The sequence below is a fragment of the Haliotis rufescens genome, unplaced genomic scaffold (genome assembly GCF_023055435.1).
Source record: "Haliotis rufescens isolate VD_foot unplaced genomic scaffold, xgHalRufe1.0.p SCAF_8, whole genome shotgun sequence".
Taxonomy (NCBI): Eukaryota; Metazoa; Mollusca; class Gastropoda; order Lepetellida; family Haliotidae; genus Haliotis; species Haliotis rufescens.
In genome coordinates, this window is record NW_025964372.1 from 6,362,930 (window position 1) to 6,631,139 (window position 268,210).

Here is a 268,210-nt window from a genome sequence, read left to right on the forward strand (position 1 = left end):
GCTATGACGGCGGTCTGTAAATAATCGAGTCTGGACCAGACAATCATATGATTGATATCATGAGCATCTACCTACGCAATTGGGATGTGATGACATGCATCAACCAAGTCAGCGAGCCTGACCAACCGATCCCGTTAGTCGCCTCTTACGACAAGCATAGTCGCCATTCTACGGCAAGCATGGGTTGCTGAAGACCTCTTCCAACTCGGATCTTCACAGATCACCAACATGTCGGTTCGAATTATAAAATACATGACATATACATGATCTAGTCCGTGCCTATAGCTATAAAACTACATAAAAGTACCCAGACTGTGTCAGGATGAATGTTCAGGATGCGAACGTTACATTCCTCCACATGGTACAATGGCCACGTGTCAACTCAACGTACAAGCATATTTCTGTATGACCAAGGTGCAGTAGCGACCACAAAATATAGATATGTTAGACTAAGAATGCAATAATGCTTCCTTCAAGGGATGTTCCGAGCAGAAATAGAGAATATCACCCGTGTGTCTTTTGATGCCATGTATATCTACACGAGTTCATAATAAAGTTGAATACTTTGAGGCCTGGAAAGTCAAATCTCGGTGTAATCGCAATTGTGAATACCCAATTGGTCATGGGAAAAAACGTTCAGTAAGGTCGTGAATTCTTCGCTCTCAGGTTATTTGTCTGTCTTTCGAAAAAAAATATCTCGACAGTCAACAGCCTAGACAGTGTCAAACCAACTGCCATCAACTCGTTCAGTTATTGTTTTGTTAAATATCTCGGAATACATACATTACAGAAAGGCAATACATTGATACAAATCCTAAAATAGCCCAATAAAGCTACAACTGACACAAAAGTACGCTGGTTTGAAGATTGTGTCGTTTTAACGCTGAAAAGCACCATGTTTTCGACTTGTCCCTGTCGCTCCAGATGAAACAAGTGAACAATTTTGAACTTAATATTGAGTGTCGTATAGAACTACAATAACGATTGTGGTCTGGAATCTGGTGCGTGATTTAAGTTAGATTTAGTTCAAATCATTAAGTAAAAGGGCTAAAAACTTGACTAAATCATGCTCCATGTGCTCAGTGAAACAATAGTTTTTTACTGTCCAGCGAGAAAATGGTTGTTGCTGCCAACCAACACCCGGTTTGGCATGGTCAGCACTTAACCACTGTGGTTTATACCCTAAAATGAAAATAAGTTTCAAATGGCAATAGTTATTCTTTCGTGGCTGTGGGTATTGCAACACACAACCTTCGATTGTGGATGTTATTCAGCCGGTTTTGAGGGGTATATTCTCAAAATTTAGGTTGCATTGCAAAACAGAAGAACAAACGTCAAAGGATACTACTCAAATTATCTTTCCGGTCAGACACACCTCTTTGAACGTTACAATTGACTATTCATTCAAGTATTTCTCTCGTGATTCTATGTATTATAGAGGGCACGGGTGGCCATGTCGTCTAAGGCGCCGCGATTCACTGTGCAGAGTTGCTTCCCTTGGGTACGCCAAAAACCTATGATTGTGGGTTCGAATCCCGGTTCGCCCCGATTATGTTTCTAGGTTTGTCAGCACCATACCCGTGCTCGTGGGTTTCACCGAAGTGGTAAACGTCTGAGATCTGAACCCAACTCACTCACTCACTCACTTACTATATATTATAATATATTTTGTGTGTTTTACATCTTTCGGGGTCAGGAAGTGTGATACCATATACATGGCATTATTGTTATTATTATTTACGGATTAATATGTTTTTAAATGCAGTAAAGAGGGTTTTGGTGATCCTGGCACAGTCTGGCTAGGCTCATAATCAGCTCAGGGCCCTTGCCCCCTCTACACGCAGCCAAGACAGCGAATGGGACTTCTCCCAGGAAGCTCTGCCTAGTCAAACCTACCCAGAACAATAGGGAGAATGTGAAGACTCCCCAACACTGCAGCTTTCTGCATTAGCCAGATTGTCAGAAGGGCTGTATTCCTGGTACCAAACCCGGGTACTTTCCCAATGTCAGTCAACAGATTGGGAGATACCAAACCTAAGGCACCGAGAACAATGGGGAGTCGACCAACTTGGTACTTGGGATGCAAGCGTGACATTTCGAAAGCGGGGTCCGCATATTTGCCATGATTTTCCTCAATCTTGTCAATAACATTGGTGTCAAAAGGGACAAAAACTTCAATAATATTGTCATAGCGACTGATTTATGACTACCATTGTCTGCAGTACATTTGACTCCAAGGGCAAATTACCCTGTCTCCATAACTTAATTGTCATTACGTTTTGGGCGCTAATCCCCGTTGTTAATCCTCACCAACATTTCATTGTATAGTGACTGACAGCCAACCTTGGCTGCTATATCACTTCCCGTTCATTACTGTTATTTATAATATGACATTTATTGCCTTAATTGTTCATCCCCTAAGCTGTGTCACACCCAGAAGTCCCATGTCCAGAGCAATATCATTGTCTTTGTTGTTCATTACTATATATGGGCTACCATTACACTGTAACTTGGGTGTTAGTCAGGCTTGGTATTCCGAGTGCTGGCATAGGGACGACCTCGAGCAGGATGTGCCGCTCGTAGGAAACGCCCTGAGGTGAGCTGGAGCTCCGCTCACCTCTTGTACGCCTGAGCTGGAAGGTCCGCTCATTCTGCAATTATTGTTTATTGTTTACATGTTGTGCAAAAAGCGTTCCGGGACAGTGATGGCGATTTTGTCCTTCTTTCCCCCAAGAGCTAATTCCCCGTCAACACATGCGCGTTGACAATATAAATGATTTCATTGGATTTATCAAAAAGGATCAGGTTTGTTGGACTGGATACGTCCGAGGCTGTATACGGGCCTATTCCAAAGAATTTTGAATTTATGATTTTCCATGACGCCCTCTTCATATTCCGGGTCGTACCTTGGATGGACCTCTGTGTCAAAACCACAAGCATGGCGAAGACGGTAATAAAATGATCGAGCTACACCATCATGTCGTTTAAGATACTGTGTTTGTGCCAAAGCTTGGCATCCACTGACAATGTGTTGGACAGTCTCATTAAATTCATTACATAATCTACATTTCATATTTACATTTTGATGCAAAATCACACATTGACGGTTTCGAGTGGGAAGTGACTGCTCCTGAGCAGCAAACAGAAAGCCTTCTGTTTCACTTTTCAGGCCAGCCGACCTCATCCAAGCGAAGGACTCTGTAGGGTTGCTGATCTTCTCAACACACTGCACAGAAATTCGATGCAGTGGTCGTTCAGATAGCCTCTCCTTGAAAAACTGAGTCGATTTGATATGGCACTTCACCTGGTTGACACTCATTTCTGTACCGTCCAGCAGTACAGAACCATCAAAAACATCAATACTGACATTGAGATTATGTCCCACAGCCTTGGCTCGTTTAAGAAAATTGTGGAATGCCTTTATTTTATCATGAGTTTTGAAATGCTTCACAAGAGGATCATCAGACAAATTTATGTGTGCAAAAGTGCACAAAACCAATTCTATCATGACGAGCCCCAACGTTAATCAAACCACGTCCTTCCTTAATGATTGGTAAATAGAAGCGATTGAGGGAAGAGCGAGGGTGGTGGGATCTATTGTCTGACATGATTCTTCGTGTGAGGGTGTCAATACCCTGAATTTCTTGTTTCGTCCAATCAACAAAACCAAAAGAATTTGAAAGGACGGGTACAGCATATATTTGTGACTTTAACTTCATTGCGAGCGTTCAGCTCTGAACTCCAGACTTTCTTAAGCCTACCTTTGTACTCTGCCTCAAGTTTTTCCTTGATATGGGCATTCTGGAGTTTGTCCCTAATCTGCATCTCTAAGTACGTGACCTTCCTAATAATGCGATCCATTTAGTGGCCCAGTGCGAAATCATACGTTGATGAGCTGATACTGTAACGATGAATGCACATGGGGATACCATGCTGTCTGTAAATACTGTTAACAAAACATCACATTAACCGACCCAATTGATCAAACATCCTGGGATGATTTATTGGTTAAATAAATCATAGGCTGACCAAAGCATACATCTGAAGGACGTAACGTGGTGATCGAACATTTCAAATCCCTTATAGTGGCCTTTGCACATCACGAAATCAGACCCATAAAACCAGAAATTGAAGATGTGTTCTCTCTACATCAGTAGGCACGACAATGTACCAGGCAGGATCCTTGTTTGTTTGTTTGTTTGTTTGTTTGTGCGGGTAAACTACGACGATCGGTAAATAATCGAGTATTGTCCAGACAAATCAACGGTTGATATCATGAGCACACAATCCACAGGCATAGGTTTCCGGCGGTCTATTCTAACCCCGCATCTCAAATCGAAGGGGCATTGTTATGCATGTGAATTTGATGCTTACATTAAAGGTCATGTAACAAAATACTTTTAGATATGCAAGGACTGGGGGCGAGTGGGTGAGTTTGGAATAGTGAGGCGCCGCTTTGAACAGAATTGCAGTTAGTTCAGAGTGAATCAAGAATCCGAACCTATGATCGTAGGTTTCAGCGAATTCTGTCACCCTCGGACGATAGTACTGTAAGGCTGATGGTCAGAATTATTTATTATATACTGCAGTGTGAAAGACTGAGTTTTCTGAAGTTGAGGAAAGTGATATTTTCATTGCAGTGTCATACTAGAGCCGTTTCGCAAAGCGCCATTTTTGTTACTTGATCAGCGTGTGCTCTTTCTCTTCCAACAGCGGTCTCGTAGTTTTCAAGAATATTTTTATTTATATATAATCATATGTAAACTTCGTGACCCTAAATATTTTTGGATACTTTTGTTGATATTTTGTAAGATATTGCAAACACGGAACCACTTTTTAAAGTCGCAAATCGTGACACGGGTGGTGAACCGTCCCTGCGTGTTAGGTTGGGAGAATCTACGTTTCAAGGGTTTCATATTTTTGTAATGAAATAATTAAACTTTCCGGTAGCCAACTCCACAAAAAGTACATAAATAATAGGATATTCCATGAGTCGAGTCAAATATCATATATTTCTATCATCTCGTGACTGGGGAAAAGGAGATATTAATGATATTTGGTAACTTTACAGGTTGGCCCGGCGACCAGTGTGACAGTTGCTGTTGATGAGTTGGTTCGAATTTGATGTGTTTGTTTCTTGCATTAGTTTTTGAGGATATCTTGGTTTGATCACAATAATATCGTCGGAATCCTACATTGGAGTCCGCTTAAAGTAGATTTCTTGATATTATGCAAATGATTTTGTCGCGTTATGGTGAGTGAGTATGGTTTTACGCCTATTAGCCATATTCCAGCAATATCACGGCGGGGGACACCAAAAATGGGCTTCACACATTGTAGCCATGTCGGGAATTGAACCCGGGTCTTCGGCGTGACGAGCGAACGTTTTAACCACTCGCCTACCCGACCGCCCCGATTAGCGTTATAAGTGAAAGCAAAAATACAACAAATATGCTTACATTATAAATGTCCCTAGATAGCGCCCGAAACGAAAAGTTGACTATTACGCGCATGCTTGTCGACAATAGAGCTGGAATGGGACTGATGAAGCGTTAAGCAATACTCTCTCTCTCTCTCTCTCTCTCTCTCTCTCTCTCTCTCTCTCTCTCTCTCTCTCTCTGAGGTGGTATGTAGGTAGCGGAATCAGCCGAGTTGTCCCGAATGGAAGTGCAAGTTCTCTCTCTGAGGTGGTATGTACGTAGCGGAATCAGCCGAGTTGTCCCGAATGGAAGTGCAAGTTCTCTCTCTGAGGTGGTATGTACGTAGCGGAATCAGCCGATTTGTCCGGAATGGAAGTGCAAGTGTTCGGTTGCTGATTACGTCAGACGTGCACACCCCACGTGTGGCATGGTAACCGACGTCTCTGCACCTGGTACTCCGGTCATGACAATCCCTGTCAGCACATTCTTTTTATGATGTCATACTCATGTCACGTGCACCTTCTATCTATATAGCACCTGCAAAGTTACCAGTTCTTCCCAGTCTGACATCGACACTCCTAGGTAAGCCAACGCTTCACAGACGTGCATATACCGACACATGTATAGGGCATACCAACCAGAGACTATGTACAGATACTGCACCGTTAGAAAACGCCACTAGTCCCGTAGTCCTTGCCAAACTGGACAATAGTTAAGGTGAGTATGGTTTTTTACGCCGCTTTTAGCAATATTCCAGCAATATCACGTCGGGGGACACCAGAAATGGGCTTCACACATTGTACCCATGTCGGGAATCGAACCCGGGTCTTCGGCGTGACGACCGCCCCCCCAATAGTTAAGGTATAAGAACTAGTAAAAAGAACTAGTAAAATTATTAAAGTTGTTACTGTATGTTATCGTTACAAGGACTAGAAGGCTTAACATGTTAGTTTCCGCCGCAACATTGTATACATGCAGTTATGTATATTGTCTCTGCTTCGGGGGGCGGTCGGGTAGCCTAGTGGTTAAAGCGTTCGCTCGTCACGCCGAAGACCCGGGTTCGATTCCCGACATGGGTACAATGTGTAAAGCTCATTTCTGGTGTCCCCCGCCGTGATATTGCTGGAATATGGCTAAAAGCGGCTTAAAACCATACTCACTCACTCACTCTGCTTCGGATTAAATGTAAAGGCTTATCCGTTCTTATGTTGAGCTACGTTGAGTGTCGTTAAAGAACACTTCTATTAATTGTAGACAACTAAACCGTCGGACAAAAAAAGCTATACACCCTTGAAGGTGGCTGAAATCGAAACAAAGAAAATGGTTATTCGACGGTGATGTATTTGACACAGGTATCACAGTCGATTTAAAATGCATCATATCGATGGTTGTCTCACAGCAGGTCAGCATAGTAACGTTTTAAAACGTTGTTAATGTTTTGGTCAAATCCAATTTTCAAATGTATACTTTCTTTTGCCCTGCAGTTTACTATGATGCGGGCTATTCCTAATAATCAGTTAACTGTGTGAGTGAGTGCTTGGAGTTTTAAGTCTTTTAAATGGAGAGTTATGCGCCTCGATCTGGTGCCAAATTAAAGATAACATACACACATTGCAATTATTGCCATAAAACTGATGTGTTGTCTCTATGGGTTTATAATTAATTGATGGATTGATCCCTTCCCTAGGCAAGGGAGTTAACTGACTATACAAGTCCACTTTCAACCCTTGCCGAACTAGGCAGAAATTTTTTGCTGGACTAACGAGTCTATGAATAGTCCAATCAAATACGCCTAACGAAACAAACTATCAACGTGCAGATTTCCGCCAACTGGGCGTCGACAGATACTTTCCAAATTTGTTCATGTTTTTAATCGAGTTGCTCATGTAATTTGATGCACTTCGCGAGGTAAGACCCGTTTTGTTACAATTTTTATCTTGATTATCGTTCAAATCATCTTGACTTGGCGCCGCCATTTTGTTTGAAGCAATGCAAGTGATATGAGAGTCGGAAACTGATTGGTCAAGGAGTGAGTGAGTGAGTGAGTATGGTTTTACGCCACTTTTAGCAATATTCCAGCAATATCACGGCGGGGGGGACACCAGAAATGGGCTTCACACATTGAACCCATGTCGGGATTCGAACCCGGGTATTCGGCGTGACGAGCGAACGCTTTAACCACTAGGCTACCCGACCGCCCCGATGGGTCAATGAGAGACATAGAAGGGACATAACTCGTTATAACCACTGGTGGCGCTACAATGGATGGATTGGTGAGGGAATAGGATGTGGTTTTCGGCGTTTTGTACAGTGTTTCAGTTATGTGGTGCAGTGATGTAGAATTGGTGGTTTACAGTGGGTGACAAGTACATTTATCTCCCCTTACATTAAAATACTAGCTTCTGATTGGTTATGGAGCGGGCAATTATTTTCCATGTAGCCCGCTCATGTACTCCACTGTGACATCAATCGGAACACATCTTAGGTAACTTGCTTATCTCGCATAAGTATTGTTGAACCGAAATTAACCGATGTTTATCCGAATGCATTGGATAAAGGGAAGTAACTCGGTTCGCATGCGTTTGCCAGCGTCCAAAATGGTTGAATCAAAGCGTTTTACAAATATTCCAGGTCTGTATGGATGAATGTCTGTGAGATAAATTCGTTGTCAACCGATACCCTGTGTGTGAGCCTATGCATCCCTCCCCTGGCGCCTCGGGGTACATAGGCTCATACCCAGTGTACATCACATCATACACCCCTCGAGATACGTATAATGTAGAACTGATGACAGACCAAAGATCATTGATACGGCTAACATAGGATTTCTCGCATCTAGGCACGTAACCTTAACATAATAGGCCTCCGTGCCTCACATGCAGCTTGGGTTATATACTCCCCAGGGAACTGAGTGTAAAAATCGAGTGAGTGAGTGAGTGAGTGAGTGAGTTTGAGTGAGCTTTTAACAGTATTATAGTTATATCGTGGCATGTCAGCTTAATATGGGAGGAAAGCCCGAAGTGATGCAGGTCTCTGACGTTTACCACTTCGGTGAAACCCACGAGCACGGGTTTGGTGCTGACAAACCTAGAAACATAATCAGGGCGAGTATGAAAATCGAGTGTACACTGATCCACACTGGGGTAATAAATTGTAGCACCATGAGCATTTACCTGATGAATGCAAATTGGCGCAATACTAATTATAACAATGGAACTACCCTGAAAAACGACAAATATGCTCAAGTCTTTGAGAGGCATTTAGAAGTTGGAAGAACATGAAGACCTGGTGACCAACTTCTGTATTGTTTGTAACGACGTTTCGGGGTAACTGCTTGCCCATTCATCAGGGGAATCATAAATTATGCTCTTCTATTTAATATTGGTTGGGGGCACGGGTGGCCCAGTTGTCTTAGGCGCCGCGATTCGCTGTGCAGAGTTACGTCCCTTCGGCACGCCAGAAACCAATGATTGTGGGTTCGAATCACGGTTCGCCCCGATTATGTTTCTAGGTTTGTCAGCACCATACCTGTGCTCGTGGGTTTCACCGAAGTGGTAACCGTATGAGACCTGCATCACTTCGGGTTTTACTCCTACATTAAACTGTCACGCCGTGATGTAACTGGAAAACCGTTTAAAGCGGAGTTAAACCCAACTCACTCACTCACCACCACCTGGATCAGAAAACCCATTTTTTCTTCATTTCGCAGAATTTCCGTTCGCATGAGTTTGTGTTAAACGTCTAAATGGCTTATATAATATATTCACTTATGTCAAATAATATGTAAGTCCTCGTAGTTTATTCTCTGAGACGTCACCCACAATATGCGCGTTAAATAATGATACTGTTGCACTACATTGATTTTATCATTTTCCAGGTTCATCATGAAAGTACTTATTGTCCTGGCTGCCTTTGTTGCCGCTGCTTTTGCAGCTAGGTGAGTGTCGACAGTTTGAGCTAGTTCCAACCATGCCGTCATAACTAACTATTTCAGGCTCAAGGTTAGATAACAATCCCAGTTCTGTTTGATATAAAATGTATGTCCCCTCTGAGTGAGAATATATCAGCTGCAATAAATTAGAGGTCATAACATGGTCATGTACAAAAACAGATTTATTTATTGAGGATGTGGCTACATATAAATTACCTATATGGGTAGACTGATCGTGAGTTATAACCTTACGATATTTGCATAAATGCATGTTAGCGATTCTTAATGATGATTGGTCAACCATATGACGTCACGGTGCTTCAATGTTGAAAAAAATAGAATACAACACGACTTCCTGGCGGTTATGTGGCTTTCTTTGTGTACACGGGATTCGGGGGTCTATTTAGAGGGTATTCGGGACTCGGCAGTGCGGTACGCGGGAAACAAAATCGTACTTGGTACGCAGATTCAACGATCAAAAGATTAATGCTGTACGTAAATCTTTCATTTGTAATATTTTATTTTTTCACTAATTTCACTTCAAATCGCCCATTTTCTCACTGGAATGGCCACCAGTGATTGAGAAAGTTATGCGTCATGCGCAATGCACACAGCAGTTTTCTTACCTGCGCCACCAGTCCCGTGCTTGCCGTAAGAGGCGAGTAACGGGATCGGGTGATCAGGCTCCTGACTTGGTTGATGCATGACATCATATTCCATTTGTGTAAATCGATGTGCATGATGTCAATCACTGGATTGTCGATTATTTGAAGACCGCTCTATATAGCTGGAATTTTGCTGAGTGTGGCGTTAAACAACAAGCAGACAAACAAACCTGCGCCACCACTTCGTTGACTGACATGGCACAATTTCATCACGACCAATGAGACGCCCTTTCTTTACACTACAATACTCATTCAGACAATCGTTCGGTTTTTATTCTTCCGATAACGTTGATTTGAACTGGTTACTTTATGCAGTGGCTCAGCGCTATTCCTAATATTGAATGTAGGTCCGGGGGTACCGTATTTCTGCGTTCGTCTCAACTCGCCCCTTTCCGTAAAGATGACCATACGTCACCACTCGACCCTTCCCGAAACCTGCAAGAAGACTTGTCCCTCTCTTCGGCTTGTTCCGGAATATCACGAGTTGGTCACGAATGGCAAGATTACATGAGTTGGTCCATTCGTCACCACTCGCCCCTTTCCGTAACCTGCAAGACGGCTTGTCCCGGATTAACACGAGTTGGTCACAATGATATTCAAGCTGATATTGCAGTATAATTCTTACGTATTTAACAGTCTGACAAGTCGTCGTTGAGGTTTTCCCGCTGTTTTACCTATTTCGATCGCGAAACATTATGTTGACATGTGATAGTCAAGATGACTTTGATGACAAATATGACTTATAACGAGTCAAAGTATGGCATTTTTGAATTGCGGTTATCTATCGTGTTTGGTGTAAATAACGTTGAGTTTGGGCAATCTCTCACAGAACCATGTAACTAATATTCTAAAGCTTTGAGATCGCCACTCTGGTCTAGTGGTAGAGCGTCTCCTCGGAGCGGAAGGTCCGGTGTTCGATTCCCGGCCGCGTCATGCCAAATGACGTTACAAGATGGTATTTGTTGTTACACTGCCTGGCGCTCGGCATTAAGGGTCTTAAATAAGGTCTGTTTCCTCTATGCAGTAAATCATTAATTCAAACTCTACACGGTCGAACATGATATTTATTGTCTATAGCGTTTAAGAGCATCTCATATTTTTTTCATTTCTTGGGGAGCATGCCCCCAAATCCATATAGGCGCCCCCGTAAATTTAGTTTTGCTTACAGTTAAAATTAGTCAAGTTGACCCCCGGATAGAGCGTCTGCCAGAAGAGCGGAAGGTCGGTATTCGATACCCTGGGCGCTTCATACTAAAAGACGTTCAAAGATAGTATATATATTTTAAACTATATATAAATATATTTAACCTATGAGCCTGGATATTTTTTCTAGAAACACACCTTGCAACATTGTAGTTTAATTCTTGTTTTCAACACTCTGAAGCATAATTATCTTTTTCAAGAATTTTCTGGGACAATTAATTTTTTTCGATAAAATCCCAGCCCCTGAAATGGTCGGCCCCAAAGTACAGCTAGAATTTGTAATCAAACGCAGACAATGCAAACCACATCTACTTACGTGTGAAGAAGAGTCTGTTGACAGAGCCGACGGAAATGGCTTTCAGGTGTGGACGTGGCCGACTGTGTTGTCACAACCCGACGACGCGGATCAATCACTATATCATGTAATACAATTTCCTTGTCGATAAACCGTGCGGCGATACACCTGGCGGCGGCGTGTAACAACATTCAACCACTCTCATGTTAACAATGTCAGACATCATTACGTTGTTTTCACCAGCGCCACCACTCCCAGCACTCACGCAGCCCTTGCCACGTTCAAGGCCACCGTCAAAGCTCAAGTTGAAAAACTTTTCAAAACTGCTGACTCTAATGGGGACGGATCTTTCGACAAGGCCGACATGACGCCGATCTTCGCCGAATACGATGCCAACAGTAAGCCTACAGCTGTTGACCTTCACCCTCTATATCTCCAGGTCTCACATTTCGGTAAACCCCTGGATCAAGGGCGGGTACTTTGAGATCGCGGGAACCACGGTGATGGGCCCAGGGGTTTGTGTAGGTTTGCTGAAATGCAAGCTCTGGAGATAAACAGGATGGTTGACCTCATCAACCTTCAAAACGTGACCTCTACACAAAGCAAGGCATAATAACTTTGCATTGGTTTAGGGCATCTACACAGACATATTGAACAACGTACGCGGTCGACCCGGTATCGGGGGTGAAGGTCACGGTGCCGCAGTCGCCTAATCCGCCGCGCAGAGCTGCTTGCCTCAGGCCTGCCTGAAACATATGATTGACTTTAGGTTTGTCGGGGCGGTCGGGTAGCCTTGTGGTTAAAGCGTTCGCTCGTCACGCCGAAGACCCGGGTTCAAATCCCGACATGGCTACAATGTGTGAAGTCCATTTCTGGTGTCCCACGCCGTGATATTGCTGGAAATTTGCTAAAAGCGGCGTAAAACCATACTCACTCACTCACTTTAGGTTTGTCAGCACCATACCCGTGCTCATGCGTTTCATCACAGTAATAAACCACTACGCCCTTTCCTTCCACACGCCGTGATATAACTGAAATACTCTGGGTGATAAAAGTCCTCACAAGGTTTCCTAAAATGGTTTAAACGCCTAGGCTGTTAAATATGTTTCAATCTACCTTGTTGACTGTTAAGTATTTGACTACAATGTAAGTGATAATATCTGTTGTGATGTCAATCACTAGATTGTCAGGTCCAGACTCGAATTTTTCCAAACCGCTGTCATATAGCTGGAATATTGTTGAGTGGGGCGTTAAACAACCAGCGTACGAACGAACAAAACGTCGTTGTCCCAGTCAAAATATGATAAAGAGTTTATTTTGTCTTTAACGAAAGATAATTATCCTTACAGACGACACGACAGTAACTCAGAAAGAGTTCGTGGATAAATTCACCGGAAACCAGGCCAACCTGGCCATAATCGCCAAGGGACTCTTCTTGGAACTTGACATGGACCGAAACGGAGGAATAACTGACTCTGACCTTGACCTTTACTTCAGGAAGATTGACCAAAATGGTACGTAAAACTCGTATTGCTCGATCAGAATGTGTTCTGATTGGAAACTTAAATCTTTGAAGGGACAGAGATGGAATGTTTTGGGAAGGGGCCGCAATTTGGTATGCAGAGTTGCGTCCCTTAGTTGTGCCACAATCCCCGATTTGCCTCTATAATGATTGATTGTTTAAAGTTTTCACCAAAGTGGTAGGCATCTACGACCTGCCTCGTGGGTACCCACGTGAAAATAGGTACACAGCACTCTAGTGCAGCGTAACTGGATCGGCGGACAGGTTCGATGATTTGGTTGTTGTGTGTCATCGTACCCTCACGGCGTTGGATGTTGCTCATGGTATCGACTAGACTAGTGGTGTGTCTGATCCAGACACGACTATTTACAAGCCGCTGTGATTTAGCTGGAATAATCCAGATTGGGGTAACACAAAACAAATGAGCACTCATTTCAAAATGTGTTCTGACAGGTTTGGCGCTCCCTGTAAGCAGGTTTTGAATGTGATAGGTAAATTTGGCGGATATGTTCTGAAAGACCCAGAGTAGAATAGGTCTTCAGCAACCATTGCTTGCCGTAAAAGGCGACTATGCTTGTCGTAAGAGGCGACTGTCGGGATCGGGTGGTCAGGCTCGCTGTCTTGGTTGATCGTATCACAATTGCGTGGATCGATGCTCTTGATATCAATCACTGGATTATCTGGTCCAGACTCGATAATTACAGACCGACGTCATCTAGCTGGAATATTGCTGAGTGCGGCGTTAAACAACAAACAAACAAAACGAAAAATGGGTAGGTGTTTTATGTATCCAATCTGAAACCAACTGAATCTTTTTCAGATGATGGCACGGTGGAGAAGACCGAATTCGAAAAATATTTCACTGAGGTGAGTGTGTCTTGTTGTTTCTAAATATCAACATCTTCTCTCAGTCAAAGTTACTGCCAACAACATACCACGGTTGGCTTTCAGGGGGTTGGAGGGGAAGGGGAGATGTTACCACCCCCGGTAACCATGACACTCACACGTTACCACCCCGTGTAACCATGATGCTCACATGTTACCACCCCAGGTAATGACACTCACGTGCTACCACCCAAGGTAACCACAACACTCACATGTTACCACCCCCGGTAACCACAACACTCACATGTTACCACCCCAGGTAACCATGACACTCACATGTTACCACCCCAGGTAACCACAACACTCACATGATACCAACCCAGGTAACCACAACACTCACGTGCTACCACCCCAGATAACCACAACACTCACATGTTACCACCCCCGGTAACCACAACACTCACATTTTACCACCCCAGGTAACCATGACTCACATGCTACCATTCCAGATAACCATGACACTCACATGTTACCACCCAAGGTAATCATGATACTCACATGTTACCACTCCAGGTAACCACAACACTCACATGTTACCACCCCAGGTAACAACGACACACGTTTCCACCCCAGGTAACCATGACACTCACATGCTACCACCCCAGATAACCACAACACTCACATGTTACCACCCCCGGTAACCACAACACTCACATTTTACCATCCCAGGTAACCCTGACTTACATGTTACCACCCCAGGTAAAGACACACGTTACCACCCCTGTTAACCACAACACTCACATGTTACCACCCCAGATAACCACAACACTCACATGTTACCACCCCCGGTAACCACAACACTCACATTTTACCATCCCAGGTAACCCTGACTTACATGTTACCACCCCAGGTAAAGACACACATGTTACCACCCCTGGTAACCACAACACTCACATATTACCACCCCAGGTAACCCCAACACTCACATGTTACCACCCCAGGTAACAATGACACTCACATGTTACCACCCCAGGTAACCATGACACTCACATGTTACCACCCCTGGTAACCATGACACTCATGTTTCCATCCCAGGTAACCATGACACTCACATGTTACCACCCCCAGGTAACCACAACACTCACATGTTACCACCCCAGGTAACCACAACACTCACATGTTATCACCCCAGGTAACCATGACACTCACATGTTACCACCCCAGGTAACCATGACACTCACAAGTTTCCACCCCAGGTAACCATGACACTCACATTTTACCACCCCAGGTAACCACAACACTCACATGTTTCCACCCCAGGTAACCATGACACTCACATGTTACCACCCCAGGTAACCATGACACTCACATGTTACCACCCCAAGTAACCATGACACTCATGTTTCCACCCCAGGTAACCATGACACTCACATGTTACCACCCCCAGGTAACCACAACACTCACATGTTACCACCCCAGGTAACCACAACACTCACATGTTACCACCCAAGGTCACCATGACACTCACATGTTACCACCCCAGGTAACCATGACACTCACAAGTTTCCACCCTAGGTAACCATGACACTCACATTTTACCACCCCAGGTTACCACAACACTCACATGTTTCCACCCCAGGTAACCATGACACTCACATGTTACCACCCCAGGTAACCATGACACTCACATGTTACCACCCCAGATATCCATGACACTCATATGTTACCACCCCAGGTAACCATGATACGCACATGTTACCACTCCAGGTAACCACAACTCTCACATGTTACCACCCCAGGTAACCAAAACACTCACATGTTACCACCCCAGGTAACAACGACACACATGCTACCACCCCAGGTAACCACAACACTCACATGTTACCAACCCAGGTAACCATGATACACACATGTTACCACTCCAGGTAACCACAACTCTCACATGTTACCACCCCAGGTAACAACGACACACATGTTGCCACCCCCGGTTACCACAACACTCACATTTTACCACCCCAGGTAACCATGACTCACATGCTACCATTCCAGATAACCATGACACTCACATGTTACCACCCCAGGTAATCATGATACTCACATGTTACCACCCCAGGTAACCACAACACTCACATGTTACCACCCCAGGTACCCATGACACTCACATGCTACCACCCCAGGTAACCACAACTCTCACATGTTACCACCCCAGGTAACCACAACACTCACATGTTACCACCCCAGGTAACCATGACACTCACATGTTACCACTCCAGGTAACCACAACTCTCACATGTTACCACCCCAGGTAACCACAACACTCACATGTTACCACCCCAGGTAACCATGACACTCACATGATACCACCCCAGGTAACAATGACACTCACATGTTTCCACCCCAGGTAACCATGACACTCACATGTTTCCACCCCAGGTAACCATGACACTCACATGTTTCCACCCCAGGTAACCATGACACTCACATGTTTCCACCCCAGGTAACCATGACACTCACATGTTACCACCCCAGGTAACCATGACACTCACATGTTTCCACCCCAGGTAACCATGACACTCACATGTTACCACCAAAGGTAACCACAACACACTTACATGTTACCACCCCAGGTAACCACAACACTCACATGTTACCACCCCAGATAACCACAACACTCACATGTTACCACCCCAGGTAACAACGACACTCACATGTTACCACCCCAGGTAACCATGACTCATATGTTACCACCCCAGGTAACAATGACACTCACGTGCTACCACCCCAGATAACCACAACACTCACATGTTACCACCCCCGGTAACCACAACACTCACATGTTACCACCCGAGGTAACCATGACTCACATGTTACCACCCCAGGTAACGACACACATGTTACCACCCAGGTAACCACAACACTCAAATGTTACCACCCCCGGTAACAACGACACTCACAAGCTACCACCCCAGATAACCACAACACTCACATGTTACCACCCCCGGTAACCACAACACTCACATTTTACCAGCCCAGGTAACCATGACTCACATGCTACCACTCCAGATAACCATGACACTCACATGTTACCACCCCAGGTAACCATGACACACACAAGTTTCCACCCCAGGTAACCATGACACTCACAAGTTTCCACCCCAGGTAACCACAACACTCACATGTTTCCACCCCAGGTAACCATGACACTCACATGTTACCACCCCAGGTAACCATGACACTCACGTGTTACTACCCCAGGTAACAATGATACTCACATGTTACCACCTCAGGTACTGACACTCACATGTTACCACCCCAGGTAACCACAACATTCACATGTTACCACCACAGGTAACCACAACACTCACATTTTACCACCCCAGGTAACCATGACTCACATGCTACCACTCCAGATAACCATGACACTCACATGTTACCACCCCAGGTAACCACAACACTCACATTTTACCAGCCCAGGTAACCATGACTCACATGCTACCACTCCAGATAACCATGACACTCACATGTTACCACCCCAGGTAACCATGACACTCACAAGTTTCCACCCCAGGTAACCATGACAGTCACATGTTACCACCCCAGGTAACCATGACACTCACAAGTTTCCACCCCAGATATCCATGACACTCATATGTTACCACCCCAGGTAACAATGATACTCACATGTTACCACCCCAGGTACTGACACTCACATGTTACCACCCCAGGTAACCACAACACTCACATGTTACCACCCCCAGTAACCACAACATTCACATGTTACCACCCCCAGTAACCAAAACACTCACATGTTACCACCACAGGTAACCACAACACTCACATTTTACCACCCCAGGTAACCAGGATACTCACATGTTACCACTCCAGATAACCATGACACTCACATGTTACCACCACAGGTAACCACAACACTCACATTTTACCAGCCCAGGTAACCAGGATACTCACATGTTACCACCACAGGTAACCACAACACTCACATTTTACCACCCCAGGTAACCAGGATACTCACGTGTTACCACCCGAGGTAACGACACTCACATGTTACCACCCCAGATAACCTTGACACTCACATGTTACCACCCCTGTTTCAGCTCTTCACTATCCTGTACATCCTCCAAGCGAGACAAGACCAAGCTGCTACAGCAGCATCAGGTTAAGGAGTGTGACTTTGTATCTGTACTATTCAGGGAGAACTAATATAGTTTCTGTTATTTCTTGTTGGATGTTTTCCTGTTCAGGCACCAGTATCATCAACATAAGGATATTTGTATATTGAAGCTACTAATATGGAGACCGCCTCCGTGGTCTAGCGGTAGAGCGTCCGCCCGGAGAGCGGATGGTCCGGGGTTCGATCGCCAGCCGCGTCATACCAAAGACATTAAAAGATGGTACTTGTTGTTACCCTGTCTGGCCTCGACATTCAGGGGCTAAAACAAAGACTGGTCGGCTCGGAGTCAGTATAGTGGGGTATTCCTGTTAAACTGCAGCAGGGTATCTCAGTGGGCTAGCACTATAAATCGGTATCAGTCCGGACTAGTACAAGCCCCCCCCCACACACACGCACGTGCATGCACATCGCTATATAAGTGCAATAGTCTTGGACGCGACATTAAACCCAATTTCACCTCACCTACTAATATGTAGAGAAATAGTTTAATGTGCAGGCCAGGTTGTGGGGCTTCACTAACATTAACAGCCCGTGAAGAATCTGGTTTAGAATAAGTCTTCAGCAACCCATACTTGTCATAGTTGATGCATGTCATCATATGCCATATGCGGAGATTGATGCTCATGTCAGTCACTGTATTGTCTGGTCCAGACTCGATTATTTACAAACAGCTATCATATAGCATATAGTGCCACGTTAAACAACAACAAACAACAAACTTTCATTTACCCAACAAGTTGAATTTAGTGCCAATCAGGATGTGATTTTGCTTCTTGAGCTGTTGGTACCCCAGTCTCTTACGTCATTTGTTACAAGCCACAAAACCCCCTTAGTGGCTGTTAGTGTGTGGTGTCGTGTGTCTGGTGTGGAGCACTGGGTGTGTGGACTAATGATGCTATAGCCCACTGAAATACATCTTCCCAAGGCAAGGGAGTTAACTGACTATAAAAGTCCACTTTCCACTCTTGCCGAACGAGGCTGGTGTTATGGAGTTACAGTTTAGCTGGACTAACGAGTCTATGCATAGTCCAATCATAATTGTGCAACGAAATCGAAATCTGGTTCGTAAACTGTCGTGCAGATTTCGGTAGATTGCAAGATTTGCAATGCATGTGCAACTCGCCAACAGATTTTCAAAATCTATTCATGTTTTTAACCAAGGTGCTTTGATGCACTTCGGGATGTAAGACCCGTTTTATCACAATATAGATGTTGATTATTGATCAGATCGCCGCCATTTTGTTTGAAACAAATGTAAGTGATACGAGAGGTGGAATCTGATTGGCCCATAGGAGAGGCTTCGAAGGGACATAACTCGTAATAACCACTAGTGGCACTACGATTGAGCCCAAGAATTCCAGTCTAGTTCGGCAAGGGTGGAAACTGGACTTTAAAGTCAGTTAACTCTCTTGCCTGGGGAAGATGACTGAAATACCATCCGTAGTTTCACATGAATACCCCACTCAGACACAGCACATGACTCCGAGCTGACCAGTCCTTGTTCTAGCCCCTAATGCCGAGCGCCAGGCAGGGCAATGACATGTACCATTTAACATCTTTTGGTTTGATGCTGCCAGAGAATCCAACCACAGACCTGCTCTCCAGGCAGGCACTATCCACTTTTGGGTAACCTGGTCACAAGATCCTGCCATACGTAAGGGACGCAACTCTACAAAATTGAATTGCCTTAAATGACTGGGCTAATTGTGCCTCCAAAAGGTATCCATGAAAACACCACATACAACATACAGTTGATTCCAGCTTTCTCTTTATTTTGGAACAAATAAATTACACCACATGGGATGATAAATGAATGGCAGATATTTCACGATAACTGTCAACAAAATAAGATCATTGGTTGCTAGTGACGCTCTAGATCAAGCTCCATTGCAGCTTGTGCTGCATCTCTAACTTTGCTCTCAGTCAAAATGCCCTGTTAGGAGTTTGATATTGCATAAGATCTCCCCAAGTCTAGCCTAACCTTGCTACACACCAGCAAATATTTGAATTATATTTGTATATTAATCTATCTTTTCAAATACTGTACTCTTCCAAGAAGACTAGACTTGTTCTGTGAAAAAAAATGGATATACCCTATTCACCATAATAAGCCAGTGTTATGTCCATGGTATTGTGTTCATTTGGGGGGAAAAACTCAATGTCTGCAAGCAGAATATACAACCCCTCCTGTACATGTACAGTTGTATTTTCTGACTTACTAATCAGCCCTAGTACAAGGCGCTCATAAAGATTACAGTACTTGCAGACTGGTGTATAAGTTGGTTATTGGAGTAGGGCACTTAATACGGTGACTATGGGACATTAAATCTTCCTTAGCTTGAACTTTGGAATATTTATTGACTATTTGACCATAGCACTAATTAAGATTTTTGCAAGACTAAAACGTCACATCTTATGATATTATTTGAGTTCATGGATTATTAGGTACATGGATTTCACTTAATGATGTCAATCAAACTAAATTCATGCAATATGGGACATTTAATTAAATATTTTATGATGTGAGGCACCAGAAGCCGTTGTTTCATCATCATCATCATCATCATCATCATCATCATCATGAGAGAGCGAGGAACAGCCACATAACTGCATGGAGCTCAATACTAGGCTTGTTGTGGATTTCTTTTATACAAAACACAGACTACAGAAAATTGAAGATCTCTTCAAAATAAAACAACCTTTTCACTATGAAACTAGCATAAAAAGGGAGATGTGTCATGGCATGTATTTTATATCACAAGGTCGTGTCTGTCGTCAAATGTGTTCATGGACGTGCATGTTAAACTAACACATCATCTTAATACAGGCATCACCACTGAAGATGGTCCTTGAGCACTGCATGAAAGGGTCCTATGTATGAAATTTGGTATGAAAGTATTTTCATGAAAAACTACCAGGCAAGAAAGCTTAATTATATTTTACAAAACAGCTACAAAATACTTCATATGTACAAAGTGCTTTAATATGTTCAAAGTAACACTATCCAAAACTTTTGAATATCTTACACGAAGTATGAATAAATCCTGTTATCGTATTTAATAAGTTCGGGTGTTAGTATCAATCGGTCGGCCACGAAAACACAAAAATAAATCAGTTTGAATTAAATTACAGCCATTAATAGTCTGCACATGTTTATTTTCACATGAATGAGCCAGTACTGAAATGGATTGGTACCGGTATCTATATTACGCAAAAAGCATTTCTCACAGACCCATTACTCTTGGTTCTAACAAAACAGGACTTGGATTAAAAAGACAGGTTAACTTTCTTGACAAAGACATCATTTAAGGTTGAAGGCTTCATCCCAGCCATACAGTACTTCAAAAATACCTTCTACAAATGACATTTCACAGTGGAAAAATACATTGGCAAGATGAGAGGGAAGGGACTGTTTTGTGACACACATATCAGCATGCATGACATCATTCTGACCTTTTCATTGAAACCATATGCTTTGTAAAGATTTGCACAAGATTCTATTTGGTAGATGAGCTTCTTATATCTGTAAATGACAGCCACAGTGAACACAGGCTTACAAATGATCTTTCCTATCAAGTGAGAACACCAAGACATTGACTAAACTGTACCTGAATTGGACATATTTGTTCCTAACAATTTCAAATGGAGCAAACAAGATCAAAACTCATCACCTTTGATACTGCAATAATTTTTAATATTTATTTAAAGATTTTTTAAAGATATGTGAAATCACAAATCATACAATTCTGCAATCATGAGGTTAACTTAAGACATTCATGAGATTATCATGATTATAAGAATTAATATGTACATAACATAAGATTTTAATTATCACATGAAAACTTTCAATCAGAATTTGACGTAGAAAGAAAGTCTTTTTTTAATTTATTAAAGAAGTCATCTCAGCAGCAGCGTAGTCTCTACATGATGCAGTCATCACTGGCCATCCGCTGTCTCCCTGATAAGGCTGCATCCTTATTCAGACCATCTTCCCGAGGCAAGAGAGTCAACTGACTTTAAAAGTCCAGTTTCCAGCCTTGCCGAACTAGGCTGGAATTCCTGGGCACGATCGTAGCGCCACCAGTAGTTATTATGGCCATAGCCCTTTTGAGCCTCTCCTATGGACCAATCCGATTCCATCACTTGCACTTGTTTCAAACAAAATGGCGGCGCCCAGTCAAAACGATCTGATCGTTAATCAAGATATATATTGTGATAAAATGGGTCTTACATTGAGAAGTGCATCAAATCACGCGAGCACCTTGATTAAAAACATGAAAAGGTTTGGAAAATATCTGTTGACAACAAGTTGGCGGTGCATATGCTTTACAAATCCTGCAATTGACCGTAACCTGCACGACAGTTTATGAAACGGATTTCGATTTCATTGCGAGATTTCGATTGGACTATGCATATACTCGTTAGTCCAGCCAAAATGTAACTCCCTAATACCAGCCTAGTTCGTCAAGGGTGGATACTGGACTTTTATAGTCAGTTAAACTCGCTTGCCTCGAGAAGATGTATTCAGATAGAACATCCAATCATTTCCCAAGAAGTTCATAAGGTACAAAAGTAACTTTGACACAAAAAAAGTCTCCTTAAAAGTATTAGCGACAAAGTAATTGGACAATTCCTTAACAATTCAAAACAAGTTGTAACTTGGATGATGTGAACCTCATGACTTTTAAAAATTGGTCAGCCAAACCACTGTACCCAATACAAACGCCTGCTCCAACCAACGTGGACAGAGAGCCCTTATGTGCAGTCATTTTATGTGTACTTGGTTCAAACAGAAAATAACATCTTAGAATCTCTTCCTCATCAACTGAGAATTTTTAAAAACACATATTTTTTATTATTATGTGTGTACAAAACATGTGGTGGGCAATGTTTGTTTTTTAAGAAAAATTAAATCTGAATTTCTAAAAATATGAAATTGTTATAAATCATGAGGCCAACCTTCATTCCACCATAACACCAGTACAGTTGAAATCTTTAAGGAAAATGTGAAAGCCTTGATTCTTTACCTTCAATAAAATCACAATATCATCAATTAATTACAAATCCAGGAAATAGTAACTTGTCTCAAAATAAACTTAGAAATATTCTTGTTCAGTGATGAGTTTATCTCCAGTACCAATACTGACAAATGTGAGAAAACATATTTTCAAAATCATATATACTCTCTTTCACACTTGAAATATGTTAACTATCTCAAAGACATACTTGTAATCAAAATCCAGGTCAAAGGGTCAAATTTGGTAGGACCTTGTGGAGTGGACTAGCAACACACCTGCATGTTGATAAATATATATTCATAGTGAAAATAAATAATAAATACTGTAAAAACTACTCCAAAATCAACACAAATGTATAATGGACAACTATTAACATGACTACAGTAGGCATGAACACTGGCATAACACTGATGAAACAAGACAACAAGTCAAGGTAGAATAAGGGCTTTAATATAGCCCACAGATATTTGCATAATTTAAGAAATAAGAAAAAATTGCTTAAAAGCTTACATGCATTCATATGAAGAACTGACTCTTTTCCATTTCAATATATGCATGTTCTGCACTTAACAACCAAATATTGTGAATGTTTAAAATATATGAATTTAAGAGGTTTCAGGAAGTATTTTTACATCTTTTATCCAAGCTGAAGTTCTAGGGAAATCTAGATAAAATCAGCAAAAGTATTGCAAAAATATAATTTTGGGAAATAAACTGTTTCGTTTTCCTCTCAAAGTACAAATAATAACCCTTTTTTCTCTCATTTTACCCATATTTATGTTTTTATTAAAGTGAGAAGTTCAAAACTCAAAGAAAAGGTGCTTGTAGTCATTCATAGGAACATGTCTGATATTTTTTATATTTCATAAGTTTCCATAACTTAAGCTTTACATTTCTAATGAGCCTTATCATATTTCTTCTTTTCAAGACAATTTGGAATGTATCAGTCTTTGAAACATGACAACATGTGACTTATGCAATATGGTTTTTTTGTGAAATGTCATGTTTCGTCATTGACAAGCTAACCTTTGGGATTATGCAAAGACAACTAAATATCAGCCCTTACGTTAGATACACATTCAACATCCTAAACCTCATGAAAGTCGAGTCTCATGTAAGTGTTATGTCCAATGTTCAAAGCCTATGTTTTGATAAAGAAATAACTAGAAAACAACATATGTTAGTAACAAGCTGCCAATACTGACAGATAAATCGTAACTGCTGTGTTAGGAATGTGAGTAGAGGTGAATACACTGTCAATAACATGTCTATTTCAGTACCAGTGAAATAGAACACACTCTTATCAAGCTGCAGCAGGCAATCTAGCCAGCAGCAAACAGTAAGACCTTATATTTCAAGGTACGCCTTCCGCAGTGATCTTTGCATCAGGATTTTACTACAATGACATTTCATGCATAGACAAGACCAGTTACTTCTTCAGAGCCTCCTTTAAAGAATATTTACTGATGTGTTGATTGAAAACTTTAAAACACTTCTTTTTTTGTTGTTGAATTTTTTGTTCACAACGAAGCTAAAATTATCCTTGACAAAATAACCAGTTGTGCCTCTTGGCATTTTGACAAAGAAATTCTTTTAAAATAATAGGAAATTAGTAGATGTGGCCTTAGTACTAAACAGATCTTTAAAAATTAATATTAAAAAAAACCACTATTGTTTAGTTTAACAATCGAAGGTAGATGCTTAATGTCATATCTAAATCTGTACACACAGCAGATTCAAGATCTGTCTAGCTATTGCTACTGATCACAAAGATCAATAAACTGGCAAGGTTCTTCCCCTGAAATAGACACGTTACTGACATTTGCTAATTACATATCATGCTTCATAGTCAGGGACATCACATCAATAGATACAAACTATAGTCACTGTAGGTGAACTACATCTCTAAATATACAAATCAGGCAGTTTAAATGCATACTCAGTTTCTTAACAAACTCCATGCATTAATGATTTGAATCATGTATGCAAATGAAATGCAAATTATGGTTATACAAATTATGAATTTATAAAAATATGGATGGTATTGATGCAATATGGACTGACTATTAACCTTATTTGAATAACATATATACTTTTGAAATTTGCTGTGAAATTTCAAGTCATGAAAATTAATAGAGTTTCACTTTTGAAACATAATCACACAAATGCATTTTACACTCGGATGACTTCTCATGACCTTAAACTCTGATTGAAGCATGTAACAGCTGTTTTAAATACCAGTAATAAATTAGATTTATCAACAAAGCTGCTAATAATGTACAGGAAAGGAGGGTCACCATCTCGCCTCATGTGTCATCATCATCATCATCATCATCATCATGGGCAAGCGGCTAGCATGATGATGACAACACTAGGAGGACAAATGCTGGAATGACATTGATTGAAGGATCTTTGGATTCCCACTGTATACGATCAAAATTAACTGGACAGGAATCTCAATATTTGCAAACCCTACAATCTTATTAAAATCTGATCTTAGTTCTCGCTGCCACTAAACAAAGATCTGAGGACATCTCATTATGGGTCAGGTCAGACCGACCTTTCGCAAACTCTGACTGACCAATGGAATTAGTCGACATTAGCCAATCAGAAGGCAGCTTTCTCGTGCTTTACAGCACTAATTTCAAATTGGCAACTACGCTTCGAAACATATTTTGACAAATTCTCGCTTAAAAATTTGAAACCTGAACAAAAGAACATTCTCAAATGGCTAATATATGGTCTAGATTGTATAGATTCAGTCTTTAAGCCCCTTACTATCGTTCGGAATACCCCGTGTTAACGTTTTTGAGGTTGCATTATTAGAAAACTCATTCCGACTGTCACTTTCATGATCTGGTAAGCAACGCTTTGATTTGTCGGATGAAAGGTCATTCTGACGTGACCCCTAATGGGATGTCCTCAGATCTTTGTTTAGCGGTAGCGAGAACTAAAATCTGATTTTAATGAGATTGGCAAACCCTATGAAATGACCTAACACTGGAATATATCAACTTCAAGGGCATGAACAATAAACAATATGTAAAAAGTATTATCTATCGGAGGGTTTTACATAAAATATGAATTTCAATGATCTCTTTAATCTGTACTACCAATATGGCTTGGATCATAACAACTGCCACCAAGGCCGGATAACTCCTGTTTCTTCTCAAACACAATATCTTTCATCAACATGTCATTAATGAGTGCTCTCCCCTTATTTCAATCTATTTGGAAAAATCATATACCATAATCAACGACAAGAAAAAATTAAGTTTCCGTTCATCCTGTATTTTCATGTGATCTTCGCAGTATTAGTCTGAACAAACACAGTGTCAAAAAGGCAGATAAAAAAAATGAAAATAAGAACTTGGTTTCTTAATTACTTACAAATTTAATCTGTTCAATTTATGTTAGCCTAAACAAAATGACAAACAAAAATTCAAGTAAGTGTTATAAGTTCAAAACCAGATCTGTCCATACATGGTGATGGCCCATATTCCAGTCTATAAATAGTAACACTCAAGCAGCTTATAGCTGCTCTTCAACCTTGTTGCATAGCAACAAAAGTTTGATGAACATTTGGAGTTAATAAGCTCTTAGGAAATAGCAATTTACACACCAAAATAAATAATTTAAAGAAAACATTTACCAATGTGGAGACATTTTAGACCAGACATACACTTTATTGCAATGATAAATAGTTTTAACATAAATAATCTAGATAATTTAATACATAATTAGCACTCAATACTTGAAAAGTAACAAAACATGTTGGTTGTTATAAATTAGGAAATATTCTTTGGTGATAATCTGTGAAATTCTACACACACCATGCCATGGAGATTCATAAATATGCATCAGGCCACAACAAGTTCATTGGACATTTAAGTCAGAGCTTTCTGTTGTGTTGTTTATAAAATGACATAAACAATTGCATAAAAAATAAATATCGAAGTCAACAGTACTTTAAGATGATGGAAGTATGTCCCAACTGCTTCAAAGTGCATTTGCCAAACACAGAAATTAAGTGTTCGAAGAATTTGCTTATATTACTCCCTTGGCAGGCATTCTTTTTGACACAGAGTCTTATATACTGATAGAAATAAAAAAGGGAACACTCAGCTTTAGACACAGTAAAATGATCTGCTATCTGTGGTTCCCAGCCTGGTCAACCAAATACGCATTGGAAACAATGCCCACAAACACATCTCAACATTTGATGCTGACCTGTGATGAATTTGTGTATGCACTACTGTATTTTCTTGAGTACAGTGTGGACATTTTTCCCCAAAACACAGCTGTGTAGAAGGAGATGTGTATTATACATGCCATAATGAGTTTTGATGTTTTTTCCCCCAACCGAAAGACATTACTGTGCAGACTATACACGCCATAATGAGTTTTGATGTTTTTCCCCAAACCAAAAGACATTACTGTGCGCATTATACATGCCATAATGAGTTTTGATGTTATTTCCCCCCAACCGAAAGACATTACCGTGCGCATTATACACGCCATAATGAGTTTTGATGTTTTTCCCCAAACCAAAAGACATTACTGTGCGCATTATACATGCCATAATGAGTTTTGATGTTATTTCCCCCCAACCGAAAGACATTACCGTGCGCATTATACACGCCATAATGAGTTTTGATGTTTTTCCCCAAACCAAAAGACATTACTGTGCGCATTATACATGCCATAATGAGTTTTGATGTTATTTCCCCCCAACCGAAAGACATTACCGTGCGCATTATACACGCCATAATGAGTTTTGATGTTTTTCCCCAAACCAAAAGACATTACTGTGCGCATTATACATGCCATAATGAGTTTTGATGTTATTTCCCCCCAACCGAAAGACATTACCGTGCGCATTATACACGCCATAATGAGTTTTGATGTTTTTTTCCCCCAACTGAAAGACATTACCGTGCGCATTATACACGCCATAATGAGTTTTGATGTTTTTTTCCCCCAACCGAAAGACATTACCGTGCGCATTATACACGCCATAATGAGTTTTGATGTTTTTTTCCCCCAACTGAAAGACATTACCGTGCGCATTATACACGCCATAATGAGTTTTGATGTTTTTTTCCCCCAACTGAAAGACATTACCGTGCGCATTATACACGCCATAATGAGTTTTGATGTTTTTTTCCCCCAACTGAAAGACATTACCGTGCGCATTATACACGCCATAATGAGTTTTGATGTTTTTTTCCCCCAACCGAAAGACATTACTGTGCGCATTATACACGCCATAATGAGTTTTGATGTTTTTTCCCCCAACCGAAAGACATTACCGTGCGCATTATACACGCCATAATGAGTTTTGATGTTTTTCCCCAAACCGAAAGACATTACCGTGCGCATTATACACGCCATAATGAGTTTTGATGTTTTTTCCCCCAACCGAAAGACATTACTGTGCGCATTATACTCAAGAAAATACGGTGTTTCAAATGTACCGACAGTGAAGCCTACTTCCCTACATTTTTCATTGTTCCCTTACTTGGTTAAATCAGTACATTAATAGCTAAATATGATGCATGGGATGTATCATAAACTCAGAGGCAACTTCATTTTGATACGATTCTGACAAAGAAAATAATCAACTAGTGATGGCCTGTTACTTTTCATAATCTACAGGTGACTGTCATTCTCTTGTCCACACTTATCTCCGATTTACATGTGAAAATTAAATCTCCTTGTTCAACTTCCTAATTATAATGTCTTATAACCTCCCTCCTCAAATATATATACCATATCCAACTATCTGATATTTGAAGTTCAGACATTAAATCTTGTTTTGTGTTTATCTAAAACCATCAAAAGGTTAAATATTTAAAACAAATACTAGAAGATGGTGAGATCTTGTTGATTCTTGGTGTGACAGATACTGAGACTAGGCAACACTCAAAACAACTCAAAGCAAAGGCCTTCAACCCTTCATAACAAAATGGTATCATCCATCCTCTGAAGCAGAACATCCCATTTCATGAAATGGGGTAAACAATGATCAGATGTGGACACAAAGACTAGATTGAAGTGATTATTTTCACAACTATGCGAGTTCTATGGCATCAAGCAATATATTGCACAATCAAATGTATTTTCAATGGAACAAAGGGACATAACTCTTGTTACAAGGGACATAACTCTTGACAAAAGAGACAATGGTACTGCTGACTTGGTTGTGAAAGAATTTGAACAAAGACATAAAATTGGGGGGGTGTCTCAAGTCAGTTTTTCCCATTGTTCCAAGAAAAATTTAATACATGATGAATACATATTTATGTTTTACTCGGACTGTTCAGTGTATAAGCAACTGACAGGTCAAGATTAATTGTTATGCACACTTAAGCCTTGAGAGTTATCCCCCTTCAAACATTTTGCACATCTTCATAAACACATCTTTGGTTATGTTATAAGGAATGTCATGGGTGCAATACCAGCAAATAAGCCTAAAATATGGACTCTTTTTCATCAAATACACACGCAAAAAACTACTCAAGTGGGAATTAAACTTAACCAACAACCACTTCGATTTCTGTTCATTTTCATGCATAACAAATATAGGCTGAAGAAAAGAAAAAATAATGCTGTGATTCTTATATCAAGGATTTGGGTGGGATTTTGTAACATGTATTCTTTAAACAAAACCCAGGCAAAGGTCAGAATTATGGTACTATTTAGTAGTATATGTGATGTAAAAAATGTCAATGAGATTCATAAACAAAGGCTCTATCTGAACCACAGCATTTCTTTCTTAAGAATTCTAGCATTCACAGCAAAGTGAAAACTATAACAAAGACACTGCAGTCATTACAACTCAGCTTGGAATGTGGAGTGCTAAAAATCTTTCAAGTGATAGAGTGATGTGATCGATATTATGCGCCTCTTCATGCAACAATCAAAACAAATATTCCCATAAACTTAAACACTCAGGTCAGCTCTCAGATTGACAAAACATGTCCATCATTTAATAACCCTCAGGGTTACTAAAAAAATTTAAACACCATCCTAAAAGTTCACAACAACACCACACAGTATCTTTGAGTATGTTGTAAGTGACGACCGGCAAAGTTAAGGGGAGATAACTCTTACAGCTTTGTAAAAATTTCTTTCTCTCAAATCACTATCACTCTCCTACATAATAAGAACACCTAAAATGGTGTGTTGTTGTCTATGTACAATGGGACTGAGAAACACAATGGCAATGGAATATAGCGAAGATGATGGAATTGTGATATGAGGGGTAAAGCTATCGATCTGGAGGTCGCTCCGATATGAATAAATGTCGTCGTTCTCGACAGTATCGTTTATGAACTGGCCAGTCCCTCTGCTGGCAGTATGTTCCACAATACCTGTAAGGCAAAGACAGAAAATGTTAAAATATTAGAAAAATCATTTTGGATAACATACTCTTTTAAATACATAAATAAGTAAAATCAGCATTCATTTTATATTTCTACAGTTTGAAATTCGAACATGCCTCTCCGAAAACAAGGTCAAAGCCAAAGTAGTTAAGAGTGTATCAACCCTATGCAGTTACCATATTCGACATAAGAAGTGCCCAGGGTGCTCTCAAAATTAGAAATAGGGGCTCTTAAATTTCATGGGGCACGCTAAACCCTGAAATGTTTATATACGACAGATATATTTTTCCAGAATTCAATTGCCCATAATTAAGCGTGCATATAACACACAAGTGAGTATTATTTATGAATAAATAAGTCTTGTGTACATTGATCAATTGGAAGGGGTGCTAAGTGGGATTGTTCACTAGCCAACATATTATCAAATATTGCTGTGGGCGCTTATTAGAGCGGGGCGCTTATTACGTCCAATACGGTATAAATGATCTCTTGCAAAAAAAAGTGAGCATGAAAACAATGGCATGTGTCTTCAAAATATTTATTTAAATGTAATGACTGTCGAAATACTTAATACTGAAGTTATTGGAAATACAAGAATAGTATTCAAAGAACTGTATGGTGCAAAGATACATTTCCTGGCATCAATCCTCCTTTGATTACAACATATAAAACAGTTTTCTTCAAAGTAATTAAGTCTGTTAAGACAAACTGGTGGTTGATCAATCTCATTAAAATCAAATCTTAGTTCTCGCTTCCGCTAAACAAAAATCTGAGGACGATCATTAGGGATCACGTCAGAACGACCTGTCATCCAACCAATCAGAGCCTTCATTATCATGAAATTGACAGTTGGAAAGTGATTTCTAATCATGCAACATCGAAAACTTTAACACGGGGTATTCTGAACGATACCGGAACGAACGGTAGTTATGGGCTTAACAACTAAATCCATAAAATGTAGACCATCTATTAGCCATTCCAGAATGTTCTTTTGTTCAGGTTTCAAATTTTTAATTGAGAATTTGTCAAAAAATGTTTCAAAGCGTAGTCGCCAATTTGAAATTAGTGCCATAAAGAACGAAAAAGCTGCCTTCTGATTGGCTAATGTCGACTTCTTGTCAGTCAATCCATTGGTAGGTCAAAGTTTGCACAAGGTTGGTCTGACATGACCCGTAATGTGGTGTTCTCAAATCTTTGTTTAACGGTAGCGAGAACTAAGATCAGATTTTAATGAGATTAGTGATCAATAGCATGAGCAACGGTGATGACCATCTGGGTACAATGACACAGAGTCTGCCTGGTCACAAGTAGATGTGTAGAGATGGTCACGCACTCCCTGCAGGGGAAGAAGGGAGGCACAGTTATTTGGTCAATACGGAGGAGGACGAGAGTTACCTGACTTCCTGGCATCTGCCACATATACTGAATTCCCTGATTTCCTTCTCCATGTTGGTGCAGGGCAGGTAGTGGCACTCGTAGTAGACGCAGCTGTCTTCTGGAACATACACAGAAGAGTTACAGTTGGACAGTCGGTAGTGGCACGCGTTGTACACGCAGCTGACTTCTGGAACATACACAGAAGGATTACAGTCAGACAGTCTGTAGTGGCACGCGTTGTTCATGCAGCTGTCTTCTGGAACATACACAGAAGGGTTACTGTCAGACAGTCGGTAGTGGCACGCGTTGTACACGCAGCTGACTTCTGGAACATACACAGAAGGGTTACAGTCAGACAGTCGGTAGTGGCACGCGTTGTACACGCAGCTGTCTTCTGGAACATACACAGAAGGGTTACAGTCAGACAGTCGGTAGTGGCACGCGGTGTACATGCAGCTGTCTTCTGGAACATACACAGAAGGGTTACAGTCAGACAGTCGGTAGTGGCACGCGGTGTACACGCAGCTGACTTCTTGAACATACACAGAAGGGTTACAGTCAGACAGTCGGTAGTGGCACGCGGTGTACATGCAGCTGACTTCTGGAACATACACAGAAGGGTTACAGTCAGACAGTCGGTAGTGGCACGCGTTGTACACGCAGCTGTCTTCTGGAACATACACAGAAGGGTTACAGTCAGACAGTCGGTAGTGGCACGCGGTGTACACGCAGCTGACTTCTGGAACATACACAGAAGTTACAGTCAGACAGTCGGTAGTGGCACGCGTTGTACAAGCAGCTGACTTCTGGAACATACACAGAAGGGTTACAGTCAGACAGTCGGTAGTGGCACGCGTTGTACACGCAGCTGTCTTCTGGAACATACACAGAAGGGTTACAGTCAGACAGTCGGTAGTGGCACGCGGTGTACACGCAGCTGACTTCTGGAACATACATAGAAGGGTTACAGTCAGACAGTCGGTAGTGGCACGCGGTGTACACGCAGCTGACTTCTGGAACATACACAGAAGGGTTACAGTCAGACAGTCGGTAGTGGCACGAGGTGTACACGCAGCTGACTTCTGGAACATACACAGAAGGGTTACAGTCAGACAGTCGGTAGTGGCACGCGGTGTACATGCAGCTGTCTTCTGGAACATACACAGAAGGGTTACAGTCAGACAGTCGGTAGTGGCACGCGTTGTACACGCAGCTTTCTTCTGGAACATACACAGAAGGGTTACAGTCAGACAGTCGGTAGTGGCACGCGGTGTACACGCAGCTGACTTCTGGAACATACACTGAAGGGTTACAGTCAGACAGTCAGTAGTGGCACGCGTTGTACAGCGAGTTAATATCGTTTTATGCTTTTTAGCATTATTCCAGCGACACCAGAAATCGGCTTTAAACATTGTACCCATGTTGGGAATCAAACCGGGGTCTTTGACATGACAAGTGAACGCTTTAACCTCTACGCTACCTACCGCCCCCATCAAGAACAGAATGGAGTCACTACAACCCCCATGACAAGGTCAGTCAAGTATAGAACGAACAAGAAGAACCAACATACTGTTGGTTGTCACAGTTAATGACCGTCCATACCTTCACTTTCTACAATTTCTCCATTGGAGTTGTAATATCTGTTGTATACTGGCTCTGGAAAGTGCTGAAACAAAACCATCACACAAGTCAGTATTTTTAGACAAACAAACAAACAAACAAACAGCTAAAGGAAAAGAACTGCCAGTTCACAAACCGTTTGCGCATGATGACACACTATTCTGCCAGTTTACAGTTTAAGCGCTCAAACATGAATTTTCAAAATGCAAAAATTTAAGAAAAGCCTATTTTGACATAAATGAAACGTAAGCCAAATTTATGCCCTTTCAAACAAGATACTACACATATTGTAAATTATGGTAACAAATGTTTGGTTAAATGTTTCCATCATGTTATCCTCACTTCTAAGGGGTCCCCCTGCAGTTGTTGTACTGCTATCCAGTACAAGCTCTGCTCTCGGTTCTTGTTGGAAGGTTCCTCTAAGTAAGGGGTTGAGCATTTGGAGGATACAAGAATGAGGTTTTCCATGCGATTGTCGACAGTCACGCCATTTTTATGTACAACTTTGTAGCCGTGTGCTACACCTCCTCTGTGACGTTCCCTGGAACAACAAAAGTGAGTGAAGCAATCTGATTGTGTGATAAATCGACAATATTTATATTTTAGATTTACACATGTTTTGACTATGACAAAAATCAGCTGCTGTGAAATTATAAATGACTATATACAAAAAAGTATAAAAAAAATATTTTAAATTTTTTTTTTTAAATAAAAAGGAAGATAAATAGGAAACAAAAGAAACTTCTAATAAAAAGAATAAAATATGACATGAAATTCCTCATATTAAAGCCAGTACACTAATTTTAAGCAATTTTCAAATAAACTTCAATGGCAACAATATTTGAGTTCAAATACCCACTGGCTAAGTTTGATAACAAAACTAAATAAGAAAAGACACTGATATGTTTTGTTTTTTCACAAATGACAAAAATTCTGTAAAGATTGTGAACCTAAAAAATTTAAATTTGTGGCCTTATATACTAAAAGCAACATCAATGCATTGTACATCAGCTAATTGGTAAGGGACACCAAGCAGAGATTCACATGTACCTAGACGGAAAATCAATCAAAGGTCCCTGAAGTTTTGACAAGCAAAATTTTAAAAGGCATTTGGTTAAATCAAATACCATATTCGCCATAAAAAGCACCTTGGTCACTCAGAAAATTCACAATGGGGGGGGGGTGGGTTAAAACCATGCTTATACTAAATTTGTTTTCAGAGATTTAGCAGTAGAGGAGACATAGTTCAAACATCCATGAAACAAAAACCTTTTCACTAATAGTTACAAGGTCCTGACGTACCCTTTCTACACTACTGTGATTACTCTAAAACGATCGGTAACATGAACAAGAAAATATGGATTGTCATTTACATTATCAGGCTTAGTAGATGCTTATAAAGATTACTTACAGAATGGTCTCAAAGATGGTCGGGGCTTAATAGAGAATGCGGTAATTCATTTTAATCCATCTCCCATTATCTTGTAGCTATAGGAATCCTGGTAATATTCCAAGACAAAACTTGCCCACTTACCATAATAATTCATGCAGATACTGCCCTGAACTTCGACCCTTAACAATATCGTAAGCATATGCGTAGATCTTAGCTCCATTTCCATCTCGATCCACTTCCACTCTGGCCTAGAAATAGAGAAAGTTTATTTATATACTCTGGGATAAAAGTTTCTGTCAGTTCGTTATCATGAAAAGCATGTTAGTTCCGACAAAGAAAACAATTTTCAAGATGGCGACTGCTTCCAGCTTGAAGACATGAGAGCAAAGAGGTCTTTGTCACAAGCTTAAACACTTTGTCTCAGGGGTGTGTTACACGCAAACGAGAGAAAGATTGCTATATGTTTATTTTAATTGGCTAATATTTCAACTACAATGAATTCAAACATCCATTGTGTTAAAGAACAAAATTCATTTTTAAAAATTACACTGAAACAAATTTTCACCACCAAACATATTCATTTTAACACACAAATACAACATTCAAGCCATTGCCGAACCCTCAAAGTGGTATTTTTTGCTGAACCAAAAATATATACCCTTGGTATATGTTAATAGAGGAATCCCTACGATAGCAACCCCATCTCAAGACAACTATGGCATAAATGGTCCAAGATGCAAGAGTTTGGTTTTTTTCTGAAAGAGACGTGATATATACATGAAAATATACAGTCCTTTCTATGCAAACATAAACGTACATTCTGTGATCAACAAGAAAAGCGTGTTGGGGTATCTTATTCCACTTGTTATCAGTCAGTCTACATTGAAACAGCGATATCTCCCAGGTGAGGTCACTTACACGCACCGGTTAGCTCAGTGCAACCCACCACACCCTCAATGTGCCACACGTGGGACCCACAAGGCTGGCCCTACCACCGAGCACCTGTAGCTATGGCAGCAAGGTGTTTCCAATACTGAATATTTTCAATATCATGACTCATCAGAGCAAAATTACCATGAAATCTTTGTGATATGAGAAATATTGGAATAATAATTTCAATTAGAACAAGCTGTTCAAAATGATATTTGTCAATGCTATTTTTATGCGATTACCTGTCACTTTGAGCTGAGAAATTATGGACACGGTGTTCAATGTTTACTCACTCACTCAATCTCATAACCACATATTCCACCTGTTTATTCATGCCAGGCAAAATAACATATCTAAGGAAGAGAATTTATGGATCCTATTTGTGCTTGAATTTCTTTAACCTACAGGGCATTTTGCTTTTGACATTATCACCTGTAGCCATACTAGTCAACAAGAAAACAATTTGGAAAGTGAAATAAATTATTTGTTACCTACCCTATGAACTAACATATGGTGTACATGTTATCTATGACATTGTGTTTAAGGCGCTCATTAATCATGCTAATTAAACACTGTATGAGGTGAGGTGAAATGGAGTTTCACATCACGACACATTTAAGATTATTTCACTTACAAAGCGACGACATTCAAGCACATGTGTGTCGCTGTACTAGTCCGGACTAATGACAGTTTCATAGTGCTGGCCATGCCGCCATTTAACATGAATACCCCACTCAGACACAGGATACTGACTCCAAGCTGACCAGTCTTTGTTTTAGCCCATCAGTGTCGAGCACCAGGCAGGTTAACAACAAGTACGCTATTTTAGCATCTTTCGGTATGCGGCCGGGGATTGAACCCACGACCTTCGCTCTCCGGGCAGACGATCTACCAGGGTTGGTAACTGCATACTTTAAAACAGGTGTCCATCATCATCATAAACAAGACAATTATCATGATCATATGACAAATTAGAAAATATCTGTAGTTTTATGAACTGGTATGTATGTTTCTGAATGGTGTGTTTTCAAAAAATCCATCCAGAAACATTGAAAATAACAGTTTCAAATGAATCCTTCCCTGTACAAGAGACGGGATACACATCCTGAATCAATATTGCCTGAGTTGCATGTCATTAATCTCTGAGCTCAAGCATTCTGCCATACAACATCATACACACGTAATCTGATACAGCTACCAGAGAAAATATTGATATTTCTTTGCGACGCTACAACAAAAATATTGAGTTGATGGGGACAGGTACAACTGTGTTTGGATATTTACTTTTCTTTAAACAGGGCAACAAAACAAAAGCACATACTTGCAAAATGTATGTTCATATAAAAAGAATAATCTAAAAATTTTCATCTATATGTAAAACAAATATTTAAAAAACAAAAGTCTGTATGTCTTTATCAACAGATTTTGTTTAAAAAAATAGATTAAAAACTGTGCTGAAAAAACACTCATAGAAAAACCACCCATTTTAATATATGATATGATATGATATGATATGATATGATATGATATGATATGATATGATATGATATGATATGATACGATATGATACGATATGATTTTAATATTATATTTGAATTCATTTTCTCAATCTATAAATATCACCTTTATTGAAATCAGAATCATAAATCCAGTCAGTCCATAACTGGTCAAAATGTTACACACGACTTACATGGACATTTTATGGACAACAGTTCAACCATCCTCCAAAATAATGTTAATTGGACTGCAGTTTTGTATTCAGATCTGTTTGTTTGCTTGTTTTGTTTGTTCGCACTCAGCAATATTCCAGCTATATGACGGTGTTCTGTAAATAATCAAGTCTGAACCAGACAATCCAGTGATTGACATCATGCGCATCAATCCACGCAGTTGGGATACAATAACATGCATCAACAAAGTCACCGAGCCTGACCACCCGATCCCGTAAGTCGCCTCTTACGACAAGCGTAGTCGCATTTTACTGAAGGCATGGGCTGCTTTTACGTGTAAGGCGTATGCTTGAAGTATCTCCTCAAAACTCCTTGCACTAAAAGCCTTGATCAATCACCAAATTTGTATTCCGTTTGGATGCCAGTCTTCTCACAGTCCATATTAAGCAGCCCAATATTTTAACCCCTTTGTTGGGTACTACATCCAGTCTATCCGCTACCACCTCGGAAACCTGACCAGCACAATTTCTGGCGCACGTTTCCCTTCACGCAAGCTCCATCAAATTACCCCATGATGAAATGTCGCCCAGTCCACATCAGGCCAGAATCCCTGGTGAAACAAACCAGTTGCCTGATTTCGTTAATCAATCTAAACCACATCCCTTGTGCACTGGTTCAACTGTAGCAATGCCATGCCTCACCTCCATTAAAGGCACCCTGTCAGCAGTTAATGGGTGAGTGAGTGAGTAGGGTTTAATGCCCCATGGAAATGGATTTCCATATATCAGTAGGTAGATTGTCGTAGTTTTGTTCCATGGTGAAACCCATGAGTACAGTCTTGTTTTGTCACAAGGATCACAAATTTGGATAATGTGGGGGTCAAATATGGGTCAGGGTACAACTAAGGGAGACAACTCTATGGGAGAAGAGTGACACCTTCATTAAGTCAAGACCATTTTACCTTTCATTTCAGGTGCCATTCTGATCAACAGATCCATCTTATTTATAAGGGATTCTGGAGACCTACCCTGTCTCAGACTTCCATATGGGATGAAGTTTTAATCGTCTGTGACAGAATTGTGTTACAGAATCATCTGTCACAGAATCTTATCCAAATGAACCACAGTTCCCTATCAAATCTGCTTGTGGTTGGAATCAAAACCGTCAGCAAACTTAGAACTTGTGCAAGCAAACAAATGATAATCAATGCAAATACAATTTTTAATGAATGCAACACTCAGCATTATTCCAGCTATATGATGGGGGTCTGATAATAATCGAGTCTGGACCAGACAATCCAGTGATTGACATCATGAGCATCGATCCAAGCAATAGGGATACGATGCCATGAATCAAGCAAGTCAGTGAGCCTGACCACCCGATCCCGTTAGTCGCCTCTTACGACAACCATGGGTTGCTGAAGACCTATTCTAACCTGGATCTTCACGGATCTAAAAAATGCTGTGGTGACATATATGCTATCACCCTAACACAAGATTATATTTGGAAATGTTTGTAAACTAATGTACATCAAGTAGACATACCTTTTAACGAGTCACAGTATGGCATTTTTGATATATGTATCCATTCTCTGTCAACTAAAGTTCGTTTCAAGGTGTCAATAGTGGTAATCTGACCGTGGTTGCTGTTAATAACGGTGAGTTGTGCAATCTTCCGATCGCTTCACACACGATTTCGCCGAAATTAATTAAAACAATATTAAAAGGAATTTTGAATAAAATTAATAAAATAAGTTACAAACATAAGTCCAGATATACAAAGAACCCTTTTTATAGACAGACAGTGTAATTACATGACTAATTTGTGTACTTCAGTGTGGATTTGTTGACATTGTATTTCCGGTGTTACATGCTCACTGTAATGTCTTTCCATGGGGGAAAAAACATCAAAACTCATTAATTTCGTGTATAATACCCACCCCCTTCTGCACAGCTGTGCATGTTTTTTGGAAAAAAAGCGCGCACTATACTCAAGAAAATACGGTAGTCAGCACTAAAAGCTACAACCCTGGCCAGGTTTCTAAAATCATAAACATGCAACATGAGATTGAGAAACTGTCATAGCTGCTAAAAAACAATCTTTTTTCTTAAGATATTCCCCACAACCCTTTCATGACATGCGACACTTTTAATCAAATCGTAACAAAAATAATCCACATCTAAACAAGCGCCAATACAGTATTGCTTTAATGGAATTTTATCAGTTTTCAACTTTTGCACAAATCAAAAATCTTCTACAAGTGATTTAATTCCAGACTCTGCCGATCTAATTTTACATGATTCAAACGAAGCGCCATCAGTCCCCTTATTCCCACCTTCCCAAATAGGTCTGACTGTGCACGTTCCATCTATGTCCAATCCAATTGGTATCAGAGCTGCTGAGAAAATTAGTGGTGAGTTTGCGATTTGAATTTCCAATCTTGGTTGGGTTTACAACCAAGATGCTAAAACATTGCAATATTTATGACATAATTGCTCCACTGAAACTCTTGTCCAAACACCCTGGATAATATCTTTACTTCATCTTATGAAAACCCTACACAACCGGTATTCCTGGGCTGGTCAAACTGTATCATGTATGTAAATGGCGAACCCGGCAACACCTCATAACCTTGTCTTTCAGGCCAATTATAGCTCTTTACAGCCAAACCAAATTAACATGGCTGATGGAATAATTAAATAGGCAGTGATGTATATCCTTAGAGTGAAGGTGGACTTGGCTGTTGTCTGGTAAATAGCATCTTCTGTTTCTGAATAATGTTTATATGAATATTTATGCATCTCAAACACAAATTTGGTCAACCCTACATAAACAGTACCACCAGCGTTGGCTTCCAAACATGGACTGCATATATTGGATTTACTGTGTCTGTAAACATTCATTTGTATGTTTGGCTAAATGGACACATGGCATTTTTTGCGAACCACAAACTGACAGAAAAAGGATTCTACAATAAATATCAAGAATACATTGTTAACTGTCAATTGCATCATTCAGATATAAAAAAACACAGTGAAAATGTCAAATCTTGAAAAAATTACTCCAAGCCTGGCCAATTTCATTACTTGTTAATGAAAATACCTAATGGCAGAAAGGAAAAAATATAAACCACTTATATATCATAGACAAATTCTTTACTGTAAAGTGACTTTTACTGTTTTTTCATGAGTATATTACACACCTACCTTTTAGGGTTCATTAACTAGGGAGAAAAATGCTGAGAGAGAACAAACTCAGTCAAAATGTCAAACTAACTTTGAAACAAAAGTTTACAGGTCAAAATAATTTTTCATAACAGATTCTTAGTTTTTTCTTTTTTTTTATGATAGCTAAAATTTCAAAGGCAGGCCTGTAAGACAAGTAACTAAAGAGGTCTGGCCTCATCTGAATTGACCATCTCGTAAAAAAATAATTTTCACTCAGGAAAGTTAAAAAGATTAGTAACTAAAGCATTATCTTAAAATTTCAACATAAAAGTATATCTTATTTGTAAACTTGATGAGCAAAATTCCTCCAAAGAGAAATTATAAATACAACTGATTTCATAGCCAGTGTGTCTCCGGAACCTACCACCAAGCTGTCAGTGGCTGTTTACTAAACAGTCCGATCACAATCTGACTAATGTGCGGAAAGAATGCCACGCCACCTGGCCAAACTTTCTGTTTCCTGGAACTACAGGTGAACCAAAGTAGGCAATCCCCGACTTCTCACACACAGCGCCTTTCAATCGCCAAGGGAACGCTGCCCTACATGAGCTTTCAATGCGAGTCAATTCTAAAGGTGAGCTTGTAGATAAATATCAGGCTGGGTGCCTCTTACTTGGCAGTTGTGACTATGTTTCTTAGATAACGGGTGAATGTTGTTTCCTTGATGGCTTTTTAACGGTTCATCTTCAGCATCCTCTGGGACCATCTGATCCCCCTTTTAACTGGGGTCATAATCCAGACAGCACTTTCGGTACAACTTATTCCAGCAAACATTTGAGTAACTATTTGAAAACATAGGCTTGATAACACTACATTATGGAATCATGAAGCCATATTGATTTTTTTTGTTTAAAAAAAACAACAAATGAGAAAACCCTGAATTTAGATGGGGGGTGGATGGGGGTTGGGGTGGAATTCACTGAAACAACGTTAGGCAGGTCGACATTTACAATTAGTCGTCAACCCAATATCATGTAATGATATAACATATGATTGTTTGGACAAAACTACTACTGTTTACAAACTGATGGCTCTGGAAGCTAATTTAGAGCCTGCAATGAAGCCCCGATCAACATCGCAGATGCATGCTTGTGAATGTTTATAAATACAGTGATGATGGAATCTGCTGAACCTATTGTCCAACAATAAACTACCACCCGGAACTCAATGAAATAAATAAATATAATCTGTTTTTTCTCATAAACTGTAAGATAATTTTCAACAATATTTTTTTTCAAAAAACATTTTCAACCACCTACACTAAATTAAGACAAAACATTTTGCAAATAAACTTACAAAATATATACGGCCTAGGACTCCAAACATAACAAATGTGGAAGATCAAACTTCAGCGTTCTGCTTGGGGACCCCTATACATACTGCAGGCCCAAACTCCCCTGTACCTTATGGTTATGGAGTGAGTGAGTGAGTGAGTAGGGTTTTACGCCACTTTTAGCAATATTCCAGCAATATCACGGCGGGGGACACCCGAAATGGGCTTCACACACTGTGCCCATGTCGGGAATCGAACCCGGGTCTTCGGCGTGACGAGCGAACGCTTTAACCAGAATCGATGACCTACAGGCTACCATGAAGTAGCTGGATCGTTGCAGACTTCATACCAAGCTCTGAATACATTTGTGCAAACGATCTAGATGCATCACTGTGCAGCATATCTTAATACACTGGTCTCATACAAGTGTGTTTAATTTGCAAGTGATCAATCATGTCTTCAATTGACATCTGCAGAATCTCATCAAGTGTTGGATGCTACATCATGGTGGATGTAGCTTCCCTACAAGCATCTCCCAAGCATCCCCTGTTCATTGCCGATCTTACTCAACTCCTACAAAGCACATATTTAGACCTGTTATAAAAAATGAGTGGGTTAATATTTTCTAATTTCAAGCAGTTTGTGTTCAAGTTGAAGGAATAGACTTTTATTTCCTTATAAGTTCTGTCAATGTGCATCAGATTTGTAGGTAATATAGTTCCAATGTTCCACATGCCTTGAAATTAGCCATTGATTAGATTACATGTAAGTGTAAAACTGTCATATGCAATAAAATGAGTGAGTGGGTTGGGCTTAACAGTATTCTAGTTATATTACATGTGATATTTTATGTGTGAAGAAGAAATCCCGAAAGTGACGCAGGTCTCAGACGTTTACCACATTGGTGAAGCCCATGAGCACGGGTATGGTGCTGACAAACCTAGAAACATTATCTGGGTAAACCCAGGATTCGAACCCACACAATCATGTCGAAGGGAGGCAACTCTGCACAACCAATTGCAACTGGGGCACCTGTGCCCCCGCAATAAAGACATTAATAGAAGGGAATGATGTGATTGTTTGTTTGTTTGTTTGTTTGTTGTTTTACACCACACTAAGCAATATTCCAGCTATATGACGGCGGTCTGTAAATAATTGGGTCTGGACCAGATAATCCAGTGACTGACATCATGAGCATCAATGATACGATGACATGCATCAACCAAGTCAGTGATCCTGACCACTCGCTTCTGTAAGTAGCCTCTTACGACAACCATAGTCGTCTTTCCACAAGCATGGGTTGCTGAAGACCTATTCTTACCCCAATACAGCCATTGTGACCATGCAATCCTCATATGAGTGAGTGAGTGAGTGAGTGAGTGAGTGACCAACCCAAGTCTTCAGCATGATGAGTGAACACATTAACCACTGGACTACCCAACCTCCCCAAGCAAGGTCTTATGATCATAATGACCTTGGAACCTTTTCTGTCCCCAATTCTAAAGTTATGTTTGGTGCTTCACGAAATTGAACTTGTACCTAGTTCAAGGGACTGAGACAGGAACCTGATTAAAAGTCTGATGAAGAAATGAAGCAGACAAGGTCAAACTAAGTTTACAGCCAACTGTTTTCTAGCTTCTTGTTTTAATGCCTCAAACACTTAGCAGAAGAAAAGCTTTCTCAGAAGCAAGTTAACTAATGGGACATCCCCTGGTTACTTCCATCACAGAAAATCTGATATTCCTTGAGACCAAGAACTCGGATGAAAGAAGTCCCCACACAAGGGTTTCAAACTTCTTAAACCATGAATTATGTCTTGAAGGATGAGATTCTTCTAACAAAAGTGAAAAGCAAAAAAAGACAGTCTGCACAATCTCACAGATCCCCCGTAGAGAACCTAATCCAATCTCAAGACACACTAATTTCAAACCCCTCAATTTTTTTCCCAACAAGCACAACCATTTTTTTTTTAATCAAATAATTCCTTATGAACTGTTCTTTTTGCCAAAAAGCCAATGCTTCCAATTTATCAGGCAAAATGTTAGTACAAGCATTTCAACATCCACCAATATGTATTTCTGATGATATTGATAATCAGTACCATCAAAATCAGATACAGCTCAACCAACACTCAACAAGCAAACTCCTTCATCAATATCCAGCCTCTCTAATTCAGACCGACTCTACAGATATACCGATTGCTTAGTCTACATCCGATCAACTTAAGATACAGTCCAACCAGCCCAGGAAGTCACCAATGTAACCTTCATCCTATTCCACCCAAGTTGATCCTACAGCAGGATAATGATCAAACTGTCTGGAACGGGTTGAGTCGGAGGTATCTACAGGGAAACCAAAAGACCATTCTACCTTCAACACATCAGACGATCCATCATGTTGCCTCACGATTGTATGACAGCACCACACGTCAAAGGGTGGAGGCAAGTATACTGAATGAAGTCTCTCTCACAAGAAAGCTCACATTCACTTAAACCAGAGTCATATGGGCGTAGCTTCCGTACCAATTGTGTGCCAGGAGAAGGCTAAATACCACCTATGTCGACCCCAAGGCAAAACTCAGGCGGTCGACATCCAGGGGCGTCACATTTATCCTCGGAGTATGTTGCTGATCTAGTGGGCGAAGAATGCACAAATGATGCTCAGAATTGATACATTCTTCAGTTGTATTTCCTTTCAAGATTTTGTGCTGAAATACGTCAAATATGTCTCCATACCTCTTTTCAATTACTCAAGAAAGAGTCATTCTTTGTTTACAAAAATATCATTGAAACTGGTATTAAAACTTTTAGGCAATGTTATATTTTTCAAGAAGTAATGTAAGAAAAGACAATTCACAAAAACATTTAGATTTAGGATCTGACTGAGAAATTATTGATTTCTTTATGCTACACGGGTGTAAAACAATCACTATTTCTGCGGAAGTTTTTTAGCACATACTTCAATCAAGAGACAAAATGAAAAAATAGTTACCTTTCATAATGTAAATATAGGTTTTCTGTGGGTTCTTTTGTGCAAATCAATATCTTAATGGCATTCATAGATGGCCAAGATTAGGTCAACATTCGGAACACCCAAGAGCAGTTCACATTAACTCTGGGGTTATATTCAATCAGCCATTTTCAGGTTTGAGCCTAAACCTTACATGATATTTAATTTTGAAATCTTAATGACTTTTTATGTCTACAGACATTTATCAGAACTGTTATTAATAGAACAATGTTTTGAATACAATCAAAAGGCTAATTTTAGGTGCCGAGTCACCAAGTGAAACGATGAATCATCAAGATCTATAATTGTTCTCATTATGATGTGGTGAGGTGAAAAAAGGGCTTATGTCGCGTTCAAGATTATTGCACTTATATAGCGACGTGCAAGTGTTTTAGCCCCTTAATGCCTAGCGCCAGGCAGGCTAACAATAAATACCATCTTTTAACGTCTTTAGGTATGACATGACTCAGGATCGAACCTCTGACCTTCCTCTCTCAAGGCGGACACTCTATGACTCGACGACAGAGGTGTCCTTCAATAAGAACAGTGAACACTGGAGTTCTATTGACACACTTCTCATGATACTATACTGTCTCAATGGTGAAGTAGCGATACAATATACAATTCTACCCATAAAAACTTGACACCTGTCATGTTAAGAATGAGTGAGTGAGTGAGTGAGTGAGTGAGTGAGTGAGTGAGTGAGTATGGTTTTTACACCGCTTTTAGCAATATTCCAGCAACATCATGGCAGGGGATGTCAGAAAGAAGTTTCACACATTGTGCCCATGTTGATCACGTAATGGTGTGCATTGCAATATATAACCATTAACACACTGCTGTATACTCTTCCCCTTCAAACTGCACGTCATTTCTTAAGACCAAAATACCGTCATACGTCATCTTTACCTTTTTGGGGAATGACCTCACAGTCAAGTGGTTTGGTCACCATTTGCAACCACAGTAACAATCAATCAAGGGAGGTAACACAGTGACAACTAGCAGCGCATACCAGAAATATTATACCTCTGAGATTAGTAGTACCAAGAACATTTCAATTTATTTGATTATTGATAAAATCGAAAGAAATACACTTATTTTCATAGTTTCTACCCTTTCTCAAAATACTGACCCACTGAGATCAGATCGCGATCCATCTTGTTGAACGTCTGTGTCACGTTTCACCGGTCCATCAGTAATACTGTACATTGTTATTCATTACATTGACTTATTGCTGACAATGAACATATGCATGAAAAACGTACCTCAAATACAAACTGCTCAACCAAGGATATGTCTCGCTCATCAAGAAGGGCATACTTTGTCTGAAACAAAAAAAACATCCACATAAAAAACATGCAAAACCACACACTTTTCATCATCATCATCATCATCATCATCATCATCAGTAGCAGCAGCTCATACCGCTACAGAAACTGATGCAGTACAATTCATACAGACTGTAGTATTTCAGGAACAGATAGTTCCACGGTGTAGAGGGCCAAAACTTGTAACATCCCTGACCCAATGATTTGAGTCTGGTTGCAGGGATTTAAAGCACAAGTTTGTTATCGGAACGGAGAGATCTTGAGGGTGTATATTTCTCCTAGAGTTCTGAGAAATACACAGGTGTTGTATCCTTTTAGCACTTGTACGTGAGAGAGAGAAAATTGTACTCTATTCCCACCTAATGTTATCATCACCACAGCATTGGTACTTTGAGAGAGTTGTAGTTCTATTCTGGCACATCAAGTTTTGTTGAAACAACACTCAGTGACACAGGTTCATCACTCTGAGCTTGGTGCTGACAAACCAAAGTTACTAATAAGTGTCCTTCATGGATCTGAACCCAACCCATAAAAGTCCACTTTCCACCCTTGCCAAAATAGGATAGAATTTCTGGGCTCGATCGTAGCACCACCTGTTGCTATTCCGAGTTATGGCCCTTCTGAGTCCCTCCTATTGACCAATCAGATTCCACCTCTCATATCACTTGTATTTGCTTCAAACGAAATAGCAGGGCCCTGTCAGGACAAACTGTCTGATAACCAATATCTATATTGTGATAAAACATGTCCTACTTTGCTAAGTGCATCAAATAACTTGAACACCTTGATCAAAAACATGAACAGATTTGAAAACTATCTGATGACGCTAAGTTGACGGTACACATGTTTTGCAAATCCTGCATTGGAGTTTACCAACACATATGGACTATGGACTATGGACTATGTATAGACTGGTTAGTCCAGCCAAAATATAACTCCATAATACCAGCGTAGTTTGGCAATGGTGGAAACTGGACTTCTATAGTCAGTTAACTCCCTTGCCTTGGGAAGATGGTCCTTGTCAGAACGGTTCCACTTATCATGCTTATACATATAAATACACTATAGAAGTATTCCAGTGCCCAGACCAGTGTTTCAGCATCACTTATCAATCAAGCTACAGACTTGCTTTTATTTTCTTGATTCCCAGCAAAGTTAATCAGTGTTGTCTAATTCTAGGCAGTGCATCGATTCCTAAGGTCTTTTCAAGTCTGTGTGAATGTTGGTACTTTTACCTAAACAAGATGCAGAATTCTTGGCATCCTATGTCAATACAAAAAGAGAGTTACAGGTGGCAGCTGTGGGTTATGTTTGATATGAAGTTATAGGTTTGTTTTTTCAAAGTGCAATGTTCTTACCATCTTCCCAAGGCAGGGGAGTTAACTGACTTTATAGCTAAAACGGATAGAATTATCATTAAAACGCCCGCATGTTATCAGAAATGAGCGGGCCCCTGTAACTTGATAATGCCCTCATATTACTTGACGACGGGCCATTATCACGCCCGTTGTTAGGTGATGTCATAGGATAGGGATAGGTGTCGTCACGTTCAATAGTGACGTCATCTGGTTTGTTCTATGTAGTTTCCATATTTGTAAAAGTGGGTCAGTGACATTCGTGTTGATTGCAGTAAATGTTTCAAAACCGATATTGTTGTTTCTTTTTATTTGATAACAAATTCCATCCCTTTTAGCTATAATAACGGTAACGCTATTTTTCAGGGCATTATCATTTGCAATAGCCCTCGGTCTTAATGGAAGACCTCGGGCTTCTGCAAATGATAATGCCCTGAAAAATAGCGTTACCCTTATAGTAAAATTCCGGTTTCCACTCTTGACGAACTTGGCTGGAATTCCTGAGTTATATTTTGGCTGGTCAGTAAGTGAGTGAGTGAGTTGGGTTTATCGCCGCTTTTAACAGTATTCCAGTTATATCACGGCATGTCAGCTTAATGTGGGAGGAAATTCCGAAGTGATGCAGGTCTCAGACGTTTACCACTTCGGTGAAACCCATGAGCACGGGTATGGTGCTGACTAACCTAGAAACATAATCGGTGTGAACTGGACTTCTATTGCCAGTTAACTCCCTTGCCTCGGGAAGATGATTGCTTACAGGTACCAGATGTGTTGATTATGGTTCAACATATTTTTATTTCAAAAGAAATCTGGATCAGTGAACCAGCCTTTGTTGATTATTACTTAATTACTAATCAGACCTTGCATCTATGTACGTGTATATAGTGAAGTATCAATTATTGAAATCATTCTTTATTGCAAGGTCAGGGACTTTTATACATTTTACACTAAAAAACATTAAATTAATTTAATAGAATATGATCAATAGGAGCACCTAGACTTGCATGGGCTGTATTGGATATATTTGTTCCTGGGACTGCATAACAGACTAGATCAATGGTTACACCACTAATAATTAAACAAAAACTGAATACAACATTTTGTTTGTTTATCAAGGTTTGTCAAGTCTAACAAAGTAAACGCCAGGTAAAAAAAAACTATTTTCCCAACTGAAACAATATTATTCAAGATAGAAAAACATGACAAAAAACACTTAAAGCAAATCCCCGACTTTCAAGTTAAATTAAATTGGAGCCAAGCATATCAATCGACCAACAACCATTCACCATTGACCAGTCAGCGTGACTGGAGAATTGAACTGTCCCAGTGGCTGATCATAGGAAGTGAGATATTTATATTTATGAGAGAAAACCAAGTCAATCCTACCAAAACATTCCAAATGAATTTCCTGAAGCAGGACTGAAGCCGTACAGCGTAATCGATCACGCTTTACTTCTTGGCGTCACATCTCTCAGTGACGGAGTCCTGATGGAGTTTTATATCAGATTTTATTACAATATAAGCATTCTCGACATGGCTATCAACCTAAGGCATAATTCGTGGTCAACTGCCCACCAGTGTGTCAATTCCGACCTCGCATGATGAATCACTCTCGTTTACGGCAGAACGCAAGGCTAATTGCGTTCATTGTTCTTGACAAGCGGTAATTACAATTTCACTCGCTGTATGCCAAAGAGGACGGTTCAAGACAGACAGGTTTCCTGTGTGTGGCCAAATTACTGCTGTTAGCGATGATGTACAAAATCAAACTTGGCACAAAGTGGTAGAAAATCCCAACAGTTTATGGTCAATTTTCAAAGTTACCTTAGAGCAGCTTAATGATAAAAAGAGATAAATCAATCAACATTTACAAACATAGACTGATTTCATTCATGAGTTGAACTTTTTCAAATTTACACATTACTGACGACTGTTTACATTATCAGATGTACCCTTAATGTTGTCATAGCCATCTTTCCCTCGACCCCATCTTTACCGGCTCTCATGGACATCCTCCCCACATCACATCTCCTCCAACATCACTTCACACCCTTGTCTTACCCTTCATCCCCCATTCGCATCCCCCCTCCCCCTCCCCCTCTACACCTTCCCCCATCAGCCCAGTCCTCCCCTTGTCTCACCAGTCACCCCTCATCCCCATGTTTCCTCCTCCCCATCCTCCCACCACCCAACATCAACATCCCCCTCCCCCTCTTCCTACCCTTTCATCACCTATCTTCACAGTGTGACTCCATCTCCTCCTCCCCTCCCCCCCCTCCGTCTCACCACCTACCCATCATCCTCCCTGTAACCCTCCTCCCCATCTTGCCCCCACACCCTTCCTACCCTTTCATCACCCTTCATCCCCCATCTTCAGTCTCTCATCCACATCCTCCATCTCCGGCCACACACACCCCTTGTTTCCCCTCCCCCTCCCCATCAGCCCACACCCCCTTGTCTCACCTCCCCCTCTACACCTCCCCCCTCATCAGCCCACTCCCCCTTGTCTCACCTCCCCCTCTACACCTCCCCCCTCATCAGCCCACTCCCCCTTGTCTCACCTCCCCCTCTACACCTCCCCCCTCATCAGCCCACTCCCCCTTGTCTCACCTCCCCCCCATCAGCCCACTCCCCCTTGTCTCACCTCCCCCTCTACACACACACACACACACACACACACCCATCAGCCCACTCCCCCTTGTCTCACCACCTACCCCTCATTCTCGATGTATCCCTCATCTCCATCCTCCCCGCCCCCACACCTACCCCCCTAAATCCATAGTTGCCCCTTTTATTCTGCCTATTCAGGCCTGATATAGATGAAGATATATAAATATTCTTTCTAAGATCAACTTCACTGTTTCTGTCTGCCATAAAATCCAACAGTTAGGATTCTTGTCTCTCTAAATTGACAGCCTACTTTTGTAACCTATATGATAAACTAAAATTAGAAAGTAATTAACTTTATTTGACCCCACAAAGGTCATTCTTGTGATAATAACCACCCTGGACCTTTCAGGAGGCATATATTTGGGGGCCTGGTATTTGAAACATCTCTCCATGGCTGACTCCAGCTGAATTTGTGGCAGAAATATATTGATCCTGTTGCACTGCATGCTGGGAAGTTACAAATGTTATCAGTGCGTGTTCACAATGTGCCTCAAGATGTGACTACAGAATCATCATTTTTTCCACCACACAGAAATAATGCATTCAAAAACTATACCTCAATATATCACACTTAAGCGATGGAATTATCTTATCAGAAAATATATCACCTCCGAGTTTCCTCTGACGCAAATATTAAAGACAATTTTAAAGAGCCAGTACGTCAAGGGTTCTGTGTGTTTTTAAATTATGCATGAAATAATTTCTGAAGGTGAGGTCACACCTTTAGTTCATGCACGTTTCAATTCTTAAATCAAAATGTTAGAGCTCCACACAGCAAAGCCGACAACCCTAGAACTGTGCAGAGCTCACAAGTTTCACCTGCAGATGAGGTACAAAAAAACTAATTGCCAGCTTGATTGGACTAGAAGCAAGTGTTTATCAAAGTCTCGCTTACAAAATAAATTCTTTGGTCGAATCACGGTGCGGAACACTCTCATTCCCAGAGTTCATTGCTGCCCGTATAGTACATCTGCCACATCATCACATCTTAACATGGTCCATTCAAGATATTGTATATGTTTTTCATCTGTTTTTGACGAGTTCATACATTTCGATAAACATATGTCATGAAATGTTAAACTTTCATTGAGAAAACATCCTGCGGTCACTGAAGCCCTACAGAGAGCTAGCGTCAAGGTCACTTTGATGTGCAAAACTGTGTTGTCATGCACCTCACTATCGCAGTTGTAGTAGCCTATCTAGATTATTATGCAAAACAATATGTTAAGTGCACCGTAAGGCTTTGGGCCCATCTGTTTATATTTCATAATAGGTTTGTTTGGTTACAAACAAGAGAAAAGTCTGATCATGTGATGATGATGATGATGACGATGACGATGGCGACAATGACGATGTTGATGATGACGATGACGATGTTGCTGACGATGATGATGGTGATATAAATAACAGAAAAACTTCCTTAATCAGTTAGAGTAGATCTACACCATGTCCTTGAAATATTAATTCGCAAAACAGATACATGAGCACACATGACTCTGAAATGAAGGAAATCTGTTGTCTTTTGAAGTTCATACAATAGATGTCGCTGTTTTTTAATTGAAATGTGTACTTGTCGCAATGCAAACATATTAAGGATGAGATGATATTAATTTATTTGTTCAAAATAGGTTTCTGTATTAGGTAAAACACAAATATTTAAGTGTAGCCACAGAGAAACATCATACAGTGTGTGAATCATAATGATTCATAATTGTGGTCATCTGGAGTAGATCGTTTTCACAACACTGAACATATTAATAAACAACAACAACAAAAACTAACAAAAAAATAATAAAAATAATAATAAAAACTATTTGATCTTGTTGATGTTTTTATCCATATGGTGTATTCTCTTCTCTTTCCGTTCTCAATAATCTGCCCTAAACAATTGATTGAAATATTTCAGATTTCCTAAGAAGTTAACACCAGCTTCACTCCAAAGTCAAATAGCACTATCAACACCAACAGTCATTGTCCTCAAACAAAGCTCAAAAAGTTATTAATCTCCCCAAACAAGTGATAATGTTAAGTCCATTGCCATCACACCCATCAGACTTAATCCCCTTTGCAGCGGCTACTGGACAATGGTCAGTGCAGTTGACCCTTGACCTCACCATCTGCTGACCGATAGGATCTTTTGTCAGGGGTTGGTAACACCTGTCCGTTTTTTGCGTACCTGAGATAACGAGTTGCGATAAGTGGCCAGGTACGTACCACCTGTCTGCCTTATACAATGTTGATAGTGGCCATCTGGATTATATCACTTTATTCATTGTAAATACCTTCGACAAATGTTGAATAACATACAATGCAGAACACTGGTGCCAGACACTTCCATAAAATGGCATGGAAAACATCAGACCATGCTTGCTTTGTTTCAAGCGGAAGACACAAATAATATAGACTGTATGTTGAATGACGCAAAGTCACAAAAGAGGGGGACCTTTTGTCCGCAACATTTTGCCAAGGACTCGGAAGAAATGGTTGGCCTATATCAGAGATATGTTTGGATGTGCATAACGAGCAGCCAAACCCGAGTTTGGGAAACCCAGAAGAATGGAACCGGGAACCTTCAAACAAGAAATACCCTTTAGATTCTAACAAGGATGCCATTGCTTACATAATGCACCTGAAGAATGAGGTCCCCTGTTTACAATGTACCGTAAATCCTTGAATAAACACCCAGGTATATTTATGTTGGAAGGCCCTTTTGACAGTTGATATACTGATGCCTACATATAACGCAGGCGTTTATTATAAGGTGGAGGGGCCTTGGACCTGGCGTTTATTCCAGATTTACAGAAGGTACTCAGTATCCCACGTTTGGGGTAAAAGGGGAATAATAAATTCTGTATTTGATTTTCAGCCCTGCCCACCTTACTACCAAACACAGCTGTCAAACTTCACACTAGGCCAAAGGGGTGAAACGATACAACGGGTAATGTATCATTGTGAGTTTCATGCAACGACACATACATGATACGTTGTTTTCTGCAACGATACAAAACGATGGCATTGTAAAAATAAATTACTTATTACTCGTTTAATGACCCCACTGTTATTTTGTTAGTCAAATGTTGTAAAATGTGTCAGAATATTGCTGGAATCTTGCTGACTGTGGCTGACATGTTCCGATGATCAACTGATGAAGCACAAGCACCAACAAGTGATGACCACATGCAAAATGTATATTTCGGAGAAAAATGTATCGGTACCATATGTGATGCAAGGCCCATAATGGCTGACATTCACATTGCATCAAATATCCAGAATTCTTGTTCCATGAAAGCCCTGTCTGTGACTGCTCTTGTGTGTTTGTTTGTTTGTTGTTTAACGCCATCATGAGCATCGATCCACACAAATGGGACACAATGACCAGGGACTTATAGATCTAGACTCGCTCAGATGCTGATAATTGGCCCCAAGTCTGCAGCAAATGTCAGTAAAAATTCCCATATTGAAATACAAAAATTCCCAATTACTGTTAATATTCAACTAATAACTAATTTTTGGGCCAGTGTTTCGTTGATAGCAGGAACAATAAATTGTGAGATGTTTTAATGCTTCTATACATTATTGCATTGAATACAATCTCCAAATACATTATTAAAATATATCTCTCAATTTAAGAGAAGTAAGAACTTAAAATTCCCAATTTTAAACAAAATATCTATTTTTTCCCAATTTGATGGGGGGGCACTTAGTTTAAAATCCTGGATAAATCCATTGATGTCTTGCAATTAACCAAGTCACGAAGCCTGACCACCCGATCCATTTAGCCGAAACTTTAACAAGCACAGATTGCTGGGGCTTTCTATTCTGGCCCAGAACCCCCACGGCTCCTGTCCAGGTCAGAGTGAGTTTGGCTTCACACTGCTTTCCTTATTTCCATAATATCACACAACATGTTATGTTATGGCTCTGAAAAGGTCTAGAAGTTTAATCCAGTACCAGCGTATCCTAGCAACAAAGGGGTGCAACTCCGCACAGGAAATTGTGACCATTTCCCTCCACCTCTCATGTCCCAAATAATATTTGTATACATTAATCCTTCTTGTTTTTTAAAACAAATAATCACAGACTTTAAAATATTAGAAGGCAACAAACACTGAGCTTAAAATATTAATTGTACATGAAAAGTGATATCTTTGTGTACAACTACCCAAGGTTTATACCATCACGACATATAAGTATTCTTTTGAATATTAACTAATGATAAAAATAAAAAAACAGGTTGTTTAGACATTTTAAAGCTGTGCATAAACAAGATGCCTTGGCAGAAGTAAATTCAATCTGTTACACTTGAAATCATGAGTGTACTGCCAAGCAAAAGACACTTCAAAGACAAAAACCTATATAGTGTAATTGCTCCTAAGAACGAATATAAACATTTCCTTGATAAATTCATTCTGATAAAAGCACATCCATATGTAAACAGTAAGAAGCTTAAACTGGAAAGTATTTTCATGGGGAAAATATTTTCTTAAAAGATATATACTGCTCATACTTTGATAGGAATCATCAGATGCTTCATGGAAAGATCCCTATCAGACGTGGAGCAGTATATGTTTAATTCTGTTCACCATGGTAAAAAAACTAACTATATGAGACATGTTATCAGAGAAATTAGAGGCCAAAATAGCTCTAATCACAAACCAATTACACCTTAAATTGACAATTACCACTTATCACAAGTTCTCCTTATAAACTCAGGCCAAACAACATACCTTTGCTACAGTAGGGAGCTTAAACACATTGACATTTCTACACGTTTCATTCTCAATCATTTCATCGTGCAACTTATCAAGTAAACAAATTTTGATAAATTTAATAATTAAACAGCCATACTTTTTTGCATTCCACAGCAGTCGCGAAGAAAATTATTTGTGTACATTCTCAATTTGTAATGCAAACAGATGTAATATCTTGGTTTCTGTATTTCACAAAATATATAAAAATAACTGCGCTCAGATATCTGACCACTGGATTTTCCACCAGCCATATCAGTTTCACATTAACACAAGACACATTTTCTGTTTGTCATCACAAAAGAATCTAATGCTGTTGTGACCTCTCAGAAAGACATTATCAAATACCAAACAGAGGTGTGAAGGCAACAGCTTGGCAAAGTACAGCCACATTTACAAACACAGCTCTCGCAAACCACCATTAGGCCATTCAGACATTAATCTACATCATGCTTCCTTAACCTTTGAAACCAGTGTACAATACTTTAACACTGAAACTGGCCTCTATCATCATGACCACTGTTACAAGCTTGAATATTATCTAGGATATTAAACACAGATCTTTTGAGCCAAAATTCAAGCAGTTTTACATATCTAAAAGGAGAGTTCAGTTCTAGCAAAATGGCACTCCCAGCAAGATTGATTCAACCTGTTCAAAACACTATTTTGGCCGCTAAAAATTCTTGCTTTAGGTGGCATGTGGTTCTGAGTACAAATTAGGTGAAGTTAAGCAACATTGGTGACGGAGTAGATGGTAGAGCACGTTCAGCAGCTTGGCTCCTGAGAGCTTCTAGAGCTTCGGTCCTGCACCACACTGAAGCACATGTAGCACATGTGGTGTCTCCCTAGGCAAGTGACTATTGTTCCAAGTAGGACTCTGTTCATCCAGCAATGAATGGTGCCCAGTAGGCTGAGATGCAAATGTGTCTATTAACCTTCTGGCGCCTGACAGGCAGTTTTGGTTGTATACTCCCCAGGGAGCTGAGAATGAGAATGCACACTCATCCAATGACTTGGGTGATAATAATGCAGCACTTTAGCACACATTGCATATGGAGTTACAATCGGGCCATCATCATCATCATCATCATCATCATTCATCTAACAGTTGTTATTATTATTATTATTATTATTATTATAATTATTTGTCTCAATATGCTAATTACAATGACAAAACTTTCACTGAAATGGTCAACCTGTTTACAGCACAAACTTAGAAGTATTACCACTTAAAACAGACAAATTATTCCAGAGACTAGCTCATATAGAATATAGAATATTTCATAAACACACAATTAGTAGGTAGGGATTTGTCTGACAGCATCTGCTCAAAAAAGCTCAATCAGTAAATTGTAACATCAGAAAAAAATGACCCTAGATAAATCAATCTATTGAATTTCTTATATCTGTAAATTCTTTATCAGTTCGAATTCTGACATCGTGATTAGTGTCGCTGCAACAACACTCCATCCTATTGTCTCCTCCTTACCTCTGTGGGTAGAGAACAAACACATAAACAGGGTTTTGTATAATATTTGTTTCAAACAGCAACCTCATGTTAGTCGTATCTTATTATGTCTAAAATGTATTGTGCAAATGAACACAATCAGAACTTGGTTTTATCTATGCAGGTATTAGTGGAACAAAGGCAGGTCACATGACCTGCTCAGACTGGCGCTTGCAGCTGGTGCACTGGGTGGTAATAGACCTTGTTATCACACTCGACAGCTGGTCCCCGTTCAGGATGACATATGTCCATTTCACTTGTTAATAGCAGATGGAATGTATACAATGTATCATCTTTAATACAATAATGCTAAAACCCTAAAAATATTTTTTTAAATAAATAAATAAATAAAATGAAAAAAAAATTAAATAAATTAAAATAATAATCCAAAATAACACACAACCACACAAACTCCCTTACTTCCACACAAACTCCCTTAGTTCCCGACCCGTGAAGATCCAGGGTAGAATAGGTCTTCAGCAATCAATGCTTGCCGTAAAAGTCGACTAACGGGATTGGGTTATCAGGCTCACTGACTTGGTTGATGCATGCCATGGATCCCAACTGCGTGGATCGATGCTCATGATATCAATCACTTGATTGTCTGGTCAAGACTCGATTATTTACAGACCGCTGTCATATAGCTGGAATATTGCTGATTGCGGCTTTAAACAACAAACCAACCAACCAACCCTTAGTTCCCCCACCTTTTGCACAGCATTCTTCAAACTTCCTAATTTCCCCAAAATTAAATAAGCAGCCCTAAAGTCACCCAGGTTGCCCTTCCTTTTCGGACATATCCTCCTCGGCAAAGCCACTAATTGGCCTGGCGGGCCCGTGTGCGAAATACGCATGAAGTCGAAAAGCGCACGTAAAAACACCAACTGTCTCTCTCCATACAATAATGTCCTGTCTGTAAAAGTTGTCTTAAGTAGAAAATATCTCAAAAGGTTTATATTTGTTACTTTTTCATAAAAATTCACATTGAGCATTGCTTATCAATACTCAGAACATATTATCACAAACATTTATTTCAAATATTCCTTCATAAAATCGTGATAAATGCGTCTGAGATGAAAGACAGTTAAAGTAGCTTAACAAGGTAAAGAAATCTTACATATTTCCTTTAAAACTGTCAGACCTATCGAAGATTTTTCTCAACCTCTAGTTACATCCATGAGGTGTAGTTTTTTAAACGAGTATTTGTCAGTACTTTTACAGTCTCATGAAAATTCTCTTTACAGCCATGAAGCATACAATAGCAGATTTGTACATTGACAGTGTGTTTATTTGCAATTGACATGCAATATACGAGTTACCGTCAGTCTGGTCACATAGTTCCTATGCTAAGGGCCTGCAACTGATTAGATAGACACAGCAACCAATAGCACTTTTATCACTGACAGACTGTACAGGCCTGACCAATGTCACCACATGACCAGATATACAGGGTAGGGTGGTTGTACGAGATGTTTAAATAATGCATTCATGTTTACCACTCTAGGATATTTATCAAACCATTTACTCTTGTTTGTTATAGCCATCGGCTGATACTAAAACTAATATTAAAATTTCTCAAAGCTGAGATTTATTTAAATGGTGTGGTCTGTTTGAACAGACTTGAAATGTTGTTCATAAATACCAGAGCCTAATATTTATATACAGCTTCGTAATATTGCTATTTAATATTCAGTCTGGTTCAATTCATATTTACTTTTTTCAACAAACACTCAATAAATTTTTTAAGTGGAGGAATACACCTTTTCAGTTCATTGTTGAAATGGAATTTCAAAACTAAAAAAATGTTTTCATGCCATGAGAATAACAGTGAACTGTAACCAGGTTTTGAACACCCAAACAGCAAAGAAAGTAATTAATTTAAGTCACTTGTCCATGCACTGATGGATAGGCCTAATGATAAGGCCAAATAAAAACATTTTTGTTTCTCATAGTCATAATTTTAAGATCAAATTTTATTTTAATCAAACTCATCCAACCTCCACTCAACATACCAAAATGCTCTCTAAGGCTTCAAAACTTTGCAGTTTCGTTTGCAAATTCAATTGCATTCGACCAGATGGTTGCCATGAAGGGTTATATTAAAAAGTGCAACTTAAGAATGGAAAAAATATCTAAAAAGTGGAACCAGAACTAAAATTAGCATGCACAAATTTGTTTTTTAAAATTTAGAGTTTGTTGATGATGAGAAGAAGATATGTTTTTTATATATGAGAACAAAAGCTTTGCAAAATTGCAATTTTGACTATATATGTGTTGACTGTAAACATTTTGTGCCATTCCAAGGTTTTGATTGGTCTTTGATGAAGAATAGACCTACCCCAGCAAAAGCATTTCATGTTGTTCCGGTCAAACGTCAGTACTGTGTTAGGTAGGCACTGACTGCCTCTATACAATGTTTCAAGGCAGTGCATAGAGTACACAAATTGCCCCTCTTTAGGTCACAAAACAGAAAATATGACAATTGTTGAGTACATGATTTGAAATTTCCTACGCCCAGACCTTATACTGTTTGAATGTTTTGTTTGAAAATTTGCAAGGAGAGATTGAGTATTCACATGACCGACAGAAATCTTAAAATGCACCATTTCAAAAATTAAAATGAGAATGGCTGCTTGGTACTATATGCTTGTCCAACGTTTGTGGTGGTTCTTAGACTTTCACTCGCATCACTAATAACGCAGGTACATGAATATCAGTCATGCTCAGCGTACAGCAAAACCCAGTTTACTACATCACATGGGTTTCCGATAAACAACGAAATAAAAACAAAACAACAGAATTTGGTATTACATGATGCCTTAACAGACTTAATGATTTGTAGCAATAAATATGTATTGACTAGAATTTTCAACTAGCCACCTTCATGGAAATGTTACTAGCCCAATTTAAAAGTCACTTGCATTTGGCTAGCAGGCAGGCAGCTATTTCGAACACTGCTCGTCATCACCACCAGATCAACCATGCGTGCAAGTCAACATGCAAATTATGCACATATTAGCGGCTAAAATCAATAGGACCGACCTTCCTAATTATGGACTTGACATGTCACCACTACCAACAGGCAGAGACACCTCGAACTGCAGCTCGCAGACTGAAACATTTCACTGGTGTAACGTTCAACAATACGATGCATATTGGCTTATTGATACATAAAATTTCATAGTGTTTTTCACATCTGCATATATGATCTACAAACAAATATTGATCGGCATTTTGTGTTTATTGATTAAGTCCAAAATTCAATCAAGTATAAGATGCTGTTTGGAAACATATAACCTTAAAAAGAAAATACTGTATTCGCCATTTCAAGCACCCCTTCATCAACTCTATGCCATATGTGTATATTACAGAATTTTTACAGAAGTGTAGAAGGTGAATATAATTGCTTAGATATATTATCAAAATAATTTAGTGCCATGGATGTTGAAATAAGTCTGTTCTCTCGTGCTTGAAACTGAACATCAAATTTCACTTCTGATTTTGATATGCCCCTTTGACAGTTTTTTAGCCACAGTGCACTTATTACAGTAAATAGGGCATAAAAAAATCAGCTCTTTTTTCGCTTGGTTGAAATTGTAGCAAGATATTATATATGTAGTGATTTAATTTTTTTCTGAAATAATGCATGTGGAGGTAAACTGTATCATTAAATTACTGTGATGTGAATCGTAGCATGACACGACATATTGATTGAAACTGTCGTGTCTCTTGAAGCCATTGCAGCAAACCAGTGTTATCTTCATGTTGCTGGGACACAATGGTATATACAGGCCCTGTCACATGTTTATCAATGTTTATAGCTACATGAGATAAGGTTACTTTCAGATAAGCCATTGCTTTGAAACTGAATGTACTGTGGCATAGATATACAAAGTGTTAATTTATTTTATTGAACTGAACAATTTTACCCCTTACCTCAAACAAAATGCGTTACAAAACACTTACTGCTGAACATGAAACAAAACAGAATACATATTATCAAGGATTGAAACACAAATCAATGAATTCGAATGATTATTCAGAAATGACAAAGCCATCTTGAGGTTTGCTTGAATCGGATATTGTATTTGATATAAGAAAACAAATTGTAAAATATGTCATTCATTACCCTGCCCTGTGGAGATATATCAGGCAACAAAAAAGGGAAATCCAAACATTATAACGGTGACACATAGCAAACACAGCCAAGAACCAGTCTAGTGAAGTAGGTGTTAAATTGGATAGCTTTGTAAAGACAAACAAAACTGTGAAAGCTCAATGCACACATAAAACACATGCATAGAGAATATGCAAAGAAACGTAGGTGATGGGCAAAAAACAAACCTGATCTTAATAGCATCAAGTTGGTCAAGCAGACTACGCAGACTAATGCCAATTTTATAGTGCTAGCCCACTGAGATACATGTCACAGTTTAACATGAATACCCCACTCAGACACAGTATGCGGAGTCCGAGCTGACCAGTCCTTGTTTTAGCCCCTTAATGCCAAGTGACAGACAGGGCAACAACAAGTACCATATCTAAACATCTATTGGTATGATGCGGCTGGGGATCAAACTCCAGACCTTCCGCTCTCCAGGCAGATGCTCTACCACAAGGACGGATCCAGTATACATTTTTTAAAAGGAAGGCGTCCAAAATACTAAAATCCTCTTTCAGATAAGTATCATGAGTATACTGCATACAACATACTACATTTGGTGTTCAAAAGGTGGGGGCTGGACCCCCTCCATCCCCTCTGGATCCCCCCATGTACCACTAGACTACGGAGGCGGTCAGATAAATTTTAAATGCAACAAGAACTGAAAACGTTAGTGAGCAGATATACAGAAGTTATAAGCAGCTTTGAAGCCATGTTACAAGGAATGGCTAAACAATTTCCACAAACTTAAGCCTTTTGCAAAGTACGCAACTCCCTCATCTATTTTGCTCTAAAAAAAACAACATTTTGCATATATATGTAAATAAACCCAAGAAGCTGTAATTCAAGGGGGAGGGGTTACACCAGTGGAAATTGACTAGATACATCGCAGCCCTTTGTGGAATTGTATCCAGATCTTTGACTGCTATTACTACTAGGCTTCCCCACTACCCTTCAAGTTTTGTGGGGACACAGGTGGCCATGTCGTTTAAGGCAATGCACTTTGCTGTGCAGAGTTGTGTCCCTTGGGACCTTGGGAACCTATGACTGTCGGTATGAATCCCGGTCCGCCTAGATTATGTTTCTAGGTTTGTCAGCACCATCACCCATGCTCATGAGTTTCACCGAAGTGGTAAACATCTAACACCTGCATCACTTCGGGCTTTCCTCACAAACTGAGCTGATATATCTGGAATAATGCAGCATTGAACATGTTTAACCTAACTTGATCACTCCAAGCTTTGTGAATAATTGAATACACAAAATGATTTTGGAAGGGAAACCCAGAATGGACAAATTATGGTGAGTGAGTATGGTTTTACGCCGCTTTTAGCAATATTCCAGCAATATCACGACAGGGGACACCAGAAATGGGCTTCACACAATGTATCCATGTCGGGAATCGAACCGGGGTCTTCAGCTTGACGAGCAAATGGTTTAACCACTAGGCTACCCGACCGACCCCGGACAAATTATATCAAATCATCAAAGTATGTCAACATTTTACACATCTTAAATCATGAGTATGATCATAATAATGCTACCTCCTTTCCAATCAACATTCGACAAAATAACATTTTCTATCGATAGTCAAACTAAAATATTTAGTTGCCATGGCAACAATTATTTTGAGCATAAAGTATATTAATCAAAAGGTATTCGGAAAAAACAACCTTCTCATCTTCGAGCTGGAAGGAAAACTCAAACAAATGTCAACATATCCAAACACATCACCGGTACTTAATCAGCTTGGTTATCCCTTGAGTAATAAGCTGCTATTTAATTTTCAACCTACATGTTACATTTCAAAAGACAGAAGGTTAATTATCCAAATGCCCTCTCTGCTACGATCAATTTGCAAACTTTCAATTTCCAATTCCACTACTGCTACATCTACAGAACTCAAAATTTAATTAAAAACCCAAAAGGTTTTCTTGCCTGTCGACTGTGACATGCACGACTGTAAGCGGATCCCTACAGAAATCACTTACAAGCCAACTTGAATCAGTGCCAGGGCATTTATTTTGTTAAGTAAGGTAATGAAACGGCATCCAATTGATGGCTACATGGTACGGACTGCAGATGTTCCGTGATATATAACCCATATCAACCTCTCCAGAGAAATAAGCAAAACTCTACAAATAGCAAACTTCGGCAAATGTTTAAAGGAGCACTCTTTGCGTGGTAAACTCATTCTAAGATAGCGCAGCCAAACACTGCCCACCTGTCGTTCAATGTACCTGTCGGAGTTGTTACTAAGAGATGGAAAGTGGAAAAGATCATATCACTCTGATTTGGGCATTGATAACTTGCCGAACACGCCTAGTCGTGTCTGTTCATGAGTGTGGTTGCCGAAAGTCTTCGAATAATTTGATCCGCGTCTGTTTTATGTGTCTCTCTGTGTGGAATAGTGTCTTTGAACCGGCGTGTCTGTTTGTCAACCTGCATGTCTGTTTGGTGGAATCTGTTGGTGAATCTGTGACCCGTGTGTCTGTTTTGTAGGGCCTGTTGGTGAATCTGTAATCTGTGTGTCTGTTTGGTGGAATCTGTTGGTGAATCTGTGACCCGTGTGTCTGTTTTGTAGGGCCTGTTGGTGAATCTGTAATCTGTGTGTCTGTTTGGTGGAATCTGTTGGTGAATCTGTGACCCATATGTCTGTTTTGTAGGGCCTGTTGGTGAATCTGTGATTTGTGTGTCTCTTTGGTGGAATATGTTGGTGAATCTGTGATCTGTGTGTCTCTTTGGTGGAATCTGTTGGTGAATCTGTGACCCGTGTGTCTGTTTTGTAGGGTCTGTTGGTGAATCTGATGTGTGTGTCTGTTTGGTAGGGTCTGTAAGCATGGTAAGTGCACCTATGATCTGGGTGTCTGTTTGGTAGGGTCTGTAGGTTAATCTGTCTGTCTGTTTCAGTGTTTGAAGCATGTGAGTCAAGGGGCTCTACATTGCCATAAACTCATGTCAAGATCTAGAGTATCTCAATTCAAAACCCACAGGAAAAGACCCCGCTTAATTCTTAACACTGATAATTTCATGAATCTGCAAATATGTCTGTCTGTAAATCTGCAAATATGTCTGTCTGTGAATCTGCAAGTATACCTGTCTGTGAGTGTGAATCTGCAAATATGTCTGTCTGTGAATCTGGAAATATACCTTTCTGTGAGTGTGAATCGGCAATTATGTCTGTCTGTGAATCTGATTACATAGCAAATATGTCACTCTGTGAATCTGCAAATATATCTGTGAATCTGCAAATATGTCTGTGAATCTGCAAATATGTCTGTATATCTGAAAATAGGTTGGTGTGTAAATCTTCAAATATGTCTGTCTGTGAATCTGCACATGCAGCAGGGACACTGATGCACATCTGTCCACAAATATACATCTCTATATATAAACCAGCAAGACTATAAAGCCTGGAGTTATTTGAAGTCAGTGTCTTAGGAGAGTGTGTTTGCATCAATCAATTAACCCATCAAATATGGCTACAATATTCTTCCTTCACAATAACAATATCTAAACTCAATACTCTTATTCTTTCATCCACCTTTAACCAACAAAAACACCACATTCATCTCTAAGGGTACCGTCAACCTCTGACACCTCTCTCTTGTACAGCAAAGGTCATCTTACCTGGCATAGCTATTGCTCAATGAGCAACAATAACAGCTGCCTCAGGTTAAGGTAGAGGCTCATGTTATCTCCCTATATTTATGGCTAAACTGCAGCTGCCACACCCAAAATGGTTGAGGCAGCACAGAAAACCTACCTTAACATACAATCTTCAAGGTAGCACTACAGAATCAAATCACTATACAGTAATAAACTGAACGATTCAACGATGTCACTGTGAGCTACTTCAGCTCTACAGGATGGCAACATGTGGCCTACTTGACTTCCATTAATCTTAATGACTTTACATCATTACAATGAAGCCCTGGCTTGAACCACTGAGTGCAGAAAATCAGAAATGGAGTGTCTGAAATTTGATTGTATTTCTATCAGGAAATAAATAAAATATCATTTTTAATTGCAACCTAAAATTTAATTAGATTTAATGACATATATACGGCATACTTTTTTGCTTCCTAAAGCATTTGCATCCACAATTATTTTTAAGCATTCTTTAGGACAATATTTTGCAGCTATTGTACTTTAGTGTACAAATTTTATATAAAAAAACTCCATCATTTATTCTGGTCTTTGGATGAAAAAAGTAGTTTTAGAATAATTCTTTGAACCATATTTCAGTCAACTGACTGGTTTTCTTGTGTAAGAAAGACCAAGGTGACACAGCTATATACCAGCACACGATGCTGATGAAGACCTATGCTCCAGAACCAGTTTGCACAAAGCGATCTTAGTGCTAAGATGATCATAACTCCCATACTTTAACATAGGCTTACAATAGTTGTAGTGCTGAGATCACTTTGTGCAATCAGAGTTGACGTTGGACTTGAACCCAGAATGAATTGATTAGGGCACGTAAAATACAATAAAGTTCACTTGTAAAGAAAATAAAATAAAGTGAAGAGCACTTGCAATAAAACAAAATATCATAAAGTGCACTTGTAAATAATATATGGCTGTTCAAATCAATACCCAAACTTAAAAAATAACCCTTCACAGGGTTTTTTCAACTCCTGGTAAATCAACAATGCAAGAAGCGCTCCCATCAGCTCACCGGTTTCACTGGGCCAAAGCCTGAGGCCAGAACCTGATACCTGAAGTTGACTCGCTTCCACACCACCAACATAGAACAAACACACAGTACAGCTTCAATATCTACTAGCCCTGCAGAAACCTTTAACATTAGACTAGATAACGAGGTAAGCTGGCTAGTCTCAAATGGGATATCTGTCAGAATGCACCTGTTCTAAAATGAAACCTCTTGTAACTGAAAAGAATTTCTTTTTTATTGTGTACTGACCCTAGACTGTCTTACAGTCCCTGAACCATATTATTTTCCTTCAGCCCAGCCCTGTGATGCTGTAGCCCTGAATGAAGCAAGTCAAGATTGTCCTCCCATCTCACTGGCTCCTTTTCAATATATAAAGTGAGTTTTTTATTTCTGTCAAAATTAAAAACAAATTCAGAGACTCAGCATTAGTCTATACTAACTCTTACAATCTTATTGACTTTTGGACCACATAAATGATAACCGTTACTTTAACCATTTAGAATTGACTATAAAATGTACTATTAATATTTGCTTGTCTACTAAACTAATTAATAACATAAGCAATTTGATCATAACATTTGGGGTATAAGGGTTTATTATATGGTTTAATGATGGGATTTGGTGATATGGATTTTTGCTAACCAATTAGCTGGGTCAGTCAAAATAAAAATAAAATTTTGTTGGTCAAACTTTTTGTACTTTACTTGGCATAAAGTTGCTTGTCAGTCTGGTAGTGGAAAAAATAGATGCTAATCATGTCTAAACTACAGGAGGCTGATTATTTCCTAAAATAGCATGTATGTGTATTAACTTCTGAAGAGGATTTGTTCAATTGTTTTTAGAAGTTGTCTTCAGACACAGGCTACAAACTCCTCAAAAGAAGTTAAAGAACACCAAATTCTTTCACATTAATATCATCAATCTGCCATAACACGACACATTAGCTATACTAACATGAAAGAATCCGTGTTCTTTAACTTCTTAGAGGAGTATATTTGATCAATCATAATTCAAAATGTCAATTGTTATTCTAATTTAATACGATAATTGTAGTTGTATGTAAATTTTCTGATTCATCAAGGTTGGACCTTTCAAGCAAAATTAAATGTATTCAACTCATATTTATTTCATGACCAGGCTTTTGTCTCTGGTTTGTCAAACATAAAACAGACAATAGAAAAAAGGGTCGTCCCAACTATTCTAGCAGTGTTAGCAAAACAGCTGTTTCTTGACATTGAAACAGATGTCAAAGGGTCACACGAGTTTGACAATAGCTGTAACAATTTGACCAACCTCGGTCAACAATGACCAGTGCTGTAAAAACACTGCTGTATTGCCAGCACAAAGAGACACTGCAGCCACATGTGGCCAGCTCAGATGCAGCCCTTGCCAAAGGATCTACATCAAACTGACCCCCTATTTTCAAAATCCTTCAAATGTCTTCGAGTGGCCTTGTTTGTTCTAAGTCACATTTAAAGTGAAGATCTTGCAATATTTTGAACTCCTTAACATTCTATCAATGACGTGGTAAATGAAAAGTATGTCAAATGTCAAATTGAAATTTAGACTTTGATTAAGACGACTAACATACATTCATGATTTAAATTCTGGTGATGAATGATTGTGATTTTTTTAAAACAACTCAACATGGAGTTAATTATAGAAACATAAATTTAAAAAAGTAGCCACTTTAAAAACTTAATGATAAGTGTAAGTCCACATTCAATATTGCTAACCAATAGAAACAGATTTATCAAATTTGAAAGAAATACAAACACTACATTCTTCTTTATAAATACTTTAATGCATGTAACTGGAGTGAGTGAGTGGGTGGATGGGTTGGGTTCTACAGACTCTCTATAATATTCCACTTATATAACAGTGTGTCAGCTTGATGTGGGAGGAAAGCCCCAAGTGATGCAGGTCTCAGACGTTTACTATTTTGGTGAAACCCACGAGCACGGGTATGGTGCTGACAAACCTAGAAACACACGGGATTCAAACACACAATTTAAAGGTTTCTAGCACACCGAAGGAACACAAGCCTTCACAGCAAATTGCACCATCCTAGACAAAGGGGCCATGCCCCAGTTTCCAACTGTAGGAATGAAAAACTATTGATCTTATATGTCATCCCCTAAAACATCTGTAAAATGGAGAGGACATAGATTTATCTAAGCATCATAGAACAACCACATATTCATCAAAATATTGTGTCTACTGTATCGAAAAACAACCAAGGTTTCCTGGACTAAAATCTTTTTGCTTGCTAAGCATGAGAATGGACACAAATATTACCAACTGCAAGATGCACTGGGTGCAAATGAGAACGGATGTTGGAATGAATGAAAATAAATAAATTGAAGCATGATGTACGTAAGATTAATCTGATATTTCTGTTCTGATATGAAATACAATTAACATTTGGACAGTATGTTAGATTTCAATTCAATCAAGTTTTGTTTGTTTGTTTGTTGTTTAACACAGTACTCTTATATTCCAAATATATGATGGTTGCTGTAAATAATCAAGTCTGGGCCAGACAATTTAGCGATTGATATCATGAGCATCAATCCATGCATTTGGGATACGATGACATGCATCAACCAAGTCAGTGAGTCTGACCACCCGATCCCGTTAGTCGCCTCTTACGACAAACATAGTCAGTCGCATGGGTTGTTGAAGACCTATTCTAGCCTGGATCTTCACAGGTCAAATTCGAACAAGGAAATCTCATTCTTTAAAAGGATGAGGAATGACATTAACACTTAGTCCCAGAAATAAAGTTACCTTATCTAATAACAGATATCTACAAAAGAAACAGTGTAATCAACAGGGAGCTCAGAACAATGCTTATTTTCAGAGCTGAGGCAATCTAGACTTGCCAAATCATTCTCGGCTTGAGTTGGATTCATTTCATAATTTGTCTCCAGGGTCTTGGAGGCAGACTAGCATCATATATACTTTGTATTTTATTTGATGTTGGGACACCTTGGGTACCGCATTTGAAATCCTGGGACCTCCTAAAATATATTACCAAGACTCCCCAGAACACACTGATATACAGACATAGGTAAATTCCCCAATAAACACTCCCCAGGCAGTCAGACTACTGCTTTCTGTCCGCTAATCAACAGTTAGTGCAGAAGATGCATATTTTATGTCACACTGCCAAAAGGGATGTAACGTCTATCAATTTTTTATCCACATTATTCTCACGAAGACAACAAACAGAGTAAAATCCAACAACATGAAGCCATGTTTGAGTGTTCCTACAAATGGTCGAACTCGAGCTGTTGAGGGCCGGAATATATTTATAGCAAACTGATAGAATCGAACTGTATATTGTGACATTTGTCAAGGTTACTATATGAACACTGTAGAAAATAATATGTTGTCAACCATGAAAATCAATTTCCTTTCCTCAATATTAAAACTAATCAAACACACACAGCCAATCTCATAGTGAAATATTTATATTAAAAAATCATGTGATTGAAATTTAGGTTTATTTAAATTTTTACAGTACCACATTCATCAACAAATATCAATTGTCCTAGTGGTAATATTGTGAAACTGTATTGATGATAATCAATGATTGATTGTTACACCAAACTAATGATCAATATGTTCAAATTTCCTTGTCAAGAAAAACATTTCATCCATTAACTTCAATACCTCATTAAATTGATACAAAGTTTCAATTAAATAACCCTGTCAGTTACATGATTTCAGTAACTGATAACATTCAAAATCAACAAATTTCAGATACTTTTGTTGTGTTGAAATTTTATAATTTGTGACCAACTGACTCAAACCATAGATCTGTTATGAATATGAAACCTGCGTCTCCTCCTAAGTTATCATAACAAATTAAAAAATATATAAAACAGTTTAAATTAAAATCTGATGTCCTGTTTCTGAAACCAACACAAATATATCAGTATGCAGGAAAGGGTTTCGTCTTCGATGACAATGAATAACAGCTGATCATAGCTTGACAAGGAAACAAAAGTAAGTAGGTCAGTCAGCTACCTCACACACCTGGACAGCTCATATGAGGAAAAACTTCACAAATATGTATTCAATTTCAAACTTTCTCTGGTTCTTAACTTCCTCACTGAAGGAATATTAAACTAAATTGTGTCTATTTCATGTCAATTTCATGGCTTTGATTGACAGGATGTTGATGTTCTGGCAATCAGACCAATTCATTCTCTATTGTAATATACTAGTAATTAATCAGAATTGTGTTTTTCCTGTCAATCATAATCACCTGGCCGAGGTATTGTTGATTAGCTTCTGTGTAAATCATCATTAAGCAAGGTGTGGAGCTCGAAACAATAAGAATGTACAACTACACCTACTAATTAATTAATTACTAGCTGGCTGAGTGTTGATTGGTGTCATCCTAAGCTAAGCACTGCTCAAGACCTGTCCTGAATTACTGTATTTAACAGGAAGATTATTTCGGGAAACCATTTTTGTTGAAACATTGCTGTATGTGACATGAACAAAATGTCACAATGTCAGGGTGACCTAATATTCTAAATGACATACTTGAAAAACATAGTTGTAGCTGCATTTCCAGCCTCTGTTTACTAAACAGTCCGTAAAGTAAATACTCTATCTTAAGCATCATTTTGAAGCAAAGTTTGAATGAAACGTAAAATGTGGTCAACCTGACATCAACTTAATTAAACAAAATATTATAACAATACTGGATACGTAATATATGATTTAAACAGAATAATAATTCAGAGAATAGAATTTAGGATGGCCTTGTGGTACTGAAATATATAGGGCGAAATTTGAACCAATGGATGAAATATCGAAAATAGCATTAATCAATAATTATCTGTGCGAAACCAGGATGGTACGAGCAGTCAAAATAGGATTCCTTGAAAATAAGGATTGTTGGAATATAAATGAAAGGACTGGTGAGGAAATATGCGATAAAGTCGACTGATTCGGTCGATAGCGTGTATAGCTAACTGATTTTACTTTGTCCTCACTGCCGATTGTCGCTGTAGCAAGCTTTTGTTTACAGTGTCGTTCATGCTATGTTCCACAGCCTACAGTATCAACATCGCTAACAAATGACATATTTCGTGCTCCTGGATCCGCTGGTAGAATGTCAAATATTCAGAGGATATACTTGCGGTGTAAATTGAGAATGAACACGGGATACATACTAATAGGAAGAGTATGGGGGAAATTTTATAATAAATTGAATATCGGCTGCAGTATCTCTTTAGACAGCCAGAATTCAACGAACTGGGTCAGGAACGACGGCTACACCGACTCGCTTATTTCTAGCGGGATGAGAAATCGTGAAAAATGTCGGTTTGGCCTTTATAACATGTAACGGGGAAATATTTGTAGCTATGTGTAGCTACGTTTCGCCGTCCATCTGTCAGTCTTTGTTTGCCTATCCATCCTTCTATTCCGACTTTCGTTCAATCAATGGCTATTTGCTCGCTCGTACGAAATCAATACATTGAAGCACTGTGTTCTGCAATATTCTGACAAATAGGAGGTCATTCTTACCTTCCCTGCCGCTCTGCCGAGGCGCACTATTCCCAGTTTAAATCCAGACATGGGATTTCGTCCTCTGCCCAATTTGTGTTTGACTATTTTCCGTGACTGTCTTAGAAACGCCGGTGTTCTATATGCGCTTTGTTATCTCCGACCGAGAACACACGTGGGAATGAGGCGGAATAGGAGCCAATCAAAATACGGGATACACCCATTTCCGCAAAAGGTCAAAGGTTATATTTACGTTAATGCAACGTGACACCGAGGCTTGGTGTTTATGATGCGAGTTGACCTAATCAACACTTGCAACTGACACGATGAGAGTTGTGATCTACCAACACAACATCACTGATGGTAAATGAATGTGAGCTAATTAGCAAGTGTCGGACAAGTAGGTTTTCTCGCACCTTCAGATGTTCGCGTGCGCTGTCCGATCAAACCCAGATGTAGATTTGACACGGTAGCGACTCACATCGGCAGGTGATCAACCACACTCGCCCATGCCTATATCGCTTCTTTGAAGTTATCATATACACAGTCAGGGCCTGAATGAAAATATGTTTTAAGTTAAAATCATTTGAGACAAAAAATGCTTTGTATAATCGGCACAGAATGTGAATGCAGTATGTTATGATGATATTTTATTTTTTATTATTATTTATATGTATACATGCCATATGTTATGATAATTAACATTAAAAATTCCTTGTTCATATTCCTCTGTTACGTCGACAAAGGAATTTGCATTTTGTATCATTTCATGGAAAATATATTAAACAATGTTACGTTTAATAAAAACAATTTAGCAATCGTCACAGGCATCAACATCCGTGTAGGTAATATTCCATGTTATTCCCCCTTTAGTAGATACCTATATATATAGGCCATAACTGAATAACGGACATGTAGTAGTAACATATAGTTACGTGACGTCATAACATTTAGGAAACTATGACGTCACAATACCAAGGTGACAATGGACAAATAACTTACGCCTTTACATTTAACTTAGGCGCGTATTTATGAATGAAATGTTGCTCTTTTTGAAACAATGTAGGTTCATGATCAAAATTTAGCTTATATAGCGGGAAAACTAAAAAGTTGCCGTTTCCACATGCTTCTAAATGTTCACTGAGTGGAATCGTGCGGTTGTGTGGCTGCTTTATTTGTGAACGGTGAAGATTCATTCTTCTTTTTAATTTAAGTTCTGTCTTTCCGATATACTTTTCATTGCATCCACTGCAAACAATCAAGTAAAAAACATTTCTAGTATCACAAGTCATAGACGGACAGACTGACAGAGAGACACACATCAATATTATAAACAAGTTAAATGAATAACTTATGTACACAAGCCATACTTGCAGGGTTATGAGAGACGATAGTATATACAGTATGATCAATACCTTTCTTCTCATAAAAGTAAAAATATGATATGTTTGAAATGTAATAACCGTGAAGTTCCACCATGATCCGATCCGATCTTCAGGAACCCATGGATATCGCAAGAGGTGATTACCGGGATCGGTTGGCCAGGCTCGCTGACTTGGATGATGTATGTTATTGTATCCCATTGCGTAGATCGATGCTCATGATATCAATCACTAGATTGTCTGGTCCATATTCGATTATTTACAGACCGCCTTCATAGAGATGGAATATTGCTGAGTGCGGCGTTAAACAACAAACAAACTAAGATGTAATAAATATAACATATCTATGTGCCTTCTGACGTCCGTGAGTGCATTGTATGCAACAAAAAATATATATCAACTCAGCCTCGGTGACAACTTCTTCATCACCAAGGAAACCAACTTGCAAAAGTAGATTGCTGCCAACAAAAAATCATATGCTGTCAGCACTTTTTTAAATAACTGTCCAAATTATGCTTATTTTATATTTGGCGTCTGTCAAACTGTCAAGTGTTTTTTGTGACCCAGTTTTCTTTTAGTTTCTTTTTTTTATGTCTCTGTTCGTTTGTTGTGCGCCGCACCGCAATATTCCACCTATATGACGACGGCCTGTAAATGTTGGAGTCTCGACCAGACAATCCAGTGATTAATATTGTGAGCATCGATGCTCGCTGTCGGGGTACGATGAGACGAATTCAAGCCTGTCGCTAAGCCAATAAGTGGCCCCATATGCGATCAGCATAGGTTGCTGGGGATCAATTCTTCGGGATACCCATATACTATATAGAGTGTATTTAAAAATTCGCAGACTTCAGTTGGTTGTTGGTTCAGAAGTCAGGAATTGGTTAATTGCACGGGATATAATTTTCAGTTGCTAGGGGCAACAGCTTGTCGAATCCGATCGATATCAAAATAAATAATTGTTCCGTTTCACCGAAACGCTCTGTACATTTATACATAAAATTACCATATTATGATAGAGATTAGACGGTTTAACAGGCGTAAATTAAGCAAGCTTGACATGGGTGAAATTCCACAAGCATCATTAAACCCGTTATTCAGATAGGCTGCTGACTTTCAGCTATCATTTTCATTGTCTAGTACGTCCATTATCGTCTACGGTATCTTAGGCGTGCCTGAAACAACTGATCGTTGGTTCGAATTCCGATTCGCCTTGACTACGCACCATACCCATCCCGTGGGTCTCTCTCTCTCTCTCTCTCTCTCTCTCTCTCTCTCTCTCTGGGTGAGAAGACGGAGGGAGTCAAGTGACGTAGCCACCATTTCTGGCACCCTGGGTTGTCCAAATGGACCTCAGATCAATCCTCAATATTAGTGCCAGAGCAGAGGCAATCTAGACTTGAGTTGGACTCCTTTTTTAATATATTATCTTGGGTCTGGGCGACAGAGTAAGCTTCAACCAGTGTTGATCAAGAATAACAGAGGGCAATATACGAAAGAAGACGCATAAAATGAAAAATAAGTTATACTACAAAATGGCTGCCAGAACGATAAACACAGCAGCCAAGCGTATTGCTATAACACACCGCTATGTGGATTAACAAGTGTATATTGCTTAACGTACACCAGAAGACATATATTAAATTAAATTATGTTGACCAATTACCTGCTATGTGTAAGAACTGTGGTTCTTGTGATGTGTATTTGTACTGGGTTTTCACAGTTACGATTAAAATATTGGCCCCATCTTCTACAGAGACAATTATCAATGTACTAAATTTGAAGAATGTTTACCAATATCCACTCTATGACATGTTTTTCTTTCATACAAAACCTAGTTTAAATATTTCTTGCAACTTTTTTCACGTGACAATTTATTCTGTCACTGCAATTGTACTGCAGGCCATTAGGCCTTTCGAGTGACGTGGGTAAAGGAGACATTTTTGTGTAAATATCTCCTTTTCCTCCGTCACGAGATGAGAGAAACCTGATATTTCACGAGACACATGGAATTTCCTATTTTTTATATTCTTTGTGTGTAGTTGTCTACCGGAAAAAAACCTTGAAAAGTATATTCTCCCAACCTAAAACACAGTGACGGTTCACCCACCCACATCCCTCCCCACACCCTACACCCTTGTATTTGCGTAAAAAAGGAGTTTCGTGTTTGCAAATTCTTAAAAAATACAACCAAAAGTATAAAAAACATAAATGGCCATCTGTCATTAATTTGCCTTGTCAATGTGGACCTAACGTAAAAAGGACGCCAGCAGTTTCTTTACGGGCTACATACCTACGATAAAGGGAGACAATAGTTCCGTCAAAGTGTTATGGTTACTGCAGTGAAATATCAAGTGTTATAGAAAATATCACTTTTCTCAACTTCAGTCTTTCACACTGAAGTATATAATAAAATGTCTGTCAGAAGACAAAATACTATCAACACCTAGTTAATTTATTTTAATTAAAATGTTTTTAATGATTAAATCGATAATTAAACTAATTAGCTTTAACAATGGCGTCACCTTAAGGTTGTTGACCAGAGTTCCCCTACCCAGGGTTTCAGTAGAATTGGGAAACTAAGGTCAGCAGAAGTATGACGTCAATGAGTTGACATCTGCCAACACTGGTCAGACAAGGTTACCTTGGGTTATACATTGGTCAATGCGAATCACCATGCATGCAGTGTCGTCGAGGTTTTAAAATCGAACGTGAGAGCTACCATTTGTGCCTGTGGAATTAGAGAGTAGTTCGGCGGTAACTTTCTCCATGACGGACCCGGGTTCGATTCCTGAATTGGATACAGTGTGTGTTTTTGTTTGTTTGTTTGTTTGTTGTTTCTTGCCGCGCTCAGCTTTATGAAGGCGTGTGATCGTGTTACATTTACGTAGATCGATCTAACTCACTGCCCCTCAAATCAACGACCCTTAGGTTACGCACACCAATGTATTGGTCGGCGATGCGCAGGAGGTTCACAGCATCGACTCTCAGCTAGCTGAATTGTGTGGCCGCTTACTATCAACCACTTGTCCATTCGATCGCATACCGAGGGTGTGGTTCAATGTCATTAAAATCAGATCTTAGTTCTCGCTACCGCTAAACAAAGACCTGAGGAAATGACATTACTGGTCACGTCAGAACGACCTTTAATCCGATTAATGAGCGCGTCGCTTACCAGATCAGGAATGGGACAGTCCGAATGTCTTTTACTAATCATGCAATCTCGAAAAGTTAACACGAGGTATTCCGAACGACAGTTGGGCTCTACGACCGAATCCGTCAAAATCATCGGCTATCTGTTGCTTCAATGGGATAAACTTTTGAACGGAAGATACCAAGTCCGTTTGTACTGTCATACAATCTAGGCCATCTATTAGCCATTCCAGAACGTCTTTTGTTAAGTTTTCACAATTTTAATTGAGAATTTGTCAAAATATGTTTCGAAGCGTAGTTGCCAGTTTAAAAGCTGCCCTCTGATTGGCTTATGCAGACTTATCGTCAGTCATTCCATTGGTCGGTCAAAGTTCGCGAAAAGTCGGCCTGACGTGACATGGAATGGGATGTCCTCAGATCTTTGTTTAGCGTTTGTTTGTTTGTTGTTTAACGCCGCACTCAGCAATATTGCAGGTACATGACGGCGATCTGTAAACATCGAGTCTGGACCAGACAATCCAGTTATTGATAGCATGAGCATCGATCCCGGTTGGGATACAATGACATGCATCAAGTCAGCGAGCCTGACCACTCGGTAGCGGGAACTAAGATCTGATTTTAATGAGATTGGGGTGTGGATCTGTGCTAACACCGTCAACTACTGGACCATTCGATCGAATCCCGGGGGTGTGGATCTGTGCTCTAATCATCATCCAATATTAACAGTCAACTCGTATATAAACCGAGGCCTGGGTCAATTCTCTTCCCATCAACCCCATCTGACCTGTCGAATACCGAGGCGTGGGTCGATGCACACACCACCAATAACTGCATGCTACTCTGTCCGTTGTTGGAATTATGTTATAATATTGCTGCATACGGCGTGAAATGCATTCCCCAACCCAACCCAGTTTCAGTTTAAACCCCCACCCCGACCCAAGACTTTATCTTAACAAAATAAGACAAGCATACAAACACGAAGCTCGACAGCGAAGAAGCCACGTTGGTGGCACACTGGGAATTCTTTCATTTAAAACATTTAAAGGCTTAAGCAATTAATCAAACCGGCAAAAGCGTGACTTGCCTGCACGCCCGTTCAAACGGATTAATCATTCAGTACTGCTAATCTTTTGCAGCTATGTATAGAAACTATATCGTATTTAATCTGAATATTAATGGTTACGCTATATCTTTCAATGAGCGAGTCATTTTTATAAGATTGTTTTCATCTCAAGAAACACGCGACAATGACATGACATCTTCATACGATGCTAAAAGTACAAGTTTTCCAAGAAGCAACAAGTGCATGGATAATAGGTGGACGTTCAGCAGTTGAATTTCACATTTTATTCGGAAGCAGCATGTATGATCAATGCTATGTTTTTAAATTTTGTATGTTATCAAATCCTATCTTTACAAGTCCTGATTTAAACCTATATTTATTTTAAAGTCAGAAAATGTATAAGTTCTATTAGCAAGCACACTTTATGAAATGTATAAACAAAATTATGTTTGTTTGTGTGTTGTTTACGCCGCACTCAGCAATATTGCAGCTATATGACGGCGGTTTGTAAATAATCTAGTCTGGAACAGACAATCAAAGGATTGACATCATGAGCATTGATCCACGCACTTGGGATCGATGCCATGCATCAACCAAGACAGCGAGCCTGACAACCCAATTCCGTTAGTCGCCTATTACGACAAGCATAGTCGCCTTTTACGGCAAGCATGGGTTGCTGAAGACCTATTCTACCCTATATCTTAACGGGTCACAAAATTATGTAATTCATGAACGTTATATTAACTAATATGTATATTGCCATGTATAACACTGTCTTGTACAGGATAAGAACACTATCCTTCTTATGCTTTAGGTATATATGCTTACTGCCCTGTTGTAGTTCATAAGCCTTATGGCGTTACTTATTAAGTACGTTTCCCTTCTTTCATTTTTTTATATACACAGCTTATGTAACGCGTGACACATGAATAAACTATTTCTCATTATTTCTCTGTTTGACAGCGGAGGCCAAATCCACAAATTGGTATAGCGTTACTATAAGGAGTCGTAAATTGGTTATACTATGCACACAGAAGAAAGTCAAGCCTTGCCTACTGCATACATTTCCATATAAACAGTTTTTTAAACATGGTGTCCCTAGTAGAGACCCGTGAAGATTCCGGGGTAGAATATGTCTTCAGCAACCCATTCTTGCCGTGAAAGGTGACTATGCTTGTCGTAAAAGGCGACTAACGGGATCGGGTGGTCAGGCTCGCTGACTTGGTTGATGCATGTCATTGATCCCAAATTGCGTGGATCGATGCTCATATTAATCACTGGATTGTCTGGTCCAGACTCGATTATTTACAGACCGCCGTCATATAGCTGGAATATTGCTGAGTGCGGCGTTAAACAACAAACCAACCACGAAGATTTTATGACAACACGCTTTCTTTTACGTTTACAAAGTGACACAAACAGAGCTTGATAACTGTTATGACAAAACGCTTTTATTTTTGTTTACAAAGTTACATACATAGAGATTATTGCACCGGCATTTCAACTCATGGAAGAATTCATGTTTTACCCTCGCTCTCGCTCGGAAAATACAACAATTCTACCATTCGTTTGGTGAAATCAGTTTGACACACATGCGAGTGTAATAAATTCTTAAGACCACCGTCTTACTAAACCACAATTATCAAATCTTCAGCTGAGACGTCGATTCTAGTGTGCCGTCATTCCGATCTTACTCCACAATAAGATTTGGATGACGTCAAACAAAACACTGGTGCTCGTAAAGTGATATTTGCAATAGGGCATATACGATGTTTATGAACTCCTTGTTGCTAACCCTGTAGGTAAAAATACCTATAGTGAAGTACGGAAACCGAAGTCTGTTGACATGTTTTGTTACCTCTCCACGACGATATCTATTTGACTTTCCTTTCAATTACCTCCACTGCATCTTTGGAACGTGATCATCTGGATGACATATACAGTGTTCATGTACCATATAGAGGAACATATAGTGTTCTTGTACCATCTAGAGGAACATGTACGGTGTTATTGTACCATCTAGAGGAACATGTACGGTGTTCTTGTACCATCTAGAGGAACATATACAGTGTTCTTGTACCATCTAGAGGGTTACAAACCTTTTCTTGTACCATCTAGAGGAACATATAGTGTTCTTGTACCACATAGAGGAACATATACAGTGTTCTTCTACCATCTAGAGGAACATATACAGTGTTCTTGTACCATCTGGATGATCACAAACCTTTTCTTGTACCATCTAGAGGAACATATAGTGTTCTTGTACCACATAGAGGAACATATACAGTGTTCTTCTACCATCTAGAGGAACATGTACGGTGTTCTTGTACCATATAGAGGAACATATACAGTGTTGTTGTACCACATAGAGGAACATATACAGTGTTCTTGTACCAACTAGAAGAACATGTACGGTGTTCTTGTACCATCTAGAGGAACATATACAGTGTTCTTGTACCATCTAGAGGAACATATAATGTTCTTGTACCACATAGAGGAACATATACAGTGTTCTTGTACCATCTAGAGGAACATATACAGTGTTCTTGTACCATCTAGAGGGTCACAAACCTTTTCTTGTACCATCTAGAGGAACATATAGTGTTGTTGTACCACATAGAGGAACATATACAGTGTTCTTCTACCATCTAGAGGAACATGTACGGTGTTCTTGTACCATATAGAGGAACATATACAGTGTTCTTCTACCATCTAGAGGGTCACAAACCTTTTCTTGTACCATCTAGAGGAACATATAGTGTTCTTGTACCACATAGAGGAACATATAGTGTTCTTGTACCATCTAGAGGAACATGTACGTGTTCTTGTACCATCTAGAGGAACATATACAGTGTTCTTGTACCATCTAGAGGGTCACAAACCTTTTCTTGTACCATCTAGAGGAACATATAGTGTTGTTGTACCACACAGAGGAATATATACAGTGTTCATGTACCATCTAGAGGAACATATAGTGTTCTTGTACCAGTGAGTGAGTATGGTTTTACGCCGCTTTTAGCAATATTCCAGCAATATCACGGCGGGGGACACCAGAAATGGGCTTCAAACATTGTACCCATGTCGGGAATCGAACCCGGGTCTTCGGCGTGACGAGCTAACGCTTTAACCACTAGGCTACCAAACCGCCCCTGTTCTTGTACCACATAGAGGAACATATACAGTGTTCTTGTACCATCTGGATGATCACAAACCTTTTCTTGTACCATCTTGAGGATCATATAGTGTTCTTGTACCACATAGAGGAACATATACAGTGTTCTTGTACCATCTAGAAGAACATGTACGGTGTTCTTGTACCATATAGAGGAACATATACAGTGTTCTTGTACCATCTAGAGGAACATATAGTGTTGTTGTACCACATAGAGGAACATATACAGTGTTCTTGTACCATCTAGAAGAACATGTACGGTGTTCTTGTCCCATATAGAGGAACATATACAGTGTTTATGTACCATCTAGAGGAACATATAATGTTCTTGTACCACATAGAGGAACATATACAGTGTTCTTGTACCATCTAGAAGAACATGTACGGTGTTCTTGTATCATCTGGAGGAACACACAGAGTGTTTTTTTGTATTCCTGTAATTCTGAAAGAACATTAACACTGTTCTTGTACCGACTGTCCAAAAGTACCTTGGACATTTGTCAAAATGACATCAATGACATATTTCCAAAGACACGGGAAAGTTCGGCATAAGTAAACTACGGTTATAACGAACACGTTTATAACGAACTGACGGACATAACGAACTTACTTTTTTTGTCCCGACTATTTGCTGTAGTTATGCTGTATATTTGCTTATAACGAACTACGGTTATAACGAACTAAAATTAGCAGTCCCTTTAAGTTCGTGATAACCGTAGTTTACTGTATATGAAAATACAGAAGGTTTCTAGGTGCATATGTAGATGATTGGATTTTGTATTGAGATTAGATATATTTTCAACTACAGCTACAAAACCAGATATTTTTGTGGGCCTGACGTCCGATCCTCAGTCGGATTGTAACCACTTGATCAAAACTTAATGATGATGTTTATCGCTAAGAATATGGACATTTCTTGAAAAGCACACTTTGCTATCTTTGCCATTACTGTAAGTAATATTCCTTATCTGCGGAACGGCTTGTTTTCACTTTATAAGTATTGACACACATGCAGCTGTCGTCGTTGATTAATCATCGCGATATTTCGTGATTCTATCTCAAATGGCTAGGACTATAGTGATTGCTCTTGCTTGTCACGAACATGTTTGTTTGTTTGTTTAACGCCGCATTCAGCAATGTTCCAGCTATATGACGGCGATCTGCCTATAATCGAGTCTGGACTACTAATTAAAGTGACTGACATCATGAGCATCGATATACGCAGTTGGGATACAAATGACATGCATCAACCAAGTCAGCGAGCTTGACCTCCTGATCCCGTTAGTCGCCTCTTACGACAAACATAGTCACCTTCTACGACAAGCATGGGTTGCTGAAGACCAATTCTAACCCGGATCTTCACGGGTACCGAACATGTAAATTCAACTGAATAGTTTCCATGAACAGAATACAATGGGTATTGTGGCTAAGTATCCACGCCAGACGGGAATATTCCTTAAAGCGGCGCAAAACAATACTCAGTTGAACCACTCGCATATCTATAGCTGAACTGCTTATAATTATTTCATGACTGGGCTAGAACGTGACGATTTAATACACAAGATGAACATAGTAGGCTACAGTTCGAGTGATCTGCAGTTTTTCGACGGGTCAATAAATATCAATAATCACGCGAGCCTATAAACAACGCCATGCTGTAATAAACTATCTGGCTTTTTAAAATATTTTGGGAATGTTTTCGTGGATTTTAACGCTCAGATTCTTAAAAGTGAACTTTAGAATTTTTTTTGTATCTGGTCTTTAAACTTAACATTTTCATGGATGCGTGAACAAATTTCAACGTGACCTTTTTACAAGGTTAGATACATACAGCTTTTGAAAGTAGTCGATACTTATGTGTATGAAGGAATTTGAAACGTAAAAAGGATTGAGGCCCGTCTAATGATAATAATTACTAAAAAGGACAAACATCTTTCTCGTGATAGGACGTGTAGATTGCGCGCCAGGTGTTGAGAAACAAACTGCATGACACATAGTCAAAATATCGTCGAGCCATGTGGAATGTTGTGTCTAACTTGACACCTTGCATTCATGGGAGCGTTCGGCTCATTCCGACACTAATCGGGAAGATCCGACATGGCTCATAAACCTTGGCAGTTTCAACAATTTCCCCCACACACTAACACACTATATCTTCTTTCTCGATATAATCTGGAATAAAATTCTAACTTGCTTTCGTGGGAGCGTTCGGCTCAGTCCGCCACCAATCGAGAATATCCGACATAGCTCATAAATCATGGCAGTTTCACCGCGATTTCTTCTTGTCTTTTTAATACAGTATATCTTCTGTCTCGATACTATCTGGAAAGAGTATTTCGACATAAATGTTTTCTTGCCATCTCGTCTCCATGATGCGTAAATTCGTCCAAAAATCTTTGAAATATTTCTGAGGTTTTTTTCATGAGAGTAAGTATATGTTGGCTATTGTAATTTTCAATTTTCAAAAAGGCCGTTGTTATAATAATAATCTTTCTTTGATAAATGACTGTTTAAAATGCGTGAAGATGCCTTAAAGGATTTGAGAAAGGATTTGTTTCTGAAAAGATGAAGAACAATTATTTTACGAGCGCTTCTGTTACTAAATTCTGCTTGCAGTTGCATTTTACAGAGCAAGATATATCTGAGACAATTATTTCTGTGCTGTGGTATTGTACGGCTATATTACAGAAGAAAATTATTATTATGTCACGTAAACATTTAAACAGCTTGCTTATGAACATTATTATCAGTCCCAGACGAATTCTGCGATTTCGCGATCGCGGAAAGATTTGCAGAAAATGTAACTTAAAGCAGAATTGCAGAAAAATGGCGGAATTTGCCATTTTTGATCAATCAATCAATATTCCAATTTTCATTATTTTGAAGCTTTTCCTTTGAAGTTTGCCCTCGAATGATACCCAAACATGCGATTCAAACAAAAAATATCTGAATCCTAAAACAAGACGAACTTTTTAAATGAGACCTAGTAATTTTCCTTTTCTTGTGGCATTATGACTACAGAATCTATGTTTATATCAAGCCATTGAAAGAGCTTAAAAGTTTTAGAGTAAAATGAGATTATATTTAGTTTTGAGGGGAAATGATTATGTTTTACAGCAGAATTTAGTAATTTTAAACGCAGATTTTTTTAATAATTTTACCGCAGAATTCGGTTTGGACTGTATAACAAACTTCATGCAAAATAACCCTGTACGTTCTTCAATATGTCTATAGCTATGTTTGTTTAACACCACCCTCGTGTACCGTCCTTCCACAGTCAGGTCACACAGGTATGACATTTCGTCTTACCCTGGGGACAAGTTGGTAGGCACCTGGACAGGGGAGGCAGACATGAGCTACCACGTCGCTGTGTCCATCACGGATGTTGCCTATAAGGTTTTGTATCAAAGGGGAGTGAGTGAATGCAGTATTCACTAATGCTGTACTTACATATATCCCTCGTTCCCGGAGATCCCGGTAAGAATAGGTCTTCAGCAATCCATGCCTGCCTTAAAAGGCGACTATGCTTGTCGTAAGAGGCGACTAACAGGATCGGGTGGTAAGGCTCGCTGACTTTGTTGATGCAGGTCATCGTATCCCAACTGCGTAGATTGATGCTCATGATGTCAATCACTGGATTGTCTGGTCCAGTCCGAGACCGCCTTCGTATAGCTGGAATATTGCTGAGGGCGGCGTTAAACAACAAACAAACATATTCTTGGATATGAACTGTGGTCATTTTAGACAATACATTGACTGAGGTCAATTCAACTTCCCATTGTTTGTCGTGGAGGACAATTTACAAGTGGCTATCTGTTGTCATTAATATTCAGTCGTGTTAGACCGGAACTATATTTTGTCGTTGGACAATTTCCTTGTCTGTATAGTGAGTTGCGTTTAACGACGCTTTTAAGAGTATTCCAGATATATCACGGTTTGTCAGCTTAATGTGGGAGGAAAGCCCGAAGTGATGCAGGTCTCAGACGTTTACCACTTCGGTGAAACCATGGTGCTGACAAACCTAGAAACATAATCGGGGCGAACCGGGATTCGAACTCATAGGTTTCTGGCGTGTCCAAGGGACGCAACTCTGCACAGCCAATCGCGGCTCCTCAGACGACTTGGCCACCCACGCCCCCTTGTCTGTATGGACATTTAAAAGTGTATTAAAGTGATGTAAAAAAACGTGATACGTGATAGTAGTATAAGAGTATAGCTTGGTGTGTAGTTTAGTGTATAATCTAAATAGATAGTATACTACACAAAGTTTGCTAAGGATCAAGTTTTGATTATATGAAAAAATTCCCAACAAATAAAGACTGAAATATCCCGGTACACGAATGAGTAACCCATATGAGAAGCCAGATTCACGATGAACGGACAGAGTCATGGAGTCATTGGCACGAGGTGCTTAAGGTGCTTGAAAACTTGTGTTCGGATGTATCGTGACAGAGTCGTTGCAAATCATTATCAGATAGCACAACATTTGCTACTGAGGGTTGCAACACCTGAATGCACTTATATCGCTTCGGCGTCAAAGATGTCATTTGACGACAGAATAATTAGGCAGATGCATAGGAATGCTTGAAACTGGGTCAACACAACGTCACGTTGCAAACGTCTTTGGTGTCAGCCAAAGTGTGATCAGTAGGGCATGGAATCGATACCAGACATTTGGATAGGCTACCCAGCAACATGCAGATGGTCGAAAGCGTTACATCACACAGCGGGAAGACAGGCTTTTCCTGATTGCAGCAAGACGTCATCATTTCGTGACTGCCACCACAACCAGAAATGACCTGCGGAACGCCAGCGGCTTAAACGTTTTTACTCACAGTGCATACATTTAAATTCCACTGAACCAATATCACAGTCAGGCACGTTTTGATTGGGCTGAAGAGCACGTCAGTTGGTCAGAATTTGGCCCAAGTTCTTGTTACTGATGAACCGAGATACTGTCTGGACTCTGGAAGATTTCAGGACTCCAACGCAGCCGAAAATGACCGCTATGGAAGGCGTTCATTCATGATTTGGGGTGCGATAAGGAGAGCTGGCAGAACCGATCTCCATGTACTACAGTGAAGCACGATGACAGGTGTGCACTACGGGAAAGACGTGAGACCATATGCTGGCGTAATCGGGCCGGACTTCATCCTCATGGACGATAACACACCTCAGCCCGCCAGGGTCATTGATGCCTACTTGGAGCAGGAGACCACTGTCCGCATGGAGTGCCCATTCCGACCACCAGACCTCAACCCTATCGAACATATGCGGAACGAGCAGTAGATCGCCCTCACGACGCCATGTCCTTCCGGGAACTCTACAAGACACTTAAGACACTTAATGGGAGCATCAGACTACGGTTCCAGTCTGTGATTGCATCACGTGGATCACATAAGCGCTATTGCGGGTTGCCTTTTGATTTTTGACGTTTTTGTTTTGGTCATATACTCTCATTTTGTCGGGTGACCGGGCACATTATTGGTTACATGTTTGTTGTCATTGTTTGGCACATGACAACGGACTTTTGTTTTTAACATGTCTTAACGCAATATTGTCTTTGGCTATTTCAACAGATGCACACAATTTGACGTATTTCCCGAGTGGTGATCCTCAGCAAAATTTGGAGTAGCAGTATTATTGTTAGTGTATTTTCTTAGTATTAATATTAGTAGTAGTCTAAGTAGTAGTTTAATAGTATTAGTATGGTTGTGTAGCAGTACTGATAATAAACTCACGGCCAAAGAAACTTTATCACTTTGAAAATGAAATTGCAAAAACTTAAAAACGCAATTCCAAACTAAATCAATACGAAACACATCGCCCAAACACAACAATACTCTATGTGGAAAGTGATACACGTCCAAGACGTAAGGGTAGTAATTAAGAATTGACCTTCACTTTGTGTGAGTTCATTGGAGTATGAACCTGCATAGAGTGGGGGCCAAACTGTATGAACGTCGGAGCTTTCGACAACGGTCATACAATGTTTGGCCCTCACTCTATGCAGGTTCATACTCCAATGAACTCACACAAAGTGAAAGTCAATTCTTATAATTTTTTATCACAATTTCTTTCCTCAAAGGACGTAGGCCAAGATCTAAACACAATTTTATTTAGTACGTGTGACTTCATGTTTACACTGACAGCCAAACAACAACCAGCTATATCGCGGAATAAAATAGTTCCCCAAAAAGAGAGGTGGCCTGAGCGTATGGATGCAGAACTTGCTCTTCAGAAACATCTTACGCAACACATGTGTTCATATAATATCCCAATTAGATGGGAAAGGTCTGTAATGAACTACCTCAGTAAGTCAGTCACCTTTACATCAAGTACAAGACGTCAAAATGGCCGACACGATAAACGTGACGGGAGGATTTCCGAAGTTGTTAATGAACCTGTGGCGGTTACATGTGTAAGTCATAATTGATCAACTGACCGATTATTGAAAGGTGATTATAGATGCGTCAAACAGACATTAAGGTAAATTTGTAGATTGCTGGAGACGGTCACTGTCAGCCTAGACACAGATCGAGTCGATACTGACGATAGTTTGGATGTGAATTTTTCGTTTGTTCATTAGGATGGGCCGTAGCGAGGAATTCTTGAACAATCATACAGTTAAGCTCTCTTACGTTTCTCAATGTATAATTAAATGCTGAGACCAAGATTAAAGGTTCTAAATGATCAGAAATAATGCTTATGTATGTTTTCGTGCTAGGGAATTCCCAGGGGTTTCCCCATGAATGTGGAAGTAGTCCGTCAGTGTTTACGTCATTTCAAGAACACGGTCTCGTGAAAAACGTATGAACGTCAAATATTGTGTCGTTCATACACTTATGAACGTCGACTTCGCGGTCATGTGATCGACCTCTTGTCCAATGGAAAAGCCGTATATCGTGTAAACGTCAAATTAAAAAAATATGGGTATATAAATGATGCGGACGGCATGTTAGAGGACACTCACGCTGATGGAAAAAACAGAAATGCCACGACTGACACCCGAACAACGCGAGCGGGCCCTGATCAAGGTACCGATGGAAGCCGCCATGCTTTAGGTTACTCCGTGTTGCTGTAACTTACCTGATTTAATGTTACAGACAGACCGGGCAGACATCAGACAGGCCAAGAAGAGGCAGACCCAGTGTAACTACACCCGGTCAAGGCCGGTAATCAGTGATGATTGCCTTCGGGACATATGGTCAGTCGACAGACAGTGGCCAGGCGACCCAGGGCTCAAGGAAATAGGGCTTACAGACCTTACAGAGGACAGTTACTGACAGCGCAACACTGTCAGAGATTGAGAAGGACCCGGACTGTAATTCGTTGGCACCAATGGTTATGTGGAGTTACGTCCCTACCATGTCCCTCCTATTGACCAATCAGATTCCACCTCTCTTATCACGTGCATTTGCTTCAACCAAAACCGCATCGCCCAGAGATGATGTGATCGAAAATCAAAATATATATTGTGTTTAAATGCATCTTACTTCGCGAAGTGCATCAAATCACGTGAGCATCTTGATTAAACACATGAAAAGATTTGGAAAATATCTTTTGACGCCGAGTTGGCAGTACACATGCTTTGCCAATCCAGCAATTGACCGAAATCTGCGCGGAGGTTTGTGAACTCTATGTCGATTTCGTTACGCAATTTTGATTGGACTATACAAAGACTCGTTAGTCCAGGCAAAATATAACTCCATAATTCCCACCTAGTTTGGGTAGGGCGGAAACTGGACTTTTAGAGTCAGTTAACTCCCTTGCCTCGGGAACATAGTTTGAGAAACATTTTAACTAACATGAGTTCTGTTCATACCTGTTGGGTCCAAGTTACCATGGTTACCTGAAATACAAGTATTTTTTGGTGGGCTTTATCACAATCTAGAGCTGGACTTGCAAGCTGATTACCAGGCATAATAACTCACTGAATTACACGACCAAATGACAAGACTGAGTCAATCAACATTATATGAATTGTAGTTTTGTTTATTCAAACACTGCACAATAACGGCTGAGCATATAGCTGTCATTCCCCAGATGGCACCGGATGATGCATATTTGAGATGGCTGGTATGATTAGTTGGTTGGTTTGTTGTTTAACACCGCACTCAGCAATATTCCAGCTATATGATGGCGATCTGAAAGTAAACAAGTCTGAACCAGGCTATCCAGTGATTGACATCATGAGCATCGATCCACTCAATTGGGATATGATGACATGCATCAACCAAGACAGCGAGCCTGACCACCCCATCCCGTTAGTCGCCTTTTACGACAAGCATAGTCCCCTTTTATGGCAAGCATGGGTTGCTGAAGACCTATTCTACCGGGATCTTCACGGGATGGTATGAATCTCAACTGTAGCTGAAACATTCCCAGGTAACGATGTCAGAGAGTCACATTCAAGACATGGAACAACTTCAGCTTATATATACTATTCAAGTTTTGATAGGGATTGGGAATATCCAGGTAGAGTCTGAATGAGACCGATTGCTTGAATATGGTGTCTTACAAATAGTATATAAATTTGCAGCTTCATTTCAAGTTAATACAAAGTTAAATTCAATTGTATTAGCGTAACATCACAGTATGAAACAGCTTGTGTCCTTAACAAATGGTGAGTAGTATAATTCACTTCGATTCATCTGCACCTGTCAGCATGGTCAGACAGTAAACACAACCTTCATATATGGACATCTTGCATGGACTACATTGTTGTGCAACACTACACTCCGCAATATTCCAGCTATATGACTGTGGCCTGTAAAGAAGTGAGTCTGGACAAGACAAACCGGTGATTGATATTAGGAGCAACACCCCAATCCATCAACCAAGCCAGAGCATTAGCACCAAATCCACATAGTCGCCTCTTATGACAAGCATAGGTTGCTAGGGTCCAATTCTAATTCAAATTTCCCACTGAAAACAACAATGAGAAATAACATTTTGTCCAGCTGTAGAATTGCTTGTTTTACGCTTTCAGCAACACAATGTCAGCTATATCATTGCAGCATGTAAATAATGAGATTTAGCCAGGCAAACCAGTGGTTGATAGCATGATCGCCTTCCCGTTCCATCAGAGCAGGATACATAAACCAACTGACTGATCCTGTTGACACAATCAACCAACTGAGAGATCCTGCCCACACAACCAACTGACAGATCCTGCCCACACAATCAACCAACTGACAGATCCTGCCCACACAATCAACCAACTGACAGATCCTGCCCACACAATCAACCAACTGACAGATCCTGCCCACACAATCAACCAACTGACAGATCCTGCCCACACAACCAACTGACAGATCCAGCCCACACAATCAACCAACTGACAGATCCTGCCCACACAATCAACCAACTGACAGATCCTTCCCACACAATCTGCTGAAGCTGTGGCAGTACATGGCGCACTGTCTTCCATCGGTGAGATACATCAGTTTCGGACACTCAAACTTTCCGCATCAGTTTTATGATCAGAATATATCTTCATTGTAGACAACCATATTCCGTTTGTCTTTGTGGCCAGATCCCTTCTGAGAATTGCTTGCAGCTGAAACAGTATGACATTTTATAAACTTATATAAGATAGCTACAAGATAAATCACAAAGAACAAAGAATAAACGAAGTGTTGTTTATTTCACAATGAAACATTTGCTATTTCTAGAGATCCAAACATGCGTGACTTGATGACATCGTATATTGGATGCCATTATTTTTTAGAGGGTAGTGTCTAGTGAGTTGTGCCCCTTAGATGTATCTGGGCAACCTGTATAAACGCAATGGCCATCGAATCCAAAAGCGGGAGAGATATGACAATCAGTATAGGAGTATAAGTTTTTGATCTGGTTTGGTGGGGGACAAGGACAAAGAACATGATTTAATAACAAACATGATGAAAAACGAACATTTCTCAAAAACAGTATGACTGCAAAAAAGAAAGAAGAACTGTGCAAGACGCATGGTTGAGGGATGGGCGGAGATGAATGTAGATGGCAGGGACTCTGAAACATTTTGTACTGTCTGTCGTAAATGAAACATGAAACTACGTAATTTAACAGGGCAAGTGAAAATATTGCTGGACTATTACAAACTATTATCTACTTGCCCTGGACTAATGCTGGTTTTATAGTGCTAGCTCACTGAGATACCATGACACAGTTAAACATTAATACCCCACTCAGACACAGTATACTGACTCCGAGCTGACCAATGCCTTATGCCAACAGCCAGGCAGGGTAACAACAAGTACTATCTATTAACGTCTTTTGGTGTGACGAGGCCAGGAGATCAAATCACCAAAATTTCGCTCTCCATACAAATGATGCTGACACATCTCTTCAAAAAAGGGGTATTATGTATCAAAATGAATATGTATTGTCTTAAAGCATACATACAGACAAAGATGTCACCAGTGAAAGTTTTTTTCTTTCCTTGATGAAACACCATATACAAATTCCTGCTTCGCATGAAACACATCCATCCCCAGTCAGTGAACACTGGTGATGACTTATGAAGAAAGTTTGATATAAAATACAAATGCCTCCCTCCTCACAATTTTGATTTTTTCGGATGAAATTTTGATAAGTATTTTCAAGTTGGCCTAATTAAGCTTTTCTCTGTGAACTTGATGAACTTGTACACTCACCTATCGTAGACCAGCCAGGCCCTGTCTGATCTGTGACGTTCTCAAATGTAGGTTGTCGTCTGGCCATGGACACTTTGAGCTGCACGTTGTCAATCATACTGCCATTCATCTGAAATGTGCACGATTCACTTCACGTTATGTTTCCTCAGTTTGCATGCGCATGCACATTTTTGTTTAATCTCATCAATGACGGCAGTCTGTAAATTTGTTTGTTTGTTTGTTTTTTGTATAACGCCGCACTCAGCAATATTCCAGCTACATGTATATGACGGCAGTTTGTAAATAATAATGTCTGGGGTAGACAATCCAGTGATTGATATCATGAGCATTGATGCACGCAATTGGGATATGATGACATGCATCAACCAATTCACCAAGCCTGACCACCCGATCCCGTTAGTTGCCGGGATGTTGCTGAGGACCAATTCAAACCCTTATTCCCCATGAGGATCTCTTCAGGTGATATGTGTTATAAAAACATGTATTGATTATTCACGAGACAGAAGTGTATTAAAATCCTGTTAACAATCATGTTCAAATCAGATCCTTTCCTCTGCATCAGTACCTCTCAAGATATGACAAGCCCCGTGCCTCAGAGTTATATACATATCACATCGATCTTATTTTGATAAATGACTTAGATCCTGCTGAGATAAAAACTGCATCTTTCTCAAGTCGCTATTACATATCATCATGATAAAACCAACTCATGAAATATCAAAATTAAAATGAAATTAAAATTGCTTTTCTGATATTTATTCCACTGCTCTAATGGTAGAAACATATCTATCTATCCATCCATCCATCCATCCATCCATCCATCCATCCTTCCATCCATCCATACATCTATCTATGGATGTAAGCACAGTAAAGTTCTAAGTTAGAACTTCTAACTCTCAGGCACAATATAGTAATAATTAAATAAGTGGAGTAAGATTGAACACAGTTTTAACTGGCTAGTGCTTTCACCTCGTACCACGTACGAGTCTCATCAGGCCATAACTGATAACGGACATGAAGTAGTAACATATAGTTATGTGACGTCATAACATTTAGGAGAACTATGACGTCACAATAGTTCTCTTAGGCGCATATTCATGAATGAAATGATGCTCTTTTTGAAACAATGTAGGTTCATGATCAAAATTTAGCTTATATAGCGGGAAAACTAAAAAGTTGCCGCTTCCACATGTATCTAAATGTTCACTGAGTGGAATCGTGCGGTTGTGTGGCTGCTTTATTTGTGAACGGTGAAGATTCATTCTTCTTTTTAATTTAAGTTCTGTCTTTCCGATATACTTTTCATTGCATCCACTGCAAACAATCAAGTAAATAACATTTCTTGTATCACAATTCATATTTTGTTTTACAGTAAATTTAATGTCCTTTGTAATTTGGACTGAAGAGGCTTCAATTATATTGCTGCAAATAAGGCAACGTGTGTCATCGCACTTAGAAACCTGTGGAGTGATGACAACAGAATCGAATTTAGATCTTTCTAAGATTTTTGGGTTGACTTTGGCTGTGGATAATTTTGTCAGATTTTTTTTTTCAAGTTGAGTCGCTTTGTAAATATAATAATAAATAAATAAATTAATAAATTAAACAAAGGATTCAATTTTAAAGAATCTTTTTTAATAAGGAAATATACACAGAAATAGCAAGTAGTCCTGAGCATTACTCCAGGTGTTCTATTTAGGGATGCCTCGTATGATTGCCTACCTCAGTGATGGCCTGGTCTGCAGACTCCAGCTTCTCAAACGTCACAAACCCACAACTGTTGAAATAATAGTCTTAATCATTAAAACTTAACATAAATAATCAAAATTAATCAAATAACCAGCCAATGATATGATTGGGCAAGGCAAGAGACTGGAAAACATTCTGACCAATCAAATTACAGCTCTCACAAATAATTTGACGCTCATCAAACAATGACAACAGAAGGTAATGTGTTCATATTGAAAATCATAATCTGGTCCAAAATAGGATTCCACCTCATAATGAGCAGATCCTGGCTCAGTCATTACAAAACATTTTGTCTCCTGAACTTTTCCCTCACAGGGGCATTATACTATACTGGGCAAAGTAAGGGAAGATGAATATTTTTGTTATAATGAAAACAGTTTCAAATATTTTGAAAGTAAAATGATGTTTCACATATACCGTAATCAACGTAATAAATGCCCCGCTCTAATAAGCGCCCATGGCGATATTTGCTAATATATTGGCAAGTGAACAATCCCAATTAGCACCCCTTCCGATTGATCAATGTACGCAAGACTTATTTATTCGTGTATAATACGCACTCGTGTGTTATATGCACCCTTAATTATTGGGGATTAAATTCTGGAAAAATATATCTGTCGTATATAAACAGTCAGGCCGTCAGCATAAACCACAAAATTTATCTTTCAACTCTGTTTTTTTCCAGCAAAATAATATTCTAATAAGAGCCCCCTATTTCTTATTTTGAGAGGGGCCTGGGCGCTTATTACGTCGAATACGGTAAACATATTTCATGATCCCTAATCTTTTTTTTCAGTATAACTATAATGAGTCTTGTGATGAATAATGCTGGTACTTGCACGTCACCAAATACGGTAAGTGCAATAATCGTGAACGTGATGTTAAACTCCAATCTACATCACCTTACCTGCTTACTGGTAATGACCATGAAAATACATAAAACAAGAAAACAAATTGGTCAGGTCTAAGAACATCAAGAATGTGATTGGAGTTACAATATAAGTTATCATACGTCCATGTCAGAATGATGAATGACCTTGATAAAATACTATGTATCCTGCCTGGGAGGGAAATAAATTTCTCAGCGGGAGAATAAATTTCTTATACCCTGCCACGAGTAAGTCAGGCTGCACATGGATTTCTGAGAAGCAGAATAAAACCCTCATACCCCGCCTTGAAGCCAAAAGATGCAAGTCAGTGAAAGTCCCGTGCCACAGCACAAGTTAACCTAAACTCAAAAGAACAGCATTCATGTGTCCTGTGTTAGGTTTTATACCCCGAGCCAGGGGACGAGGGACGCATAAATCCCCATGTACCCGAGTGATCCCGCTACAATGAATTTATCTTTCCCACATGTTTTAATATGACCCTGTAAAAGAATCACAACAAATTCAAAATTGATAGAAAACAGCTGTTCGATTGAGCTGAGGTTAATTTGTGCTATGTCACGTGAATGATTTTGGGTTCGATTCCCGGTTCGCCCTGATTATGTTTCTAGGTTTGTCAGCACCATACCCTTGCTCGGGGGTTTTACTGAAGTGGTAAACGTCTGCATCACTTCAGGCTTTCCTCCCACATTAAGCTAACTCGCCGCGATATAACTGTAATACTGTTAAAAGCGGCGTTAACCCCAACTAACTCACTATGTCACATGACTTTCATTGACTCTGTGATAGGGACCTTACTGACATGGTGATACTGCACTCAGACAACTGATCAAATTGTCCCTCAAATATGCATTCTTTCTGACAACTAATGTGTGTAAATGATACATTTGTACAGAACAAGGTATAAGTTTATGAATATTACAATGATATTTAATGATGCAGCTTTGTACATACTTCCTGTCTGTTTCCATGGTGATATTTACAACATTGCCAAAGTTTGATCCAGCCTTCCTCAGCAACTCTTCACTGATGCCATGGCCGTGGATATAGATTGTCCGGCCCTTCTTGGGCGGCTCCCTCTCCCGGTCCCGCCTCTCGTCACGCCGGTCATCCCGCGACTCTCGCCGCTCACGCTCAGGGTCACGTTCTCGTTCCCTCTCATACCCTGCAAGTATTCAGCATGTATGTCGCACAACAACCATTTCAGTGATAATAAAGCAGATATATTGCACGACAACCATTTCAGTGATAATTCAGCAGATATATTGCACGACAACCATTTCAGTGATAATTCAGCAGATATATTGCAGGACAACCATTTCAGTGATAATTCAGCAGATATATTGCATGAAAACCATTTCAGTGATAATTCAGCAGATAATTGCATGACAACCATTTCAGTGATAATCCAGCAGAAATATTGCATGACAACCATTTCAGTGATAATCCAGCAGAAATATTGCACGACACCCATTTCAGTTATAATCCAGCAGAAATATTGCATGACAACAATTTCAGGTTTAATTCAGCAGATATATTGCACGACAACCATTTCAGTGATAATTCAGCAGATATATTGCAAGACAACCATTTCTGTGATAATTCAGCAGATATATTTCACAACAACCATTTCAGTGATAATTCAGCAGAAATATTGAACGACAACCATTTCAGTTATAATTCAGCAGAAATATTGCATGACAACCATTTCTGTGATAATTCAGCAGATATATTGCATGACAACCATTTCTGTGATAATTCAGCAGATATATTTCACAACAACCATTTCAGTGATAATTCAGCAGAAATATTGCATGACAACCATTTCAGTTATAATTCAGCAGATATATTGCACGACAACCATTTCAGTGATAATTCAGCAGATATATTGCATGACAACCATTTCTGTGATAATTCAGCAGATATATTGCATGACAACCATTTCTGTGATAATTCAGCAGATATATTTCACGACAACCATTTCAGTGATAATTCAGCTGAAATATTGCACGACAACCATTTCAATTATAATTCAGCAGAAATATTGCACGACAACCATTTCAGTGATAATTCAGCAGATATGTTGCATGACAACCATTCTGCAACAATTCAGCGGATATGTAATTGCACTGACAAACTACAAATGATAACCAAATCAAACACACAGTTTGGAAGAAGCCAAACGACCTGAGACGATTGACTCTTATTATGGTTAAAAGCAATCCTTTTATCATTCTAATACTCACTGTTTCCGGTGCTGACAAAACTCTCATACAACCCTTTTACTTTAGGACGGGCGGTTGAAGTCTAAAAACAGAAACAATTTTCCTGATTAATCTGAGACACATGTTATATGTAGTCTTCATCATGTATACAGGATCGGGTTGTCAGGTGGTTCATTGGTTGATGCATGTCATCGTATCCCAATTGCATGGATCAATGTTCCTGATATCAATCACTGGACTGTCTGGTCTGGACTCGATTATTTACAGACCGCCGTCATATAGCTGGAATATTGCTGAGTGCGGCGTTAAACAAACAAATAAACATCTTTTTCTACACTTTTGATAGGGATAATCTGATATGTCATTCTATTTAGATTTGCACTTGACATATTATGAGAATCCGTTTTTGTGTTTAGGGGGTAAGGACGGCCCAGTCGTCTAAGGCAGGGTTGCGTCCCTTGGGTACGCCAGAAACCTATGATTGTCGGTTCGAATCCCTGTTCGCCCGGATACTGTTTCTAGGTTTGTCAGCACCATACCCGTGCTCGTGGGTTTCACCGAAGTGGTAAACATCTGAGACCTGCATCACTTCGGGCTTTCCTCCCACATTAAGCTGACACGCCGTGATATAACTGGAATACTGTTAAAAACGGCGTTAAACCCAACTCACTCACTCACTCTGTTACCCAGTTTGATGTTACAAAATGACTAAATGTACTACTCAAAGGGAATAGTATCTATTCTTTAAATAGGAAAAAACAGCCACTGCTTCCATATTCCCGGGGAAAGCAATGTTCATGCAGTTCGGTTCTCACTCTATGTTCCCATCTTCCCATGGTAAGTGAGTTAACTGACAGTAAAAGTCCAGTTTCCAACCTTGCTGAACTAGACTGGAATCTCGTCTCTCTATGGTAGCACCCCCAGTGGCTATTACAAGCTATATCCCTTCTATGTTCCTCCTATTGACCAATCAGATTCCATATTTCATATATCTTTCATTTGCTTCAAACAAAATGGTGGGGCATAGTCAGACGATCTGATCGATAATCCAGACCCATATTGTAATAAAACGGGTTGTACCTCGTGAAGTGTTTCAAATTACTTGAGCACCTAGATTAAAAACATGAAAAGATTTGCAAAGTGTCTGTGAATGCCCAGTTGGCGGTACATATGCTTTGCAAATCCTGCAGTGCCCTGAAATCTGCACATTGCTCACAAACCGAATGTCTAGTTGGTCAAAGATTTTGATTGGACTATGCAGAGACTCGTTAGTCAACCGGAATTCCAGCCTAGTTTTAAAGTCAGTTAACTCCCTTGCCTCTGGAAGATGCTATATTCCTTGCATGGAATTGACATGTGGAATTGTGCTATATTTGTAATCTTTTTGTGTCAAGTCCATGGGGGCTTACGGATTTGGGTCAAATTACTCAACTTGTGTGTTATCTTCTAGTTTTATATGAAATGTGTATACACATGATACACAAAGTCTCTGCATAAAACATATCAAGTGTAATGCCGTGAAGTCCAGCTATCATATTAGGCTACACATGTTTGTTTTTTTCGTTACACAAGCCGCCCGCCTCTACTGAAATGCAGCCAGTTTGAGAAATAAATTAAACATAAAAATATTTATTTTTATTATGTGTCCTACTAGTAATATAAACCCTCTTATACAATAACAAATGTTATATATATATATTCCATGTCTGCATCACTATCAGTGATTCAAGAGGCCACCTGCAGTTTTAACTCCACAGACAGCAGAATGACTTTCATATAAATAAATAAATGATTGACATATATTTTTATTTTTATTTGACCGACCTTGTGTGGAAAATCTGGAATAATTCCGTTAAACATAAATTTCAAACTGTGTGGCCTTAATAATTTCACTGCAATGATGAGATGGACATTTCATGTCTCCACTAGATTTGTAGACCGACACTAAGATCGGTGTACGTGTTACTAGATTGCTCTACTATATCAGCCTACACTGGAAATGTAGCTAAGCAGGATGGGTAATGCATCAGTGCATATTTAACACATTCTATCAAGCGTACCCCGTATTTCCAGCCAAGCTGCGTGCAATATGGCTACATAAATATAAATGCACAATTAAAATACCCACCTAACACAACCTAACGACAAGTAACGAGTAACAAAGTGATCATCTAAAGAAATCCAGTCTATCCGATTAATGATAGGATCATAAATATTAATTATTCTGAAACAATTATCCTCAATATCATATAAGAGCATGCCCAGTTGGATCTTAAATCCAGGACAGTGTCTAAGCCTCCTGTTTTTGAATGATGAACATCGTGTATCGAACATTTACTGTGCGAGTGAAGCAGACTTTACAGTGACTTAATTTAACACTGGGAACCTACCTCTGGTTTTTCATCATCCTCAGAGTGTTGAGCTGCTGCTGAGAAAGGCTGGAAGCTAACTGATGAAGAAGGAGTTTTCTCCGGATCCTGCACAAAGAACATGAGGTGAGGTGAGGTGAGGTGAGGTGAGGTGAGAGATTAATGCACTTATATAGCGACAAGCTAACAAGTATAAACATGATAAAAGCTCACTTAACCTTTGTTTCAGGTGAGCTAACAAGTATAAACATGATAAAAGTTTTCTTAACCTTTGTTTCAGGTGAGCTAACAATTATAAACATGATAAAAGTTCTCTTAACCTTTGTTTCAGGTGAGCTAACAAGTATAATCATGATAAAAGCTCACTTAACCTTTGTGTCAGGTGAGCTAACAAGTATAAACATCATAAAAGGAAATATTCAAGCATTATAACAAGCAAACACCTTGTGATCCTTAATTTGATTCTTTGAAGTTTGAACAGTGAAACTTAGCAAATAGTATATATTCCAGGAAGAGATAAGCACAGTTCTGTGCAGGTGCTTATTTACAAATAATCAACTAGCTTATCTATAAATGACAAGTGAAAAACAACTTTACCTTCAGTTTCTTCTCTAAGTATTTTGACCTTTTGAAGCCTGTTTTCTCTCTGGTATCAGATTCTATTTTTATCAACTGAAATAAAAACAACATATATTCGATATATGACCATGATGATTATATAACACACTGTACAAATGCTTAAGTCTTTGTTATTTGTTTAACATGTATAAGAGTATAAGTGTAATTTCTAAATCATCATGATTAGGACTGGGACGGGTAACTCAGGTACTTGGGTTGGACCGGTACTGAGTAGGGTACCCACAGAACAACCCAGACCCGTGGTTAGTCATGTGATATGTTATTTCATGACAAAGATTATCTAGAACTCTATGGTTAAATTATAAGTAACAGATGTTCAAATTTCTTTCTGACTATGAACATATTCCTTCTTACTTTTATATGAAATCATGAGCATTGATCTACGCAATTGGTATACGATGACATGCATCAACCAAGTCAGCGAGCGTGACCACCCGATCCCGTTAGTCGCCTCTTATAACAAACATAGTCACCTCTTACGGCAAGCATGGGTTGCAGAAGACCTATTCTAACCTGGATCTTCACAGGTCAGTCAGCAAATGAAATAAGACTGTGTAAGCCAAGGCAGTCAAATGAGTCCTACTCTGTGCATGAAATGTTTACAAACCCAAACAAATGCCAATGATAAAAAGGCTATAGCTGTTGTTATATAAAGTTGCTGTTTAAGCAATGTCTTATGAGCACTTGTACATTCTATACCTATGGTAGAAGCAGTGACAAGACGATATTGTGAAGTACCAACCCCTTTCTGGACAAGTTTCTTTGCTTGAATCATAGCATCACCAGCTGACTCATGTGCTGAAAAGTATAAATACTATAAATTATAAAAATTAATGCATAACCAAATTAAGGGGAGCCCCAAGCCACGGCCGTTAATGCATCATAAAAGTAATGTGAGTAGCCCTACCTTTAACAAGTTTGACACTACCTCATTTAAGAAATAGACATGATAAAGGGCGAGTGGGAGTTGTTTATCGTACAATAAAACACTGCAGGGAGAATAAACCATGAGAGGTGCAGCTCCGAGTTGTTTTAATCTCCCTGCAGTGCTTCCGCGAATAAATAGCTGATTCATATTTCAATATTTCAACTGGGACTAGAGTTTTGTGTTTCCCTTGAATAATTATGACTTTTTCGTTATTTCTTTCTATGGCAACAACGCAGTTTACCAGGCGCAATCCAAGCTCTACCATCTGCTCAATTACCGCGCTATAGTGCGACCACTGTCTCAATATACCGTGACCATGGCTCACGCTCCAGTGACTCTCGCTTCACGATCCAACACCCCTTTTTGGTCTTACGGAAACTTACACATCTTTATGATCCAACACCCCTTTTGGGTCCTTGGGGTTAGCTGGCTTAGGGCAAGGGTTAGCCATAAATTCTGACCTTTTATAGCATTAATCTTGTTGGTCCGTCATGTTGACATAAACAATGGCGGGTGTGGTTTCAAGAAAAGATGAATGGGAGAGCGGTCCGTGAAGTCACACACATGTGCAATTCATTGTTTACTTAACATGGTTTGCTTAATCACTCATGCATGGTAATGGGGTGCTAATGGCCCTTAACCGAGGACTGATGACATGTGATAGCGCTCGTGGATCAGTGGTAGAGTGTCAGCTAATTAAGGGATCAAAGCACGTTCGAGCACCCACAGCGCTAATTGGATCTGGTAAAGTGCACTACTCCCGTTCTTATTTATATACAAATGTCAACGATCCATGATTATTCTAATTGCACAGTGACATTTCCATGATTCTTGCACTTGTGGCATTAATTACGTCTTTGCACACATACGTCTCTTGGCTGCTTCTTTTTCTTTCACAACCTGGGGCTCTGGTTTGGCGGTTTTCATCTGCTGTAAAGCCTTTTTCTGCAATACACAGGGTTAAGATATCATAAAAAGGTTACATGTAAATTTTGCTTGAGACTGCTTAACCCAGACAAATGCTGGTACACAATCCATTTTATTGTAAACACAATGTCCAAATTTACTGAGATAGTGTATCAACTTTTTAGATGAAGAACCAGCTGAGAACAGAGAATAGGTTAGAGCCCTGCAAAGCTTTGTTACAGATAAGACGTTTTCTATGTGTACCTTTTTCTTGAGTTTCGCATATTTTAGTTTGAGCTGTTCCTCTTCTTCGGTCAGAGTTGCTGGAAAATGTAAATTAACCATTATTTTCAATTTCTAACGTTACCGTCTCGGTAAAACAGGAAACACTCTTCAAAGAAGGTAAATATGTTTACAGGGAGCATACATTGAATATCGTGTTGAATGACTATTTAAGAAAAATTGACACATATCTGAGAAAAGCATAAAACATTTCAAATAAAAATATATCTACCTTTTATACAAATAAATACACCCATATTTAGCAACATACTGAAATTAGTTGCAAAAGATATACTTTAAAGATCATGTTGTATTCTAGTATATTGACTGCTCCCTTACACTTCCGGATTGTGATTTCACGTGTGTACCGGTATTGTTTGTTATGTTGAACTGTTTACGTTGTTTACAACCTTAGGGTAAGTCCTTTTTTTTAAATTTAGTTTAATAAAAAACACAAAAATACATGTCTGATAGTATAAAAAATAGATTTCAAATTCGTTCAAATTATATAGAAATGAAAACAATATTTTGTCTCACTATTGACTATCAGCCTGGTTTGTGACGAGCAGGCCATGTACGTAGTAAGGCTGCAAAATCTTACTATACTGTTTACTGTAATTGACGACACTGTTTGACATATGGAGTGGTAATAAATATAAGTCTTTACTTGTTAACGATCCAGATTCACACATTTTATGAAAGAAATATGTTTGAAACAACCATTACTGCAACAACTTGATTGTTGATATAAACATTAACATGATTAAACATGTTTAATTAGTTCTATGAACATGATGAAGGGAAACAATGCTCCAACTCTTTGCTGTCTAGCCGGCACCTTTTTAGTTAGCCTGCATAATCACCGGATACCAGAACGTCAGCTACCCAACAATATAGGGGGCAATTGGGGGACAACGAGGGGGAGTCCCCTGAATCCTCTCATAGGAATGAAGTTCAGTTTATATACTCAAAACAGCAACGGCCCTTTCAGGCAAGTTGCATATAATACAACAATTACTATTCCTCTTGTTTTCCATGTTTCATGGTATAAATTTACACCTGTGTATTTGTCGTCATTCACTTGTTGCTCAGTAAGAGACCTTGTTACAGGTATAATTACTATATTAATTAGGAGTAGATTAACTTACATATCAGTTTGGCTGCAGCTGTTCATTGTAGGGCCTATAACCTTTGTTTTATATCATTCTTTGATATGCCGATAGGTGTCACTTCACACAGCACAGCGAGAATAGCTCCAATCACACCAAGCAAAATTATAGTCCGTAATAAGCAAATTTTCATTCTGTGAAGAAAAAGCTGATCCATATTTCAATACTTTCAAAGTTGGAGCAGTGTTTCCCTTTAAGTTAATTGATTCCAGCATAATCATGATAATAATCACCTGAAACCGATTAGAAGTATCCTCCTAAAACCCCTACATCACATAACCCCTACAGTTATAACAACAAGCCTTAACTTATTCATGTTATTAATTAAATAGGATTAACCCAGAACTAACACATCTTCCATCTGCAGCAACCCCTCCCAACAAAAAATACTTTCAAAGATAAGATGATTTAGCTACTTCTATTTAACATGATTTAAACAGAAAGCTTTTGTTTTCAGAAACAAGTTGATATATGAAGAAAAGGATAATGAAATTTGTAGTGAAAAGTGTTACAAATGGCAGTTGTCGTTTGGGTAAGATTGAGAACATTGGACCATTCATGAAGACTGTGGAAACACCCACTTGTATGTTGTACACCAGGGGAGGTGAGTATAGATAGTGTAGCTCCTGTCATAACAGCCCCACCAATAACCTTCTTACTTGTCCCAGTTAGAAGTTGTAGTTCAATGAACATGGTGAAATACTGACAACGAACATTCCTGTGGCAAGGCAGTAAACTAATGATGAAAGTCCAGTTTCCACCTTTGGCGAACTAGGCTGGAATTATGGATTTATATTCTGGCTGTGCATAGTCCAAATCAATATCGACATCCTGTACGTAAACTCCAGTGCAGATTTCGGTTAGTTACAGCATTTCAAAGCATGTGTACTGCCAACTCGGTGTCAACAGATATTTTCCAAATCTGTTCATGTTTTTAATCAAGGTGCTCACATGATTGGATGCACCTCACGAAGTAAGACCCGTTTATCACAATATAGATTTTGATTATCGATCAGATCGTCTTGACATGGCACCACCAATTTGTTTGAAGAAAATACAAGTGGTATGAGAGATGGAATCTGATTGGTCAATAGGAGGGACATAGAAAGGACGTAACTCATAATTGCCACTAGTGGCGCTATGATCGAACCCAGAAATTCAAGCCTAGTTTGTCAAAGGTGGACACTGGACTTTTAGAGTCAGTTAACTCCCTTGCCTCAGGAAGATGAGTAGGGCTTGGACAAGACCAAATTTACCACCCGAAAAACATCAAAAGATTTGGAAAATATCTGTTGATGCTAAGTTGACGGTACACATCCTTTGGTAATCCTGCAATGGACCACTATCTACATGACTGTTTACTATGTCAATTTCGCTACGCAATCTTGATTGGACTTTGCATAAACTCGTTAGTCCAGCGCAAAAATAACTCCATAATTACAGCCTAGTTCGGCAAGGGTGGAAACCGGACTTTATAGTCATTTAAGTCCCTTGACTCAAGAAGATGAGCCCTACTGTGATGTTACTGTTACAGGCAGTGCTCCCCATCTAACCCGAGACATGCTACACAAGATACAGGATCTGCCGCCAGTTGCCAATATGGCTGTCAGCATGATGTAGGTACTTATTTTATTGATTCATATAATGGATGGAGTTATTGATGTGATGAACCAGTCCGATACACTTGGTAACTTGATCCTGTATATGTACAAATGAGGTCACCTGACAGGAACTACTTTTATACATTGTCTTCTTGCTCAATAAATTTTTGAGGTCTCCAATAAGTAGGATAGGGGATTCCCGAAGTGTGGGCCCCGTGAAGATGCAGGTTAAAATTGGTCTTCAGCAACCCAAGCTTGTCGTAAGTGGCAACTACTGGGATTGGGTGTGCACTGGTCAGGCTTGCTGACTTTCATTGGGTTAGTATAACTTGTAGCAGAGTCACTCGTGGTATGCATCCTGCGTTAGGTTTCATACCACGATCGTGGTCAGGCTCGCTGACTTGGTTGATGCATGTCATCGATCTCAATTGCGTGGATTCATGCTCATGATATCAATCGCTGGATTGTCTGGCCCAGACTTGATTATTTACAGACTACCGTCATATAGCTGGAATATAGCTGAGTGTGGCGTTAAACAACAAACCCCGAATTTTTTGTCTTACAGTTCCAAAGAAGGGGAGGCTGATCACAAAGGGTGATCGCTTGATAAAGAAGTTGTTCTTCCATATATCTTGTCCCTACTTACCTCCGAGGATACCTTCACATTAACAAAATGACTTTTTAACCATCAAATACTGATAGACATAAACCACCTTCTGATTCCAGTGCTGAGCACCACGAAGCACTTCAGGAATACGGTCAAGGGATGGCCAAGTTTTCAGCTATGCAGGTAATGTTGTGTACAAGGTAACTGCTATGGTGAAGTAACCCTACTTATTAAGCTTGTAATGTCAGATATTTGAGTTGTTACTGAAACTGCATGGAATTACCTGAAAACTGGTGAACTGGGATACTGTCAACACATACTGAGATACAAAACAGAATGGGTCAATCAAAAATATGTCGTAAATGAGCATATTTCTTTGGGTTTTGCCATTAATAAATTATTAAAATCCCACAATATCTTTCAGTACAAAATTAACAGTCCAACTTATTACAATCCTGACATTATTAGAAATTATTAGATTTTCATATAAAACATATAAAAAAATTAAAATGGCTCTCATCTAAGTTTTTAAAAATATTTCGATGACAATAACTAGTAATTATTTATTGTGGTGTTAAAACACTCAAAAGTTAATGATTAATCATGTTAATCTGGAACATCTTCTTGAGGCAAGGGAGTTAACTGACTATAAAAGTCAAGTTTCCACCCTTGCTGAACTAGGCTGGAATTTCATGGCTCATAACAAAACAGATCTTACCTCACGAAGTGCATCAAAACTACTTAGCACCTTGATAAGAAACATGAAAAGATACAGAAAATATCTGTCAACACCCTGTTGACGGTACACATGATGTTTTTTTCGTTACTCAATTTTGGTTGGAATATGCACAGATTCATTTATAGTTCAGCCAAAATATAACTCCATAATACCAGCCTAGTTCGGCAAGGGTAGAAACTGGACTTTGATAGTCAGTTAACTCACTTGCCTTGGGAAGATGATCTGGGAGTCAAGATAACAAGTCTCAAACAACCGATACTGGTCGTGGGAGGAAGGATCGGGTGGTCAGACTTTGTGACTTGCGTCTCATCATATCACAATGATTATTTACAGGCCTGTCATTATATGCCTGGAATGTTGATGAGTGACGCATTAAACAAGAAGCAAACAAACAATTTATGTCATCTTGGTTTCTTTCAGGAGTTCCTGGTCTACACGTCCCTGCATGACACACACGTGGAGATTCCTTCAGGGTACAACGAGAAGAGTGGGAGCGCAGTGTGGACTAAAGGTGGCAAGATGAAGGTAGGTGCAGGCAGCACTGACATGTACATTACTACCTCCGGGAGTTGGGTTTAATGCTACTTTCTCTTATGGTAAATAGTGATGTTAGTGGTGTGCAGAGTTGTGTCCCTTGGGCATGCCAGGAACCTATGATTGTGGGTTCGAATCCCAGTTCCCCCCAATTATGTTTCCAGGTTTGTTAGCAGGTGTGGTTGACATTTATGACCTGCGTCACTGGCCTTCCTCCCACATCAAGCTGACACTCTGTGATATAACTTGAATTCTGTTGAATGTGGCGTTAAAACAAACTCACTCACAGTATTTGAGATTACATCAATTAATAAACTCTGTGATGAAGTATTCTACTACAAAGAAGTTAAAGAACACCCAATTCTTTCATGTTATTATCATTGATCTGTCATGGCAAGACAGATTAACTAGAGTATTGTATCAGGGGAGGTAACTTGTGTTACCATACATGTATGGTCTAACTTTAAAAGGATGTAGAATGAAAATGGCTGACAAAGGGGATGCGTTGCTAGGTAAGCGGTTGCACAATAAGAAATGAATGAAGAAGAGGGCAGTTTAACAATTAAGACAGATGTATTTGTGAGGTAATGGAATAATGATAATAATAATAGGCTGTTGATATTGCGTATATTTCCACACCACTCAGGGGCATGCCCAAAGCGCTGTTACCCTGGTCACTGGATCAGAGTACACTCAAGTATCATTCTCAGCTCCCTGGGGAGTATATAACCCACGCTGCCTGTTACGGGCTAGGTTAACAACCACATTGCCATCTCATCCTACTGGGTACCCATTCACTGCTGGGTGAACAGAGGCACATTTCAAACAAAGTCACTTGCACAAGGAGACACCACACGTGTTACATGTGCGCCAGTGTGGGGCAGGACCAAAGCCCTAGAAACTTTCAGGAGCCAATGCAGCTACCCTTCCAAGGAATCTCCGCGACCGACCTTGCTAAACTTCACCTGATTTGCGACCTGTGCACAGACCACATGCCATCACAAGATGTGTTGATGGTAGCAGCGACCTGCAATGAAGTTTATGAAACAATTAGGTGTTCTCTAACTTCTTTTGAGAAGTATATTTGAAATAACAGCTGAAGAAATTATCATGCTGTTCTCCTTGTACATGTTGTTTTACACCCGTGAAGATCCGGGGTAGAATAGGCCTTCAGCAACCCATGCTTGCCGTAAGAGGCGACTTTGCTTGTCAGAAGAAGCGATTAACGGGATCGGGTGGACAGGTTTGCTGACTTGGTTGATGCATGTCATCATATCCCAAATGCATGGATCGATGCTGATGATGTCAATCACTGGATTGTCTGGTCCAGATTTGATAATTCACAGACCCCCATCATATAGCTGGAATATTGCTGAGTGCATTAAACAACAAACAAACATCAAAAACCATTAATCAGTTATGTTATATATGTTAATATCCAATCTACCACATCTGCCACAATAAGGTAGAGAAATAATGTAACGAGTGACACATGTTTCAGGTAGACGTGGATCTCTATATAAAGATACAGTCAGCGGTCCAGCCAGACTGGTGTCAGGCTCTAAGTGATCATGATACAAACGCTGAGTCGTCACGGAAACGGGCGGTGAAATCCGTAGACAGAACATTATCCTTCCTCGATCAAATTTTAGAACAACAGTCCAAGTCTGAGGTTAGTTTGTGTAATCACATTAGTTGCAACGAGATCATGTACAGATTAGTCAAATGTAGTCCTTTTCTCACTGACTCAGTATTCTCACTGTAACATATGTTGTCAACTGATCTCGAGGGGTATGTTATAAGTTGTAGCAGGATCACGAGGGGTACATGGGGTTTTAGAAAACAGCTGTTCGATTGAGTGAGTGAGTGAGTGAGTTGGGTTTAACGCCGCTTTTAACAGTATTCCAGTTATATTGCGGCGTATCAGCTTAATGTGGGAGGAAAGCCCGAAGTGATGCAGGTCTCAGACGTTTACCACTTCGGTGAAACCCACGAGCACGGGTATGGTGCTGATAAACCTAGAAACATAATCGGGGAGAACCGGGATTCGAACCCACAATCATAGGTTTCTGGTGTGCCCAAGGGACGCAACTCTGCACAGCGAATCGCGGCGCCTCAGACGACTGGGCCACCCGTGCCCCCCTGTTCGATTGAGCTGAGATTAACTTGCGCTATGTTAGGTGACTTTCATTGACTCGGAAAAAAAGCGTTTGGCTTTTTGCTTTGAAGCAGGGTATAAGGGATTTATTCTGCCTCTCAGAATCCACGTGCAGCCTGACTTGCTCATGGCGGGGTATAAGGGATTTATTCCCCCACTGAGAAATTTATTACCCTCCAAAACGAGTTAGACAGTATTTTATCAAGATCATGTGGACCAATCAGATCTCATCATTCTGACATGGAGGTATGATGTTGATGTTATTGTTTAGTGCTTAGGTATTAAACTCAAATGATCACATTAAATTTTTTACTTATCCTGCATTACTCCTGAATGCATCTATTGCTTACCTTACGACAAAGAAGACAGTGAATATAGGAGATAAACGTAATGCAATTACAAAATGGCGGAAAACGAGCCACGTGGAAGAAAATATCTTTTCACATGGAAAACATACATATTATTACACAAATGCGATCATAATAATAAGTTAGTGTATACCTCACCCGTCGCAGATGAAAATTAACGTGAAAGCATAGTGCAAAACACAAAAATTAAAAATGTTAGGTAAAAAACAGGGCACAACATGTCTGTTTGGCAACAAGCAGCAATATGATCAGATGCGACATCACCACGGACGGTCACATGACAGCAGCGATGGGTCCTTGCACAAGTGACTGTAAGTGAAAACAACCTCTTTTCTTCATCAAGGACCATCGCTAGGTGCTGTCTTCTTTGTCAAAAGGTAGATGCATTAAGGAGTAATGTAGGATAAGTATACAAATGTAAAAATATATTTAGATTTTACTAATTTTAACATTTTAGTCTAGGGATTGGCATTCACATTAATTTGGTGACGCATAAATTTAATTATTTACATTACATGGCAACAAACATCATGTAAATTAGCGCCAAATCCGTGTATTTGCAGAGGCTGAAGAACACTGAGGTGTTTGGGGTGGTGGAGGGAGGCTGGAATGGCGGTGAGAGAGAGCGGTCAGCGAAGGAGACTGCGGCCAGGAAGGTTGCAGGTCAGTGATTGGTCACTGAGCAGGTAGTGGTCAGGCCAGTCTGTCAGGGAGTTTGTTGTTGGACAAAGCAGAAATAAACTGCTAACATGTGGAGTGATGTTTACATGTTGGGTTGATGTTTTAGAAGTTTGTTACCAGTTTCACCCCTGCTGTCTTCTTCTCCACAGGTTTCGTAATTGAAGGATTTCACAGCCTTGGGCCTTCATCGGAAACTTTCAAGATGTCCGACGTTGAAGAACTATTACAGAAAACACTGGTATTCACGTTTTGTTTCTCAAAGACTGTCCAAAATTTCTTTATCAAGGTTACACAAATACTAGTCTAGCCATAAACTAGTGCCATTTGGAATTTTTTTAAATATTTATTTTTCTGGTTTCCATGGAGCATAATTCAAAGACAGTTCAATATTTCTGGATTAAATTTGGCAGATATATCAGTCTAGCCAAGAGCTGGTGCCTCTTGCTATTTAAGAATTTTGGATTTTTCTGGTTTTCATGACAATGGACCAAGAACCATTTGTATTTCCTAATTAATCAATCAAGTGGCTAATTGCACACTCTCATGTTTTGGAATTTTTTATCTTTGTATTTTTTTATAATTTCATCAAAGCAAATGAGCGCCATGACAGGTATTGAAGGAATAATTGTGTTCTTTGTAGGTTTCCTTTTGTTTTGGCTCTTGAACCCATGCATCCTTCATTAAGATTGGGTTTAGGGTTTGGCTGATGGGACCTCTTGGGGTCGTAACTATGGTTACATGTCAACACCACATGGTGCCTATCAAGACCCTGAAACTATCAACATGTACCCTGGGACATTCCGAGGAATCTAAATGAACCCAGTATATTTACTTTGTTACGTATCCTGGGTCCACCACAGCCCTCGCCACTTGACATAGAATCATGAAATATCGCAGTTATTTGTCACGAAAATAGCTACGTGTGTGCTAATAATTGAAGTTAAAACAAGCCATTCTGGCGATAAGGAATATTAACTATAGTAGTGATGTAAATTGCAAAGTGCGCTCTTCAAGAAATATCCATTTTGCTAGCGATACACATCTCTGAGTTTTGATCATGTGGTTACAATCCAGGTAAGGATTGGCAGTCATGTGACTGCATGTGGTTATATTTAGCAGTTCATGCATCTTGAATTAGGTCAAAAGATGTTATGACTATAGAGTGCAATAGTAAATCTAAAGTTACCCCCCTTGACAGAACCATCTCCCAGAAGATAAACCAAGGCTCATGCAGTCAATATGGCCGCCGGATGAAGTTCTTCACGCAATACAAATTGGCATTGATGTTTTTGATAGCTGGTAAGTTATGTCTAGTGGTTAAAGCGTTCGATCGTCACACAGATGACTCACTCACTCACTCACTCACTCACTCACTCACTCACTCACTCACTCACTCACTCACTCACTCACTCATTCCTTTTTACACCACGCATGATCTGACTGAAATGAGGCCTGTGTTTACAGTGATGATCTTGATTGGTGCTCATACCATCAACCACTGGTTTGCCTGGCCCAGACTGGATTATCTACAGATAGCCATGAGTGTATTGCCGACTGTAGGCTCTGACAACAATTTATCAGTCCTGTGATCCATGGCTGCCTATATCTTATCACATCACGACCAGACAAACTAGTGGTTGACAGCAAGAGCAACAATCAGCGCCTTCAGGGCGAGATGACATTCAACCAGGTCACACATTGTATCTGACAACCCATGCTTGTCGTAAGAGGCGACTAACAGGATCGGATGGTCAAGCTCCCTGCTTTGGTTGATGCATATCATTGTATACTAATTACATGACCACCATCACATAGCTGCAATACTGCTGTGTGTGGCGTTAAACAACAAACAAACAAACCAATATCACTCCTGTATTTAAGTTCAGCAGTAGATTGCTGTAACAAATTAGTTTACTGACCTACTTTACAAACTTTAAGCTCATTGCATTAATTCTAAGCATATGCATTATGAATGAATTGGCAACAACGATCAGTCATACGTGAAAGGAACAATATTGTCAAATGTCTTTAATATATACTACACAAAAGAAGTTAAAGAAAACCCATTTTGTTCATGTGACTATAGAATAGGTAAGTGGGTTAGGGAATTCCAGGATTAGATCTTATCGTTCATGCCTTGCGGGTGGATGGTTTTGAGATCAAATATCCATTTAAGTTCAATGGACTGGCGCCTGGCCGTGCTCTGAGCTGACTCAGGGTCTGTTTTGAGCTGTTGTATGATTTGATAGTGTAGGTCTCTGGTTGAGTGTCCTATGGAGTTGAAGTGTTTAGCAGATAGGAGTGTGTATCTGTGGGTGTGTATCTGTGGGATTGCAATATAGGTCAAAATCCAGTTTATTGGTTTCTTGGTTGAATATGACCCATGTGTCTAGGAAAGCTACTTTTTCTCTAGAGAATTCGGCAGTGAATTTAATTGTGGGATGTGATTGGTTCATTTCTTTGATGAAAGATTCTAACTTAGTGTAGCCCAAAGTCCAAATGAGGAAAATATCGTCTATGAATCTGACGTATAGGTTGGGGCTATCAGTGGGTTTTTTAGAAGTTTTTCTTCTAATTCTCCCATGAAAATGTTTGCGTATGTGACTATAGTTACTCTGTCATGGCTGGTGGGTATTGCAACACAGCCTTCCTTTTATGGGTGGTCTTCAACGTGGTTGAGTGGTATGAATGTTATGTTCTCTGTGGCAGCTACCCCTACACCGTGACGGAGCGTGGAGGAGCCTTGGTCTTCCAGTACGACCACCACCAACCAGTGCATCCCGAGTCTAGGGGCGACACTGTCACAAGTACTGGATATGAGATCTCCTTGAAAGACAAAGTGTAAGATCTTGTGAATATTTGACAAGATAGCAATCCCTAGTTTACTTTCATGATTTCACTGTAGAAACTTACTTTCATGATTTCACTGTAGAAACTTACTTTCATGATTTCACTGTTGAAACTTACTTTCATGATTTCACTGTAGAAACTTTTATGATTTCACTGTAGAAACTTACTTTTATGATTTCACTGTAGAAACTTATTTTCATGATTTCACTGTAGAAACTTATTTTCATGATTTCACTGTAGAAACTTATTTTCATGATTTCACTGTAGAAACTTACTTTCATGATTTCACTGAATTTGTGTCACTTTTACTTTTTCAATGTTTGGATGTATACCAAAAGATATTTATGGATATTACTTGTTGTTACCCTGCCTGGCGCTCGGCATATATTTACGGGGCTAAAACAAGGACTGGACTGCGTCTGAGTGGGGTATTCCTGTTAAACTGTGGCATGGTATCTCTGTGGGCTAGCACTATAAAATTGACACTAGTCTGGGCTACTACAAGCAGCCACAGACATGCACGCACGCACGCACACACACACACAGACACACACACGCACACATTCATGTCGCTAAGTGTAATAAACATGGACACGATGTTAAACCCCATTTCACCACCATCTTGTTTCAGAATTTCTGTAAAACTTTTCACGTCAAGTTTCTATTGAAGATTAATGCAGAATGGTGCACATGCATTGTTTCAGTTACCATGACGACTTCTCACCGCTACTGAAGGGCTGTGCCTGCTATACATGTCAGAAGTTCACCAGATCGTACATCAACCATCTTCTCAACACCTCGGAGCTGCTGGCCGGGGTCTTGTTAATGATGTGAGTGTGTGGAGTGCTGTTATTGGTGTGAGAGTCTCAAATCATCAACATTGGACTCAACCCATGGGGCCTCACTCATCTTCTCTCTTACTCGCTGTCATGTACTGGGTGGTGGGGTAGCCTAGTGGTTTAAGCGTTTGCTAGTCACGCCGAAGGCCTGGTTCTGTTTCCCTCATAGGCAAAATATATGAAGCCCATTTATGGTGTCCCCACCGTGATATTGCTGGAATATTGCTAAAAGCGGCATAAATCCTCACTCACTCACTCCCTCACTCTGTCCAAAACAAACCTATTTGGGGGTGTGGCCTTAAGCCAAAAATAACATCCAATACATTGTTGAATGTGTAAAATGACCTTTGATCTTGACAAAGTGAATAATTAAAATAACAACAATCGGTAACTAGCAATTTATTTCTAAACACCAGCGCCCTCGGCCCTATTCCACAATAAAAGCCTGTCAGGGATTAATCCCCTGAGTAAACAACTAAAGGCATCTTTATTGTTGTTACTAAGGTGACCTAAGTTGTGGACACGGTAATCTGATGAGCAGACTGAAGAAAGACAATGTATTACAGAAGCAGGTAGACTGGATGTGGGCCCGATCGTTATGATCATTGAAATTGTGCAGCGCGTCAAACACCGGGAACCTGTTTTAACCCCCATTAGCGGAATTCTCCTTACTGGAGGAATTTTTCATTTGGGGGATGATCTTGTGTGTCGTTTTTTATCGTGTTTTACGCTATTTAATTTATTTATTTTGGTCAAGCAATTGTGATTAAGTATGCCCTAAAGTATTACAAAAAATCTGCAAAAATGCCATGTTGACTTGACTTACCTTTTAACACCATCAAATCTCCAGGCAACATACCGGTAGCTCTTCTGTCAAACATACAATGTGTATTGCCCCGACACATGATGGATTAGCAGAACAAGGCTGACAGTTAAATTTTAGTACAATACATGTTAGTTCAAGGCCTTTTCATCATCTTGTTTCAGACACAACTTCCACCACTACTTCCAGTTCTTCAAGACAATCAGACGGAGTCTGGAGGAAGGAATGTTTGAATCTCTGAAAGTTCTCATCCTCCAACAGAAGAGATAATATCTACTGCAAATTATCAATAAATTTTATGTCTGTTTGTCTCCATATTGTGTATTATCAAGTAGATGCATTAACACGACCCTGTGGGTCAGAATTGGCCCCTGCAACCTATGCTAATCATAAGAGGCGACTTACTGGATTAGGTTGACAGGCTCGGTGACTTGGTCGATGTCATGGATCATTGCTCACAATATCAATCACTGCATTATCTGGTCCATAACGGGCGACTGAAGGGATCGAGTGGTCAGGGGAACTGACTTGGTTGATGCATGTCATCGATCCTAATTGTGTAGATGAGTGCTCATGATATCAATCACTGGATTGTCTGGTCCAGACGCGATAATTTACAGACCACCATCATATAGTTGGTGAGGTGAGGTGAAATTGGGTTTAACGTCGCGTCCAAGATTATTGCGCTTATATAGCGACGTGCATGCACGTGTGTGTGTGTGTGGCTGCTTGTACTAGACCGGACTGATGCCGATTTATAGTGCTAGCACACACAGATATCATGCCGCAGTTTAACTTGGATACCCTACTCAGACACAGTATACGGACTCCAAGCCGACCAGTCCTTGTTTTAGCCCTTTAATGCCGATCGCCAGAAACGGTAACAACAAGTACCATCTTTTAACGTCTTTTGGTATGACACGGCCGGGGATCGAACCCCGGACCTTCCTCTCTCCGGGCGGACGCTCTACCACTAGACCACTCATATAATTGGAATGTTGCTGAGTGCAGCATTAAAGACACGTCATCACAGGCAATGTAGCTTGGTCCGAGCTGTTTGTGGCGCCACAGCACTGTAGCTTACCAGGTTCAGTGGTATTTGAATGTTATATGCGGTGAAATGTTAGTCATGACAAAAGGAGAGTGTGGCTGTTAATCAGTTTTGTAATGTGGTCTGTTTGATGAAAGAGGACAGTATAGGTTTGTCTGGTCAAGACTCAACTATTTAGGGTTTTTATCCCCCGCCGGGCCAGAATGGCCAAAGGGGGATTATGTCGTGGCGCAGTCCGTCCATCCATCCGTCTGTCCGTCCCACAGAGGGTACTAAGCTTGTGAAATCAACTTCTACAGTTTCCAGAGAATATCCCTGGCACTCTACACACAAGATGTCGACATGTTGATGATAGGCATATCGCAGTCCCGTTTCATTTCGACTAATTTTGACAGAGTTACTGCCCCTGTTTTACGGAGCTTGATGAAAAATACAAAGAAAATATAAACTCGTTAAAAAAATTCATGCGGGGGATGTTGTGCTGAGCAGAACATCGCTGGGTAACAAACATTCATGTTAACAACATTTGGTTAAGATTGGGGATATTTTTTCCCAAACATCAATGGCCAAAATTGAGAACATGATGATGATGATGCCTTTTATTTTTATATTTGCAGCATTTAATATAACACTACCCGTGAAGATCCGGGTTAGAATAGGTCTTCAGCAACCCATGCTTGTCATAAGAGGTGACTATGCTTGTCGTTAGAGGCAACTGACGGGATTGAGTGGACAGCCTCGCTGACTTGGATGCATGTCATCGTATCCCAAAGCATCTGTCTACACAATATGGATAAGATGACATGCATAAACCAAGTCAGAGAGCCTGACCACCCGATACCGTTAGTCGCCTACGACAAGGTTGCTGAAGATCATTTCTACCCCGGATCTTCATAGGTTTGTCATTACTATAGCAACAGTATCGTGGATGAAGAACAAACTCAAACAGAATAATCAACACAACACATGTAACAGTCTTGTTGATAAACTCTTTACTTCATAATCTTCAACAACATTCCTGATGATTACACATCATCTTGTAAACTAGACAAACTAAAATAAATGCTTGACAAATGTCATAAAATGTCACCCCTTTGGAAAAACACTGGATTATATGTAACATATTTGTTGTTCCCAATGAAACACCAGCAACAACGTATGACAAACTGGTTTGACAGTACACACGGGTAACTGGAAGTGATCCATGTACATGTATATCATTTTGTTTGTTGTTTAACGCCGCACTCAGCATTATTCAAGCTATATGACGGCGGTCTTTAAATAATCGAGTCTGGACCAGACAATCCAGTGATTGACGTCATGAGCATCGATCCACGCAATTGGGATACAATGACATGCATCAGCCAAGTAATGAACTTGACCACCCAGCCCGATGGACGCCTCGTAAGAGACAAGCATAGTTGCCTTTTATGGCATGCATGGGTTGCCTAAGATGTATTCTAACCCGGATCTTCACGGGGCTACTTGTATATATGAATGAACACTTATGGTAAGGTTGTGTACATGGAAGAATAAATGCAGAATCATTTTAACTCAACATGGTATTTGTACAAGTTATTATCTTTTAATCTTGCCATCCTATTCTTGTCCATGTGCAACAAAACACATCTTACAAAAAAACTCGCAAACAAAGAGAAACAAAACAATGTGGCTTTTTCACCCCTTCAGATCTTTTACTCCAAGTTCATATTTCTCAGTCAAGATTGAACTCTGACCTAACAACAGGTCACATCAGATGAACTTTCTAAACAGGAAATAACTTTGGAGGCTTCCACATTCTTAGTGTGAGTGGGTGGATCATTCATAGAAGCATATCCGACTTCTGTAGTTTGAAAATGAATGTAAACAGGCAGTTCCAAATGGAGAACAATTATGTCCCAGCTTGTGAATATTTACACCCTTGACGTACTATCAAGTTAACATTGGTGTTTTCTTTTGTTCAGACCATAATTTCAGAGGTAATTTGGAGGTAAAGGAATTAAACCAACTCTTTCATAAAGCTTACATCAGACTAGCTACAAATCCTTCAATTTGATTGCCGTCAAAAGTTTATTCATTAAGAGTGTTGGGAATTTGTCAGATCAGGATGAAGTGAGGTATTGGATCAGAGTAAAATATCTGATGTTAATGAGATTATATGTTGCCATATCAGATCTAACTTCTTGAAGAGTGCCCTGAACTAGGAGTGATATTTCAGCACTAAATCACCACATACATCCATCAACAATCCCGGTAGATGAGGGACACAACTCTGCATTGACAGTCTGCTCCATAGGGAAGCACATTATTCACCCAGTATTTGTATGACTGGTATTAATGACTGGTTTAGTTTAGTTCACCTACCATGTTACCATGTTGCTGTGTCTAATGCTGTCGAATACATTGGCTTTCAAAACCAAAAGACAATCTAGAATGTGTTCTTACTAAAAAATATATGTCTACCCCTCCTTTTTTTGATACATTAGCTAAAGTTGTTCCTGCAAATATGATTGCAAATCTAAAGAACAATAATAGCAAATTACAGACTGGAAAGATAATGGTTTCACGCTGAAATATTCATTAGCTGTAGAGATGATTTTATCAGAACTGACGCTTTCAAAATTATTTTGGGATGATGTGAAGATGGAATTTATTGCGGTTATGAGGATGAACCTGCTGCTATTACAAACAGATGGCCCCTGTAACTATCTTAGAGTAGGCCATTTACACTGATTAATACACTGGGTGATGTTTTCTTCGACTTTTACTTCCATGGATGATGGAATCTGCTGAAGCAAGTGTCGGAACATCAACTCTCAACTCTACCAACACAAAACTCCCGCCACGTTCAAACTGTTCTGTTTTCAATCACTAATTTGAAAGTTGAAATTCTTTTGATTTATATTTTGTAATAGCAGCTTGTAAAAGATAAAATGCCTCAATGGTAAATGATGTACGACTACGTGGCAGACTTCGGTTTCTTTGCAGGCGACACCTTATCCGTAGCAGAGTCCGATCTTTTGGATTTCCCCAGCCAGTTCATCATGAAGCTGCTGGCAGCTGTAGTCTTTGGTTTTCTGCAACAAAAAGCAATTGTACCTAAACCAGCATGGATTGAAATAATAGGACATGACACAGACTTATGACTGTTGCTCAGATCAGCGTTTGTTCGTTTGTTTGTTGTTTAATGCGCACTCATAGTGACAGGGATTTTTCTATGATTCCACACTAAGTGACCCTGGCAGGCAAATTCATCTTCCAGAGGAAAGGGAGCTAATTGACTATAAAGTCCAGTTTCCACCCTTGCCAAACTAGGCTGGAATTCTTGAGTCATATTTTGGCTGGTCTAACAAATCTATGCATATTCCAACCAAAATTGCGTAAAAAAATCAACATCCAGTTTGTAAACTGCTATGCAGATTTCGGTCAATAGCAGGATTGTACCTTCAACTCGGCATCGACAGATATTTTCCAAATCTGTTCATGTCTTTAATCAAGGTGCTCACCAATTTGATGCACTTCACTGGGTAAGACCTGTTTGATTACAATATCGATCTTTATTATAGATCAGATCGTCTTGACTGGGTGCCGCCATTTTGTTTGAAGCGATGTGAGAAAAGGAATGTGATTGGTCAATAGGTAGGACATAAAGGGACATAACTGGTAATAGCCACTGGTGGCACTACGATCAAGCCTGGAAATTCCAGTGTAGTTTGGCAAGGGTGGAAACTGGACTTTTACAGTGCCTCGGGAAGATGAGATATGTTCAGATTTGAATTCAATGCGATAATGTACAACTAGTCATGACATCATCTGCCTCTTCATTGGTCGTGTTATCAGTAAAATACAAGTCAGCTTGACCAAGCCATCACGTTAGTCATAACTAACAGCAGAAGTTGAAAATTTATAATTTCAATCTAGGATTTTTATTGACATTTGCTGCAGACATTTGCCGTGGCCTCCGAGAAGGTCTAGAGAAATCCCAGAGTGACCTGTCACTAATCAAGTTAAGACCAAAGAAACCAGTGACTGATATGAGCTACGTCCCATGCCATCTGTGTACCGTGACACACAATCAACCAAGTGGCCAAGTCAGACCTCCCTATTTAGTTGGATCTCACGATCTTACTGTCTCATGACATAGTGAAAGATGAAGAACCTTGAACTAAAATGGACCCTTTGTATATTAAATGGTGGCAGAGGACAAAGAAGGATGAATATGTCTCCTTGGTGGCGCCACCTCAGTATGACATCATGGTGGGAACAATGTCATGTGTATATGACATATATGATGCCAGTTTTCTAGTGCTAGCCCACTGAGACACCATGCTGCAGTTTAACATGGATATCCCACTCAGACACAGTACACAGTGACTCCGAGCCAACCAGTCCTTGTTTTAGCCCCTTAATGACGAGCGCCAGGCAGGGTAACAAGTACTATCTTCTAACATATTTTGGTGTGATGCAGACTGAGATTGGACCACCAACCATCCCCACTCTTGTCAGACTTATGAAAGCAATACTTATTCATCATAATCATTAATATGGAGTACCACTGATATTTTCTTCAATGTTTGATCAAAATGTTGATCAAATTAATATTAATAGCTTCACGAAATGACAGACTTACTTTGGGTCGTAAAGTTTGACACAGTCGGGTGTTTTGTTCCTGGAGTTGTTGACCACTGGAGACACGGCGTGCATGGTCACTCCCTCGATCGGGTGAATCATCTTCACTGCCTGCAAACATGGAACGTGTTTTATCAAAATACTACAAACATAATTTGTTTCTGTGTTTACTCATTGAAACAAACAGTCAAACACATGTCACTGTGCCAAGAGTTATTGTGAAAATTAGAAAACTCCACAATGAGGTAAACAACATGTCTGCCAAAGTGGCCATATTGAATTAATAGATTAAGACTGGGTTTCCTCATGACTGGAACATGCACTCCCCTGCCATGATTGCAGACAAACTGACCATGGCAATGGCCACGAGCAGACACAAAGGTCACAGCAACACTTTTGTGATGATTGTTTTCAGTGTAATGTTTGAATGTATTGAAATCTTTTCACAAATAAGAGTAAAGTTTTAATGTTTGTGTCATTACATTTCCAGTAAGCGAATGAATGTTTGTTTGTTTGTTGTTTAACGCCGCACTCAGCAATATTCCAGCTATATGACGGCGATCTGTAAATAATCGAGTCTGGACCAGACAATCCAGTGATTGATATCATCAATCCACGCAATTGGGATCCGATGACATGCATCAACCAAGCCAGCGAGCCTGACCAACCGATCCCATTAGTCGCCTCTTACGACAAGCATAGTCGCCTTTTACGGCACGCATGGGTTGCTGAAGACCTATTCTACCGGATCTTCACGGGGAACAAGCATGGGTTGCTGAAGACCTATTCTACCCTGGATCTTCACGAATAGGGAGGATGAAGTATGGATGAATGAATAAATGAATAAATGATGAGAAAATGAATGAATGAATGAATGAATGAATGAATGAATGAATGAATGAATGAATGATGGATGGATGGATGGATGGATGGATGGAGTTGTTGAACACAAATGTACTGCTGTTGATGCAAGCCTGTGCTCCTTTTGACCTGGAATCTCAACATGACTGCCCGTTTATTGTGAAATGCATTTATGACCCGTGAAGATGCGGGTAGAGAATTCAGCAACCCATTCTTGTCGTAAGCAAGACTCGCCTACTTCATTGATGTATGTCATCGTATCCCAAATGCATAGATTGATTGTCATATGTCAATCACAGGATTGTCTGGTCCAGAGTAAATTATTTACAGAAAACCATCATATTGCTAGAATATTGCTTAGTGCAACGTTAAACAACAAACAAACAAACAAGCTCAAAGGGAGACTCACTTTATGCAGAGGGACATTGTCAGAATCCAGCCATGCATCAATATCTTCATCTGTCTGTAGAATAGCCTGTGCAAGTCACAGAAATCATGATTAGTACCGGGATTTATCTGGATCTGGAGGCCGAATGAATTCAGTTTCAGAATTTTAGTTTCTTAAAGTGTAAAGAAATGCAATTCTGAAATTTTGAAAGGATGATGATGGTTATTGTTTAAGAAGCTTTGAACTTCCTGAATACATCCCAACATAGACAGACACCCTACCGGCATGCGGTGATGTATCCAGGCCATGGCGGGCGACGCGTCCACGGTGATGACGCTGTAGGAGTACAGCGGCTCCCCTCCCTGAAAACAGTCAAACAGTCACAGTAAATAAAGTAGACACAATTCATGGATACAGTAAAGAAGGATTATGGAAACAGTCAAACACTCCCAGAAAAGAAGGATTATGGAAACAGTCAAACACTCCCAGAAAAGAAGGATTATGGAAACAGTCAAACACTCCCAGGAAAGAAGAATTATGGAAACAGTCAAACACTCCCTGGAAAGAAGGATTATGGAAACAGTCAAACACTCCCAGAAAAGAAGGATTATGGAAACAGTCAAACACTCCCAGGAAAGAAGAATTATGGAAACAGTCAAACACTGACAGTAAAACACTTTTTGACTATCACGTCTGGCTACCGGCCAGGCCCCAGGTGACTGATGTTAGACCTTCATATAACCAATTATTGTCAGTAGTTCTCCCTGAACATCATCATTATTGCTTCTTGCTGATTGGCTATTCACTTAATTGTTCCACTGTTTTCATTGTTTGCGAGGCAGCCTTTAACAATGTGTCATCATATCAACGCATTGTCACAAATAGTAAATTATCAAGTCTCTTACCGGTATTCTTCATGACATCACACTTTTAGGTAATTTCATTAAACAAATTAGATTGATGGAAGTGAGGTCTTTTGACTCGAGATACAGAAAGACAATTCTTTTTAGATTTTCTCAACTCATTTCTAGAACTATGGACAATATACAGAATAACCTACTTGAACATTGATATAACATGCACGTCCCTTGTAAAATAGTGCTGAGAGTACCTCAATACAACACAACACTTTATTCCTCGTCACTTGTAGGTTATTATTGAACTCCCTCACCAGACACTTACATCGGGGGGGTTCCACACATCAAAAACCCCGGCCATCGTCAGCAACTTGTCCCCCGTTAAGTCTGGAAAGCAAATTCAATAGCAAGGTGAGGTGAGGGGTAATGGGGTTTAACATCGCGACCAAACATTTATAGGCTGAAATTTCTGGGTTCTTTCGTAGTGCCACCAGTGGCTATTATGAGTTATGCCCCTTCTATTGATCAATCAGGTTAAACCTCTCTTAAAATGGCAGCACCCAGTGAAGACGATCTAATCAATAATCAAGATTTATATTGTTATAAAACAGGTCTAATTTTGTGAGCACCTTGACCAAAAACATGAAAATCTTAGGAAAATATCTGTTGACACCAAGTTGACGGTACATATGCTTTGCAAATTCTGTATTCAACCCAAATCTGCACGGCAGCTTACGAACCTGGACTTTTATAGTCAGTTAACTCCCTTGCTTCAGGAAGATGCTAATGCACTGATTGTTAGCATTGGAAACATTTAGTGCAGACAATTGATTTGATTTTCAAAAGTCAGTGATACTGAAACAGTAGATTGTGGACAGAAGTACCTTCATTGTTATTGCTCTCCGCCTTCACATCAGACTTCACCTCGGACTTGAGATTGTCCTCCTCCAGCTCTGCCTTCACCTCGGACTTCACCTGTGTAACACCACCGTCTTCTTGTTTGATCTGGTCCAACAGTTGGGAATCTGCTGGTTCAGACTTCACTTCAGTCTTCACCGAGATGGATTCAAGTTTTATTTCAGATTTGATGTCTGGCTTCTCTTCTGAAAAACCATATTCCCATCTTTATGTATTGAATGGATTTGTCACCGAGTTCTGTCCTTCTCCCACCACACCACAGCAGATATACCCAAGGCTGACATTGTGAGCATGACAAAGGGTGTGGTGACACACCAACACAGGCACACAAATATCACCAGAACTGCCGTCTTCCCCACCACACCACAGCAGATATACCCGAGGCTGATGTCACGTGTCACGTTTCGTTTCCTGAGCATAATATTTTTACATCAAACTTTGCAGGTCTGTCAGGTACATGCTGAACTGGTGCCTTTTGCTATTTAGAAATTTAAAAAAAAATTATTTTTCCGTTTCCTTGGCAACAAGATGGACTGTGAGGGTAGGGTATTTAGAAATTTAAAAAAAAATTATTTTTCCGTTTCCTTGGCAACAAGAGGTTCTGTGAGGGTAGGGTTCGTTTCTGGAGCATAACTCATAAACCGTTCAATATTTTTTCATCAAACTTTGCAGGTTTGTCAGGTACATGCTGAACTGGTGCCTTTTGCAATTTAGAAATGTTAGAATTTTTTATTTTTTTTACGTTTCCATGGCCATGATTGCAGCAAGATGGACTTAGGTTCAAAACTCTTTCCTTTTTTACCATTTCCATGACAAGTTTCACCTCGGTTAAAAAAGGTTAGGTTTTGTTTAGATTTAATTATGTCATAAATTCTGCAACAGGGGCGGGGGATATAGCTACATTAGTGGCAAACTCTTGTTTATTATTATTATTATTAGTAGTAGTAGTATTTACAGATTAAAATAAAAATGCAGCAAAGAGGGTTTTGGTGATCCTGGCACAGTCAGGCTGGTAAGGCACATCATCATCTCAGGGCCCTTGCCCCCTCTACACGCAGCCCAGAAGTAGTGACAACACTGCAAAGACCTGTAAACATTGATGGTCCCAAGGCTGAATAACAACCCGGTCACCAGTCGGATACGATCTCAGCATCTGTTGCTTTATGGCATGGCACTTTTGACCGCTTGCCCACTCTGCCCATTCAAAGGGGAACAATCCAGATGGAATAATTCCAGATAAGGAATCATTGGTATAGACCAGATGTTCCAAACAACAGCAAAGGTTTCCAGATTAACCCGTTTTGATTCAAAACCTGGGTGCAATGTGTGAAGCTCATTCCTGGAGTCCCTGCTGTGATATTGCTGGAATATTGCTAAAAAGCAACGTAAAACTCACTTACTTACTCAATCCAGGTTAACAGGATTTCAGATAAAGAGGTTTTACTGCATCATTACAACCCTCAAAATGTGTTAAGAAATATTTTAGAATACTTTTTGTGAAGATGACAAAAGTTTCATTGCTTGGTTGCTTGCCACACTCAGTATTAGGCTAAAAAAAAATTAATAGTCTTGGTTCTCAGGCACAGCCCGCACCGCCATAAAGTCTGCTGCATGTTTCGTTTTTATTTCCATTTTAAAAAAAATAATAAAAATCCTCATACTTAAACACAATGCGATCCAATATAGCACACAGTTACTTCCCTTTTCATGTACACTGCTTTGCTGTGTATTTGGTGTTATGGTCATGGCGGCAATAGGAGTTTGTATGCCTGTTTATATAGGGAGGCCCTTTCCCAAGTTGAAGGTACACAACTGTTTATTTGGTTACATACTAGTTTGAACAAGAAAAAAACAACAACACAGCCCACCGGCACTATATTTTCAAAAGTCATTGCTTTAAAAGAAATTCTTGTATTTTTTCAAGCCCTATTAAAGTTATATCACGGTTGATATTATGAGCAATTTCCCACACCACTATGGTACAAGGATACGCAGTCAACCGAGTCACCAAGGCTGAACATCCGATGCATTTAGGTGCCTCTTCAACAAGTATTGATAACTGGGGACCTTTTGAAACCTGAAAATGCTAACTAAGAATAACTGGAAGTGACCATGTACAGTGATCCCTCGCTATTGTGCTCTTCGATAAAGCACTACCTCAGTTACTACGAGCGGTAACGCATGGCTCCCAAAATTTATGTACACTATTAATACTGAGAGTTTTACACAGACATGATTGTATTGTTGTTCGTTGTTCATTTGCACATAACGCTTCTCATTGCATAATCAACCGTTTATCGCTGAATGGAGTTCTAATAATCTGTTTGAAAACATCCACGGCAAGTCCCGGAAATACAATTGTTCTACTTGTTAACTTTTCACACTATACATCCTTTGATCTTAGAAGCGCATGCATGCAATAAAAGAGAACCACAAGCGAAGTTTATATTCTTAATTAGTGGGCAATCCAATCTGAGGCGACACTGTCAACTCACATGTTGCTGTCACAACACGGCGGTCATTCCTTTTGATTCGGATCAAGTAACCGTATCGAACTAATTAATCTGGCTTGAATGTGTATCTATATTTGTATGAATATGTATGAATGCGCATAGTGCTGGTCAAAACTCTCGTTTTCCGTATTTTAAGCAACATGACCAATCAATGCCACTGAAACACTCTGTATTTGTGTAATGAATTGTGATTGGCTCTTCACTCATAGCGTCTGTTACTACCATTATCGATCGATATTTTCATGTAAGTAGACTACATTCACATTGAATGTGACAGTTAAGGCTTGTAAATAATAACAAACGGCAAAAACATAATGGATATATATTTTTACACTATGAATGGTAAATCACTTGTATCATTGCAATGTGCAAGACAAGGCGAAGATCGTGAGATTGGCCGAGCGCGCTCCCCCGCCTCCGCCTCCGCCTCAGTTAAACGGCTCATCGTCTATAACGCCCACCAATTATTTGGACCCCATTGGTAGCGTTGTAGCGAGGGACCACTGTATTTCCTATTTACGACATGACATGGAATATCTGACCTTTCACCTCTCCTTCACCACCTGACTGAGGGAAGTAGATGTAATATGGCTGCTTCACCTTCTCATTCCTTTTCCATTCAAAGAATCTGAAAAAAAGAATGAAACGTTTTATTGAACAACACATTTCTGTCAGAACAACACATCTGCAACCCTTCTGCCACAATAACACATCTTCCATCCTTCTGCCACAATAACACATCTCCCATCCTTCTGTCACAATAACACACCTCCCATCGTTCTGCCACACACAAAAACACACATCTTCCACCCTTCTGCCACAATAACACATATCCCACCCTTCTGCCACAATAACACATATCCCACCCTTCTGCCACACACAATGACAGATCTGCCACCCTTCTGCTACAATAACACATATCCCACCCTTCTGCCACAATAACACACCTCCCACCCTTCTGCCACAATAACACATCTGCCATCCTTCTGCCACAATAACACATATCCCACCCTTCTGCCACACACAATGACAAATCTGCCACCCTTCTGCCACAATAACACACCTCCCACCCTTCTGCCACACAAAATGACACATATCCCACCCTTCTGTCACAATAACACACCTCCCACCCTTCTGCCAGAATGACACATCTGCCACCCTTCTGCCACAATAACACATCCCACCCTTCTGCCAGAATGACACATCTGCCACCCTTCTCAGTTCTGCCACAACAACACATATCCCACCCTTCTGCCACAATAACACATATCCCACCCTTCTGCCACAATAACACACCTCCCATCGTTCTGACACAATAACACATCTCCCACCCTTCTGCCAGAATGACACATCTGCCACCCTTCTGTCACAATAACACACCTCCCACCCTTCTGACACAATAACACATATTCCACCCTTCTGTCACAATAACACACCTCCCACCCTTCTGACACAATAACACATATCCCACCCTTCTGACACAATAACACATATCCCACCCTTCTGCCAGAATGACACATCTGCGCCCCTTCTCGAGTGGTACTTTGAACGTCCGTTTGGTCAGCATGCCTTCAGCACGACAGTTGTTGGTCTCATATTCAATCTTGTACGGGTCCCCCTTGTGCCAGGCCGGGGTGAGGCCCCACTTCATTGGCTGGATCACACGCTCGGCCACACCCTCTAGTTCACCCCCATAGTGCTTGCTCGACAGCAAAACTGGTCTGGAAAAAATTGCATTTTAACGGTATTATCACTGTCATTTCAAACAAACAAGTCCAGGCCTGCTTTGTTTGTTTGTTGTTTCACGTTGCACCAGCCATATTCCTGCTATATGAAGGCAGTCTGTAAATAATCGAGTCTGGATCAGACAATCCAGTGACTGACATCATCAGCATCAATCTAAGCAATTGTGATACGATGACATGTGTCAACCAAGCCAGTGAGTCTGACCACCCAATCCTGTTAGTCGCCTCTTATGACAAGCATAGTTGCCATTCACAGCAAGCATGAGTTGCTGAAGACCTATACTACCCCGGATCTTCACGTGTCTCCCAGCCAGGGAAGCTAGTGGGTGTACATGGGTGTACATGGGTGTACATTATCTAACTCGGGTACTCGGATCGGGTGGTCTTGAGTAGGACCCGGGTACCCACAGGACTACCCAAGCTGTGGTTAGTCATGTGACATAATGACAATAACCATAACAATAAGACTCAATGGTTACGCTACAAGTCGCTAAATGTTCGCATTTCTTTCTGACTATGCATGCATTCCTTCTGACTTTTATATTTTTTGAGAAAAGATAAAGCTTCTGTCAACTTCAGTGTATGCAGGGTCAGATCGTTTTATGCCATGTACGTAGTTTTTGCCAGGGTTTATATACTAGATTATATAGGTATATCCTTGCTTATCCAATGAGCATTGTCAACTAAAATAATGTACTAATTAGATTAATATTTATGTATTTGTCAACTTTAGGAGGAATTGTTTGCGAGTACAATTATTAGCAGATGTGTTTTCCAAGATCAGCTGTTATTTATATTTGTGTCTACAGATGTGTAGCAATAGAATTCAGTCGCAACAAGATATTTCTCAAGGTAGTCCTTTGGCCACCTCTGGATTTTAGACAGTAGACAAACTCAAATTTAGGTCGCATTGGCGACCGTTTTAGTCGCAACTTTGAGGCCTGGCCAGATGTCTAGTTTGTTGCACAATTTTGATTGGATGATGCACAGACTCGTTAGTCCAGCCACACCATAACTCTGGAAGTAAAGCCTAGTTCGGCAAGGGAGCAAACTGGACTTTTACTCAGATTTTAATACTCACATCATTTTAACAGTACTACCCCAGTAATAGAGACATTAACATTAATCAATGCCACTTTGAACAGTATTTCAGTTATACCACAACACATCAGATTGATGTGGGAGGAAAGCTTAAAGTGATGCAGGTCTTAGACATTTCCTTCTTTGGTGAAACTCACGGGACTGACAGACCTAGAAACACAATCAAGGCGAATCTTGGATTTGAACCTATGATCATAAGTTTCTGGAACGCCAAAGGGACACAACCCATGCCCCTACAACCTCTGGGGAGATTGTGAGGTGAAATGGGGTTTAACGTCGCGTTCAAGATTATTTCACTTATAAAGCGACACAATGGCTGGACAATAAATTGGTCCCAGACCACGAACCACAGTAACCTTGAATGTTAAGTGTGGTGCATATGGAAATGATGGTACTAGTGACTTGACCACAAGGGATCTTACGTGTGTGAGGCTGGGGCAATGTTGTGTGAGGGGTAGTACTTCTGGCCTCCTGGGGGGTCCCGCCAAACTGGCTTCTCACGTTGCCCCGACGACCGACGTTGATAGGTACATTTACCTACAATGTCATCAGGTGCAAGAGCACTGAAAAATGGAAGGAAACATATTTATGCATTTCTAGCATCTCAATATTGAACTCTTTCTATACTAGCATTATGCACAACCAGTGTCGGTTTTCTCCGTTTGTCAATTTCAAATGAAAACAACAGTCTGCAACTTTAGCCACTTGTCTCAAGTTTGAGTCTTGCAAAATTCTATTTGGTCAGTTATCTCAACTTATAAAAAATCCATATGACACAAAAATCTACTGTAAAAGATGCAAAGAGCCATGTACAGGTCAGTAGTCTCAAATGTTTTCAGCACAGTCTGAAACATGAAAGGAAAAAACATCCCAGACAACCAACATGTTGTTCTATCACGTTTTAAGGTCTGGCATCGGCACACATGTTCAATTCACATATGTAATTAATTTGGCGCATTTGCATATTCAACTTCTCCAGCCAATCAGTGAAGAGTGCTGCATTCATCCAGGTTTTCTTATTGGCTTTTAAATAAATGGGAGGCATGCCAGTCTTCATATTCTTAAAATGAGGTTTCTCAGACAAGAGGTTTTAGCTTCTCACCAGTCGAACTACAGTTAGAATGATATGACCCGCTGACCAATGACGTTATTTTCCTAAATAACAGTGCTAATTGACATACTAGGAAAACACACCTTCCACACATGTTGACACGGAATACAATGTGGCTGTCATGTCATTCTATATTTTCCTCAGCTACTTATAAAGATTTTGTAACAGTTGTGATTGTTTGTTTGATTGATTGTTTGTTTATTTATAACGCTGCACTCATCAACATAATCAATATTCAGGCTGTATGACCATTGTCTGCAAATAATCGAGTCTGGGCCAGACAATCCAGTGATTGACATCATGAGCATCAGTCCACACAATGACATCATGGACCCTAAATATCGTATTAAGTGTCCATGATGACATGCATCTACCAAGTCAGCGAGCCTGACCACCCGATCCCGTTAGTCATTTCTTTTGACAAGCATGCGTTGCTGAAGAATAATTCTTCATGGGTTGTTCTCAAGTATCGTATTTGAGGTGTCAAAGACGCACATAAATAAGTCAACAATTATTATCCCCTGTGTATTTGATAATATCAGTATTATTATGGTGACAGTAAATCTTGTTGAACTTTATCATACAATGTAGCACGCTGTGAAACGAAATGCCATGTGACACACAGACAGTACCAGGGACACTGTTGTGTTTTGTAACGAAATTAGGCGACGCTGAAAAAGCTCAAACGACATTCGATAATATTGTCATCTCTTGTCTTACAGTGACAGCTGTATGTATATCCTTACCAAGCGGTTCTACCACACATTGTGCATAAATATAGTTCCGATCCTCCAAATCTGACGTAAACTCAATCGGTTCTCACGAAAAGATAGAAACTTCGGAAACAATCACTTCTTTCCGACATGGGTTACCTCCCTTCTAATGTAAATTTGTGCAGAGCATGACATCGTCGTGTCGAGAAGTATGCAAGTCGAACATGTAAACACGATTTTGTGCTACCATGCCCAACAGTAGTTGCTTCCCTTATACTATTGTCAAAGAATACAATATGAATTATTTACACATAACTCATTCGAGCAGTTTTTCCCGCCAATATCTTCGACTACCTGAGGGTGTGGTTCGTGTGATTGTAACTTATTTCGACTTAGCGGGTCTTTGGGATAAAAATATTTAAAAAATCCTTTTTGCAAAGTTGATATGCATGTTAAAGTGTTAGCATTCTTACAAGAAATATTATATCACTTTTGATAACATCAGAGACCATAAAATTGTATTCTATTTTATGCTCTCTGAACGCATACAAAGGATAATATATATGTTATCTTGTTAACAGTTACCGATGGGGTCAATGCATAAAATCGACTGCTGCCATACAGTATCTGCTCGAATTTTCAAGCAACAGAATTTTGTATTTCGAGTTTTAAAGCACAGGATCTAATATAGGTAAATACAGCATCACCTTGAACAATGGATTTGTTTGTTTGTTTGTTGTTTAACGCCGCACTATTATTCTAGCTGTATGACGGCGGACTGTAAATAATCGAGTCTGAACCAGACAATCCAGGGATTGATATCATGAGCATCGACCTACGCAACTGGGATACAATGACGAGCATCAACCAAGTCAGCGAGCCTGACCACCCGATCCCGTTAGTAGCCTCATGTATAGACAAGCATGGGTTGCATACCTGAAAACTCACGCATCTCGCAACCAACACGGCGAGAAAAATTATCAAAACCAGTTTTTCAGTTATGTAACGGCATGCATGTTTGCTGACGAAATCCTGATACAGTGATGTTTGCCCCTTTTTAACCAGTTGCTTTACGGGTTTTTTGTCTTGAGGCTTGAAGTCGGTGGTCGAAAAAAAGAAGAAAAAGGACTTTCATTTAGGTATTAAAAACAACATTATAATTCAATGTCATGACGACCAGGATCCTGAACAATTATCTAAACATGCTGTTGTGTTGAGTTTACTATCTTGTGGTTACATCCATGAAAACAATTTGCGATATGTTTTATGGCTAAATGGGGTTTTCAGACTTGGCGGTTATAAAAAAAAACTCTTTGTTGAGAATTGTTTAGTTCTACTTTCCTGATTTTAACGTCAGCGGATCCGTAAACCAAATAATAATGAAAAAAAACGCCATATCAACATCAAAATGAAGGTACTGTTCGAACCAGCGTTGATCAGTTCCTGATAGCCTAAGGGACGCAACTCTGCAAATGCATTGCGGCGCCTTATACTACTAAAAAGAGGCGACTAAATAGATTGGGTGGTCATTCTCGGTGATTTGTTTATTTGCGTGTCATCATACCCCGAAGGTTCGGGGAGTCATGTTGTCAATCACTGGATTGTCCGGTCCAGACTCAATATATTTAAAGGCCACCGTCATTGATTTTTGAAATAAATCATACGGGGAGAACACATCATACGCATATGAGATGCATATAAGATCTGATTTTAATGAGATTGACACCAACACAACGAAAAGATGACACATATCTTCGTAAGATACTACAATGTCTGCATATTGTATAGGGATGAACTCTGAACGCAGTCATACTGAGATCAATGCATCACAGCTCGCTGTACCTGTACGTTGAATGTCGCACTTTAAACACTAGACCAGTAAAGACTGTTTCGTAAGAAAACACGTTCAATAAGCTTTGATATAATAATGAACTGATTTTATAATGCGTGTTTGATGTCTAGAATTCTGTTATTAGATGTAAAGCATTGATGGCGCTTCACCAAGAAAGAAAGACTCTCACCAATGTCTGGATACATACGGTACTATAGTGAATGAGTGAGTATAGCTTTACGCCGCTTTTAGCACTATTCCAGCATATCATGGCGGGGGACATCTGAAATGAGCTTCACGCACTGTATACCCATGTGGGGAATCGAACCCGGGTCATCGGCGTGACGAGCGAACGCTTTACCAACTAGGCTACCCCGCCGGCCCGTCACTATAGTAAACGTATTTGTTCGGCTATCATTCACAGGCGGGTGTTTTCTCGTATTTTGTGAGCACTTAAGCTTTTCGATTCATCGCTTGTTAAATATTTTGTGAATCTTTTTATCTATCACAGGATCAGAGATACCTTACCCAGTGTTTACGGTGGTTGTGAATTTGAATTTAAAACTTGCATGGGTTGAAAATTCAGCTGGTATTAATCATCTTAATTGTAAACATTTAAACATTTGTTTTGTTTATTGCAAAGCCATTCTAGGACATTAATAATACATACGTTACTGCTGATAAGGTGTGGATAGATAAGCTTGACATTGTGCGAGACAGAACCTCTGCTGCCTACTTGTTATACTGGCAATTGAGGGAGACTCTTCAAGCTGCATCAGGGAGACAAGGAAGCATGCAGCAGAAATGGCGAGGCAAGATACGTGATGAGTATCTCAAGCATGGGTTGCTGAAGGCCATTACATGCGTCTCGTAGGTTGGTTAGTTTGTTTGTTGTTTAACGCCGCACTCAGCAATATTCCAGCTATATGATGGCGGTCTGTAAATAAGCGAGTCTAAACCAGACAATCAAGTGATTGACATCATGAGCATCGATCCACGCGATTGGGATCGTTGACATGCATCAACCAAGTTCAGCGAGCCTGACCACCGATCCCGTTAGTCGCCTCTTACGCCTGTCGTAGGAGGCGACTAATGGGATCGGGTAGTCAGGATCGGTGACTTACTTACTTGGTTGATGCCTGGCATCGTATTCCCATTGTGTAGATCGATGCGCATGATGTCAATCACTGGATTGTCTGATCCAGATTCGATTATTTACGGTCCACCGTCATATAGATGGAATATTGCGGCGTTAAACAAATAAACAAAAAGTACTGTAGTCCTCATTTTGGAAACAACTAATTATCTAATGTTATAAAATATTGAATGTAAGGATAGCAGTCTCCTACTTTTAAGTACTGGACAGTATTGTAAAAATGCACGTATTACCCATTAAGGATAAAATGATTGTGTGTAATAAATTTGGGATATTTGCACACGCGCAATTTAGCTATTCTCAGTGATGATTGATCAATTGAAGCCATATGAAGTCACAGTGCTTCCCATTTAAGAAAAATGAGACATGTCAACCAGTGTTCATGACGTCACAATTTCATAGTGAGTGAGTGAGTTGGGTTAACGCCGCTTTTAACAGTATTACAGTTATATCGCGGCGTGCAGCTTAATGTGTGAGGAAAGCCCAAAGTGATGCAAGTCTCAGACGTTTACCACTTTGGTGAAACCCACGAGCACGAGTATGGGGCTGACAAACCTAGAAACATAATCGGTGCCACCCGTGCCCCCTACAAATTCATAACATTACGTCATCTTCAGTGAAGTTTCTCTTTAGTGTTGACACTTCATACGTTTTTTCCCTTCATTTTCGCTTAATATGTCAAAGAGTAATAGCCTAGCCAAAACTTGGAATAACGGATTATCGCCTGGCAAAGGCACCATTAATTCACTCGGGACAGATAATCCGCTATTACTCGTAGCTTGTTGGTTAATAAAGATGATCATACAGGTTTATGTCTGGGAAATATACTGGAGAAATAACCTGTTTATGGCGGTGATGGAACACACAGAGAGTCATATACCAGGTGTGTTGTTGCTCACCGACTTTAAAAGGACAACTGAACTGTCGACATGGAATTTATTGATGACACCAGCATATTTTAACTTTGGGATATATATTCGTAAATGGGTAAGAAGCTTTTACATTGGAATTGAATCTTGTGTTCTGGTAAAGGTGTTTGGGTCCAATTTCTTCAGTACATATATTTCGAGGGGTTGTCGCCAAGGAGATCCCCTTTCGCCGTACTTGTTTACACTTTGCGCAGAAATACTTGCAAATAATATTATATAATAAATATAAGGAATAGCAATCATATCAAAGGAACACAAACAGGTGATGACGAAGATCTTTTGAAACAATTCGCAAATGATACGACATGCATGTTAGATGGCAGAGAACCCTGGCTGCATGACTCAAAATAAACTCAAGTAGATCTATAATTCTATATTCTAAAAGAGTTAAAAATGAGGATGCCGTTCACAATGGAAATTGGATTGGGAACAACGACTATTCTCACATTTGGGTACTAGTATATAATTTAGTTAAATCTTGAATAGATAATTAAAAGTTTTGTTTGTTTGTTTGTTTGTTTGTTGTTTAACGCCGCACTCAGCAATATTCCAGCTATATGACGGCGGTCTGTAAATAATCGAGTCTGGACCAGACAATCAAGCGATTGACATCATGAACATCGATCTACGCAATTTGGATACGATGACATGCATCAACAAAGTCAGGGAGCCTGACCACCCAATACCGTTAGTCTTCTCTTACGGCAAGAAAAGTCGCCATATGGGATTGAAGTTCTGCTCTTTGATTGGCCAGTCTCACTTTAGGGCATGATAATACTTGTTATAACAGCTGCGCATTTACTTACATTATAACCGGTGAAGATCCAGGGTTAGAATTGGTCTGAAGCAAGTCACGCTTGTCGTAAGAGGCGACTAACGGGATCGGGTGATCAATGCTCGCTGACAGCTATATGACGGTGGTCTGTAAAAAATCGAGTCTGGACCAGACAATCCAGTGATTGACATCATGAGCATCAATCCACACAATTGGGATACGATGACATGCATCAACCAAGTCAGGGACCCTGACCACCCGATCCCGTTAGTCGCCTCTTATTAAAAGTAATTATAGTGAAAAAGTGCCAACGCCTTTCAGTAGAAGTACGGCATTGAAGCCCCTTATTCTACCAGAACTTAATCATCTTTTTTCCCTTCAATATATAACTTACCAAAAAATATCATTAATAATTTTCAAAATAAGTGCTTCAAGTTGGTTTGGCGAAATAATCATGACAAGACAAAGGCACAAGGTATTAATAGCCAAAAGACGGAGCCATAGCCAAAGAACTATTTCGGCCGTAAAAGCTCTCGATGATATCACGACTTTACAAGAACACATCAACATGGTGTAAAAACAAATATTGCAACTAAATTCTCACAACATAAAAGTATTATTCTTTTCAAGAAGGAATTTGAACTGAGTTCGTTTAATTAGTGATCCAATCGTTCCCATCTTTGTAAAGAATACAAAGACATTTTGAAAAAAAATTAGTTGAAAAACATTGTTGTATAAATTGGAATTCGAAATACAGGCGAATATCTCCAATGTCTGTTTTTAACGTCGCACCCAGCAATATTCCAGCTATATGACGGCGGTCTGTAAATTATCGAGTCTGGACTAGACAATCTTGTGATTGACATCATGAGCATAGATCCACGCATTGGGAAAAGATGACATGCATAAACCACTCAGCGAGCCTTGATCACTCGATCCCGTTAGTCGCCTCTTACGACAAGCGTGACTTGCTTCAGACCAATTCTAACCCTGGATCTTCACCGGTTATAATGTAAGTAAATGCGCAGCTGTTATAACAAGTATTATCATGCCCTAAAGTGAGACTGGCCAATCAAAGAGCAGAACTTCAATCCCATATGGCGACTTTTCTTGTCGTAAGAGAAGACTAACGGTATTGGGTGGTCAGGCTCCCTGACTTTTTTGATGCATGTCATCGTATCCCAATTATGTGGATCGATGCTCGTGATGTCAGTCACTGGATTGTCTGGTCCAGACTCGATTATTTACAGACCGCCGTCGTACAAAGTAGACACAATTGTATTCTGGAATATTTCTAAGTGCGGCGTTAAACAAAAAATAAACAAACAAACAATCTCGTATACCGTCAGTACAAATCAAAGATGGTTCTTACTGGCTTTATGTGATACCATATACCGTTATTCCATGAGCCAGACCCCCAATTTTATAAAGCGTCACCACCTGGGGTGACAACATCTCACTATGATTTTTTTACGTCAGTGACAGCCATCTTGGAGTTTCAAACACCCACCTCAAATATTTTACATGACAATTCTGAAATTCGTTTTTCGACAATGTTTTGGTTTTTTTATCATAAATTGTGATGTTCAGGGACATTACTTTAAAAAATCACGTTCGTGGCTTTATTGATAAAGATTATAGTTAAAAATGTCAACAAGGTTTGGCCTCTTAGGTTTGAAACGTAGTCTCCCTTTGATCCTTCACGTCAACGGTTGAAAGTTGTGTCAAGTTTTCATTTCGACATGACATGCAATGTGGGTTCGAATCCCGGACGGGACTCAACCCAGAAAAGTACGCGAATCTGTACTTTACTCAGAAAGTGTTATCCAAAGTATAACATCTGTTACACGTCCAATAAGGATACCGCGAAGTGAAAACATTTCCGCCAACACCTTGCCAAATATTTTCCTGCTAACCACAGATGACACTGTGTAGGACAACTAAAGACACCATAAGATTGACCAATCAGAGAGCAGACCTACGATCCCATAGAACCCATTTCATACATGTTTTCTTCATTTTCTCCCTAAAATGAAGTGAGTAATATATAGTATAACTCACTCGATTATTACAGATAATCTGTACCTCGCCAAGTTCTAGCGAATTACACCATTTATTCACTCGGAACATATAATTCACAATTGTTTTAATTACTCGAAGCTCGATAGTTATTCTCTAAATATTGATAAGTTTTACAAGTTCTGGCCATGATGTCAACTGTATTTAATTCTGTAAACGTCCACATACAACAACAACAACAACAACAACAACAACAACAACAACAACAAAATAAAACCCACAAACAAACACAAAAAGTATTTCCCATGAGAATTTCATGCAGTAAGGTAGTGATTTTCTGTAATTCGCTATGCGGTGCAAAGAAAACATACATTGGCCACAAGTTAATTATTTGTAGTCAAAAGGGATGAATTGGCGGTGATTCTGATTGCATTATTGTGTTTGAAATGAAACAATTCCTCATATATTTATATGCTTTTAATTCTGGTGATATTAGCACATCTTACATGCTCTGCCAGATAACATTAGTTTACCTATATTGATATCATTAGACTTAGTGTTAAATATATAGAGACACAATTTTATGCTGGAATATTTCTGATGCGGCGTTAAACAACAAATAAACAATACTACAATTTTACTTGCACGAGCTCGCCCGCCAATTGCCATTAAGAAGATGCCACAAATAACCATTCGTAAAAAAATACTGGAATCTTTTAATGATATTTTTACTTTTCTGTGGTTTGTTTTTTTGTTTGGTCTTTTGACGATATGTATCACTTTTTGTATGTTTCAACTGAGGAAGTCTTCGATAGCCAATCAATGATCTGGTAATGCGCTTCAAGCACTTGTGAGAGGCATATGTTACGCTCAGTCTGATTGGATAATATCAAGCACATGACCTTGTTAATGTCAGCTTACTTGAGACGAAACTGTCGCTTGAAAAGGTGACAAAAAGTTGTCATATCAAGGAAATTTAATCTTAATCGGTAAAAGTAGAATCCTAAGAAGTACCAATATCGGATGTACTAAGTGTCTGTTCTTTGGAATTGGACTGAAATTCAGAATAAATACCTTTTATCCGGCTTTTTGAGAGCGAAGTGCGGCTCTCATATCCAACATGGCGGCTGACAGTGGCACCTCCTACTACATGGTAAATGTCTTTAATATTGTTGTTATTTGTTAATTTTGAAATATTTGTCATAAATAATTTCACTGTGAGACGACAGTGTTTTGCAGAAGTAAAGGGACAATTGACAACGTTCGATCTCTTCATGGTAGGTACCTACAGCTTTCTAAAGCCGAATGTTTATGAACGTGAAATGTTGACATACGACATATTTAAAATCTCAAATTTTAAATTTTTTCAACACTTATATATTTGTTTTATCGTTGAAATGACAAACAGACATTCCATTAGCCATGAATGGTTTGAAACCAACTTCATGCTGTGTACAGGGAGACAATGAATATCGCCAATTAGTCTAAACATTGTCTCTAGTTTGGCCATAAACCTTGCTTGACACTACACAGAATAACGTATGTTTTTCTCTGTTGACGTCAGAGAACAGTGTGTGTTGTTTATCTTGTCTTTTAAGTCGATGGAACTTTGTTGTATTTTCAATATCAGATCGCATTTTCTGTGCATTAAAAAGAGAAAGTCAAGTGCAAATCTGTGTTTCAGATCGGTTCATTTTCCTCGACACAGTTTACAGATTGTTGTCCAAATGTCCTAAAAAGTTTTTTTCAAATTTTGGAATGATGTAGACGAATGTCCTTTCAAGAAATCATGAAATTGTCCTCATGTCATTTGTCCCAAGAGGATTCACTGCCAAGATGAGGCATAAGTGTCTACCATCTTGCACCCTTCAATTATTTTTGGAGCAATATTTTTGTACATGTTTCAAGAAGTAAACATCTGGTCTAGATTAGATATTTCATATGTACATGATGAATGGATTCGTTCACAGAATGTATTCTGTAGACAACCCATCAATGCATCATTAGTTGCGAATCAACATTTGAACAGCTATCATGACTATCTCAATAGTATAATTATGACTTTTATAGTTATACTTACCAGATCTAGATAATTTTCCCTTAGCAAGAATATATTTATTTTTCAGCTTTGAGAATTAATATCTATGGCCTTAACCCAAAAAGCCAGACACAGAAAAGTCAGATAACAAATGCTTCTGTGAGATTATGTGACCATTTTCATCAAGTGGACGATTTTTCTAAACACACTAAATATGAAATGGACAATCTTTTTGTGAAATTATTATATTATATAGGAATAAGAGAAGTTGTCAGTTGACATTGTTTGCAATCAGTTTGTGTTTGTTGTCACAGACAAGAGTGGTGTCTGGCTTCATTGTGAATCTGATACTGTTATTGGTTATTGTACACTGTGCAACACTCAATTTGAGGGTGACATTTTTTATCATAATGATATCAGTAATTGAAACTATTTTGAGTGGGTTGTCAATCTGAATTTATGGAATCACTAACAACAGCCTTTAAACAAAATATGGTGGTCTTTACTAACTAAGCAAGCCTTGCAAAGATTATGTTCAACAATGCACGTCACTATTATGATGTCATATCACTCATTGTGATGCAAAAAATATGAAGTCACATTCGTATATGGAAAAGCACCAAATAGCAAGCTAACTGTTGTCCTCAAAACTTGAACATGTTGAAGTACATTCTCTTTGTAGATTCCTATTCTGCATGAAATGTATCGCCACACAGCCTTGATGATTGATGAAATCCGCAACTTTGCATTTTGTACTAGCCTATAATTGTACATATATTCTTAAATATGCCTACCGACAATGATTGTAAAAGAAGTACTATTCTAAAAATGTCAGCTTCTGCCAAGTCTGCAGTGATGTTGCCATCAAATAGGCTGTTTCAATAAGAGGGTTTTTTATTGTGATTTAACACTTCTTATACACGCATTATACACGCCATAATGAGTTTTGATGTTTTTGTCCCCAACGCAAAGAATTACTGTGAGCATGTATCACCAAAAATAACATGTCAACAAATCCATCCTGAAGTACGCTAATTAATGATGTAATTACACTGTCTGGTTGCAAAAAGAGTTCACTTTATAACTGGACATAAGTTTGTAACCTATTTTAATGTTTTTCTTAAAAATTTCATTCAATATTGTTTACATTTATCAATGTGATAAAACGTGTGTACAGCTGATTGCTGCTTCCAGCTCCCTTTACGAGAAAATACACATGGTAATCGTAATCTCATCAATATAAAACAATGCCTAGTGGAAGTGGAAATACAATTTTAACAGTAAGTCATCGTTTCTAGTGCTACCCTAGAGGGGGGTGCACATTATACAATAGTCTTACATGTGCAACGAAAGAAGTATTATTGATTCCTGAACTGTTTGCATGAGAGGAGCAGTGGATATATAAAATGAAATACAAGATTAATCCATTAAATTCCATTCAGTACTCAGAGTGTACTCTTAACTTTTGCCAGTACTACTATATTGAAATGATAAGGAGTACTGACTCCTGATGCTGAAAAAATATCTGCAGCCCTGAATGTGGACATTTTAGCTGACTGAAGAAGAGCAAGCAAACTTTTACGAGACACTAGGGTTTCAAGTTTGTGCTATTATGAGGCATCTGTGACTGCTAGATTTGAGCATTGGAACTCTGTCTGAAGTCGCAGACTGCCTTTGTCTTTCTAATGTCGTAAGAGGTGACTAATGGGATCGGGTGGTCAGGTTCGGGAACTTGGTTGATACATGCCATTGTATCCCAATTGCTTAGATTGATGCTCATGATGTCAATCACTGATTGTTTGGTCCCTAGTCGATTATTTACAGACCGCTGCCATTCAGGTGGAATTTTGCGAAGTGCTGCGTAAAACAACAAACAAAATTCTAATGGCAGGCTGTTCTGCATGCAACTACATACTCAAATAGTATTTGTTTGGTATATATAAATGTCCACTTGATCATCATAGTTGCTATCATGTTGTTGACGTGTTTCCTTTTTCACTCTGAGCAGAGCAGGAAAGAGTTTTTGCAACTTCCTGTTAAGCTTCACAAAATATATGAATTGTGTCATAGGAAAACGAAAGAGTAAAACTAGCATTTACGTTTTGGCCACAGAAAATATATGTGATACGTTAACATGGTTAAGCATTATGAAAAATCTGACAATTGTTTGAGAATGTCAAGGTATTCTATTTTCAGTTTTCATTGGGAAAAAGTTTATTTCGTAAAGACCCTGGATTTTGCTAAATTGGTCTAAATTGGAAATATTTGTGGAAACGGTTCCCTGCACTCAAAGCTAGACCCAAGTGCCAACTCGAATGACAATCTGGTGTTACATAACGTGTGCCACTATCTAACACCAGATTGTCATCATAGTTAACTCCTGGGTCTAACATAGATGACAATCTGGTGTTACATGGTGTGTTGACCCGTGAACAATGTGGGTTACAATTGATCTTCAGCAACCCATGCTTGTCATTAGAGACGACTAACAGGATCGTCTGGTCATCATCCTCACTGACTCGGTTGATGCCTGTCATCGTATCCCAATTGTGTAGATCAATGCAGCTCATTATGTCAATCACAGGATTGTCTGGTCCAGACTCTATTATTTACAGACCCCCGTCATATTGCTGGAATGTTGCTTAGTGCAGTTTTTAACAACAAACAAACATGGTTTGTGACAGGGCAGATAATGCGTCCTCATGGTGTTGATTGTGGTATCAGACATTTTTTTACAGCCACCATGATATATGCAGCTGGAATATGTACTGACTCAGACTATGGCAATGTATGTTGTGAAACAACCTGTACGAGGCTGTTGCTGAGCATGCTTGGGGATATTCACTCACCTTGCTCCAAGTTGCTTTCTCCATGCTCACACATTAAGCATATTCCAGCTCATCAGTTATGATATCAATTATAAGTTACTATTATTGCATGGATAGAAATTAGCAAACCTCATCGTCATGGCCATCACTATCTTCCAAAGGCAAGGGAGTTAACTGACTATTAAAGTCCAGTTTCCACCCTTGCTGAACTAAGATGGAATTTCAGAGTTATTTTTTGGCTGAATTAATGAGTCTATGCATAGTCAAATCAAAATCTTGTAATGAGGTCAACATCCAGTTCATAAACAACATGTTGACTGGCCTGCAGATTTCAGTCGATCGCAGGATTTGCAAAGCATGTGTACCGTCAACAGGGTGGCCACATATATTGCAAATCTTTTCATGTTTTGAATCAAAGTGCTCAAGTGAATTGACACACTTCGCGAGGAAAGACCTGTTTTAATTACAATATAGATTTTGATTATTGATCAGATCGTCTTGACTTATTGTCACCATTTTTGTAAAGCAAATGCAAGTGATGTGAGAGGTGGAATCTGATTGGTCAATAGGAGGGACTCAGAAGGGACATAACTTGTAATAGCCACTGGTGGCCCTACGATTAAGCCACAAAATTCCAGCCTAATACGGTGAGAGTGGAAATGGTTCTTTTATAGTCAGTTAACTCCCTTGCCTCGGGAATATGAGTCATTATATTCAATCCCTGGGTGGACCCTGGGGACCAAGGCTACAGTCAGGTGCCCCCAACACCCATTGCTGGTCATGAGAGGTGTCTAATGGATCAGGTGTTTAGGCTCAATGGTTGATTGGATGTCACGGCATGGATTGTTACTCACTACATAAAATTGTCTTGATTATTTACAGGCCTTCATACCTGAGTTTCAATCAATTATCAATAATTATTGGAGAAGTGACTGTGAGCAAATACGCAAAAAATCCAAACGAAATGAACATATTTGAGTGAGTGGTAAACGTTTATTCATGGATTACTTTGTGTACATTTGAGACAACAATAATAGTTGCTTTCCATCTTCAGGTATTGACATGATTGACAATAAGAACTCCATTTCGGTAAATGTATACTTTAATTCATCCCAATAGTTTATGTGAAATATCGATGGCACAATTTTCATATCGATAATCAACCATAATTCTGACTATCAATCTTTCTATCTTAATATCTACGTCTGTTTTGTGTAGTCTCGATGGCCTAAGCGGGCACTCATCGGTTATTATCTATCATTAAAACATCACTATTTACAAATATACTTGCATCAGTGTAATTCGCTCTAATAATCAAACTATTATTACGCATCATTCATCAATTATTAACACACACGAGAGACAACCTCTTCACAAATATACAAACAGAAATATAATTCGCTCTAATCCTCAAACCATTTTTCATATTGCTCACTTCACACGCAGAGGCAGAAAAAAGTTCCTCCTAAATCTTTGTGCATGAACATGATGTAAGTGAAGGTACGGAGCCTGCTTACCAGTTGGTCTTGAGCACTTGCCATGTAGATAAGTTCGCTTTCATCTGATGCGGGGAGTATAAATACATGAGAAGAAAATGATGATTGATTGCAGGGAACTGTGAAGATACAGCGATGTCTGGCGTATTCAGTGTCAGTTTCACTTAAGGCTGGAGAAAATTTTTCCTGGTACATTTGGGCAGTGTGACCTATAGGGATTGAATTGTGTCTTGATGTGCAGGTTAATATGCACTATTTGTTGTCCAATATCCTGAATATGGACATGATGGACAATTAAGAAACATGCATGTCTTTCAATTCTTTTTTAACTGTTCAAAATCTTCCTGAGGCAAGGGAGTTAACTGACCCTGAAAGTTTAGTTTCCACCCCATCTTCATGAGGCATAGGTATTAACTGTCTATAAAAAGTCCAGTAACCACACTTGCTGATCTAGGCTGGAATTCCGGAGTTACATTTTGGCTGGACTAACGAGTCTATGCATAGTCAAATCAAAATCGTGAAACGAACTAGATGTCCGGTTCGTAAACAACATAGATTTCAATGTGCAAGTTTCGATTGACTGCAGGTTTTGCAAAGCATGTGAACTGTCAACTGGGCGTCGACAGATAATTTACAAATCTTTTCATGTTTTTAATCAAGGTGCTCAAGTGATTTGATGCACTTTGCGGGGTAAGACCCATTTTATTACAATATAGATCTTGAATTTTGATCAGATCGTTTTGACAGGGCGCCGCCATTTTGTTTGAAGCAAATGCAAGTGATATGATAGATGGTACCTGATTTTGTCAATAGGAAGGACATAGAAGGGACATAACTCGTAATAGCCGCTACAATCAACATGATCAAGCCTGGAAATTCAAGCCTAATTCGGCCTTTGACTTGGGGAATATGCTTCTATTCATGCTAAACTGGGCTGGAAATCCCAGCCCAGTCCAGTTCCCACCCTTGCGGAGCTTGACTGGGATTTCCAGTCTAGTTTAGCAAGGGTGGAAACTGGACTTTTATAGTCAGAGTGAACTCCCTTGCCTTTGGAAGATGCAAGACTGTTGAAGAGGCAGTACAGAAGCCTTCTGTGACTTTAACCACTATTCTGAAGCCCGTGTCTAGTAAACTTCCATTAGGTCTAGTAAGCTTCGTTACGCTAATAAAAGTAAGCTAATAAGAGTCTGGATGATAACACTAAAATATACCATGATGCACTAAAAATGCTGCCAAGTGCCAAGTTCAGGCTATTACTAGTAGTAGACTCAGACATCATTGGTTCAGACTGCAGTTGTAGCACAAGGTTTCTAAGCATGCAAAGAATGTAACCTGGTAAAGTGTAAACATCAGTTAATGAAACAAGTATTCTCTACTTTAGTTGTATTAACGTCACAAAGAATATCAGAAATAGTATTTCATCAGCCGCTGTGAACAGCAATAGCAATATATATGGCTACATTTGAGCCGCCACACCCCACCTACTCAAAATATATTTCCTATTTCCTCCCATTCCAAACTAGGGTAGGTTAGTTGTTTTTGTGTGTTTTTGTTCACTTTTGTGTTTCTTCTTTACACATAGCTCCAGATAGTATTTTTAGCCATTAAATATATACTCACAAGTTACCATTCACATTGGGTATTGATAGATTTCATTGGGTATTCAATATGTCTATATTTACTTAAATCCAGTCTATTTGGTATTTTTACACCATGAATACAGACATATGAACAAGATAAAAATTAATTAATTTTATTTTCTATGTTTGTGTGCCGCCCAAAGTGTGGAACATGTCACATTAACTCTACACCAATATACCCGTCTAATTTCCAATAAGCATGATAAGCAAGACGCAGTGTCTTTTTTATGCATTAGTGGGGGTGGTAGGGTAGCCTAGTGGTTAAAGTGTTCGCCCGTCGTGCCAAAGACCCGGGTTCGATTCCCGACATGGGTACAATGTGTGAAGCCCATTTGTGGTGTCCCCTGCTGTGATTTTGCTGGAATATTGCTAAAATCGACATAAAACCATACTCACTCACTCACTCATGCGTTATTGTCTGAGTTCGTGGATGTGTAATGCCTGCCAATAAGGATCTATAAAGAAATACAGGTATCCAAGCTGAAAAGGATACATATAGGTAATAAACAGTGTTGTTATACAAGGGTTCTGAAATAGCTCTTGTCCATCTGTAATAAGGGCTGGGATGATACACCATCTTGCAATCCAATACGTATCACGATACCTTGCTCACAATCCGATACATATCACAATACTTGTAAGTGAGGATAAGAATTTATGGATGAACAACTTCTTTATTACAATAAAACATGCATCGGTGTATCCTCCCACCACTATTTGTAATGTTGATTTTATTTGGCACATTTTACACAAATATGCCATACAGCTGGAATATTGCTGAGTGCGGCGTTAAACAACAAACAAACAAACAAATATGAAGCTTATCTAGACCTCTCTTTAATAAGTACCCAATAGACAGGACCCCGGGGATAAAAATGTACCCCCAAAATATCAATACGCAATGTGTATGACAATGTTAGTACATATAGAATACTAGACGAGCTCCCTTGTAATGCCAATTTTGTGAAACAAGTGAATAGTTCTGATATCTGAAGAACTAAAGTGAGTCAGATACCAGAACTATTCACAAAATCCATAAACATGGTATCACACGGGATCTCGTTTAGTATGTTATTTATTACTTGCTGTTTATAAAATCAGTTAAAAAGTTTTACTGTCGTGTGTGTATTTGCAGACATCTAGGCAATCCACAGCTTACTGAAGTTGAGTTTAACAAATTAATACTTCAAACTTGTCAAAAGTTGATACTTATTAATTTAATACCATACAACGGCTCACCTTAGAATTAAGGCATCTTTTCCACAAAGCTATCATAGAACTAAAGCCATTGTAAGTCCCATTCTTCAACATAGACTTATGACTGTCATTGCCCTACGATCGCTTTGTGGAACGGGACCCTGCATCACAAAGTTTACAATCACATCACAATTCCCTATGACATAATTTGTGGAATTTTTTTTGCATGAGCCACTGGCAAAACAATGCCATATGACGTCAGCCTAGCAATAGAGTTACAGGGGTCACCGAGTGTGCATAAACTCCTCATTGATCTATCAATATACATGCGCTGCTATTGAAAAAGCCCAGGGATGTTGGGAGTTTTCAATATTTGTTAGTCGAACTTGTTCCTGCAGTACATAAGCATACACATTGGTATTACCCAATGTGAAATACGGCTGTATGTTATTGAACGGGTGATCTTTTCAAGGGCTAATAATAATGTACCAGTAAATACTCAATGCTAGATAAAAATTGTTGAGCACTGATGTATTTTTGACAAGGAAGAAATACTTATACAGATGCTTATATGGGACTATATCGCCTATTTGCATTATCCTATCAGTCATGTTAGCTGATAAGCTTGTGTATGCTGTGGACATGGTGGAGCGTATTTGTATACATGCTGATCTGCTTGATAAGGCAATGTTTACTAAGGCAAGTTATGTCAACAAACTCGAAGTCCGTGGGTGTGTTTATACAGTATACGCAACCATTGGACATTGTTTCATAGTGTTTGTTGTTTACTATGTATAAATCCTTTATTCAGAATTTTCCTATACTAATTTAGCTCAAGACCATATATTTAATACAACAATCACCCTATTCCATTCTTATTCTGTTCTTAGGGATAGCAGAGAACATTTTTATTTAATCTAATACATATTATGGTGCAATACTTTAATAAGAATTGATACAGAGTATTTTTCAGCAGTAATCTCGACAGTTCAAGTGGTATGATTCAGAGACCTTATATGAAAATGTTATGGCAAAAACTCGTTGACCCTTAGACCTACCTAATCAGCGCTTGAAATTAAAGAATGAAAGTCAAGTCGAAAAGTTTGTACGTTTTAAGTGTCCGTGGGTTGGTTATTATTTATCATTTTATGTTTATTTTCTAAATATTCCTGTTAGTTGAGAGAACAATTTTTTGGGCTGTGTTCAGATTGGTGGATAAAATTGCAGACTGCATTTTAACAAATTATTGCAAATAATTGTCATCTTATGATCCTGTTTGTAAGAAAATTAAAGTCTTTATTGTCTCTCATGAAGTTTTAATACAAATATAGTGGTTGTTAATTATAATGAAAGAATGATTTGTTCAGCTTTTGAGGTTGAAATAGAAGGTTATTTATGTAAAACTTCCATGTTGTTTAAACAATCAAAGCTGTAGAGAAAAATCTCAATCCATTTGATGTGTTTGAAACTGAAACAAGGTAATTGACATGATGGATTGTCTTAGTGTCAAAACGTCTCAATTTATGTACATGTACATAGCATTTAAACTTAGCTAAGACAATTGAAAGGGACCCTCCTGATACAGGGAAAGTTTCCTCTGAAAACATGTAGAGTGGATTGCGTTCAGAGGCTTGCTAATAGTGAATATGTCAATAACACAATGTGTCTATGACAATAGCCACTTCCGTTACCTGTTGAACATTGCTGTCACAGCAAGCATAGAATGTCAATTTCATCCTGTGTGACTGTGATGCCTTTTGTGTGGCTGTAACCATGCTCTATGTTGGATTAATGAGCTATAGGCAACACCTGGAAGTGAGTACGTGTCACACAGACAGGTCATCGTCAGTAATAGCAATATACATGGGTGATGTGGGTCTACATGTCTTTATCAGTTCTAATGTTCATGGTACATCAGGTTTTTGTCGGGGCCAATGAGAAGTTTCCATTGCCTATACAGACTAAGTGGCACTCTTGTAACTCATAATCTTAAATAAATATAATGGTTTGTGGTAGGGCTCGGACAATACACCAACTGTGACATCCTTACTCACGATCCGATATGTATCAAGATACTTGCATGTGCTCTAAGCATGCTTAGCTGTGGTGCGTAAGCCAACTTTTTCATAGACAGGATGGCCAAATACCTGACACACTGATGATTTACAGTTGGCAGGGTGAAGTATGGCACAACAAATGAAAATATTTATGTTTTCACTATTAACTTGCACAACTGATAAGTGTTTAGTGGAACAGTTATTAAAGCAAATATTTAAGGTCAGAATCGATATTTTTTACTTAGTGTGTAACTGTGATAGATACTTGTATTCTGAGAAGTAAAAAATCCTGACCCACCGATGCATCGGCGTATCGCCCCACCACTAGTTAGTGGTCATGATGATGATGATGATGATGTTTATTTGTGATGGTTATTGGCTAGTGGTGGGACAATACACTGAGCATCGGTGGATTCCCATTTGTTACTTCTTGATACAAGTATCAATCACAATCACACACAAAGTAAAAAGTTTCAATTCTTACCTTAAATGTATTCTTTAATAAATGTTACACCAAACACTAATTACAAGTGAAATTGAGCAGTGAAAACATAAATATTTTCATCCATTGTGCCATGCTTGACACTGCCAACTGTAGATCGCTAGCGTGCAAGGTATTTGACCTTTCTGTCGATGAAAAAGGTGGCTTATGCACAGAAAAATATCGTGATGCGTATCAGATCGTGAGCAAGGTATCATGATATGTATGGGATCACACAGTTGGTGTATCATCCCAGCCATAGTATTTGCCATCAACAATGATCAACATTGTTGCAATGTACGTGAGTGGTGAGGTTGTTCATTTCTTGACATCAGTTCTTGACCTTTTCGGGCACAAGTTTGTACTTATTAAAGGAGGTTGTCAATTTAATGACTGTTAATAGGTAATCGTTTACTATAATGTCTATGTGTGATGAGGCTTTTCATTTCTTGAGCTGAGTGCTTGACTTTTAAAGCACATATGTTATGTTTATTAAAGGAGGTTTTCAATTTAAGAGACTGTTAATGCTTGTTGTAAATCAACTCTGAAGTGAAACATTTGTATTTATTATGTGTCCGTGAGGACTTGGCCTATTTAAAACTTACGCTGTTATTAAACTATTTTATAACATCACATGCAGATGGAACTAAACACACATCTGCTCATTCGACTGGGCAACTGTAACCTGCAGTGTATTCCTAGACGGATAATCTATTCACACTAGACCCTTCTCTTTTTCATAAAAGACCAGAGGTGCATAGACCCACTATGTTTCTCACTGGAATATGTCAGGTCCGTGAGTTTTTGTATTTCCTGTGATCTATGGCAGGCCTTGCAAACAAATGTTTGAAATAGAGGATATGGACGCACACTTATGTCCGGTGGTAGTGCAAGCATAGTGGAAGTATAAGGTGCAGAGCATCACGTAAAAACAAAATGTTCCTGGCCACATCTACTTTGACCAAGTGGACAGTAATAATGTCGCCCCGACGTCAAGCAATGCAATCTTGTATTCGTGAATGGTGCGCCAAAGTTGGAATAGATAATGTAGCTTAACAGTAAGTCCAACCAATCTGCTGACTTGTATGAAATCACATTGCCAACATGATATGAGTGGATTGTCTTTATTCATCTATACTGAACTGAGCTTGAAGCTAGCTGTACCAGTGAAACTAGAATGCCAATAATTTGAGCTTGGTGATGTTTGTGTGTACATGTGTCTAATAATGAACCTGAATTTATGGAGTCAGCATCTTATTGTTTCATATGATCCATCTCCAAGAAAGCTACATGCTGAACAACATTTGAAATTGTCCCTATTCCTATAGTCCTTGCCAAACTACCCGACAGTTAAGGTATCATAGGGACTAGAAATTTGGCATTATTAAGGATTTTGCTATATGTTATCATTATAAAGACTAGTAGACTAAACTGTTTGTTTCTATTGCTGCTTTATTGCTAGGTTGCTGACCCGTGAGGATCCAGGTTAGAATCGGCCTTCAGCAACCCTTGCTGTTGTAAAAGGCGACTATGCTTGTGGTAAGAGGTGACTGACAGGATAGGGTGGTCAGGCTCGCTGACTTGATTGATGCATGTCTTTGTATCCCAATTGGGAAGATCGTGAAATCAATCACTGGATTGCCAGGTCGAGACTCGATTATTTAGAGACTGCTGTCATATAGCTGGAATATTGCCGAGTGCGGCGTTAAACAACAAACAACAAACAAGCAAGCTAGGTTGCTTCTTGAGAGAACAGGACCAGTAACGTTGTTGTTTTCATACGCAACCCTTGTACCAGCAACGTCTTGCTACACTCTTCCCCATTGGATACTGATTGAACATGTGCTCGTTGTAATAAACATGATAAACAAGGTTTAATCTATATTTGTTGATTTCCCTCATGTTGTACCTTGTATGACATCCCAGTTGTTTGCTCATGGGAAGTAGGGTCGTGTAGGACATTTGTCAATAATAGTTGAACCAAGGCCAGTAAGCCAGTGGTCGACAGTATGAGCAAGCATCAGTTACAAGGACTTATTCTACCTCGGAATCCTCATGGATCCTCAAGAATGGCTTACATTTCCAATATAATATGTACAAATGTCACACAGATCTTATCAGATTGGGAGCGAAGTAATCATGTTTTCAATCTGTAGGCATTGCAAACCATAGCTTCCCCCTTAGATGTACGTATTGGTATCGCCGACTTTAGACGCTAGTACGAGTCTTGTTAGATCTCTTCTGGTCTAATAGCTAATTTTACTCCACAATCAGCTAATACTACTCCATAAACCTAATACAAAATCTGCTGCAATTAATGCAAACATACAGTAGACATGGTAGAGGTGAAGTGTTACATTGGCGCATCGCAAGTTTTCATGTGACAATATGATACACATACGTTTTTCTGTATCGGTACGAGACAATACACTTGATAAAGTATATGACTAACAACTCGTTTAATGCTAACAGCCCCCACCCCCCGGCATTTTTTGTCAGTCAAATATTGTAATATGTGTTAATTAGTGTTAATTAGTGTTTCAACTGCACTACTCAAAACGAGTGCCCTGAAATATTTATTGTTAAGAAGTTTCTATGTGGTTTTATGTTAATGTGCATATCGTAATATGTATTTCACCTCTGTCATACAGGGCTCGTAGAAGGTTTTGGTATAACCTGGTATGGTCAAACATTTGGTTTCTGTTGTTACTTAATCTATGACTGACTATAAGTGCCTCTCTTTGAGTCACACATGAAACTGGAGCAGTGGGTCTCTGTATATTTATGCATTAGCTTCACACTATTTGACACCTGTAAAGTTACAGTTTCCTCTATAGATTTTGACAGCGGGAAATTGAATGTCACTGCAGCAGGCTCAGTGCACTGCCATGTTAAAATGACAACCTCAATTATGATGGCTGTTAGAAATGTGTGTGTGTGTGTGTGTGTGTGTGTGTGTGTGTGTGTGTGTGTGTGTGTGTGTGTGTGTGCTACTTTAGCCATGTGATAATTGCTTAGTGATGTTTATAATTGACATGTGGCTTAGTCGCAGACTGAAATACTGTTGCAATTATGTCTGAACCTGGAAAAGAAGAGGCTGTTTAGATTTGAAAAGCCATAAACATGATGAAGAAACAGATTGGCAGCAATTTTGTTTAGTTGCTTTACAAAGAGTATTTAATCTTCTTTTCTGACTCGTTGCATGAGAATTTTGTCATGGTGCCATATCGGATGAAGTTTTCATCATCATGTTCATCTCAGCTTGTTATGGTAATTGTTACAAATTGCTTATCTGCTAACTATGTATGGCTCGGAAACAGAAAAGGTCCACACTCCCCTCAAATCCCTCCAGTGGAAGATATCAAGAAGAAAAATGTGTCTGTGTAATCCAAGGTTTCTACTATCATGCCAAAAGATCTTGCGTCTTGAAATGGTCTCTTTTTCATTGTCCATAGATTTTAGTGTTAGTAATGGGACTTTCTTAGCTGAATATCCTTGACCAAACAATATTTTCCAGACTCAGGCTGCAAATTGAATATTTTCTTCCAGTTACAAAACCAATTTCTTTGTTAATCATGACAACTTAGACTAACATCTAGTCTCTGAAATGAACATATCGTACATAAAAAAACAGTTGTTCAGTTATCTTAATAAAAATATAATAAAAAGGAGCCCAGTGATACTGCAGTGATCTAGACTTGCCAAACATTATAGACTTGCATGAGCTGTATTTGATATATATTTGTATCAGGGTCTGTAAGACAGACTAATGACAACTATGAACATGATGAACCATTGTTCCTGGTGATACTTTGGTGCACCACTTGACATGGACCAGGCACCATATTTCAGTGATGCTCAAATGTGCATACAACACTAATGAGTAGTGTTGGAAAATACATTTGTCAAAGCAGTTGATCATGAGCTCTCAGTTGGGCAGTGTTCCAAATTCAGATGCTTCCCTGACCAGATAAGACAGATGATATAGTAACTGTTGGTTTATTTGTTTGTTTTCATGTGATGATCAATTGACGTACCATTTTGACTGTTGTTTGGTGGGTCAATTGACGTACCATTTTGACTGTTGTTTTTGGTGGGTCAATTGACGCACCATTTTGACTGTTGTTTGGTGGGTCAATTGACGTACCATTTTGACTGTTGTTTGGTGGGTTTGGCGAGGATGTCTTTGTGTTCATGCTCCAGATGGGACATTGTCTATGTTGCGTTGCCTCAAAATGAACAAACATCACATTCTTCCAACAAACTTTCTTAGCTTAAATTCTTTCCAAATTTTTATGTTTTGTTGCAAATAGGCAGAATGCACTCTAGAAAAGCATCAAGTTTCTTTGAGTTTTTATGTGTCTTTTGAAAAAAAGAATCATTTTCAAAAATCAAAGGACATGAAAATAAGATATGTCAATAAATATTTCCCTTAAGACTTTTTCTGTGCCACCAAAACATGGCAAATTGAAATCAGATTTTATCATTTTTCATTCATGAATTGTTATAGCTTTCATAAAGTGACTATTTTGAAAGGAAAACTTTGACTGTGTGTGATTATCGACACTTTGCAGCTGTCGAAGTTATCTTGCCATTGTATGTGTATTGTTTCCTGCACAATTTGCAGATGGCCTCATTATGAATTTTAGTTTTGACTATGGAACTTCAGTTTCAGTTTCTAATCTGTAATTCTTGCCCACTATAGTCTATTATCAGAACTTCAAGCAACATTTGTTTCAGGACCCCCTTAAAAATGAGTTTCTGGTTTCCCCGACAGACCCTAATCTGAAGCACCGACCCTTAACTTATTAAAAAAATTTTTTTTAAAAGTTGCACCATAACTATATCAGAAACCTGAAATATTCTGTATTTTATGTCACTTGCGTAAACTTATTGCAGTTCTGTAATAAACGAGTCATTATCCTCATTTTAAAGCAGGCTTTTACTGACATACTAAAATTATCTTTAAAAAATGATAATTAATAATGCATTTTTGGAAAAAAAACTGAAATTGGAAACACATACTTTTTGTTGTTGGCCTCCATTGCAAGGTTTTGTAAAATCAGGCTTTTGTCTGTAGCTGATGTCAATGGCCTGTCATTCTGGTCAGGGCAAATGATAAATGGAAGGGAAATATACTTGATACATGTCAAGAGCCAGCTCTTGAAATCAACGAGAGTCGAGAGTCGTACATGACATAGTCATATATCATTGAGTGCAATAGACATGGCATTTCATGATTTGGTCGTTATGACACATGTCAGGTTCACTAATAAAGGATTAAGTTTGACCTTTGTTATATTGGAAATGTGTATGTCTAGATTCTTAGTCATATACAACTTGTTGACATTTGTTTTGTGAGTTCTTGGACTTATAGTGTATGATGGTGTATTGCAAGTTGAAATTGTTTTGCAATATTTTTTAAAACAGTTGTATCAGTATTAATTTGTGTTGAAAAAATTATGACAGGTTGTGAAAGGGAGGTAACTCTAGTTCTCTTGAAGCATTGATGATCAAAATGTTTGATCAATATACAAGATGTTTAGTGCCGTATTTAATGTAGTGGATGTCATGTTTTTATTGACTGTTTCAGGATATTATTGCTATTTTGTTTTTATTACAGTTAATGATAATATAATCAACATAAGCATTGATAAGAAGGCTGGATAATTCATGCATCGGACTCAAGGACTTGTGACCACTCATAATTAGCTGGTCCTTAAGACAATTCCCTTGCCCCGGAAACTTCAAGATTTTATGTTTTCATGTGCAAGATTTTCAATTGGATGGTCAAGTGGGGTCATGTGGGTCAACTACAAAATCATTTTCAAAAGAAATCATGCTGATAGCAACATTGGAATGTAGGGTACAATCTTGAGCATCTTATATTGCAGCAAATATCAATGTATTTTTCGTTCACTTGCAAACAGTTTCTAATAGTCTCAATGACGAGTAGGGTGCTGCTGATATGGAAAGTGTCTGTTTTCAGTTAGCCCATGACTTTCATTTGTTGTTTGTTGTTTAACATCACACTCAGCAATATTCCAGCTATACGACGGCCGACTGTAAATAATCAAGACTGGACCAGACAAAACAGTGATTGACATCATGAACATCGATTTACGCAATTTGGATACGATGTCAATTACTGGATTGTCTGGTCCAGCCTTGATTATTGACAGGCTGCCGTCATATACATATATCTGTAATATTGCAGAGTGTGGTGTTAAGGAAAAATAATTAATAAAATCATGTGACATTCCAGAGCTGGCATTCTTTGTTTCTGCTTTATAACATCTGGGCACTCCATCATGTCTCCATGTCTTGAGTTGATGTTTGTCCAAATTGGCTCATGAGGCAGTTTGTGCAGGAAAATGATCTATCAAGTAGTCTAAGTGTGTTTTTGTCCCATTTGGATAACCGTTTGATATACCTGAAGTTTGTTCCATTAAACGACTTAATGGTTGATCCGGTGGTCACAATGGCTGCCGATTATGAATAGTGTTATTTGTCACTGGTTAGCCTGGTGCTACAAGCTACTGTGAACAGGCTGTAATATTCTTGACATATACATGACTTTGTGTGATAAGCCAGCCGTTTGTAAGAGTTGTCCCCCTTTGTATGGTTAGAAAGAACCATGGGAGTTACCATGTGAACATTAAATGAGATTATACATGTATATATTTGTTAGAGATTAATGGCGTTATGATGTTTTTGTGATTTTACCAACTTTTGACAGAACATCCTTCTGTATCTCTACTAAATTGGAAAATTATGATCACGACACTTGGACAATTACAGTCTGCGACTTTAGCCACTTTTACAAATCCTGAGTCTAGTAAAATTCTGTTACATCTAGTAACATCAGCTAATAAATTTCGTCATATTTAACAGTAAAATCTACTGAGCATGATGCTAAGAGCCATGTTGGGGCTTGTGGACTCAAAAGGTTTTGGCACAGTGTGAGAGACTGTAACTGGACTATGTCCTAGAAAATGAACTAACCCGAAACCTGAATATTTACCAGAGCTCCAGATAAGCTTTTGGTGTTGTGGGTATTTCACCCATGCATTTTAAAATCCGTGGGTATCAGTAATTCTACCTGCGTATTCAAATTTCTGTTACCCACTAGTTTTTACACGTGGGTATTTAAGTTAAATATTTAAAAACACTATTCATCTAGTCCCTGCAAACTAGTGTCATGTGGGTTCGAGAGCTTTATAGGACTCAAAAATACCACGATACTTCCACAAGAAAGTGTGATGGCAAATGATCATGATGTAACTGTCATCGTGGAGTTTGGCAAGGTTGACGGAATGCCTGTTTATAATTTCAAAATAAGTTGCTGATTTGCTAATCGAATACGCAGGGTTACTTCACAATATTTTGATGATACGCACAAGTTTTTATTTTTGTAGCGTATCTGTAATGTTCGTTGCGTATTTGATATGCTTGGATTATATTTTACTGTGTATTTCACGCAGATACGCAGCTTATCTGGAGCTCTGTTTACTTCCCGACACTCCACCCTATCCGGCGAACATATCTAATGTCCACATGGTCATCTGACTCGATGGTAGTTCTGTAACCGATACCAAGTACTAACAGAATCGGATATCTCACAAGTCAGAATCCTCTTTTATCCCAGTTTTGGCTTTCTGTCAAGTTAACTATGGCCAGGCCAAACAATTAAGTGTCACGATCACCTGTAACGAGATAGTCTTATTCACCACAGGTAAAGCTTGGTCATGGCTGGGTGATTGCCAGGTCACTGGAGTACATCGTAGTCACAAGATGTGGGCTCTCACTATCAACGGGGGTGGGGTGTGTGGGAAGGGGCGTTGACACTGGTGCTGCGAGACTATTTTTGTCAACATGAGCAATTGACAAGACATGAAAAGTACGCAGATGATCAAGCGGAACTAGGACACACAGGAAGTGATTTCTACATGCCTAACTCTCACAACGTTATGGATTAAGCTTTGTTAATGTTGTTGTACAGTGTGTAGGAATATCATTTTCTGACATTTTGTGAGTATTGATTAAGTTTTTCTTTTTGAGTTGGGATTTTGTTCAAGGTGATAGTAATTCTATTCAAGAAGGCTGATTTAGCATTTGTGCTTGTGTAGGCAGTGAACTGCTCTTTATTTATGAGTCCATCGGATATTACCATGTTTATTACAATATATTCATGATCATATACATAATGTGAATGATTTGTATCAGAGACGTTGGGTTTTGTTGTTTTTCATGTACCGGTATATATTTTTGTCACAATGTATACAGGGTTTTACCTTGACTTACAAAAGTGGGGCCCTGAGGACCCTCAATAATGTATTCTGAAGGGTCCTTGCAGGCAATATGACGGTCTTGAAAGTAATGAAATGGTGTAGTGTACTCTACGTTTAGATAATTACTAGGGCTGTTACAATTCACTCGCGTATTCGGTGAATCGAACCGTATCCATTCATGAATTGAATTCGTTATTCGTGGTCACTAGAATCGAATATTCATGAATATGCAGTCATGTGCATTTTCATTCCCTGACCCTTAAAATATCCATCAGAACATGTTATATGCATAGATTTCTTCAGTGACAGTATTTTAGTCACTGGTCATTGTCGCATTTGAGCAGACACTAGTACCTGGATAAGTGAAGTATATAAATGTATAATAAATTAATAATTAACAAACCATGTCAAATAATTTATTTTGTTATTGTTTCACTGAATTATCAATATCATAAATGATACATCAACTGCTGACTTGTTATTATTTGTGAATAAATATTCTTATTCGTTACCCTATATTCATTATACGCATCATATTCGCCTTATAGTGTATTTGTTGCAGCCCAATAAATACTTTAGAGCCTGGAATGAATCAATGTGGACAGTGTCATGATTGATAGGTGAAATCACGGACCCCAAGAACTGCTCTTGATGCGCTGTAGGTACAATGGATATTATCATGCGCTGTATATGCTTTTCCTGCGTCCATTCTCTACATTAGTATGTTGTGTAAAAGCCTGTGTATAGAATACTACAGACCAAAAACAGTATATAGTTGTATTATTTTTCCAATTTTTTCTCATGTTGATTTGAAAAAAAACCCTAATTTGCAAGGCCCAGACTAGATTTTTGCAGACCGCCATAATATAGCTGGGGTATTGTTTGCTGTAGTGTAAAATAATATTCACCCAAACACGCAATTGGCCATGACAGCTGTGAAATTTGGTTAGGTTGTAAATTGTTTTAACCCAACACCCAAAATAATATTGATTTTACCAATCATGGCTGGGGTTGGGGAAAGATTTCGTCATATGTCGACATATCGAGATTCGATACAAAACGATATGTTACATAGTATGTTGCCATATTTTGTCAGTATCAATGCAGTACGACATTATCACCAATACTGCATATCAAATTTACTTGGTTGCTTCATGTTTATCAAATTTTAGAAACATAGAATCTAGAGAACAATACGTTTGTTTATAGAAACTTTTTATCATCTTTTGTCTTTCTTTGTGATGATAATATGCTGGGCCTTTGTGTATGGTCCTGGTTGTAAAGACAGCTATATGAGACCTTGTTAGATGTAACATTTCCTGTCAGTTTATAGACTGCACTGTATGCATAGGATGTGAAATCAGCTGAACCAGGAAGAGAAAGTATTTTTGAACCCAAAAAATTCTGTTTCATCATGTTAGCTGTATGTTTTTGTCAATCACGTCTCAGACATTAACTTTCACATTCGCATTCTTGGCACATACCACTCCTTTCTGAACCCGCTTACCTTGAACAGAAAATGGATATTTTGAGACTCGTAGTAAAGGTAAGACTGATTTGAATATTAATTATTATAACTGTTTCATGTGTTCTCAGGGCATTAATTATCCCATTTGTGGCAAGTTTTAGTGTATAAACAGTCGAAAATGCAACTGTTTTATCTTCTGAAAACTGAGAAAGTTGTTTGAGCACCTGCAGGCTAAGATAATCACTTGCAATATTTTATTGGAACTACATGTTGCTTATTGCTGCCAATCAGAAACTTACAAGAGACAACCATTAGGCAGTTGCCATGGTTGCAAATGTAAACAAGATTGTGTAACATACTGAAAGAAATCCACTGATATCCTTTTTTATGTAATAAATCTGTGGAAAGAATTCTAGCATTTTTGGGATTCTTGATTCTGAAGGGGAGGACTGTTGATGTTAGAAAAGTGCAAGAGTATTTCTACGGCAAACATGTTCAACATGAAAAGATATTCGTTTGTTTGGATCTCTCAATATGGTATTTTTAAGGGAGAATGGTATTTTTTCATCCACTATGCAACATGTAAACGTGAACTATCCTTTAACTGAAAACATTGGAAATTCCTGTGCACGTGTTGAGTTTTGGATCTTTCATGTAATACAACACACACTTGAGAAGATGATAGGTTTTCTGTTCCAGCATGTGAAAAGTGAACGATTTTGGCAGGGCAGTTTATACATGTTAGCTATAAATGAATGAATAAATTGACTATTTGTTAAAGGGGGTCAAGATTTATACGTTATGATACTCATCGTTAATGATTTTAACAGGGAAATGGGGATCGGAAGTGGCACTGGCCTGGTAGCCCAAGTCAGTTTGTGGCATATTAAATTGGTACTTTACTCAAACTAGTTTGATTCAGTACTTACTCATTCAAACACCAAACATTAATCTCGTGTTATGCAGAGCTCGAGATAAGCTGCATATTTGCGTAAAATATGCATAAAATATACTGAAATACGCAGACAAGTCAAATATGCAACAAAAACTATAAATATGCTTTTGAAAAAAATAAATGAATATATTATCATGATTATAACTATTAGATAAAACAATTGCATCTCCTTCAACTGTTAAAAAAGTTGTGTATCAGCTGTTCGTCAAATTCACTTACCAACAGTTACATTCGGAATAGTTACATACTGATAGATGCCAATTGAAAAGCACACCATATCTAGTCAATATACATGTATCTTAATTAGTCGCTGATTGGTGATTAAAGAAATAAACAAATTATCGAAAAATTGCTTCCGGTTCCCGAAGAGGGAGCTGCAAACAGATGCAGATGGGTGTACTACTATTCACATAGTTTTAAATGATTATCAGGGATCGTTACAAAACAGGTTTTAAGTTAAACACCCAAATGTGAGGAAACAGGTAGGTAAAAGAAATTTGAAAACCCTCTAAAACTTGTTGATACCCAATCAAAATCAAACCCTTAGGTAAAACACAGTTAATACCCAAATAACCAAAACCTTATCTATAGCTCTGTTAAAGATTATACTAATTAACTAACAACAATGTCTCAATTTCACGAATGGCACTTGTTTTGACCTATATCAGACATGGTCCAGCTAAGGATTCCTCAGAGATTGTAGGTATTAAACCACCATATATATATAATACTGTTTGGGCCAGTAAACTTTCAAGGGTAATTTCAACTGCTGGGAAACCTTCCAATTTTTTTAATTTTTATTTTTTATTTTTTATTGTGTTTTATGGACATCAAACTGTTCCATTTCCAACTTAAACTACCAAAGATTATATTTTTTACTATACATGCAGTAAAAAATCACACTAAACATGCTAAAGTAACACAATTAGAATATGTTATTCCTCGTACAATAATTGTTTTAGGTGTAATTTCTTTCATTCCTCAAGATCATTGCATTTAATTCATTTGTGTCATTACAGCAGTAGAAACTAACTGTATTAGTCCATGAGTCCTTGTAATGATAACATATAACAAAACCCTTCAAAAGGGCAAATTTCTACTCGTCCTTGTGATACCTTAACTATTTGGTAGTTTGGCAAGTACTATAGGACCAGTGCCAATTTCTAATACTGAATTATGGTGGGTAATTCAGAGCTCCAGATAAGCTTTTGGTGTTGTGGGTATTTTACCCATGCATTTTAAAATCATTGGGTATCAGTAATTCTATCTGGGTATTCAAATTTCTGTTACCCACTAGTTTTTACACATGTGGGTATTTAAGTTAAATATTTAAAAACACTATTCATCTAGTCCCTGCAAACTGGTGTCGTGTGGGTTCGAGAGCTTTATAGGACTCAAAAATACCACGATACTACCACAAGAAAGTGTGATGGCAAATGATCGTTATGTAACTGTCATCGTGGAGTTTGGCAAGGTTGACGGAGTGCCCGTTTATAATTTCAAAATAAGCTGCTGATTTGCTAATCGAATACGCAGGGTTACTTCACCATATTTTGATGTTACGCACAAGTTTTATTTTTGTAGCGTATCTGTAATGTTCGTTGCATATTTGAAACGCTTGGATTATATTTTACTGCGTATTTCTGCATTTCTGATGCGTATTTTACTGAGATACACAGCTTATCTGGAGCTCTGGTAATTTGTAACTGATTCACTGGTAGGTCATCTGTACAGCCTAGGTAGGTGGAGTTACTTGCTGTTTCCGGGTTGTCTTATAAGACAGTTGCACTCATTGATATTGATCTTGCATATAAACAAATAATTACCATAGCAGGAAGTAAGGTAATGAAGTCAAATATTCTGTTATCACAAAATATACATTTACATTGATCAGGTTTGTAATCTCCTGTTTGTTTTCCTGAGGCGATACAATGTAGTTTTTGCATGTTATATACAAGCAAACAATTTACCTTAAAACTTTTACCAAAGTATGGCGTGTGTTAGAGCTGAGTATCATTTGGTATCTTACGATATGATTTGTATCATGATACGGATGGACGATACTACTGGTATCACGTTACACCACGTCAGATAGTAAGAAATGATGAAATCACCGAAATACAGCTCTAAAACCTCTTTCTTCGTACATTTATTTATTGTTGTCTCAAACACTTAAACAATGAAAACCACAAGAAAAAAATGAAGGGATGGACAAACCCAGAATTCCCATGAGACCCATGAAGATTCGGGTTAGAATAGTTCTTCAGGTACTAGGGCAGGGACGAGTCCAAATTTATTTCCCGGGTACCCCACCCACTGTAGGTCTCAAGAGTTGGGAACAAAATGTCTGATTGGCAATTGTTTTACCGCAGCCCTGACAAAAACTATCTAGTTATGTTTCAGATGATCTGATCATGTGTACACTGAAGTTGACTAAAGTTTTATCTTTTCTCAAACATATACAAGTTAAACGGAATGTGTGCATCGTTGGAAAGAAATGTGAACATTAGCGACTTGTAGTGTAACTGCTGAGCTATAGTGAGTTTTTGTGATTAAACAATATATCACGTGACGGGTCCTATCCGGGTTGTGCTGACCCACCCGACCCAAGTACCTGAGTTACCCATCCCACCCCCATCAGCAACCCATGCTTGCCGTGAAAGGCGACTATGTTTGTCGTAAGAAGCAACTAACGGGACCTGGTTGTCAGGCTCGCTGACTTGGTTGATGCATGTCATCGCGTTTTGAAATATGAAGGTAATTTGAACAAGTGAAGTTTTTCAAATATGAGAGTACGAAACAAGTCATGATGATGGTGTTGTTGACTTGGCAACTCACAGAATGTTGTTTTTCAATGGATGTTGTTTTTATTCTATCCCTGATGCAAATATTTTTATTGCGTTTGTAAATAAGGGATAAATATATGGATGAATTGATAAAATTGACATAATTTGGTGCACCTGTCACACATATAGTGAATGAATTGTTGTTGCAAACCTAGGCCATGTTTATGTGTTGTGCAAGCGACTTGTCGCAGCTGTCTAGCATTTCAATGTGTGGTTGGAAAGTCTACCTTCCACCCAAACAGTTTCAAGGTTACTGTTAGCCATGGTTAGACTCTCTGTATTTTCTTGAGTGATTCTCATTTCCTACCAGTCCTAGTTTACCATTCTGCTTAAAAATATTTATTTTATATTTTACCCATCTATTTATTTGCCTGAAAATATAAGTGTTTATTCTTTTATTGGAAAGGTAATAAAGAAGGGAAGTATCTCTACCTGTTCTATTTCTTCAATTTGGTAATCATAGTTACCCCTCTGCTTTTTCCGTCTTGTGACCTACAGATACAGCACCCATTGCATTGATAGAGCAAATATAAGACATCAATGCCACAGAACAAGCAGTCTCAGACCCATGAAGACACGGGGTAGAATAGGTCTTCAGCAACCCATGCTTGCTGTGTTTGTCTTAAGAGGCGACTAACGGGATCGGGTGGTCAGACTCACTGATTTGGTTGATGTATATCATCAATCTCAATTGCGTGGATCGATGCTCATGATATTAATCACTGGATTGTCTGGTCCATTAATAACAGACCGCCGTCATATTGCTGAGTGCAGCGTTAAACAACAAATCAACCAACCAACAAGCAGTCTCTTTTATCCCCCAAAACAGTTTCCTTTCATCAGAAAGGTAAAACACTGTGAACATTATATGCATGAATCACTGAAGATCAGTGATGACACCAGGTGTTCGTGAGAAAAATGTTCAAATTTAAAAACCATGATATCTCAAATTGTGAAAGAGTTTTGCAAATATCAAATACATCAGATAGCCTATATCATGAAAAATTATTGCTATATTGAAAAATTATTTTATTATTTTATTTTCAACTGTAGTCCTGCTTCCTGAGATACCTGAAGCTGAGAATGGAGATGAAAAACATGCAGTAATATGGCTCCAGGCTTTAGTTGTTCCTGTTTGTTTGGTCATCCTACGTAGTTTCTCTGCTTAATGTTAGTTGTTCAACCAGCTTGCCATGATGCTAAAGTACAGACATTTTGGTGCAGTTAACATCTCCGAAAATTATTTCATCTCAGTTCCTTTTTAGAAATTTTATGAGGATATTTCTTTGATAAATGGGCAATATTGCATATTCTGTGCAAGCTGAAGGAATCAAATCAAATGTAATGGTTTGCTGCGAAAAGCCATTTGCCCACATGCCTTAACCATTAGCGAAATTGGCAGGTTGGAAATTAACATTAATTTTTTTGAAGCCTTTTCTTCTTGATCTGATTTTGAAATCCATCACAACGTGGCAGGTCACTTTGCATGATCAATAACGGCAATACAGTCATCAGAGTGAAATTAACATTCAGAAGCTGACGCTCTCCATGGTAATGCTGGTCCATTGACATTAATTGTCTCTTCCACGAACATCAAGGGTTAATGTTTAGCAGCAGTATTAAAACTGTCTGTTGCCACTGAGTGCTACCTAGTGTCAGAAGGAAGATAAGGATGCCGCGGCTTTAATTGATGTGTTAATCTCCCAGCTATCGCCGCAAGAAAAACACAGATGATCTATTTCACCTTGTAATCAGCATGCAATCGGCACCACCGTCAGCTGGGTCCATCAGCAATGAGAGACCCCTCCCTCCCGCCCTCTCTAGCCATGGAGGATGATGACTCAGTCCACATCTTGTGGATTTCTGACCCAGATTCTGCCAGATATCTCCTGCAGATGTAGTCACAGGAGCCGTGGAATTGTACATTTCATTGTCCATTTCACATTTTATCGTCAATTTCGCTTCACGCTGAAAGTGATTGACAGTTTCTGCCATCTTGATGGTGTGGGTCTGTGTCATTGATTGTCCTCTTGTGATCAGGAATTTGGACGAAGATGTGGATTACCTAAAATCAATACTAATTGGATAAATGCTATATCATACAGTCGTGTGTAGAAAGTATGTCTTTATCAAATGACATTTGGGAATTCAAGGCGTTGAGTGCACGGATTCTTGAACCATAATGCATTCTTTCTTTCTGTTGACATTTAATATATATCTGAAGAAAATCTAAATCCACACTGTTGAATGAGTGTTAATCACATTTGAATACTATTTAACACTGATTGACTGATCAGTTGCATTCAATACCTTTTCAAAATTGGTCATATATGGATGGATGTAGATGGCAGTGATATGGACATCATCATTGCTGATGTGACATTTCTCGTGATTGATTGACAAGGAAGTACGTCTTCATATCAGAATGATGTTCGACTGTATGCAGGGCACCAGTCAGTTTGACTATGAGCTGTTTGACGAGGTAAGGTGATAGGGCTATTGTTTATTCATGGACTTAGGCTTTTTGTGAGTTCCTGAAATATTCTTTGTTTGTGGCAACTTAGTCCTTGGTTGCTACGGTTACGCAGGAACGAACAATCATGTTAAATCACATGCAGGAAAATGGGAGGTGTTTTTTCAGTTTTAATGCCAAGAGCTAGCAGAGTGTGTTTCAGCAGCGAGTCAGGTTTAGCGACAACCAACACTACAACCAGGGAGCATGTATATATGTAGGTGTAGAAATAACTACGCCCTTCACGTAAGTACCACTTTGTATCACCACAATTTGTATCTAGTATCAAAGTGTGCACAAAAATATCTTTTCTGATCATAAAGTAAGGCATGTAACATCTCAAATGATGACTGCTTTCTTGAGCAATAATACTCAGTACATATAAATAAAGAGACTAGTGAAACAGTCTCTTGAGAGCTTTATTCATGGCAGTTGCAAATAATTATACCCCCGACCTTTTAGGGACTTTGTCCGCACGATTTCTCTTAAACTATTCAGTGGATTCATCTCAAACTTAGTATATATAATCTGTGTCATATGGAGGGATGCAGTCAAAAGAAAAAAATTGTTTTTATTAATTTTCCATTTTTTTATGAATTTTTCAAACCCTAGCCCTATCCTATCTATTTAATTTGAAACTACTGACACACTAGGCGGGTTGGGGGCATTAATGAGCCACGCTCACTTTTGCCCTTGTTTTGTTTTGTTTTGTTTTTATCGTAAGTGTATAGTTTCTGATGTGATGTTCTGAACTATTCGCTCCCACTTGAGGTTGTGTGACACTTAGACCCGTGTGTGATACTTTGCAGTGTGACACTTTAACCTGTATGGACCTGTGACGACCTGGGCTAGAATAGGTCTTCAGCAGCCCATGCTTGCCAAACAGGCGACTATACTTGTTGTAAGAGGCGACTAACGGGATAGTGTGGTCTGGCTCACTGACTTTGTTGATACATGTCATCGTATCCCAATTGCGTAGATTGATGCTCATGATATCAATCCATGGATTGTCTGGTCCAGACTTGATTATTTACAGACCACCATCATATGGCTGTAATATTGCTAAATGCGGCGTTAACATGGTTTTACAATAAGCAAACAAACTTTAACCTGTGTGATACTTTAGCTGGTGGAAGATATAAATATTAATTCGGGATATGTTAAATATCTGGGTTTATCAAGTATTGAAGTTCGTTCAGCTAAGAACTGTCCATATGTTCAGACATAAATGTATTGACAGTGATGCTGGGAGATAGGTTAGGTGGAGTGGGAGTTTCTGGCAGACTCCATAAGACATGCAAGAGTATGTTTTTGATTTGAACCCTGGATTTGATTATTGTAGCCATATGGCCAGTCCAGACTCATATATTTACACATCACGCTGATATAACTGGGTTATTGCAGAAAACAACATTCAATCACCATGTTCAATGTTGAATACAAAGTACAAATGGGTTGGTATTTCACATGCTACTCACGCACATGTTATCGAAGTGGTACTTGAAATTATTACTAATTCCATGATCTTGTTATGCAAATAGTACTATTATGATCAAATTTAGTGATGTTAATGACTGAAAAGCAAGGCTAGAAATATACATACGTCCACTAGCCCGAGACAAGTAGGAAGGGCTGGTATCATTTCCTTGTGGACTACGACATTTACTCTATAGCGAATCATTTTGTGTTTGAGGATAAATAAACATGATTTTCTAACCCTTTGAAAATACCAAGACATGCCCTGTAAATTCCCCAAACTTATCAAGCTAATTATCAACTTGATCAAGTTTATTTATATAACTTTTGCACTTTGTAGTTTTTTATTCATACACTAAATTTGTTCTTTGATTAAAAGCAGCTCCTAATATCTGTATTTCCATCCACTTGCTGATTTCCGTGTGAAAATCGACTTCTTTTTCCAAGCTAAGACTGGGGTATAAAGAGCTGTTTGATTCAAGGTTAAGATACTATATCGGTGGTGTATGTTCGGAGATATCTAGGGCAGAGGGTCGTTGTTATCAAACAACATCACCCTTGTTTCCTGGGTACTGGAAGGTAATGCTATTGCGGAAGTGAGGTCTTTCAGAGTGATAAAATCAATCTTGAACAACTGATGGTAACTGAACATGCTGAATGTGATCATTGTTGGTAGTAAGGTGGTCAATTTGTAAACAGTGTGATGAAGCTGAGACACAATGGTCCTCTTAAAACCCAGTTCTCAGATGAAGTATTCCAGTTATTTTCTGTCCAAGTCGTCAATTTCAGCACCATTACTGATGAAAGTGTGTTTGTGTGTGCATGCGTTGTATGCCATAACATATATAGAAGATGCAATATATGATATTCATAGAATTAGTTTGTTGTTTAACGCCGCACTCAGCAATATTCCAACTATATGATGGCGGTCTATCACAATTGGGATAAGATGACATGCATCAACTAAGTCAGCAAGCCTGACCACTAGATTTTCAGTATTTAATGCATTAGGGCTGTGTATTGGCCAAACATTTGGATTGCAATATATGGAGATACAGGTATCTGTTGAGCTATACGTAATGTGATATTATGGGATCAACACTGAATATACGTGCAGATCCAATTTTCGTCATACTAAAGCCAATATTACAATGTAAAAAAAAAGTATATATGTGGTCAGAATGGTCAGTCGCCGCCATTTTGTAGTCATGGATACAGGGGAGATAACAATGTGAGAGAAAAGTCACTTACCATATTCGACGTAATAAGCGCCCACGGTGATATTTGCTAATATATTGGCTGGTGAACAATCGCAATTAGCTCCCCTTCCAATTGATCAATGCACACAAGATTTATTTATTCGGGTATAATACGTACTTGTGTGTTATATGCACCCTTAATTATGGGCAATCAAATTCTGGAAAAATATATCCGTCGTATATAAACATTTCAGGGTGTCAGTGTAAACCACAAAATTTATCTTTCAACTCTGTTTTTTTCACCAAAATAATATTCTAATAAGAGCCCCCATTTTCTAATTTTGAGAGCGTCCTGGGCGCTTATTACGCCGATTACGGTATGCATTTCCTCCACTTTGTCAATCAATTTTGACAATTTTGATCGGGGGTAGAATAGGTCTTTGGCAACCCATGCTTTCTGTAATTGGCAATTATGATTGTTGAAAGAGGCAACTAATGGGATCGGGTGGTCAATTTTATTTCATATTTGACAATTTTGTGTAGATTTTAGGTTAAACGATAAAAAAAAGAGAGAACTTGTTATATATTTTCAACCCATATTTTGAAACACAAAGTGTTGCAAAATGTATCATTTGAAAAGGGTATTGCAGTATTCCGGTAATGTGATGCAGTCCTTGCATGGATTATGTTTTTCTTTTTTATCTTTATAAATTTATATTTTTACATTTGTATGACAGAGTGTAGGCTTCTCTCCAAACAAACAGAAACTGTCAGTCTGAAAATAGTTTATTCATATTAATTCTGCTCTTCTGTGAAACACAAGTAAAAAGGTTTTTCATTGCTTGGTATGTGGCTGTGTAGGCGATCATGGTACACCTGCCTGGAGTGAGAACGGCCCAAGTATGTAGTTTGGTGTGCAGGGTGTAGCAGAGCTCGTACTCACACATGTTCAACACAACACCTGGTGGAGCTCTCTCTCCCTGCACTCTCCCTACAACCACCCAAGCCCACATCTATTGTTGTGCTCACATAACCTTCACATTAATCAGGGACATTAGGTTATTTGCTGACTAGAATGTGTCTCTATTGGCTGGGCAGAGCACATGTTATTTACGTGACCAGAATTTGTGTTATTGTGCTGACCAAACTTTGTGTTATCTAGAGGTGTTAATTAGCTGACCAGAATTTAGAATTTGTGTTAATTGGGTGTCCAGAACTTGTGTTTTCTGGATGATCAGAACTTAAGTTACAGATTTTGTTTTTTAGATTACTTGGTCTGATATCATTTAGCTGAGCAGAATTGTTACACAGCTGAATTTATTTAGATGACCTGAACTTTTCAATGAAAATGCAGTATGTAGCTTTCCAGTTCGAACAAAATGCAGTGTCAAACAGTGACAGTAATTGTGAAAACACAGGGTATATCATTGATAATCAGGCAGTTTCAAGAATATCATTGATAGTCAGGTAGTTTCAAGTATATCATTGATAATTATGCAGTTTCAAGTATATCCGTATTAGTTGCATTTTTTCAAGTGAAGAAGTATTTGTAGACACAGTAACGCAGTGTCAAGATTATAAGTATTAGATGTACATTTGAATGATTGTGATGCAGTGTCTAGTTCAGACATGTGTGGCTCCCAAGAAGTCAGTTGGTGACCTTCAACAATGGGGAGATAACTGGCAGACTGATGGCTCCATGGACTGCCCCGATGTCACGAAAGAGGTGCGGGTCTGTCCTCAATGGGACAAATAATTGAAAGTTCAGAATATATTTCAACAGTAGCTTTGTACTTTTTGTAACTTCAGGACACCATCAACTTTCATATTCCTCGAACTTAATAAAAACAAGATTCTGGTTTTTATATACTCCTCAATTTTTTGGGTTGCCTCTATCAACATGTTGCAGAAAAACACATGGGAAGTGAATTGGTGAACATCTCTGGCCTGTCACAAATATCAGTCGACCCGTGAAGATCCGGGGTAGAATAGGTCGACAGCAACCCATGCTTGCTGTTAAAAGCAACTATGCTTGTGGTAAGAGGCAACTAACATAATCGGGTGGTCAGGCTCACCTACTTGGTTGATGCATGTCATCATTTCCCAATTGCTCCTGATGTCTATCACTAAATTGTCTGGTCCAGACTCAGTTATTTACAGACTGCCATCATATTGCTGGAATATTTCTGAGTGAGGTGTTAAACAACAAACAAGCAAAATCATATCATATTCTGTGCCAAAAGTTTTTGGCCTCTATTTTTTGGCTAATATAAAGTCACAGACTGATATAGCACTGTCCTCTCAATTTTACACTGTCCTACAATATCCATGTGGTTAAACTGTGGCAGATTTACCTTCCCAAAGCCCTGGCTGATAGGGTCAGTGTCATCGACCTTGACCTTGACCTTGACCTTGGGGTCATTGTTCATGTTGTCTGACACTGGTTTGCCTGGTCCAGACCTAATCACTTACGGGAGCGTGTGATACAGATGAATATTGTTGGCTGTCCCATTAAGCAATTTTTACCCACTCCACCCACATTGCAGTCAGGGTGTCCACTTGTTTATGCATATTTTCTACGGATCAATTCTATGATTGAGTGTTGGAATTCAATTAGTTCATGCCTGTTAACATGGTCAAGCTGACTGGGCATGATAATGATGATCAAATCTAAATGCCCTCTAAACATTTGAAAAATACACATATCAATATGTACCTGAATATGTTGGTGAAGCTATTGTCCAAAATAAGGTACAAACAGTGTTTGTTATAAGCGCCTGCCTGTACGCCCGTGGCAGATCTTGCGTTGGCCTGTAGTTTCAAATTTGTATGGGTCATTATGGCCTGCTGTAAATTTTTATGTTGATTTATTTGTCACAATGAGCTGCCATTTTTTAACTGAGGGCCTGAAGAATTTAGTCTGGGCCTGCTTCTTCTAAAGTCTGTAGGTTCTGATGGCAGCCTGGCAATTTATTATTTTTCAAACACTGTGTGCAATGCCAAATTCTATTTTGAACCCCTTTTATGATGTGTGGATCTTTCCTTAAAATGGAACTACTGCAGTATGTTATTTCTTCTGGGTCTTAAGACTAGGATTAACCCCCTAATAGCTGCAGCTTCATGGTATTATGCTGTGATAACTGCCCTGAAGAATGCTGTTGCTCAAGCACTCTACAAACACCTATGTGTCACCCCATGAAGCTTGTTCCTTCCAAGGTTCTGGTTCTCTAGTGCCTCATTTACGACTTAAAAGATCCCCACTGACCTTGCCTGGCAATAATACTTCAACTCAACAAATCAAAGATGTGATACCAAACTTGTAGGTGCTTGTCTGTCGTAGGGACCTTACTTCATGTTGTGAAATGATTGAGAGAAACCTAATATAAAACACTAGGCACTTTAAAGACTGGAAAAAATAATTTTCTTTCAATCTGTTAAAGGTAGCCAAATTGCTATATAAAACATGCTCCAGTGCAGCCTGTTATTGAAAAGTGGAATCTAATATATATTTCTACATGCACCAAGTGCGTGTTAGAAAAATTCAATTTATGTCTCATTAACATTTACATTCTACACAACAACAATCTTTGAACACAGTGAAGACCTCTAAGTTTTTTGTGCCATACTATATCATTAATCCTGGTAACTGTTATGTGTCATTCTTTCATGGGCTTGACGTCATCACACTGCGGGTACCTCAAGGTTATATGCTAGTACTTTTACATTTTACAGAAAAATGTATGTAAAATCTTGACCCAGTCATCAGAGATCTGAGATGTATTTATGCAGTTTATGCTTCAATCCTTCATCTGTGATAAATTTATGGGACAAGAATGCAATTTATTTTGTCTGGTGCAACGAGGTTTTCATGTCAACATGGTCCTGGTGCATATTAAATGAAGTTCCTTAAATTGAGCACTGGTGTTGGCTTAGCCCTGTGGTTAAAGCGGTCGCTCACAATGCTGAAGACCTGGGTTCGATTCCCCACATGGGCAAGATGTGTGAAGCCTATATCTGGTGTCCAATGTCCTGATTTGCTAAAAATGGCATAAAACTTCACTCACCCACACACTCGCTTACTCATAGCTGTAGGGGCCAAGATTTGTCTCTATTTCCGTGTGCCACTCGTAATAGGTTCAAAATCCCAGATGCACTGCTATCATCTTTGGTCTGTCGGCACCATACCCCTGCTTATGAGTTTACGGAAATAGTTTTCAAAGCAGAAAATGCCAAAATGCCAAAATCCCTCCATGTTTTATCTTTGATTTCCTTCTTCGCTATATATCTTATATATTACATGTTCAACAGTAAAATTGAAAATAATATAGTTTTGCTATGACTGTTTCCATTTGTATAGTGTTGGGATGTTAACTTATCTGTTCTGATTGATTTTCTTTAAGCCGTTTGTTTGTTTGTTGTTTAACATTGCACTCAGCAATATTTCAGCTATATGACAGCAGTCTGTAAGTAATCAAGTCTGGCCAAGACAATTCAGTGAATGACATCATGAGCACTGATCTATGTTATTGGGATACGATGACATGCATCAGCGAGCCCGACCACCTGATCTCGTTATTCGCCTCCAACCCAGATCTTCATGGGTCCTTTAAGCAGTAATACATCTGACAACATTCAACACTATGAAACCATTGACCTTTGATCTGCTGGGTCCATGATCACTGATGATTGTGTTGGCCGTGTTGACAGATCAGTTATTCTGTGCAGTAGCTTGGCTAACCCTTGTAACCAGGGTGTGTATATAACCGTGATTACCTCTGCAAATCATGGGACTTCTGATTGTGAAATTTAGCCTTCGTTAGGCTACAAAAGATACCTTGAATTATTAAATATTCATGGATGTTTTTTTAAGGTGTAAGGCAGGATTCTTTAGACATTTATCTCTTTATTAAAGAAACTGTTCAAGAGATCTGTGGACATTAATCATGTTAACCGTCGACGGATATGATGGTGGGTGGAGATGGAAATGTTATTAATTTTACAGCTTTCTTGCAGACTGTGTTAGAAAGTTGATAAACACCATAAACTGTGATAAAGTGTAATATAAATCTTTGTCATGATACTTTATTTATGATTTGTTGACATATTAAAACCACCGCCAACAAAGAAAGTCATCAACAGGCTGATATGTTAATTATGCTCATCTAGTTCATGTCCACAATACTTTAGTGATTGTAAAAGGTAACTTCTACTAAGTGTTTTCATTATTTTGACATGATGAAGTTACTTTCGGCCCTATGTTTTTAAGGGAATGCAGCTAAAACTTAACAGCCCACTAGTCCTTATAAAGATAACATATTGCAAAACCCATATAAAGGGCCAATTTCTACTAGTCCTTAGGTTACCTTAACTATTGGGCAGTTTGGCAAGGACTATAGGACTAGTGTCAGCTGTCCATGCAGCTCCCTCTCACCACCAGGTTCCAGATAGCCTTGACATCTGAGAGTCTTCAGGACTCACTGCAGCTTGTTTTGAAAGTAGCTCATCAGAGATCAGTCAGTTTTGTTTAATGCGATTGACAAACTTACATCAGTGATAAATCACAATGAATTGCACCTTGAGGACCTGGTACTTTCAAATCAGGGGGCACGGGTGGCCCAATCGTCTAAGGCGCTGCGATTCGCTGTGCAGAGTTGTGTCCCTTGGGCAGGCCAGAAGCCTATGATTGTGGGTTCAAATCCCGGTTCGCCCCGAATATGTTTCTAGGTTTGTCAGCACTATATCCGTGCTCGTGGGTTTTACCAAAGTGGTAAACGTCTAAGACCTGCTTCACTTCGAGCTTTCCTCCCACATTAAGCTGACATGCCGCGATATAACTGTGATACTGTTAAAAGCGGCGTTAAACCCAACTCACTCACTCACTCATTTTATTAATAAACTTTCATTTTGTTTTCATTTTTCAAGCTTGATTTGAACCTCTTTCTACTGACAGTAGGGTGCGATTTCATTTTTGTGTTCTCCACTGCACCTAGCATGCCTAGTGCAGGCTGCAGTTGATAACTGACTGCACAACAGTTTAAACTGGCTGCACCACATACTTTATGGGAGAATTACAACAAAAAGACACAATCTCAGAGAATGTTAGTTCACTCACTGTTTTCATGGATTATTTTACTTGCAAACGAAAATATGGCATGGATCATAGCTCATTATATTTATCACTGGATTACCTTGCCCAGATTAGATGCGTCAAAGATAACTTTATTAGTTGTTTGCAGTGGCCGTAGAATGTTAAATAATTTTGTTATTTTTTGGAAACACCTTTTTGTTTTTTGACGCCATGAAGGATAGAGGCGGGCAAATAAAAATTAATTCAGACAAATTTCATTTTTGGATTGTGCTTCTTCCTCTAGTCTGTTGAATCTTTAAGTCGATAATTTTTTTATTGAAAGTGACACTTAACTGTGTAGTTACTTTATCACTGTATGAGTCAAGTGCCAGGCCTCTGTTGAGATAGAGTACCTTGGCCTACACCCAGTACTACACAAACTAGTAGGTAAACCGTATGTTTCTGTTTAATTAAGTAGGTGGCATGTTACCTTGACTTTTTAAACATTGAATGCTATGACACCTACCACACACGCTGCTGTAAACCGAACACGGCAGACTTATTGCGCCTCTTTCCATGTGTCAGTGTCAGACAAAGGTTTAGGAGTTTTTTCTGACTCCCTTCATATGTATACCTTCATGCCAGCATTCTTTATCCTGGAAGGGGCTTTGAGTGCTGGGTGCCTTCCAACCATATTCTCCTCCTTTTTGAGTGGGGATTTAGTAGCCGTGAGACTTCAAACAGTATTATCTTCCATTTTGAGAAGGGCTTTAGTAGCCTTAGGCCTTCATGCAGTATTCAAAGATGTTAAGCCATGGTACTTGTTGTTACCCTGCCTGGTGCTTGGCATTAAAGGGATAAAACAAGGACTGGTGGGCTCGGAGTATGCTGTATTTGAGTGGGATGGTCATGTTAAACAGCAGCATGGTATCTCAGTGAGCTAGCACTATCACCTCACCTCACCTCACCTCACCTCACCTCACCTCACCTCACGCTCCCTATGAAGATCTAGGTTAGGTCTTGAGCAACCCATGCTTGCTGTAAGAGGAAACTATGCATGTTGTAAGAGGCGACTAACGAGATCGGGTGGTCAGGTTCATGTCCAAATCGTGTAGATCTATGCTCCTGATGTCAATCACTGGATTGTCTGGTCCAGTCTCGATTATTTACAGACAGCCATCGTGAATGTTTGAATTTTGGTATTAGTATTTTGCTCCACTTCTTCAGTCTGTGCCAAATTTTTTTCACTCTTAGGCACCGGCTTCAGACTAGTGGCAAAGGTCGCAAACCTATCTAGTTGGATAAAGCAGGTAACTTGTTGACTGTGACCTCACTGTGGTGAAAGTTGGTTGTTTTACAGACTGACAAGTGTTCCACATCACCTACACCCATGCCCGGCACCCCATACCAGTCTCACTAGGCACTCAAAGAGTGCTGGACGATGTCAGGGTCATATCTCATTATCATCACAAGTGAAAGTTTCATTGCTTCAGATTTGTTATGACAACGAAGGACTGACTTTTGATCAGCTACATGTTGAGGAGTATCAGGCCGAGTGATTCTGATAAACACAATTATAAGTGTTTGCTTGGTATTCATGATTGAATACAAATAGAAGTTACTTTTGGGACCTAAATATTGATTTACGCTTGTCAATATTTGTTTGAAACTAATCAGTTTTGGGGGTGGGGTGGAGGTGGGGGTTGCCCCGATTATGTCTCGAGGCTTGTCAGCACCATACCTGTGCTCATTGGCTTCACCACATTGGTAAACGTCTGAGAACTTCATCTGCATCATCTTCATTTTTACGACAGAAGTCTTCTTTACTGTCAACTATCCATGACCAGCATTAGAAACTAACAGTTTTAGCCTACTAGTCCTTATTATGAATATTAATACAGAACTAAGACAATGAATGCATACATAGTTTGATGTATTGTACATGAGGTGTAAAGTCCAGATGAAGATCATGACACCCTATTAGCATGATTAGAGATATTGGTTTTCAGTGTTTCAAGATTGATTGCGGGGGAAGTAATGTTTGTGTCAGGGCTGACAATTCCTACACTTACACTTATGCTTCACTTAAGATGTCTGTGATAATGATGCAGTAATCAAGTTTACCAAGGTCCTGTGCAAATGTGTCATAGTCCCAATATAGCCTGTCTTCCAGTCCCGAGAGAATTAATTAAGAAGGGAGTCCAACTCAAGTCTAGATTACCTCAGGTCTTGGCCTGAAATTAAGCATTGTTCTGGGCTCCATTTAAATAAAAAAAATTCTGTTTGGTCGATATATATTTTTAAATAAGATAAATAAGATAACTTTATAACTGGGACTAAATGTCAGTCTAGTCCAATTATGTGCAACCACATTCCTGGAAGGTTAAAGTCTGTAAATCAAAGTTATACTTTTTAACTTGTGCACCAATCATTTATCGGAGTAATTATCCCCACCCAAACAAAGTTTTCTATCCATCTGTCGCTTTCCGTTTCTGGAGCTCCTAAACCTTTCAATATTTCTTCATGACATATCAGGCATGCACTAAACTTGTTTTGTTAGCTTGAAAGGTATTTTGAAAATGAAATTGTTTCCATGGTAATAAGTTGGATTTATGTTCAAATGAGGTTTGGGTTTTTTTCCAGAGCAAAACTTATCATGCTTATAAACCGTTCAATATTTCTTCATAAAATTTTGTTTACTCATCAGGCAATTGCTGAACTGGTGCCTTTTTTTTTCAATCAGGATTTTTTATTTTTTCTATTTCCATGGCAACAAGTTGGACATGTTCAAATGAGTGTAAGGATCGGTTAGGGATCATTCCTGGAAATCTTTATCTTCTTATCCTGCCCTTCCCTGGACATGAGAGTGGTGTATTAATAATATGGTTATAATTTTGATCTGAGAACTAAAAGATATGGTCTGAAAACACAGCTTTGTTGTACCCCATCCACCAAGTAATATATAATCAGTTGTTGATGGGCTGAAGAAGGAAGCACACGCATTTCTTTTTGGCCTATTAGTTACTATATGCAAGGTATGCATATTGAAGATGTAAAAGCAGTTCTCTGTCAGATCACATCACATGTCTGAATAAACCTGTGAAGATCTGGTTTAAAATAGGTCTTCAGCATCCCATGCTTGTCATAACAGGCGACTAACAGGATCCGGTGGTCAGGCTCGCAGACTTGGTTGATGCATGCCATCGTATCCCAATTGTGTGATCGATGCTCATGGTATCGATCACTGGATTGTCTGGTCCAGACTTGATTATTTACAGACCGCTGTCATATAGCTGGAATAGTGCTGAGTGATGTGTTAAACAACAAACAAACAACACAAAACACGGCTGAATATTGTTGAGCAAAAGCAGCAAGAGAGTCAGTGACCTTGATGATATGAATATTTAACGCCAGGGCCTCCATGTGGAACACCTTCATCAGGACAATGATGCCCCATGGTACTGCATGACCCTTGACAATAAACAACCTCCTGACCATGTCAAGATGTACTGGGGACTCACAAGAATTAATGACTGTTTGTTCACTTTCAGGCCATGATCATGAACTGTGTCAAGTAAGTGGAGTGAGATAGGTGATTTTTGTGATAGATATTTGTGAGGTTTAAACAATGCCCTGTGTGATTGTACACATCATAAAATTTGTAATAGATAATGCCCTATCTATGTTCTGGAAGAAAGTGCTGTACACACTGAGAACAGTAGGAGTGTAGGTAGGACTAAAATAGATCACTGGTCCTTATATTGCCTGTTTATTTTGCTGGGAGCTGTAGCTGAAACTAATGTAGAAACTGGTATATTTTTGTGTGCCTCTGTTTACCAGCGTAGGAACTTGTGATTGGGCTGGTATCAATTAACCTAGATTAGTAATCATGTTGGACCATCAGGGCTGGACAGACTCGGGGCTAGTAGTGTTTGGAAAGAAGAATTTATGTCTATGATTTATTTCATTCTCATGTTGGTGTTTCGGTGACTTACAGTGATTGAAATCATATTAAGTACTCCTTGTCTCCTATATGTGGTTGGAGAGAAACTTTCAAGTCTACTTATTTGTGTGATATCTGGCTTTAGAATCCAAAATAGATTTACAAGATTCAGGCTTTGGACCAGCAGATGTGTCAGAAATTTGATATTGGACACTTTTCTCAATGATGTCTTATTGAAACTTCGATCAAAATTGAATTTGTTTCAGTGGGATATTTATTTATTTTTTGAGAATATGAATTATGTCAATCTGTACTTTCTTGAAAAGGAGAGAATTGAATTAACTTGTAGATGAACTTATTTAACCAATGTTTGATGTTTAAGAAGTAGGAGAATTTTGTGATTGTAATTATGACTAGGATGAATTCTTGCATCATATTTATGGTTCCAGTTTGTTGGCATAGGTTCCACCAGACCATACAAGGCAGTATCAGGCGTCACCGTTTGTTTGCATCTTTTTTACTTTGAACTAGATCTTTTGCCATATGTGTATTATTTGCTGTATTATTTACAAAATTTGTTTGTGTTCTCGTGATTATTACCATAAGCTATAAGCGCCTTGGAGAGCTCTGCCTACATAGTTTTGAGAACCAGTGTTAAGATTTAACTCGAGTGGAATAAATATAGGTCACTGACCTGGTTGCCAACATTGGGTCTGAATCACGGGAAGTACGTAAATCTGTGCAGTTGGGAGCATATTGTGGGAGATTGATTTTGCAGATACGTGGTAGAAAACACTTTCAGGTAGCTGCCATGACACTTGTCCCGCGAGGTCTGCTTCCCAGAATGTGTTCATGTCCCTCAGAGACTGGTTGCTCTTACTGCAGGGTGCTGGCGTAGATGTACAGTTTTCTCAATGTTGTCTTCAACTTTCACATGGAGTGAAAAACCAAGTCCAGTGAACAGGCTTAAACACTGATTTGACTTCCCGTGGCAGATAAGCCGCTGTGCCTAGACTTTCATAATGGGAGCACTGTGGAGTGAAAGAGACGCCTTGATGTTTTCATGCTTAATACTGTGTTAATAGAGTTTTAGATATACGTTGCTATTTATGAGCCTGTATCGTGCCTGCTTGTATACAGAATAGGCTGACTGGACAAATGTGGTGCCCCGTGTTATGTACCGTTAGATAATGGCTAAGACTGTGTACTGTTATAACACTGCCTTTTGATGTGCATGTGTGAGAGCTACGTGTATGCTGGAGGATGCTTCCTTCAGCAGCCGTGAATGTGAGCAAATTTACACCTGTATTTGTACAGCTCGGCCTGACCCAACCTTTGTCAGTCAGTCAAGAGAGGAGGGGGCAGACGGTTACAAGCAGACGGCAGGGAAAAAAGCAGACGGCACCCCAAAAAACTGCTGCATTTTGACAACATTTGGATGTTTTGATTGTTGTGCTCTGTGACGATGTCTTGGAAGTGATTTGGGAACCATATAGATAACTCCCAGTGTGTTTTGGGTCTTTATTTACTTGGTTATTGGGATATCCGTGTGCATATTTGCCAAGAGAAGTGACACTTGGCTTACAGATACTGTGACCGTTTTCTTCAGTAGGATATATTTTTTCCCAATGAACATTCAACATATTGTGGAGACTTTTTTGTCGCTGAGTGTTTGGGGATTATATTTCAACGATGTTCAAGAAGTTGACGTGACTGACAATTTAGACATTGTTTACATGCTTATTCATGAGCTGTGTTTTACCAGATGAGCGTTTGTTCAAAAAGTCTGGTTCATGATGAGAAAAATACTTACAAACTGCAGTTCGTTGTGTTAGTTAATGTATTGACGTCTGCTGATATATGTGCGCCTATTGTGTCAGAACCGATCTGTTGACAAAGTGAATCCGGGTATTCATCCATATGTTTACCAAAGGGGATAGTGTCATCAGTTTCATTGAATGTTGTAGGGTGTCCAGACATTTTGTTTCCCTTTTTAGACCACGTGTAACAATCATATTTTATCTACACTGGTTGTAAAGATTACGGAACAAAGACACAAAAACTGTGGCCACTGTGGTATCAGCAGTCCTTTATCTGAAATGTGGCGTATTCGGCTGAATGTGAAAACTCTCCAAGATTCATGTGATTGCGAAATGAATATTATTCATTTTTGATGGATCTATACAGTACTCTCTGTGCTCGTGAATTTTCTGCATTCCCACATTGCTATGTTTTCATTGTTTGCCTTTGGTGGATTCCTAACTGATGAAATGGATGTTACTGCCCTTAATAATGGATATACGTCAGAGGTTGCTCACTGATGATGCGTGATGATTCGGTGATGCCTACACGGGTTTAACATGGATTTGAGTGGTACAACTATAGTCAGGAGAAAGTAGCAGGATAAATATATCATGATGGATAGCGATCCAATACCCGTTACCTTAATTAGCATGAAACGTGAGTATGATTAATATGAACACTCCTGTTCAGACATTCATCCTTCAAGTCAAGGAGGACAGAATGGGTTGCTAGCTAACCCTGTTGTAATTGTGCTTATGTGCTCTTAAAATCTTGTTATAATTTGTAGATGACTGTCTGAAATGTGAAATCGCGACGTGATTAACAGATTATTCTTAATCATTCGTTTATAAAAAAAATACGAAAATTTCATTCTTGATAATAAGCCAAATAGGTTGATTGTGCAATAGAAGTAAATCTTGTTATAAAAGCCATTGTTTTCCATCAGCTCTCAGCGACAAGCCTGTCGAGAAAGACATGACAAGAGAGAAAGAAATTGTCAATACAAACGTAACAAAGAAGGTAAGATATGGGAGATTTATGAAACTATTCAAGTCATATGTCAAAATGCTGTTGATACTCAAGGTTGATGAATATATATGTTTTTAGATTTGATAGAAAGAATATTAACCAGTGTGTGGTGGATTTATACTTATTTGTCTTCTGTAATCATGGTAATGGGTGATATATATGGCACCAGATCAAACAAACGAAGATTTTCTGTGTGAAAGTTTTCTGCCATGCAAAGAAAACTGAAAGTATATTTTCAATTATGAATTAATTTAGTTGTGCATACATTGAAGAAAATGTTGTTTTTAATCAGATGTTGCATAGATCCATCAATCATACTTGACAAAATGTAGAGAGTTCACGCTTCCTTTGGAGACTGATCTGTTTTGAATTGACTCTTGTTAAATGTTAACTTGTCAGGAAGTATTGACTTGAGGAATGTTTATACTCCCGTTGCTGGGATGAATCAATGGTGAATCTTACTGGCTTTGTCTATGGTGTTGGGATTCCAAGGATTGCCGTCTGATGAGCAACGTCAGAAAGACACATGGTTGTCATTGTAGTAGGTACTAAGATGGTTTATGGCCAATTACTGGGGCCAGAGCTGGTCTACACTGGTTACTGAGTCATGTTTGGAAGAGCTGACTTACTTGCATACATCTTGTCATTGTGTCTTTGTAAGAATGTGTGAAACCCAAACACTCCCTGTCTCCGGACAGGGTTTCAGGGATTTTCTTGTAAGAATGGTGGTGTGAAACCCAAACACTCCCCATCTCCGGACAGGGTTTCAGGGATTTTCTTGTAAGAATGGTGGTGTGAAACCCAAACACTCCCCATCTCCGGACAGGGTTTCAGTGATTTCATTGTAAGAATGCTGGTGTGTGAAACCCAAACACTCCCCATCTCCGGACATGGTTTCAGTGATTTCATTGTAAGAATGGTGGTGTGTGAAACCCAAACACTCCCCATATCCGGACAGGGTTTCAGTGATTTCATTGTAAGAATGCTGGTGGGTGAAACCCAACACTCCCTGTCTCAGGACAGGGTTTCAGTGATTTCATTGTAAGAATGCTGGTGGGTGAAACCCAACACTCCCTGTCTCAGGACAGGGTTTCAGTGATTTCATTGTAAGAATGCTGGTGGGTGAAACCCAACACTCCCTGTCTCAGGACAGGATTTTCGTGATTTCATTGTAAGAATGCTGTGTGTGATAACATAACGGTAACACTCCCTGTCTCCAGACAGGGTTTCAGTGATTTCATTGTAAGAATGCTGTGTGTGATAACATAACGGTAACACTCCCTGTCTCCGGACAGGGTTTCAGTGATTACATTCTAAGAATGCTGTGTGTGATAACATAACGGTAACACTCCCTGTCTCCAGACAGGGTTTCAGTGATTACATTGTAAGAATGTGTGAAACCCATTCATTCCCAGTGTGCACCGTGTTTCAGCGATATCATTTGAATGATCCAGTGATAACATGAGCTATATTACCTCATGGGACCCTATCCCAGACTTGCTGCTGTGTGTGCCCCTTGGTGTGTCAGCAACACTGTCATCCTGTCTTTCTCCTTGTAAACAACCAGGGCACGTGTCTGTGGCCGTCTCTCTCACATCACAAGCTGTCAGACTACAATGAAACAGAAATACTATAAAAAACAGTAAAACAACCAAACCCTCTGACTTGTGACTGTCTACAAGACAAGAATATATTGGTACTACTAATAATATCTTCTGGAAAGAAAGCTCTCATTGGCCAGTATTTGAGAAGATTTATCTGGGTTGACTATGCCTAGCTTCAGAACAATCCCCATGTAAATGGCATTGTGCTTTCCTTGATGGTTATGAAAACACTGATGTTTATTCTGTGTGGTCGTCTGAATGTGGGACTGCATGCTCCTCATACCACCCCTCCAGCCCGACTGGTGGAGCCTCGGTACACAGGGTGGCCTTTACCTATGGCTAGTCCCAAGACTTGCAGAGCCAATCGTGACCAGCTAATCTTATCTTAACAGATAAACTAACCTAAAAAAAACCTTGGTAAACTAACCTGTGTGGCCGAGGTGTTTGGTTAATCTGGCCACAATGGCTGGCTTTATTGGCATTGTTGGTCAATGGGCAGGTTGAAAACGGCTTTTTTTCGATTCTTTCTTCTGTTTGTTGTTTCGGTCAGTCCCTTGGAGTGTAAACATTAGATAAATAATGCCCGTGGTGTTGTGTTGGGCATTATTATCTCTACAGTCTGTTGTAACTCCCATATTTTAGTGCAGAATTCCATTGTAAGTGATATGATATTGCAGTGCAGGAAAATGTGCAATTGTTTTATAATTAATTTGTATTGGGTTGAGGAAAGGTTTGCTTGCTGTTCAAATATTTGGAAGTCAAGTTACTGGAGTGTTATTAGCGTAATGCTGTAACTGTGTGCGCTTGGAAAACATTTAGATAGCACAGAATTAGTGTGACCTTCAAGCTGATAAAAGTGCACTGTTGGCACTTTTTTACAGCAGCTAATGATGATGATGGGTGATAACGAGTTGAAACAACCAGGGATTGCTACTGATGGCAACTTTTTCACTATGTATCAAAGATTTGGGAAATATGGGTAGAGATTTAGGATGGGAATATTACCTCGGTATGCTGTGCTGTGCTTTATTACTGTTATCTTGCAGTAAATGCTCACAAAAATAACAAATCCTTGAACCCTGTAAGCAGATTAATTGTTTTAGTGAAGTTATGAAAGGACCAGTGATATGTTTGAATCTTGAGTTTGTCCATATTTTACCAATTATCAGACTGCATTTTCTCAATAACTTTGTTGTGCAGAATTGTGTCCCTTAACCTATGTTCAGGGGTTCGAATCCTTGATTCACATTGAGTATGTTCCCAGCATCATAGTTTCCCAGGCCAGGTTTCACCAACATCTGAGACCTGCATCGCAGTAATTTGGACTTTCCTCCCACATCAATCTGACAAGCCGTGATATAACTGAAATACTGTTCAAGGCAGTGGTAAACCAACCAACTCAATCACTCAATAAATTGTACTTAGATACAAGCCTTGATATTTGTAAGGAAAACTAGGAGTATTTAAGTGACACTTCCACCATTGAAACACTTTTCACCTTGTTTTTAATACTAGAAGCGTGAGTGAAGCTAAGCACTCCCATCCCAAGAACTCCAACCATGCTTGAATCCAACAAGTGTAGGCTCCTTGTAAGATAACGGGCTGGTTGTATTAATACATAACGGTTCTGTGTGTATCTGGGAGTATGGCGAGATGGGTGTGTCTATGTTTGGCTTCCCAGAATCCATAGGAGTCTTTATCTTGGAGACTTGGCTTACAGTAGGAACACAGAGAATAAGAGTCATAAAAAAATCTGCTTGTGTCCTTAGTTGGTCCTTAACTTGTCTATAACATGTCTGTAGCTACATTACTGACTTGTTTATGTTGAAAGCTGAGATAGACTTAAAGTTCTTTGTTCCTGCGATAATATTTATTTCTGTCTCATAACAAGGATTTGATTGAAAGGTTATTAATGGGTTGGTAAAGACTCCTGAAGGTGAACTAACCTTATCGGTATTACTTGAGGTTAAGACTTTACATTCATGTATATAATGGTCATGTTTTCTGAATCCAGAGCCAAGTAATTTGTATGTGGGGATCGTAAACTTAGCTAATGGCTGAAGTTGTGTTTTGGTGTAGATTTAAAAAAAATATATACCAAATGTGTAAGTTGGACTGAAAGTTGGACTGAAATACTCAGTTATTGATCAGTAGTTATCTGACCTTTTTCATTGTCAGTTAATTGGATACTTAGTTAACTTCAAGGGAGAAGAAATTAGAATAAACATATTATTGTTTCTTGGGACAAATGGCTTTTGCACATTTCCATGGTTGTATCAACTTTTCACAGGCCATTCCTCTGAATATACCAAATTTGGACAAAACCTTCAGGGCATTCAGATCAGTCAATGTCCAAGAAAATGAACTGATTTGAACCCCTGAACATTTTGTCAGCTTATCTTGTTAGAACAGAAGAGATATGGACTGTGAAGTCCAAAAGACATTTCATCATGTGTCTATGCATACATGTTCAAAACATACGACGACATCCTTTCAGTTTATACATGTAAATATTAGGGATGCTACGATTCACTCGCGTATTCGGTGAATCGATCCGTATCCATTCATGAATTATATTTGTTATTTGTGGCCACTAGAATCAAATATTTATAATATGCAATCATGTGCATTTACATAAAAATGTCCATAAGGACATATTATATGCACAGATTTCTTCAAAAGACAACACTCTTATACTATTTAATTTGACAGTATTGTGGTCACTGGTCATTGTCGCATTTGAGCAGATACTAGCACCTGGATAAGTGCAGTATAGAAATTTATGATATATTAATAATTAACAAACCATGTAAAATATTGTGTTGTTATTGCTTCATTGAACATAACAAACAATACATCAACTGCTGACTTGTTATTGTATTCGTGAATTAATATTTGTGTTCGTTTCCCAATATTCGTGATACGAATTGTATTCGCCTCATAGTGTATTCGTTGCAGCCCTAGTAAATATGTTGTTTTGTTTTTTTTTGTTTAATGTTGCACTCAGCAATATTCCAGCTATATGATGGCGCTCTGTAAATAATCAAGTCTGGACCAGACAATCCACTGATTGACATCATGAACATCATCCACGCAATTGGGATACGATGACATGCATCAACCAAGTCAGTGAGTCTGACCACCCGATTCCGTACTAATAATCTGTGCTGGTTGTAGTGGTCACCGAAGGGAACAGGTGGTCAGACTCGTGACCTGGTTGATTTGATGTCACCTTGCCCAACAGCGTGGGTTGTTGCTCATCATATCAGTCACTAGTTCATCTGGTTCAGTCTTGTTTGTGTACAGGCTGCAGTCACATAGGTTCATATTGCTGAGTGTGGTGTTCAAAAACAAACAAATGTGGTGTGAGAAACAAAGATTTGAATTGTAAGACCTGCTTGGAAGTTGTACTTTTGAATTGTAAGACTTGGTTTTACAGTTGATTGGTATAAACAGCCTTTTTTTAATATGCATCTGATATTGATAATTGACTGGTGAAGTCACATTTTTTTCACTGGAAAATTCTGTGACATGAATTGAACTTGCAACCTCACATCATGTGTAGTATTGTAACCCACTGAGCCCAACGGAACAAGTGATGAAAGGGTGTTCAATCTTACATGTCATCACTTCAGTTGTCTGCATGCTGCACATGGTCTTTCTCTTGCCTGGTGTCATCAAATTTGTTTTTCACAACTACTACACTATTGTCTCACTACAAGGTATCCTGATTTTTTTCTTATTCTCTCAGGTATTTCTTGCATTTAGAAGATTCATAAATTAGTTATGTAACGCTTCCTCGGTTTTGGTTGAAAATGTAAAACCGTGAGGCTATGGGCTTTTCCCTTGCTCGATGTTTTAAGTGTCAAACCAGAACCGAGGAGGAGTGTTTTACCCATGACTTCTTACATTTGGAAAACCCAGGTATCTGTCTACGTAGTGAAGCTTGCCAGTGTTGACCCAGCCCGGTACTTTAACTATACATCTACTTCAGTAGTATCATTGAGTACTTGGGTGGAGCTAGTGAGTGAGATAGACGCTTGTGTTGTAGCACAATATGTTGTGTCGTGGTTTGTTTGATGACAGTATGTTGTGTCATGTTCGTGATCTCAGCAGGCTGATTAAATGGTCAGGTGAACACGGTCGCCCTCACACCTGGTGATAAGTGTGACAGGTATGTGTGCTTTCTCTGTGTGGGCGGGCGGTGGGTGAGGAGAGGAGATCATATGACTGGCTTATTTGGAGGGATGAGGGACGAAAAAAGTATATTTTTACCATTTCACAGCCCATAATAGAGATGAAAGTCCAATGCTTGTCATATATTGTGGTTTAAAGAAGTGGAAAAAATAAGTCTGTAATGTTTTTGTTTGTTTGTTTGTATGAATGCAAAGTATGATGTTCACCACTAAATAATTGCAGAATGATTGGTCAAAATGGATGAAATAAGTTTAACTTATATGGCTCACATAGCTACATGTTCAGATAACATCTTGGGGACCTAACAATAATATCTGAATGCTTTTGTTTTCTTTCTTTTTTTTTTGCTCACCTAACAACCTTGATCGTCTTAAAAAATATCTGTAAACCAGGAAACAAAAAAGATCTAGCATTGTTTTTGTAGCTCATGTAACAGTATGGTATTAGTTCTCTTTCTGAGATAAAAACACAAAACAGCGAAAGACGCAGGTAAATAAACAGAGAAAGACGCAGATTTTTGCTGGACGCACAAATGTGTGTCCAGTACCACAAATATTGAGCTTGGACGCAGAAAAAGAATATACTGCATCCGAAGGAAGCACAATAATATTTACTGTACCTACACTATAGGACATCAAGAGCTTGATGGGTGTCTGTCATTTCACCCATCAATCAAGACCGCTGTCCACATTGATTCGTTCCAGGCTCTAAAGTATTTATCTAAATGTGCAGTACACTACATCATTTCATTACTTTACAGGACCCTCATATTGCCAGCAAGGACCCTTCAGAATTAATTATTGGGGGTCCTCAGGGCCCCACTTTTGTAAGTCAAGGTAAAACCCTGTATACAATACTCCAACTTTTGGAAGTTGCGGTAAAGCCCTGCAGATGAAATGAAAGGGCAGTCATGTTTTACTGAACGTTATTATCAAAACATGTATAAGAAAAGAGGCTCAAGTAAAAACACTTATCTCCAGGCCATTTTTGAAAACACCAGCAATAACAAAATTTTCCCGCCTGTTTATATACAGACCCTGAAACAAATATTCCAATACAGAACATGCAAGTCTATAATAGTTGGCAAGTCTTGATTTCTGCAGTTTCAGAAAGTGAAAAAGTCTCAAGCCTTCTTTTTATATATTTTCTTAAGAGAACTTAACAAGTGTTTTTTTTCTGCAAGATATTTTCATTTCAGAGACTAGATGTTAGTCTAGCTATTTTCTTAAGTTTCACTGTCTAAAAAACTCCATGTAAACATGGTTCTGAGATCATGCAGATTGCTAATGGAGTTGATCTGCCAATGGAGTAGGCTATGTTTTAACTTCAATGCATTTCTCCCAGGTTAGTTCATTTCCTTTTACATGTTTGATGTTTGTGAGAAGGATGTTTTTTTACAGAATCAAGACGAGCATCATGGTAAATTTTCTACCATGACCTTGACACAATTCTTTGTGTCATGTCTAAGGGCGTAATTACAGCCAAAAACATTTGAACATGCTCGTGCAGTTAAATTCTGATAAAAAAGTGTCTCAAGAGGGCTATGTTCAAATTTGTTTTGCTTTCTGGTGGAAGAATTAGGAAGGTCGTGAAAAAGTTTCTTTGCCAGGGCTGCAACAAGTTGATTATTTGTTTTTCAGATATTATTTTTCAAATGTGATATATAGTTTTGATTTTTGAAACAATAAGTTATTGTTTCTTCTTCTGTAAAACAATGTTAAAATATCCTTATTTTGGCGCATGTTTATAAGTTTGTAAATGAAAACTGATTGAAAACAGAAGATTAGATGTTATTGTGCAGAGTTGCGTCCCTTGGGCACGCCAGAAACCTGATTGTGGGTTGGAATCCCGGTTTGCCCAGATTATGTTTCTAGGTTTGTCAACACCATACCCGTGCTCGTGCGTTTTACCAAAGTAGTAACTGTCTGAGACCTGCATCACTTCGGCCAATCCTCCCACATTAAGCTGACACGCTGCGATATAACTGTAATACTGTTAAAAGCGGCGTTAAACACTCACTCACTCACTCACTCACTCACTCACTCACTAACTCACTTCGGCTTTCAAGGACTGTGTTTGTTGGAATCCCAGATTCGCCCTCATTATAAATGAATTTCTTGGTTTGTCTGTACATGGGTTTCATGCAAGTTGTAAATGTGTAAGGCCTTCATCACATCTGACTTGTACCACATCAAGCTGACTTGCCATCATGTAACTGAAATACTGGTCATAGATACAGTAAACCTGCTTGTGTTTCACAGAACAGCTTTGACCAGTCACCGTCTCAAAGGTATCAGTGATAAACAATGCAATGTATAGTGCCTTGGACAAGGAACATGTCTCTCTTCTTGTTCTTTCTCAACAAGCAGTAAGTTGTTATTTTACGCTAAAAAGTATGTCAGGTTTTTTATGTTGAGCCTTCATGATAAGATATTGACCAATTTCACATTTACAATAGTGTTTTATTGCACGAGTCGGTAACACCCGTCAGGACCCTCATTAAAGCTTTCTTTCATGTGAGCCTTTGTGGTGATTTTATTATGGCCTGAAACTTGTTTTACCCACAAAACTCCAAATGCAGAGACTCATTGGGCTTCTCATGTTTGCGTCGGAAGTGTTTTATGTATGCAAGTATTTGTAAAGAAACAATAAGGAGAGACTTTTGTGACATCTACATGTCTGCCTGACTGTTTCCCTCCAGTGATTTTGATGAAGGTGTCAAGGTAATGTGGAAATTTGTTCATGGACGTTATTTCAGCATTTCAAGTAAAATAGTTCCAGAAACACAGATAAATATTTGTTGTGCCTGAATCATCACTCTCTGATTTTGCAATTAGTGGGAACCTCATTTTTGAAGCCTCACTTGTGAGGTATACACAGGTTGTTGTTGGGGCTCCATGGGGACGTTGGTTGCTAATTGCGTCAGTGTTTATCTGTTTCCCTCCCATGTGTCTAGCCAATGTCTGGCCTGCTTGTCCTGAGGTCATAGGGGTCATGTTGCTGGCTGGACCGACAGCCATGGTGTAGATAATTGTACATGTGTTTGTGTGTTGGTGGGCGAGGGGTGTTATCACAGTACTGTTGACTCAATGAGTACTACAGCACTTGAAACCTCTATGTACTTTTTATTTCAATCTGACACCTTTGGAAAACTGGAGAGCAGAATGTTGGTGGTTCAATCATCTGGCTGCATCATACCAAAAAGACTTTAAAGATGGAACTTGCTCAGTCTGTGCCAAGAACTTTTTGGCCTACAGCCCCGAACTTGGATTTGGGCATTTTTTTCAGTAGATTTTAAGTGAAGCATATATACTAGCATAAACCACTTATCTCACTTAATCGGAAGACGTTTCAGATTAGTGGCTGAGGTTGCAGACTGCTTGTTGTTACACTGCCTGGCGCTTGGCATAAAGGGTAGAAAACAAGGACTGGCTGGCTTGGAGTCAATATACTCTGAGTGGGGTATTCATGTTGAACTGCCACATGGTATCTCAGTGGGCTAGCACAATGCTAGCACAATAAGACTGGCATAAGTCTGTACAAGCTGCCACACACACACACACACGTGTGTGTGCATATTGCGTGAGCGGAATCATTATGAACATGGCATTAAACCCAATTTCACCTCATCTCACATGTTAGAATCTGTATGAATATGCAATGTTCAAATTCAGAACATTCCTGGGGTACTAGAGGTTTACTGCTCTAGTATTTGAAACTAGTGACATTAAGTCTTCAGTTTTAACACCAGGGTTAAAATGACCCTTTGACTTTCATACCAAGGTGATTATGTTTTGCAGTGTAGTTCAATACAGCACTACTTATACAGATATACCGCTGTCAGGGATGTTGAAATCAAAAACTATTTCCCTGTGAAAGTCAGCCATCAAAACCTACTTGTGTGGCTTCTTGAACATTTGAGTTTGTGTATCGCAATTTATGCCAGTTTGTGTTAAATCTGGTTTGGGATGAAGGTACCATTTGCTTTGGTATCATAAAGTCAACAATTATACCCGCCCAAACGATGTTTTGCAAGGGATATATAATGGGCTCCACTTGTCTATCACTTTTTGTTTCCGGAGCATTGGTAATAAACTGTTCAATATTACTTCATGACACTTTGTACACATCAGGCAAGTGCAGAACTGGTGCCTCAGCGAAGGAAGGCAGCGTTAGAAATTGTCACTAGTCCTGTAGTCCTTGTCAAACTGCACAATGGTTAAGGTATCATAATGACTAGAAGAAATTGGCCATTTTTTAGGATTTTGCTATATGTCAGCATCATAAGGACCAGTAGAGTAAAACTGTCAGTTTCCACCGCTGGAAGGTGTGTTTTTTTTGGGTTTTTTGTTGTTTGTATTTTTGGTGTGATTTAAACATATTTTTATTCCATGAATCTGGATTGGTAGACAAGCAAAAAAAAGGCTATGTCAATACCTCTCCAGTACAAGTTATATTCATGAAGGCATTATACCAAACAATACCTGAAGATAAACTAAATACGTGGACAACAGTTTGGTGTAAAGAATGGAATAATTAATTCATACCCAGGATTTAGTCTCACGTTGGTTTAAACAGGAAGTTTTAGTTTTCAAGTTTTAGGGGCGAGCAGTATGAGCAGTAAAAGATCTGTGGATTCGGAAACTGAGAAGGCTATTTTGAATTTCAAGGAAAAGGGAGGGGGCAACTTTTGTGAATATTATCTAGGTCATGATGAAAGAACATTCACTGAGTTTGAAGACTGATCAAGTACATTTCTTTTGGGCATACTTGAGTTCCAAAGGGCACACTTATCATATATATATAATGTGAGAGTGCCTTGTGGCACGACTCCTGAAGTTCATGTACTATTAAATTTGATGAACTTCCAGTCTGTTTGATTTCCGCTCGCATAGGCATCTGTACATCTTAGGCGGGCAGTGTTCAAAATTAACGTAGGGCTTGGGGCCTTTGAGGGTTGTTCCTATCGTTTTTGAATCTAGTGACCCCCTAAATACACACTTTTAACATAAGGGTTTTGATCCTTGCTTAATTTCCACTAGACAGGATGTTTGTTTCTACTTTGTGGTTCGTATGTCAGTGTAGGTTTAGTTCACTTATTTGTAGTGAGCCTCGGTGAATAGGTTGTGTGTTGACATTTCAAATACTATGGCGTTTTGAAAAGAACATCATTTAAGAAACATTTTGATGCAGTTTGTGACACAAGGAGAGCTTGTTCTTGATGTTGAATGTCTTGTCTACAGGGAGGTGCCATGCGTAACTCACAGGGCGACATTGGGATCCGGTACGGCCTGGAACCCGATGTCTCCAACACCGACATGAAGCAGAAGATGGAGGATGTCCGGGAGAACCTCAAGAAGGAGATCCGCAAGGAAATGAAGATAAAAGAAGGAGCGGAAAAGTTGAAGGAAGTGTCCACAGACAAACGGAGTCTGTCCAACGTCAACAGTATTGTGAAGAAGGCCAACAGCAAGCTGCAGGTGCTGCAGAAGGAACTGCAAGATGTCAACGCTCATCTGATGATGATCAACACAGGATACGATACTCCTGCAGGTAAGATCTTGTAACTTGTAATAATCAAGAGCATCTGTTCTGTACATGTGCACCAGAGATGAAGGGGCGGTCAGGTAGCCTAGTGGTTAAAGCGTTCTCTCACCACGCCGAAGGCCCTTGTTCGATTCCCGACATGGGTACAATCTATGAAGCTCATTTCTGGTGTACCCCGCTGTGATATTGCTGGAATATTGTTAAAAGCGGCGTAAAATCATACTCACTCACACTCACTCAGGAGATGAGTATAAAACACAATTTTTTCATAATTTTTGGACACCAACATAAGGTGAATGTATTATACACGAGAACCAAATGTTATCCTTTTTTTTCCCCAGCCAAGTGCATGGCCAAACAGTGGAATGGTATGGCCGAAAATTACCATAATTAAATCCACTGATGTTTAAGCAAAAATCAAAACACTTACAGTATATGACCGTAAACAAACCCGATTTTGAAGATCGGGAAAAAAAGTCTGTACAAGAGGGTCGGCCTATGAAAAGGTTACACTTTAGTTAAACTATTTTTCTGTTGGTAAAAAAAACTACATTGTTTCGCTTCAGGTGAACGACCAATAGATCAAAGATTTGGTCAATGAAAATGTGAAGTTTTACCTTACCTGACGCTACACCTATCGCACTGTGTAGCCTCAGGTAATTATAAAAACATTGCATTTAATCAGAAATGCTCATTTTGTGATGAAACATCACTAGACATGATTTACCATATCAATTGTATTTCTTGATATGCTAGTGATTTAGTTAAACAAACAAACAAACCCAATAATCATGATAATACGAAAAAGAATTTTGATGCAATTATCAAAAAAATAGTAAAATAAATATATTGAATAAAATGCCGTTCAGAAGTTATGAGTGTTCCTGGGATCCTGCTGATTTTCTGTTTTGTATTTATGTCTAAGGAGACCCGTGAAGATCCGGGTAGAATAGGTCTTCAGCAACCCATGCTTGCCATAAGAGGTAACTATGCTTTTCGGAAGAGGCGACCAACGTGATCTGGTGGTCAGACTCGCTGACCTGGTTGATGCATGTTATTATATCCCAATTGCGTAGATTGATGCCTGTGATGTCAATCACTGGATTGTCTGGTCAAGACTCGAATTGTTAACAGTTCGCCGTCAAATAGCTGGAATATTGCTGAGTACAGCGTTAAACAACAAACAAACAAATCTGCCGTTCTTGGTAATATTGAGTGTATGTATGCTGTGTTTGCAGACTGTATGTCACCAGAGAAGGTGGGGAACTCTGATGACGGAGACACGAAGAACCAGCGTCTCACCTACCTGCAGAAGCAGCTGAACATAGAACTGAAGGTAGGCACCCCACACAAGCATTAGCTGGAGCCCATACACTTGATTCAGTGATGACGTGGGGCAATAAGATATTACTTATTCAATATATAAATACAAGCGGTCCAACTCACTTTCACGACCTGGGCCCATTTGCTCCAAGCAATCTTAGCTCTAAGACTAAATTGTAAATCTATGTTGAAGTGTCTGAGCAAGGTGGACTTAGTGTAAGACTACTTTGTGTAAGTTGGTCAGGGTGCCGTTCCTGTTTAGTCTATGTTAAGGTATGGGAGTTACGATCAAGCTTTTAAGGTGTGTGAGTTACGATCAAACTTTTAAGGTGTGGGAGTTACGATCAAGCATTTATGGTGTGGGAGTTACGATCAGGCTTTTAAGGTGTGGGAGGTACGATCAAGCTTTTAAGGTGTGGGAGTTACGATCAAGCGTTTATGGTGTGGGAGTTACGATCAAGCTTTTAATGTGTGGGAGTTACGATCAAGTGTTTATGGTGTGGGAGGTACGATCAAGCTTTTAATGTGTGGGAGTTACGATCAAGCATTTATGGTGTGGGAGTTACGATCAAGCTTTTAAGGTGTGGGAGTTACGATCAAGCGTTTATGGTGTGGGAGTTACGATCAAGCTTTTAATGTGTGGGAGTTACGATCAAGCTTTAAAGGTGTGGGAGTTACGATCAAGCATTTATGGTGTGGGAGGTACGATCAAGCTTTTAAGGTGTGGGAGTTACGATCAAGCTTTTAACGTGTGGGAGTTACGATCAAGCTGTTAAGGTATGGGAGTTACCATCAAGCTTTTAACGTGTGGGAGGTACGATCAAGCTTTTAACGTGTGGGAGTTACCATCACGGCGTATCAGCTTAATGTGGGAGGAAAGCCCAAAGTGATGCAGGTTTCAGACGTTTACCACTTCGGTGAATCCCACGAGCATGGGTATGGTGCTGACATACCTAGAAACTTTATCGTGGTGAACCGGGATTCGAACCCACAATCATAGGTTTCTGGCGTGCCCAAGGGACGCAACTCTGCACAGCGAATCGCAGCGCTTTAGACGACTGGGCCACCATGCCCCAAGTTTTAAATGAAGAATTGATCATAAAATGTAATAGTTTAATAGCAAGCACATCCCCTATAACTACATTCTCATGTTCCCCCATGCCATGCTAACAAGTTGTGCTGTGCTTCTCCTGCCGTTCAGGTTCTGTATCTATTTATGGCATATCCCTATCTCACAAACTGATCATTCAAGTATCGTCTGTACCTTAGTATTGATGATATCATAGGTACTGGTGAATCATTACAGTCCTACCTCATTCTTAAACTAAACAGGCAAGCATGGGGTTAAGTTACCCTACTGAAATCTGGGAAGTATTACTTTAAATATTCATTTATTTCTAAAATTCTGCGAATCTAAAATGGTGTTTTCATTCACGGTTTGGAAATGTTGCATATGTTTTAAGATTTGAGTTGGGGAGATATTTGATGACTGTTGAGAGACCAGCTTGTAATGCCAACGGCACCATTGTCTGCCATTTGACCCGGAATTTGACTCTTGGCATTTTTTGTGTGTAGATTTTGTTATATGGACCATTAATAGCTGAGGTTACTATACGAACAGAGTTTTGCTTGACTCAGGCTTTGGACTTTGGACTGCATGCAACCACACCATTTCATGAGTGGGCTCAAACTCCTGGCCTGGTCTTTACGTGCCAGATGCCGCGAGGGAGGTCTGTCGGCGCGATCTTTCACATAATAGATACTGCATGTTCATCCAAATCATCCCACGCTCCTCAGCTTACTTGCCTGCAGTTGTATCCCACTTGTTCTGATATTCCAGTGTTTAATGACAGACACTTGATCCTTGGAATCAGTGGAAATAATCAGGCATTGTGAAATTGACGACAGTGATTGTGAAATTGACGACAGTGATAGTGAAATTGACGACAGTAACATAAATGACACCTGTTATCCAGAAAATAATGAACTTTTAAGATTCAGAGGACAAGAGAACAATGGCATACCACTATATTTGATATGGATCCCATGGCCAAGATTGTAATGAGTGTGTGTTGTATACAGGCAAATGCTGTCGACTTTCTTCTTGCTGCTTGATAGACTAGAGTTTATTGTCTGGGTTTAATTGGCAGGATGATTTGGAGATGTTCTTCTTAGCCAAGTGTTTGTTTCCATGGTTACGCGGTAACATAATAGGTAGCTGGTAGTTTTCTTTCCAACCTCGGCTGCCTCACTGATTCATTGTTGCTTTCAATGGTAATGAAAATGTTGATGAACATTTTGAATACCTCGAATGCTGATATATTTTGGTTTAGGTGTATTGGAGATATGGTCAACATTCATGTCAGAAATTTGCTCTTCCACTTAGCCAAGTGAAAAAGGCTTAACAGTTAATGAATCATGAAGACTAGTGACTGTTGTTGTGTCACAAGTTCCCTGTTTAGGTGGGAACTTAGAGAGGAAGGGGTCCAACGTTAAGCGTTGTCATTTTTATGACTCATATGAAATGTGAAACTGATGTATGAATTTGGAAGTGACATTTGTTATGTCATGTCCTACCACACACATGGAATGCTGGTAAGATGTTAACAAGAAGTTGTATTCAACACAGAACACAGAACACAGAACACATAATCAGGACCGGCTCTTGAGTTTTGGGGGTCCATGATTCTTGTAAAAAACATTATTTCTTCCCAAAAGAAGAAAAGAAATTGTCTCATATCACCAAATTGTTTGTCTCCTTTCAGACAAAACAATGTTTGTCTTGATAAAATTACAGAAATAACAGTCTGCCTCTAAGATGTCTAAGACTATTCTTGTCAAGTCTTGCTTATGTGCAGGCTGCAATAGATCTCTGTGTAAACGTCTAATGCCTGCATCGCTACAGGCTTTCTCCCACATCTAGCTGGCCTGCCAAGATGTAAACTAAATACATGTGGAGAAACAAGCTTCACTAATATTGATCACATGGCAACATACTCGCATAACTTGAAAGAAACAAACGATTGATTTCAAATGTCTTTTTAAAGATGATGTAGGAAAAGATTAATTTTCAAATGTTTTGAAGTTGAGTCTCCTCTCTCCTCCTCCCCCTCCCCCTCCCCCTCCCCCTCCCCAACACAGACACACAACACACACCTGTTGTGTCCAATAATCAAGTCAACATTCTCAGAAAGAAGCATGTTTCAAAATTACCCCCATTAACTTTACAGTCACCTGAAGTATTTTCTATTCACAATCAAGTTGTTATCACTGTACTCAAATAAGTCATTGCTTACAAATGCCCCCAAACGTCTCAACAAACAAGCCCTAAAACTCCAACTGCATCTACCACAAGACCCTGCCAAGAAAGCATCATTATAAAACCTGCACATGTCATAAAAGAGAAATTGAGTTTGAGATACGTGGTAGAGCATGGTGCGTGCTTGTTGGCTGTGGCGGCTTGTGTTAGACAGGGGCTTAGTAATCATGGTAATGGGAACACCTAATTGTATGGGAGAGGCATGTGTTGCTTAGTTTGATAGATAGTAAGTTACAAATCTGGTTGCAGTAATCAGAGGCAAGCGACACAAAAGTGGTTGTTGAGTTGTCTGTTGCAAATGAAGTTGTTGGTATAACCTGAAGATTATCCGAAAGGGGATAAGGGAGGCTTCACATGGGAGAGATCCCAGAATTTGAAATTTTGGTTTTGAATTTTTGAAGATGTCTTATTGGTTTGTTTGTTGATCCTTGTAGGGTTGGGGGATTAGAATTGGAAAGGTGAAAGTGGTTGTCAGTGATCTTTTGATCCTTTTGGGGCATTTGATTGTAGTCAGGTTAATTTGGCAATTGGTTCTCAGCATCCCATGTTGATCCCAGTCACATGATTGGGGAATCGGTTGTCAGCATCCTGTCTTGATCCCAGTCACATGATTGGGGAATTGGTTGTCAGCATCCTGTCTTGATCCCAGTCACATGATTGGGGAATCGGTTGTCAGCATCCTGTCTTGATCCCAGTCACATGATTGGGGAATCGGTTGTCAGCATCCTGTCTTGATCCCAGTCACATGATTGGGGAATTGGTTGTCAGCATCCTGTCTTGATCCCAGTCACATGATTGGGGAATCGGTTGTCAGCATCCTGTCTTGATCCCAGTCACATGATTGGGGAATTGGTTGTCAGCATCCTGTCTTGATCCCAGTCACATGATTGGGGAATCGGTTGTCAGCATCCTGTCTTGATCCCAGTCACATGATTGGGGAATTGGTTGTCAGCATCCTGTCTTGATCCCAGTCACATGATTGGGGAATCGGTTGTCAGCATCCTGTCTTGATCCCAGTCACATGATTGGGGAATCGGTTGTCAGCATCCTGTCTTGATCCCAGTCACATGATTGGGGAATCGGTTGTCAGCATCCTGTCTTGATCCCAGTCACATGATTGGGGAATTGGTTGTCAGCATCCTGTCTTGATCCCAGTCACATTATTGGGGAATTGGTTGTCAGCATCCTGTCTTGATCCCAGTCACATGATTGGGGAATTGGTTGTCAGCATCCTGTCTTGATCCCAGTCACATGATTGGGGAATTGGTTGTCAGCATCCTGTCTTGATCCCAGTCACATGATTGGGGAATCGGTTGTCAGCATCCTGTCTTGATCCCAGTCACATGATTGGGGAATTGGTTGTCAGCATCCTGTCTTGATCCCAGTCACATGATTGGGGAATTGGTTGTCAGCATCCTGTCTTGATCCCAGTCACATGATTGGGGAATTGGTTGTCAGCATCCTGTCTTGATCCCAGTCACATGATTGGGGAATTGGTTGTCAGCATCCTGTCTTGATCCCAGTCACATGATTGGGGAATTGGTTGTCAGCATCCTGTCTTGATCCCAGTCACATGATTGGGGAATCGGTTGTCAGCATCCTGTCTTGATCCCAGTCACATGATTGGGGAATTGGTTGTCAGCATCCTGTCTTGATCCCAGTCACATGATTGGGGAATTGGTTGTCAGCATCCGTCTTGATCCCAGTCACAGGATTGGGGAATTGGTTGTCAGCATCCTGTCTTGATCCCAGTCACATGATTGGGGAATTGGTTGTCAGCATCCTGTCTTGATCCCAGTCACATGATTGGGGAATCGGTTGTCAGCATCCTGTCTTGATCCCAGTCACAATGGAGAATTGGTTGTCAGCATCCTGTCTTGATCCCAGTCACAATGGAGAATTGGTTGTCAGCATCCTGTCTTGATCCCAGTCACAATGGAGAATTGGTTGTCAGCATCCTGTCTTGATCCCAGTCACATGATTGGGGAATTGGTTGTCAGCATCCTGTCTTGATCCCAGTCACAATGGAGAATTGGTTGTCAGCATCCTGTCTTGATCCCAGTCACAATGGAGAATTGGTTGTCAGCATCCTGTCTTGATCCCAGTCACAATGGAGAATTGGTTGTCAGCATCCTGTCTTGATCCCAGTCACAATGGAGAATTGGTAGTCAGCATCCTGTCTTGATCCCAGTCACAATGGAGAATTGGTTGTCAGCATCCTGTCTTGATCCCAGTCACAATGGAGAACTGGTTGTCAGCATCCTGTCTTGATCCCAGTCACAATGGAGAACTGGTTGTCAGCATCCTGTCTTGATCCCAGTCACAATGGAGAATTGGTTGTCAGCATCCTGTCTTGATCCCAGTCAGAACGGAGAATCGGTTGTCAGCATCCTGTCTTGATCCAAGTCACAACGGAGAATCGGTTGTCAACATCCCCTCTTGATCCCAGTCACAACGGAGAATTGGTTGTTTGCAGACTGTGGAGGCCCATGTGGACCCTCTCTTTCCCTTGATAGTAACCACCTGTTATCGGTACAGATACATGCCTTTTTAGAAACATACCTGCATGTTTGTAAACCCTACTTTTTGAGAAGTTTGAAGTATATAAGCTGGAATTAGAATTAAATGTTTACGTTTTACGAACAGGTTCTGTATGAGAGAGATGTTCTCTGTCATTACTTATGTCATCTGATCACACAGTGTTTATGGGAGAGACAGAGAACAACGCCAGGATGGTTGCCTCCATGTCTGTTGCTGCAGTCAATGTAAACACACCTGATTTCCAGTTAGTTTGGTTATCTTCCAGTGAGAAATACATTACACCCAGTGTTTTCCTGAAGGCTATAACCTTTTTTTTAATTTGAATTTCTAGTCTTGTGTGCTTCTTGTTATTTCCTGTGGAGATGAACGGTAGCTTTGTGGGAAGGAATGGTGTTGACTTGATGGTCCTTTCATCAAAGTTAAAAAATCATCACAACTTTTGTTCTACTTCTTAACGCGAAGATTGTAAGCTGACAAGGTGTTTAGTAACAGAAATACTTGACTATAGATGGAATAGCTATCAGAACACAAATGTGATACTTGTAACAAGAAACCTATCTGCAAACCCTACAAAAAAGTTGTGTGTTGATCTTATTGTTTAAGAACTGACTTTCTCTTTGTGTGAGTTCATTTAAGAATTGACTTTCACTTTGTGTGAGTTCATTTAAGAATTGACTTTCACTTTGTGTGAGTTCATTTAAGAATTGACTTTCACTTTGTGTGAGTTCATTTAAGAATTGACTTTCACTTTGTGTGAGTTCATTTAAGAATTGACTTTCACTTTGTGTGAGTTGATTGTAGTATGAACCTTCATAGAGTGAGGGCCAAACTGTATGAACGTCGTAGTTTGCAACCTCAGAAAGTCAGTTGCAATGACAGCACTTTGTAATACATGTACATCAAGTACAAGACGTCAAAATGTCCGACATGATAAACGTGACGAGAGAGATTTTCTAAGCTGTTAATGAACCTGTGGTGGTGACATGTTTGGTCATCAATGATCCACTGGCTGATCATTGAAAGGTGATTATTAAGATGAGTCAAATAGATACTATGATAAATTCATAAATTGCTATAGACTGTTACTGTCATAGTTGACACGGATTGTGTCAATACTACGATAGTTTGGATGTGCATTTCTTCGTTTTGTTCGCTAGGATGGGTCATAGCAAGAATATTTGTAAACGATCATGCAGTCAAACTCAGCTTAAGTGCTGATTTCAAGATAAAAGGGTCTAATTGATCAGGAACAATGCTTCTGTGTGTATTTGTGCCTGGGGAATTCCCAGAGATTCCCTCAGGAATGTGGAAGTAGTTTGTCAGTGTTTATGTCATTTCAAGAGTATAGTCTTGTGAATAACATATGAATGTCAAATTGTGTCTTTCATACACTTAGGAACGTCAGTTTCACGGTCATGTGACCGACCTTTCGTCCAATGGAAAAGCTGTACAATGTGTAAATTTCAAATTGTGTGTTGACCTGTGTATTGTTGTGTGTTCAGGTGAAGCAGGGAGCAGAGAACATGCTGACGATGTACAGCCAGGGGTCGCGGGACAAGAAGCTCCTGGCGGAGGCTCAGCAGATGCTGGAGGATGCCAAAGTGAAGACGGAGTTCATCAGGATGCAGATTCTTAAACTGTCACAAGACCAGGACCAGTCAGATGGTGAGTAGTACCCTATGGACGACACGCACTGGCAGTAGGCACGGGCAGCAGGCACTGTGTGTGGGTGGACAGATATGAACGACAGGCACTAGCAGCAGACACTGGCAGTAGGCACGGGCAGCAGGCACTGTGTGTGGGTGGACAGACATGAACGACAGGCACTAGCAGCAGACACTGGCAGTAGGCACGGGCAGCAGGCACTGTGTGTGGGTGGACAGACATGAACGACAGGCACCAGCAGCAGACACTGGCAGCAGGCACTGTGTGTGGGTGGACAGACATGAACGACAGGCACTAGCAGCAGACACTGGCAGTAGGCACGGGCAGCAGGCACTGTGTGTGGGTGGACAGACATGAACGACAGGCACTAGCAGCAGACACTGGCAGTAGGCACGGGCAGCAGGCACTGTGTGTGGGTGGACAGACATGAACGACAGGCACTAGCAGCAGGCACAGGCAGTAGGCACGGGCAGCAGGCACTGTGTGTTGGTGGACAGACATGAACGACAGGCACTAGCAGCAGGCACAGGCAGTAGGCACTAGCAGCAGACACTGGCAGTAGGCACGGGCAGCAGGCACTGTGTGTGGGTGGACAGACATGAACGACAGGCACTAGCAGCAGACACAGGCAGTAGGCACGGGCAGCAGGCACCGTGTGTGGGTGGACAGACATGAACGACAGGCACTGGCAGTAGGCATGGGCAGCAGGCACTGGCAGGAGGCACTGCGGATAGGTGGACAGACATGAACGACAGGCACTAGCAGTAGGCACTGGCAGTAGGCATGGGCAGCAGGCACTGTGGGTGGACAGACATGAACGACAGGCACTAGCAGCAGACACTGGCAGTAGGCACTAGCAGCAGACACTATGTGTGGGTGGACAGACATGAACGACAGGCACTGGCAGTAGGCACGGGCAGCAGGCACTGCGGGTGGATGGACAGACAGACAGGAGGACGGACAGGCAGACAAACACCCATACGCGAAACATGGAGATATCTTCAGATCTTGACATAGCGAGGTACTGTATTTGAGTAAAAGATCTGAATTTATTGAGATTGCTGTTTAAGTCCACCTGGGCATTCAAGTCGCAGTGGGCCAAACTCAACAGGGAAACCAAGACAAGTACTCAGCCAGGGAAGGAATTTGGGCTGATGCTTCACTCACTGTTTCAGGCCAGTGTCAGACGCTGTCTCCACTTGAAATGAGAATTGAAGAATTGCGGCATCATCTACGAATTGAGTCAGCTGTCACAGAAGGAGCCAAAAATGTGATGAGAATTTTACAGAACTCAAAGTCAGAGGACAAGAAAGCCTTGAAAGAAGTGAGTAATTCACAAACAAGTAATTTGACTGCTTAACCCACATTGGAAAAGAAACACTTTTATTTAAGTTGTCCACAGAAAAAGTTGCTTGAAAGCTGAATTTTTAATGCCATTTGAGTACGTCAGTAGTCTACAGACGTTAAGCCAACATGTGGACCTGGGTTAGAATAGGTCCCCAGCACTCTATTGCTTGGCCACAGATGACTAAGTGGGATCAATCTTGGTGATAACATGTAACCATGAACTGATAGAGTGTTCATTATATCAACCACTGGTTTGTTTTGTCTAGACTTATTTACCTGCGCTCATGATATGGGTGGTATATTTCTGACTGACGTTAACTCTTTCAACACCACAGGCATTTTCACCGTCAAAGCCGTAGCCACGTCAAATTAGTATACAATTTTTTTTAACCTATCTGTCATATCATTCGTTTATTAAATCTATCACTTTTCACAATGTCTGAAATATGTATTTCATTTCAAATTCAATTTATCATATTTTAGTGAAAGATTAAAAAATTATTCACTATTTCCCGCAATGTTATTAAAAATAAATATTCTCAGACACCTGCTTCAACAAAGGGTCTATATAAAAAATGTCAAGGAGCTAAATAAAGACCTTTCAAGCAAATATTTAAATACATTATATGGAGTAATAAATTAAATCAACAAAAATATATCTAAAAATTGTCAAACTTACATTCAGTTTATTATATCCATCTTTTCATGTGATTGCGTGTAATGTATGTCAAACATCATCTCGCCTTTCGTCACTTTGATTTCTAGGCTTGGACAAGATGAGAAATCTTGTAGCTCGTAAAGAAGCACGATACATCCATGAAGTTCCATATGTTTAATATAGTTTGTGATTTTTCTGTTTAAAACATCCAGAATAAGCTGATTTAACCAAAACCTTTCGTCTAAATCGGAAATTTATCGTACGTGTATGGTATCCATTGCTGTAATTTGATTGGCTGCCTTAGGTCACATGCTTGAATTTGACCAATCATGATTCATGTTGCAAATTTTGGCAAGAAAGCATCATTTGAAACCAATTTCTACCTAATAAAATTGCATGTTACAGCTAACGAAATACACCAGGGGAGGTTACTGTCTTATTGAAGTCATAAGCTTTCTTATGATACCCAAGATTGGACTATTTGTCGCACATGTTATTCAGACAAAGCCTCGAAAACAGAGATATTTCCCGGTATGTCCTCATGTTACTGAGCGGAGAGCCATTGTTATCGGGAAATGGGTGATGCCAGATAATCTTTTAAATTTGTTTTTGAAATAATTTTCTGATTGCATAAACAATGAAAACAAAAAAGAAATAGGCAGTTGGATATTATGAAAATTAAGACTGCTGAAAATTATCAAATTTTTGCTTCCTGGGTGCTTAATCAGGACTTTCTAAATGCGTCAGCTTACATTTTTTTAATTTAAAACAAACTTGATTAAACTGTTTATTATCTAATAATGTGGTAAACATTTACTTTCGTACTTATAAACATTTGGATTAAACCTTTCAAATAGTGCATAACATGGAGTAGTAAAGATGTTTTACAAGCAGATAATTTTCTTGATAAATGTAGGCTTTGTCTATCACCCCAGAGTCCTGGTAACTCTTGAAAGTAAAAGCTTCTGGTTGACTGGTGTTGAAAGTGTGAATCAACATTCTCTCTCCTCAAGAAGGAGTGTGTATTTTATGACTGCTTCTTTGAGTTCTTTGTGTTTGGACCAGGTATAAGAACTTATTGTCAAGATTGTTTGTTGCTTAACACCGCTCTCAGCAATATTCCAGCTGTATGACAGCAGTGTTTAAATAATCAAGTCTGGACCAGACAATCCAGTGATTGATATCATGAGCATCGATGTACACAAATGGGATACGATGACATGCATCAACTAAGTCAGGAAGCCTGACCGCCCGATCCCGTTAGTTACAGACTGCCATCATATGGCTGGAATTTTGTACAGTGTTAAACAACAAAACAAACAAAGTGTCTGTGGCAGGCAAACTGGGATCAAATCCTTATTTTCTTGAATTCACAGACATTTCAAAATTGCATTCCATGTAATAATATATAACTAGGGATGAAAGTCTTTTTCTCTTTATTGCTCCTGGAACTTGGAAAATTATATAATTTTAGTAGTTTTGATTATCATGATTATAATATGTTTTGCGCAGAATATCTACCGGTAGATCTGAGCCTGAATATTGGTCTGTTAAATAAACTGTTAGATAATCCTTTGAAGGTCATCCTTGTTCTCTCTAAATTTAGTAAGATACTGTAAATCTTAAAATTTACGCGAGCGTGAATTAAATGCGAAAAAAATGCGAGTGGTCGCATTATTGAACATCGCATTTATATCAACAATAAGACATTTTGGATAGCAGAAATATCAACTTAGACATACGCTGAAAACAAACAACTATGTAATCCACACCACTGTTTAACAAGTATATAAACAATGTCATTCAAACACTCATTACATCCTGTGAATTGTCACTGCTGGGGTCAAGACAAGAATTCTACTCACTTATGTCATCACTGATCACACCAGCCAGACGCCACCCACGTAACATGGTGTCTTTGTTCTTTGCGACTGCGTCAAAGGCCGACATGAGCCAGCATGCATATATTGTTTTGGAGGAAGTACTCTACTCAGCGCTAATAAGGGGTTCTAAATGGTGTGTGGTTGGATTAATGTAAGGTTGGATTAAGGTGAGGATTCCCCTGTAAAACTGACAGGAAAATTTCTACATATATAAATCCACTGATGCTTGGGAGGAGGGGGATGTCGTTTTCATATTGAGTCGCATTTGTGGCTAGGGGCCAGTGGTTGCATTCTTTTGGAGACGCATTAATTTCACGATTTACAGTATGAAAAATATGAGCTTAGGACATTCTCACTGATTCACTCACACTCTCATGGCTCTCTAGGCCCAGTCCAACCTAAATGAGTCAAGTCAGAAGATTGACTTGATGCGGATCTCCCTGGAGAAGCGCCTGTTGGAGATGGAGCCATCCCCGAAGGTGCAGATGTTAAGGGAGGAGATCGACCAGCTGCTGCATCCCACCTACCCCGGGGTGCGCACTTCCGTCAACAACAAGCAGCACAACTCCTCCTCCCTGGCCAAGGCTGCTGCTGTCACGGGCAAGCTGGAAGTCAGGTGGGTGGAACACTCTCGTACAGACAGGTTTGCCAGGGGTGACTACTGGGTACATTGCCAGTTAGGTTGGCGAAGGGCCAGTAATTTTTAAAAGCATCAAGCCCTGCTCGCTACAGTCCAATGTGGTGTTCAATCTACCCCTGTGTTACTTGTGTGCAGGTTGGTGGGTGTCCAGCAGCTGTTGGAGGACATCCCCACACGGAGGAAGGACAGCATCCAGCTGATGATGTCCAGTCCGGGGGAGAGCCGCAGCCTGCTCCGCCGTGGCAGCAGCAAGACCTACAACATCAAGGATGACCTCACAAGTGAGTACATGTGTAACTCAGCAACTCATATTGAACATAACACTGTAATATTATAAGCATTAACACAATCTTTTCTAGCAGTACACACGCCTATGCAGGCCTCAAAATTACGACTAAAACAGTCGCCAATGTGACCTAAATTTCAGTTTGTCTACTGTCTAAAATTCAGAGGTAGCCAAATGACTACCTTGAAAAATATCTTGTGGCGACTAAACTCTATTGCTACACATCTGTAGACACAAAAATAAATAACAGCTGATCTTGGAAAACATGTCTGCTAATAATTGTACTCGCAAATAATTCCTCCTAAAGTCGACAATGTACTGAAATACATAAATATGAATGTAATTAGTACATTATTGTAGTGGACAATGCTCACTGGATAAGCAAGGATATACCTATATAATCTAGTAGCATAAACTGTATCATTATACCCCCGTTTACGAAGTAAATCAGGGGTATATAGCGTTCCGTCCGTCCGTCCGTCCTTCCATCTAAGCTTTTGTATGGCCCATAACTTTTTAACCATGCCTCCTAGCTTCACCAAACTTGCTACACACATTTACCACAATGAGTACTTGTGCCTTTTGCTAGTTTGAAGATTCTGAACTTTTTAATTTTTGCCGTTTCCATGGAAACATTAAGAAACTTAAACTTTTAGGGTGGGTGTTTTGTACAGCCTATATCTTTTTAACTATGCACCCTAGCTTCACCAAACTTTCTACACACATTAACCACAATGAGTACTTGTGCCTTTTGCTAGTTTGAAGATTCTGAATTTTTTTATTTTTGCCGTTTCCATGGAATCATGGTGAAACATAAATTTGGGGTAGAGTGTTTGTACGATCCATGTTTACAATATTATGTATCCTAGCTTCAGCAAACTTGATACATTAACTGCTATGATTGTTTTTTATCTTTTATAAGATTCTGAAAGTTTTGTCTTTTGCTGTTTTCATGGAAACATGATGGAATTTAGATATTTGGATGACTGGTTTTGTATAGCTAATATATTTTCAAAAATTGTTTCCACACATGTAGATCATCATAAGTATCTGTGCTTTGTGATAGTTTGAATTTATGAATTCTTTACCATATCTGTTAAGGCTAGATGGAAATTATTAATTTATTGATTTTCTTATATGATATTGTACCATTTTTTATGTGTTTTTATATCAACAATTTTTGGTCCTTTTGATAATTCTTCTTATGTAACTCCTCAATCAAATTTTTATTCAAAGGTGTTCATGGTGATCTACTTCCTCGTAGTGAACACTGGTAACATGGGAGATTTGGGGGGGGGGGGGTCAATTGTCACTGGAACTCAATCTTAGTTTTTAAAACCTGTAGTTAAAATCAGTTAGAAATATGTAATATTTCATTAATTAACAAACTATTTACTATTTGTTGTTGACCAGCGGGGATAACGGTGGTATGTGAGCTTTACTCGCTTCTTTCTTGTTGTTCGAGTCACAAGTAACAAAAATCAAGTAAAGTTTTCACTAATATACAATTCCAAGACTAGTGCTATATGTACATATTATAATAGATATTTGATAAAAGATATTTTCAAATGCTTTTGGCTACCTACAGTATTGGCTTGACTTCTTGATTTTACCACTGGCTACCTGGAAAAAAATACTTGTAGCCATATGGCTACTTGGTTAAAAATTTAAACTTTGAGTCCTGCTATGTTGTACAGTTTCACCTGTTCTTATGGGAAATAGGGAAAATACTATGAAGTATGAAAAACATTGTGAAGCATGAAAATACCAGGAAGTATGAAAATACTGTGTAATATAAACATCCTTTGACTATCATTAAACGATTTGTTGTAGACGAGGTCATGGCGGTGTTGAAGCTAGACAACGTCTCGGTTGGGCAGACATCGTGGAAGACGTGCAGCCAGCAGTGCTGGGATAACAGATACACCATCGACCTTGACAGGGTATGCAGTACTGCTGGTGTTGAAGTACCTGTGCTAGGTTATTGAGTACTTGAGTCATTCTCCTCCGGACCAAGTAGCCATTGCTTGTTCTACCTGGGAATGGGATGACCACATGGCTGATGGCTGTTAATAGATGACTTATTGAAATCATGGCCATGTCATCACATGAAGGGCATGTTCTGATGCCCACAATATTAACCACTGTTTGTTTATCACTTTACTGGCTACATGGACTAGAGAGTACAGTGTTATGGGCTGTCCATCATGGTAGATCGTTTATCATCATCATCACTCAGCATCAGTATCATTTTGTGTTGTTGTTTCAGTCCAGGGAGCTGGAAATCGCAATATTCTGGCGAGACTGGCGGCAGATGAGTGCATTGAAATTTTTGAGATTAGAAGACTTCTTAGACAACCAACGCCATGGTATTACAATACACCTGGAACCGCAGGGCATTCTCTTTGCTGAGGTAAGTCACTTGGCTTCAGTCTCGTCGCACATCTAATCCAGGTTAGAAGGTCTTCAGCAACCCATGCTTGTTGTAAGAGGAGCTGACTTGGTTGATGCATGTCATCATATCCCAATTGTGTAGATTGATGCTCATGTCAATCACTGGATTGTCTGGTCAAGGCTCGATTATTTACAGACTGGACTCATATAGCTGAAATATTGCCGAGTGCGGCTTAAACAACAAACAAACAAATCAGTCTTGACGTGTTTAAATTCTGTACCAGTGATTAAGGTTTTATTTGCCAAAAAAGAATTAATTTTTTAAGTCACGAAGCAACAAATATTTTGAAAGTAAAGAATACTTGGTCTAATTTGGAAACTATGTATGACCCGGCTGAATATTTACAGTGGGTCTGATGTAGGAAACGATTGCTTTAGAGCATTTCAAGAGTATATTGAATCACTTGCAGAACTCACAAATGACTAGTGACATTTCTTTCTGACCCGTGAAGATCCGGGGTAGAATGGGTCTTCAGCAACCCATGCTTGTCGTAAAAGGTGACTAGGAGGAACGGGTGGTCAGGCGCGTTTTCTTGGTTGATGCATGTCATCATTTCCCAATTGCTTGGATCGATACACATGATGTTAATCACTGGATTGTCTGGTCCAGACTCGATATTTTTCAGACCACCATCATATAGCTGGAATATTGCTGATTGTTGAGTTAAATTACAAACAAAACATTTCTTTCTGGACTACTATTTTTACTGTTAGGTAGATAGCATCTATGAAGCTGATTATTTTGTGGACTCGAGAAGATATAATAAATGTCTGTCACTGTCATTGAAGTGTTGTACATTATAAGGAGTCCAATATTATTTCAGAGAGTAAACTACACCCTCTTTGCCGTCGTATCAGGGAATAAATAGGTGGTTAGTTTTGGCAGTGCAGATAGACCTCTCCTGCAAGTGATGTCCAAATTGTCTCAACTTGAAGTTGGGGAATTTCTGTCATTATAAATGTCACTGTTTATTTCAGATTAAGTTTGTTAACCCCACATTATCGAGGAAACCCAAACTGCAGAGACAGAGGAGAATATTCCCCAAGCATAAAGGTCAGTTTCTTGTGATGGAGAGAAGGGTGGTGTAGAAACAGCAGCGGCTTGTCAGCACCTGGGTTATATTCCCCCACATGGTACACTATGTGATGTCCACCCAGTCGTGATGTGCTGTCACTGCGATATAACTAATACTGAGTGTAAAACCATACTCACTTAATGTAGGGGTACAGTCAAGATTGTTAGATGCAGAGGGTACACATCATTGAAGCCAGTCTCTGATGTATGCAATGTGTGAAGCCAGTCTCTGATGGACACAATGTGTGAAGCCAGTCTCTGATGGACACAGTGTGTGAAGCCAGTCTCTGATGGACACAATGTGTGAAGCCAGTCTCTGATGGACACAATGTGTGAAGCCAGTCTCTGATGGACACAATGTGTGAAGCCAGTCTCTGATGGACACAATGTGTGAAGCCAGTCTCTGATGGACACAATGTGTGAAGCCAGTCTCTGATGGACACAATGTGTGAAGCCAGTCTCTGATGGACACAATGTGTGAAGCCAGTCTCTGATGGACACAATGTGTGAAGCCAGTCTCTGATGGACACAATGTGTGAAGCCAGTCTCTGATGGACACAATGTGTGAAGCCAGTCTCTGATGGACACAATGTGTGAAGCCAGTCTCTGATGGACACAGTGTGTGAAGCCAGTCTCTGATGGACACAATGTGTGAAGCCAGTCTCTGATGGACACAATGTGTGAAGCCAGTCTCTGATGGACACAATGTGTGAAGCCAGTCTCTGATGTGCCCCTGTTATGGCTGGACTATGACAAACACTACTCACACACCAACTGGAGGGGTATAGTAGATTGATAGATGTGGGGAGTACAAGCCATATCTGGTATTCCCATGACTCGAGTATTGCTAAAAGCAGTGTAGATTTCCACTTACTTGCTTCACTCTGACATGAAGTCAACTCTGGTTGTGGGAAAGATAGTCTTATGATGAAACTATGGAGTATTAATGTTACTGTTTGACATTGTTTTGTGTGGACCAACTGTAGCTACAGTGTAGACATGACGTTGACCTGCTGAACGTGTATTCCAGGCAAGAACTTCCTTCGGCCAGGACAGATGAACATAAATGTAGCAACTTGGGGCCGACTAATGAAGAGGTCACTTCCATCAGGAGGGGAATCCAATAGCCATGAAACACCTACACAGATCACATCACCAGGTGAGCTAAGACATTGTCACCAGGTGAGCTAAAACATTGTCACCAGATCAGCTAAAACATTGTCACCAGGTAAGCTCAAATTGTCACCAGGTGAGCTAAGATCTGGTGATCATGCAGGTAAGCTATGGTTTTTACACCTGTTAATTGTATAACAATTTATCAGACATTACTTCCATAAGATATCATCCAATGTGATTGTTTGTAGCTAACCTGTTTAGAGGCAAATATATAATGTATATATACTATATCCACACAGTGCAGTAACAACCCTATGTGTGTGTGCAGCTGTGTAACCAATCTCATCTTCTATATGTGTCTCCTACAGGTATCACATCAGCTGACCGGGGTCCACCTGTTCAACAGATGAACTTCTCACCCCCCATGCCGGAGAAGCAGCCAGTGGTCATAGAAGATTCTCATCCGAAGTCACCAAAAGATGTTCAAAAAGAGACAGATATCGAGGTGGGGATGTCAAAGCTTTTGACCATGTCACGGTAGACATAATTCTCAATGTTATTACAAATACATGGTCAGATTTGTTCATGTTTAATATCCCCAGCCATATCATACCAAAACATGTGAATAGTTGGTACTTGTTGTTACCCTGCCTGATGCTCGGCTTGTTAAAGGGCTAAAACAAGGACTGTTTGGCTCGGAGTCAATATGCATTGTCTGACTGTATTCATGTTAATCTCGTCACGTCACTATATAAGTGCAATAGTCTTGAAATCGACCAATGTTAACCTCATTTCACGTCACTACCTTATGTTTAATAATTGAAAAGACATTATTACCCTGCTCTGTGCAAATATACTGATGATTTAGAATACGAAATCAGGCACTAGTATCAGCTGGAGACTTTCATTCCAGCCTAGCTTTGAAAAATATCTTGACAAAGTTCTCCTTTCAGAACTTAAAAACTAAACAAAAGAAAATTCTGGAATGTCTAATAGATAGTCAAATTTGTTCTCGTCTGTTTCAGATGTTTATCTCTTTGAAGTGAGAGTTCGTAATGCCTCATTTTGACCTTTTTTGAGGTTGCATGATTGGAGAACACATTTGAATTTTCACTTTTGCGATTTTGTGACTTACTGATTGGTTGAATGAAAGGTAATTCTGATGTGACCTGAAATGGGATGTCCTAAGATCTATGTATGGCGGTACAGAGCACCAAGATCTGATTTTAGGGAGATTGCATCACTCACTCACTCACTCACTCACTCTGTGGTTCCAGAATGCACTGTCCACCTTCAACTTCCTCCCGGAGGACCCACTCTCCCCCAACACTTCAGGCACAGTGGTGGACCTGGACAATGTACCTGAACGCCGGGCTTCACGGGGGTCAACGAAGAGTTACCGAGCACCCTCACCCCCCACCCAACCTCCCCCACTCCCTGCTCACACAGAAGAGAGGGTCAAACCACCTCCTCCACCTCGGAAGAAAGAGCCCGAGTGAGTGGATCCTGTTAGACAACAGTTTTTTGTATTTCTTGTTTTTTATGAATAAAATCCTAGTCGGTACCACCTTGATCACTGTTGATTAGCCAGCATATTATATCTCCATTGTATAATGATGATTCCTTGGCATGTCTTCGTATCCTAATTGCGTAGAGTGATGCTCATGATGTCCATCACTGGATTGTCTTGTCCAGATTAGGTTATTTACAGACAGTCTTCACATGGCTGGACTTTTGCTGAGTGCGATGTTAAACAACAAACAAACATTCACTGCTGCAGCTTCATTTTGACTCTGATACGAATAGTATGTGGCTAAAAGTGAGTGAGTGAGTTGGGTTTAACACTGCTTTTAACAGTATTCCAGTTATATCATGGCATGTCAGCTTAATGTGGGAGGAAAGCCCGAAGTGATGCAGGTCTCAGACGTTTACCACTTTGGTGAAACCCACAAGCATTGGCATGGTGCAGACAAACCTAGGAGCGTAATATGGGTGGACCCGGATTCGAACCCATGATCATGCCCAAATATCCTCCTCTCACATCAAGCTGACACGCCGTGATATAACCAGAATGTAGTTCAAAGCAGCATTAACCCAACTCGCTCACTCACTATGAGAGAGGTTCTGTCAATAGTTCCATTAGAAGTGTTTTGTCAACTCTTTTTCTTGTTTCAGTTTTGCCAATCAAACATGTAGAATGTCCGAGTTCAGATGTATCAGTGTTTTGGGGAGAGGTCACTTTGGAAAGGTTTGTAGTTCAGATTTCAAAAAAGCATTTATTTGTTTTGAAGGAATTACCAATATGTCTTCATAGATGAGCCGAACATTTTAGCCCCTGGATCACCCTTCAATGTCCAGTAAGTTTTAGAAACTGGTACCTGAGAAGAAATTGTTTCATTGCACAAGGCTTGTCAAGCTTGAAAAGGCCTTGAATGTTAAGGTCCCTCTTGAAGAGCCTTGATGTTTAGTGGCAACCTTCAAAAGAAGATAGCTTGAAAAGCTTGTTTATGAAAGTATTACTATTAAAATTTATTTAAAATGTGCAAATAAATCTTGTTGGAAAATTTGTAGGGTTCATACTGCTTCTTAGGTCTTACCACTAATATATGGTATGCTGGATTTTAAAAAAATTATTGACAGACTAAGGCAAATGACCCAACTAATAAAGCCTTGAAAATGACAGTTGAAAAGCCTTGACTTTTAGTGTTCCATATCTGTATATCCATATCTTGGCACTTGACCCGTAAAGATCGCGACTATGCGACTATGCTTGTCGTAAGAGACAACTAACGGGATCGGGTGGACAGGCTTGCTGACTTGGTTGATACATGTCATTGTATCCCAATTGCGTGGATCGAGGCTCGTAATGTCAATCACTGGATTGTCTGGCCCACATTTGATTTCTTTACAGACCACCATCATAAAGCTTGAATATTGCTAAGTGTGATGTTAAACAAAAAACAAACAAAAAACTTTATTGGCAGTTATTATATACAGTAACTTAAAACTGTTTCAGGCCTAATTCCGTGCTAAACATTAAGTTAGGCCCAGGGAGCTTTAAGTGTTTATTTGGTAGTAGCAACCCCCTAAGTCTTGAAGTTAGGGTTATGACAAGGATACCTTTTCTTCCAAGCTTTATTTCTATCTCTGTAAATGTAACCTTCATTTGTTGTAACTTGTCACCATCTGATTTTCTCTTTTAGGTGCTGTTAACAGAATACAAGAAAACTGGTGAATATTTTGCAATAAAAGCATTGAAGAAGGGTGATATTATAGCACGAGACGAGGTGGAGAGTTTAATGTCAGAGAAGCGAATCTTCGAAGTGATCAACGCCACACGGCATCCCTTCCTCGTCAACTTATTTGCATGTTTCCAAACAGAGGTGAGTAGTGTAGCTGATGTCTTGGACTGATGGTTGTCAGGGTTACATTTCACATCATTGCTAATACTTTACGGGTTACCATGCTTCATTCCTCTGTCAGCCTTGATTACATAGGGACAGTGCTATGATTAGCCAGTGAGTTTTAGCAAAGGTCTGGTTCCGGCATGACGGAAACTAGTGGCCAGGTCAATGGCCACTGAAACTACAACCCACTATCGCTGTTCTTTCTCGCTTGTAATCTTGTGCCTTGGTCTTGTGGTACCGGTTCCACACATTGCTTCAATGTCTGGCAGTAGCTGGGTTCACACAGCCTACATCCAGATTTCTATATGAGCATGTGTGTGAAACTGATTTTATGAAACAATTGTCAGAATTTTTGTATTTCCTGAGCGAGAGCGAGGATAATAATGAATTCATACACGAGTTTCATAAAGTCAGTGTGACAAAAATGTTTGGGTAATAATTTTGTTATTGGCCATTATTGTTTTATCCTTATGATCCCCCCTTTAGAAAAGTGCACTGATCACGATTACCATATTAGAAGACCGAATGACGTCAACAATGCCTTCCAGAGGGCGAAAAACATACACTATTGCTCGTGAAGTGATATTTGCACTGGTGCATATACGATTTTTATGATTGGTTAGTTATGTTGTCACAGATGATGGAGGAACGTTGTGTATACGAACCTTAAAGTATTTACAATGATTTCACATTTGATTGGTTTTACTATAATCACTAAATATCTTTTCTAAATTTTTCTAAGAATGACATCATTTTACATGAAAACAGTTGACAATTTACGGGCCGCCATGATAGAGCTGGATATTATTGACTGCGTTTTTATCCCCCCGACATATAATGACGGGGGGATATAGCCATCAGTATGTCCGTCTCTCCGTCTGTCCATCTGTCCATCTGTCCATCCGTCTGTAATCATTGTTTGTCCGGATCATATTTCCTAAACCGTACAACCTAGCTTCACAAAACTTGGTACACTTACCAGTCAGGCTCAGTAGTAGTGCCTTTTGTTATTTAGAGATTTTTAGAATTTTATATTTTTGCCGTTTCCATGGAAATATTATGAACTTAAGAAATTTGAGGGTAGTGCTCTTGTCCGGAGCATATTTCCTTAACCGTACAATCTAGCTTCCCAAAACTTGGTACACTTAACAATCAGGCTCAGTAGTAGTGCCTTTTGCTTTTTAGAGAATTTTAGAATTTTATATTTTTGTCGTTTCCATGGAAATATTATGAACTTAAAAAATTTGAGGATAGTGCTCTTGTCCGGAGCATATTTCCTAAACCGTACAATCTAGCTTCCCCAAACTTATGGATAATGATTACAAGACCTGACTAGTGTGTGTTCTGGATGCAGGAGCATGTGTGTTTTGTGATGGAGTACGCATGTGGCGGGGACCTTATGATGCACATACACAACGATGTGTTCTCCGAGAACAGGACAGTGTTCTATGCAGGCTGTGTGGTGTTGGGCCTGCAATATCTTCATGAGCATAATATTGTATATAGGTAAGTCATATTTACATCAGCAGGGTTTGAAATTTTATTTCAATTTAAGATTTTAAGAGAAATAAAATATCTGTATGGGCCCTTATGGCCTGCAGTAAATTTGTGTGTCAATTTATTTGTCACAATAAGCTGCAGTTTTTTTTAAATAAGGGCCTGAAGAGTTTAGTCAGGGCCTGCAGCTTCTAGAGTCTGTGATCCTGATGGCAGCCTCGTAGTTTATTTTATTTCAAACACTGTTCTATTTATAACAAAATGGTTAATCATTACTTGGTGAAAGTGTACATATTTTGACAATGAAGCAGTTCTACTTTATCTAATAATGTCTTGTCTGTTTCAGGGATTTAAAACTTGATAACTTACTGCTAGATACTGAAGGCTACTTAAAGATAGCTGACTTCGGCCTGTGTAAGGAGTCCATGGGTTTCGGTGACCGGACAAGCACATTCTGCGGCACCCCAGAGTTCCTGGCCCCCGAGGTGCTGACGGACACCTCGTACACCCGGGCGGTGGACTGGTGGGGTCTGGGAGTGCTCATTTATGAAATGCTGGTCGGAGAGGTGGGTGGCCTACATGGTAGAATTATGACTCATTTAGGAATGACAATGTCGTCTTGAGAAACTGAACCTGGAAATTATTTTGCTAGATTGACTGGTAATTAGCAAATCATTCAGAACAGTTTCCCTGAAGACTTTCAGTAATAGGATCATTTTATTGTCTGGTGACTGGATTTCTCCTGTAACACATTTGTAGGGGCAGGGGTCATTGTTGTCTGTTGTCTGCTATTCACTGTGGAGAGTTGTGTCCCTTAGGTGTGTCAGGATTACATGATCATGTTTTTGCTCATAATAATTCTTGGTTTATCGGCACCATCCCCTGTGTGTGTTGGTTTCACTAAAGTTTGGTAAATGTCTAAAACTATATCATTTGCTGTGATATACCTGAAAAACTGTTCAAAGCTGCATTGAAACCAAACTCCTTCACATAGTGGTGGGAAAGTAAGAGAGATTGGAAGGCCTTCCCTTAAGATTTTTGTTTTGTATGAACCAATAATTAGGGAATAAACATAATGTAGAGCTAGGTTACCTGTAGATTTAACCACGCTAAATTGAATATGGAACGAATGCAGCATGTTTATCACCATTCTGTCATGACTAAATAAAACATGAACTCTTTGGTGTTAGCAAATATATTGAGTGAAGCGGTCTGGGTTGAGTCCAGTGTTTTGATTGGGTTGTTGATCTGAATTACGGAATCACCGATAACAGCCTGTAAACGAAATATGGCATTGTATGTGCTCAAGCAGTTTGTTTACACCGTAATATGTCACTTGAACATGTGACAGGCATTGAACACATGTAAGCACAGCAACTTTGTAGGCTAACATGAGGTGGACACCCCTAAAGAAAACCTATGCAAACCTTGCAAAGCTTTCGCTCTACACCGAACATCACCTTTCTATATACAACTGTGACGTCATATCTTTTGCGTCACAATGAGCGATATGACTTCACAGTTGTATATACAAAAGTGCCAAATTCCAAGCTCTCTGTTCTCCTCAAAACTTAAAATACATTCTCTTTGTAGAATTCTATCGCATTTTCTGCATGAAATGTATTGCCACACATCCTTTGAATATTGTACTATTAAACCGCAACTTTGTATTTTCTAACCTATAATTGTAGATATTATTATTTATATATGCCTACCGACTATGACTGAAAAAAGTGCTATTCTATGAATATTTGTTTCCTCGGTGATGCGGCCGTCAAACCAGCTGTTTCAATCAGAGGGGCGTTATTGTGATTTGACAACCTCTGATTGACCAATCAGAATTGAGTAATTTCCAAAGTCATAGTAGGATAAAACTTGAATGGCAATGTCAGGCAATTCATCAAATAAACCTCTCAAAATGGGCTAGCTTTTTTAAAGATTTTTTTAAATAAAGACCAATATGTATAGTGAGAGTGAATAAAAATTATTTGAGAAAGCAACTTCTGGTAACTTCATTACCAGATTCATATATCAAACCTTATTCAAGGACAGGTTTCAGAGGACTGGCTGACAATGTAATGTATTCACATGTTGTAGTCTCCCTTCCCCGGTGATGATGAGGAGGAGGTATTCGACAGCATAGTCAACGAGGAGGTCCGCTACCCCCGCTTCCTCTCCACAGAAGCCATCGCTATCATGAGGAGGGTGAGTTACCATGGAAACTGTTTACTGTAACTATGCAAGGTGGCAGTCTTGTAAAGGCCTTGGATGTTTTGGTCTGTCTTGAAAATGCCATTAATTTTGTTATTAATCCCTATATAAAGTAAACAACCCAAAATGCTTATTTCTTTTCATACTGTTGGACTCAAATTGCATCTAATTATGGTCAGTAACCATAGAGTTGTCTCCCTTCTAATAATCACCTGTGTCTGTTGAGGTGGCTTAATTCACAGACCAAACTAAAGTTTGCCAAACTTTGTTTACAAACACAAGTATTTTGTGTGTGAACATTGCAAAAACAGTTTGCTAACAAGTTTGTGAAGTACAACGATTGGTGAGACTAGGAATCAGTCTCCATTCTCAACAATATTTGACCCACAAACTCGAGTTTGATATGTGAATGTTTTTCAGGCATATGTTGGCGACTCACAACCAATAGATCCTGCATATATATCACATTACTTTTACTTATGTCTTACAAAATGGCACCGGCTTTTAAGAGCAGTGCAGCGAAAAACTAAGTAATGACAACACATATTTCTCGAATTAAAACACAACTTAGTAACCTTTTGAGTGTTTGCCAATCTGTGATGAAAACTTATTTTGCCCATATGAAGCCACCTTTAGTGTTGAAAATGGCCAACAGATTTGTAACAATTTGACCAGAAGGGCCAGAAGGGCCAGAAGTAGACAATGTTATTGCTAGGGCTGTGTATTAGCAATATTTTGTACTGCAATAGAGTGAGATACAGGCATCTCTACTGCGATACATGTTGCAATATATTGGGAGCTAAAGTGTTTGATAGGGAGTCGCACTGACCGTACCTGCAGATCCTATTTTCTACATACTGAAGTAAATATTTCTCAGCATGGTCAGTTGCCGCCATTGTGTAGTCATGGATACAGGGGAGATAACTATGTGAAAGAAAAATTGTGTCCCCGTTTCTGCTGTTTTGTCAATCAATTATGAAGGGAAACATGATTTGTGAATAAATTTCTGGGTAGATTTTAGGTTAGGAGATACAAATAGTAACAAACCTTGTTACATTTTTTTACTCAATATGCCGGAACACAGAAAAAAATATTGTAGTATGTATTGTTTGAAAAGCGTATTGCAGTATACCAGAAATACTGTACAATCCTTGTGATTATATACAAATAGTGGGATGATGTTTGCAGGGTCAAATGCATGACTTTGAATAGTATTTTGTGACTGAAATGAATGGACACCTGCTTTGGAATTAAGAACAGAAACAAAAGAAAAGATTTAGATTGTGCAGTCATATTTTGGACAAATTTGTTCTTAGCTGAAGGTGCGACATAGGTACAATGTGTGAAGTCCATTTCTGGTGTCCTCTACCTTGATATTGCTGGAATATTGCTGAAAGCGGCGTAAAATCAAACTCACTTACTTACTTACTCTTAGCTGAAGGTGTGTGAGGTCAGTGACAGAGATATTTTAGATTTTATTGATGAAGGTCATTATCAAGGATTGAGGTCAAGGACAACTACATCAATGGCCGCTTTCACTCTTGGCTTGTCTGCCATTGCTCTGACTATTTCTATCTCTATATGTTCTCTTTCTTGTTCAGTTATTACGAAGGAATCCCGAACGTCGTCTTGGTTCCAGTGAACGAGATGCAGAAGACGTAAAGAAACAAGCTTTCTTCAGGGTAAGGTCTTCTGGACAACAAATCAAATAAAACCTTCTATTGATTGTGTTAGTCAGTGTTTCAGGTGCTATGCCTCGTCCTCTTAAATAATGAAATATGACGTTAATACAAGGATCATGTTTGTTAAATAAATGAAATATATTTTCATAAATGTACCTGATAGGGAAACATAATCAAAACTTAATTGATAAAGATTTTGTGATGTATTCATTTGATTTCAAAATGTGTTTGTTTTTCACATTTATGGAATGGAATTAGAACCTTTGCTGGTCACAGGCAAAATCTAAATGGATTTGGTAGTTAGGCAGGACCTGTGAAGATCCGGGTAAGAAATGGTCCTCGGCAACGCATGCCTGCTGTAGCAGGCGACTATGCTTGTCGTAAGTGGCGGCTAACGGGATCGGGTGGTCAGGCTCGCTGACTTGGTTGATGCATGTGGATAGCCAAACATAGTATCAGTTACAGGGTTGCCTGGTCCAGACTCAAATATTTAAAGGCTGTCTTGATACAATGAAGTATTGTTAACTGTGTCATTTTCATTCACTCACTCACTCACTAGATGACTGTAATACTGCCGATGTCACGGATATTATATTTTTTAGCTATAAACTACATTATAATAAGCAATAATACCCTCACTAACTCCCTCCCTCACTCACTCACTCCTCCTGGATCTGTGAAGATTCCAGGGTAGAATTGGTATTCAGCAACCCAAACTTGCTGTAAGGGCGACTGTGCTTGTCGTAAAAGCCGACTAACGGGCTATGGTGGTCAGGCTCGCTGACTTGGTTGATACATGTCATCGATCTCAATTGCGTCGATCGATGCTCATGATGCCAATCACTGGATTGTCTGGTCCAGACTTGATTATTTTACAGACCGCCGTCATATAGCTGGAATATTTCTGAGTGCGACGTTAAACAACAAACAAACTCACTCATCCTTCCCTTTCCCCTTCCTCCCACCTCATCTCCTTTCAGCCTCATGGTCATTTAAAAACTGCTTGAACTGAAAATGTTGTATTTGTCTTCAACAGAACGTGGCCTGGAGTGATCTGTTGTTGCGAAAAGTCAAGCCGCCATTCATCCCTACTGTGGTGAGTTACCTTCATGTGCAGGTGGATTGGATTAGGAGACGTATGTCGTGCCTTTTGTGAAACTGATACATTGTGTCATTAGGGTCATTATGTGTACCTTACTCATGCATCAGGTGGAAAAACCTCCTTCCTTCCTGTGTGTGTGGGGCGGTCCGGTAGCCTAGTGGTTAAAATGTTTGCTTGTCACGCCAAAGACACGGGTTCGATTCCCGACATGATGTGTGAAGCCCATTTCTGGTGTCCCCTGCCGTGATTTTGCTGAAATGTTACTAAAAGTGGCGTAAAAACGTACTCACTCACTCCTTCCTGTGTGTGATTGTGGCAACAACAAAACAATTTATGAGCTGACATAGCACATAAGGTATAAGGTACGGGAAGCAAGATACTATTACTTGCAGAACTGATTATGGATAGTTGACAGTGAAGAGGACTAATGTTGAAAATCTGAAGAACTTATGGTGTTATGATGGCAGAAATACAGGATTTGTTGCAATGGGGTAATAGAGGTGCTATTCTTTGAAATATGAACAATGATATCTTTTGTTTGATATCCTGAACCCTTGTTTTTGTTCACAGAAAGGAATGGAGGATGTCAGCAACTTCGATGAGGAATTCACGCAGGAACAAGCTGTGCTAACCCCAGCTAAGGAAAGACGCCCTTTGATCACGAACGAACAGGACCTTTTCCGCGAATTCACATATATAGCGGACTGGTGCTGAGTTACCTCCCCTGCTTATTGTTGCCGCTTTCCGACACCATTATTAATAAAGTCATCATAATCGCCATGGTAACCGCATATCATCATCATTCTCATGGATACTAAATGTGCTTGTTTTGGAGTGGCCGACGTATTTGTTGACCCAGCTGAGTGTGTTGACAGCTGTGCCACCTTCGACCCTTCATCAGGAACGCTGTTCACGTGGAACGCATGCTTCAGACGGAGTTTGAAGCATTCTACATATAATGTGTGACAAACCCTATTGCAGTGTTCTTGTAATTTGTATAATATAGAAGACGAGATATCCTTTTGAAGTATATTGACAATTGGTGACAAACTGTGTTTGCAGTTCATTGAAGCCCAGTTGCATGGGTTTAAACTCAACATTGGCCTTGCTTTGCTCAAATTGTAAAGTGTGTAAGTTGTACAAGAACTCTCTGGAAGGGATGAGTTAGATGTCTGTTCCGTTCTGCTTAAATTTGAAGTGTTCAAAACCATCATCCAAGGACCTGTGAAGAAACAAGGCCCTTCATATTTGGTTGAATATAGTCATTTGAAGCTTGTAGTTATTGTAGCTTATTCTTTGTGATGCTCGTCTATCGGTTCGGTTTGAGAGTGTCAGGGTCACAAATATTGTGTGATACGTTTCCTAGGTAACTGTAACTGTGTTGATTGTGAGATGACATTAATGCCACATTCTGTACGGTGTTTGCTAGCAACAATCGGTTGATGAAGATGCACTAGATCAGGCAGCCGATTATGCGAGACTGGCTTATTGGGGTGTCATGATTCACAATGTATTGATAACTGGCAAACTTAAATCTGACAATACGATACCACATACGCCTACCAATCATTTGATTCATATTTCATTTCCGTATCAATTTACAAAACTAATTTTGTCTTAGTTTTGCAATAACCCGGCCTCTAAACAACTAAGACTAGCGTTACATAACTGCCTGTTACGAAAGAAAGAAAATGCTGAATCAGATTGCATAATACCGTCAGAACACGCTTAACTTATCCTGTCATGTTTGTCAACAACAACCTCTTGTTAGCCAGACCACATGGAAAATTGAAAATCTTGCGAAACAGAAGTTCAAATTTATTTTGTTTGATTGTTGTTTAACGCCGCACTCAGCAATATTTCAGCTATATGACAGTGGTCTGTAAATATTCAAGTCTGGACCAGGAAATCCAGTGATTGACATCATGAGAATTGATATACGCAATATCAGAAAGCCTGACACCTGATCCCGTTAACAACAACAAGCCTGGGTTGCTGAAGACCAATTCTAACCCAAATCTTCACGTGTCAACACACTGAGGATCGAACTAAATATTGCAGTATGTATTGATGAGATTATGATTCTAGTATCACTGTGTGTATCGATACATGAGGTAGGAGTATCATGACTCAAGTATCGTGAAATGTAACGGTACATGAGGTAGGGGTATCGTGGCTGAAGTAGCTCAATATGTTTTTATGCCTGAGGTACATGAGGCCGGCAAGTATGATATGCATCGATGTGTGAGGTAGGTGTATTGTGCCCCTGTAATGACTGACCTGTACTTACTTCCATGACTTCCATGACATATGGTGAAGTGTTCTGGTAGATTCCTGGAGAACAATGGAAACCAAAGACAAAAAAGCAGCCAAAACTATATGAATGCAGCCAAGAATGTTCTTTTTGGAAAAAATTGGTAACAAAAGTGTCTAGATTCACTTTTTCTAAGAAGCAAAAGTAATGAATATGTCTTCATTGTACATCATCCAGAATGTTCTGTTTAGTTGTGCTATGCTCAGGAGTTAATCTCCACATTTGTTAATTTCTTGACCGATTAATTAGCTCCAACAACAATCATCTATTTGTCTGAATGATATCAATACATTGTTTACAGACTGTTTTTTCCTGTCCAAGGTTTGGTGGTCATTTAGTATAGAAAAAAACATGCTAAAAACAGGCATTTGGAAGTGAACTGTATAATGTTTTGATGGTAGGTGAAATAAGAAAAAAACGGGTGGTCCGAGGGTTAAGACCACCTCTTTTCCTCTTCCCGTTTAGACACCGTTTGGGGGAGGCCACAGATACACTGATCTGAAACAGTTCAGTTCACAGTATAGAGGTGTGTCCCTTACCTGTACCAGGATCCTATGTTTGGAGTTCAAATCCCAGATATTTCCTGATCTATGGTTTGTGTGCACCATACACGAGGGTTTCAGCAAAATGGTAAATGTTGCTGAAATATTGCTGAAATACAGTTTATGGCTCCATTCAACCCAACGGACACTCATTAAGCAATGAGGAGGGCGGTCGGTCGGGTAGCCTAAAGGGTTCGCTCGTCACGCCGAATACCCGGGTTCGATTCCCGACATGGGTACAATGTGTGAGGCCCATTTATGGTGTCCCCCGCTGTGATATTGCTGGAATATTGCTAAAAGCAGCATAAAACACTCTTGATGGGGAACTTCATGTACTTAATTTGGAAATGATGTATGTATGATAACGCAAACTTCTCTTATTGTAAAGAATGTATTCAATTGAGAGCAATGTTAGTGTAACTATTAAAAAGAAATAGTAATTAAATTAATGTTGAATAGATATGGTAATTTACTCATGCGGCAAGTGGTCAGTTCCAGTGTAGATTTCAACTGTCAGGAGACACGTGCACTGACTGACCTCTCTCTCTCAGTCTGTTCCTTGGTCTTTTGATTTCCTAGATTGCTCAACACAGACCACATCCTTTCCATACATTACTCCAACACAACCACTTCATTATGGAAAAGTATTGAACATAGATATAGAAATGGGTTCCTACCTCAGTCTGAGGTATTTATTGAAACATTTGATACCTGTAAAGTGGCAGCGCTCACATGAACTCGAATGCTGTGTTTGACCTGATTGATAACCTGTAAATAATTCAATGAGAATTAAATATGTTTACGTTTGAATTAAGAATCTATTTTCACAGATTTTTAAATATTAAGGTAGAAAAAGCAAATAGGTTAATGGCGAGGAATGGATTATTTTGATTTGGTTTGCTTGAATGAATTTGAAGACTTTGGATAAAGCATAATATTAAGGAAACATGTAATTACTATCAAGCTATTCTTGATATATATATATATATTTCAAAAATTATGATGTAAATGTAATTTTGTAATGAAATAATACCTTGATATAAATAATTTATATTCATTGATAATGTTAAGGGTTATAGGTTAAAATGGGACAAGATGGTGAAATTGGCATTTTGATTTAGGTCGTTGAAACACAACTTTGTTCATAAGTCACAGTTTATGATGGATATCATTGTAACAGTTTACATGATTAATTAACTACATAAACAATTTCTCCATTTCACACAGGCACAAATTAAAACACCTAAACCTGGATTGTCAAGGGCCAACAGACCCTATATACCCCAACACTGCCTATTATTGGCTTCTGGTTGCAATATATCACTGATGAGAGCTGTACTGAACCGTGAATCGTCATATGCAAGTATTGTATGTATATTTGCCTTCCAGTCAATCTGGACTTATATTTTTATACGTAGCTTTTGGTTTTGGAAACATATTTTGTCCAAGTGCTATTAAGTTTAGTGCAACTCGGCAGTGAATCGTATTCATCTCATATGCTTCCTCTTCAGGGATATTTGATGCAAATAAACCAAGTGCTATTGTTTATATTACATGCTCGTGCTTGTGATCTTCTTTACATTGCATTCCGCACTTACTTTTATTTTTGCATCCTCGTGAAGGCATCACTTGTAACATATCTATGTCTTGAAATCTGAATGTCATGTTTGGGGAGATGCGTGTGATGAGCCACTTTGATAGGTACTTATGCCTTTCTTCTGTTGGCTTGCTTCAACAGTCATGGTCTGTGAACATAACAAGCCAGCCTTATTTGTAAGGTCTACTTGAATAAGTAGGAAATATAAGTTCATTACAATATTTGCATCCATTCTGTATGATTATGGACCCTAGTTGGTCATAACATGCCCATCTAAAATCTGAACATGATATTCAGACAAATTAATTCAAGGGAGTTTTATTTTATTTAGTTGTACATTACAATTTTATGTTATTGTCCTATCATTTGAACATTGTATATAATCCATGCACACATAACACTCAAAGTATTATGTCATCCAAGTTTCACCCCTCATGGAGAATGCAATAATGGGAGGTAACTCTTTTAAGATGTTATTTTGAAGACCATTAAAAATGCCAAATTTATTATTTTTCTGCCCAGCAGATAATTTGAGGATGTGTTGTTTTCAGTTTAAGAATTATATGGGTAAATGTTTGCTCAACAGATAAATCGAATTCATCCAGTTAGTTTTCTTTGAAATTTTGGTTTGAAAAACTTGTCAAAACATTGATAAATATTCATGAGCTGCCTCTCCTTATTGAACAGGTGAAGATTATCATCTGTGATTCTATGTATGCATTTACTTGTAAATATGTATTTTGTATATTTGTCATTGGTATGATTTAGTGCTATGGAGTTTCAAATTTATTTTCATGGTGAGCTCTCAGTTTTTGCAGTTGTGCTTATGATTAATAATCCCAACCTTATCTTAAGCAAAACAATAATTAATTTGATTATTAACTTTACAAACTTCACTGTCCATCATTATGAATATTCTATTTGATGAAGTAGAAGAAAACATAAGATGAATTATTTAGGTGAATATTGTTTGTCATGACATACACTAGCTTATGTATTTTCTTTTCATTCAAAAATTGAAAGATTTGTGAATCACTTTCTTGTCCATCCATAAACATGTGTTCATGCAAGTCTCATCTTTTTTTTAAAAAAACTATGAGATCAATTGTGTTGAAGCTAAATTTTGTTACTAAAATTCAGAAGCACAACTTAATTTTGCTTTTGACTGTAATCTAATATCGTTCAGTGTGCCACTTTAAACTGAAAAACAAATATGCAAGATCTAGTTCATATTTAATAAAGTATTACAACTGTATGCAATTCTAAGATGGAAATTATTTTTTCTCATTAAAAAAACAAGCATACTAATGCAACAGAAGGGCTTCGTATTTGTACAGCAACTTTAATTTATTGCATTCCCAGTAACAATTGTGCATGAATCTGCTCAATGATAGACACACTTGCACATGGTAACTATTACCACAAAAGGAATCTCTTGGGTTTCTACTGTTCATGGATTGATAATGTGAAACAGTAGGTCAGTTTTGTATTCTAAATCACCACAAAGATCTGAATGATTGCACGTTTCTAACCAGACATCAGCAAATATTTCAACTGTAGTCTTTTCTGATTGAATTTTAAGTCAGCACTAGCTTGTTGGTCAGCATTCATTCAAACAGTTGGCTGCTCTGAAGAGCCTTATTTTTCGGCAGTTAATTGTTAAGGTGTTTCATCCTGGAGATGTACCTTTTTCTGAAGATCCTAAGCTAGAAACAGATGTGATATATCCATTTTCCTGCTGTTGAAGGTTCACAAGTGGAACCTTTCAGTCCTCTATGGGTTGTGACTTTGTGTTAGAGCAAGGGAAAATAATTGGGAAGCTAACCCCAGCATTTGTGAAGCTGAGTCAGGGAGTCAAGTTACTTACTCTTGTGATCTTCTGGTCAGCTCCTGCCAGACCAAAGCCAAGGTGTATCAATGCATGAAGAAAGCAGGATGTTCCAAGTGACCCTGTGTCAGCTAGCATACCATCAAGCAGAATTTGTTCTGAACTTTCGATTTTCAGTTGTTACCAGGGCGTCGTTGTACAAAGCGATATTAGCACTAAAGTAATCATAACTCCCATGCATTAACATAGAGGACAGTCTTAGGGCTTAGGTTGTTTTGTAAAACGGCAGCCAGGTGTCCAACTGCCTAGGTGATTCTTAACCAGCAGTCTGAGCCTTATCCTAGTACGGTATTTGAATGTAGATGGTCATTGGATCAAGTCACCAAGGGTTCTGAATGATTTGTGCTCCTTTTCTCTGGTTAATGCTATGCAAGGAACTCATGTTGGATTCTCTGGCTTGCTGTTGGGGGCCTGTTCCAAGCAGGCTGGATGTTTTTATTGTGTAATATCCCAATTCGATCAGGTTGTGGAAGGTACAGTGAGCCTTTGACGAGCTTGCTGATCAGCCTCAGCCTCAGCCCCATGGTATTCTTGGATTGGTATTGTATCAAGAGTTTAGCAATCACAACTAGGCCCCATCTTAGACTATATAGGCTACAATGTACATAACAGCTTGATTTTATGATGAACATTTGCCAGAACCTGGCATGCTTGTTATTGTCAAAGGATGCTGATTTGAGTTGAGTGATGGCTGTGTCATGCAAATGTGGAAAATTCAATAAAATCATAAATCTTTTATGGTGTATCTTTGTATTTTCTTTGTTGAAGGTAGCACAGGTCGCCAGTCGTCTGAGGCACTGCAGTTCTCTGAACAGAGTTGCTTCTCTTTGGCCTGATGGAAACCTATGATTATGGTTTCGAATCCCAGTTCGCCCTAATTCTGTTTATAGGTTTGTCAGCACCACCATATATTGCTTGTGGGTTTCACCAAGGTGGTAAACGTCCGACACCTGCATCACTTTGGGCTTTCCTCCCTCATCAAGTTGACATGTAGAAAATACTATATGCATTTGTCTCTATGTGCAAAAGTGCGGAAATTCGTGCAAATTCTCAGCTTCGAGCAGGGCCTACCTTTGAAATACAGAGCTTAGATTTTCGAAACGATCGTAGCCCTAAAATTATCGTTAAGATATCGTAAGGAAATCGTAGGCTATCGTAGCCTATTTTGGACACTGTCGTAGCCTAAGATATCTTAAGTTTGTCATAAATCTGAGATAGCCCCATACCTGTCGTAAATTTATTTTATCTTCATCCAAGATGGCGGCATACTTTGCCATAGATATGTTGCCAAACAATTAGTCTGCTTTACGTTCAAACATTGACATTTCATTTTGTTAAACTGTATGATTCAAATTTACACTTCGAAAACACGAAGAACGCATCAATGATTTCACGTCAGAAATGTTCTTGATCGCGACAGCGATCCACATAACTATGGAGTCGATAGCTTACAATATATTTCTATCCAAGTCCATGCTGAAGAAGTGTGAAACAACGAACCTTTTCGATAATTTGGGAAGGATAAACACGGAAGGTGTCGGCAGGCATTAGTAATGACCGTGACCTTATTGATAACTCAGGGGCAGCTAATCTTAGTTCATTTCAGGATTGAAGTTGTATTTGTTGACGTCAATCAGCTGATTGAAGACAGTACCTCACGTGAGCAAATTCTATGATGCCACCATCTTGTCAAAATGCCTTATCCCCAAATTTCACACAGATTTTACTGATCAATGATGAAGTTCAACATATTATGTTTTCTCAGTTACCTTCAAATAATATTTGGTTTCATTTTGGACAAATTGTCCTGAATCACTGAAGGCAGATACGTACTTTGAGCTATGGTCGTCGAGTTTATGACATACAGTACTCGCACAGTGTAGTCTCCCATCAAAGTCAAACCTAATACCTCGGTAGTGTCAACAATGGAATAACCATATGAACAGTTAGTGACACAAGTAAAAACAGATTGTATGACACTACCATACATACACTACATAATGGATTTTGTGGAACCAAGTTTCTTCAAAACATCTTATAAATGAATGGTCGCTTGAAATATATGTAAGTATAAACTCGGATACATTATTCAACAAAAACTCTTTCCATAATCAGTAGCCGATTGTACGATTCCGACTGTATCATCAGCATGTGTTTATAAGTCACTATCAAACCGTAATGATACCAGGTGTTCGTGAGAAAGTAAATTACATCGAATTAGATAGGAAATTACATCGACTTTAAGAACGTGATTGGTTCTTTGTCTTGCGCCAGTTGTGAAGACTACCGTATTCGACGTAATAAGCGCCCCGCTCTAATAAGCGCCCACGGCGATATTTGCTAATATATTGGCTCGTGAACAATCCCAATTACCACCCTTTCCGATTGATCAATGTACACAATACTTATTTATTCGCTTATAATACGCACTCGTGTGTTATATGCACCCTTAATTATGGGCAATTAAATTCTGGAAAAATATATCTCTCGTATATAAAAATTTCAGGCTGTGAGCATAAATCACGGAATTTATCTTTCAACTCTGTTTTTTTCGACAAAATAATATTCTAATAAGAGCCCCCTATTTCTAATTTTGAGAGCGCCCTGGGCTCTTATTACGTCGAATACGGTAATAAGGGTGAGTGAGTAGGGTTTTACGCCGCTTCTAGCAATATTCCAGCAATATCACGGCAGGGGACACCAGAAATGGGCTTCACACAATGTACCCATGTCGGGAATCTAACCCGGGTCTTCGGCGTGACGAGCGAATGTTTTAACAACTAGGCTACCCGACCTCCCCACCAATAATAAGTACAATGGTAAGTTAGTTCAATCTCCTCTTTTTCACAGCTCTAGTAGTCTTTGTATAAAACAGACAGAAAGTGTAACATTCAGAACGTTTTATTCAGTGCTCGATAATACAAGGCTTCAAGGCACACAAATACTATTATGATTGTAGAATTTACATCCTTACATCACCGTCCAAATCTACAAAAGTACAAACAACAAACAGTTTTCTCAGATCAGGAATATTAATAGTATATCAGTACATCGGTATTATGAAAATGAATTAAGGTATATAGGCATAAATATTGTCATATTTTTTACAGTTTTTTTTACATATTTTTAAAAAAACAAAATCTAGCATGAATTTGGAAATTACTAGATACTGTTTGGTCAATCAGAGGCTATTAAATCACAATAAACCCCCTCTGATTGAAACAGCTGGTTTGACGACTGCATCACCGCGGAAGCTAATATTCATAACATAGTACTTTTTTCAGTCATTGTCGGTAGGCATATTTAAATTATTATATATACAATTACAGGTCACAAAATGCAAAGTTGTGGTTATTTCAATACTCAAAGGATATGTGGCAACACATTTCGTGCAGAAAACACGATATAAATCTACAAAGAGAATTTATTATATACTTCAGGTTTTCTGAAGTTGAGAAAAGTGATATTTTCATTGCAGTGAACATGACACTTGATATTTTACAGCAGCGAACATAACACTGGCGGAACTATTGTCATGCAAGAGCTATTCGACTCACTTTATCGTAAGTTCCTTTTTAACGCTAGTTACACATTGACAAGGCAAAATAACGACAGATGGCAATTTATGGAGTTAATATCGTTTCTCGACGTTTGTTATTCTCTTGATAATGTTTCGTTATAAACTGTAAATTTCTCATTTAACTCGTCAATCAAGGCTGTTCAATTCGCAAAGCGCTATTTTTTTTGTTACATGACCAGCGTGTATTCTTTCGGTTTCAACAGCGGTCTCATAGATTTTAAGAATATTTGTTTAGGGTTGACTTTGTATATTATCATATCTAAATGTATGATAAAGAATTTTCGTGACCCTGTTTACGCCGCAAATACAAGGGATGTGTCAGGGAGGGAGAATTGACGTTTCAAGGTTTGACATTTGTAGTGAAATGATATAAATTTCCGGAAGACAACGACACAAAAAGTACATACTAAATAGGATATTTCATCTGTCGAGCGAAATATCATGATTCTCTCGTCTTGTGACGCGGGAGGGGAGATATTTCCACTAGTGGCTATTCGTGAAAATATCTCCTCCGGCCAAGTTCGGCAAGGTTGGTTGGTTAGTTTGTTGTTATATATTCCAGCTATTTGACGACGGTCTGTAAATAATCGAGTCAGGACCAGACAATCCAGTGATTGACATCATGAACATCGATGATATGCAATTGGGATCGATGACATGCATCAACCAAGTCAGCGAGCCTGACCACCCAATCCCGTTAGTCGCCTTTTATGACAAGCATAGTCGCCTTTTACGGCAAGCATGGGTTGCTGAAGATCTATTCTACCCCGGATTTTCACGGGTCCCTAGTTCGGCAAGGGAAGAAACTGGACTTTTACAGTCAGTAAACTCCCTTGCCTCGGGAATATGCAGGTCACGTAGCTCTACATTGAAAACACAGTATGTTTATCTCAAAATTATACCATTTATAACAAATCATGTTAATTCTTTTTCAGCTACTTTCAATTGCTTTCCGAAATGGTGGCCATGTCTTCAACTTTAGTCAATTTGTCCAAGGCAAATGGTATAGTTATGATTGACCAAGCGAACTGCACTAAAAAAGCCTGTGTCACGTCCCATACAATCATAAAGTCAAAATGTTTTGGATGTAAGGAAAATATGAAGGTTCGAAAAAATACATTGTTGCAAGATACTATAGAAACATCAAATTGTCTGCCCATAAAGCTTGCATGTTCTGACTCTGATCGATATGACGCTCATTGAAATTGTCTATGTATGTACAATTGTAGATTATCGTCATACCCGAGCTACTTGGCTAAATTCCCGTGTTTTGATTTCGCGTATCCAATCCGAGCAGAAATTCCGATTCACATGCATTTAGAAATAGATCAGCCAGGAGGGGAACACACGTGGTGCCTGTGGAAGCCCCGGGCGTGTATTCGTCATCATCCATACAGGCTACATTCCATACAGTAGTGTATGTTTAAAGCGCTACATCGTTCATTATCTGACCAGTTTGTCAGTGTGCTCTCTCGGGAGTATACAGCTCAAGTTGCGTATGAGGCGCTAGGTGAACAGTCACATGACCATCTGATTCTACCGGGTACCCATTCGCTGCTGCCTGAACACAAGGCAAGTTTCAAACAATGTCACTTGCCCGGGGAGACACCATGCGGAGCATATGTTTCAGTGTGGTTAGGACCGAAGCCCTAAAAACTTTCAGGAGTGAAAGCTGAACGCAGGTTCCAACAAAATCAATAATAGCCCTAAGTTTTCAATATGATTATATCCAAACATCATTTTGCGAAACATTGTTTGTTTTTTCTTTGACAAAGATACACTCTGGTGGATAAAGAACTTGCTGGACAATAATGTCAGAGTCTACACCGAAACGTCGCCTCTGTTGTAATAAGGAATTCGTTTGTCTCTGAGAACCTTTCCTTGTTATTCACAACTTTTAAATGCCGCTCAAAGAAGCTAAGACAATCTAACAAAGGAAATACAGTTATAAAACGTTTTTTTCTCAACTTAACTTATATTTTGACCCAACAGAGCTTGAGTGTCCTTCCACACTATTAACTGTACGGCCGTGCTCCTCCCAGGTAATGTATGTGTTTGTTGCACAATATTCAAGCTATATGACCGAGGCCTGTAAATAATCGAATCTGGCCCAGGCAATCCTGTGGTTGATATTATGAGCAACTACCCACGCCATCCGTTTCTCATACCCAAGAAGCTGTGCCATGTGTATCACCCCACGTTGAAATCACTCAACCGTAAAATGGTGATAGATAAATAGGACGTGTTGTTTTAAAGTTCTGACATGCTTCTCACACATCTTTGAACTTTAAAACAAATGTTTGGTAGATATCATCAGTTATAATATACATTTGTCAGCTTCCTGACGGGCAGATTAAATATGCATTGCTGAATGGATCAGGTCCATTAGTTTCTCCCTGGAGGACACTTTAGTGTGTACTCCAAGTGAGGCAAGTTTGTCTCTCAAGTCAGCCACACACATGTCATTTAAATGTGACTGAGTACTGGGAGCAACGCTGCTGATGTCATTTTGTATATTGGCCCCCTCTTTGCGCTTCCGGCCTCTTGTAGCTCAGATTCCCAGTACTCAAGCTTACGTTTTGTGTCGGGTCATTTTGTCCAAGCCAAGTGGGACTGACTTTCGACACACTTTCTGACCTAGTCTCAATGGGACCGTCCCACTTTTGTGTTTTCTGTTGATGAATCCTTTTGATATCATCATTTATTCTTTCAAGAGCCTGTCCACTAAATGTGCCAATATTCCCGTGCCTCGACATGAAAACTTGAACATAGTAAACTTAGCAGTGAGAGTCCACAAGCATTTGGAGCTTATTCTTTCAATCCAATTAAAAATAACGTAAACATTATTTCAGTGCTTTCATTGTCCCCTATGTCACAACGAGGATAACAGTACAAATAATCTTGTCACAGAAATTAGAGACGGACAGGTGTAACTCTAATGGACCAAGTCATGTTTTCATATCAATTAAGGATCATTGTAAGAACACATTATCGGGTATGGACAAATTCGAAGATTATCAACATTTCCTGGCTAAATAAACATTGTTTGTAATGGTAAAAACGACAGCAGTGGATATCAATCGTTCTGATACTTTGTATGAAGGTCTTATAGACTGGTTTTAGAATGGCTCAGATGACGCAATAGATACAGGTGCTGTACCTTTGTAAATATAATCTGTATTGACATTCCATGCAAGTTTGTGATCAGGCTTATTTCATTTAGCTCATAATCTTTTCTTTGTTTCCTGAACATTCAATAGCAAGTAGGTTTCTTGACACCAGTTTGTAAATTATGTTTATCAATTCAGATATTCTTTAACAGTTTAGCGAGCGCTGCGACATCTGAACATTTCAGTGAGGCAATTATAAACATAACTACGAAAGTAAGAGGAAGCCATTAATAGAAAAATATTGTAGCTGATGATATCTAACCTCACGAGCCTCACCAACCGATCCATTACGTCGACTCCTACGTCAAGCAGAGGCTGCATGAGATTAAGTCTTACCCAAAATCCCCACGGCCTGCTCTTGCTAGGACTCAATTGCTTGTAGCAAGACACAGAACACAGGTAACAGTTTCGCAAAATGTCTGATTTTGAGGTTGTGTAAATCAGACAACTAAGCACGTGTGTTCTTCCTGGGATCTCACGGCCATGTTAACTGAACTCCGTCTCTCCATATCCAAACATAAGTTGAAGACGCAGGGACACCAGGGAACCAGCTGCATGTTAAAGTCCATCGTCTGTCTTGTAGTGGTAGCCCGTAGGAAGAAACACATAACTCAGTTCAATAAGATAGGTTCTGTGATGACGCCTCCCGGGTTCCATATGTACTCAATACGTCCATCCGACGATTCCATCGGTGGACAATAGTGAATGTTCATTCTGTGAAATCGAAAATGAATCGCTAATACATGTATTTATGGAATGTCATCATGTTAGAGAATTATGGACAGAATAAGAACACAATCATGTAGAATATTTCACCACATACTATTCAATTTGATAATAACTTAATTCTGTTTTGCTAACTTAATTCAGTTTTGCTATACACCAAGATTCAATAATGTAATAAGTCATATTACCATTGCCTGTAAACGCGACGTGAAACACATTTTGATAATAACTTAATTCTGTTTTGCTGTACACCAAGATTCAATAAGGTAATAATTCATATTATTACTTGCCCGTGAAGAGATCACCCGTTTGATAAACATATAGCTTTATTACACATTGTGTAATACCAAAACGCGTGCTTATGTACTCTCGGAACACGTTTCACGAACAAATATTGAAAGCTCTCAACATCTCTTGGCTTATTCAACGACATTGCGTGTTGAGTTGATAGATCACTGAGAGGAGCTTATGCACACTCGATGACCCCAGCAACCTTGTTGCTAGGCTGACGTCACATGGCATTGTTTCGCCGATGGATCTTGCATCAAAATTCCACAAATTACGTCATCGGGTATTGTGACGTTATTGAAAACTTTGAGGTGCAAGGCCCGTTCCACAAGGCGATCGTATTGTAGCGCAACGACAGTCGTTGGTCTAAGTTAAAGTATGTGAGATGCGAAAGTCTTACCCCTACGATAATTTTGTGAATTCTAAAGGTAGACCCGTTGCATGGTATGAAATTCATACGTTTCAACTTTTGACGTGTTTGAAGTATTATTCTGTTAAACTCAATTTGACTATGTCGTGGATCATGTAGGTGTCAGCCTATTCATACCCAACAGTATAATTAAAAAAACGTTATAAATTGCAAGTAATAAATAAAATACTAAAATCGCTCCCGTGTAAAACCAATTTTATGAAACTCGTGAATAGTTGTGGTATCTGACTCGCTTTCGCTCGTCAGATACCACAACTATTCACTCGTTTCATAAAATTCGTATTACACAGGAGCTCGTTTAGTATTCTATATTTACCATTCAAGTTGAAGTAGATATGTTCTGTGATGACGCTTCCCGGGTTCTATATGTACTCAATACGTCCCTCCGACGATGCCATCGGTAGTAGGAGTGGCAGAAGATAGAGGTCAGAGCTTCGCGAAAAGGCCGGTAGGAAACAGTGTAAATTAGCACATTCCATAAACTGTTGGAAAATAGGGCAACCACACCAAATTTCAGCCAGCAACTGATATCTTCTTCCTTCACGCCAATGATCAGCTGAATAATGCACACAAACACTGGCACATAAGATACGCAGAACACACAAGCAGGCAAAAGTGCCATCAGACAGATTTTTGGTCCTGGTTGGATAAGGTATGTGCCGGGAGGTATCGTTGGATGAATATATACTTTGCTAACGATCTTAAAGAAACAAAATACAATAACTCCAAATGTGCTCAAAGGCAGCACCAAAACACCAGCCATTCGGCTCCCTATTCCAGATGTACTGTTGGTAAAAGCGGGAAGAGACATGGCCAAATGTGGATGGTATTTCGTGTCGATACCGGTCGATGTGATCAGTCCGATACGACACACGCCCAAGATGATCGTGAACACAACAGCTGCCATGAACCTTCTGGCTGTTACAATATTCACGTACTTCAACGGCCATCCAATTGCTATGTACCGATCTAACCCAACCAAGGCGATGTTAAATGTCGTCTGCCCCAACAGAAACATGTGTATACAGAAGGACACATTCTTCATGTCATCGGAGTAGGCGAAGCGGCGGGAAAACGCAGACGGCATGTAAAACACTAATATGAGACAACCCATGAAGAAGTCACAAACACCCATGAAGGCTATCACCCACAACGTCGGCAAATGAAGTTCACGGGTCCTCACCACGACGAATACAACGACGCTGTTTGCCGAGATCACCAGAATACCAACAACGAGGTACGTCCAACCCAAAACCGTTGTGTCCATTGGACTTCCAATCACGTGGTTTGTAGATTTTACACCCGGGCCTGCCATCGTCTCCTCTTTTAATTGGATCGCCTCCTCCAAAAAGATATGAACCTCTCTTTGACAATAAACAATAACGATAAAATGTACTCTTTAAAATGGTCTCTGTGTCCTGCACATTAAACACCGCTTTCCAGCAAGTGTTGCCCTCAGTTGTACGAAGTGTATACCCAATGATCCCGCTTTAAATGAGAGTTCTTCTCTGTCAGCTGGATCGTGACTCATTGGTCCTGTCATGTGGATTCACATTAACGTTTTGATGAAAACTGCCAATATCAGCACCAAGGAAGACACTGCCGCCTTATATGGAGACGGTAACAGGAGACGACGACCAATGACAGCGAACGTTGGTAATTATTTCTGTGTATTTCATTTGTAAGACCATCATGATACCAGGTGATACCATGATGTTCTAATTATTAATAGGTGGTTTGCAATACAGGGCTAAACAGTATTCACTGCGATGCTAATGACAAGCATTTTCTAAAGGAATAAACAAGCTATTGTTCACAACAATGACGTGTCTCTTTCAACGACTCTATATTATCCGAAGAAAATTACTTTCAGTGAATGCACATTGCCAGAGTCATTTGTCGTAATGCCAACCGGGCCTTCCTTAGCAGCGACGAATCATGATTGATTAATAACAATCAACATTTGAGGAAGCCCCGTACCCCTCGACATGTGACTTCAAGAACTTTCATTTGGCGACTCTCGTCTCGAAAATCTCAAGGTGTTTCACGACTTATTTTACAACCTCTTATTTAACAGTTGATTTGATCACAACGAATGCTAATATTCATGGGATAAAAGTTCTTTCCCAGTCATTGTCAGTAGCGGGTTAGAATAGGTTCCCAATAACCTTCGTTTGTCGTTCGCGCCGACGAAATGTGGTCAGGTTCCATAACTATGAACCGCTGTGAGTCTTGCAAAAAGTTTACATACTGTTTGTAATATCCGTTTTTACATCAGTTGGACGCAATTTATTTACATCAATCCGTGAAGGATGTATTAAATGTATTTTTGACCAAACACAATATAATAGAACAAGAATACACTTAGATTTAGATGTTATGTATCACTTATGTTATTGTATGGCCTTGCCCTTGGCGTCGATTATAGTGAGTGAGTGAGTTTGGTTTTACGCCGCTTTGAGCAATATTCCGGCAATATCACGGCGGGGGACACCAGAAATGGGCTTCACACATTGTACCCATGTCGGGAATCGAACCCGGGTCTTTGGCGTGACAAGCGAACGCTTTAACCACTAGGCTACCCGACCGCCCCGCGTCGATTATAGAAGCAGTTACTGCGAGAGTACCCGTGGCTCACAACTGACATTGCTGTGATGAAAGTGAAAATTATTGTGACTTCCCGAAATAATAATTTCATATAGTACTTTTTTTGTTTGTTGTTTAACGCCGCACTCAGCAATATTCCAGCTATATGACGGCGGTCGGTAAATAATCGAGTCTCGAACAGACAATCCAGTGATTGACATCATGAGCATCGATCCACGCAAGTGGGATACGATGACATGCATCAACCAAGTCAGCGAGCTCATATAGTAGTAGTAGTAGTAGTAGTAGTAGTAGTGGTAGTAGTTTGTTATGTATCACTTATGTTATTGTATGGCCTTGCCTTTGGCATCGATTATAGAAGCAGTTACTGTGAGAGTAGTAGTAGTAGTAATAGTGGTAGTAGTAGTAGTAGTAGTAGTAGTAGTGGAAGTAGTAGTAGTTGTAGTAGTAGCAGTAATAGTGGTAGTAGTAGTGGTAGTAGTAGTTTATTCAGTTCTGTAGTATGGCCAGATGACCTATAGTACAGTTTCACGTGAAAATGTAAGTGGTCACGTGAGAGTTCGGAGTTGTAAAACATGTTTTTGAAACAAAGCAACAAATTTAATGTACATTTCTCGTGTTTAGCAAATATATTTTTGGATGAATGTTGATAAAAGTATAAAGATTTAAATACCTTATTCAAAATCTAAAGTACGTAGGTTATATGAACAATAGGATACTCGTCTTCAACAGAAGCTAAATGACATTGTGTACATAGAGTATCCGAGTTATTTACATTTTTGCATTTGCTTGATTTATTGCATTAAAGTTTTGTAATTTTACAGAAAACGCTATGGGTTATTGATATCAGATTCTGGGTTCAAAGGGAGATACTTTAACTGCACTGTAATAAGATAAAAAAAATAGAATGTGTAATTGAATCAGGCCATGTCTGGATTTACTTGTCTGTAAATCGTTGTTTTGATATATACAAGAATTGTTTATCATCACCGACGTCTTGTGCAATCCATACCTGTGAAAATCCGCAATAGAATAGAACATAGCGTATTTCTAATACCCAATTTGCTTCTCCATTTCATCAGCATGGTATAACATTGATGTGGACATCTCATCATTCATCCTTAATAAGATAATCAAACATCTAACAATTGTCATCTGAGTAGACACATGCAGACAATGACTTCCTGTCTTGCCAATACCTTGGTGCTGGTGCTGATGCTTGTGCTGGAGAATCCCCATTACAGCACTAATGAGTCACGATCTAGCTGACAGAGAAGAACTCTCATTTAAAGCGGGATCATTGGGTTACAGTCGTACAACTAAAGCAACACTGGAAAGCGGTGTTTAATGTGCCAGACATTTTTAATGTGAGACCATTTTAAAGAGTACATTTTATCGTTATTGTTTATTGTCAAAGAGAGGTTCATATCTTTTTGGAGGAGGCGTTCCAACAAGCTCCTCACAGCGATAGTCCGTTCGCGGAGCTCTCTATACTATCGCTGCCACCAGTCAAAACTCCCCACTGTGATACGAGTAGGTGGCCCCAACCAAGCTTGGAGTTGAACTCGCAACTCAATTACCGTTATGTTTAAAAACAAGTGACGACTATCATGACGCCGAATACACTTACCGCTGATAAATTACTTTCTTTGTTTGTCAATTTGAATTTCTATTTCATTAAAAGTATCATCTTTAATTGATATAGTAAGAATGTATAATCTGATTATTAAAGTAAATTCATCTGGAAAACATGGTCAGTCGTAAACCTTTTCAAAATGAAATATGATGGCATTCCCAAAGACATAAACAAAAGTATAAACGTTACTACATTTGGTGTTAGAGGGCAAATTTCAAGATTCTTGTAATGGCCGCGCCCACACTGGTGGCAGCGATGTTACCGAGAGTGTAACGAAGGTGTCACGCGCTATGAAGGAGCTCCAATTAAAAGAGGTAGACGATGGCAGACCCAGATGTAAACTCTACAAACCACGTGATTGGAAGTTCAGAAGATACAACGGTTTTGGGTTGGACGTACCTCGTTGTTGGTATTCTGGTGATCTCGGCAAACAGCGTCGTTGTATTCGTCGTGGTGAGGACCCGTGAACTTCATTTGCCGACGTTGTGGGTGATAGCCTTCATGGGTGTTTGTGACTTCTTCATGGGTTGTCTCATATTAGTGTTTTACATGCCGTCTGCGTTTTCCCGCCGCTTCGCCTACTCCGATGACATGAAGAATGTGTCCTTCTGTATACACATGTTTCTGTTGGGGCAGACGACATTTAACATCGCCCTGGTTGGGTTAGATCGGTACATAGCAATTGGATGGCCGTTGAAGTACATGAATATTGTAACAACCAGAAGGTTCATGGCAGCTGTTGTGTTCACGGTCATCTTGGGCGTGTGTCGTATCGGACTGATCACATCGACCGGTATCGACACGAAATACCATCCACATTTGGCCATGTCTCTTCCCGCTTTTACCAACAGTACATCTGGAATAGGGAGCCGAATGGCTGGTGTTTTGGTGCTGCCTTTGAGCACATTTGGAGTTATTGTGTTTTGTTTCTTGAAGATCGTTAGCAAAGTATATATTCATCCAACGATACCTCCCGGCACATACCTTATCCAACCAGGACCAAAAACCTGTCTGATGGCACTTTTGCCTGCTTGTGTGTTCTGCGTATCTTATGTGCCAGTGTTTGTGTGCATTATTCAGCTGATCATTGGCGTGAAGGAAGAAGACATCAGTTGCTGGCTGAAATTTGGTGTGGTTGCCCTATTTTCCAACAGTTTATGGAATGTGCTAATTTACACTGTTTCCTACCGGCCTTTTCGCGAAGCTCTGACCTCTATCTTCTGCCACTCCTTCTACCGATGGAATCGTCGGAGGGACGTATTGAAAATATATACAACTAAGAGTGACGTCATCAGAGAACGCTATGACGTCGTTTAGTGAACTGTAGTTATTCCCACGGGTTATCATTTCAAGACGTACTTTAAAATCCAGCTGGTATCCTGATGTCCCTGTTTTGATATGAAGAGAAGGAGTTCAGCTTACATGAAGCGAGGCGAGATGGGTTTCACGTCTCGTTTACAGGTAATGGTAATATGACTTATTACCTTGTTGAATCTGGGTGTCTAGCATATACAGAATTAAGTTTTTATCAAATTGGTTGGTTGGTTGGTTGGTTGTTTAACGCCGCACTCAGCAATATACCAGCTTTATGACGGCGGTTTGTAAATAATCGAGTCTGGACCAGACAATCCAGTGATTAATATCATGAGCATCGACCAACGCAATTGGGATCGATGACATGCATCAACCAAGTCAGCGAGCCTGACCACCCGATCCCTTTAGTCGCCTTTTACAAGCATAGTCATCTTTTACGGCAAGAATGGGGTGCTGAATACCTATTCTACCCCGAAATTTTTATCAAATTGAAAACTATGTGGTGAAATACTAGTATTCTTTATGAAATGTTGTAATTCTGTCCACAGTTCTCTAACACGATGATAAATACATGTATTAGCGATTCATTTTCGATTTCACAGAATGAACATTCACTATTGTCTACCGATGGAATCGTCGGATGGACGTGTTGAGTACATATGGAACCCGGGAGGCGTCATCACAGAACCTATCTTATTGAACTGAGTTATGTGTTTCTTCCTACGGGCTACCACTTCAAGACAGACGATGGACTTTAACATGGAGCTGGTTCCCTGGTGTCCCTGCGTCTTCAACTTTTGTTTGGATATGGAGAGACGGAGTTCAGTTAACATGGCCGTGAGATCCCAGGAAGAACACACGTGCTTAGTTGTCTGATTTACACAACCTCAAAATCAGACATTTTGCGAAACTGTTACCTGTGTTCTGTGTCTTGCTACAAGCAATTGAGTCCTAGCAAGAGCAAGCCGTGGGGATTCTGGGTAAGACTTAATCTCCAGCAGCCTCTGCTTGACGTAGGAGTCGACGTAATGGATCGGGTGGTGAGGCTCGTGAGGTTGATGACGTCAACAGAAACCGATGGCGTGGGTAGTTGCTCATAATATCAACCACAGGATTGCCTGGGCCAGATTCGATTATTTACAGGCCTCGGTCATATAGCTTGAATATTGTGCAACAAACACACGCATTACCTGGGAGGAGCACGGTCGTACAGTTAATAGTGTGGAAGGAGACTCAAGCTATGTTGGGTCAATATATAAGTTGAGTTGATAAATAATGTTTTATAACTGTATTTCCTTTTGTAAGATTTTCTTAGCTTCTCTGAGCGAAATTTAAAAGTTGTTTAAGAACAAGGAAAGGTTCTCAGGGACAAACGAATTATAGGGCATGGTTTTGTAGATGGTGTGGTAGAGAGGTTGCCACTCAGTGTAACACCATATGTTATTGTTCGGTACTGGATCGATGAGTCTTCTCTGCAGTAAGTTACAGACAAACATAGACTTGCATAGACCCTCCTCCACCTCAGGGAAGGCATCCTCCTCCCCTTCAGGAAAGCTACCCTCCTCCTCCTCCTCCCCCTCCTCAGGAAAGCCATCTTCCTCCTCCTCTTCCTCAGAGAAGCTACCCTCCTCCACCTCAGGGAAGCCACCCTACTCCTCCTCAGGAAAGCTACCCTCCTCCTCCTCCACCTCAGGGAAGCCACCCTCCCCCTCCTCAGGAAAGCCACCCTCCTCCTTCTCCTCAGGAAAACCATCCTTTTCCTCCTCCTCAGGTAAGCCACCCACCACCTCCTCCTCCTCCTCAGGGAAGCCACCCTCCTCCTCCTCCTCCTCCTCCTCATGGAAGCCCTCCTCTTTCCCCTCCTCAGGAAAGCCACCCACCTCCTCCTCAGGGAAGCCACCCTAGCCCCCCTCCTCCTCAGGGAAGCTACCCTGCTCCTCAGGGAAGCCACCCTCTTCCTCCTCCTTCTCCTCAGGAAAACCATCCTTTTCCTCCTCCTCAGGGAAGCCACCCACAACCTCCTCCTCCTCCTCAGGGTAGCCACCCTCCTCCTCCTCCTCAGGGAACCTACCCTAGCCCCCCTCCTCCTCCTCTTCCTCAGGGAAGCTACCCTCCTCCTCAGGGAAGCCACCCTCCTCCTCCTCCTCAGGAAAGCCACCCACCTCCTCCTCCTCAGGGAAGATACCCTAGCCCCCCTCCTCCTCCTCTTCCTCAGGGAAGCTACCCTCCTCCTCAGGGAAGCCACCCTCCTCCTCCTCCTCAGGAAAGCCACCCACCTCCTCCTCCTCCTCCTCAGGGAAGCTACCCTAGCCCCCCTCCTCCTCCTCCTCCTCAGGGAAGCCACCCACCTCCTCCTCCTCAGGGAAGATACCCTAGCCACCCACCTCCTCCTCCTCAGGGAAGCTACCCTCCTCCTCAGGGAAGCCACCCTCCTCCTCCTCCTCAGGAAAGTCATCCTCCTCCTCCTCCTCCTCCTCAGGGAAGCCACCCTAGCCCCCCCCCCCCCCCCCCCCCCCCCCCGAAACTATCATAAGATTAAGATATCTTAAGTTTGTCGTTAATCTAAGATAGCTCTATACCTGTCGTAAGTTTATTTTATCTTCATCCAAGATGGCGGCATACTTTTCCATAGATATTGTGCCAAACAACTAGTCCGCTTTACGTTCAAACATTGACATTTAATTTTGTAAAACTGAGTGATTCAAATTGACACTTCGAAAACACGAAGAACGCATCAAGGATTTCACGTCAAAAATGTTCTTAATCGCGACAGCGATACACATAACTGTGGAGTCGATAGCTTACATTATTTTTCTATCCAAGTCCATGCTGAAGAAGTGTGAAACAACGAACCTTTTCGATAATTTGGGAAGGATAAAAACGGAAGGTGTCGGCAGGCTACAGTAATGACCGTGACCTTATTGATAGTTTAGGTAGAGCTAATCTTAGTTCAAACTCTAGTTGAGAGTGGTTCCCTTTGTATTCGCCCGGGACACCTTGCTCAATGGTACAGTTTTCATAAACCGCAGAGTTCCGCTGTTATATTTTCTGAGTCGCATTTGTGTCAATGCTTTAGTCTTTATTTTCGCATTTTATAAAATTATATCAATCTACATATGTAAACACAACCATAAAGGTTTCGCATAAGTTTTTACATCTAAAATCGTGTCGGACGGGTGGTTTTAATAATTGAATTTTAACTATACAGTGTAGTATTTATTGACTTAACAAGGAAATACATGTGATCAAATATTTGTATACAATATCTAATATTTTTCTTGCAAAAGTAATTGTAATTTGTTTCGTTTTAAATTCAATACCTACGTTATCCTCTTGAAAGACAAATATTTGATAAAAAGTGATTAAAAACTGTCTGTTGAACAATTGCATTCTTTAAAAACAGGTGATTAACGGCATATAGATGTATTCCCTAATAAATATAACAATTTACTGAAATTTTGACAGCAAAAGTTAAGCACAGATTTTTGTATCGACAAATCAAATAAAAAATGAGTTCCCATGCTCGTTCTGGTTCTCGTCTAAATGTAGCATAGATTGCACATTGTCCAAAATTCACATTCAAATATATGTTCGCAGAAAAAAAGTTTATTGAATGAAATTTACTGATCAACATAAAGTACACATTTTCAACACAATAATCTTTGCATTCAATAAACCGGTTTTAAAATATTTAGGTCTTTTTAATATTTAAGTCTACATCTTCCCGTTTTATGTTTTACAAAAATATAGATATCCTTGAGACCATTCAGACAATAAAATCGTTGAAACGTATGGGGTCAACGGACAAATACTAGTAAATGATCCTCAGCAATTCTGTCAGACAAGCTAAACATCATTGAACTACGTTCTGGAATAGATTTGACACATTACAAAGTATTTCGCTCCTCAGCCAGATTTAAATGAAATCAGACAAATCGGTTTATTAGCTCTACTTAATTTAAAAGGATAGAAAATGACTTCATTATATGTATGTTCACGTTAACTTGTGGCGTGTTCCATGAGACAACTTAACTTGACATTCCTAAATTATCTCTCTTTGCGAACGAAAATTAGTGTCACTTTTAAATTTTGAAAATAATTATGGATCTAGATAGATAAAAAAATAATTTCATCATCTAAATACTAATAGCTTGATATTGTATTTAAGTCCTTGGTTTATTCGTGAAATATATTGGATACATAAGTAACAAAACAAACTTAACAAGCTTAGATTATCATATAAACTTGCTTGTGGGTGCGCTGCTTCCTGAACAATTTTTGTTTTGAGTGTTTCCACGTATAATGTTGGTGTTTACACTAATATAAACTTGACTTTTGACATAAACATAAAAATAAACAGTATACATCACTTAACATCAGACTTGAACACGCATGTTAAATGCTGAACGCATATGCAGCTGGGAAATCCCCGTGACGTCACTGGGAAACACCCCGCTTTTTCAATCTCTAACACAAATGAGTTCTCTGTCAGAGTTACGACAGGTATCGTAACTCTGAACGATCTGCGACAGGTTTACGATAGTTTCGAAAATCTATCTTATCTTAACCTTAAGATATCTTATCTTTGAACGTAACTTGTTAAGATTTATCTTAGCTACGATCGTTTCGAAAATCTAGGCCCAGGATTCTAAAGGTAGGCCCTGCTCGAAGGTGAGAATTTGCACGAATTTCCGCACTTTTGCACATATGCATGTTCAATACGAGTAAATGACAACACGTAGCAAGTTACGATCGTGTTCGAAAATCTTGGCCCTGATGAAACAAGGACTGGTCGGCTCGGAGTCGGTATACTGTGTCTGAGTTGGGCATTCATTCTTCCCCGCCCTTAAGACGGGGAAGTATACGGGAGAGGTTAATTTTGTGGCATGTAAGTCGACATGTTGGTTTCTTTGAAATTTCAAGCCACGCAGTTACCGAAACGAAACATACAAATCATGTGAAATGTTGATGTTTATCTTTTCATGCAATAAGAGATACTTCAAAATCGTCTTGCTATTCTGAGACTTAGTCACTTTTCGTAATGCTGATAACCCATGAAATTTGTTCATTTTGTTTTTGAAAAAGCTAAAAATGATCCCATTTCGCTAAAGTTAACCGGTCTATATTTTGTAAGAATAAACTATTGAGCATTGAGCGATTATCTCCTTTAGCTACAGGCGTAGTATAGAAGTGATAAGTCACGCACTGACCTGCATTGCTGTACATCGTATCTTATTCAAGCTGTATCACTAAAGAGTGAGTGATTATCTCCCTTACCCGAACAGCTCAATTGCGCACTACCTTTAGCAATGTATCGTATGTTATTCAGGCAGCCATCGAGAAACGTTCAAGGAAGGAATTTAGGCCAAGCCTGTCACGCGCACTCAATTTTCACACTGCTATTGCAACATATTGTTCAACACGATTAAATAACAAGCTTCTATAAAGTATGACTTTGTTCAATAAACAACACATGTAAAACAACGGGTTTGATATGAGAAATTTTTTATTAGATGTCTTCATAATCACATGTATGGCGCTTGCTGTGCACAGTTGAGCACAGCATTGTTTTAAATACTTCACTGTATGTAATGTATGGTACATACCGTTTCATGCGGCGGTTTACGTTTCTGCATGGTTTATTGCTTTGACCCCCCCAAAAATTAACTTCCAGCAGAGATCATACACCCGTATATGTTCTTAGCTTCTGGATACATAGGAAATCAACAGGTTGGTCTGTAGTTTGCAATTATTTTCCAAAAAGATAATACAGTTGCATGATATCTTCACGATGTTTAGGTTGAACATAGTAACATTCTTCTAAACAAATTTCAAATCTAAGCCGGAAGCAATCACAACACAAACCAAGTTAACCAAACGGAACCATACACAAGAGTGAGTGAGGTAGTTGGGTTTAACACCGTCTTGAATAGTATTCCGTGTCAGCTTGATGTGGGAGGAAAGTCTGAAGTGATGCAGGTCTTAGACGTTCACCACTTTGGTGAAACCAACGAGCAAGGGTTTTGTGCTGACAACAAAATCGGGGCGAACCGAGATTCAAACACACTGTCATAGGTTTCTGGCGTGCCCAAGGGACACAACTCTGCATAGCGAATTGCAGCGCCTTCGGCGACTGGGCCAACCATGCCCCAGTAAACAACTGTAAGAAATTATTATACAGCAAAGATGTTTTAGATGAGATATGTATTGCGGAACATTCCATGAAGAAACAGTGGCAATATTACACAATCACAAACTACAAAATACATGCACAATAAACGACAATTAAAAAACACAGGAACATTCAACATTCAAAGGAGGTACATTATAAGAATTTTATTTCAAAACAAGTGTATTATAATTATATGGAAACAATATGAGAATTGAGCAAAACTATGGTAATGTTGTACATACATGTACAAGGAATTTGTTTGTAATTGTTGATATGTTAACAGATCTTGGAAGTTGTTTCTGGATAACTGTTGGTAAACTTATTAAGAATCTGCTCCTTTTAACAGAGTGTACCAAATTCTTTATCATGATTGGGGATTATTTGTGATTCTCTTTCTTGGTTGTATTATGTAAGACAGTGCGTAGTGTTGTTCATCTTCTGAGACATCACATGTTTCACAGAGACGTTGTTCAAATGGGGTTGGTGTTTTTGAATATCTACAATTTTTTCAATTTTTAGTTTGTGATTGATTACTTAAACGAAGTTTTGAGAAAAGTGACCTATGGCCTTTGTTTTTACAATATGTAAGATAATTCTCAAAATTTATAGATAACGTGACCAAACTGTATGTTCCTAACTTGCTGCTAGATAAATGGGAATCCATTAATGATTGCGTGAATTTTTACATTCAACTGAAGTATATTTAGAGTGGATTCATTACATTTTTTGTGTTTACTATTTTAAAAGTTTGCCTTATTTAACCCAACCAACATTTTGACCAGAAATATTGATATTTGCTGCAAAAGCATGCTTTAGAATGACATTTGTTGTGTTATCTATACAGGATTTTTTTTTATTGGTACTAATAGTGGGTATATATCAAGTTTTGCCTGACAGGCCCAGTTTTCTTGCCTGGGTTTTCTTTGTGCTGACCAATTAAAGACACTGTTTCTTTTATTGTGCTTTCCAAAGATAAGTACATTAATAACAACCAATTTGTACTTAACACAAATTCTATCCTCCCATAGCTTACACTTATTTCCTCTGCACATAACATTATATTGCGGGGAGCTATTGATGCTCTGCAGCAATCTCTACTTGTTTTAAACTGCGGCATGGTATCTTTGTCTGCTAGCACTATAAAACTGGCATTAGTCCAGACTAGTACAGGCATTTTCGTGCAGTATTCTTGAACGCGACGTTGAACCCCATTTCCGCTCACGTCACCTCATTGTCACATCGTTTACTGGAGGAGATACGGTAAACCTCGAACGTTGAGACCGCGTCGTTGGCAGCGTCTGAGTCAGGGATATATCATTCAAAGGTGAGACGTGCGCGCTATTCTGTTTTAAAATCATGCATGATAAACTATCGGAGAATGAAGTGCATTTTGCCTTCCACATGTATTAAACTCACCGTCTTCAGCAACCCATGCTTGTCGTAAGAGGCGACTGATGGGATCGGGGTGGTCAGGCTCGCTGACATGGTTGATGCATGTCATCGTAGGACGATGCTCATTTTGTCAATGACTGGATTGTCTGGTCCAGGCCCGATTATTTACAGACCGCAGTCATATAGCTGGAATATTACTGCGTGCGGCATTAAAAAACAAGCAAACAAACTTCCCATCACCACCACGTGAAAAGAATGGACTTTCACCAGCAGACGACATGCATTTCTTCCACGCTTTCCGAATGCTGGGTCGTCTTAGGTAATGAACGCAATCCCTATTTTGCATGCTAACCCAAATACTAATCCCCCATGCCGTCTTGAATTTTGCATGGATGCTTTCATCAAGTCACCCAAGTCAGATCTCACGTGCCAGTTGTGCTGTACGTCACAACCGAGATATCTATATAACTACCATTCATGACTGGCGAAAACAGGCGATCGCGAGCGCTGTGATAAGGACGAATGAGCCAACAGATGACTCATGTCTTCTATTTTAGTGTTAATGCCGTGTCATAATGTGTAAAAGTTTATTGATTCACGGTTAAAAGGTTTTATTTTGATGTAAATCTAATTGTTAGAAGATCTTATTTCCAGTGTATATGTATTATGAACGAATATATAATCATAAAATAATATTAACTTCAGTTTCAAGTCAGTTGAGTGAGTGAGCATGGTTTTACACCGCTTTTAGCAATATTCTAGCAATATCACGGCGGGGGACACAAGAAATGGGCTTCCCACATTGTACCCATATCGGGAATCGAACCCGCTATAACCACGTTACCCGACCGCCCCACAAGTCAGTTGACATGTGGTATTATCATAGTGTTAATGCTGGTCCAAAAGACAACGTTATTACCTACAGCATACTAGCTAACACATTTTAGATCTGACTAGGTTTTGGTTTGTTGTTTAACGCCACACTCAGCAGTATTCCAGCTATATGACGGCGGTCAGTGAATAATCGAGTCTGGACCAGACAATCCAGTGGTTGACATCATGCGCATTGATCCACACAATTGGGATACAATGACATGCATCAACCAAGTCAACGAGCCTGACCACCCGATCCCGTTAGTCGCCTCTTACGACAAGCATAGTCGCCTTTTACAGCAAACATGGGTTGCCGTTTACTTGCTGATGGCGTCATCGCAAACCGACTGCGTGTATTGTGCTCATGCTATCAACCACTGGTTTGCCTGACCCAGGTGTGTGTATTTACAGGCGCCGTATTAATAGTTGAGACAAAGCTGACGGTTGATGTCAACTTACAGGGTTTATTTTTAAAAGCAAACCCTGAAGACACTTAATTTAGTTTTTCGAGTTCAATATTTTTAGACGATACCGTTTTGTGCAAAGAAAGGACATAAAATAAACATTTGAGGGAGTGAGAGCCCTAAAGTAGCCACTTGGCATGTAAGTTAAGTTACAATATCAAGGAAGATTCCGGGGTAGAAAAGGTCTTCAGCATCCCATGCTTGCCGTAAAAGGTGACTATGCTTGTCGTAAAAGGCGACTGTCGGGTGGTCAGGCCCGCTGACTTGGTTGATGCATGTCATCGATCCCAAATGCGTGGATCGATGTTCATGATGTAAATCACTGGATTGCCTGGTCCAGACTCAATTATTTACAGACCGCCGTCATATAGCTGGAATATTGCTGAGTGCGGCGTAAAACAACAAACCAAAAATACAATATCAAGGCTTGTCAGCTTACATTAGGAGGAAACCAGGTCACACAAGGCGTTGAGGTTTACGACCTTGGTGAAACAATCGAGCATGGATTGGATGATGACAAGCATGGGGTCGTACCATGGAATCAAATACAGACCAACTCAGCCCACCCCACTTGGCCCTGAAAAAAGGTGGAAGAAATAAGGACTTGAAAAATAGCACGCCACAGAGGCGTTTGTGGTTATCTCCCCCTTATCATCAGATTCTTTTTTGTCGTTTAGTCTACCATGGCGGCTGATGACCTCACCAGAAGGAAGTTCATCATCGACACAGACGCCGGCATCGATGACGCCCAAGCTATACTGATGTGTCTAGCGGCGTCTGACGTCGATGTCGTTGCTCTGACCACGGTCAAGGGCAACGCTACTGCAGCACAGGTGACCTCAAACCTTCTCCGACTTCTAAAGGCGGCGGACAGATTGGAGGCAAGTGCTTACAAATCTTGTGATTGACAATCCTCGTTTTAAGATAAATAAGCTCCAAGTTAGTTAAGTCCGGAATATACACGCGCGTCCATGGAATTCGCGATATGAGTGAACTAACCTTGAACCCGACGTTAAAACCGCATTCCCCCTCACCTGTCACCAAAAACGTAAGCTTATGGCACGGCGCACCGTCTGTTGACTACAGACGTTCTCCTATCACCCGTCAATACATTGGATCTCAAGTTTAGATCAATATGATTAATGATCTCTTCTGAGAAATAAAAGCATGATTATAAGAAATCTCGGCTAAAACCTGAGTCCATTGTTTGATTCTTGCCATATAAGGCAAAGGAAACCGACAGGTATTTTGTACTTTGCTGTGGTTTCATATTTACCTTATGTTTTAAAGGGGCGGTCGGGTAGCCTAGTGGTTAAAGCGTTCGCTCGTCACCCCGAAGACCCGGGTTCGATTCCCGACATGGGTACAATGTGTGAAGCCCATTTTTTGTGTCCCCCGCCGTGATATTGCTGGAGTATTGCTAAATAGGCGTAAAACCATACCCACTCACTTTAATTTTTAAACAATGTTTTACATCTACGCCCCTGAAAGCATGAAGCACACAATCAAGGACTGAAATTATGTAGCACTACAATAGGGCGCATGATATTTAATAATTAACTGAAATTGAAAAATGACGCACATGTGTTGCGTATGTTTATCACTTTATCACAATTGACTTATTATTATTTGTTTTTAAGGTTAACTGATATGTGTGTGGGTGTTTCTATTTTTAGACTTGGACATGTAATACATTTCTTATCTGCCACCAGATCCCAATCTACAGAGGCTGTGAGGACATGTAATACATTTCTTATCTGCCACCAGATCCCGATCTACAGAGGCTGTGAGGATATGTAATACATTTCTTATCGTCCACCAGATCCCGATCTACAGAGGCTGTGAGGACATGTAATACATTTATTATCTGCCACCGGATCCCAATCTACAGAGGCTGTGAGGACATGTAATACATTTCTTATCTGCCACCAGATCCCGATCTACAGAGGCTGTGAGGATATGTAATACATTTCTTATCGTCCACCAGATCCCGATCTACAGAGGCTGCGAGGACATGTAATACATTTCTTATCGTCCACCAGATCCAGATCTACAGAAGCTGTGAGGATATGTAATACATTTCTTATCTGCCACCAGATCCCGATCTACAGAGGCTGTGAGGACATGTAATACATTTCTTATCGTCCACCAGATCCCGATCTACAGAGGCTGCGAGGACATGTAATACGTTTCTTATCATCCACCAGATCCCGATCTACAGAGGCTGTGAGGACATGTAATACATTTCTTATCTGCCACCAGATCCCGATCTACAGAGGCTGTGAGGACATGTAATACATTTCTTATCTGCCACCAGATCCCGATCTACAGAGGCTGTGAGGACATGTAATACATTTCTTATTGTCCACCAGATCCCGATCTACAGAGGCTGTGAGGATATGGAATACATTTCTTATCGTCCACCAGATCCCGATCTACAGAGGCTGCGAGGACATGTAATACATTTCTTATCGTCCACCAGATCCAGATCTACAGAAGCTGTGAGGATATGAAATACATTTCTTATCTGCCACCAGATCCCGATCTACAGAGGCTGTGAGGACATGTAATACATTTCTTATCGTCCACCAGATCCCGATCTACAGAGGCTGCGAGGACATGTAATACGTTTCTTATCGTCCACCAGATCCCGATCTACAGAGGCTGTGAGGACATGTAATACATTTCTTATCGTCCACCAGATCCCGATCTACAGAGGCTGTGAGGATATGAAATACATTTCTTATCGTCCACCAGATCCCGCTCTACAGAGGCTGTGAGGACATGTAATACATTTCTTGTCTGCCACCAGATCCCGATCTACAGAGGCTGTGAGGACATGTAATACATTTCTTATCGTCCACCAGATCCCGATCTACAGGGGCTGTGAGGACATGTTGCTTGGCTGGGAGAAACCCGATGAATACAACTATCACGGCAAGGATGGGTTTGGAGACGTTCCTGACCCCGACCCACCCAGTCGAGACCGGATCCAGGCCAAACACGCTGTACAAGCACTGATTGACATTACCAAACAATACCCAGGTACCAAAGCCATGGACACAGCACATACATTGTGCAACAACTGAAAACTAGGATAGAGCCATCTGCATCCGTTGTAAATCTGCACACATACTCGTCTATACGCCACTTCCATGTATAACTAGTGCCTAATATTTATTAAGTATTTGGTTTACGGATCCCTTAAACTTAAAAACGATAATAAAATAATTTGTCAAAATGTTTGTCATCGTCTTGGGAGACTTCAGGCAACATTAAAACAGAAAAACAGAACTCTAAACGTCTGGTGTGTTATTCAAGTCACCACGTAAAGGACCATAATCGGGTTTCCACCTTCAGATCCAATTAGATGTGAATATAAATTGTCAATGCAGGAGATGAACCAGTCTAGATTATCCGCCGAAACAGATTCCATTTGGCGTAAAGGGCAAAATAGCTGTGAAAATTAAATAAATGGACCACGAAAAATCAGTGATGAGACCGGGTGTTCGCGAAAAGGGTAAGCGTGTCCTACGATACCGGTAGCACCCGCCATTCACACAATTTGTGTAAAAAAAGTAAGTATTTAATGCCTGAAATTTTATCACTGAAATAGTGCTCAAAGAGTTCATTTCCAGGGGAAATCAGTCTGGTAGCTCTCGGACCACTGACGAATATTTCGATGGCTATTCGGATGGACAACCAGTTCGGCAGCAGATTGAAAGACTGTTTCATCATGGGTGGCAATTATAAAGGTGAGTACGTACCACACATAATGCACTGTAGCTCACCTGCATCTGCAGTCAATACAGACGGTCACTTTACCAAAATATGGGCTAATTGATATGCTTTTTAAAAAATAACTATTTTGTTGATTTTATAACACTTTAATCTTTGTGTGTGGAGACAAAAAGGTATGCTTAGTTACAGAATATTTAGTTAAACAGTCTGGGGTGAAAGTAGAACAACTTGTTAGCTTTGTGTTCTTGAACATAAAATGTGGAACTGTTCATGAAATTTGAATTTTTCAATATTTTTAACAACAGCTAAGTTATGACGATAAAATCATCATAGAAAGAATGAAATACTTCAGTGGTCAATAGTGGTTAAAGCGTACGCTCGTCACTCTGAATGCCCGGGTTCTCTGCCCCACATGGTTACAATGTGTGAAGTCAACTTCTGGTGTCCCCCGCAGTGATATTGCTGGAATATTGCTAATTGTACAGAATTATATGACTCAATGGACCTTATCCCACATGAGTCCTACTACTAACAACTAAATATATACAGGAAAGGGTTACACATTCTTGCGATCAATCGAGCCACCATTGTGACCTGGTCACTCGGTAAATATACGTTTTCTTTCACAATGCATGAGAAGCTTTGGTTATAGATATAAAAATACTTAATCCAAACACATTTTACAGGTGAAGGCAACGTCACACCGAGTGGGGAGTTCAACTTTTACAGTGACCCAGAAGCTGCCTACATCGTGCTGAACTCCCTGGGATGCCCCATCACGCTGACCTGTTGGGAGCTCTGTCTGGACTGTTTCTTTCCCTGGGTAGGTTTTAACAATCTAATACGTATGATCTTCTTTGCCTGGGTAGGTCTTTACAATCCAATACTTTTGACCTTTCCGTGGGTAGGTCTTTACAATCCAATAGTTTTGACCTTCTTTCCCTGGGTAGTTGTTTACAATCCAGTACTTTTGATTTTCATTCCGTGGGTAGGTTTGAAAAATCCAATACTTTTGATCTTTCCTTTTGGTAGATCTTGACAATCCCATACTTTTGACCTTCCTTTCCCAAAGAAAGGCCAAACAATCCAATACTTTTGACCTTCTTTCCCTGGGTAGGTCCTTACAATCCAATACTTTTGACGTTCTTTTCCCAAGGAAGGGCCTAACAATCCAATACTTTTGACCTTTCCGTGGGTAGGTCTTTACAATCCAATAGTTTTGACCTTCTTTCTTTACGTAGGTCTTAACAATCCACTAGTTTTGACCTTCTTTCCCAACGTAGGTCTCAACAATCCACTACTTTTTACCTTCTTTCCCTACGTAGGTCTTAACAATTCAATACTTTTGACCTTCTTACCCTACGTATGTTTTTACAATCCACTAATTTTGACCTTCTTACCCTACGTAGGTCTTAACAATCCACTACTTTTGACCTGCTTTCCCTACGAAGGTCGTAACAATCCACTACTTTTGACCTTCTGTTTCCCAGGAAGTTCCCAACAATCCACTACTTTTGACTTTCTTTTCGTGGGTAGATCTTAACAAGCCAATACTTTTTACCATTTTTCCAAGGGTATGTCATAACCTTCGTTCCGTGGGTATATCGCTCGTCACGCCGAATGCCCAGATTCTCTTCCCACTCTCGGTACAACATGATATGGCTGGAATGCTATACCATACCAAGCCAGATGATTGCTGACTGTGCAGCAAAACAACATTCACTCACTCGTTTACTTCTACAAGCTACATTCACTCATACAGACCAAATGTGTGAATCCCATTGTTCGCGTCCCCTTGATATAACCGGGGCTGTGTGGTAGCCTGGTGCTTAAAGCGTTCGCTCGTCACGCCGAAGACCGGGATTTGAAGCCCATTTCTGGTGTCCCCGCCGTGATATTCTAGAATACTGCTAAACGCGGCTTAAAACCATACTCACTCACTTTATAAACTGACTCACTGGCTCATTCAATAAGTCACAATGTTTTGCATTATTAGTTGTCAGTTAGACGACAGAGGTGACTTTGTACATGGAGACAGTGATGACAAGAACCTTGTTCGCTTTGTCCTTCACCAGCACGGACGAAAAACCTGTTGTATGTCTGTTCTGTATTCCAGGAGGTTCATGAAGAATTGAGAAGCTTTCCGTCGGCAAAATGCGAGCTCATGAAGACACTGGAACTTGCCATAGTAACGGAATGCAAGAAAGAAGACCGGAAGTACGAGATGGCAGACGAGATGGCAATGGCGTGCGCACTTGATAATGACGTCATCACAAAAAGCCATGACGTGTACGCAACTGTGGAATTGCATGGTCACATGACCAGAGGTCAGATGGTTGTTGACTGGCGTAAAGTGCTGGCCAGGAAGCCAAATGTGAGACTTGTGGTTGAGATGGACAAAGCAATGTTGAAGAAGATGCTCTTGAAAGCATTCGAGGACTAATTATGAGCCTGGCGAACTACCATATATTCTATCAAACCCGACACCCATTCGAATATAAACAGTTGATTATTTTTGTTTGTTAAAAGGTTACGAATGTATATAAATCACCAAGGCACGCTAATATTAAAAAAAACTAACTGTTTATGTCTTATTAAAATAAAAGCATTATGAACATTTCGATTTTTCTCATGTAGTTTAGCCATTCTTATTAGCCAGGAATCCAAAACGTGCAAGTGCATAATGTAGAAATTGGGTAGTCGTCAGCGATTAGTTTATTTACCAATCTTTATAGTTTTCTTACCAATCAAAATTTTTCCGAACTTTACAATCTGACATTTCCAATAAGCCTGAAAAAGGGGAGGGGGAAAGAGAGCTGGGATTTTTTCGAAAACAATAACTTGTCCCTGAAAATTCTTAAAAATAATATTGTTCCAAGGTGTTCAATATATTCGAGCTCTTAGTTTTAATTCAATATCTGGTTTTGGAGTTGTAGCTAAACAAATATCTAACCTCAATCACACATCTGGTGAAGCCGATAGCCGTCCTGCAATATTGGTCCAGACGTTCACAGATATAGCGACTCCGTAGGCACCACGAGAAATTCTTCTACGATGTTAAATTTAAATGGCATAATACTTTATTTTGTTAACTGACCGTGATGTACGTCACCAGCACCCAGGAACACGACCCAATTCATCCAGTCTCATCGTGTCTAACAGGCGACTTAATGGTTCTGATGGTGACTCGTGCTCCGTGACGTTGTGATCGCGCCTCATCGTATCTCGACGGCGTAGGACGTTGCACATATCAACACATGCTTCGTCTGGACCAGACTCCATTATTTACAGGCCGCTGTGATATAGCTGGAATATTGCCGAGGTGTTTCAAGGTGTTTCAGCTCCATACAAGTGCTCGTGGGTTTCACCAAAAATGGTATACGTCTAAGACCTGCAACTTTACGTGAGATAACAGAAATACTGTTAAAACCGAACTCACTCACTGTTCGTCCAATCGGTTTGGACACTTCGTTATTAATGTCACAGATCCTCGACCGCGTCATACCAAAAGACGTTAAAAGATGGTACGTGTTGTTTTCCTGCCTGACGTTCGGCATTATGTTTGTTTGTTTTGTTTTGTTTGTTGTTTAACACCGCACTCAGCAATATTTCAGCTATATGACGGCGGTCTGTAAATAATCGAGTCTGGATCTAACAATCCAGTGATTGGCATCTTGTGCATCGATTCACGCAATTGAGATCGATAACATGCATCAACCAAGTCAGCGAGTTTGACCACCCGATCCCGTAAGTCGCCTCTTACAGCAAGCATGGGTTGCTGAAGACCTATTCTACCCCGGATCTTCACGGGTCGGTCGGCATAATTGGGCAAAAAAGGACTGGTCGGCTCGGAATCAGTATGCTGTGTCTGAGTGGGGTATTCATGTTAAACTGCGGCATTGTATCTCCGTGTCGCTAGCACTATAACATTGAGTAGTATAGGTAATGATGGTTCTGGCTCACTTCCACTGGAGCTGGATTTATATACCTATACCATCACTACAGGGGGAATTTTTTATGCCAAAATGATTATGTGATTCAACGATAGTCATGAGATTAAGCTCACCACCACCTGGAGCCAATGATATAAATTTTTATAGGTAATGATGGTTCTGGCTCACTTCCACTGGAGCAGGATTTATATTAAACGAAATATCAATATTAATTAATAATGAATAAAATTTACTATAGCCCACGAGGATATTGGAAAGGTGTAGGAGCAATAAAAAAATTAGCCACCGCGGCTAAGGTATCTAAAGATGTGGCCAAGGATTGGTTAAAGAAACAAGCGATGTGGCAGATATATTTACCGGCACCGCGTTATATACCGAGGAAGAAGTTTGATATTTTTACAACGAATGAAGTTCATCAGGCTGACCTCTTGTTTCTTCCCCACGATAAGGTAAAACGCAAAACGTATAAATACGCTTTAACAGTAGTGGATGTGGCTAGTCGATACAAAGAGGCTGAGCCATTAACCTCGAAAGAATCAACAGAGGTAGCTAATGCACTGAGTCGTATATATAAACGCAGACCACTAAAATGGCCTAAGCTATTTCAAGTAGATCCCGGTCGCGAGTTTATGGGATCGGTAACTAAACTGTTAACAAAGCATGATGTCGAAATCGTCCGTGGTGAAAGAGAGGCCCACCGCAGTCAAGCTATCGTCGAAAGATTTAACAGGACATTAGCGGAACGTTTGTTTGGCTATCAGTATGGGATCGAAATGAAATCCGAACGATTGAGATCAACCGAATGGGTGACACGATTACCAGCCGTTGTATCAGCGTTGAATAATGAAGTGACGAGATTAATAGGGAAGAAACCATCCGATGCTATTAAAATGAAATCCGTGACTTCCGAATCTTCAGCACCGAGGAGAGGCAAAGAACGAAAACTTCCGGATAGAGTAAGGGTAAGATATTTATACCAGCCCGGTGAACTCGAAGGAGGCCTACGTCGTGCAACCGATCCGATTTGGTCTCTTAAGACATATAACATTAGTCGATTGGTTACGAAAGAAGGAGAGCCAATTCTTTATTATCTTCAAGATGGACCGGGTAGGGCATTTGTACGAGAAGAGTTGTTCATAGTTCCCGACGGTACGGTATTACCACCATAACCATAAGCATAGGTATTTACACCATCATTATCAATCCATCTCTTTGTATCTAAGGGGGATAATGATGTCTTGTTCATTCTTAATCCATATATCCTATGATTGTAACTTCTTAAAGAGTTCATCTCGTGTTTGAACGTTCTACCGTTGAATAATGATTCTTTATACTGTTCGTGTTTGATATGCTTTTTTACAACATACTTCTTAACACCCTTAGCTTTTCTTATCTCTCCATTATCGGACTTCTTTATAGAATACATCTTAGGTCTTAATCCTACATACTCCGCTATAGGGGTCCCAGCACATTCATCCTTCATCTTACCTAATACCTTTTTATTTACTACGCTGTGCAGTGGATTATCTTTTGGGTAATCGCTCGTGTCGTACATATCTATTTTTTCTGCCATATCTTTATACACATCCTCGGTTTGTATTTCCATCAACAAAGAATCTGTGTCGGTATATAACACCTCGCATCTATCGCCGTATTGCTTCTTAAGTTCGTTGTAATAAAAGTCATACATTAAGTGTTTTGACAAGTCGAGAATACTCATACCGACGTACACCGGTCTGTTGAATTTTATATTACTCTTCTGCATATGCAACGCGGCTAAGTCGTTATCGAATATCTTGCTTCTGTTAAAAGCCGGACTGGCTATAAGTTTCCTGAGTCTTTCTTCCTCATTAGATCTGACTAATTTAACATCAACACGCTTCCTTAGATTCTCCATAGTTTTACCAAATACCGAGTTATTCATGAGCTTATATAGATTCTTTTCGAAATCGCTGGTAGCTATCTTTCTTAAATCTGTGTTCAACCTTATATAGGGCTCCATCCAAGGGCTTTGATCAAACTTTAGAACTCTGTGTATTTTCTTAAGTTTCATACCTAACGATAGATACAACTGGAGATTTCTGTAGTGAACTATATATTTTGTTTTATCCATCAAATTTGGTACGAGTTTTTCTACGTTAGCTAACCTACTATTACCCATCAAGGAGCGTTGATATTCAGACATCCAATCTTTATTAACCATTAATCTTTCGGGAGCTAGCGGATAACTGTTATGATCTTTATGTAACGAACTTGGATATTCCAAGTCAACTTCTAGTATGTACCCTTTATTCACATCATTATTATGGATATTAATAACATTGATATTATCGATATCATTGACCCATTCAAAACCACCCGTGGGTAAAGGTTGACTCATAGCCCATCCGTACAAATTGTTAGCGTCGAGATATAATATGTGCGTGTCGGGTTTACTGGGATCGTATCCTTCCACTAATTTATTATTAGCCTTAGAATACCTTTTAGCTGCCATCGATATACCACCTCTTAATCGTTTCTCAATAAACAAGTGCATATCGTAATCTGTGAGTAGTTTTAGTTCTACGCCGGTCTTCTTCAACAATGCATCCCAAGATAGTCCGGGACTGGAATAGTACCATGCCGGGTCCAAGCCGTATTGTTTGAAACATGTCTTTCTAAATATCTCGAATATATCGGCGAGTAACAATACATCTGTTTTTAAGTACAGATCGTGATAATCGCCTAAATTCTTACAACCTAATTTATCCCAGACCGTCAGAGCGTGTTCATAATCGGCATCTGTTATTCTAGATTCTGTTAAGTTACTATAGAATGATTCGAGGGGTGGTAATTCAGTTTCTTCGAATCTAGACCAATCATCCATATATTCGTAAGGATATACACCTTTTCTCAGCAACAAATGACGAGTAATCTTATCGGTATATTTATTTGTTATCGCGAAGTCATCGGGATTGTTCGCATTAGCTAAATTGTCCAGGGAAGATAACAGAAACTGTATGGAGTCTATGAATCTAAGCCCATTACTTTGCTTTGTTCTAGATTTCCCATCCTTGTCCCTATAATGTATAGGTTTAGTCAACGAGAACGATATGTATTTTTCCATATTATTAGGAATGCACGTTAAACCGCCGTCGGTCTTTGAGATAGCTTGCATAATGAGATGTGAATCGTATCCCCAAAGGTTATGAAACACAACGGGGATGGGTATTGTTTGAGAGTTCATTTTTAGTTTCAAGTTACACTCGTTATGAGCGGCTCCCCGATAATTACCCGTGACGTGACAATGATCTCTTACGGAATCCCCATCCAGGGGTTTATTACAAACGTGACAACTCGTTGACTTCTTATGAGCACTCCAATCATCCATCGTCATACGCATGGGTTTCTTACACGATAATTTTTCCCTGATTATTCTCTCTTCATTTTGTAGATATTCTAGGAACTTTCCCGCTGCATCGGGACCTCTGTAAATCACGGGCGGGTTTGTTTTCCCATCATACCTTACAACTATATATCCAAACCCACAAGGAATATGTTCTTGAGTTTTGTACGTAAAACTACTATCAGTATTGCTATGGTTGGTATTTTCTATGGGTTTGATAAGCGCTTCGTAATCGGCGTAAATTACTTGCGGTACTGGCATTTGATTACAATAATGTTCAAATTTTAATATATTTTTTCCTTCTTTAGGCATATCGATCCTGATAGCATTCTGTCCAACACCTCTACAGTCTTCTTTATGCGCTTCTAATAGATCTTGTCTGCTGTACCCATGCAGGCATCATTCACAGAAATATTTCTTTCTAGCATGTTTTGTTTGATCGTATAATAGCCTGTTTAAACTCTTTATCCACGTATAATGATATTTACCATCTTTTTCGATCAGAAATGAATTGATTCTGGGGATATTTTCCGGAGCGGAGCTTATCCTGTGTACAACAATTCCTTTAGAATGTCCGAAAACATTTATAGCTAAATTATTTTGCTTTTCCACCTTATCAATTTGTGATATTGGTGTAGGTTCGTCTATACCATCGAAGTTGAGTCCATCGTTTTGGGGATAGCTAGAAGGTCTATCCGGATTTTTGTCTACGGGGAACAATGCAGATCTTATCATCATTCTTAAACAGTCATCGGATTTATTTTTTACGTTAATTATGGCTTTTTTCTTCTTATAATACGGGGGTAAATCTATATAAGATCCACCTTTGAAAGGCATTTAATTTGCTATATCTAAATATAAACTATCGATTTTATCCACACCCCAACCAGAACCTCTATTAGTCCAGCGTTCTAAAGTTTCCTGTATCCTCTGAATTGATGTATCTAATGATGAGTTTATAGTATCGGATTCAGTTATAACTTCTTGATTGCTACGGAAATATGGTTCGGTATATTCGGTGCTATCGTCTGTGTTACTTTTACTCAATGTCATTTTAATCGTCAGCTGGTATTTTATACTATGTAAATCATCTAATTCCTCGTTAATTTTACTCGATATGATGGGTTTAATATCGTTAACATCCATGTTGGAATTAATATCCATCTTCCAACCTCTTAGATATTTACCAACGCCGGCGGATGTGGGTACAAATATTAATTCTTGATGTTGATTATCATTATCATTATTATGTTGATTATCAACATTATTAGGTTGAATATCATTATCAATAGGTTGATTATTATCTAGTAAAGCGATCAATTCAGCTCTTCTCATTCGAGAATACCCTCTCAGCCCACTGTTTCTCGCTCGAACTTTGAGTTCTCTAACAGTCTGGGGTCTGTTGTATTCCAAACCGAGTAAATCCATCAATTCAGGTTTTTTCATACGAGAATATCCACGCAGTCCACTTTGCTTTGCCATAGCTTTTAATTCTCTGACAAAAACCATTGTGGTTGAATGGCATATGCAAAATGAGACAAATGTCTAATTGGTTGTTTTCATATATCTAAATACATATTCTCCCCAACCTATTCCTCTCATTGATGTAATCTCTCTTCCTAGCATAAATAATCTGGTTCCTGACCCTATCAGCACCGTGTTCCTTACATAAACAATAACGACCTTTGACCCCTATCCCGCATACAGAACACGTATAGTTAATGTTTCCGCGCCTGATGTAATAATTGTGTATGCCGCAGTAAAAAAAAACAACACAGCGTCTATTACAAAGAGTAGTCTTCCCCATGAGTGTAAACTTGCAGTTTTTCATGGTATATACATCTATCATATCATTTGTCTAAATGCAAATCACAGCTACACTGCGAGATATTGATTATGCTATTTATAGATCATAGCCACAGCTGTCACTCTGACTTATGCATGGTATAGCTGAAAATCAATAGGGAAGTCAATCCCAACATGATAAATGTGACCTCGCGGTTCTTTTGTTCATCTGACGGTGTATAAAACTGACTCATTGTTGGTCTCGGTATTGGGTCGAGTTTTTTCCCATAAACGAGGAAGTATTCGTGCATGGCAGATTCGACATCCTTAAACGTTTGAATTGAATGTCCTTCCTTAATCAGTTGTTCATGAATAGAGTCTAATCTCTTCATTCTCTGCTGTGTATATTGTAACTGGGCTGCTTGGTATTGTTCTAAAGCTTCGTTATGTCGTTTATGCTCCTCTTCAACTTCTTTAGCGTTTGATTCCCTCATACTGGAAAATAAATAATTACTCCCCGAAAAAGCTAGAGCATTAACAACAGCTCCACCGACCATCATCGCAATTGTTGCCATGTTTATATGAATATAATATATTCAAATGTTTATATGAATATAATATATTCAAATGTTTATATGAATATAAAATATTCAAATGTTTGTATGAATATAAATATTCAAATGTTTAATTACTTCATTATGTCTTCCGGGATAAGTCCTTGTTTGATGAGCATATCCTTCGTTGCCATAGCTAATCCAATATCCAGAACCATCATTGGTATGTCATATCCATTAAAATCTAGCTTGGGAGGTGTGGCTTTAGTAATCATTTTAGCCATACGAGCATAGCCAATGGCCAAGCCGGTGACCACCGCTGAATGATACGTCGCGTTTACCAACATTTTACCGTCTGTAGCTGGAGTAGTCATGCTTCTTATAGCATTATATGAGGACTAACCTCTAATTGAACTTGTTGTTGCGGCGGGGGTGACGTTTTCTCTTCTCCGGTCTTATAAAAGAACAATACAGCCGCTATACCAGCAACTCCTACTAGTGCCCATGTTTTAATCGGATTAATATTTGAATTATTTATTAATTTCGCTTTGCGCGCCAGCCCACCCTTTCTTCCAGCGGCTATTTTTGGGGGGTTCTTAGTAACTCTAGCTTTCAGTATTTTCTCATTCACAGGTGGTTCCTCATTCACTTGTTGTGTGTTCACTTGTTGTTCCACAATCTGTTGTTCCTCGTTCACAATCTGTGGTGTCACCTGTGTCTCCATTTATATTATTCAGTGGGCACGTATGTTTAAATTGACAATACCTAGCCGTTATTAAAGCTGTGGTGAACGGAGCTAAGAACATTCCGAATCTATGATAAAACTCACAGCTCACTGCGCTTATAGTGTGTTCGATGAATGGGTCTTTCTCTAGAGATTCACATAAATACAGGCGATGTTCTGCCGGGATGGGGAGAAACGTACTAGCTACGGCTGTGTATAGTTGTAATATAGAAGACCCTATCGTTTTAGTCATGGTAGCTCCCAGTCTAGACTCGTAACGCGCGTACAGTTTTTTAATTTCTTCGTCGGTCATGTTATCAATTTTTTCGATGGTATAATTTTCTCCCAAATATTGGGAACATTTTCCACCGGCTACCAAAGCGGCGAGTCTTTCTCTATGTTTATCTAAAGATTTATCTGTAACATTTTGATCTGCATCAGATTCTTTGAGCATTTGTTCGATGAGTTCGTCGCATTCCATAATGTAATACCTAAGGAGATATTTAAGTCTAACATAATATAATATGACATATCCAATACAACCCGTAATAATGAACTGTTGCGAAAGAATGAGGATTTTGAACCACATTTTATGTAATATTAACCGCTAATGTTCAATTTGCTACATTTTGCTACATTTTGCTATACTTTTGCTACATTTGCTATCATTTTGCTATAATTTGCTAAGCAATTGCATAAGCAGCTGGTTGATCGGTTTCTTAATACGAGTTTACAGTGCTTCGTTGCCGCTAACACTTTTCTGACCTTGTCTCGTTCGCCCTTGGTATAAATGACATCATTTTCGCGTAAACATTCCTCGAATGAATCTCGATCTTTGCAATGAAACAGTGCTACCCATTTGGTCTGCTGTCTGAGATCTTTCAGGACAGAGTTGTATTTTTGAGTAAGTACCCAAACGCTATGTTGAGTATGCCGACCGGAGAATGCTAAATACGAAAGCATATCTTTCTTTTTTGTGAGTTCTTTACTCGCGCTGCAATCGTCTATTACGAAAAGGGTCGATTCTCCTTTGTATTTCTCGTGACATACTCGGAGGCAGTCTTGTAAACGATCGCCCGGATTGACTCTGTGTACCCCGTCGTCATTCATTACCCAATCTCTCGATAGGTATGTTTTATTAACGCTTATAGTCGGGCACAGAATAATGATATGATCAAAAACGTCCCGATAATTACTTTCTAAAATATCTAGAATAAAAGCTGTTTTTCCACAGCCCGTTTGCCCGCATATGATAGCGCAGTGTGGATCTTTAGGTAAAAGATTATCAATAGATTGCTTGCACGAATCTCCCATTCTGTATATTAAGTTGCGCATCCATAATCACGTACAAATATATGTTTAATTTACCAGCCGCTTCCTGAAGCTTCGTTATCTGTATTGTGGCACCCTCGCTAGCATTTTCTATTCTCCTCCCACTGCCGTGTAATTGGTCATCGTCCGTTGTTCGCATGTCGAGCCATAGCGCGTACTTCGTGGTGAGGTATTCACCCATCGATACACTCCCGAGAGACAGATCTTTCACGACCGCGTTAACTTCCGGAGAACGTTTTATAGAAGGAAGTTTTTTAATCTCATCCCACTGGTGATACGCTAGCATTCCTTGGCTATATAGTTGATTAGGAACGCCCTCGATAGTCAATTCTACTTTTGTAATCTTGGGATTGTAAAACTTCTCGGTATTTCTTTTAAACGCATCGGAGGGGTCCTCGAACAACATTAAAATACCCTTCAGCGACCTCGTGGGAACGTTTAGATTGATATTCCACATCGTATCTTTTTTGTCCCTCGTGATCTTTCGGTGTCGCAGCACGCGATCGTACAAAATGGCTAAACTTCCGGTATACTGGTTACGAATTTGTCTGGCTAATTCGGGATCCGTTATCATATCGTACTCCAGCGATATATTGTCAATGGAATAGCTAGCATCTTCATTAGCGGATCTGATTACTCTACCGTAGTCATTAAAAGTGAGTTCGTATTCTAACCTATCGCCTAGGGATGCTTGATAAAAGGGCATGTGGGAATCTAGTAATTCAAAGTCTAGGGGAATATAGAATCTGTTACCTAATGCGTCGGCAAGGGCCTTATCTTTTTCGTTGGTATCAACACCATTTTCAGCACCCACCCGCAGTCTCAATGTGTTCTTATTACAAATACCTTGGTACTGTAAGTTTTCCCGCTCTTTATCCGTTCTCCAGAGATCCATGTAGCAATAGTATACATCGCTATCGTCGATACTCAAAACCTCATTACCGCTAATTTTAATGGCGATTTTCTTAACGATAGCATGACCTATGTTCTGAACGGGCTCTCTGTTAACGTCGGTAGAAGTCAAACTAATCGTAAATGCTAGTCGGACAGTTCCCGGAACTAACACATCGTGTGCGCCGAGATTAGGAAAGCGAACCAGAAGCGTTTGATTCTGATCTATGGTACTAGGGTTATTAGTTATAGTTACAGACTGACGAATTGCTTTGACCCCTAATGGATCTCGAAGTCTACGTTGTGGGTTTAACTTGTGTCCGTATTGCGAAGACATTGTTTATATTGAAATTATGTACCCTATGTTTAATATAAAAAGGGCTAATTTTGAACATAATGACTTTGATCTAAGTACCTTTGATGACTTTGATAACCCAAACGAAGATACTGATGAAACCAACTTTGGTGGCACGAATCTTAACGATGAACTTTTACAATCGTCCGTCAATGATTATTACGATGCATTAAAAGATGATACCCCAATAGGTCGTGACTATTCAAAGTTTGAGATAGATAGTAAAGGAATATTGCGACTGCGTGGCGCTCCGGATATTGATCTTATGCATTCTCGTACTCGTAAGCCCCTAGCCTTGTCTACGATAGCCGCTAAACACGGCATCAGCACTGTTCGTGATAAATTAGGTTTTGTGGACTACCGACGACTTTCCGCGAAGACTACTAAGGTTCTTCGAACCGTGCGTACTGAACTCGGTAATACAGATGATTTGGAAGCAGCCTCGATGGTGGCCTCGAACGGACTCGGAGAAATCTTAGATACCTATTACGATAATTCCACGTTACAGGTACCATATTCGGAGTTCAGTATTAGGGAATTACGAGGTCTTGACAAGGCAATGCGAACAATATGGGGAGAACTCATCAATAATACAGCCAAGATATCCGAAATCGACAAGCATATAGCTAAAGAGAAAACAAAACTCGAACAGGCGGGCGATGAGTTCAGTAGACGCCGCGTAGCGGAAAGATTGCGTAACTTAGAAGACGAAAGATCGGCCCGCCTCGAAGCTGCTTCCAGTAATAGAAAGGCACTTCGTTCGCAAATCAGTCGTATTCGAGAAACTATCGATCAAGTCCTCAACGATGACACTACACTGGCCGATTAAATTAAAACATTGTTCAGAGAACAGGGAATAACCATTGCCAGTATTTTAACCGCGTTGGGATTTATTATATCGACTTTGACTCTCTCGTTAACAGGTGGCAGTACTGGTGGCGGATCACCGCCCAACGATAAAAATGGTATAAAAGAGTGGATAAAAAAGCATTTAAAAGCATTAGGTTCAGCACTGGGAAAGCTTGCTGAGAAAGCCGCGGCCGCACTTCCCGGTATAATAGGGAGTGTTGTTTCCTGGCTATTGAATTTATTAGCTAAGACCACCACTTGGCTTAGTCAAAACTTGTGGGGGCTGATCGTAGCAATTGCAGGGCTGTTGTACGTATCCGCTAAGAACTATTTAACCAAATCAGTTCGCTAAGAACTATTTAACCACCAAATCATGAGTAAACCAACCGAGACTCCACCCACTACAAGCGCTGTTTTTTCATCGATATGTTGTTGATTTTTAGCCTCAATATGTGGTGGTACTTGTGCGTGTGCATTAGTAGATGGTTGTGAAACATGTGGTGTTTGCGGCTTGACTATTCCCTTTTCGCCCGTGATTGTTTGCGTTATTAATTCGACGTTAATATCTGAATTTATACCTGGTTTTTGTTGATCGGTAGCGATAACAATTTTATTATTATAGCCTATCACTTGACCGATCTTAAGTTCCATATTACTCGGAGACATGTATAGTCCCGGCGCATAAACGAAGTCCACTTTGGATTGAGCGTACTGTAATGCATCTTGAAAACGCTTTATAGACGATGGTATGTCAACTGGTGAATTAATGGCGTCCTCCACGTTTGAGACAAACTGTTTTTGCGCATCGAACGCCGTCCCAGTAACAATAATGGATGTTCGTGTTTGCGATTGTGCTCCGAGAATTGCCCATACATAAGTTCTTATCGATTCATTAACTCTTTCAAATCCTGGGTTAGTAAAATTATTTTCCGTTTTATCATTAAGAAATTCATTCCAAGCATCTGTTGTATCGTTTGGATGCACAAACTTTGTTATAATATAAGGAATGCCACTCTCAAAGTTCATACGATCTGCTCTAAACTGTTTATCCGAGAGAGCAAAGCCTGAAGGGATCACACCCGCTTTAATTAAATAATCGCTTTTATCTTTAATAGTTCTTTGTCCATTGTACGGAATACCTAGACCATGGCTAGGTCCACTAATGCGCCAATCTTTACTCGTAGAAACATTAAATTCATTACAAATACGTTCGAAGGCCCTCTTATTATAATGATTATTTGCATGATTCCATGCTGGATCCATCGGTAATGGAGCACTAATTTCTTTAAGTATACGTCTAATCTGGTAGTACACGTGAAATAATATAACAGACTTATATAGTTTAAATCCTGGGGCATTAACAGATACACCACATCCCACACCATACGGCAAAGTTTAACTGATTCTGCCAAAATTGCATCGGACGGTTAAACCAATCGTCAATCATTTTATCGTTAGTTGCCGTGAAACTGTATTTTTCAAAGATATCGTGGAATTTAACGGTAAACTCAGCACCGGAGGCAGTTACTATAATCGATTGATTAGTAATGTGAGTCGATTTCATATTTAAGTTATGATATAGTATCATTGTATATTTAATATGTATGTTACACTCCCGGGAATAACAAATGGTCAGTCTATTGAACTGCTTCATACAATCGATAACTCGGATGGTCAACTCGAAGTAGCCCTATGCGATGTAACGTATTACCCGCGGTGGACCAATATAAGTGCTGCGAAAGAAAATAATGAGATATTTTTACTGATAAACGAATATACAATTGACAGATTAATTACTATACCTGATGGGTATTACAGCGTATGCTCACTCAATGATGAAATTTTTAAGCCTAATGGAATGAGTCTCACACAAAATGAGTCGAATGGGATGCTGAAATTAGCCACTGGAGAAAAAGGTTTAATTATTGGCCTCAACTTAGTACCTAAACTTGGATTTCAGGACGACTCTAAATCTATACCGGTAAACAAGATAAAACCCAACATAACAACACAGGGAGTTAAATTACCCGATTTAGTTCCCTATAAAGAGTTGTTCATCCGTCTTGATCAAATAAGCACGACGGATAATATTCAACAAGAAAGTCCTTCAACTCTGCTCAGAAGTGTTCCAGTGAAAAATGAAAAATACAATAGCGGCAGAACGGAATCTTTCTCGTCATTACAATATAAAAAATTAAAGCGGGGTATTATTTCAGACCTCAAAATTTCTATATTAGATGTAAAACACCAACCTGTACATACAGGATACTTAAGTGTAACACTCCATATTAAAGATAATGGTTGATGCATCAGGCCCTGGAACAGTAAGACAATGTAATACAATTGCGCTTTCCGATCTCGGAGACACAGAAGGATTTGGTAAACCCGGTACCGATGGTAAGTTATACGCTTTACACTTACACGATAATGTATACAATCGAAAAGAAGTCACAATCACGGGTAATCTAGGAGATTTAAGCGATGTTGATGTTAGTAGACTCCTTAAAAACACTTCGTACAATATTACTCGCAACGACGATAATAAATGGACTATGATCGAAGCAAACATCGAGTGGCTACTGAATATCGTCATTACCCCACCTTATGTGATGATGGGTAAGGGACATAATTTAACTAAGATAATAAATAGTGGCATCGTACTCGCGGCTTATATCCCGTCAAAACGAAAAAGTGTGTTGGTCACTCCCCTGCCAGAAAACCCAGGTCATATGTTATATAGTCGTCCGGCCTTAAAAAATGTTACTTAAAATTTGGTTACTGAATTCGAAGATATTAAAGTTAACCTGAGTGCAATACCTAATCTTTCTACACTTATTATTGAAGTCTTGTTCGAAGATGCACCGGAAGATGCCTTCGATATATTACCAGGTCTATCGATTAAATGGCTCAAGAAACACGAGCGTCAACGTTGCAGTATTATTCATATCGGAGCATCGCCCGTTGCAACCCTCGAGGGGGTCCAAATTATTAAAAGTGACAGTATTTCTCTTTCTAAGATATTCTTGCCGTATAATATACATTTGATAAGATTGATGTATAGTCTCAAAACATTTAAGCAAGACCAATTAAAGACTATTATATGACCGTAATATACACTATGAGTTTATATCCGGCGCTCGGTGAAGCATTTGAAAAGATGGAAACTGTTGATGGATTTCGATTACATCAAATAAGCGACATAAAACATCGAATAGGGAAGGATAGGGAGTTGAGACTTGGATTGTATAAAAAGTATCGCAGAGCCGTGAATGCTGTGGATGGAGTTGACACCGTGCTTTTAGTATCTGGCATGGGACTCGGTGTAGCGGGTATCGGTTTACTATCAACTATAATCGCCGCGCCTATCGTGCTCGGCATGGAAATAACCGCTGGAGTCTCGGGACTGGCAGGAATAGCGATAAAATTCATTTCTTGTAGGTTACAAAAGAAAGCATTA

General features: G+C 39.5%; 7 protein-coding genes across 16 annotated transcripts; 4 read left to right on the forward strand and 3 right to left on the reverse strand.

Annotated features, from left to right (window-relative positions):
• The first annotated feature begins 5,918 nt into the window (after positions 1-5,918).
• Positions 5,919-18,099, forward strand: LOC124148993. Its single transcript, XM_046520320.2, has 6 exons — positions 5,919-6,002; positions 9,298-9,357; positions 11,758-11,912; positions 12,864-13,028; positions 13,857-13,903; positions 17,974-18,099. The coding sequence occupies exons 2-6, from the start codon at positions 9,305-9,307 to the stop codon at positions 18,037-18,039; spliced, it is 486 nt and encodes a 161-aa protein (XP_046376276.2). The 5' UTR covers positions 5,919-6,002; positions 9,298-9,304; the 3' UTR covers positions 18,040-18,099.
• Positions 18,100-29,303: 11,204 nt separating this feature from the next.
• On the reverse strand, positions 29,304-71,101 carry LOC124148992 (zinc finger MYND domain-containing protein 19-like). Of its 3 annotated transcripts, none has more exons than XM_046520319.2 (7): positions 70,954-71,101; positions 46,221-46,280; positions 34,988-35,094; positions 33,796-33,994; positions 33,436-33,499; positions 31,852-31,948; positions 29,304-30,444 (listed from the first exon to the last, which is right to left on the reverse strand). In XM_046520319.2, exons 1-7 carry the CDS (start codon positions 71,002-71,004, stop codon positions 30,342-30,344), a joined length of 681 nt encoding a protein of 226 aa, XP_046376275.1. In that variant the 5' UTR covers positions 71,005-71,101; the 3' UTR covers positions 29,304-30,341. The 3 variants fall into 3 exon arrangements, with proteins under 3 accessions (XP_046376275.1, XP_046376274.1, XP_046376273.1); XM_046520318.2 differs by having other exon boundaries at positions 31,852-31,951; XM_046520317.2 differs by having other exon boundaries at positions 31,852-32,020.
• A 16,580-nt stretch (positions 71,102-87,681) lies between these two features.
• On the reverse strand, positions 87,682-100,459 carry LOC124148991 (negative elongation factor E-like). The gene is made up of 10 exons (XM_046520316.2): positions 100,328-100,459; positions 100,027-100,102; positions 98,972-99,027; positions 98,188-98,262; positions 97,612-97,698; positions 95,243-95,303; positions 93,951-94,161; positions 92,083-92,137; positions 90,361-90,469; positions 87,682-89,264 (listed from the first exon to the last, which is right to left on the reverse strand). The coding sequence occupies exons 1-10, from the start codon at positions 100,406-100,408 to the stop codon at positions 89,188-89,190; spliced, it is 888 nt and encodes a 295-aa protein (XP_046376272.1). The 5' UTR covers positions 100,409-100,459; the 3' UTR covers positions 87,682-89,187.
• A 225-nt stretch (positions 100,460-100,684) lies between these two features.
• On the forward strand, positions 100,685-113,021 carry LOC124148990 (queuine tRNA-ribosyltransferase accessory subunit 2-like). 2 transcript variants are annotated; one of them, XM_048389643.1, is made up of 12 exons: positions 100,685-100,761; positions 101,972-102,118; positions 103,049-103,134; positions 103,842-103,905; positions 104,882-104,986; positions 106,497-106,667; positions 108,085-108,184; positions 108,352-108,440; positions 109,401-109,501; positions 110,912-111,043; positions 111,757-111,882; positions 112,879-113,021. In XM_048389643.1, the coding sequence occupies exons 4-12, from the start codon at positions 103,882-103,884 to the stop codon at positions 112,982-112,984; spliced, it is 954 nt and encodes a 317-aa protein (XP_048245600.1). In that variant the 5' UTR covers positions 100,685-100,761; positions 101,972-102,118; positions 103,049-103,134; positions 103,842-103,881; the 3' UTR covers positions 112,985-113,021. The 2 variants fall into 2 exon arrangements, with proteins under 2 accessions (XP_048245600.1, XP_046376270.2); XM_046520314.2 differs by having other exon boundaries at positions 103,049-103,130.
• A 1,716-nt stretch (positions 113,022-114,737) lies between these two features.
• LOC124148989 (abasic site processing protein HMCES-like) lies at positions 114,738-152,108 on the reverse strand. Of its 2 annotated transcripts, none has more exons than XM_048389392.1 (10): positions 152,074-152,108; positions 127,200-127,340; positions 125,431-125,652; positions 124,474-124,559; positions 121,385-121,603; positions 120,826-120,887; positions 119,925-120,005; positions 119,665-119,730; positions 118,396-118,505; positions 114,738-116,842 (listed from the first exon to the last, which is right to left on the reverse strand). In XM_048389392.1, the coding sequence occupies exons 1-10, from the start codon at positions 152,091-152,093 to the stop codon at positions 116,725-116,727; spliced, it is 1,125 nt and encodes a 374-aa protein (XP_048245349.1). In that variant the 5' UTR covers positions 152,094-152,108; the 3' UTR covers positions 114,738-116,724. The 2 variants fall into 2 exon arrangements, with proteins under 2 accessions (XP_048245349.1, XP_048245348.1); XM_048389391.1 differs by lacking the exon at positions 152,074-152,108 and adding an exon at positions 128,635-128,762.
• Positions 136,201-225,268, forward strand: LOC124148987 (serine/threonine-protein kinase N2-like). 4 transcript variants are annotated; one of them, XM_046520308.2, is made up of 22 exons: positions 176,565-178,265; positions 178,555-178,628; positions 189,682-189,991; positions 191,224-191,321; positions 198,671-198,833; positions 200,009-200,157; positions 203,108-203,337; positions 203,497-203,642; positions 205,481-205,590; positions 205,917-206,060; positions 207,080-207,155; positions 208,207-208,335; positions 208,661-208,797; positions 209,570-209,787; positions 210,468-210,540; positions 211,496-211,675; positions 213,054-213,205; positions 213,543-213,762; positions 215,294-215,401; positions 217,009-217,089; positions 218,126-218,185; positions 218,762-225,268. In XM_046520308.2, exons 1-22 carry the CDS (start codon positions 178,220-178,222, stop codon positions 218,903-218,905), a joined length of 3,048 nt encoding a protein of 1,015 aa, XP_046376264.1. In that variant the 5' UTR covers positions 176,565-178,219; the 3' UTR covers positions 218,906-225,268. The 4 variants fall into 4 exon arrangements, with proteins under 4 accessions (XP_046376267.1, XP_046376265.1, XP_046376266.2 ...); XM_046520311.2 differs by lacking the exons at positions 176,565-178,265; positions 178,555-178,628 and adding an exon at positions 136,201-136,464; XM_046520309.2 differs by lacking the exons at positions 176,565-178,265; positions 178,555-178,628 and adding an exon at positions 162,604-163,090.
• A 17,625-nt stretch (positions 225,269-242,893) lies between these two features.
• On the forward strand, positions 242,894-253,545 carry LOC124148986 (probable uridine nucleosidase 2). 3 transcript variants are annotated; one of them, XM_048389556.1, is made up of 6 exons: positions 242,894-242,954; positions 247,862-248,065; positions 250,052-250,229; positions 250,823-250,939; positions 251,612-251,748; positions 253,042-253,545. In XM_048389556.1, exons 2-6 carry the CDS (start codon positions 247,868-247,870, stop codon positions 253,366-253,368), a joined length of 957 nt encoding a protein of 318 aa, XP_048245513.1. In that variant the 5' UTR covers positions 242,894-242,954; positions 247,862-247,867; the 3' UTR covers positions 253,369-253,545. The 3 variants fall into 3 exon arrangements, with proteins under 3 accessions (XP_048245513.1, XP_048245514.1, XP_046376263.2); XM_048389557.1 differs by having other exon boundaries at positions 242,918-242,937; XM_046520307.2 differs by lacking the exon at positions 242,894-242,954 and adding an exon at positions 245,677-245,779.
• The last annotated feature ends 14,665 nt before the right edge of the window (positions 253,546-268,210 follow it).

Excerpts from the sequence above, each read along its gene's own strand:
- LOC124148991 (XM_046520316.2), bottom strand. The coding sequence starts at position 100,408 with ATGGTTAATTTACATTTTCCAGCAACTCTGACCGAAGAAGAGGAACAG. Across the intron at positions 97,699-98,187 it reads ACTTAGAGAAGAAACTGAAG|GATCCGGAGAAAACTCCTTC; the intron begins GTAAAGTTGTTT and ends TTCTTTGTGCAG. Across the intron at positions 95,304-97,611 it reads AGGATGATGAAAAACCAGAG|ACTTCAACCGCCCGTCCTAA; the intron begins GTAGGTTCCCAG and ends TTCTGTTTTTAG.
- LOC124148993 (XM_046520320.2), top strand. The coding sequence starts at position 9,305 with ATGAAAGTACTTATTGTCCTGGCTGCCTTTGTTGCCGCTGCTTTTGCA. Across the intron at positions 13,029-13,856 it reads CAGGAAGATTGACCAAAATG|ATGATGGCACGGTGGAGAAG; the intron begins GTACGTAAAACT and ends AATCTTTTTCAG. Across the intron at positions 13,904-17,973 it reads TCGAAAAATATTTCACTGAG|CTCTTCACTATCCTGTACAT; the intron begins GTGAGTGTGTCT and ends CCCCTGTTTCAG.
- LOC124148990 (XM_046520314.2), top strand. The coding sequence starts at position 101,986 with ATGAAGAAAAGGATAATGAAATTTGTAGTGAAAAGTGTTACAAATGGC. Across the intron at positions 104,987-106,496 it reads CTAAAGGTGGCAAGATGAAG|GTAGACGTGGATCTCTATAT; the intron begins GTAGGTGCAGGC and ends CACATGTTTCAG. Across the intron at positions 111,883-112,878 it reads GCCGGGGTCTTGTTAATGAT|ACACAACTTCCACCACTACT; the intron begins GTGAGTGTGTGG and ends ATCTTGTTTCAG.
- LOC124148986 (XM_048389556.1), top strand. The coding sequence starts at position 247,868 with ATGGCGGCTGATGACCTCACCAGAAGGAAGTTCATCATCGACACAGAC. Across the intron at positions 248,066-250,051 it reads AGGCGGCGGACAGATTGGAG|ATCCCGATCTACAGGGGCTG; the intron begins GCAAGTGCTTAC and ends ATCGTCCACCAG. Across the intron at positions 250,940-251,611 it reads CATGGGTGGCAATTATAAAG|GTGAAGGCAACGTCACACCG; the intron begins GTGAGTACGTAC and ends CACATTTTACAG.
- LOC124148989 (XM_048389392.1), bottom strand. The coding sequence starts at position 152,093 with ATGGAGGCCAACAACAAAAA. Across the intron at positions 120,888-121,384 it reads GGAGAGCAATAACAATGAAG|ACTTAACGGGGGACAAGTTG; the intron begins GTACTTCTGTCC and ends TTTGCTTTCCAG. Across the intron at positions 116,843-118,395 it reads GTCAAACTTTACGACCCAAA|AAAACCAAAGACTACAGCTG; the intron begins GTAAGTCTGTCA and ends TTTTTGTTGCAG.
- LOC124148992 (XM_046520317.2), bottom strand. The coding sequence starts at position 71,004 with ATGTCTGGATTTAAACTGGGAATAGTGCGCCTCGGCAGAGCGGCAGGG. Across the intron at positions 46,281-70,953 it reads TCGGCAGAGCGGCAGGGAAG|ACAAAGTATGCCCTTCTTGA; the intron begins GTAAGAATGACC and ends TTTTTGTTTCAG. Across the intron at positions 32,021-33,435 it reads AGAAATTGTAGAAAGTGAAG|AAGTCAGCTGCGTGTACAAC; the intron begins GTATGGACGGTC and ends TGTATGTTCCAG.
- LOC124148987 (XM_046520308.2), top strand. The coding sequence starts at position 178,220 with ATGATGGATAGCGATCCAATACCCGTTACCTTAATTAGCATGAAAC. Across the intron at positions 200,158-203,107 it reads ACAAGAAAGCCTTGAAAGAA|GCCCAGTCCAACCTAAATGA; the intron begins GTGAGTAATTCA and ends ATGGCTCTCTAG. Across the intron at positions 205,591-205,916 it reads ACACCATCGACCTTGACAGG|TCCAGGGAGCTGGAAATCGC; the intron begins GTATGCAGTACT and ends TTGTTGTTTCAG.